At 46.3% G+C, this 211,829-nt stretch overlaps 10 protein-coding genes across 19 annotated transcripts; 6 read left to right on the top strand and 4 right to left on the bottom strand.

Moving 5' to 3' along the window:
- Positions 1 to 510: 510 nt before the first annotated feature.
- Positions 511 to 10,160, top strand: DAO (D-amino acid oxidase). The gene is made up of 11 exons (XM_072880210.1): positions 511 to 527; positions 1,908 to 2,113; positions 2,232 to 2,346; positions 2,699 to 2,775; positions 3,217 to 3,282; positions 4,134 to 4,200; positions 4,722 to 4,814; positions 5,411 to 5,493; positions 7,351 to 7,468; positions 8,329 to 8,427; positions 9,998 to 10,160. The coding sequence occupies exons 2-11, from the start codon at positions 1,920 to 1,922 to the stop codon at positions 10,127 to 10,129; spliced, it is 1,044 nt and encodes a 347-aa protein (XP_072736311.1). The 5' UTR covers positions 511 to 527; positions 1,908 to 1,919; the 3' UTR covers positions 10,130 to 10,160.
- Positions 10,161 to 14,468: 4,308 nt separating this feature from the next.
- SVOP (SV2 related protein) lies at positions 14,469 to 40,687 on the bottom strand. Its single transcript, XM_072879939.1, has 16 exons — positions 40,498 to 40,687; positions 36,205 to 36,365; positions 34,518 to 34,603; positions 33,327 to 33,425; positions 31,196 to 31,267; positions 30,865 to 30,989; positions 28,087 to 28,150; positions 26,685 to 26,810; positions 25,504 to 25,632; positions 24,034 to 24,107; positions 23,643 to 23,719; positions 22,422 to 22,529; positions 20,793 to 20,904; positions 19,438 to 19,519; positions 19,117 to 19,206; positions 14,469 to 18,404 (listed from the first exon to the last, which is right to left on the bottom strand). Exons 1-16 carry the CDS (start codon positions 40,530 to 40,532, stop codon positions 18,198 to 18,200), a joined length of 1,647 nt encoding a protein of 548 aa, XP_072736040.1. The 5' UTR covers positions 40,533 to 40,687; the 3' UTR covers positions 14,469 to 18,197.
- A 3,279-nt stretch (positions 40,688 to 43,966) lies between these two features.
- USP30 (ubiquitin specific peptidase 30) lies at positions 43,967 to 55,859 on the top strand. Of its 2 annotated transcripts, none has more exons than XM_072879728.1 (13): positions 43,967 to 44,125; positions 44,413 to 44,522; positions 45,473 to 45,655; positions 46,917 to 47,020; positions 47,897 to 47,995; positions 48,747 to 48,786; positions 49,051 to 49,145; positions 49,899 to 49,958; positions 51,053 to 51,139; positions 51,747 to 51,827; positions 52,883 to 53,102; positions 53,783 to 53,891; positions 54,988 to 55,859. In XM_072879728.1, exons 1-13 carry the CDS (start codon positions 44,055 to 44,057, stop codon positions 55,250 to 55,252), a joined length of 1,524 nt encoding a protein of 507 aa, XP_072735829.1. In that variant the 5' UTR covers positions 43,967 to 44,054; the 3' UTR covers positions 55,253 to 55,859. The 2 variants fall into 2 exon arrangements, with proteins under 2 accessions (XP_072735829.1, XP_072735828.1); XM_072879727.1 differs by having other exon boundaries at positions 48,744 to 48,786.
- ALKBH2 (alkB homolog 2, alpha-ketoglutarate dependent dioxygenase) lies at positions 47,378 to 61,091 on the bottom strand. 2 transcript variants are annotated; one of them, XR_012045206.1, is made up of 6 exons: positions 60,669 to 61,091; positions 59,847 to 60,045; positions 59,289 to 59,704; positions 58,398 to 58,515; positions 49,458 to 49,569; positions 47,378 to 48,056 (listed from the first exon to the last, which is right to left on the bottom strand). XR_012045206.1 is itself a non-coding variant. In XM_072879732.1 (3 exons), exons 1-3 carry the CDS (start codon positions 60,874 to 60,876, stop codon positions 59,395 to 59,397), a joined length of 717 nt encoding a protein of 238 aa, XP_072735833.1. In that variant the 5' UTR covers positions 60,877 to 61,091; the 3' UTR covers positions 58,553 to 59,394. The 2 variants fall into 2 exon arrangements, 1 of the variants encoding a protein (XP_072735833.1); XM_072879732.1 differs by lacking the exons at positions 47,378 to 48,056; positions 49,458 to 49,569; positions 58,398 to 58,515 and having other exon boundaries at positions 58,553 to 59,704.
- Positions 61,092 to 61,112: 21 nt separating this feature from the next.
- Positions 61,113 to 65,961, top strand: UNG (uracil DNA glycosylase). 2 transcript variants are annotated; one of them, XM_072879731.1, is made up of 7 exons: positions 61,113 to 61,303; positions 61,898 to 62,098; positions 62,184 to 62,279; positions 63,052 to 63,149; positions 63,584 to 63,672; positions 63,923 to 64,101; positions 64,620 to 65,961. In XM_072879731.1, the coding sequence occupies exons 1-7, from the start codon at positions 61,214 to 61,216 to the stop codon at positions 64,758 to 64,760; spliced, it is 894 nt and encodes a 297-aa protein (XP_072735832.1). In that variant the 5' UTR covers positions 61,113 to 61,213; the 3' UTR covers positions 64,761 to 65,961. The 2 variants fall into 2 exon arrangements, with proteins under 2 accessions (XP_072735832.1, XP_072735831.1); XM_072879730.1 differs by lacking the exon at positions 61,113 to 61,303 and having other exon boundaries at positions 61,738 to 62,098.
- A 1,120-nt stretch (positions 65,962 to 67,081) lies between these two features.
- ACACB (acetyl-CoA carboxylase beta) lies at positions 67,082 to 92,344 on the top strand. The gene is made up of 52 exons (XM_072880422.1): positions 67,082 to 67,446; positions 70,704 to 70,836; positions 71,331 to 71,469; positions 71,746 to 71,855; positions 72,047 to 72,128; positions 72,609 to 72,707; positions 73,025 to 73,134; positions 73,395 to 73,505; positions 73,688 to 73,897; positions 74,156 to 74,326; positions 74,631 to 74,792; positions 75,068 to 75,231; positions 75,702 to 75,852; positions 75,938 to 76,041; positions 76,694 to 76,775; positions 77,283 to 77,428; positions 77,506 to 77,656; positions 77,809 to 77,943; positions 78,463 to 78,609; positions 78,727 to 78,915; positions 79,271 to 79,371; positions 79,455 to 79,543; positions 79,624 to 79,748; positions 80,167 to 80,280; positions 80,369 to 80,482; positions 80,889 to 80,978; positions 81,084 to 81,202; positions 81,458 to 81,595; positions 82,061 to 82,160; positions 82,252 to 82,359; positions 82,554 to 82,610; positions 83,020 to 83,061; positions 83,139 to 83,354; positions 83,455 to 83,610; positions 84,213 to 84,416; positions 84,942 to 85,097; positions 85,490 to 85,612; positions 85,833 to 86,102; positions 86,406 to 86,503; positions 86,672 to 86,792; positions 86,987 to 87,097; positions 87,644 to 87,787; positions 87,871 to 87,991; positions 88,157 to 88,253; positions 88,447 to 88,543; positions 88,789 to 88,924; positions 89,246 to 89,423; positions 89,892 to 90,004; positions 90,700 to 90,854; positions 91,113 to 91,283; positions 91,952 to 92,088; positions 92,218 to 92,344. Exons 1-52 carry the CDS (start codon positions 67,082 to 67,084, stop codon positions 92,342 to 92,344), a joined length of 7,089 nt encoding a protein of 2,362 aa, XP_072736523.1.
- Positions 92,345 to 95,923: 3,579 nt separating this feature from the next.
- FOXN4 (forkhead box N4) lies at positions 95,924 to 111,160 on the bottom strand. The gene is made up of 9 exons (XM_072880290.1): positions 111,019 to 111,160; positions 100,473 to 100,636; positions 99,492 to 99,607; positions 99,281 to 99,394; positions 99,001 to 99,128; positions 98,536 to 98,632; positions 98,241 to 98,448; positions 96,821 to 97,204; positions 95,924 to 96,207 (listed from the first exon to the last, which is right to left on the bottom strand). The coding sequence occupies exons 1-9, from the start codon at positions 111,099 to 111,101 to the stop codon at positions 95,957 to 95,959; spliced, it is 1,545 nt and encodes a 514-aa protein (XP_072736391.1). The 5' UTR covers positions 111,102 to 111,160; the 3' UTR covers positions 95,924 to 95,956.
- A 38,244-nt stretch (positions 111,161 to 149,404) lies between these two features.
- MYO1H (myosin IH) lies at positions 149,405 to 172,186 on the top strand. The gene is made up of 31 exons (XM_072880103.1): positions 149,405 to 149,557; positions 150,754 to 150,869; positions 151,850 to 152,048; positions 152,671 to 152,751; positions 153,189 to 153,368; positions 154,483 to 154,581; positions 154,918 to 155,031; positions 155,395 to 155,466; positions 156,122 to 156,241; positions 156,594 to 156,661; positions 156,979 to 157,084; positions 157,622 to 157,702; positions 159,184 to 159,275; positions 160,698 to 160,792; positions 161,016 to 161,062; positions 161,295 to 161,375; positions 161,852 to 161,957; positions 162,236 to 162,353; positions 162,642 to 162,755; positions 163,712 to 163,788; positions 164,332 to 164,400; positions 165,031 to 165,115; positions 165,704 to 165,863; positions 166,768 to 166,851; positions 167,321 to 167,414; positions 168,307 to 168,362; positions 168,889 to 169,024; positions 169,596 to 169,663; positions 170,022 to 170,119; positions 171,118 to 171,217; positions 172,163 to 172,186. The coding sequence occupies exons 1-31, from the start codon at positions 149,432 to 149,434 to the stop codon at positions 172,184 to 172,186; spliced, it is 3,066 nt and encodes a 1,021-aa protein (XP_072736204.1). The 5' UTR covers positions 149,405 to 149,431.
- Positions 172,187 to 173,349: 1,163 nt separating this feature from the next.
- Positions 173,350 to 187,185, bottom strand: KCTD10 (potassium channel tetramerization domain containing 10). 3 transcript variants are annotated; one of them, XM_072879871.1, is made up of 7 exons: positions 187,083 to 187,185; positions 185,274 to 185,487; positions 180,509 to 180,678; positions 179,561 to 179,650; positions 178,796 to 178,848; positions 177,872 to 178,067; positions 173,350 to 177,281 (listed from the first exon to the last, which is right to left on the bottom strand). In XM_072879871.1, the coding sequence occupies exons 1-7, from the start codon at positions 187,083 to 187,085 to the stop codon at positions 177,063 to 177,065; spliced, it is 945 nt and encodes a 314-aa protein (XP_072735972.1). In that variant the 5' UTR covers positions 187,086 to 187,185; the 3' UTR covers positions 173,350 to 177,062. The 3 variants fall into 3 exon arrangements, with proteins under 3 accessions (XP_072735972.1, XP_072735971.1, XP_072735973.1); XM_072879870.1 differs by lacking the exon at positions 187,083 to 187,185 and adding an exon at positions 186,376 to 186,785 and having other exon boundaries at positions 179,561 to 179,647; XM_072879872.1 differs by lacking the exon at positions 187,083 to 187,185 and adding an exon at positions 186,376 to 186,755.
- On the top strand, positions 187,184 to 211,251 carry UBE3B (ubiquitin protein ligase E3B). 5 transcript variants are annotated; one of them, XM_072879865.1, is made up of 28 exons: positions 187,184 to 187,411; positions 188,076 to 188,158; positions 188,688 to 188,857; positions 188,949 to 189,069; positions 190,420 to 190,479; positions 190,875 to 190,979; positions 191,082 to 191,178; positions 191,692 to 191,777; positions 192,461 to 192,543; positions 193,502 to 193,607; positions 194,302 to 194,422; positions 195,079 to 195,256; positions 195,666 to 195,835; positions 196,531 to 196,698; positions 197,513 to 197,684; positions 198,454 to 198,572; positions 199,240 to 199,354; positions 199,764 to 199,863; positions 200,463 to 200,582; positions 200,930 to 201,106; positions 201,195 to 201,305; positions 201,920 to 202,057; positions 202,460 to 202,525; positions 204,967 to 205,025; positions 206,647 to 206,829; positions 207,241 to 207,352; positions 207,725 to 207,817; positions 208,310 to 211,251. In XM_072879865.1, exons 3-28 carry the CDS (start codon positions 188,697 to 188,699, stop codon positions 208,499 to 208,501), a joined length of 3,213 nt encoding a protein of 1,070 aa, XP_072735966.1. In that variant the 5' UTR covers positions 187,184 to 187,411; positions 188,076 to 188,158; positions 188,688 to 188,696; the 3' UTR covers positions 208,502 to 211,251. The 5 variants fall into 5 exon arrangements, with proteins under 5 accessions (XP_072735966.1, XP_072735964.1, XP_072735965.1 ...); XM_072879863.1 differs by having other exon boundaries at positions 188,055 to 188,158; XM_072879864.1 differs by having other exon boundaries at positions 187,406 to 187,544.
- Positions 211,252 to 211,829: the final 578 nt, after the last annotated feature.

The following is a 211,829-nucleotide window of genomic DNA, read 5'->3' as shown; positions in this document are numbered from 1 at the left end:
CTTAGAAATGAGAAACGAAGCCATCTGATCCCTGAGAGGGGGAAGCTGGGTGGCACAGCGCCTGGGGTCTATCGGGAGGGGGACAACTTCTCTCCTACCATGCGAAAAACAACACCCCAGCATCCAATTTTCCTGCATCCCACAGGAATCCGGTGGCTGGGGAGTCCCGTCCCCATGTCCCCATCCGCCAGGACCCATGCGGGCAGCCAGCAGTCACCATGGTGACAAGTGTCAATGATGGCATTTTGCCACGGACCGTGGTGACCCCATTTTCTTTTCAGAGGAGTGACTCTGGGGCCGGCTGCCAGCGGCGTGCGGGGTTCGGCGCGGGGGACTCCACCTCCCCGGGTCCAGAGCAAAGACTTTGGCCCCGTTGCCCGTGGGCGGGCTGTGATCCCGCTGCCCTTGGCACTTAGACCTTGCACTGCGGGCAGTTTGCTGGGCTGTAAACAAGCCGCCCTGAGAAGGTGCCTCTGTGAAGTCTCTGAAAACCGCGGCGGCTGCCCCGAGGACCACGCATTCTGCAGGTAAGCTGGTGAAAAATGTCTGTTTCCGTTATTTATTGACCGGCGAGGCGGATACCTCCTTGGCTGGCGCTGCAGGGGCAGCCTGGGGCAAGTCCCCGTGGCTGCAGGTAGAGGAGGCGGCCGCGGTTCCTGCAGGCCGTGGGTTACAAAACCACAGCAGATGGGAAGCAGCGTGGCTCTCCCGCTGCCTCTGGTGCTTCACCGTCCCGATGACTCATCCCTCCATCCCAGCAAATGTCAGTCCCACTGCGGGCTGCCTTTCACAGCAGGGATGCTGCGCTTCACCTTGTCCAAATAAAACTATGGGCTAGAATTTACTCATGCTGCCCAGCACCAGGTCTGGCGTGCTGCTGGCATCCTTCCCCCTACCCACACTTTGGCAGCTGAGTGTCCAGGGATGTGACCCAGGCTGAGGTGATCTGTCCCTTTGTACCCCCGGCCCTTCCTCGAATAGGTCCTTGGCCGCTCTCTGCCCAGACGGTGACCACAGGGCTTTTTCCAGGCTGCAAGGCAGGAAAGCTCTGTCGAGGGGGAAGAGCCAGGGGACCGAGGGCAGCTGCGGACCCTCTTTGCAGCCGGCGTTTACAAACAGCGGTTCTCCCAGCCGGTGCCCGGAAGGGTTTGGGGTGGTGGCACAGCCGCCCTCATGTGCAGGCAGCCCTGAGGGCAACAGCGGCGTGAGGAGCCGTCCTTGCATTTATTGCATCTGGCATTGCTCCCTGGAAAACACCCGTTGTTTCCCATTTCTTTTATCTGTGCCCACAGATAAAAGAAACTGCTTTTTATCTGTGCTGGGGAGAATTAGGAGCGCCCTGGAACAGGGCTGGGTTGCTGGGCATGGAGGGCTCACGCCGTTCCGTGGGAGACGGGGCAAGTGGGTGGGTGCACCCACCTCTCCCTGGCTGCTTGCCCTCAGCGTGCTAGCTGCTGGAAGGGAGGGAGAGGAGGATGCCGATGGCCGTGCCGCTCTGCCCCGTGCTGCTGCAGGGGACGAAACAACTGTGGGTCTTTCTGCCAGGCAGAGGAGCGTGGCCATGAGCTGCTGAGCCGCAGCTTTAGTGCTCACGAGCACCAGGGCTGTGAGCAATGGAGAACTGTTCCCCTGCCACCGTGGCAAACTACACCCCCCTCATCCGTGATTTCAGTGCCCGGTCAGCACAGGCAGGTGTTGAAGAGGATTTGGGAGGCTTTACAAGAAATCCACACAAATACACCAAGAGCAGCTCAGCCCCTTCCCCGCAGCCCAGCTCCGCTCCAGCTGCAGAGCTGAGGCCAGGTCGGGTCCTGCAGGAGCTGATGCCTTCCCTCCCGGGAAGCCCCGGCTTGTCCAAGCAGCTCCCCAGCCCCGGCACTGCCCTTCTGGTGTTCTCCCTCCTGCAGAGAGCCGGAGCCATGCGCGTGGCCATCATTGGGGCCGGGGTGATCGGCCTCTCCACTGCCCTGTGCATCCACGAGCAGTACCAGAGCCTGGTGCCCTCCCTGGAGATGGAGGTCTACGCAGACCGCTACACGCCCCACACCACCAGCGACGGGGCCGCTGGCTTGTGGCAGCCCTACCTGAGCGACCACGGCAACCTGCAGGAGACGTAAGTGAGGATGAGGAGGAGGAGGAGGCTGGTGGCGTGTCCCCCTGGCATGCCCGTTGGTGCACAGGCACAGCTCCATGGGGCTGGCAGAGCCACCGCTCACCTGTTTTCGTTGCAGGCTCTGGAATAAAGAGACGTTTGATTACCTCCTCGGGCACTTGGGCTCACCGGCAGCGAAGGAAATGGGACTTTTCCTAATTTCTGGCTACAACCTGTTTACGCAGCCGGTGCCGGTAAGGAGCAAGTCACAGCCAGGGCTGGGAAGGGCTCCAGCTCGGAGGCTGCCCGGGGGCAGGCAGGGTTGTACTTCTTCCCAGACGATGCTCTGAATGCTTCCGAATCCTTCCAAGTTTGTCTTGTGACAGTTTGCCCGGGACACGGTGTTTTCTGTGCCCCCGATGCAATATTGGTATGAAGTAAGGGCTGAGCCCTCCGAGGGTGGGAGCTGGCAGAGCCTCCCCAGCTGCAGCTGCACGCCCACCCGCGCTCCTTTGGGGTGGGCTGTGTCCCCCCCACAGCTTCTGTCCCACGATGGCACGGCGATTTGGGTTCATTAATGAGCTTGGACCTTTTTCCCTACTGCAGGACCCGTCTTGGAAGAACATTGTCCTGGGATTCAGGAACTTGACACCAAAAGAGCTTGAACTCTTCCCTGGTTACAGGTATTTTTCAGTCTGTTTTCCAGAGAGTCACTGATGTGCTTTCCCCCCGGCAGGACGGGTATGGCTGGACGGTCCCAGATGCCTCCCTGTCAAGGGGCAGCAAGGGCGAGAAACTGCAGGCGCCGAAGTGGCCTTGCTTCGTTACAGCTGCTTCCCTTAAAATAAGTAGGAAACACCACAAACAAGCCAAAAAAGCAGCAGCCCAGCAGGGAACCATTCCAGCTCCTCTTTTACTTCAACAGATATTGTCAAACTGGGGGAAGAAAATCCGGAGAAGGTGTTGTATGCTGTAAACAGAGGGAAAAAATCATGCACTTGTTGTGCAAGGGGGATTTGGGATCCCAGAGCTGCAGCGGCTGTCGGGAGCACCGGGGCAGGAGGTGGCTGCTCGTGTAAAGCTGCTGTGGGTCCTTATGGCTTCCTCTCCTCATCTGCTTTCAGCTACGGCTGGTTCAACACGGCGCTGATGCTGGAGTGCAGGAGCTATCTGCCCTGGCTCACCAACAAGTGAGTGCGGAGCTGCCACGGCACTGGGGCCGGGGCCGTGCCAGTGCGGGAGAGCTGCCGCTCCCCCCAATTTCTCTGGCCGGCAGGACATGGGAGGCAGGTGTGGATTTTCATCCTGCACATCAGGTGTTGTCCGGGATCCTTCTCTCATGCCAAGTTGGTGGCTGAGTTTAGGTGGCATTGATTTTACGTGGCCGCCCCGTGTCCTGCTGCACCTCTGACCTGCTCAGCTCGAAAATGCTGGTGCTGGTCGCTTCCATGTGACAGCACCCACAGGGGACCTGAGCATCCTCCCCTGCTCTCGGCAGCCCTCGCCCTGTGCCCCACAGCAGCGCAGGGGCGAGGGCACGGCGGAATGAGCCGAAGGAGCGGGGAGGCAGGGATGCATCCCTGGGAAGCGGGCAGAAGAGTCTGGAATTCCAGCTCATTGCCCCAGTGGGGTAACAGACTCCCCGCTTCAACAGTTAGCCCAGGAGTGTAGTTTTGCATGGTAAAAATTCACGTAATGGGATACTTAGAGCTGCATCTGAGCACTTGGCAGCTTTTAGCTGTGGGAGTATTTCAGGCTTGGTTTTGTTCTTGTCATTTCTAACATGGAGCAGGTGCCCTATCCACAGCAGAAGGTCTGGGCTCTGATGCAGGGCTTAGCAGGACTGGTCACCCTCGGTAGCTCTGGGCCGTTAGGGAAATGAGCTAATGACTGGAGACTGTTAGGAGCCACCAAGAAGACCGCGACTGTTTATTACAAGGAGCAACAAGCCGTACCTACTCTGGGTATCAATTACAGGCGCTGATTTGAACGGTACATTTGCTTTTAATTTGCCGGTAACAAATGAACTCATTCTTCCCAGGTTAACGCAGAGAGGAGTGAAGTTTTTCCATAAGAAGGTGGAATCTTTCCAGGAGGTGAGTGGCGATGTCGAGCCGGGGCAGAGTGGGGCAGCGGGCACAGAGTGGGGCAGCGGGCCCCGTCCCGGCGTGGAGAAGCAGCATCCAGCAGGCACGTGCTGCTCCGCGATGTCCCTTGGCATGAGCGAGGGGCCAGGGGACAGCGGCAAGACTACGCCAAGATGTAGGAAACAAATTCTACCAGGAAAGATAAAGGCTCTTGGGCATCAAGAGATGCCTGAGAGGGGATGGGGTAGCGCATTTGGCCGGCACTGAGCGAAGATGCAGCCAAGCATCGGCAGTACAGCTTTCTCTTAAACTGCAAACATTCTCCTTGCCTGCACACATGGGGTCTCTGCGGGAGCCGTGCCAGGGAAGCTATGCCCTGGATCCGGCCCTTATGGTTTATTCATTACCAGGCTGTTGGACCGAGTACTTGGCTTGGCTTTGATGCAGGAATCTCGTGCCCCCGTGGGTAGCGCCCTCGGAAGCATCGCCGTGTGCGCGTTGCTCACTGCGCCGCGTCTGTCTCTCATTAGATGTTTGCCCAGGGCATGGATGTTGTAATAAACTGCACCGGGGTGCGTGCGGGGGAGCTGCAGCCCGACCCGGAGCTACAGCCCGGCCGTGGACAGGTCATAAAGGTGAGGTGGGTGCAGGGCTTGTGTCCCCTCTCTTTTTTCTGGAGGAGCCATTTGTTAGCCATTCGTTATCTCATAAGAGATATGCCCTCTGGGGCAAATCGTGGGCTTGTGGGCTGGACCCGCACTGGGATCAGGTCCTGATTCCCAGCAAACGATGGTCATGTAAAACCCTCGTGTGGGGGGGGGGCAGAGCAGAAAACCTGGATCCTGTTCCTGGTTCAGCCGTGGGGATGCCCCGAGTCTCCAGCCCATTTCTTGGTCAGGTGAAGGTGGGGGGAGGCCAGAGGCATAACGCTAGTAATAAAAAGACGTAAAATCCTTGGGAGAAGAGGATGATTATTTGGGGAAACACAGACTCACGCCAGATAGGAAGCTCCTCTGCTTGCCTACCTGCCCTCCCATCTCCCTGCCTTCCCATGGCGGCAGCGCAGGGAAGCCAGTGCCGTGGTGTACGTAGAGCCTGAGCAGAAGGGAGGGCAACACATGTGGACCCCGGCATCCGTGTTCACCGAGCTGCCCACGTCCCTCCTGCTGCCTCCCCGAGCTGGGGACCCCGCTCTCCAGCTGCCACCGACCCTCTCCCCTTCGTCTCCCAGGTCCTGGCCCCGTGGGTGAAGCATTTCATCATCACTCACGACATCGAATCTGGTATCTACAACTCGCCGTACGTCATACCAGGGTAGGTGACAGCGGGCGAGGCAGGGTCTGGCTGGCGTTAGCGATGCTCTGCTGTCAGCGCTCCTAAAGCACCGGCTCAGACGCGGCTCCCTGTTGATGTCTGCCCTGCAGCACCCCTGTTGCAGCAGCCCTGGGTTCATACCTGGCCTGATGATGCTTTTATTTGCTGCGTGGGAGGAGAGCAGAAGGATGTGGGCAGGCAAAGCGAGGGAGCTCCCACGGTCAGCACAGGGAGCGCGAGCTCCCCGCACAGACCCAGGTCGGGACTTGGACACGAGGGGGGCCCGGGCTGGTCCTGGGCTCCTGGGCTCTCGGATCTGGCAGCGCCTGGGGCTTCAATGTCCCTGGTCCTGTCCTTTTCCAAGGAACAAATCCTGCCAAAGCAAAACGCCAATCCTGGCCAGGTCCTCAAAAGAGCCAAGCACTGACAAAGGGGCAAATATTTTGGGGGAGTTCTTTTGATCTTATTTGGGGAAGACCTTCACATTTGTACCCATCTTTTTTATCAATGGTGTCGACAAAACTGCTGTACAGCAGCTCATTGTGAGGAAAGGCACTTCTAATTCATGCTCCCATTAAGACCAGTGGCAGGAATCCTTTTTACTTTAATAAAAGCCTACCCTAAAAAGCTCAGCCTTCCCCTCACTGTTACCCTGAGCTGCGCCTGCGGCTGTTGGTGAGACGTCTCCTGGGGCGTCCCGTTTGGTTTAGCACCCATGCAGGGCTCCCTGCCGCCTCCCTGCAAGAACCGAGGAGGAATCCCAGGGGAAAACCTTATTTCTGTGTCCCTATAGGGATGAGGAGGGCTGAAATGAGATCCTGGCCCCAAAAGCACCATCTCCAGAGCTCAGCGAGCGGCAGTGGCTGTGCCCAGGCAGAGCCCAGCTTCCAGCACTTATCTTCCACTTTCCACCTGCTTCCCACCAGCAGCTTTCTTAGGGGAGTCGGGATCTATTTGAGACAGCAGCATATGCATGTACCCAGGGAGCTAAATTGCAGGATAAATAAATATATGTCTGCCGTTCATCCCGCCTCTGTTTCCTCCTGAGAGCAGCCATCTACCCTGCTTTGGCAATGGAGAGGGTTTTTTAAGCTGTAATTTGAATGCTGCATTCCTGGCACTTCCTATTGTGCTAATATTTCAGGATTAGGCAAGAAGCCATTATGTAAATAGGAACTTTGAATGGTCACAGACCCCAAAGTATTCCGAGTGATTTCTGCTCACAGTCCCAACTACATATGAATTCCTCCCCCTGTGTTTATTTTAGCTTGAGCTGTCATAGCTGGGCACCAGGCTGGCTCCCACGGGTAGCAGCCGGGTCCGGCACTCGCACATGGAGGACACCTCTTCCATGCTGGAGAGCTCGGCCCCGGGCATTCAGCCCTTTTGTCTTTGTGCTTCCCAGGGCTCAAGCAAGGTTTTGGAAGGGTCCAGCAGGTACAGACACCCCCAGCCTTAACCTGTCTCTTGTCCTCTGTTAATCCGCAGGCGTTTTGGGGTGGCAGGAACAGAAATCTCTTTCTTTGTGTTGCCCACTGCAGGCATCCTGCTCCTTCCAACTCTCTTCCCAGCCAGGCAGGAGCAGACCTGTTTGACAGAAGATGAAATTAGGTGTTTGGTTTGCCCAGGCGAGGGCCTTTGGTGTGCTGATAGTATTTAATGAATGGCTTGCTCATGAGCAGACATGCAGGCACTGCTCTGTTGCCTGCTTGGCATGAGAGTTTCTCTGGCAGGAATATGTTGCAGGCTCAGGGCGTAGCAGGACCCATAAATCACACATGTCCCTCCGTGTGATGGCCCAGCAAGGGACGGCTGGGGACACTCACCACCATTTATCCCCTTTGGCTCTTGGTGCAGGAGTGAGTTCACGGTCTTGGGAGGGATCTATCAGCATGGCAACTGGAATGAAGAAAACAGCACCCAGGATCACAAAACCATCTGGGAGAACTGCTGCAGGCTGCTCCCTGCTCTCCAGGTGGGTGACCCCGGCCCAACGCCCACCACCATGAGGCACCCCTGGGGAGGGAGGGGGCATGGAGAACCTGGGTGCAGCTGAGGCCGCCGGGGAAGGATGCTGAGGACAAACCACCTGCCTTCAGCAGGCCAGGAGAGCTGCAAAGCGACCATTGCTTATGCAGTGTCAGCCACCGCGCTGAGAAATGCGCCAGTGACGGGTGAAGCATGCACATAGAGTAACCCCGGGCTTTTTGCGTGCACCCCACAGCAGCACGTAGCACTCGGCAAGAGGGTGAAACACAGCGGGGTGGCACAGCTCGGTGTTTGTGCGTGCCTGGCAGTGTTTATCATGCACATCTCGGGCTCTGTGCACCCGGCTGATCGACAGGCAGGGTCTGGGGCTGGCATTACTTTTGAGACAAGGTTTGTAGGAAAAAGGAATTACTGATATAGCTGGTAAAAAATTAGAACAAAAGCTTAGAACCAGCGCTTTGGTCGTGGTGTGTGTGTCCCCTGCCTTTTGGTGCTGCTGCATTAGAGAAAGGCCGGTGTGTGGCGAGGCTGGTTTGTATCTGCTCCTGACGCTGCCGTTGTGCCCTGGGTTAGAGGAAAGGCAGCGTGGGGCTTTGGCACAGCCGTTTGCCTTGCCAGCTCTGCTGCAGGCTGGCGATGTGCGGGCTGTGATCCGAAATTGCTCTGCCCAGTCGCCCCTTGCAGCATCACAGGAGCCGGTGCAGCAGCGGGGAGGGGGGAGCCTCTGTCCCCGCTCATTGCAAGAGCCCTCATCTCACGGATCGCTTAGTGTGGTTGTTGGGGTGACATTTGGCTGCTGTAATTCGGAGAAATGCTGTGCGGGCGCTGATGTGGTTTTGCTTTCAGAAAGCAAAGATTGTAGAGGAGTGGAGCGGCTTGAGACCAGCGCGCCCCTGGGTTCGCTTGGAGCGGGAGACCGTCCGCCACGGGCATTTCCAGGCAGAGGTACCATGCACAGCCCCCAGATGCCGAGTGCCATTAACCACCACGCTAATTGTGCATCAGTCACTGTGACCTTGGCAGTGCAACACCAACATCCAGCTAATGCGGCTGCTCTTCAGCCCGCAGCCGCGCTGCCCTGTGTTCATCGGTCCTTGCTCCATCTCCCCTCTAATAACGGGTGCATCTTTGAGGCAGTTTCAGCCCAGTGTCAGAGATAAGTGTCAAAGATATTAAGTTTTGATGGATTTTACGGGGAGAGTGGGCAGGGAGTGCTTCTGCCAAAAGAAAACCTGCAGCTGGAGCTTAGTCCTTAATAGACACCAAAAAACCCATATGGGAGAAAAACTCTGGCACGGGCTCTGCTGCTCCCAGAACCACACAAGGCACAAGTGAACCATGTTTTGGTGTCAGCATTTAAAGCAGTGTGGTTTTCTGCTGGGAGCCTGTAAGTGTGCAGCCCTCGTGCATGCAAACTTCATGCCTCCATTTAATAAAACCCAATACGCAGTTTTTAATAAAATGCTCAGGGTCTCCAGCACTGACACCAGGTTGTTGGTGCAAAAGATTGGGCTTCTCCAGATTTCTTCCAGTTCGAAGCTCAGCAGCAGCATGAAATGAAACATGGTGAAGGCACAGAGGGACACTGGTGGGGCTGTAGCTGCCGTGGGGCTCTGAAAAATTCAGCTGCCTTTGTGTAGGTAAAGCTGGGTGCCTAGTGTCAAGCTTCCCCAGGGCAATGGCTCTTTAAATTGCCTTGCACTGCTAGTATATCTTTTAAGAGAAAGGAGACCGGGATGGCATGAGTTTCAGTGTGCCATCTGTTCTCGGACCCTCAGCACAGCACCTTTTCATGTAGGACCACATCACTCCTTAGCGCTGTCGCCTGAACGCTCATCAGCAGACCTGCAGAGGGAATCCTTGATTCGATTGTGTGCATATGTCTCTGTACAGCTTGGAAGAAGAGATTAAAGCTCCAAAGGGGATGGCGACTGCAAAATGTAATTAAATGTAATGAAAATATATTTAATTTTTAGCTGGAGAGTCTTGGAAAGAAAACAGTGTATTTAGGCTAAGCCGAGATCACGGTTCAAAGCAATGCTGTATTTGAATTAATTTACGGATCACTCCGTTCCTTTATCAGCACATCATATCTGCGCTGCCTTGGCACAGGAGAGGTGTAGCTATTGATCCCAGCGGTGAGTCAGGGCTCCCTGAAGCAAAGTAGTTTACCTTGGCAGGAACAAACACTAGGTAGGACGTAACATTGTGCTCTGAGGAACACGGCTGTGAGCCCCGCTGCTGCGTTTCGGGGCTGCTGGAGCAGCAGATGCAGAGGATGCTCCAGGGCCCCGCTGAACCACGCGGAGTTTCTCCTGCCTCTCCAGCGGCTTTTGGAGGGAGGGAAAGAGCAGTGGTCGCTGAGCTGTGCACCAGGAGCTCCCAGATCCTGGTCTTTGGTCAATCCAAAGACACTAAGGACATTCCCAGCCACTGTCGTGGCTCCTTGCTGCCCTTAGCTCCAGAGGGCTCCTGCACAGCTTTCCCAGCACTGATCCCTTCTCTTCTCCCCTAGGTGATACACAACTATGGCCACAGCGGGTTCGGCATCACCATCCACTGGGGCTGTGCCATGGCAGCAGCCAGGCTATTTGGGAGCATCCTCCAGGAGAAGAAGCTGGCCAGCCCGCCACAGCCCCGCTTGTGAGTTGCCTGCTCACCTGGGATTATCGTGACAGCAGTAGCTTAGAAATCACAGCAGAAAGATGCGAATAACACAGTGATACGAGTGGGCTGTTCAACCCTCCCGCCAGCTCCAACACTGGTTCGTAGTGTCTCATTTTCAGGTTGCTGCCAGTTCTGTCACTGCCGTTTGCCAGACGGCTGAGTTCCCTCCACCCTGGCCTTGCACAACCTACCTAAAGGAAGTGCTTTAAAATATGGACTAATTATCTGTGACAAAGTGCACTTCTGTCCTGGGGATCAGTCTGCAAAGGGCAGGCAGGGTTCAGCTGAAATCTCAACAGTCCTGCAGTTCATCTGCACGGTGGGACAGGATCTGAAACTGAGCCAGTGCCACCTGAGGTCTTCACTGACTGCTCCGACACCCAGCATGTAATTAGATTTGCAAGCTTCCCCCAGGAGGCAAAAGCTCCTTAGTAGGAAGAAGCTCTGAAGCTCCCAGGGAAGTAACAACAGCTCTAAAAGCACGTGCTTTAGTTACAATAGCTTTTCTTACATTCATGCCAGGACAAAGCACGGGTCTACAGCACCTGGTTAGTGTATCTGGCAATAGACAGCAGCACTTGCCTAAAATGGGCTTTCCAAATGATGTTTTTAGCAACAAAAGCAACATGTTCCAGCCCTGTGTACTTGCCAGACTCTATATATAGCAGAGAGCATACGCAAAATAGCTGTTCTCGTCCCTAAAACTCCCACGGGCCCTTCAGTTTCTCATTTCCTCCAGCCGTGAGACACGGCTGGAGCAGCAGCTCTGAGAGAGGAGCTGACCCGGGGTAGGTTGTGCCTCCCGAAGGAGTTGGGGACAGCTCCCAGGAGGGTACCACTTTTCGGGGGTGTTCAGTGCCGCTGTTAGGGACCCAATGCACTGTTCTGAAGACAGAGTTTGGCCGATTTTTCCATGCCACTCATCTTTCCTGCTCTAAAAAAACATCACAGACAAGGTACTGAATGGTCAAGAAGCATTAGCCTCAAATCCAAAGGCTAGCGGTTGTCCCAAGCCCGGCACACAGTGCCTGGCTCACTCTCCTCCACAGATAAGCCAACTATTTCGTACTCATCTGTGGTGCAGCTTCTCTCCCCCTCTGACTCCATGTGCCAGAAATAGCTCATCAACCTGATCTGTGATGTACCAGGCAGCTGCACCTAGTGAATGAGGGATGCTGCGGTGCAGCTGGGCTCGTTTTACCTCCTGGCACCTGGATTTAAAACAGTCCCATGAGCAGTGCATGCTTCCTGGCCACAGCCTGCCACCAGAGTCGCTCCCTGTCGAAGGACCCATCTCCTGACATGCTGCTTCAGTTTCACCAAGGAAAAGAGAAACTTGTGAGGGCTTTGTAGGAAGCGATGAGCGCTCAGTGCTGCTGGAGGTGGTCCACGCACACGAGATCTGCTGCCCCGTGGGCGCATACGAGACTGGTCTCATTTTCAGCAGTGCTATGGAGGTTAGCATGCCAGCACAGCCATGGCCCTGGGAGACCTTCCAGCGACCTCATTTTCCACTGAACACTATGTGACTGTTGTGTACTTCTCCAGCTTATGCACCCTGAGCAGTCAGAAAGCTCTGACGAGCTTTGCTCAGTGCATCTGCTAATTGTCTGCCCTTTTACAAAAGCAGCAACAGTTGCTCTCACGTGAGGGCCAGAATTTCTCAGTGGCTGCTGCCCTGTCCCCTTCCCTTCCTCTCTTCGTTTTGTAAAGCTGCAGGACGGTCGTGTTTGCCTCTGCTATGACGCCTGCAGTGCTGGCAAAGTGACATGGTGTGGGAATTCTCGTGCCTGTGGCACTCGAGTCCAAGGCAATGACTTGCTGTTGAAGGCTCCAATGAGAGCAGGTGCTGAAGTTCCTCTGACTGCAATTTTGGCCTAACACTGATGCTCCTCACGTCCTTGCAAAGTATAAACCACCTTATGATAGCTGTGGTCATTTGTGCTTTCTGGTTGTCGCTTGACTGCAGAACACGGTCACCTAGGCCAGCCCGGTCCAGCTGCTGCCGCAGCAGAGGTGACAGGAAACTGTTGGCTGCTATGGAGCTATGGCACAGGCTGGGGCTGACCAGTGTCCGTCGTCAGAAGGCAGCGGAGCGTGGGGGTGCGTTGAAGAGCCTGCTGTTGTCTGCTAGCTGAGGCACCTCTGCAGTGCGCTTAAAAAACAAAGGTAGACATAGGAAAATTAGGAGCCCCTGTCATGTCCAGTCTGTCTGTCAAAAAAGGGTTTCCCACTTTATCTGGCAGCTCACCTGATATATTGCAGCCACATTCAAAGGGGTATAATCAAGAAAAGGATCGAAAAAGGAAAACAATAGCTGGAGAAAATTTACCATTGATTAATGCTAAACCTAATGGTCTGTGATACCACTTCGGCAGAAGCCATTCAGCAAAATAGCATCCACTCGATTTCACTTATTCCAAATATGAGAGATTAAGGGCCATATTGTCCTCCCATTTGCACTGCTGTAAATCCAAAACCACTCATCCATTTTCAGAAGAGCTACACTGGATTAGCAGGGGGGTATCAAATCATTGTATAGCTTGCAATAAGCAGTTGATTCTTCTGATCTTAGAGCCTATAGAAGCAGCTGTCCTGTGATCTTACACGGCCTCTTAGAAAACAAACAGAAATTATTAGATGTGTAATTTCATTTGCAGTCTAATTTTGCTTATTTTCTAAAAGGCCACAATTTAATATGTGTGCACAATAAAGATAATATTCAAATATCTCGTGGGTGATGCTTTCTCTTCTTAATGATGACATGCATAGGGCCTCAAATGCTAATTCCGTAGAAACATCCCAGTAGATCATCATTCCATGTCTCCCCACACGTTTCCTGAACGTTTCATCCTGCAGGAGGAAGAGCCGTCATTTCAGATTCTGTGTAGACAAATGAACCTGAAATACCATCGTGTGAAATTACGTGGTTGCCTGCGTGTTGTTGCTAGTAGCCCCCGGGCTATTAAGAACTCACACTCCCGTACAGAAATGTTTGGGACACTCACGTAGCTCAGCTGATCACCCTGTTTTGAGACTAGGTGACAGGAAAGGTATTTTACACTGCTGGCAGCCATGGATGAAGCACCGTGGGACAGAAGAGTCACGAGACTGAAGTTCACTTTTGTGGCAAGGGTAAGGTAAGAGAGTCAGTGGGATGTCTGGACAGCTACTGCACATACTTTCTTGACAAGCACAAAACGCCATCTCCAGCGGCCAGCATCAGCACATTTTACAAACTCAGTTCTCAACAACGATTGCCTGTGACACAGAACAAAGCTGGAAATACATCAAGTATCAGTAAAGTTATCCTCTGTAAGCAAACAGCAGCTCTGGCATTTTGGAAAACAGAATGAGCTTTAGAAATGGCTGAGGATGCCAAAAAGTTCACAGAAAACACAGAAGAATGAATATTCTCCCTAAGTATTGCTTCCACGGTACAAACCCTTCTGTAGTTACCAACTGTTTCCATTCCCAGAAATAAGACTCTTCATCCCAGTGGACTGTCAACGGCTGCACAAGCTGTGAGAGGAAGATTAATGCACGCTGAGATGAGAACACACTGTATTAGCATGCAAAGTATCTGCAGATTGTTAGTAATTTTGACTCAGACATGAACACCTTATGTTTGTAAATTACTGGACATCAAAATAAGAATATCATTTAAAGGGTAGAGGAATACAGTCAGGGTTATGCACTTAATTATCTTTTATAAAAACAAGATAGGTAAAAGAAAATTTACATTAAAAAGTAAATCAATAGAAGGAACCCTCCCTGCCCCAAAGTCCAGACACATGCTAAGCCACCTCCTCCCAACACGACTTTGTGATCTACAATCACATATTGCAGCATTAAAGGCATTGCTAGAAATTACCCATAGGCAAGAAGCAAAACTGACTGGGTTTTGTTGTCCAAACTGAATTAAATGCAAAAGGCAACTAAAGATCTTAAGATAATTTAGAAAATATTTAGCTGTAGTTATCTATGAGGTTACTTATAATGCGAGCATGAATCCTGTGACTTTCCTTTATGTCCAAATGCACAAAACACACACACAAAACGAGTCAGATCTGCAGAGTGCCGAGCCCTTGCATATCCAGCTGAGCCCACAGAGCAGCATATATCTCAAAGCTCTGAACATCAAGACAAAAAAAGGGTAAAGTTACTGACCCTTCGTAAAAGTCCCATAGAACAGCCAAAAGCATTTTTACTGAAAAAACTATTTATTTGTTTAACATAAAATATCTAGTGTGGAATTAAACTATCCAGTGTTGCATCAGTAACATAGGAACAAAAGGAGTATTTTACAACAAGCTTGATATACACAAAGGTTTTAAACATTAAAATGTATCCAGCTTAGAAACTGTACATTCAAACACAGGAAAACATTCAACGTTCTTTCGGCAAGCATTTAGGAATAATAAATCATTCCATCAAAGCACACTTGGAGAATTATTTTTCCCACAACAGCTTTGCACATTAATATATTGGACAGTTAGCAAATCTCTGAATCCCACAATTCTGTTTGCTCTCAATTTTAATTCAAAATTGTCTCACTTTATTGTTTTAAATGAACTAGCTATATTAATTTCTTCATCAGTGAAAAATACTCGACAGTGTGTAAAACAATCTTTGGAAGCTTATTATATACATCAATGGTGTTGCCATATTAACAAAATATGACTCGTGATTATTTATAGGCTATTGTGTATCAACCCAAAAGTTCTTCAGTTTTTCAGTGAACAATCTAAAATATCCTCCCATTATTAATAATATGCAAGGACCTGCAAAACCTGAACTTCAGTTCTGTTTCTTCAGTGCCCAATAGGCTCCTACTGATTTCAGCGAGGTGGGATCAGCTGGGGCAGGCTCCTACCTGCCTTCCTCTATTCAGCTGATCCAAAGCCCACGGATGTCCATGGGAGATTCTTTGAGACTTCAGTGAGCTTTGGATCATGCTTTAGGCATCACTGTCTCTAAATCAAAGAGTCAGAGTATGAAGATGTCTCAGCAGGACCAGTCTTGGCATTTATATCATTATATACATTTTCAATGCAGAATTCATAAAAAGTGAAAAGCAAAAATGCCTTCAATTTTTTTTTTTTTAATACTGTAAATGTCACAGGTTAAAAGTGAACTACTCAACAGCATCAAAAGGTTTCGCATTACCTATAAATCTTTACCTAGGAAATATTTTATCTGAAGTATACATATGTGCAAATTTATGAGAGATATATACTTCACCTAAAACTCTCTGAATGCATACTTTGAAGGCCATTGCAATGCAGTCCTTTAAAACTGTTGAATATTGACTCAAAAAAATGAAGCGATATGTGAACATTAACGCTGGAAAAGCAGAATTTTAACTAAAGGCGCTTAATAACAGACAAACAAACTTAGCAGCTAGGCTGTAAGGTGGCATTCCTTCAGGCCATGGATTTCATGCACTTTGTATTCTTTCTCACCTCTAATGCAGGCTTACCCCCTGCTGAATTCTCCTAGAGGCCATCCAGTTTTGGGGCGTACACCTAACTGTAAACACAGCTAACGGCAAGCCCACATGGGGAGAGACATGTAAGCATCTGGATGTGCTCCCGTCAGGTGTGGACTGGCATGCTCCCAAGTGCCTTAACCAGCAGGAGGAAGAAGATGGTATTCAGAACCATCACTAGAGGGTGAACAGTCCATACTACGCAAAGGCAAAGCAAGTTTTCTAGCTCGCTAGTCACATGGGTGGTCTAATATCTGACCTAAACCCATCCAGGAACTGCTTCCTCACTGCCAATGTCCCGTCCATCTCTGGCACATCAGAGGGACAGTCCAAGGGAAACAAGTCCATCTATCTCTGCTTTGAGGCAGCACTGAGCTACCCCAGTTGCATAGTGCATTAGGGAGAATTATGCAACTACTGCCTGACAGAAGGAGGTGAAAACAAATTATTTGCACTGGTTGTCAGTGCCGTGAGAGCCCTGTCTGTTTATTGGGATTGACTGGAACTTGAGCTTGCTGGAGATTGAGCACACAGGGTACAGAGACAGTAGAGACAGAGATAACCAAACCAGCACACAGCAACAGCCACTGGGACAGACAGTGAGCATCTATGTCATCAGCCACATCTAAAGTGGGATCCCCTGTGAGCTGAACTGCATTTTCGTATTACTGCAAAAAGGAAAGTTTGCCTGTTTAGACCAACCGCTTCTGGAGTCTTTCATTGCAGTCACCATCATAGACTGGTAAATGAATGGACAGACACGTTGGTGCCTTGTCAAGCTTTAACTTTTCTCAGCAGAAGATACCCACACACAGAATATCAAGAACCTCTTTGGCCTTTTTTTTATTAGTCTGAGTTTCCTCAGTTTCTTTAAAGAATTAACCACTTCTAATTTTCCTTCAGTGCTATAAACAAACAGCCTAACATGTCTTGAAGCATTATATTGCACTACAGTGCTGTAAAACCCTAAGTGAAAGCTGAACCCCAACTGTGTTCATTTGTATTGCACCCAAACCTGGACTCAGTGACCTATTCTTGCCCCACAGAAAAGGGGCCTGGTTCCCAGAATACTTAAAATATTCTACTGTGCAAAAATTTGTTGCACACTTAACTATGTTTACGTGAGACAACTGACCACACATACTATAAAAATGTATTGCTTCCCACAGCCTAGTGATTAGCATTTAGTCCATCTCACTTACATTTGGTTGTGTGTTCCATAGTCTGGAATCCTGAAAATAGCTGAGACATGGATGAAACATGTCTCAGCTTCCTTATGCATTTCCTCGCTGCACATCCAGACTCTGAAATCTGACTTCCTGCATAGTGACAGATTTCTGACAAACAAGACAGACTTACCCTCACCTGAACTCTGTTACATTCTCTGACAAGAGCAGACTCATCAGCCTCGAGGAGCGACATCTGAAGGAGTGAAGTTCCTCATCTAAGGATGATTGCAGTTCGGCTCTTCCCATTATTTTTGTTCGTTTACGACATGATGCCAGCTACATTCCTTTGTCACCAGCTTGACGTTATGGTCCATGTACAATCAGCAGCTATCGAAAAGTTCTGCCCAGCTGTCGGGAGGCCAGCTTCTGTTGGGAGACACTTGAAAGCAGCTCCATCCAAACTGCTACACGCAGCTGTTCAGACTGAGGCATCTTTATCGAAGGTTTTGGCTACACCACCACGAGAACATACTTAGGCAAATTGAGCAGAAACATACCTGGACCCATGCAGAAAACCACAGCGTGCATCTCCACACACAGAGACACCAGTACAGCTGAAGCAGTCTTCACCAAGCAACAGACAGAGTGCTCAATGATTCTGGCAATGTCAGAAAAGTCAAATTCTGCTCCAAACCATCAGGATTTACATTTCTTATATAAGGTTCCATCTCTGCAACAAATACCACTCCTCACTGACTCAAACTACCTGCCTTGGATGGGAGAAACATTCAGAAAATCGTTTCCAAGCAATCAGTGCCTGTTAATTCTCAAGGAATAGAACCAATAAGCAAGGGAACTGTAAAGCATTGGTTGATTTGCCATTATCACATTTTGTTGTTGTTGTTGATGGCTAAAAAGTGCAAGGCAGGCATCTAATTCATAAAACCTATTCTGTAGTGTATGGAATCCACCGTGTGCTATGCCAGGTACACAATAAATATTAATCTTTTGTTTTTAGGCATCAAGAGTACATTATTTTAATTACAGCTTATACTGAGTTGCATTCAGTTAGCTATTTGCTTGCCACGGGACATTTTAAGCTGAATAGCTGACCATGCAAGCACAACAGACTTAAGAAAAACCCTTCCTGCTAAACTGCAAATGATATCTGGATCAAATGCCTCTCAATACAGAAGTAAAGTTTTTATGAGTGTGAGCAAAGAGCAGCAGAGACACAATTTGCTTAGGTTCAACCCAAAAGTTCCTGCAGTTTGACACATGACATTGGCAGTGACGGTATGGTCAGCTTTCTATACTTCAGGGTTGGATTTGTTGTGAAAAAGATCTCGCTCATATCATTCATTCTTTCAGCAGGTTTTCATGTCCCATCATTCCTGTGATCCGGAGTTTGACCTGGTGACCCGTGGGGAATGAGATCCTCTCCCAACCATCTCCTGTCCCCATTCTCTGTGGCTGGACTCCTGTAAGCCACGACCTTTTGTTTCAATGGGCAAGAAGCAGGAAGCCACAGCGGCCAGCAGGCAGCATCCACTGTAAACCACCAGTGTTAAATAGACTGAAGATTCCAACATCACCTGCAGAAAAAGGGCAGAAAATACAAAATAGTACCCCTGAGCCTTATCACAGAAAGAAATACAAATACTAATGTAGTAGTAGAAATTTTAATTACAGTATTAGAAAAAATGTTTAACATGCACTGGTGCATACTTTATTTCCTCAATGATTATACGTAGCTATTAAACACTGACAAAACAGTCTGGATTACAAGTGCCACGAGGTGCTGCTGCCCTTATGTATTAGACAGGACTTAAGCAAACCACAAGTTTTCTATCTAGCCATCTGCAGAGCCACTGCTTCTGACATAGTCTTCTGAGTCCTGTCCCTACAGAGCCTGGCTCCCCCAACCTCCCTGTCTAGCTCTTTTCACATACCCTGAAGGTTTGTTGCCCCCAGAACCTCAGCCTGGGATCTCAAAAGAAAGGTAGCATTGCACCATGCACAGAAAGTCCCTGCCTCTCACAAATTCTGTCTCCAGGTGGTGGCTTCCAAGGTGTCCTTACATGCATCCAGCAGCCTGCTTCTTGGTTATTTATCCCCCAACATATGGAGCTCTGGAGCAAGAGGTAAATTCAGAGATGAGCCTGAACTCTCCTCAAGGAACAGGCAACAACAACCCTCCTTCAACACATCATGCAGAGATCATCCTTGGTTTGGCCCTTACAGCAGAAAAGCAGGTTCTCCATCACCTTCCTGTGCCTTCAGTCTCGGAAGGAGAAGGGATTTTACCTGTGCAATGAACGGGGTTATGAGGGCTCCCACTCTGGCCATTCCACTGCATGTTCCCAGGCCCAAAGCACGTGTGGCTGTCGGATAAACCTGTGAACAAAGCATCAGCCCATTAATGCTAGTGGGAAGTTCTCTTCCCTCCAGTCTCCTAAATCAATGGAAATTAATAGGTGGTACTACAGCAAGTTCTGTTAGACAATGACAATGAGATCATCAACTCATATCTGGGGTAAGGTCCATTGCGAAGAGGTCATAAAAATGACTTTCCCACCATGTTCTCACTCCCCTTAAATATTCTCATTACAAAAACAACCTCCTTACCTCAGGAGTGTAAACATAAGCAGCCTGAAATCCTCCTGAAATAAAAGCTCTTGCAATGAAGAGCAGCACAGTAAGAACATTTCTGTGAGAATAAAAAGGAGAGCAGTGTTTGGGATTGTTCTGTACAATCTGTTTGTTTAACTTGGAGGCAAGTGCAATAAAAATGCTAAATTTGTTAGAACGATTCCTTTTTTTTTTTAATGAACCCTTTGTATTTTTTCTGGACCTTTAATATAACAATGATGCCAAACAATCTGCATTCCCACAATCACATCAGTTTTCTAAGTGTATTCATTCCAACTGACAGCGGTGGCCTATTGAAATAAGCAGCGAATGCCTAAGCTTATCTAAATAAGAAAAATATATTCCACATTATGAATGGTGCTAACAAAAAAATGGCGCACATGAGAAGGAAATGAGAGTGCAGCTTTCCTGTTTAAAAGACATGAACCTATGTACCACCTGGATATTTGCAACTTTGTAAGCTTTCTTATTACAAGGTTTCTGTACCATAAGGTTTTGTACAGTGCCTGAAAAGGCTTAAATTCAGAGAGCTCTCCTCTGGCTGTTAGGTCATCTCCTTGTTCGTCAGCCCCAAGGTACAGACATTGTCGCATGCATGTGGCATGAAGGGCAGATGCAGTCAGAGGCAGACTCTCAGAGCTCAGCTGGAAATTTGGTACCGTTAAGATTCAAGGGCAGAGCTGCCAAGTGACTTGTTCTTTGGAAAATCTGCGTGAAGGACAGATATTGAACAATACAAAAATGTGAACCCAAGTTCTTTTGAAAGTCATGCCCCATGTATCTGCAATGTCAGCATCAAGCTCCATACTGTATACAGCTTCGAGGTTGTGCCAGTCTGTGTCTGTTGCTTCTCATGTAATTGTGCCATAGCACTTAGACCACCAAGAGCCCGTGACAAGTGAAGCAGTCAGAGCAGCTGAATGCGAGGCAGAGGCTGGGCTTGGTTGTGAAGCACTGCTCTGGTACAGTCAGCCTGGGGAAACACAGGTAATGAATGGCAGAGAGCAGTACATGAACCAGCTACTGAGGCTCATCACATCAGATCTGATTTTAAAATTGTCCAGTGGTTACCTCCTACTCAGACATACGCTCTTATTTTCCCCTTTGGATTGTTCTGTCTGCAAGATTATAGTGAAGGATTTCTCCTCTCCTGCTTCTTTTAGTTTCCTTCCAAACTCTGGTGAGAAAACCTAACACCATCCTTAATTCTTTCTCCAGTTGAGCATGGACATCTCATGGCTTTTCAAACCACCACTTCCAGTTCTCCTGCCATAATCAAGAGAGAACATGGATGAATCGGATATACCAGTTGTTCACTGTGTTTTACTTACCTTCCAACACAAAGAAACAGCAGAAGACTGCAAAACGAGAAGACCAAAAAGGACAGGGCCATGGTTTTCTTGCGGCCTATCCGATCAATAATCCATAGTGTTACTAACACACCTGTAGAAGGAGACAAGTTGACTGTTGGGAATTGATCAAAGGTGGAGGCTGCAGCAGCTGGCTTTTAACATAGACGGGGTTATTTAGATTTGAAATGTTGTTGTCTCTTTCGTCAAAATACTTTGCTGGCAGAGGCATCAGGCAGGGGTGTAGAATGGATTGCCCCAGCCATTGGTGCCACATGAAAACAGAAGCTCTGTGTCCCAGCTGGTGAGTCTTGTTCCATGTTCACAGCCCCACTGGTCCACACATCCACATGCCCACATACTCAGGGGCTACAGGCTGACTAGGAGTGAGCCATCAAGTCTGACACGTTAACCACTGATTATTGCAGTCGTTACCAACGTGAATGCTAGAAATGCCTGCCTTATGTCTCATTGGAATATCTTTTGTTCAACTTCTGACCATCGTTCCCTGCTAATCTTCCTACTGCTAAAGGGCTCTTCAGAACTTAGTATTTCCTTTCCATTGCGTTATTTACATGCTGCCATCAAATTATTTCTCACCTGCTCTTTGATAAAGGAAATAGATCAAGCTCTGTAAGTCTCACAATGTTAAGTATTCTCTCTTATGCAACTTTTCCAGATCCTTTTAAAAAGCAGACATACAGCAAGTGTGGAGATTATTCAAGCATCAGAGTTGCCAGTGTCATATTCAGAGGTATCCCTGTTAGTATTTCTTACTCCTACCTTAGCATGTCTCAGGATCAAATCAGTCCTTTCAGCTATAGCATCAGTCCAAGGGTACACATTCTCTTTTCTGTCCACTGTACACTGACATCCTCCCCAGAAGGACTGTTATGCAGGACAGTCCTCCCATTAGGTAGGGACTATGCATATTTACTAGTCATAGACTTACAATTTTTCACCTATTAAATGGCTTCTCTTTGATCATTTGTCCCTGAAACTATAACCTAGAACAGTGAAAACAACTTGACCACTGCCTCACAGTATTATTTCAAACAGATTAATACTGAGATATCATCTTCTACACCTGAAGAAACAATGGCTATTGCATACTATCTTGCTTGTCCTGTGCCAAACTGTTCATTGAAATTCACTGAAATTGACTGAAAATCATGACTGAGGCTGGACACAGGGCTTTAGGAAGCAAGTTCTCCATTGATTCACTACACCCACGATCCTTTTAAAATAGTTCTGGAAAGTCATTTATGGGTAAAAGTTCAAGTGATTCTGCCCCTTTGATTTAATTGTTACTCTTCCTCTGAATGCCTAATATGTTGCTTGGATAGAATCCATAGTCAGATGGACCATTATAGCTTCACAAAGCAATTACTAGTGATTTTATCTGTAGTGATCACATGGGCAGAGAGGAGAGCTACAGCTACTGTGTGCACTGCATATATCAAGTAGTCCAAGCAAGGAGCTCCAGTGCTGCGGGAAATACATGGGCATTAGGCCAGACAGAAGAGCCCATTTCATTGCTTGTACCAGAGCTCATTCCAATCACACTGAGCCACCGGCAGTGAAGAACTGGTGCTTCTTATTGCCACTTACCAGGGAATTCTGACAGGGTTGTCCAGAGCAGATCCGTGTAGTCTTCCTCTGTCAGATACTCACAGGTCAGGCTGCACTTTGCTTTAACTTCTTTCCTTCTACTGGATACTGTGGGAGAAAAAAGAAAAAAACAAACATTTAATATGTTTTAAGTAATCTCTTCTCTGCCTACCTTCCTTTACTTCTGCTATGTCTTTATCACTCTTACTGCTGAAATTGATAGAAGGGATGTACTGAAAAGACCCTGCTGCACAGCAGGTATGTTCCACCTGGAAGATACAGCTGAAACTGAACAGTTTATAATCTTATTTGTGGCAGGATGTCTTACCTGTGCAACCATCACTATCAGAATGAAAACTTATGCTTCCTTATCAGCTGTACAGGCTTAGTTAGTTTTCAGTCCAGGGCTCATGACAGTGAACAGAATTAACACCAATAATTCAGTTTCTCCCTGCATAAATTGGGATACCAATCTATACTTTGAGAAGACAGAATAATACCATGTCTTTGTGAAAACAAGTATTTTTAAAGCATGCATGCTCCTTTGTGGAGGCTAACCAGAGTTAGACCTCACAAATAGCTAATACACTGTTGTACAAGCTTGGGATCTGTGTCTTCTCCCAATACTACCCATCCTCTTTCTATAACTTTCCAACTATCAGACAGTTTTCACTGATTACAAGTGTTCTGAATACAATCATGCCTCCCCTGGGGAATCAAACTTTTCAAACCTCTTCTTAATGGAGTCAAAGCACTCTTTTTTTTTCCTTCACAAAAATCTGCAACAAAAAGGGCGATGGTTTTCCACCATTATCTTTTTTCTCAGCAGGTCTTCACAACTTGAGAACCTGGGAGCTCCACAGCAGCGGCAGTTATTTCTATCTCAGAACTAATTAGGCCTGTCAGATCTGGAAACTTACATCTATTCAATCACTTTTTTCTCGAGAAGAACAGATACTTTTTCTAACAGGTCTCCCTTGAAGGTTGCCTTGCTGTTTTACATTTTGGGCTCAGAGACACTGCAGGATGTCTCTGCATTGTACAGGAGACAAGGAACAGTCTATCAAAATGTTTAAAATAAGTGACCCTTTAAGTGGATGCCTTAAAATTCAGGCTGGCAGCCACAGTCCTTTCCAAACTAACAGCAGAAGGTGATCTAATAAAAGATATTCCATCACTTAACAGGGTATATTTAAAAAGAAAAGATGGACTAGTACTCACTGCTGCAGACATCTCCTGCTTGGAAGAACTCTGTAGTTAATAAAACTAACCCATAATATGAAAAAGCATTGGAAAACCTGCAAGGAAGAAAATGAGAGAGGAAGTCTCAGCTGGTCAAACCTATAGTAAACAACATGAATCAAAATTGAACCCACTGTGTGAGGACTTCCACTAAGTGCTACCTCAAAGCTATTTCCTATCGGCATTTAGAAAATGAAAGGGCAATTAGACTGAGCATGCTAGTGATTGGGTGGTTTAATAAATTACAAATCAATACAGGTTGGGGTTTTTTTGAGGAGGAAGTTGCTGTATTTTAGTGAGACTGTAAAATACCTCCATCAAAAACCATTTAGAATTGTGCTGGCACTGAGCCATTTATATTTTCTCTTACCATATAAACCAGAGTAACAATGTGGTCCATCTAAAATGAGGTGTAAAAAGGTCCCTCATTTTTCCTCGGTCTTCCTGTTGAAAACAAGCGGAAGTCAGATCATCAGGGCACTCACTGGTCCTGGACTGGAGGATGCAGAGTGGCAAAGGATGATACAATACACAGTACTATGTACTATATCCCAGGATGAGTGTTTGGTTTCAGCTGAGGGCTCTTCAGGTTGTAGGAGCCACACTGGAGCTGGGAGCCAAGTAAAGAATTCCTCTGCCAAGGGGAATTCTCTAGGAGCATAACAATATCAAAAACAGGTCGTGTATAGGGCACACTACTCCTCCACATGGAAGGTGAGGATCTGTCAGAACAAGGTGGGGATGGAAAGAGGTAGAGCAGAACTTTGCCAATCCACAGGTGGCATATGATTCATGTGGCCCACAGCCAGCTCCCATAAATTAGAGCAGCCCCTCAGGGCTTCTGATCTAGGGTAAGGTACTGAGGAACTACAAGCAGCCCTCCTGCAAGCTGACCCCTTTTAAACTGCGTGGTTCTTAGAGAGAGAGAGAGTGGAGGGCTCAGCCGACAAGCTTGTGGTTAAGGAAAAGTACTTTCCCACCCCACCCTGAAAACAAAACCATCCAAAACTTGGAGAACGGTTCTGCACAGCCCATCAAAATTACCATGACTGAGCCAGGCATTTTGTGAAACGCACAAGAGCTCAAATCCTTACTGATCCAGACCTTAGAAAATCAAACCTCCATCTCTGATTAGTAAGACACTGTCATTACCAACACGCTCCTGCCTAGCTTTACAATTTTGCTATTGTTCAAATCTACAGGTCTCCCTCTGCTGTCCTTCCTTGCTAGCTAACTTTGTAACTTTCTTTTCTTATAAAAGTCTGCTCTTTGTTCTGTAAATGCAGAGCTGCTTTATATGTTGACAGGGGTGTTGAAAAGTTTGCCATATAAAGCTGAAATGAAAAAAAATCCAATGCAATTCATATAGTAATATGCAGCTCAGAAGTAACAGCCTGAATTACTCCATGCATCAGGACTGAAGAGGAGCTTGCAGCTTTCCCTCTCCAGAAAATCAGGATTAGATTAAAAATGAGGTACAGCTAAAGAGTCAAATCCCATCTTGTCTCATGAGTTCAGATCTGGGAATTCTGATCTGAGTTCTTCGGTAGCCTCAAGTTTTGATTTTTCTTTAATAATAGGGTCTTAGAGTGAGGTTAAATAACATTAATGCCCACTTTAAATGTCCTTTTCACTTTCAGGATTTTCATGCAAATAAAAATGAGAAACTAACTCTTCCTTACTGTGAAAGAGGCATATATGATCATCTCTCATTTTTTTATTACTGGTTGAGACATTAAAATTAAACTTAACATTGATTATTTGCTTATAAAAATACATAAGAATGTAGCACAGTTTCATTGTATCCCACGTTATTAATGTGTCTGTTACCTGTACATACCTGTCTGGAAATAATTAATTTTCCCAAAGGCATTGGAGCTCCATTTTCCGTTGCTATCCGCTTTAAAGTGGCAATTGCTTTTTCTTGATTTCCAGATAATACATCATACCTGGCACTTTCTGGCAGCCACTAAGAGAGCAAAGCAGAGCACATGCACAATGATGTCAAAAACACAGGAATAAACAAACTGGGGATATTCTTTGTGGGCTTATAGTGGGAAATCTCAGTGATTCCAGCAGACTACTCACGTAAGAAAGGATTACAGAACTAATCTTTACCAGTTCAGAGAACCATCTTTCTGACAAATGTCAAACTGCTCATTAGGCTTTAAGAAACTGCAAAACCCCACTTTCACTGTAAAGTCAGAACTCCAGTCTAAAATCTTTCCCTTCTGTTACTTTGGTTTTATCCTTGAGAAATGTTAGGCATTTTTGCAGGTTCTTTACGTTATACCTTCTCAGTAGGAAAGGCAAAGCATCCAGGGCAGATAACAAGATGCTCGAGGCATTCCAAAATTTGCATTTTTAAGCTCCTTTTAAAAACAAGCATGTTAGCGCCTGTATAACTGGAGGTATTTATCAAAAACAATGTTAGTGACTAAGGAATAATACAAGCTGCTAAACAACCTGACAAGGACATATACCTTTGAGAAGACTGAGTGATCGGCAAATATATTATCTAAGAGTGCACCGAAGCTCAGGTTTAACTCATATACGTCTTATTTTAGAATCTGACCTGCACTATGCAGATTTTACCCCTGATTTGGGTGGATTTTTTAAGTGGACAGTAATTATAAAAGTTATGATTTTGACAAAATAATTTAGAAATCTAAAGAGCAATCAGGGAAATAGCAACAGCTTTTAACAAAATGTTGATTCCACTGAGCTTAGTTGAAGTGAAGTCATTAAACTGGAGAGATTTCCAGGCCTGATTTGGTTTCACAAAATTCCAGCCCACCATTGTCCTCCAGCAATTACAGTCACATAAACACAGCTCTCACTGGAATGTTTTTACTAGCACCCTGTTGAAACAACAGCATTTTTGTCATTATTTCAGAAGTTTCAAAGAAGACACCAACAGAGAGCTCAAAACTGTCACGATTTCCTTCAGTCAGGTTACAGAATCAGGTAGAGAAGTGGTAGACTGATGGAACATACATTTGTCTTTGAAAGAATACCTACAAAACATAGGACAGCGAAGAGCAGAAGTGGGAGGGCAGAAAGAATGAGAAGCCACCGCCAGCCAAGAGTAGGCATCACCAACACTGCTAGAAGGACTTCAAACACAGTCCCAATGGCCCAAAAGACCTGCCAAAGGGAAAAGAAATAGTCACAAATGAGAATAAGAATGCTCTTAAGGCCTCCTTCTTTGTAACATTCCAAGATGTGCTCTCTAGGGACAGCTGGAGAGAGAAATGCCAGAGACATTTCAAATATGCACCACTGTATGGAAATAGAGTCCAGACATTTTAAGGGGATTTGTTTAAATGTTGCAGAAGCTAAAATGCTCATTTCTCAAAACCTAGTATCGACTTTCTCTAGACACTCATGTTTAACTGTAGGTAGCTTCTCATAAGGAATAGACTCATCACATGGTGTTTCTTAAGCAAAATGGCTATTAATGTATCTGTCTATGAGTATTATTCCCAGCTACCACCATGAGATTTATGGTATTTGTTTGCCTTACAAAACCAAGCTACCAAAGCCACAGAGTTAGGCCTGTAGATGAACGAAGGAACGGATATCTTCTTAGCAAATAATGGAGCTGGCACCCTCTTGCCCATGGGTAGGAAATATCCTACCCAGGCAGGATTATTCTCCTTTAGATTGTGAATCCACTTAGCTCATTATTTAACACTCAGAATGTATTTCTAACCCAGGGTTGCTCAGAGGCAGCCAAACTGTGGCAGAACAAAAGTGACACAGAAAGGAGTAATTCATCTACTGAACTCTATTTATGAAAGATTAATCAACTGAAGGTAGGACTAGCCAGCAGATATCTTAGATGAGCGGTGTTGCATTAAGAAGCTGTTTCAATTTGGTGAGGTTTTCCACAGGGATGCTCCTTCCAAACTGACTGATGCAGACAAGTAATAGTACTGTTCTCTGACCCTTCAACCATCCATTAAAGGGCTGCAAATTTTGCCTTAAAGTATTTATAGGGAAAAATTCTGCTCTCTGTGACTTTGATACATTTGGATCAAATATGAGGAGCTGAATTTAGCCCTGCATTTGCTGAACAGTCCATTCTCCTCTATCCATTACTGAGTTGGAGATTAATTTCACCATGAAACTAGGTGACACCCAAATGCCCCCCCTTGCGCTAACAGCAGTAACTTATGCAGCACTGGATGCAAGTTAATTTGCAAAAAGGCAGACTCAACAAAAAGAGTGGAGTGTTACATGAATGCTTTATGCTGCTTTTGGACTACTGTATGGGGGTAACCTCAGCTCCACACTAATTGGGACAATCAAGATTTGACTGCAGCTATGTGTGAGATTTCTAGTCAGTAGGATTAAATGGATGTAACCAACAGCAGAATTTGTCCCTCTAGGGACCAGTATGCATAGCTACACTGCTCACCTCTATTAATAAAATGCATTTTGCTCTGGCTTTCATTGGAAGGAATTCAGCATATAAGGTTACCCTGTAGAGAGTGAACATTGAGAAAAATGTCATGTTAGCACATTGAGAAAAATGCCACGTTAGCACAACGAGAGAGGTTCAAACATTTTGTTTGCCTTTTATTAAAATTGCCAAACCCACAGTAGTAATGCAAAACTCTTCCTAGCCCTCAGAGTCAGCAAGACTGTGGGCACTGGTTCAGACTCCCCTTTCTACATCAGAACAAAACCCCTTTAGTTCATCATTGCAATGGAGGGCAGAATTTGCTCTGCTCGTGTGATTTAGTAACCCTATAGCTGTTAGCTAAATGTAGCAGTTCTTGATGCATATGTTTTCACAACCCTGCTCTGGTCTGGGACAGGCATTAGGCTTGTTATTTTCAGTGTGGTCCATCAGCATTCAACACAAACTCTTGCTGGGTAAAGTATTTCATCAGGGCTTTACAACTGGCTCAGAGAATTTCACATCAGTCTACTCTACCAGATTTCACTTCTCCAAGAGGTGAATACTTTCAAGGTCTGATCCTGTTACTGGTATAAAATAATTTGCATTCTTTTATTGTGGGACTTCAAAAAGAAATCATCTAACTCTGCAGAGTCTTTGTTTCATGACTGTGCCAAAGAGTAATGGTACAGCTTCTCTGTGAGTATTTCCTGAGGATGAACGCATGGGCCAGCAGCCAGTCAAGGCTCTCTAGTCTTCTTCAAACTGTCTGGTAAGACTCGTCGTTCTTTGCTCCTACTCTGTTTGCATTCCATTGACTCACCCTGTTTCTGCCTCTAAACTCCTTAAGCTTTCTTTGATGTTTGTGACAAAACTCCTACTAACTTGACAAATGGTGGATTGATCTCTGAGTAGCTTCCCAGAACTCAGTTCATCGAAGTACAAAGTTGCACAAAATATTATATTAAATCAGTGATTAAGAGGAGAAGGAAGTAAAATCACGTAATGAAATGTAGAGCAGTCTCCTATATATCGCAGCAGAAAACAGGAGCTGATTAATGCTGTACAGAACTGTTTTTTAAAGAGAATACTCCATATCTTTGCAAGTCTGGATGTTGGCACTGTGAATGAATAGTCATACTCAGCGTTAGATAATATCTCACAGAAAATTCCCAGAGGAGGCCACAGCTTCTCAGGGGCAGCTCCTAAACATGTATAGATAGAGGGATGTCTGCTATAGTCAGTTAATTTATTATTGCTGGATGCTTTCTTTTTAATAGCACCTTTCATAAAGATCTCTCTCTCATACCCATTATAGCATAGACTATTATAAAGATACTCATGTCATTCCACTGAAATTCAGCCACTCATATCCAAAGTTACATAGCCTACTTACGGATATTAGAAACAAGCTACTTTTCCTGCTTCCTACATATTTACTCCTCTGTCAAAGGAATCACTATTATAGTTAGAACAAGAAACAGACTCAGCAGCAATGGAATCCACTCTGAGTTCTGTAACCGTCTCTTCTCTGTCTCTCATTAAGTCACGTAGTCTTTGTGCATTATCCACCCCTCTGTAAAATGGCACTAGCTGTGCTGTAGCTGTTCCACTGGGGCTCTGTGGAACATCGTTAATATGTGTTTGCAGTACAAGGCATTATTAACTCTGATGCTTTGTCTTTGTTGTTCTCCTGCCTCATTCCAGTCGTGCTCGGTTGGAACGGCACGGCAGAAACTGCCTCACCGTTGGTCAATACACAGCAGGCTAAGGACTTTCCTGTTTTACATACACGTTACGCTTTTGTGCAGCTTCTAAAGCTGGGCAGGAAAGCAGGAAAAGAAAATTAATAGTACTGTGATGTTCCATCTCAGCTCTGAATCTTTTATCTGGGAATGGCAATAGAAAAGACAGTATATTGACTTGCCTTGTGAAGAAGTCTATGAGCCATCAATCAAAGTTAGACTCTAACTACTCCGAAATAGCACCTCCATGGGGCAAAATATCAATTATTAATAAGGATAAAAGACTACACAGAGAGAGAATGGCTACTGTTCCCTTTACATTTATAATTAAAAGCCTAGAGCAGAATTATTTATTCCAGGCGGAAAATTTAGAGATCCCTCTCTTCAGTGAATGGAATGACACAGGAATAGAGAAATATCCTGATGCTACCTTCTTATTAGAAATGTGTCTGAGCCATCAAGATATCCTCAGTGCTCCAGGTTTGGGCTGTGTGGTTTTGGAATTCCAACTCAGGCTCAGACGTGAAAGTTCAGGCTCTGACTGAACAATAATCTGCAGTTTTACAACCAGGAGTCAGGGCTCAGCTCTACCTCTAAATGCCAGTGTTTAGGTCACGACCTATCTTGCAACAAGACCATGTTGTCCCTTATGGACTCTGCCAATACAATCTAGCAATGCAGTGTTTAGGCACAGCTACAAAATGCTGTCTGTTCTGTTTTACCCAATTCTAGGTGGGCTCTTTGGGCTTCTCATTTTCACCATGGTTTACCTGAGGGAATGAAAGAAGCTTAAAAGGACTTAAGGCATATAACATATTATATTTAGGAACCCAGCTTGTTCATGTAGAAGTCATTGTAAATCTGATTCACCTCAGTGATGTATTAGGTATCTTCAAAGCCTTCTCAGAGTTTAATATATTAGTTCCAAAATACTTAGAAAAAAATGGGTTTGGGACAACTGAACACAGGCATGTCTTCAATTTGACACAAGCATTTTTTAAAAAATAAATAGAAAAGAGAAAGTTTGGACTTGTGAATATTTACTTACGACTGAGGCACTCCTCCAATCCCAAAGCCCACCAGGCCCCTCAGCACCAAGATCCAGCTATACACTGGTGCAAAACCACTGAGGATCCCATAATAGAGTGTCCACAACACGCTGATTTTTAGGCCCTGTATTTAACAAACAAGTACAAGGGAAAGAAAGTCTCTGCTGTGACACAAAGTAACAAAATGTAAAGTAGAGCTTCAAACTCCAATTCTGGCTCTGCTTAATTCTGCTTCATACATGTGGACTATGACATTTGTGAACATCATGCACTGAAACACCCACACTGTAGAAATATTAGAATATATTCTAGTAGGAGCTGAAGACTTACTGTTTTTCTCCCATACTGGTCTGAAATGTTTCCCCAGAGGGTGGAGCTGGACATCATTCCCACAAACACCACCTGTGAAACACCAGAAAAAAATCTTCCCCTTAACAAGAAGACAAGTGAAAATTTCCATATGACAGCAAGAGAACACAACTTCACAGTGAAACTAGAAAATTTCAGGTCTAACAATAGAGCAAAACGTCCAGGTGTTCTGGGTATAGTTCCTTTGCAGTAGAGACTATTAAAGATAATTATTCATACAGTGGGATTTTTCAGAAGTCACTCAGCATTAGCCTAACTTCCCTTCCATTGACTTGAAAGGGAATTTGCTATTGCCCAGGAATGGGGATGAGTGTCAGCAGACTGTTCAAGCCAAGGTCTGGCAGCTTCTTCCAGTGGTGGGCCCATTTTCAGTAGTTGCCTTGCTTTTGTTGAGGTCAGGAATCTAAACACAAATAAACCAAATCTCTGCCAGGCTACTTGTCATCACCTCACTCTTATCTTACCCGCTAATTTGTGAATTACTGAATTAGACCAGTGCTGAATATTTTTGAGCTTTTGATAACTGGAAGAAAATGAATTATAAGAAATTACTGGAGAACACAATTTGCCACTAAAGGGGAATCATTGTCTTGTTTCTGGGTTGGTTTTTTTTTGCTGAAGCGTTTTCATAACCCACAAAAAAATCTTTCATCTGCTTCACAGCAAGGCCCCACTGAGAGTTTCATTAGCATTACTGAGGGGACAGGCAAGTGGAGACAGGAGCAAGTCCCCGGGTTGGAGAGGGGAAGCAACAAGGCACCCCTCGAGTCAGCTTTGCAATTAAAAGATCCATCCAGTGACAAACCAGTCTGACACTAGAATGTGCACTCTGTTATTATACACATTGTGAGTCCAGCCCTGGAAGATGCTGAGTTCTCCAGTTCCAATGGACATATTCATGGCTAAAAGCTGATCAGTGTTGCTTGAGGTCTGCAAGATAGAGCTGTTCTAGGAGCCCAGCGCTGATGCAGTACTTCTCAGCCAGCTCACCTCCAGTCTGCTATTGCCATTCTCAGCAGGTTGTCTCAGATTTGAATGGAGACAAAATTAGATCTTACAACTTTAGAAAAGTCTGAAAAAAGACTGAAGTGTCAAAGAAAGTATATTGTACCCTTTTCACAGGTGACACCAAAAAGCATAGTTTATTCTGTAGATGGAGAGAGAAACGAAATCCTGCTCGATGAAGGTAATGGCAAAACCGAAGCATGTTTCCCTCATCAGCGCATTAAAACCATAGGAATTTTGTCTGAGAAAGAAGTGCATATTCAAGCAACAAGTGGGGTAAGAAGCAGTTCTGTTTGTCAAAGCTTTTGTCTCATGTCCACTGACCCCTTCTCCTTCTGATTTTGCTCACCAATAATAAAATTGTGCTGAAAGAAGGAACAAGACCCTCCTTCAGATGGGCTGGCTGCATTCAGGTATGGGAAAGGACATGACCTTAACTGATTTAAATCTGCTGAGCATTTTGACCAATTTACACAACAACACAAATGGCATCAAAAGCTAAAGGAAAAGAAAGGTAGGAGTTTAAGTGCATGCCATACAACAGTGGTATATGCTGAGAGAAGGGTCCCAAAACTAGTTTTCTTATCCCTAAAGGCATTGCGTGTTTCCAACATCACAGCACCATACTTAGAGGTGGTATTATAAGAGGTCTTCTTGCAAAGATCACTGGACGATCCACCTCAAAAAGCGATTGCTTGCTCTCTCTCACGGCTCCCAGTCTGTCTATGTACAAGCGAGTTTAAATGTGGTGGGAGAGAAAGATTTTCAAGAAAGTAAAAATTTACCCATCCTTTTTTTCAATTAATCAAATGGTTTGAATTTTAGGATGATTCTGAGTCAATTAATATAATTTCCTGAAAATTACATGAAACTGTGAACCTGCAACTTGCAAAATTTCCTCAGTTCTCACTGAGTTTCATTTCTTCAAGCTCTGGCTTTTAAAAAAAGACTCATATATTCTTCCGAGCCAAAGGCAATCTGCAAAGGCCATGACCAGATTTAACTTTGGGACATAAAGCATAATGTCTGAATAACAATGAGTGGAAAAACCTTACAGAATACAGGAGCTGTCAGTTATTTTTCCTACCGATGTGAGCAATGCAACCTGCCAGCTTGGTAATCGCCACTCACAATGAAGCTGAGGAGCTAGGATACTTAAAATCATCATTTCCATAGCATCTGCCATCTAGAAGGGTAAAAAAGAAACACAAATAAATAACTGCCTGAAAATTAGATTGACATAGCCATCAATAATATACCTTCTTGAAATTAACCTCGTTTCTCCTGGTGCCATTCCCACTCTGTAGGTGAAACAAAACAGCTATGTTTGCAAGGTACGGTGGATGTACACAGAGCAGAGAAAAAAGCAACAGGTGCACTTTTAAACTAATTTTTGATTGTCATAATGTTTAGTAACACTGGCAGAGAGGATTCAAAGAGCCAAATCAAAAATTATCGGTGGGTGATTTCAAGGAGGCTTGTCTGGTCAGTCATCCAGGTTCATTCACTTCCATATTGCATATTACAGGGATGAGCTTTCAACTCCTTTACACACAGATTCAGTCAGAACTGTTTATTACCTTGTAATGTACTCCCTTTCTCCCTTATACACTATTTCTGGATTTGTATCAAATGTATTGATAGATCATCTGTAGACCAAATTCCACTACTGATTTAGGATCTAAACCATGGCATATTGTAACCTCATACATAGACAATAGCTGGTAAATACAGGCTCCAGATATCATTACCCTAAAATATCCCACAGTAGATGTAACATATAGTGCTTCAGAAACAGCAGAAAAGTGAAAACAAAGCCTGTCTTCCTGTTCTTGATATCAAGGTTAAAACTAGAAGTACTGGGTTGCTGTTCACCTGAAACTGAGATCACAATAATACTGACTAATACAGAAAACAGACATTGTAGATAATGGGATGAATGTGGTAAAATCACTGCATGAAAACTGAGATCTGCTTCTGTAGGAATAGCCTAGTACCCTTTCCATTTGAAACAAGCATTTGAAGTAGACAATTAAAATGATTTTTCAAACCCTGATTTATAAGAGACTTCAGAGACAGAGAAATCAATGTTATTCATTACCCCCACATAACAAGTTTGAGTTCAGCTGTCATTTCAGAATTTCCAGTAAAATTCCTTCTTTACTGTACAATTATCTGTTTGGAGACTTTTTGTCGACAGAGAATGGCTACAGTATTTGAAATCACTGAGATTCTCTAACTGATGATCATGCAATTGACCTTGATAACAATTACTTGCCCATGCTAATCCAGTAATAACAGACAGCTTCCACTGGAACTTTCCAAATCCAATGGCTTCCACCGCATCTTCCACCATGAAAGTATCTGGAAAGAAAACAATTCTAGTGCGGAAGTGTGTTCCTTTCCTAGTAAGAGCCATCCCTTGAGACAGCATTTTCTGTCAATGCAATTACTTATTAACTGGGTAATATACTGAGATCTAAAATATGTAACAGATAGCTACTTAGCTTTTTTACAGTTCCTACTCAGGAAAATCTCTATGTTCTTCAGGAATTGTCCTAAAGACAAAATAATTCTAAATATTCCTCGAATATTTTATTCACATAGAAGTAAATCAGTGTAGCACCAATGACTCCACCACATGTTCAGCCTATTACTCCTGGGACTGACTCCACCAGCCACTGAATTGCAGCTTCCTCTGGTGAGAAGTATATGAGCTGATCAACAGCACATAGCAATACTATGCAAGTGACGGAAAGTGCAGAAGAATATTTTATTGCATGGAGAGTCAAACTACAATTATTTGAATGAAGAATTTGTCCAAGACATATATCTTAAAACCTACTTTTGTTAAAAATGCTGATGGTTCTTGTTTCCCACACATTGTCATGACCTCATTATTTTGTTCTATCTGAAGAAGCTGAGATATCTCAAATTCCTTTGCTCAAGTGCAAAATGAAATATACAACAGAAATACATTTTGATATTCAAGTTGTTTAAATCAATTAAAGTCTCAAAGTTTTAACACTTCCAGCAGTTTAAAAAGTACATTCGCCACAGCAAAGCTTTATCTAGCTAAGAGTTGGACATCCTCTCAAAGCAAAAGACAAAACCAGAAACCAAAATGAAACCAAACAAAATCTCACTGATAAAATCAAGCAGAGATGTCATAAGACCTCAGTTTGTGACTTCAACCCAGGCATTTGATGTGATGGCGCTGAAGCTCAGCAGATTGGATTGTTGCATCACTTGCACTTTTTTGGGCGATGTGCCAGCTGAAATTCTACATATATCTGCAGACTTGCACCGATGCACTGAGTCTTTTGAGAAACTCACTGAGCTCACTCCATGGTATTCTGGCTTCCTATTGCATCAATATGTTAATAAGTAAGTCCCTGGGAAAATAGTCATCCTACAAAATTTTAGTATGCCTTGTGCTAAGACAAAAACAACACTTCTATCTTCTCAATTGGTGTTGCCTTCAGGGCAGTCAGCACTTCTCTGCTAGGCAGAAAGCAGAGGCTGGGATGTACATTCATTCTGTCCCTCTTGTCCTCCAGGCAAGGAGGAGACAGGAACACTGCAGAGGCTTCGTGCTCAGCCTTGAAGGTGAGCCACGTGTAACTGCTCCAGTAAAATTGGCGATGTTTTAGGAGCACTGATCAGTTCTAAAGGAAACTAAGTCAAACCTCCTGTATGAAATAGGTGGTGATAACTGGATACACAACTCCTTAAAATGGTCTACTACTGGTAATATAAAAACAAACATGTAAAGCATCCCTCAGAGAACAAAGTAGCTAAATCATGATTTTCAAGTGTAACATAATTTGCCTGTGTTATTGTTTCCTTCTTTTATCAGGGGATCTTTAACTTCTCTAAACCCAATGTATTCAGCCTAGTTGCAACATGACTGAAATGAAGAGGCCATACCTTTCTCCTTACAGGAAAACAAGAAGCCTACTCACCATCAGTTGGGTTGGCAAATTCTTTTGGCACTGCTGCTCCATCCTCTAGCTCAATAGGCTCTAGCTCTGTCCGAACACCCTCAATCTGAATTTCATGTTCTCCTGAAATGACATCCTCATCTGACCTTGAACTTTCCCCAGTGCGGCGAAACTTGACCACCCTAAGAATACAGAAACAAGGATTAATACTTTGGTGGGTTTTTTCCAGGTCGAAGCTGTGCTTGGTTAGTCTTGAAGCCCTATTTAGTCAAACAGCAGCCAGGTTTTTCCCCACCCTCCTGCCTCCATTTCACATTCACAGAGAATGCTGTGACTTTTATTTGTATCTGCTTTTACAAATGGTATCCTGTTGTTTGCTACTGGCTTTGGAAAAACTGCAGAGGTACATTGCTATGTGATATAATCATCATTTTTGTACAAAAAGGATGTTATCGTGCTAACTTATAAAGTTATAAAAACATACAGGTTATAAAAATATGATTAAATGATACATATTTAACAATAACCATGTTTTGTGTGCCTAGACTTTTATTGCGAATTAGACATAGCTGTGTCATTGAATTTCAAGTGCTTTGTCCTTGTAGGAAGAACCCAAATTCAATTTTCCACATTGTTTTCATAAGAGTGATTTGTGTCTTAAGAGAAGCAGAACTCCTGAAATTTGTCAGATTTTTTAACTTTGCTTAGTCCAAGTAGGATTCATAAGATAATTCAGTGAATTGACTGATTTTGTTCCATTATGGTGATGATTCTGTGACTACAAATATGATTGCTTTCGTCTCTTGTCTTAAACAGAAGTCTGTAATATTATGTAATTAATTAAACACCTGTATTTTAAGAAACTATTTGATTTCCAGTACTTGGTTCATCTGTGCATTTTTTGAATCTCTTCAGTAATGAGGTGGGACAGAATAAGAAAGTGAATCAAAGGATACTTCTTTTTTCATTAAGTTCAAGTCAAGACTGAAGAGTGTACCTCCCTGCCAGTGACAGCCCTGGCATATGAGATGATGATTGCCACATGAGTGTCATGCTCACAGCTGCCTGTATCTTACATCATTTCTGGCACTAGCTGAGAGATAATTGTCTAACCTCTGCAGCAAGGCCATGGAGAGAATAAGACATGAAAAGAGCGCTTTGTTAAATTGACACAACTTTGACGTTTTGGTTAGAGTGATTTTGTGCAACACTTCATGTATATAGGGGAGGTCCATTTTCCATCAATTGAGTTTGCTGTGACCAAACAAAGATCTTGAAACAGATCTACCATATTTAATGTAACAGATTCCTCAAGATTCCTTCATTTCACCTGCAACATCAGTGTAACTTTTTCACCTTGGCAACTGGCAATTTCTTGGACTTCAGTTAAGTAGTTTTTTGGAAATAGATTAAATTAGTCTTGCTACTACCTCTTCTGACTTCCAATACCTGAACATTTTAATTCTACCATAAAGATTAGCAAAGAGTCTCTTGAACTTCAGTTTAATCCCCTGGTTTAAGGGTTAGCAAAACTAAACTATCTGCATCCTTGCCAACTGCAGCTGCAGCAAACTGACATGCATGTATGACATTTCTAAAGGTGATCCAAAAGATTTTTCATATTTGGCAAGACCTCAACTCTTATTTTCTCTTACAAGTGCTGATGACACAATCAATACTTAATATAAGGGCAAAGTGATGGGCAATCTACACAACTCCTGTAAATGGATTTTGGTGCAATGGGGGATAAGAGGATGGCGGAATGAACATCTCAGTCACCCATGGGGTGTTTTACAAAGAGGGGAGTCCTGGCCACGACCAGCCATTCAGTCCACCTTAAGATTTCACTGTGGTAGAAACATAAAGTAGAGGGATACAAAACATTTTTTTTTTCTCACAGTCCTGGCATATATATTATTTCCCTGACCACATCCCATCTGGGGAATTGCACATATTCACTAATGATATACTGGCAGTATCCTAGAGAGAGAGAAGTACAGTGACCGTTTTGTGAGGTTATCACTCATCTTTAGGACAGCCTGCTTTGCAGGCTGTTGAGATGTTTTGGGATGATTTTTTCAGGTAAACAGGGCATTCCAAGATCTGTATGGGACAAATATTCCTTGGACTACTTTAGTAATGCTCTCATCTGCAGCAGGAAACGGAAAGCTTTTATCTGGCCTTTCTGTCTTGGCAGACAAACAACAGAGTCACAAATTCTGTTTTCTAAGACAACATTTGAAGATCTTAAACATAAGAACACAGAACAAAACCCCAGGCCTCTTTGAAATGAACAAGGAAACTACATTCACTGCAGTGAAACCAGGGTTTATCTCACATTCTGATTTGGCGTATGTATGTAGAGGATCCTTCACTCAGTTACAAGAAAAGACAAACAAAACAATGAAACTCGTCTGAATTCAGGTTCATATTTAGTTCCATTGAGAAACTAAATTTTAAATTCTCTTAATCTGATTGTTTTTTTAACCTCAGTACAACTATCTTGGTTTGAATTTCCTTTTGCTGACCCTATAGGACAAACACAAGTAATTATTACTCTTGCGTTAAAATTGTCACTGAAGATATAATCCTCATATGACCTACAAAATACATACTCTCAGCACAAAAACCACTGAAATTCGTATGCCTATGAGATGACATTTTTATTACAAAGGGCAATTAATATCAAAGTACCATTCGTATCTTATTTGCAACAGCTTTACAAGCACCTGGTTTAACTCCACAGGAAGTAAACTTTTAAATTTGTGTTTTTTTAGAGGAGGACTATTACAATAACTTCAGCAGTCTCAAAGCCTGGTGCAAAGTTCACTGAAGTATATGGACTTTTCCCCAGATTTCAGGCGGTCTAAAGTGCCATTACGCCATGAAAATCATTCATACAACCTATGCTGGTAACTGTTCAGTGTTCTAGTATACCATGGGCAAAATAAACATGCCAATAAAAACCTTTCTGACTTTAAAGTACCTGATCACAAACCCCCTGTATTACTGTTTCTTATTTTGTAATATCTGTTGAAGTAGACTTTCAGAACTGGCCATTTTGGAGATGATGGTTCCAGATGCTATACAAAGGCAGTGACTGATCTGAAAATGGTAAATACTTAAATGGCAGTCTGACTAGAGAGCTATCTGGCCACATTCCTCATCACAGGAAATAAAAAAAATATGTTAATCACTTAGGAACCTATGAAACAAATTGACACAAATGAAGAAAAAACCACACAGTGATATTTACTGTTCCACACTTGCAAAACTCTTCACAGCTGAGACATCTCAAAGAGCTGCATTTGTTTGCAAGGTCTCACAGCACCAAATAAGTCTAATTACACCTACATGGAAAGGTACTTTAGAACATTTTTCTGTGTTTTGCTTTTTTAAAAAAAAAAAAAAAGGAAAAAATGGCTTAATGAAATCATGCCTTATGCTTTTTACTGACAAGCTGAATGCGTCCAAACTAAGTATTTGAAAATAACTGGAGTTCATGTCCATTTTCACAACTTATTAGAAATGTTATGGGACAGTTTGCTCTGTCATTGACATGAGCTCATTAATATTTAAAATCAACTTTAAGCATTTATTCCCTGCCTTGCAGAGTCAATGATTTATAAATAGGAATATGTTTCAAAGCACCTGATAATGGAGCATTAGGAGAAATGCACTTGTTTTTAAAGGAAACATTTTGCATTCATGAAAAGGAAAGGAAATACTGGTGTTAAAAGGCAGCAATGCTTTTATCACCTTTGCACAGATCCAGCAACCACATCCCAACAGCAAGGAGTTCCTCAGAAATAACAGCATTTTCCTTGTGCAGCAATGTTTGCTTCTCCAAAACATACAGTTAGCAAATATTGATTTTACTGACTGCAAACACACCTTTGCAAAAAAGGTTCTGATCTGCAATCAGTTCGCGGCATGAAGGAGGAAGCCGAGGAAGATGCCTTCCCTAGCGCAACGTTATTTACAGATGCAATCCACCTTGCAAATGCAATAGTAATGTTTCCTCTCAAAAAAATCTTCTGGCACTTCCACGGTTTTATTCCACCCCTCCTTATTTCTACCACCATCAGGTTCATGCAAAAAATAAAAAATTGAGTGAATTTATATAACAAATGGATCCCTGCATGCCCCCAGGATGCTGATCCCAGGCAGCTATATAAGGAAAACGGCCTGCTTCCTGGGGCCTAAGACACTTCCTAGAAATAATTCCCTTAAAAATCACCAGGATTCACAATATCCCTGCAGCCCGTTTAGAAGAAATCCTGCGCATCCCCGCTCCCTGTCAGTGCTACTCACGGCAGCTGTCTCAGCTGGAATAAATCATCCTCCATTGCCGGGCTGCGTCTGGAGGAGCTGCTCTCATCGCTCTCGCATGGCGGGGATGGCTGGAGCTGCGGGCAGGCAGGCGCGGGCGGCTGGACAGCTCCGGCGGCGCCCGGCAGCCGCACCGGGCGGCACCGGAATGGCTCGGCTCGGCTCGGCTCGGCTCGGCACTGCTCGGCTCGGCTCGGCTCGGCTCGGCTCGGCTCGGCTCGGCACGCCACGGCACGGCACGGCTCGGCTCGGCACGGCTCGGCTCGGCTCGGCGGGCAGAGGCAGCGGGGCGGCCGCGGCCCGGCGGCCAGCGGCTCCCTCCCCTTCCCGTCCCCGCTCTGGGGGTGCTACCTTCCAGCCTGGCCAGGGCCGGGGCTCGGCTCCCCGTGTCACCGCCGGTTCCCGTCCCCGCGGGGATCAGTGCCTGATGAGCGGTCCATCGGCGGGGTGCAGTCCCGGGGAATATCACAGCCTAGGAGAAAATGCAGTGGACGGGATGGAGACATCCACAAGGAAAGCTGAGCTAAGTTGGTTGGTTGGGGTGCCTTCGCTCGCAGCGGGACAGCAAAGGGTCTTCTGGGGAGCACGACACCAGCCCGCGGAGCAGCAGAACCGCTGGATTTTGGCAAAGGGCTTCGCAGAAAATGGTATTATTACAGCGAACGCTTCAGGAACCCAGGGACAGTTCCTGTATGTGATCTCTTGTAGCGACCTCGTAGGGCTTCCGAGCGTGCACTCCTCCGATGCAGAATGAGATTAGTTTGTAAAAATCTCAATTACTTACCTGAAAAGATGTACTGTCACCCTGGCACATCCATCCCTGTAGGCCTTCTCCTTCAATGGGAAGAGACAGCTTATTTGTATATGTGTCTGTGTTGACAGAAGAACCCTTTGCAGAGAAAGGCCTGCAGGAGAAAGTGAAGAGGAAATATAGGCTAGGAAGATGACTAGGAGACATTTGACGTTATTAAAATTTAAAATACATTTGACAATTTGGAAAAATGGCCTGAAATCAACAAGACAACGTCAAATGAAGACAGGTGAAAAGCGCTACAGTGAGGAAGAAGAATTAAGTTGTACAAATTCAGGTCGGGGAAAAACGGATGATGCAAGAGGCTTGGGCTTAGCTATGACAAACCAAACATGCTTCAGTTTGTGAATGGGAGTTGTTCAGCTATCACACAGATTTAGTTTGTGACACTAAATATTGAAAATGTTAGCAGGTTTTAGTATTTATAAGAAAGGACTTGCAGCTAGGGTTTCAGCTTCCTTAAAAATAGTGAGAATAATTGTTTAATGAAGTATTTGTGGCTAGGAGTGGAATCCAGATGCCCACACGTAGACATCGGCTCTATTTTCAGTAACTGGATTTTGCACAGGACTGTGTGGTGGATCACACAGGACCATGTGGATATCTCAGGCACCTTAGGGCTCTCTCACATGGATCAAGATGCCTGTGCTTAGGCAACTGAATACTACCCTAAAAGTGTGATAGAAAACAATTTTAATTGCATGAAATGCATGCATGTTCTGTAATACATTCTCAAAAGCATTCAAAAAAGGGCTTTTTCAGAGAACAAGTTTTGAGAACTTGTTCAGGGTGTGTTTGGTGTCTCCCTCTGCTCTCCATTCTTTGTCACCTCTCTTGCCATTTTCTGCTTATCCTTCACAGACAGACAGATGTCCATAAACAACACGACTCTTCAGTCGTGCACCCTTTTACTTGTCATTGAATTGGGTGGTGACGTGTTCGGGCTGAAGAATGGCATTGTTCCAGCTATTTGTTACCATAAAGGAGCTCAGCAGTTTATTTGGAATGAAAGCCAGCCTGGCCCATCGCAATTAAAAACATGAAAGGCCTCTGTAGATAAAACTGGTCTACCAACACCTTCCTGCAAGATTTATGTTTCCTCTTCAGAAAATGTGGGTTAAAGAAACTGTAGTTCAAATCTTTATATGATCCAACAAGTCCGTTCAGTTTCACTGGGTAAAATATTGTAGATAAAGTCAGTACAAGGGGAGGAGTTACTGAACTGAAACTTCCAGAGGAAAGCAGTCATGGCGAGCCTGCATCAGAGCGGTCTCAGCAGAGCAGCCTGACTGAGTTCCAGGACGCGATTTATCCACAGAACATGAGTTCACAGAGACTCTGGGTTGCTTCTCCCAAAAACTTGCTAGAAAATGGCATTTTTCAAGCAGAGTTTTGGCTTATACATTCATTGCATAAGCAACAGGTTTCTTTTTAGAATACAGCAGCTAAATTACTTTTCTACTAAATAAGGTCCAATTTTCCGGTAAGTTAAGGGTGTGAGATTTGGCCTCTATGCACACTGGTTCTTTTGTCTCACGTGTTTAATGAGCACGAGGCAGGCGTGAGAACGGTACATTGCACACTTATGCTGCAGCTGTCAGGACAACTGTATTTCTTCACATCCTCCTTCTGTCTGTTGCTCCCGCTTCTCTCAGCCTCTTGCTGTCTACTCTCCTTACTCTCCAGGCTGCTCTCCTCTTACGAACAGCCTTCTGGCACACGTGGAGCAATGTCACGCGAACAAGGACTCAGCCAGAAAGACACACAGGGTGCACCACACACTTCGCTAACAAAGGTCGTTAGAATTAATCTGGGGAGGTGTGAAGAGGGAGACTGTTACCTGCAGGCCCACAGACACGATCAGCAGCTGCCATCTCGAGGTGCTCTCGAAAGCTGCATATGTCAGTCATTCTGCCTGCAAGCGCTCCCAGATGCCTCCTCTCCTGGCACTGACATGAAATGCTTCTTTCTCTAAACGATCCCCCAAATGCATCAGTTAAAACCAAAAACTAACAGCACTAGGTGGGGAGCAGACAGAGCGGGGCCCTCAAATATCAGGTGCAGAGGGAGGGGGTGTCAAGGCAGTATGGAGGAGCCTCGGGGCTGGCATCTGCTATGTGGCGACGAGAGCTGTTCTCTCTCCATGGGGTTTGGACGGTTTCACAGAATCATAAAATCGTTTAGGTTGGAAAAAACCTTTAAGACCATCAAGTCCAACCGCTAACCCAGCACTGCCAAGCTAAACCATGTCCCTAAGCACCACATCTACACGGCTTTCAAATACCTCCAGGGATGGTGACTCAACCACTTCCCTGGGCTGCCTGTTCCAGTGCTTGACAACCCTCTCGGTGAAGACATTTGTCCTAATATGCAATTTAAACCTCCCCTGGCGCAACCTGAGCTTGCGGGATCTAAGTGTCCCACCTCTTCCCCACAGCTTTGAGCCAAGCCCCCCAAAGCCGGCGTTCCCTCAGGAGGGCCGGGGCGCTGCCAGGGGATGGGCAGCGCGGGCCGCTACACCCGCCTTCCCCCGGCCTTGCCCGCTTGACGGGCCGGCCCGGAGCAAGCCGCTGCCCGCCCGCCGCGGCCTTAGCGACCAGCCGCCTGCTGCCGCCCGTTGCTAGGGGCGGTCCTCCCGCTAACCGGGCACCCCGCGCCACTTCCGGCGCTCCGCCGCCCCGTCCGCCGCGCCGCCTGCCCGCGGGGCCCTGGTTCCGGCGGGGGCGGGATGCTGCCCGGCGGCGCCGCGGAGGCGGACGGGGCGGTGCGGCGGCTGCTGCGGGCCGGCGCGGCGGCCAGGTCAGCGGGGACGGCTGGGGAGGGGGCGGCGGGCGGCCCGGCCCGGTGCGGGCGGGGGCCACGGCGGCGTGGCGGGGCCAGCGGCCGAGGCGGGCCCTGCCCTTCCCCGAGCCAGGCACCGAGCACCGGGCATGATAGCGGGAGGAGGACGTCAAAGCATGCGGGAGCGGCGGGAGCCTCCCGGGCGCCCACCGCCCCCCCCCTGCCCCCGCGGCCGTGTGTCCGACAGGCGGCTCCGCAGCCAGAGGTAGCGAGTCCCCGGTTGTTTTCTTTTTTTCCCGTTCCAGGTATAAAGCGATGAAGAACTGGGGCGTTATCGGGGGGGTCGCCGCCGCTGTGGCGGCGGGGATGTACGTGCTGTGGGGTCCCATCACCGAGAGGAAGAGGCGCAGGACAGGTAGGGAGGGCCGAGGAGCTGCAGCCTGCCTCCGGCACGGAAAGCACGGGAAAATAGCCCCAAAAGTTCCTTCTTCCGTGCGTTTCGGTTTCGTCTGGGCGCTCTCCTTGGCGTTGGAAACGCACCTATCTCTATTTCTTATTGTTAGCTTCCGTACGTTATTGTCTCTTGCTAAAGACAACGTTTTGGTCGCTGTCCTGTTTAGAAATGTAACAAGTTAAAAAAATACGTATTGAGCAAAGGGCTTTTGTCGCTTACGTAACGTATTAATTGTATCGACATTTTTCTAAAGTTGTGACTCATTAGTCATCTTTTAGTGACTTGTGACAAGTTTGTTACTGAACCGCTGCAGATAACGTGCGTTATTTTGCAGTTTGGAATGCAAAATAAACGTGTTCTTCTTGAACACCAGTACAAGAGAAGTGAAAGTCTCCTGCTAAGCGGAGCTGTACAGAAATACTTCTTCTTAATCCTGGGCAACCCAGGAGTTTTCGTAACACCGTCCTAATCCGAGCCAAGGAGAAAGCTTCACCAAAGCGCACAACGGTGCCGCAGTGACCCCACGGGCCTCCATACGCTGGCACAATAAGGGGCTCCTGCACTGTGTATTAGAACCAAGAGTGGTACAGTTTGGATGGTGACTTGCAGATAATCCTGAACCTTAGTGTTGTTGATAGAAATCTGTTCCTATCGGGGAAAAAAGAGTATTTTTCAAAGAAATTTTACGACGGTTTTTTACAGCGGTGTAAGTCTCGGAGACCACCGTGTATCTAAACACTTTACAGTATGCTGTTGTACATACCAGGGTCTTCTAGTTTTCATTGGGTGCAAGTACCAAACAAATAGAAATACTTTAATGTAATTTTAATACCTAACACAAGACTTGCCACTGAAAACTAGAAAGGTTTTCCTAGAGTTTATAGTGTAAACTGTTACGCTTCTATTTGCAGGGCTTGTACCTGGCCTTCTTAACTTAGGAAACACCTGTTTCATGAACTCTTTGCTGCAAGGCCTGTCTTCCTGTCCGTCTTTCATCAAGTGGCTGGAGGAGTTTACAGCACAATACAAGACAGACCAGAACCAGCCTGCTGAGCACCAATACTTGTCACTTACTTTGCTGCATCTCCTAAGAGGTACTTTAAGGTTAATTTTCATGTTGTGATACACTAAGAGGAAAATATTTAGCATAAATGGTATCGTTTCTAGCCTCCCTTCCTAAAGAAAGGAAGATCATATGGCCTTGTATTCTTCTCTTTTTAATTTCCCTCTACTAACTTTGAACTTATTGGCCAAGTTCACCCAAATTTCACAGAGGGGTGGAGATCCAAAAGGTGTTAAGTTACTGTACCGAGCCGGCACAACGCAAGGCCCGGCTGCATGTGTCCCCAAAGCTGTTTATTTCTTGGCCAACAGCTGGAAGGTTTCAGGTGTTGTTTGACTCGCCTGGCAATCGAGAAGCAGGGGGCAGCCAACCCAGCATGGGGCACATTGCTCCGAAGAAGCTGTTTGCCAGCAGGGTGAACAAATCGAACCAGAGGGCAACAGTGGTGCTGAAAATGTGGTTATGGAACCCGTTGCCACAGGCTTTAATGTATTTGCTGTTCACAGAGTATTAATGGTTAAAACAGGATGAATATGGGCTCAGTGTCATTGAAGAAACAGGAAAAATATTATCACAATTAGATGGACACTCAGAATTCTATATAAAAGAAAAAGAATGCATTATAAAATAACTTAAGCATTTTTTTCCAAGCTTACTATTTTATCCAAAATATGGATTATTAAATGAGATACTTTGTATGATGTTGGATACAAATGTTAAAGCACCTAAGCCCAAATTGTTAACCCGTTTCAGACTTGTCCCTGTGCTAAATTTGTGCATTAGTTACATCCTATTTAAGCACCCAAAATGCTGAAGCAATTTCTTGGCTCTCCCTGGCTTTCCTCACAGGGCTCTGTTTTAAAGGAAATCCATTGGAAGTTCTCCTGTCTCAGCATACTGTTCATACGAAAATTGTGCCAGTTAATCCTGTACATTTAACTGATGTAAGGGTTTCTGTGGCATGTAAAGTACCAATTTTTACCCAATCCACTAGTTAAAATTTGTCTTTCAGAGAGTGTTTAAGTTTATTCTCTCTGTATCAGTTAGTTGAGAAACCTTTACATTTGCATGTCTTAGATGAGGAGAATGTATGCAGTCAGTTAGCCTGAGTCAGATGAGAATGGTAATTAATACATACTAGTTTGATTGTCATTGTCTACCTGTCTTAATCAAGAATAACTGCTGTAATCGATTATATGATGCTTAAGTAACATAAAGTCTAAAATAAACAGATTTGTGTTCTAACCATTCTTTGTGGCTCCCTCTAACATTTTTAAATGCAATGTCTCTAGCTTTATCCTGTCAAGAGGTAACAGAAGATGATGTCCTGGATGCAAGCTGCCTGTTAGAAGTTTTAAGGATGTACAGGTGGCAGATCTCATCATTTGAAGAGCAGGTGATTACAGAATTCAAGTTAGACTGCCTGATACACACCTCAGTGCTTAGATATGGAATAACAGAGAACTGAAGCTATGGTACTAATAGCCCTGAGTGAAGCTATGGTACTAATAGCCCTGAGAATCTTTGCTGTAGTGAAAAGTTTGCTTTAAAAAGTGAAGGCAAACAACCATGTGATTGATGAATGGCGTTTCAGTTTGCTTAGATATTCAGCATGGAAACCCTGGCTGCTTCAAAACCTCATACCTAATTACCATCAGATTTGGTACAATGGAACCAGTAATATGAAAACAGAACAGATACAGCCCTAAATGTGCTGTAGATAATGGGTCTATGCTAATGTGCCACACTGCTTCGAGGGATGGACTTCACTAACATTTCCAGACTTAGTTACATGTAACAGACAAGATTGCTAATTCTTGTTTGCAGTATTTTCAGCCCCTAAGTGCAGCTGGCCAATGAACTCGATCAATTATCTCACTCATGAAATATGGTTCTCTTTTATACTTCAGAGCCAAAGCAAACAGCATAGATTTCAATTATGCTTTTATTGAAATCAAGGAAAGTAGGCATTTGTGCATTCATTTTTCTTTTTTTCTCCAAGTATTTATATGAGAGTTTATATGACCCAGAATATATTTAATAATGTGTGCTGTTACAAAGTTCAGCTTTATAGAAAAAGCTTTTTGGCAAAACTGCAGCAGATGCACAAATGATTACTATTAATACATAAGGTGGGCTATAAGCAGTAATTTTTCCTTTAATTTCCTACTGCAATGATGTAGTCATATATGTATCAGTACTCCTCACTCCTCAGTATGTTTTGATGTCTTTTGTTTTCACGTCCTCTAAGTCTTATGCCTCTATTTAATAGGATGCTCATGAACTATTTCATGTCCTTACCTCTTCATTAGAAGATGAACGAGATCGTCAGCCACGTGTGACACATTTGTTTGATGTGCATGCGCTGGAGGTGACTTCTTTACCAATGTTATTTCATTATCAGGAGAAGTTTCCATAGTCTGCCTAGATTCCTAAGTGTGTCAAGTACAAAATGTCTGTTTAGAAACTGAAGATATTTTCATTATGTTTACAACACTGTTCTTTAGTACTCTGATAGAAATGAATCAATAGGTCAGGCAATCTAAAGAATGAAAAATGTTTTTTGTAAGCAAATGTATTTGAATTTACAGTGATCCCACTTTCATGAGGACTTTTGCATTCCTAAATCCATTGAATATAGGGATTGAAATACTAGCACAGAACAGCAGTCCATCTGAGCAGTTACTCTTATCTGTAAGAGTTGACACATGAAAGAGGTTTGAAAACTGCAAAATGGACATTTATGGAATAGTCCATTTGGAGGTGAAATTTATCTTATCCTCCAGTTTAGTGGTAAACTTAATGCAGACGGAAAGTTTCTATCTCTTTTTGTCTAAAATATATACAAAAGGTTTATAAAATCTGTTATGCTTTTATTTTAGTACTCTGAGGCAGAGAATTCTGCAGATTAATTATTCATTTTAGTAGAAGTGTTCTTTTTGTCAATTATAAATTTGTTGCGTACCAGGTTTTTTGGCCTTCCTCAAATATAAAGAGACACTAAAACTGCCGCAATTGTTCTCATGTCAGAAAAGCGTATTAGGGATGAAATAAGAACATATTTAATACTTAATGATTTCTAAGGTAGGGTTAATGAAATCTTTTATCTTCCTCTGTAGCAGCCAGAAATAACCCAAAAGCAAATAAGCTGCAGAACAAGAGGTATGCTTTTTTCCATTCTGAAATATGAATATTCATAGTGTAGTCGCTTTGTTCATTAAGGGGATAATACTAATTGATCTTTGTCTGTATTGGACTGAAATATATCTCTTCAGCTGTAAAAAAAATCCATTAATTATTTGTCAGTGGGACAGAACATGTTTTAGAGCAGTTACTTTTGTTACTGTGGGCCACAAATGTGGCATTGTAGTGATGAACACAGATATTTTTTGAAAATAAAACGACAACTTCAACTTTGTGTTTCAGGGTCTCTTCCCCCTGTGTCAAGTCACTGGAAATCTCAGCATCCTTTTCATGGAAGGCTGACCAGCAATATGGTTTGCAAACACTGTGAGCACCAGGTATAAGAATGTGTGTCTGGTAATACGTATACGTGAAAAAGGATGTGTGTGTTCTGAAACCATCATCCCTTGTTTCTGACATAGTTGCTTTAAGCTCCAAAGGTTTGCAGGACTGACAGCTTAGACCGTTACTTTTTCAGGTACTTATTATAGTGTTGGTGATGAATGAGAATGTATCACTAAATATACTGAAGAAAATTAAGTGTGATCCACTTTGTGGGGATAATAGCTGTCTTATCAGACAGAATAATAGTTGACTTGTTATATTTAGTATTCAGTACCACAGCTATCATATACTGAAAATCCACTCACACGGGTGGTGTTTTAGGACGAGCTATTCATTCAGCACGCAGCATTGAGATTGCACATGCAAAGCCAAATTAAGTTGCAGTCCTGTTGTCCAGAGTAAGGAGATGAAGATAACCTGGAAAAAGAAAAAAAAATACAGAAAGTAAATCTCATTTGTAGATCAACCCGTAAGAGTACGTTTAGTACTTTTGCTTTTCAAAACCTTGCAAACAAATTTAAGTGAGCAGGGGCAGCTTCAGCAGAAACAGCCTAAGAAGCACCTTGTGTACCTAGTGTTCCCTAGCACTGTGCTTGGGAAAGCGGGCGTTTCTGACCCTGTTCCACCAGATGATTGTGGATGGCTGAGGGCCTATGTTCATCTTCTGTGAGGTTGGGTTTGGTTTGTTTTTTTTTTGGATTGTCATAAATTTTAGCTCACTGGATATGTGAAAAATTTTCTTGCAGAGTCCTGTGAGGTATGATACCTTTGACAGTCTCTCACTGAGTATTCCAGCAGCTGCGTGGGTATGTATCCCTCACTGACGTGATCCAGCCAGTCTGCCTATCGCCTTGTCATCATAGCTTTATCTTCACTAGTGCCTTTTTAAGATGCTACAACCTAAGTGTAAATGAGTAGCTACAGTTTATTTTCCTGCCTTTTTATAAATGATCCTGTTGTGCTGATCCAGTACCTTATCACTAATGTGTTGGTGCAAATTACCAATTAGTACAAGAAGCATGACTTTGTTGACACCAGTAGAGTTTTCTGTTTCTCCTGGTGGAGTATTTGGTCCTTTCTGTGTAATTTGAACAGACCAGACCGTATCCAGAGGGCTGTTTCTCGCAGTCTTGGAAGGTGACCTTTGGGTGCTCTGTCTCTGTGGTGATAGTACACAAGTTACCCAATACAGGCTTTCAACTGGAAGTTGCTTCCGTTTCTTTTTGGCTCTCTGAAAAACTTCGAATGACAAAACGGCATCGATTTTGGGGGCAAAATGTGCAGGACATTTCTGAACTATAACAGTTTGTTACTTAATGTCTGCTAACGATTTGTCTTTCCAGACAAGTAGCAACTACTTGCACTCATGGAAACTCTGACTTGCACCTACAGAATACACTGCTGGACAGCTAGGATTGGGATTTGGACACACCTTCTGCTATTTGTGTTTTATTTTATACCATCATAGAAGATTATGCCCTTCTTACCTGGCAGTATGTAGTACAGTCTACAAGGAAGGATAGGAAGGAGTGCCTAAATTCAATTGAATGCTATATTTCTATGTAGAGGGTCAGAGTGCATAAAGTGACCCATGAAGTGCTGGAACTTTAGAGAAAAATAGTAACAGGGCCAGGAATCTGTAGTTTAAAACCATACTAAAGGAGCTATTGTTCTTATCTACAGGCTGCAATGTTTTCCATGTTAATCCAGGCTAAGGAAGAATCCCCATGGTTAGTTATGTTACCAGTGTTCTATACTCAAAGCCATTTAGTCAGTTTTTTCAAGAAATAAGTCTGCAACTCTCTAGTTTCTATGGAAGAAATTATGAAAAATCCTTTCACAAAATTAAGTGGTATACACCCTAAAATTACTGCAAATAATTTTGGTTTTTCGTACTAAGGGTCGCCCTATGACGCTGGACCACTGCCTCCATCATTTCATCTCCTCTGAATCTGTAAAGGATGTTGTGTGTGACAACTGCACTAAAGTATGTAATTTTAATTTGTATAACCTTCTAGCTCAGTTTTAAGCCTGCTGACAGAATTATGGTTTCAGTTTTCTACTCCTTTCTTCGTGACTTCAGGAAAGCCTCTAGCCTGCCTGGGATTTCTTATATTTAAAATGGAGTTCTTATCTCATAGAATATTTTGAAGGTTTATTTATTACTAATATTACAAGATTTACAAATATTTTAGTCTGTAATTACCAGGTATTATTTAGATAATATTTGGGATATTTTTTCTGTTCTCGTATTTTAAACAGTATTTTACAGGTACCTGTAATTTGATGCTAGCACAGAGCCAAAGTGGCTTGTTTGAAACAGACAGAAATGGCATATGGCTACACATCAACCTGGAGACTGGGCTTGTTCTGTAAATGCTCCTTTCTGCTTGATTTTGGTTTAGAATTCTGATCATTAGGATAGGCCAACAATTCTTAAGAAAGTTCCCAGAAAACTGTAGGAGTAATTAATGTACTGAGCATAGTTCTAGATAGACAATTGGTTTTGTCTGCAGTGTGCAGACCTGCACTATTACATGTAACCTGATACAGCAGGTAATCAAATGCCTTTCTTTTTTTCCCTTTGATTTCAGATTCAGGCAGAAGGGACTCTGAATGGACAGAGCATAGAAAACCAGAGAACAACATTTGTTAAGCAATTAAAGTTAGGAAAGGTGAGGCAAGCTAACCCTCCAAATCTATTTTTAAATCCTATTATACAGTAATTTCTTTCTTTGATCTCTTTGCTTGATGTCCACTTCTTGGTATTAGACTACTTTAATGTTTTACTTAAAAAAGTAAGCTCATTTGTCAAATATTTGTAGGCATTGAGGCCTCAATTCAGCAAAACACCAAACTCTATAGCTTAAAGACTCTGAGTATTCTACTGTTATTCAGCAAAACACTTAAACGTGAGTTTGGCTCAGTGGCAGTTCACATGTCTTACATTAATTCTTGATTTCCTTGGTAAGTGAAGTGATTCATATATACCATGTTTGTAGGATCTTTAGCAATTGCATGTTTCAAATAAATTAAAATGTTCTAAATACAGCTGGTTTAAACAAGTGAATATGGTGCTAAACATCAGGTGTAGTTTATATTAGAAGCTTTTATTATTTTTTGCTCTGTAGTCATACAGTGCAGAGGACAACAGGGCACTGGTCTGCAATTAAGAGCCTCAGGTGCCATTAATAATAATCTGTACTTATTGATAGAGGTTAACCCTGGCATGACTTTGAATGTCAGATGTTTATAACTACTTTCTTCCCCTGGTACTCTCACTGTGCAAAGCCATTACTTATTGAGTATTAGCAAATGTCTTACAACAACTCGCTCCAACAAATTCCAATCCTCATTTCTACCTCACAGATCAACAAGCTAAATTAGATTGACAAGTGGGTTTTTTAGGAATGTGCATTGTATTTTTATTGATTTTTCTTCCATTTGGAGAAAACGATTAACATTGGCTATCTATCCTCCTGCCTAATGAGTGAGCAGTAGTGGCATTAGCAGAAATCTCAAGAGAGTTGTGACTTAGTGTCATGTCTTAGGGACACTATTGCCAATAAGCTTACACACAGATATAGTAGCACATAAGGGAACGCTTCAGTGATGTATTTCCTTATCCACTAGACTTAGCAGTTTAGTTAGTATGCTTTTAACTTGAACAGCTGCTTCTCTTCATTTAAAATGTATTTTGACTCTCCTTTTCTATGGAACATTGCTGAAGCTCCCTCAGTGTTTGTGCATCCATCTGCAAAGACTGAGCTGGTCAAACCAAGGCACTCCTCTGAAACGTCACGAGCATGTACAGTTCAATGAGTTCCTGATCATGGACATCTACAAATACCGCATTCCTGTTCATAAATCAAACCAGAATGAGCTAAATCAGAAAAACTCTGAAGAGACAACACCTGGGACAAAGGATGGGATAGCAGTAAAACCTTCAGGTACATTTTGAAAATAAAATCTACCAGGTATTTCTGTGTTGCAATGATAAAACATTCTGATCTGCAGAATGAACATAAGAGCAGTATCTTTATTTGGATCTGTGGAAAGAGGACAGGTAGAAATCCCCTTCCCAGCAAGCATTAGGATACCCTGTTCCAAGTTTACAGTTCAGTTTTGATAATTTAATTTGGTCCTACTAAATATTAAAAAAACTTATGAACAAACAAAAAAATCCCAGGTGGCATAGAACTCGCTGTTTTATGTCCAAAGGATGAAGGCATGTTGAACTTGGGAAGTCCTAGGGTTTATCTTGTTAGTGATCTCTTCTAAGGCTTCAGGACAAGCATAGAAAGAATGCTGGGAGTGGTGACTTCTTAAAAAACAATTAGAAAATCTAGCTGTAGTGGGTCTGTCATTTAGGCAGCTCAGTATTCTATTTAGTTGGGATTTTGTAAACATAGTAATTTTCATATTTGTGTCATGTAAAAACAATTACCACTGTCTTTGGATATTATACTCCTCTGCATCTCTTAAGGGATCGTGATACATAATGAATTAAAGTAAGTAAAATACCTTCATATTCTGTGATGAAAGGTACTGCAGGAACAGAAGCACTGTTATTAGCAATACTAATAGTAGCATTTAAGTTCAATTACTGAATGTCTACTTTCTCTTGCAGATGCAGAACAGCCATCTGGTACTAAACCGCTCTTTATGAATGGTGCCTGCTCCTCTTCATTTTTAATGTCCTCTGGAACTTTTCCACTTGCTGCATTCCCTGCATGCAGGTAAGGTAGAGATTTGTACCCTATCTTGTAATTTCTGTCCCTTCAAATTATGTCCTCCTTTATTCTGTCTTTATTATGAGGCTGCATAGTCACAGAATTTAACATCTATCCTAGCTCCTGTGCAGAAATTTTTTGCTTTTCTCTTGGCCGATTTTTAGTGGTTGTCTTTTGGCTCCATTTCTCTCCTAGGAAAGGGAGTAGAGCATACTACAAGCAAACTCAAAAATCTCCTTTCTCTGGTTCATGGTGCAGTAAATCATCTTCTGAATAGCCACAATCTTATTCTTGCTGTTTTCTTCTACCCCTTCCTTTCATTTTTCCTCTTACTCTGATTTTAAAACTATTGCAAGAAATCCATAAATCTTACAGATTTTTTTCAAACATTATATTTAACAAGCTTGATTTAAGTTGCTGCTGCCATGATTCTACTTAGTAAATCAGCCTTGATGCTTCTGCTGATAATCTGTTTCCTTGGCCTTTGAGAACGTTCACTTATTTTCATGCTGGTGACCAATGTATAGTTAGTTCTATACCACTTCTTCTATCTGCCATTGCGTATTTTCCCCATGGGGAAGACAATTCCCACAGTTACTGTGTGAAATAAGAAGCCTGGAAGCATTTTGTGCCAAACATTTGTTATGAAGACAGTTATAGAGGAAGTCCTTGAAAGTGTGTCCATTTTAGCTGTGGGTTACCTGCTGCAATTTTACCTCTTTTCAGTTAAAAGCACATTCTTCTAGAATAGCTTTTCTGTCCAGTAACAGTCCTTTAAGAACTAAATACTGGCACATTGGTAGATTTGATGGAAAATGCTGTTGCAAAATTCAGTCCGTTATGGTGCTCAAAATGTAGTAGCCCTCTGTAGCATAAACTTTTAAAATAAATGGTTCTGTTTTCTCAATAATAGAATAAGGCAGCACTGTAGTGAAGACTTGGTATACTGAAAAGTAATTGCAAGGCAGTATGTCTCTTATGGAACCATCTATTTGCTCTAAAAAGAAATTGCAACTGAAGACAAAGCAAGTGGGACTGCTTCTGGTATATGTGTGATCCATGAGGTCTGCTGACCCTTTCCTTTTTCTCATCTGTCCTTCAGTTCCCCTGTATACCTTTACCGTCTGATGGCAGTTGTAGTTCATCACGGAGACATGCATTCTGGACACTTTGTGACTTACCGCCGCTCTCCACCTTCTCCTAAGAACCCACTCTCTGTCAGCAGTCAGTGGCTATGGATTTCAGATGACACCGTTCGCAAAGCTAGTTTGCAGGAAGTCCTTTCTTCTAGCGCTTACTTGCTTTTTTATGAGCGTGTTCACTCAAGGGTACAGCACCAAAGCTTGGAGTTGAGGGCTGAAGAGTGATTAAGAGAGCGGAAGAAGGACAAAAACTGACAGAATTCCTCTAATGAGATCTACGTTGCACCTCCTCTCCGTTATGCAAATAACCCACCACAGGCCCTTTAACTTTCCCTCCCTCTATGGCAATGGCTGGCTCCTGCTGGGAGTTGTGTTTCCTACCAAAATTAGGCTACCCAAAGTTGGTCTGCTAACGTTGTGCAGTCCAAAGTATATCTGTATTAGAGAAGCATTTATTCTGTTAGGTAGCAATTTTGTCAACATCACAGCTCTGAAACAGAGATTTCAAACAGGCTTCCCAGGGCTCTATTCCATATTCTGACATGTATGTAAATTTTCAAAGGAAGATGCTTAATCCTATACATTTCACTGCAGACGTTTCTGAACAGGGGAGCCCCAGAAGCAGTTGATGGGAAGCTACTGTTATCAAAGGCAATGATTTAAGAAACAAAGTGCCTTGAGCTTATTTGAATAGTAACATTACCGTTGTCTGAGTCCACTGCATGTCAGTTGTGTTGTGATAAGTGTCTCGAGATGATGGGATGAACTACTAACGGAATCAGATTTCTCTTGATATCCCAGCTACTCAATAAAGTAAGGCATCTCTACATAACACGCACGATCCAAAAAATTACTTCCCTGTTCACATCATTTTCCTAATATTTTAGTTCTTTATACATCATAGAAGTACTTCCGCTGATTCAAAGTACAGTTTCCTTTTTCCAGGAGAAAAGATGACTTTTTTTATTTATTAAGAGCCAAGACCCTGATTAATTGCTCTGTATCTTTGGAATATAGCTGAAATCAAGAGACAGAAGCGTTTGCTAGCAATCAGTATTGTAATTTCTTTTGTCACTATGAAACTGTTGAATACAGTTGCTGGTTGCATCGACTACAACTTTTCATGCTGTGATTTCAAGGCTACTGTAATGGGTGTTCTAGACTTGCACTTCCTATTTTTATATAAAACTGCCATTTCTCATCAACCATTCAGATACATGCTGTCTGGCTTGCAGTTGAGCTTTAGAGCTTGTACCAGTTGCGATTGTGAGCCGAGACATATAGCAACCCAAGCATCCTTGTTAAGTTAGAGTATAGACAGTTGAATCAGGTGGGCACTTACTTGTCTTGTGAAGTAGTACAGCAGTCTGAAAATCTGTGCATTAGATACCCAGATTGCCATATAAGCAGAAGTAAGGTGTACTTTGCTGCTCTGGATCGTTTGACGTGTAAAAAAAAAAAAATCCCAAACAAAGGGAGGGACAAGCAGCAAAAATTCTCCTTTTGACTGCTTTTAAATTACCGGGAATAAAGTGTAGGCTATTTTTAGCTCTTTTTTATCCTTGTAAGCTTGGCAGAAAAGAAGACTAATTCATCAGACAAGCTTTTTCAGTGTAAACCAGCAACTAAGCTTTCAAATGGTAACAGCTGTCTTAATAGTTTTTTAGGGCAACTTTGTACCTCGTATGTTCATGTTGCTGCCCAAAGCTCATAGACATTGAGTTCCTTAACGGGAGGCTCAAAACCAGCCAAAATAGGAATGGTAATGGATGTATATGAAAAACTATTTACACAACTCATCATTCCAGAGTATGGATCACAATTCCTGCTCCAAGTAATGCTCACAGTACATAAAATAGTCTATAAATCCACCGATGTACTAGTTCCTGAGAAGTCTCCCCGTCTGTGCTAGGCTAGCACTAGCATGTTTTTAACATATTTTAAGTTACGGAAAAACAACAAGAAAAAGAAAAAACCTAGAAGGATGCGAAATGCCAAAAATGCCCTGGCCATTGAACTAAGACCTAACGGACTTGCAGAAGGTAAGAGAAGCAAGCTCTCCATTCTGGGCAGCAGGGGTGTGCAGTAGGAGCTCTGTAAAGCAGTGCTGGGTGTCACCTAAGGAAAAACATGCAAAGCACCTAGCTCCAGCAGGTCTACCATTTGTACTTCAGAACTTCAAAACATTTCCACTGCCAGCAGTGTATATTCTGCAATACCTATTCTCAACAGGGTCTGTTTACAGTTTTTAACTCTGAATTTTTGTGAAGTTCATCTGAACAGGTCACTTCGTTTGGGAAGCAGTAATGCTGGAGGTGGGTCAGAACATATGCACACAATGGCCTAGGTCTTAAACGCATTGGGACATAAAGCCACATATTACTGCAAGCTTGCATGTTCAATATTATTTTTCTTTCCCTTTTGCATAAAGCTGCTTTCCAGCAGGGGCCAGTTTGATGAGAATGAAAGCACAGTCACTGTATAACTGAAACTGCTCAGTTTCCCTCAGCTGCAGATTTAGTCTGAAAGCTTCCTCAAGGGCTATAAAGATGAGGGTTGAGTTGTCAGCATTTGTTCTAGCTTTCATTGTTAGGAAGGAGTAGACGGTCTTGGCTTAGCCCTCAATGTGAGGAAGAAAGCAAAGTGTCAGCACCTCGGTCCTGGTCCTGAGCTGTGCTAGGTAACTCTTAGCCTACTGTGAGCATCAAAGACCTCTGCAGATGTTTGCCACCCAACCCTAACCTTTTGAAGTCATTCGGCTCTGTGCAGGCACATGAGGCTCATCAAACGCTTTTACTTGTTACTCACGAGCTTCCATGGTGGAGAAGGTGTTAATAAAATGTAAAAAGTTTAAAAAACATCAGATAAGACCTCCAAGACAACATCTGTGTTTGGATTATTCTTGTCTTATTTTGTGCATTATTTAAAAGTGTATGATACTATAGTCAAACCACTGCAGTGCTGTTTGAAGTTGCGTTTTCACTTCAGGGTATTTTTGTAACTGTACAGTAGCAATAAAAGAACAAACTTATTAGAAAAAGTAGCTGTTTACATGTGGTAATGTCTCGAAACAAAGACCAAGCTGTAAGCCAAACCGCATTTGGTGTATGTGACAGAAGCAACACTTCACGTTCTCTGGATAAGAAGCATTCATATCTGGATAAGAAGCATTCATAAGAAGCTCTTCACGCTACATACAGCATTTTCTGGTAGTGGCAGAGGGTGGGAAGTACCACCTCGAAATTGTCTAAACAGACATTAATTCCATAGCCCTAATGGACCTACCACTGAAGGATAGAGCCCATAATGAATTCAGATGCTCGAAGCCGGGTTACACAGGGATCAGTTCACATTCTCGCTCAGTACTTACCATTGCTTGATTCCGCAAGACCTGTTGGTGACTTTAGACGGTCTTTCCTTGTTTCAGCAGGATTCACTGTCGGCATGGAAGCTGACATGATGGCTTTCAGGTAGTCAGAATGGTATCCCTAGGGATAATTATTTAGAAAAACAGACACTCTCAGAAGTTATAGCCTTTCACGCTGCATTGTCTGTATAAATGGTCCAACCCAGTCTTTCACCAAAAGGTCATTTTATGCTCCCTGGTTTCTGTACAAAGAACCTAAGGAAGAAGAGGCCCTCTCCCTGTGCAGTAGCACCTCGTGCTTCCTCCTGCCCCACCACGCTACTGACCAAAAGAACCCAGTCTCCCACGTCAGCAGAGGAGGTAGAACAGCAGGGGAATATAAGCAGACAAAAGTCATACTGACGGTAAAACATGCAGCCAGCCATGTTGCACTCACCATATGCATATCTTAGCACTCCTCTTTTTCATGTCAGTCTCATTTGTATTTTATTTTTAAAAAAACAAGCAAACCATAGCTCATTGACAGAGCATACAAGAAAGTGTCACCTGTTGAACAGTATCACCTTCCAGGCTCACTCTAAATGATTACATCTTGTACTTTATAGTATTTATATCTATTTACATCTTGTACTTTATAGTATTTTCACTGCTATCTGAAGGATAAAGAGTATTTTGATCTTTTTGGAAAACTGGCTAGATTAAGATCAGTTGAGAACAAACTTCCCCCTGAACAAAACAAGGGTATTACTCATTAAAAATAGGTATCAGCAGGACTACAGCAACATTTCATGGAGAAGTAGTATTCTAGGCATTTAAGATCAGTAGTTGCAGTCTTTATTAGCAAGTTACTAAGTATGCTATCTCCCCTCCTGGTTTAATTTGTTCATCCGATACCTTGGATCATCAAAGACAGTGGTTGAATGAGAAACTGACGGTTGTGCCAGGGAAGAAGGCTTCTATTTTCAGAGACAAAAGACCTGGTGCTTAATTGCTGAATATTTCACTTCTTGGCTATAGTCATCACTTTCCGAAATGTGAGGTTGATTCTTGGGGCAAGTACTCTCTTGCGGGTGGGCAGGCTGTGGTACCAATACACGTTGGTGGGGTATTTCATCATCAGCAGGCTACCATGGGCTAGCTGCAGTTTGATGGGCTGAATGTGGCGAGTTGCATTTTTCCCTCTGGAATCACAGTGCCTGAAAACAAAGTCCCTGCAAGCTCCGAAGGACACAGACGCAATCGGACTGCGTGGAACCAGTTCTCTCTCGTCATCTCGATGTTCACCTATGTGGTCCCCACCATCTTTATATCTGTACACAGAATAGATTAGTTAGTTCTTCTACCAGTCCAATTAAGGGAACGTCAAACAACTCCTCAGCAGTCTATCAACAGTGTTGCACAAGCAGTTTTTCATTTGAACAGTTGCTTGATGCAACTGGAAATCAGACATACCTGTTAATAAGGACAAAATTAAAAGTATGTCCTGTGTCCAAAGTGATGCGATCTCTGATACGGTTGAGAACTGGGATCCATGGCTTAGGAGAGAAGGTAACGCCCGAGTAAGTGTATGTTAACTCAGGATCTCCATAGGTTACCTGCTTCCTTGGAATGTCATGCCATTTGCCAAACACATGCAATTTCGTCATTTCACCTGTTTAAACAACAAATGAGAAGGATCAAAACCAACTCTGTATTACCTCTGAAGTTCACAGGGTCAACATTCTGCTCGATTTGGAGCTTCTGTGAATCTCCAGTGGGACAACAGAAATGAGGATGCTTATGACAACCCAAAAGCTGTCATCCGTGTTCAAGTGTTTCTGTCCCAACAAACTACTTAACACTCAAATCTGACACTGCCTTACTACCCCCCTTGAATGGGATGAACGGAACTAGCACTCCCATCATATTCTGTTGTTGAATTAATGTGACCGGGGATATCTCATATACTACACATACCAACAAACTCCTGTCACCCTTGCAGGACTACCCCGGTTCTTTGGAAACATTAAAACATGGATGAAACCGCTTGGCACACACTTCAAGCTAAGCAAAACTAACTCTGCAGGATCAGACCTGTGCTTGCACTTCACTGCGCAGGGCCTGACTTGGCAAACACTAGACGCCTGCAGAAACCTCTCCACCATCTGGCAGCTCTGCCCAGGCCACGGGAATCATTCCGGGACTCGTCTTGGGCGGGAAACGCTTCACCGGGTGGGAGCACGGGGGGTGTGCATGGCACCCGGAGCTGGAAGCGGGTCCCCCGATGGCCGTTACCTTCGAAGTACTCCACCTCCTCTTCCAGCTGCTGGAAAATCTCGTCAGCCTCGGCCTTGCCGAAGAGGAGCCGGTAGTCACAGCTCAGGCCCTCCGCGCGGATCTCCTGCCAGGGGAGCTGCCCCGAGGCGGGCTCCTCCCGTCGCGGCCTCTTCCCGCCGCCGCCCCCCGCCTCCCCAGGGCAGCGTTTAACCACGTATCTGTCCATCAACACCCGCTCGGAGGCTCCGACAGCGGCGAGGGGTTGCGGGGACGCCCGTCTCAGCGCGGGCGCCTCCTCCCGGCAGCGATAACGGGAGCCACCCCCTGAGGCAGCGCGGCGACGGCGGGAAACCCCGGGCCCCTCAGCGGCCGCAGAGGGAGGGGGAGAGCGACGCGGGCGCGCATGCGCCAGGGAGGGCCTGCCCCCTCCTACGGCGGGCATCCCCCCTCCCGCGCACGCGCGCGCTCTTGGCGCCAAATCCCTGTGCCGCCCACCTGCCCGCCGACTCGCGCGCTACCGCTGCCGCCCCTCACAGCTGCCCCTCGCCCGCTCCGCCGCCGCCATGATCGGGCAGAAGACGCTGCACTCCTTCTTCAGCGCCGCGCCGGCGAAGAAGCGCGGCCGCTCCCCGGAGCCGGGCGGCGACACCGAGGTAGCGAGCGGGGGGCTGGCGGCGCCGGCGGCCCTGGGAGGGGGAGAAGGGGCTGGCGGCTGGGGCGGGGGGGTCTCGCGGCTGGGGAGGGGGGGTCTCGCGGCGTTGGTGGCCGTTGGGGCGCGCGGCGCTGGCGGCCTTTGGAGGGGGGAGGGGGCAGAACACGCGCCGCGCGGCCACTTCCAAAAACCGCGCGCTCCTGGCACGCCTGACTGACCTGCCAATCGAGGCCACGCTCCGCCGCTGCCCAATGGGTGCTGAGGGCCGCCGCCGCGTCACGGTTATTAGGCGGAGCGGCTGTCCGCCAGCTGTGGCAAGCCAATAGGGAGGAGCGTGCTCTTTCTCGTTGACCAGTGGGGAGCGGGAGTTTCGGCTCCCGCTTGTGGGCGGGACCCGCTTGGCGCGGCGGCCAATGGGGACGGGCCGGCCGTTGTTTTGCCGCGAAATACCCGCGTGTGGCGGGGCCGCCCCCGATGGGCGGCGCGTGGCGGGGGCATGGCGGCCGCTCGGCTCCCGCTGCTCGGCCTGGGCCTGGGGCTGGGCCGCGGCCTCCCCCGCCCGCTCTGCAGCCTCCTCTTCGCTCGCCGTTTCCAGGCCAGTGCCGCGAAGAAGGCGAAGGCGGCGGGAGATGAAGCGGGCAAGGCCTCGCCGCTGAGCCCGGAGCAGCTGGACCGGATCCGCAAGAACAAGGAGGCGGCGCTGCAGCGGCTGGCCGAGCGGAACGTGCCCCCGGGCTTCGGGGAGAGCTGGCGGCAGCAGCTGGCCGGGGAGTTCTCGAAGCCCTACTTCATGGAGGTGAGTGAGCCGGGCCCGCCCCGAGCGGCGGGGCTGCTCGGCCGCTGTCCCCGGGCTGAACCCCCCCCTCCCTCTCCCCCCGCAGCTGATGGCGTTTGTGGCAGAAGAGAGGAAGCGCTACACGGTCTATCCGCCCCCCGAGCAAGTCTTCACCTGGACGCAGATGTGCGACATCAGGGATGTGAGTAGAGCCGCAGGCGCTGGGGAGAGGTGGGGCTGTCAGTCCAGCTGCTGGCGCCTTTAAAACGATTAAAACGCACAAACACATTCACTGGATGTGTGGTCTCGTAAGCTTCAATCCGTGTGATGTGGATGCTGTTGTTTCTCTCGCCTAACTTGTAAATCCTGGCTTCTCTTTCATCTTTGATACTGAAATGTGTATTTATTGCTTTATTACCCTCACTGGCCGCAGAATTTCCTTTAAAAATTGAGTTGGACTTTTGACCTTATTTCCAGTGTTACCAACTTAATGTAGTGCTTGACTTGGATCTCGTACATCTCTTGCTTTTTTAATTGATCTGTAATGAACTATAATTAAAAATAATGACAGCGTTTAAGGTAATCCCATTGCCAGTAAGCTGTGTCAACAATATCACAGCAAGTGTGACATAAAACTTAAAAGGTGAGGAAATCTACTTGGAAAATACCTTAATAAGGTGTTTTATTGTGGCTCTTTGAACATGTTGGTCTTTTGCACTCAAAATATCTTCATGATCTTAGCAGCAAAGCTGTGGTGATGTTAATCCTTAGCATTAGGTGGGGACTGTGTTCTTAAACTTGTTTATAATGACATGTCAGTGATTTAACTTCAGTTAACCCCAGTTCCTGGGGTTTTTTGGTTTTTTTTGTCTGTGTGTTTGTTTTAGGCTCATTTATAAGCCTTTTTTTTTTTTTTTCCCTCTTTTGGGAATAATACTGATTATAACTCAGTGCTAACTAAGGTCTGCTTTCAGGTAAAGGTTGTCATTTTGGGACAGGATCCGTATCATGGACCTAATCAAGCTCATGGGCTCTGTTTCAGTGTCCAGAAGCCTGTTCCACCTCCCCCCAGGTATGAGAGTGCTCAATTTGCAAATTCCCTTTTGCTTTCCAAATTATCTGCAGTTCTGTGTTACTTATGGCCGTGAGTCAGATAAGTGCTAGGAGGCGTGTTGCAACTCAGTAGTTTGAGTTGCAAACAAATTTGAGTTGTGCATTGCCTAGAAAAAACATCACTGCAAAAGTATGGATAATTCTCTATAGTTTGGTATTCTGAAGAGCATGCTGGATGTAAATTTGCATTTTCAGTTGTGCTGATACCGTCTCATTAAGCTCACACAAAGGGAGGTCCTTGTTACCCTGCTTCTACAAATGGCTTTATTATCTTAAATGATAAGATTTAAATCAATACTCTTCTTCCCTAGTGTAACAGCAGTAAGTGGTGCTGTTTGCTCTTATCTTTAAACGTGCATATTAAAAAAAACTTCTGGTGGTTTTTGTTTGCAGTTTAGAAAATATTTACAAAGAACTGTCTACGGATATTGAGGACTTCACTCATCCTGGTCATGGTGATCTAACTGGCTGGGCCAAGCAAGGTGAGTTAATAGACGCTCTAGTAACGTATCCATTGTAGGTCATCAAGAAGCCTATCTAGAAAATGGATTCATGGTTGGAAATGGTCCATCTGTGAACGAGAAAATAAATTCTGAGTGCCTGTTGCTTAGCGGGTACCTTAGAATGAAAATATCCCATTTTTAATTTATCATTCCTTGGGGGAAGCAGGAAAAAGCAGTTAACGCTGGATTCTGTTTCATCCTCTGTCCCTCTGCTTTGTTTGTTTGCTAGGAGTGCTCCTACTCAACGCTGTCCTCACGGTGCGAGCTCACCAGGCCACCTCCCACAAGGAGAGAGGCTGGGAGCAGTTCACGGATGTGGTGGTGTCCTGGCTCAACAAGAACTTGCATGGGGTTGTCTTCATGCTGTGGGGAGCCTATGCCCAGAAGAAAGGCAGCTCCATTGACAGGGTACAGGTTACTCCTCCTTATCTCTTCCCTCACTCATTATTTTTTTTTCTTCAGTTGAGTGGACGCTAGAGGGCACTTCCCTTACAGAATTGGGGTTTTCTCTCTGCTTGAACTCTGATGTCAAATTCAGTTGCCCTTCTGTTCCAACTTAGCCTCTGCCAGAATTAAGCAACAAAAGTGGAGCAAGTGTAACCTTCTGTTGTCAGAAAAGCATCCAGTTGAGGACAGAACTGTTTTCTCTAGGAAAAGGCTCATGAGCAAGTATAAAACTTGCTGTTAGGATTACAGCAATTGAAAAATGGCCAGGGTATTACTGCTGCTTTACATAGTCCATCCTCCTGTGCTCAGTGGGACAAAAGTCTTGGTCCTCATAGCCAGTTCTTTGGGTCCCCAGGCTGGTGGCTGAGGAGGTGTAGAGAGGAAATCACACCTGCTTGGTCGGGGGAGAAGCAGCCAGCCTTGTCCGGGGAGCAGAAAGCATGCAAATCTAACGAGCGGTTTCCTCTAACGCTTTACAGAAACGCCACCATGTCCTGCAGACGGTTCATCCCTCGCCTTTCTCTGTCAACAGAGGGTTTTTCGGCTGTCGGCATTTCTCAAAGACAAATGAATTGCTCAAGAAATCTGGCAAGAAGCCCATTGACTGGAGAGCGCTCTGAGCTGTGCGCAGAAGCTGGTGGGGTCTAATGGTTGGAAACAGCCCCTGTTTCAGGGGCTGTCTCGTTTCTGAAAAACTTTTGCTGACCTGAGAATTACTCTTTGGATGTTGATCAAGGAACAGATGACCAAACTTTCAGAGATGTTATATTTTTTTAAATGTGTTTTAGAGAGCAGATTGGAGAGTTGCATGGACAACTTCTCTGCTGTTTGAACAGATCTCAGCCTAGTTTGAAGCAAAGGGAAAAAAAGATTCTATATTCTGTATTAATTGTGTTCTATATTAATTTGTGTTTGTTGTAATGGGAATGTATTTTCAGGCTCTTGTGAAGGGATGTCAATTCTTACAGGTGAAGCTGTTCAGCTTTTGTAAATACCCTGCTGCACCTCCTCCCACTCCTTTGCCTCCTACTGTGCAAATCCACACTTCATATTTGGGGGGTGTGGAGCTGATTCTATGGGAGAAGGGGCAGATGCTTTTGTTTTTTAGCTTTTTGCTACAGATTACAAGATTTATTAGAAATATGGCCTCTTGGCACGGTGAAGACCGTACACTGTCAGAAGTGTTACTTCGTGTATCCATACTCTCAAGATTTCAGGGTTAATTGCCCCAGCAGCTGAGGGGAGACTGACCAAGGCTCTGGTCGTGCTCTGAGGTTTTTGTTGGTATTTAGAGAGGAAAACCATAAGTTGTTTGGGTTTTTTTTTTAGATTCTTACTGGGTGTGTTAATCACTTGGATGACAGGTGAGCTGTGATGACCACAAACTTTGTGGTACCTGCTGATGGCAGCTGCGAAGGTTTGTTCATCAAGATCTGCCATTTGGTGGGTTGACAGATGCAGATTATTAAAGATCTTTTAAGATCTTAAACCAGAGGGATTTATGTACTTTGCCTTCATAAGAGCAAATCGAGGTTTCTAGCCCCTGTTGGAAATAGCTGTTGGGACTTTCAGGATGGAGATGAGAGGTTGGACTTAGCACTTCTGGGTTTCCAGTCCATCTTTGACTTCATAATTGTTTTAATGGAAGTAAAGTGCCTTCTTGGTTGGGAAATTACACTGGTTTTTATAGAACACCCCTGTAAACCTTTTTTTGGTATTTGCTCTGATAGGTAACACTAGTACAAGTGAAGTTTATGCTTTCTGTGGCTGTGTTGTATTTTTTGTTTGTTTTTCTTCCCCGTTTGTTTTTTAAATAAAAATTACTTTGTTTATGTTGTGGTGTGATCTTACATTGGTAGGAACAATGCAGGGAGGGGTGCCTGAGGTGAGGCCCTGGCCCTGCAATGGCTGCTGGCCGGGGGGGAGGGGGGAGGCCCTGTCTCCCCCTTGGGGAGGCAAAGCTGCAGGTGCTGGAGCTTCTCCTTCTTGTCCCCATGACCGGGCGTGGGGCCAGGGCACCTTTGTCCCCCAAGGATCTGGTGTCCCCCACCAGCCATGCCAAGGTCCCCCCCCCGCTTTCCACCCCCGCTTCCAGCAGAAGTTTTCCAGGCGTGTTAGCAGGGAAATATTTCTCCTTGACGTTACTGTCACATGCGAGAACGCAACTGTAACGCGACCGCCAGAGTCAGGGGACGCAGGGGGCCGGGGCACGCGCTCCCCCCGCCGCACAGCCCTCGTCCTGGGGCCTGGCCTGGGGCCTGGCACCGTGCCGGGCTTTCGGGGCGGCGTGGAGGGAGTGACTGGCTGAGGTAAGTGCGACCTCGACGGGAGCTGTGGTGCGGGCAGGCGCAGTGGGGGTTCGTACCGGCTGGCACAGAGCGGGGAACCCGTGGGGCTCGTCACCCGTGGTGAGTGGCCCCTTTCCCGCCAGGAAGGGGCTGGGGCTGAGGGGAGCATGGTGGGGCTGTGGTGGTTCCCCCCTTCCAACCATCCCCAGCTTTTACTGTCTGTAGAGATTTGGGGGCTCAGTCTAAGGGTCCCCCCTCTGTGAGGGGCTGGGGTCAGTGGGGCGGCCTCACTGCTTCCCTTTGGACGCTTCGAGCAGCTGAGAAGGGGGCTGAAATGGGCCCCCCCCTTAGAGCTGTGTGAAGGCAGAGCGGAGCTGTGCCCCCTGCCAGCACCACTCCTGTTTTGGGGAGTAAAAATAGCTCTGGGTGAGCTTTTGGGGGGTCTGGCTGGGTGTTGTGGGGGGCTGCGGTGTGGGGTGCAATGGGGAAGGGGCCTCAGTGTTTTGGGGGAGTTCCCATGTTCCCATGACTGCAACGAGCGGGGGGGCCCTGGGTCCTGTCTGACGGGATGTCTCCGTGCCTCTCCCCAGGCCAGGTGAACGCTGCTGGCCTCCCTGCTCCTGCTGGTACTAGTGCTGCTCGTCTGGGCCAAAATGTCCGACCCCCAGCTTGGGGAGGAGGAGAAGCGAGAGCAGACCCCAGCAGAGCAGCCGGCAGCTCCCATCATAGCCAAGCAGCCGATGCAGCCAAGCCCCCCGGCCCCCAACCCACCGCCGCGGGCCGGCAAGGCTGCAGCAGGGGAGCAGGAGCAGATTGCAGTGTACAACCCCGCCGCTCTCCGCCGGCCGGCCCTGGCCAAATTCGTGCTGGGCTCCTTTGAGGACACCTCCTCCGATGATGAGCTGGTGGCTGCGGCCTTCAGGGTGGGCAGCCGGCGCAGCAGCCTGGCTGGGGCAGGGGGGACCGGTGCTGAGCCCCCCGCTGTGACTGCCCTGCTGGAGCCTGCCACTGGCATCAGGTACGATGCGTGGGGTTGGGAGAAGCAGTGGTACAAAAATGCCCTGTTTGGGGTGGGCAGATGCTTTTTGTGGGTGCATTTCTCAGGGATCCTGTTGCTAAAATTGGGGTGCACGTGCTTCTTGGAGGCCCAAATCAATGCCCCAGTCCTGCCCCCTTTGACTTGGTGCTGCATGAAAAACCCTGATAATAAGGTTAACGGCAGAACCCCAGGAGGAGCAGATGTGTCCGAGCGCTCTGTGTGGCGGCAGTGCCACGTGCATGAGTGCAGCAAGGACTGGGGCAGGGGTTGCTCCGTTACAGTGAGTTTGGATGTCAAAGAACGGGGTGGAAAGTGCTTTTAGTGTGCATGGCGTTCCTTCAAACGCAATCCCCAGCGCTGCAGCCAAATTGCCCAATTGCTCCCATTTTCTCACAGCTTCCTCTCTCATGTTGCTGCTTCTCTGTGTCCCTGCACCATCTCCTGGTGCCGGGAAAGGCTGTGCTGATGCACCGGCTGCAGCCGTGGTTGGCGCAGGATGGGGGTGCACTGGGGAGCAGGGATTTTCTTGTGTGGCAAGACGAGATTGCACATGCACTTGCACTTGCACATGCATTTGTGCATGCAAAGGTTGTCCTGTGCCCCCAGGGCTAGATCGCACAAGGACCTGCTCCTGCTGCCAGGTTCACTTGGCTTCTGCTCTGGGGGGGATGCTAACACGCTCCCGGTATTGCGCATGGGGAAATGCAGCATCCCAGGAGGATGGGGGTACGCAGGGTGCTCCTGTGCCATTCCTGCCCTTCCTCTGCCCTTGCAACTACAGCAGAGAAATTATTTAAGGGAGAAAAGTAGCTCTTTGGTGGTTTTGCTATGAGTCAATGAAAAGTGGAAGAGCTTTGCTCCATGGGTAGCTTTGCAGCGACTTTTGCCCAGTGCTGGCACTGGCAGGGCTGCAGGGCAGCTTGCTGCTGCCTGCTGGCTTGTGCTGGGCGGCTTCCTGTGCGAGCACAGCTGACAGCCATTATAAATAACTGGAAACAAAGCGCTGCTGCCCAGCTCCTCCTGGCTGCTCCGCTCATGGTTAAAAATAAAAGACCTTTGGCTGCAGGGACATGTTATGAAACCCAACAGCCCACTCACCGAGCACAGCCCAACGGCATCTTCTTGCCTAGCTGGGGTTTTGGGTGGTTTCATGCACCGTGCTGCTGGCGAGGTATCGCTGCTGCTCATCTGCACTTTAACACAGGAGGAATTTCCTTATGTTGCCATCCAAGTCATGTTGTAGACGTGCAGTTTGCAGGATGGGACGAGTGCGCTGGCACAGGCTTTGCAGTGGGGTTCGGGGCTGTGGGAGGGAAGCGGGCAGCATGGCTGGCCCAGGCAGAGCAGCAGAGCTGCTGAGCAACATGGGGGATGCACTGGAGTGCAACAAACCCAGCACCGCTCGATGCAGTGCTCCAGCTACTTGGAAAACACTCTGAGTGCATGGAGAGATCAGGACATTTCCCAACCTCCCAGGGGGTTTTGACACATTTCCCCTTAAAATAAATGTGCCAAGTGCTGCTCATGTGAAATCAGCTCATTCTAGGGGGTGGCTGGTCCTTCTTCCTTTCCTTATTTATAGCACATCCGTAGAATAACAATCAACAGCTCAAAATCTGGCTGAGTTATGAGGGGGCAATGTGAAACTGCTAATTAAAATAGAAAGTTGCTTAAAACTCTGGGCAGAGCCGTGGGAAGGCATGTGCTCGGCTGCCGGGGAGGTCCTTGCCTGCCTGCGATGGGCTGCCGGTGCTGCCAGACCCTCCTGCGCCGGCCACCACCGTGCCAGGAGGTGGGAGGCGCGAGGGCTGCCTTATAGCACTGCTGGGGCCGGAGCCCTGCGGAGGGGCTGGTCCGGCCGCCTGGCCACCAGCACAGCCCGCTCCGACTTGCCCATTTTGGGGATACACGATGGGGTGTGAAACAAGGAATAGACTCCGTAGGGCATGGAAATGCCTTCAGTGGAAAACCATGGTAGGGGTGAGTCTGGCCGGCAGCGTGGTGAGCCTGGGAAGGTGTTTTGGGGTTGGGGAGCAGGCAGCGCGGGCAGGATGGGGTCTGATCTGGCAAGGAGCTGCAGCTGCTGTCATTGCAGGCTGTGTGAGAGCAAATTCGCAAGGCAGCTGCTGGGAGCGGTGCATCATGCTCTTTGCAAGGTTTCTTGCAGAGCGCTGCCTGCTCTTTGCTCCCCCTTCGGTAACCCTAGCGCAGCTCGGAGTGGTCTTGGAGGGGCACCTTTGGCTGCACCCCTTGGAGACCTGGTGCTTGTGCCATGGGGTTTGGAGGCAGCAATCCCGCTCGCCTTGCACGGACACTGGGGAAGGGATGCTCTGTGCCGTCCCTTGTCCTGTTGCCTTTCCTGCCACCCACACCACCCAGCCAGGCTGCTCCAGGTGTCCTCCGGGGATGTGGGGGATAGGTACAGCTCTGCAAAGGGGTTTGGTGTGAACCAGGAGCAGCAGAGGCTTTGCAGCAGACCTCGGCCGCTGCAAAGGGTCATTTGTGCATGTAACGATCCCGGCAGCGGGAGGGAGGATCTGTGTTTTGGCTCCGTTGCAGCCTCCCCATTCCTCATCTCTTGCAGCAGAGTGTGGTGCATTTCCAGCTGTAACCGGGCTGGGACCCATTAGGGGTGCAGAAGCGGGCATGGCCGTGCTGCAGCAGTAGCAGTGCTCTGGACATACGTGTGCTTCCATGCACTGGCCAAAAACCCTGAGCAGCTCTCTGCTCTCCGAAATGCAAACCTCAGGGCTTTTGTCCAGTGCAGTGGGGTCTTGGGCCAGTTCCTATGTCTGCAAATCTGCTTGTTGCGATGTTTGAATGAATGTGGACCCACAGCTGCTGCAGGGGGTGTTTTAATTGCGAAACACGCTCTGTTCACCCCAAATTACTTGCCCCATATAACTCAGCTGAAAGCAGTTTTCCTCTGCGGTGTTGCAGTGGGTGTTAAATGTCCCTGGAGAGATCCCAGTGCACGACAGGGAGCGGGAAGCGAGGGAAGTGAATCCCAATGTTCCCTGTGTGTGTCAGCAGGGTGAAGGGTTTTATTGCTTTCCTTGGAAGAAACCACGGAGGGGGCACAGTCTGGTCTCCAGTGCCCGCTGCTGCAGGCTGCCGGGCTCCCTGCAGACCCGACCCCCCAGGGAAGTCCAAGTCAGCAGCAGCACATGTTGTGCCTGGTGAGAGTTTGCTTGCATGACTGCGGGCTCACTGACAGTCATTGTGTCCCACCGCAGGCCTAGCATGTCCGGGCTGCACCTGGTGAAGAAGGGCCGCGAGCACAGGAAGATGGATCTGCAACGGGACTTCACCGTCGCCTCACCAGCAGAGTTCGTCACCCGCTTCGGGGGCAACCGTGTCATCGAGAAGGTCTTTCCCCGTGCACCCCTGCCTTTGCCCGGGTGGCGGGTCATTGCTTTTCACGGCGGCATCCTCAAGCTTTGCCCAAGTATCCCGTGCCCACCAAGCTCGGACTGATGGCAGTCTGGGGCAGCCCAGAGCTGTTCGTCCCCCAGCTTCACCTGCCCTCGTGGGCTGGGAGAGGGAAATGGTCCCAACGCTGCCCTTGGATGGTGGTTGCTTGCAGTGGCTTTGCACAGCAGGCACAAATGAAGGCCAAAGCCCTGTCCTTCGTTAGCCCCGCTGCCAGGCATCAAAGCTGCTGTTAAGGAGCCTCCTGCTCCACTGGCACGTACGACCGGCTGTTGCAAAGCACCCGTGTTAGCATGGCTGCCCTGCTTTGCTCACCACCTGCACCCAGCCCTCATCCCTGCACTGCCGTCCCTCAGGGCCACGTGCCCAGCCCTGCACCCCAACAACAAGGAGAGTTTTCAGCCTGATACCCCACGTCCCCATCCCCCCAGGTCCTCATCGCCAACAACGGCATCGCTGCTGTGAAGTGCATGCGCTCCATCCGCCGGTGGGCCTACGAGATGTTCCGAAATGAGCGTGCCATTCGGTTCGTGGTCATGGTGACCCCTGAGGACCTCAAGGCTAATGCAGGTAATTCCTAAAAGCATCCCAGCGAGGGATGTCCCCTGCCCTGAGGCTGAGCCAAGGCAGCCCTTTTCCTTCTCCCTGCACTGCTGCCTGGGACAAGGCTCTGCACAGCCCAGGGTCACACACTTTCCTGTACAGCCAGATCCAGGAGTAAATAATTTCTCCCCCCTCCAGCCTCCCCGGGATGGAGGGTTTGCGGAGGGGGTGCAAGGGGGGCAGCATGCGAGTGGGATGTGGCTCGGGGACTGGCTCCCACCACCGCCATGCATTGTCTTTCAGAGTACATCAAAATGGCAGATCACTACGTGCCCGTCCCCGGGGGGGCCAACAACAACAACTACGCCAACGTGGAGCTGATTGTGGACATTTCCAAACGGATCCCAGTCCAGGTAGCAGCTGCTCACGGGCCTCCCACCTCTTTGCCGAGGGAAGCGGGTGGGGAAGAAGGGGCACTCAGAAACGGGGTGATGTCCCTCTGTGCAGAGGAGCCAGGCATGATGCTGTGGGTGATGGGAGGGTAATGGCTCACGCTGCCAGTGCAGGGAGGTAATGGCTCACGCTGCTCCTTCCCTTGTGCCAGGCGGTGTGGGCTGGCTGGGGACATGCCTCGGAAAACCCCAAGCTGCCAGAGCTGCTGCAGAAAAATGGGATAGCTTTCCTAGGTAAGGTCTCGCTGCCTTCCCAGCGCTGGAGGGAGCAGTGGGTATCGGGCTAATGTATGCATGCACGCTCAGTCCCTGGGGACACTGTGCTGGGCAATGCCCGTTTTGTGCATCTGGCATGTCCACCCTGCAGAGTGGCAGTCCCCAGGCCAGTTTCCTGGAGGTGTCCCAGGAATCCCGCTGTTTTCTGGTTTTTCCCTGTAATGCTCATGCTGATGCAGCATTCACGGAGGAATGTTGGGTGGGAGCAGACCTCGTGGGCTGCCCAGCTAGGGGACGTCCCGGGCTTCTCTTGGAGAAGGGTCAAGCTCTGTCCTGAACCGGGCAGTGGGTTTGGGGGGGGTTTTCCATGCCCCCACTCTTTGCAGAAGGGCTGATGGTGCCGGCTCAGAGGGAAGCAGCTTTCTGCAGCATCTGTGGGAAGGGGACGGGCTGGCTGGCCAGGCTGGCCCAGCTCACCCCTTCCCTCCCTGTTCGAAGGTCCTCCCAGTGATGCCATGTGGGCACTGGGGGACAAAGTCGCGTCCACCATCGTGGCTCAGACGGTCCAGATCCCCACGCTGCCATGGAGTGGGAGCGGTAAGCGTCTCCTTCCCAGCCCCGCACACCCTCCCCGCTCCCCCATTTCTCTCCTCTTTGCCTCTTCTTCTCCCCCAAAGCAAGTGCCAGGGTTGGGGTCCCCAGCCCAGCTGGCCGCAGAGTGGCTGCAGGTACCAGGGACCCCACTGCAGCCGAGCAGCTGCTGGTTGGGGCAGAGAGGTTTTTGCAGATGGGGTGCATGGAAACAGGGGAAATGGCACGTGCCAACATGGGGTCCCCAGCTCCCTGGGCACAGCCAGCATGCCACCCCAGCCATGCCACCCCGGTGGTGACTGTAGCCCTGGCTGTGCCTGCAGGTCTGGTGGCCCAGTGGTCTGAGGAGGACCAGAAGCATCAGCAGACGATCAGCATCCCCCTTGAGACATACACGCAGGGCTGTGTGAAGGACGTGGAGGAGGGCCTGGAGGTAAAGCCGAGCCCACGGGCAGCCGCTTGTCTCCCATCCACCATTATTTCTCCTGGGAGCCTGCATGCCCTGGCCCTTTTGGCCTCACAGAACACGTGACAGTGATGCAAGGATGTTTCAGCAGTAGTTTGTCTCTCTGCACGGATGTGGCTCACGGCAATCCTGCTTGGGGATGCATGGGGCTGGGACAGGGTGGACTGTCAGGGTGATGGGTTGGGGTCCAGAGCACTTCAGTCACCCCAGCTTTTGTTCCCCCTCAGGTGGCCAAGAGGATCGGCTACCCACTGATGATCAAGGCAGCAGAAGGTGGTGGGGGCAAAGGCATCCGAAAAGTGGAGGCAGTGGAGGAATTTGGCTCCTGCTTCCGGCAGGTGAGAGGTGCCCAGAGCCCCGTCCTCATCCCCATCCCCATCCCATCCTGGGGCACGCAGCAGGGTCCTGCTCCCACTCTGGGTGTCTTGTGCTTCCCACCTGGGCTCGCCACAGGACCTGCCTCCCTCCCGGGACGAATTTGGGGGGTGATGCCATAGCATGACCCTCTCCCTCATGGCAGGTGCAGGCAGAGGCGCCCGGGTCCCCTGTCTTCCTGATGAAGCTGGCGCAGCATGCACGGCACCTGGAGGTGCAGGTGCTGGCCGATGAGTACGGCAACGCTATCTCCCTCTTCGGCCGTGACTGCTCCATCCAGCGCAGGCACCAGAAGATCATCGAGGAGGCACCCACCACTATCGCAGCACCCTCCATCATAGAGGTGATGGAGCAGGTGGGTGGCCCTGGCCTTAGGGCAGCACGAGGTTTTAGTGAGAAACTGGTCTGATCCTTGCTGGGTTTATTGTGGTTTTTGGCACCTGAGGCTCCTAAGGAAGGGAGGGACCCCCTGAGCCGAGCAGGGAGCCCCAGCCTTTCTTGTCTCCTTTGGTCCATGCAAGGACACTGCTGCCATTTTGCTCGGGACACCCCAACTCTGCTGCAGCGAACAGAGGGTCATTACTGCCCATGGTGGTTTCACCCTCTCCTGCAGTGTGCGGTCCGCCTGGCCCAGATGGTGGGCTACGTGAGCGCGGGCACCGTTGAGTACCTCTACAGCGAGGACGGGAGCTTCCACTTCCTTGAGCTGAACCCGCGCCTGCAGGTGGAGCACCCTTGCACAGAGATGATCGCAGATGTGAACCTCCCTGCTGCCCAGCTGCAGGTACCTGAGCGCACATGGGCGACTTTGCGAGGTGTGTTAGCTGAAGCAATTTTTTAATTTACAGAGGAGTGCTGGGCTGGAGCCTGGCAGAGGGAAGCTGTCCCATATACCAGCTTGCAGGGTGCAGGTGGAAGCAATGTAGCATCCTTCCTTCGCCTCTGGCTCCCCTCTGGGAGCAGCTTCCTGCAGCGGGGTGCCTCTTCCCCTCGCTCTTCATTCAGACCATCTATCAGTGTCTCCTAGTTGTAATTTTGATGCTAAAGTCTTGTTCTGGCAGCTAAAGTCCTCCTTGTTTCTCGTGCAGATTGCAATGGGCATCCCCTTGCACAGGATAAAAGACATCCGGGTGCTGTACGGGGAGAGCCCCTGGGGCGATACACCCATCTGCTTCCACAGCCCCACCAACACCCCCATGCCCAGGGGCCACGTCATCGCCGCCCGGATCACCAGCGAGAACCCTGAGGAGGTGAGCTGGGGGGACGAGCATTCATGCACTGGCCCTGCGCGTGGGGCCAGGGGGACCCTGCCGCTATTGGGGTTGAATTGGGCATGGTCCTCCCCAGCCAGACAATGTTCATGGGCTGTTCATGGGCATGCTTCAGTGTTCAATGTTCAATAACCTGTGGGATCAGTGAGATCCACGTGCAGACTGATAAATGGCACAGGGATTCCCCTTCCCTGTATACTCTGCATGAGTCTCAAGCCTGGTTTCTCCATGTCTCCTGCTCTGTCTTTGCTCAGGGTTTCAAGCCCAGCTCGGGGACAGTGCAAGAGCTGAACTTCCGCAGCAGCAAGAACGTCTGGGGGTATTTCAGCGTGGCGGCGGCCGGGGGGCTGCATGAATTTGCTGATTCCCAGTTTGGGCACTGCTTCTCGTGGGGAGAGAACCGGGAGGAGGCCATCTCGTGAGTGTGGTGGGACGGGGTGGTGACCTCAGGAAGCCTCGCAATCACTGCATGAGCTGGGAAAAGTGGCTTTTATCTGAGAGGACCAGAATGGTGCTGCTGTGCTGAGCGGCTTGTTTGTGCTGCAGAGACTGTCTGGCCAAAGCCAAAGTTTTCAGACTGCGCTGGTGCTACGGCCCCAGTTCACCAACCTGATCCTTAAAGACACGTTGTAGTGATCTGCTAAGCACGTGCTTAGTGCCAGTGAGCAGCAATGTTCGTTCCGTAATTGAGCAACATGTAACGAGTCTGTCTTGGGTATTTAAGTGTTTTATTAAGTCACTGCTGACTGTGGGGCTGTTTCATCCAGGCGTGAGGGTGCCCAGGGCTCAGGAGCTCATCACCCCGGTCCCTGTGGTTCCCCGATTTCCTCTGCTGAAAGCCAAGCGCCTCCTCGTTGGTCATTAATGGATGGTTTTACTCCCTAAAAGGAACATGGTGGTTGCCCTGAAAGAGCTGTCTATCCGCGGGGATTTCCGGACCACAGTGGAGTATCTGATTAAGCTGCTGGAGACAGAGAGCTTCCAGAACAATGAGATAGACACCGGCTGGCTGGACCATCTGATCGCCGAGAAAGTGCAGGTGGGGGAGGCCATCCGCCTCAGGGTTGCCAGTCCCATTCTGGTGTAAGACAAGACCCAAACCCTGTTATTTTTGCCCCCGACAGGCAGAGAAGCCGGACACGATGCTGGGTGTTGTCTGCGGTGCTCTGAACGTGGCGGATGCTGCCTTCAGGACCTGCATGACTGACTTCCTGCACTCGCTAGAGAGGTGTGGAGCAAGGGCTGCCCGATGGGGGCTCAGTTGCGCCGTGGGCACAGGGGGCACAGGGATTGCATGTCCCAAAGGGAGGCTCCCAGCAGCCCGTGTAGCTCTTGCAAGCACGGAGACCTGAGTGTTGCTCTCCCTGGGCCATCTTCCTTCCCACTTCTGCTGCAAAAGCTTTGCAAATCTGGAGGCAGTAGCACTGCAACAACCGTGAAACGGGTATCTGCTGTGACTCACAGCTCCGGCTTCTCGGCTATTGCTTTATCTGGAGAGGGGAAAAAGTTTCACATGGTTGGGAAAACAGCTTTCAGGGGAAAGTGGCTTGGCTGAATGCAGCTTGCTTTTGTTTTTGCACTTGAATGTCAAGGTTATTCCTCCAGCCTTGGAGGACGCCCGGGGCTCTCCCCCACGCCCTTATCGGAGCATGTTTTGCTGGTGTCTGGCCTGCCTCCGGATGCATTTTTACAAGGCGCTCACGTGGGTCATTTAAAGCAGATGCCTGTCCCCTCCAGTCACCTTCGCGCCCTGCCACAGTCAGCTCACAGCCCGCATGGCCTGACGCCAGCAGCACCGCTGACATCTCGCACACTTGGCTCCCTGCCGGTGTGCAAGGCAAGCAATACTTGTGGTGCCTGACCCATCCGTTGTGTTTCAGGGGGCAGGTGCTTCCAGCAGCCTCCTTGCTGAACATCGTCGATGTGGAGCTCATCTATGAGGGTGTGAAGTATGTTCTCCAGGTGAGGGATGGGCCGTGCTCCTCCCAAACCGGCCACAATGCTTCTCACGGGAACAGGGATGTGTGCTCCTGTCCTGAAGGAGAAAGATGCAATAAATATGAGGTTGTCCTTTAAAAATGTGCAACATAAAAATGAGGTTAACCTCATTTTAACTAGACAGACATTTTAATACATTTTGTTGCCCTGAGTTTAATAAAGGACCTCCTTTTCTTGCTTTTAAACCCAATTAGTTGAACTTCATGCAAAAACTCTCTCCTCACAATGAAAGCAGCAGGTGAGCCATGAGTTAAACCAGCTCCAGGCTGCAAGTTGGACCAGCTCTTTGGTGCAGCCTGAGGTTGCTGCCTCCTGCCCTTCCCGGCACAGCCCCGTCCCGTGGCAGCATGCTGCTCCTGCACTGGCGTGAGGAGATGCTCCTCACCCCCCCATTACCACCAGCCCCCAGAAAGGCCCTTGCACGTGTTTCAGGGGGTTGCACTGTGGGCTCTCCCTGGCTGCTGCCCGCAGGTTGCCCGCCAGTCCCTGACAACATACGTCATCATCATGAACCGCACTCACATAGAGATAGACGTGCACCGGCTGAATGATGGCGGGCTGCTGCTCTCCTATGATGGCAACAGCTACACCACCTACATGAAGGAGGAGATTGACAGGTACCTCCCCACTGGGCCCCCCCTGGCCTTCCCCGCTGACTGGCAGCCGGTTGGTGAGACCTTTCCCTCTCCTTAAGATACCGGATCACCATTGGCAACAAAACCTGCAACTTTGAGAAGGAGAAGGACCCGACGGTGCTACGCTCCCCCTCTGCGGGGAAGCTGCTGCAGTACACAGTGGACGATGGTGGTCACGTAGCCGAGGGGAACGTTTTTGCAGAGATTGAGGTGAGTTTTGCAGAAGAGCCCAGGGGGCATCCATTCCTGCAATGCTGGTGGACGGCAAAGATGAAACCCACCAACACTGCCACGATGCTCGAGGCACTCTGCGGTGCGCAGGTGCCACTCGTTCTGTGACCGTTTCACCCGTCCTTGCCCAGGTGATGAAGATCATCATGACGCTGGTGGTGGAGGAGGCCGGGCGGGTGCACTACGTCAAGCGGCCGGGCGCGCTGCTGGAGGCGGGCTGCGTCATAGCCCGGCTCGAGCTGGATGATCCCACCAAAGTGAAGGCTGTGAGTCTGCCAGGAGCCGGCTACGCTGCTGTCCCCTCCCGTCCACTCCCAAGCTGCATCCCGTGGGGCACCGGGGATGCTTGCTGGGGGACAAAACAGAGGAACTGCCCTGACTGGGGCATCAGCATGGATGTGTCCCTATGCTGGTACAGGGTGGCACTTGCATGGCCATGCCGCATCCCCCAACCGGCTGCGCTGGGGCTCGACTGGCTGCTCCGCGTGCCACGGCGCTGCTCTGCATAAGCATCCCATGCACGCTTACTTAGTGTGCAGAAGCTCACATGCAAGTTTTTAGTGTATCTATAGCACTGTCTACATCTCCAGTTTTTCTGCATTGTTTTCACGATGGGGCACTGGCAGAGACATGAAGCTGAACGTTAGGTGCTTCCTCTGTATCTAACCAAAAGCAGACACTGGAGGAGTTGTGCTGGTTTCTCTAGGGCAGCTGCAGTTCTCGGGGGGGCTCTGTCTCATGTTGGCAAGGACCTGGGCAAGCCCACCTCTCTCTGCCCTCTCCAGGCGCAGCTGTTCATGGGGGGGCTCCCAGCCCAGCAGACTCTCCCCATCACCGGCGAGAAGCAGCACCAGGTTCTCCGCAATGTGCTGGACAATCTCACCAATGTCATGAACGGGTACTGCCTGCCCGAGCCCTACTTCAGCACCAAGGTGGGTGCTGGGGACAAAGGTGGTCCAGGGGTCCTGCCCCGTTGCCTCATGTTTGCCATGATGGCAAGACAGGCAGCGCCGGTGGGTGCGGGCAGCACCAGCTTCTGCTCCCTGCAGGTGAAGGAGTGGGTGGCACAGCTGATGAAGACCCTGCGGGACCCCTCCCTGCCCCTCCTGGAGCTGCAGGAGATCATGACGAGCATTTCGGGAAGAATCCCTCTGTCCGTGGAGAAGTCGATCCGGAAAGTGATGACGCAGTATGCCGGCAACATCACCTCTGTGCTCTGCTGCTTCCCCAGCCAGCAGGTGAGCGGTGCAGGGGCTGCACTCCCCAGCTTGGCCTCCGCTTCCTTTTTAGCTAGAGCTAGTTAGGAGTTTCTGCCTGAATTTGTCCTGCCAAGAGATATTATAAAATATTAAATGAGTGAGGGAAACATTTGTGGGCTTATGCTTGTGTTCTTATGCTTGTGTTCTTATGCTTGTGTGTTTATATTTGTATTTCTATACTTATTTGTCACTTTGCATTTTTCACTTGGGGGAAAAAAACCACAAATGAAAGGCTCTGTGTGCCGCAGCACTGTCCCCAGGCAAGCTGGGGAGCTGGCAGCCCTGCAGGCACGCTGCCCCAAGCTTCACTGGATCCTGTGCCTTCTCCCTGCAGATTGCCAATGTGCTGGACACCCACGCGGCCACACTGCAGAGGAAGGCTGAGCGGGAGGTCTTCTTCATGAACACGCAGAGTGTGGTGCAGCTGGTGCAGAGGTGAGACCTGCACTGTCCGTGACCCCTCTGGTCTCCCCACCACCGCCACCTCCTCGCAGCACGCTGGGCTCTCTGCTCCCCAGGTACCGCAGTGGCATCCGGGGCTACATGAAGGCAGTGGTGCTGGACCTGCTAAGACGCTACCTGCAAGTGGAGACACAGTTCCAGCATGGTGAGGGCTCAGGGGCTCTCTGGAGGAGTCTGCGGAGCTCTCTGGGGGGTCTGCAGGGCTCACCATGCTCTGCCCCACAGCTCACTATGACAAGTGCGTCATCAGCCTGCGGGAGCAGTGCAAACCTGACATGACTCCCGTGCTGGAGAGCATCTTCTCTCACGCCCAGGTGGCAAAGAAGAACCTGCTGGTGACCATGTTAATTGTGAGTACAGCCCATGCCCCGGGACACCAGAAGTAAAGGCTGGCAGTGGGGAAAAGCCCGTAAGCCGAGGCAAGCTCTGCATCGCTGCGGGTACAGGATGCGACTGTGGGTGGCTGCCACAGCCCTGTGCTTTCCCCTTGAATGCAGGTGGACACCTGAGAAAACGCTTTTCTGCTCCTCTGTATAATGCATCCCCAGGGTTTGGGTTTTGCATTCAAGCGTCCATTCCTGCCTCGTCAGGGGGACTTTATCTCCCCTCTGTAGCGTTGCATTGCTGCACTTGGTTCAAAGAGCAGCATTTTGCCAGTTTTAGCGCCTGGGGTCTTGTCCCCGTTGCCCGTGCAGGGCTGGGGGTGTGGGATGAAGCCATCCTGCAGCGAGGGGCCTGAGCCGAGCCATGGTGGTGCATGCATTGCAGGACCAGCTATGCGGCCGCGACCCCACACTGACGGACGAGCTGACGGCCATCCTTCATGAGCTGACGCAGCTCAGCAAGACCGAGCACTCCAAAGTGGCACTGAGAGCCCGGCAGGTCCGCAAGTGCCATGCCATGCTGTCCCCATCCCTGTCCCCGTCCCTGTCGCTGTCCCTCGTGCTCCCAGCCGCCTCTCCCCTTGCAGGTGCTCATCGCCTCTCACCTGCCCTCCTATGAGCTGCGGCACAACCAGGTGGAGTCCATCTTCCTCTCCGCTATCGACATGTATGGACATGAGTACTGCCCTGAAAACCTGAAGGTTGGGAATCACACGATTTTCCGCAGAGGGAATTTGGCTTTTGGGTGGCTTTGGTGAGGAGGTCTGGCTGCAAGAGGCTTAGCCTTAAAAATAGCCAAAAAAGCAATCAAAGCCTTGCTGCAGTGTCAGTGCCTGTGCGGAGCAGAGGAGGGGTTGCTGCCGGCACCCCGTTGCTGCCAGTCTCCATCCCCTGCTCCTCACCCCGTTTGGCCGGGGACTGACATGTGGATCCACGTCTGGGTCTGGCGGTGTCCCCATGGTGGGCAGGGCGTCCCATGGCACCTCGGTGGCCAGTCCTGCACAGCCCTACATTGAGACACACCTCTGGAACGTGCCTCCCCCATCCTGCCATGGGGCAAGGGTGTCCCACTTCATCCTTGCCCTAAATTTTGCTTTCTTCCTCCAGAAACTGATCCTCTCAGAAACCACCATCTTCGATGTGCTTCCCATCTTCTTCTACCACACCAATCAGGTGGTGCGCATGGCAGCGCTGGAGGTGAGGGCTGGGGGGCCGCGGGGGGCACGTGAGCTCTGGGGGGTGGCATGCATGTGTGCAGTGGGAGCAGGGGCACGGCAGTACCTCCCACCATCCCCCTCCCAGGTGTACGTGCGGCGCGGGTACATTGCTTACGAGCTCAACAGCCTGCAGCACCGGCAGCTCTCGGACGGCACCTGCCTGGTGGAGTTCCAGTTCATGCTGCCCTCCTCCCACCCAAATAGGTACGGGGGCCCCTGCACGCCTGTCCTGCTCCCCTGGACATGCTCCTTTTTGCAAAGCTGTTGGGTTTGTATCGTCTCCTCCATGCAAAATGCGGGGACCCTCAGAGGGAACTGCCTGCCGCTCTCTCCCTTTGCCAGCAGAGCAGGATGAGCCCTCTCTGGGTCAGAGTCCTGTGTGGGACCTGCGTGGTCCCTGTTGGACCCAGGAGCGGTGCCTCCACCCATGGCTGATGGCTGCCTTGCTCCCCTGTGCAGGATGTCTGTTCCCATCAGCATCTCCAACCCTGACCTGGCCCGGCACAGCACTGAGCTCTTCATGGACAGTGGCTTTTCTCCCCTGAGCCAGCGGATGGGAGCTATGGTGGCCTTTGACAGATTCGAGGACTTCACGAGGTAGGGGTGCAGGGATGTGCCTGGCTGGTCGTGTATGTGCCTTTTGGGTGCTGCTGTGGTCGTTAGAGAGCAAAAGCGGGTGGAAAAGACAAAGCTGGCAGCAGCTGGGCAGTGCTCGACACAGCTCCTGTTCCTCCCACAGCCAGAGGTTGGGGCTGGGTGATATTTTCAGTACAACAGTTACCTGGTGGGGACATGGTATGTAATTTGGGGACATGTGGAGCCTGAGGGGAGCTTGCCTGGCATGGGTTAAGCATCTCTGCGCATTAATACAGCAGTGCTGAGCTGCATTTCATGAGCTGTAGCTTTGCTGTGGGCTGGTGGAGCCCTGCTGAGCTGGTGCGTGCCCCGGGCCACTGCACTGGTACCCGCATCCCTGCCACAGCGGGTCTCTGGTGCTGTCCCCTTGGGCAGGGGATGGGCACGACGTGCTGACTTATGACCTCATCCCCACCATTTGGGCAGGAACTTTGATGAAGTGATCTCATGCTTTGCTGACCCACCTTTGGAGAGCGGGCTCTTCAGTGAGGCACGAGCCACCATCTACGAGGAGGAGGACGCCAAGGTGGGCACGATGATGTTGCTGTCCCCCCGAGGTGGTGCTGGGATGGCAGTGGTGCTCCTGGTCAGAGCTGACGGGGGAGTTTTGTTGCCAGAACCTCCACGAGGAGCCGATCCACATCCTCAACATCGCGCTCCACTGGGCTGACCATGTGGAAGACGAGAAGCTGGTGCCCATCTTCAGAGCCTTTGCCCAGTCCAAGGTCTGTTGCTGGGGCTGCACCCCACTTTTTGAGGACCCTGCCAGCCAGGGCACCGTACCCCAAGGCACTGCCTCATCTCCACGCGGCTCTCCCCAAAACACTGCACCCCATGGCAGCCGCTTGGGTTTTTGTTTGCTCCCTTGGTGGAGATGTTTAAGCTCTCATGACTGGTGGAGTCTTCTATTTCTGTGTAGAAAAATGTCCTTGTTGACTGTGGTCTCCGGAGAATCACGTTTCTCATTGCCCAGCAGGTGAGTGCAGACTGAGCCATCGACAGGCAGAGTGACTTTAGACACGTCCTGCTTCTGCCTTCCTAAAATGCCTAGAAACATTTATAAGTACCTTATAGACATAACATTGAGTGATGGATGTACCTACTGTGCATCAGGAGCTGGGAACTAATTAATGAGGGATTCAATGAGTGATTTATCTCCTGTATTATCCTTTATGCTGCTAATGTCTCCAGTAACGTGGTTCCTGCGTGGCCGCTCCATAGCTTTAAGCTGCCTTTAAAAGGCATCGATTACTCCCAGCTCTTTTCCCTTTGGGGGAGAAGGAAGCCTGCAAGGTTTTGTCTTTTTAATGAATTCACTGAAAATTGGAACAATCCTCTAGGTGCCAGGATTATTCATGTTGTCCTCTCTCTCCCCTTTGCTCTAGAGAGAATTCCCAAAGTTTTTCACGTTCAGAGCCAGGGATGAGGTAAGAGCTGTGGTTAGAGCAGAGCCCGTCCAGCGCTGGCTGATCAGCCGCTTGCTCACCCCTCCATGCTGTGCCAGTTTGCAGAGGACCGCATCTACCGGCACCTGGAGCCGGCGCTGGCCTTCCAGCTGGAGCTGAACCGCATGCGCAACTTCGACCTGATGGCCATTCCCTGCGCCAATCACAAGATGCACCTCTACCTGGGCGCTGCCAAGGTGCAGGCGGGCACCGAGGCCACCGACTACCGCTTCTTCATCCGCGCCATCGTGCGCCACTCGGACCTCGTCACCAAGGCAAGGCGGCGCCGGATCCTCCCGGTGCACGGGCAGAGGTGGGTGCATTTCAGGTGCAGGGGTTGCTCTGGCCACCCCTGAGCCACCCTGTGCACTGCAGGAGGCTTCCTTTGAGTACCTGCAGAACGAGGGCGAGCGGCTGCTCCTGGAGGCAATGGATGAGCTGGAGGTGGCCTTCAACAACACCACCGTCCGCACTGACTGCAACCACATCTTCCTCAACTTTGTCCCGACGGTCGTCATGGACCCTTCCAAGGTGCGTTTCTCGGTGTCCTGCTTCCCGCTGTCAGTGCGGTACTGATCCAGGGATAGAGGCTGAGTGGTCCCTCGTGCTCGCTACCACTGCATGAACGGGCAGCCACCCCCAACACTGGCTGTCAGACCCGGTCCCATCCAGTGCCCACCCGACCCTGGATGGGGGTTGGATTTGGCAGCCCCAGAGGCTCCTGCAGCTTAATTTCTGTGTCAGACCTTCACTGTGGGCTGTTTGCTGGGGAGGTGCTGAGATTTCACACTTTGCAATGATCAGGGCTTTTTGTACAGACTGGCACAAGCAGACAGTTCACTGGAGGGCACGAGGGTGGGTGGCAGGCTCTTCCCCTGGGCAGCGTGCAGTCTGAAGGAGTGGGGCTGTGTCCGTTCAGGAGGATGTGGGGCACTGTCTTTCCCCAGCAGAGAGGCTGGATGGCAGCACCAGCCCCTGGGGATGGAGAGATGGAGAGAGGGAAGGGGCTTGCCCAAAGCAAATCTGAAATGGCTGTTTGGGGTGGAGATGCAACACGGCTGCTCCAGCCTTGACATCAGGGACAGTGGTGTCCCCGGGGCCATGGACCCATCCATGTGCTGTCCCGTGCCCAGATCGAGGAGTCGGTGCGATCCATGGTGATGCGCTACGGCAGCCGCCTCTGGAAGCTGCGGGTCCTGCAGGCTGAGGTGAAGATCAACATCCGCCTGACGCCCACTGCCACCGCCATCCCCATCCGCCTCTTCCTGACCAACGAGTCCGGCTACTACCTGGACATCAGCCTCTACAAGGAAGTGAGGGACCCCGGCACAGGCAGCGTGAGTAACTGCAGGCGGCAGCTGCAAACGGGAACCCAACCATGACTGCTTGAGCAGCTGTCAGCTACAGCGAAGCTTTGGGGTGGTTTCCGCAAAAATCCTCGTGCACCTGCAGTTCTGGTCTGTCCCAGAGCCCCTGGGACTGTGCAGCAGCATTCCCAGGGCTGGCCCGGTTTCACTCCCCTCTGTGCTGCATCCAGTTGGGCACCTTGAAGTGATGCTTTTCTCCAAAATGGTGCTGAGCCCCAGGGGTGTTGCTGGTGTGCAGTCGCGCAGTTTTTGGTCTGGGAGGTGAAGGTCGGTGTTAGGGTGTTGCTGGTACTTGCAGCACAGCAGTGTTGCACTCTGCAAAGCGTGGGGTGGAAAATCATATTGTTTGGTCGAGTAGAGCCACAGGCATGAGCATCTTGGCCAGGCAAAGCTCAGCAGTGCTCCAGCCCTGCAGGGCTCTTGCACCTTAGCGTTGCAGAGAGGACTTGCTCGCGTGCTGAGGGAAGGCAGCCAACACTCTGCCCTTCTCTCCAGATCATGTTTCAGTCATACGGGGACAAGCAAGGGCCACAGCACGGGATGCTCATCAACACTCCCTACGTCACCAAGGACCTGCTTCAGGCCAAGCGGTTCCAGGCGCAGTCCTTGGGCACCACCTATGTGTATGATTTCCCTGAGATGATCAGGCAGGTGAGGCCGGCTGAGCAGAAAGAGGCTCCAAATTATTGCATTTGCTTTTCTTCCCCACCCTCCCCAGATATTCCCATCTGGGGAAAAGACTCCTCTCCCCTCAGCTGACAAATGAGAAAAAGAGAAGAGCACAAGTCCCAACATTTTTGGTTATATGAAGCATTTCTAAACCTATTCCTAGCTCTTGCAAATTGCTGTAGTCACACTCATGGAGAATGTGAACCAGAAAGCCCTGTGCAAGGAGGTCTGCAGCAGGGTGGGGGCTCTAACACAAAGTTTTGCTCACCCCAAGTCCCAGCCTGCTGCAGGAGTGCCCGTCTGCGCTCAGTGACAGCCTCAGAGCTGCCGCAGCCCCCTGCTTTCAGCTTGTCCTATGCATGGTGTCTCTGCAGGCTCTCTTCAAGCTGTGGGGCTCCTCAGAGCTGTACCCCAAGGACATCCTGACGTACACCGAGCTGGTGCTGGACTCGCAGGGACATCTCGTGCAGATGAACAGGGTCCCTGGAGGGAATGAGGTAGTGGGGGAGGATTTGGGAATGGGGTGGGAGAGAGGAGCTGGGGGGAAGCTGTGCTGCGTCAGGTGGGAACGGCTGGTGGCTTCCCCAGTCCGGCTGTGTTTAAAGCCTGGGAGATGCTCCTCAAGCAAGCGTTTTGTCTGTTGGTTAACGCAGTCTGCAGCTCAGACCCCATTCTCTGGAGGAGCCTGCCCTGTGACCTTGTGCTGTTTTGGGGCAGGTAGGGATGGTTGCTTTCAAAATGAAACTGAAGACCCCCGAGTACCCGAAAGGCCGGGACATCGTGCTCATCTGCAATGACATCACACATAAGATCGGCTCCTTCGGGCCAGAGGAGGACCTGGTCTTCCTGCGGGCCTCAGAGCTGGCACGAGCCGAAGGCATCCCCCGCATCTACATTGCTGCCAACAGCGGTGCCCGCATTGGCTTTGCCGATGAGATAAAGCACATGTTCCAGGTGGCTTGGGTGGACCCTGCGGACCCCTACAAGGTGTGTGGGCACCTCCCCTCCTGCCATCACAGAAAATAACAGAGGACTTTGGGGAAGAAAGGACCAGAGCTAAACTGGGACATAAAACTGTGGGATCAACGCTGGGGGGTGAGCACACACGTGCACCCACTGCTATGGGGATGGTTCCCTCCGCTTTCCCCAGTGGGGTGGAAATGGCTGCTCTGTCCAGCCCTGGTCCCTGAGCCGCTGTTGATGCATAGGGTGGGTTTGGAGAGGGGCCATGTCCCATGTGAACCTGTGCACGGGGGCTCCACAACTCATCCTTCTCCTCTTTATTTCCAGGGGTTCAAGTACCTGTACCTGACTCCCCAGGACTACACAAGGATCAGCACCATGAACTCGGTGCACTGTGAGCACGTGGAGGAAGGGGGCGAGTCCAGGTGAGCCCCGCTATCCCATGGGACCCACAGAGCCACCCTGAGCCTTGCCCTGCATCCCTGCCAGGATGCAGCTCCCACGTCCTAGCTCAGCATCCTGCCAGACACACCACACAAGTGAGTGCTTCCTCCTGTCCTGCTCATGCCACCATGGCTCTGCTTTTCTTGCAGGTATGTCCTCCTGGACATCATCGGGAAGGACAACGGGTTTGGGGTGGAAAACCTGAGTGCTGCCGGTACCATCGCTGGGGAGTCCTCTCGCGCTTACGATGAAATAGTGACCATCAGCATGGTACAGCCGTGGGTCCTTCCCCTGCTCCACTCCTCCCCTCTCTCCTACTTGCTTTTAAGGTCACCCTTGGGGGAATAACAGAATGCAACAAGCAACCTAGTGTAGATCCTGCAGAGCCAGGGAGCATCATTCTCCTGGTGCTCGCAGACTCTGCCGCAGCCCTTTCTCCCCAGTAACCTTGTGTGTGTGCCCAGGTGACCTGTCGTGCCATCGGGATCGGCGCGTACCTGGTGAGGCTGGGCCAGCGTGTCATCCAGGTGGAGAACTCCCACATCATCCTCACCGGCGTCACGGCTCTCAATAAGGTACAGTGCTCTGGCTGCGTGTCCTCCCCGGCACTGTCCCTCACGCCACCACATGCATGGGCTCTTTCCCTGTCCCATGGGAAGAGGTGGCAGTTCCCTGCGCGACACTTCATGGGACCTATCTGGAGGAGATGCAGGGGAACTGCAAGCGGGGCTCATCTCACTGAGAATTGAGAGAATGTCACCCTGCAGCTATTTGGTATTGCTTTAGGGGCCAGTTCATGGTGCATCGCTCCTGGAGCAGGGCCGGATGGCAGAGCTGCCTGGCTCCGGTCCCAAGCGCAGGGCCCATCTCTGGGCAGAATCACACTGGTTTGAGCTGATTTGAAACATGCTTAGCTAAAATGATGCGCTTGTGAGTCCCTTTAAGTGTCTAAAGCAGAGTCCTTTTGCTTTAACATCACCCTGGTAGGCAGAGGTGGAAATTCAGCCTCAAACCAGAGGGAATGTGCCTGTACAGAGGTTTGACTTAACAAACAGAGCAAGGAGGGGTGGCTCCTGTGTTAGCAGAGACCGAGCTGTGTTTCTGTTAATAATTCTGTCTAGGTGTTGGGACGTGAAGTTTACACATCCAATAACCAGCTGGGAGGCGTGCAGATCATGCACAATAATGGCGTTTCCCATGTCACCGTCCCGGATGACTTTGAGGGGGTCTACACCATCCTGCAGTGGCTCTCGTACATACCAAAGGTAGGAGGGTGCTGCAGGACAGCGATGTGGGGTGTTACTCTGTACCTGGCTGGTGACGTGCCCTTCTGGGCTCTCCCTTGCAGGATAACCGGAGCCCGGTGCCCATCACTGCCATAAGCGACCCCATCGAAAGAGAAATTGATTTTGTCCCTTCCAAAGTCCCCTACGACCCCAGGTGGATGCTGGCAGGGAGGCCCCATCCAAGTAAGTGAGGGCAACCCGAGACCTCTACAGCAATGCTCCCAAACGTACCTTGTAGCTGCAGACCCCCCATCCTGGTGCAGAAGGTGCTTTTTGCTGTGGGTTGGTGCACAGGGAGCTCTTCAGTGCTCACCATTGTGCCGCTCCGCTTTTCCCTGTGCTCTGCAGCTCTCAAGGGGACCTGGCAGAGTGGCTTCTTCGACCAGGGCAGCTTCCTGGAGATCATGAGGCTGTGGGCTCAGACAGTTGTGGTTGGCAGAGCAAGGTACTGCCGCGAGCAGGGGATGGAGCCCCGAGGCAGAGAGCGATGCAGGGAGGCTGCATGCACGGTCAAGCACACTCAAGTCCTGGCCGTGGCACTGCTTTTGGGATGGTGATGGGGGGAACGTCTCTGGTGGGGCTGGGGTGCGACGTGGAGGGGAAATGGCCTCTGCTGAGGCCACCCTGCCTCACTGCAGGCTGGGAGGTCTCCCGGTGGGTGTCATCGCTGTTGAGACCCGCACTGTGGAGGTGACGATACCTGCGGACCCTGCCAACCCGGACTCGGAGGCAAAGGTGTGTGGGGAGACCTTAATGCGGGCGAGCAGCAGCTGGGAGGAGGCTGGAGGGGACAGCAGGGAAAAAGCTTATCATAATCCTTTGGCATGTGTTGATTTTCCTTAAAGACTGGTGAAATCAAGGGTGCTCGGTCAGTTTGTTTTCTTCCAGCTCTTGGACACCATGTGCCACCAACCTGCCAGCGTGGTGTGCCAGGAAGTACTGGCACCGGTCTCAGCAGCGCTGCCTGCCATGTTTTGCAGATAATCCAGCAGGCCGGGCAGGTCTGGTTTCCAGATTCTGCTTTTAAAACAGCCCAGGCTATTCGGGACTTCAACCGGGAGCATCTCCCGCTGATGATCTTTGCCAACTGGCGAGGCTTCTCCAGCGGCATGAAAGGTACCCACGCTTGGCGTGCCCAGATCCCCATGCTGTGACATACTACCACCACTTTTGCCACCCCACGGGGTCCTGGGATGGCCCAGCCTACCAGGGTCCTGCCTGCACCACTCTGGGACGTGGGGCTGGGCTGGGGAGGTGATGGGGCATCGCCAGGACCCAGGTCCCAGGGCTTGGTGGCTTCCTGCTGGGCTGGTTTTGGGGTGCTTGTTTGGTCTCTCCAATGGAGAAGTGGCTTTGGGCAGCTCAGAGGAGGCAAGGGGCAATAGCCTGGCCCACAGCAGTTGTGGCGCCCAGCCACTGAGTCCCTTTGGCTTTCAGACATGTACGACCAAATGCTGAAGTTCGGCGCCTTCATTGTCGATAGCCTCCGGGATTTTAAGCAGCCTGTCCTGGTCTACATCCCACCACATGCAGAGCTGCGGGGAGGCTCCTGGGTGGTCATCGACTCCACCATCAACCCCCTGTACGTGGAGCTCTACGCGGACAAAGAGAGCAGGTCAGCGTCCAAAATACACGTGCATCCTCCACAGCCCACGTGCGGAGAAATGAGAGCCAGTGCATGGGGTCTGCAGAGTCACAGTCCCGCGGGCAGAGACCTCCGGTCACTTGAGATGTGTATTTTTTACCCTTAAGTTAATCAAAGCCATCAGCTAAAAGTTCCAGGGCTCTTACAGAGCAGCGTGGCAGGTATCTCCTTGGGGATATCCTCCTGTGTCCAGCGAAGGCTGTGGGCAAGTAAAACATGGTTCTGGGGGTCAGGAGGCCTTTTCTCTAACCTGAATTAATGCACATTGGAGCAAGCTGTAATGAGTGGGAGGACAGACAAGAATCCCAGACTAGAAACAAAACCCTTATAGGTTTTCTCTCTCCCTAATTCTTAGAAGAGAGAGTTGCCTGGACCTCTTGTCCCAGGATTTATTCTCCCATGCAGACCAGTCCCTGCTTTACCAAACTTTCCTTCCAGGGGAGGCATTTTGGAGCCTGGAGGAACAGTGGAGATCAAGTTCAGAAAGAAAGATTTGGTGAAGACCATGAGAAGGATTGATACGGTCTATGCCAAGCTCGTTGAGCAGCTGGGTAAGGGAAGGGCATTTCAGCTTGTGGGCATTGGTAGTGGTAAGTTAAAACATGAGGCTCAAACACCACGGTGGCAACCATCAGGAAATCCTTCACTATTCTTTTGTGAAAATTCTTTATAGCTTTTCTGATGGTGGAGCCTGCCAAGGGGATGTGGTGGTACTTTAAAACACCTGTATCTCCAGGGGGCTCCGTAAATAGCGCTGGACTTTTCTCCCATGCTTTGAGATGAAGAATGGCGATGGCCATGCTGAATCAGTACCTAATGAGATGACACATAGTCATTATAGAGCTGCATAGAGGCTGCCTTTAATGCACTGGGTCTCCTTTTGCCCTGTGATCAGCTCCTGCCTGCAGTGGATGGTGGGGCTGCACTGAGAGGTCCTTGCCCCCACACCTTTCCACCCTGCTAAAACACGGTCCCACAAAGTCCTTGCAAGTGCCACCTCCCGCCTCTCTTGCGGCAGGCACTGAACACGGTGCAGCCCCTTTGTGGCCACGGCCTTCTGTGGCTGGGCTCTGGGCAGGGGTGTAAATGTGCCAAACCAAAGGGACATGACGCTGGGTGCCCCGTTTCCTGGCGGGGGTGGCTGATGTAGGAGCACAGAGCGGAGCCCAGACCCCGCAGTGGCCTGTGGATCCTGTCACAGGGGCGGTGGGTGGGCTGCTCCTGCTCAGCACGGCATGTCTCGCAGGGACCCCCGAGCTGTCTGAGGCACAGCGCAGGGAGCTGGAGAAGCAGCTCAAGGCCCGGGAGGAGCTCCTCCTGCCCATGTACTACCAGGTAGCCGTGCACTTCGCCGACCTGCACGACACCCCGGGCCGCATGCAGGAGAAAGGCGTCATCACGGTGAGCCAGGGCATCAGTGGGAAGGGGCTTGGTGGAGGGATTTTTGCAGTGGCGGCACAAAGGTGGGAGGCAAAGTCCCCTCCCGGGGGTCTGGGCTGCAGCTCAGTGTGCCGTTCCTGCCTCGGGTGCTGCTCTCTGCTCCAGCCCAGCAGAGCTGCCTTCCAACCTGCCGGTGTGAGCTGTGAGCGAGCAGTCGCTGCACATCAGCTCCTCTTCTTTCTGCAAAGATCAGCCCAGGGTTTGCCCCCATTTCAACAGGACATCTTGGAATGGAAGAACGCCCGCTCCTTCCTTTACTGGCGGCTGCGACGGCTGCTGCTGGAGGAGGTGGTGAAGGCGGAGGTCCTGAAGGCGAACAGCGACCTCAGCCACATCCACATCCAGTCCATGCTGCGGCGCTGGTTCATGGAGACGGAAGGAGCCGCGAAGGTACCCCCAGCCCTGGCTTCCCAAGGCATCCCTGCAGCCAGAGGGGTCCCGAGGGCTGTCACCTTGCTCTCCAGTTGCTCAGCCGTTTTGTTGGTGCCTCCCTGAGGGTTTAAACATGCAATGGGAATGACCATTCTGCAGCCTGTGCCAGGGTGGGCGGCCGAGCAGCCCTGAGCCTGGGGCTGTCTCTTCAAAGCGGGTGACCTCAGTTGGATGCTGGTGCTGAGCGGTAGCATGGTGGCCCCTAAATAAACATGGGCCTCCTCATTTTCTACCATCAGATAGGGCTTCCCAGGCAGAAGAGAGATTTGCAGTCTTTGCATTTGATCTGCTCTCAAGTGCAAGTGCCATGACACACACATCGCCCTGTCAGTCCTGTGCTTGCTGAGCTGGGAACTGAAGGTGTGCAAAGGAAACATATTTTACCTTAACTTTTTGCACTTTAAACAGTCCACGAAGCTTTCCCCAGTTTTGATTTCCAGACTGAACCTTTTCCCCAGTGGCTGTTACATGGGAGTTGGGGAGCGTGCCATGCTGTGCCGTACGTGCAGGACTGAGAAGAAAAATCCCATTGCCTGGTCGTGTCATGGGAGGAAAAAGCCCAAGGATGGGGGGGCTCAGGCTGTGCAGGCAGCAGGACCCTCTGCCCACGGTGCTGTTCTCCCCAGGGCTACCTCTGGGACAACAACCAGGTGGTGGTGGAGTGGCTGGAGAAGCACATGCAAGAGGATGATGGCACCCGGTCGGCCATTCGGGAGAACATCAAGTACTTGAAGCGGGACTACGTGCTCAAGCAAATCCGGAGGTGAGTGGCCGCGGGAGCCAGGATGCGAAGGGCAATGCTGTCCCCTGGGTTGGGGACAGCGGGTGGTGGAGATTAGGTGGTTCTTGCTTCAGCCCCTGAGGCAGCTGCCCTCTCCCATCTGCCTTGCAGCTTGGTCCAAGCCAACCCCGAGGTGGCCATGGACTGCATCATCCAGATGGCTCAGCACATCACCCGTGCGCAGAAGGCCCAGGTCGCCCGTCTGCTGTCGACGGTGGATAATGACGGCCCATCTTGAGCCGGTGACCAGCAGCATGCAGGGCAATCGCCACGGGGCAGGAGGGGCACCGGGACACGCTGCTGCTGCTCAGAGGCCAGACCTCACCTCCTCACCTGGTTCATCAGCCCTCAAACTGAAGTCTGGGACTCTTACTCAAGTGCCTAAATAAAGGATGCCAGTGTTTGTATTTTAAGCCATGAAGATGGTCTCTCCATCCGTGCAAAGTTCCCTCTGGCACTGGGGGTGTTCATCAGAGGGGCAGCTTGGCAGAAGATAAACTTGGCCCAAGCCAAGTCTGGAGTCTGGACCTAGTGCAGAAGTTGGTTTTAAAAAGAATCTAAAATATTTTACTGTGTTATAGTTGCAAGCCCTGGCCTTAGTCTTTAAAACCAGTGTCAGACACATCTCATGAGACTGGCCAGAGCTGGAAATACAAACCAACTGGCTCAGGCACCAGAGGGGAGCGGGACGAAGGAGGAGGTCTCCATATGGCCATGTTGAAGCTGAGCAGGCACCGGCACAAGGAAATGTAAACCCTGCTTAAGAAGCAGTGTCAAACTGATTTATTTTATAATAAACTCAGGAACTGTGAGGAGCAATTTGTCTCATCCTTCCCCTTGCTGGGGAGCGATCAGTAGATGTGACTATGAGTAGCTGATGGCCCAGAAGAGACCTCAGTGGGCCATGCTGGGAGCTGTTGCAGCAGGAACAGCAACGGATCCACCATGGTTTGACTGACCTGACTGTTCCTCTCGCCTGTCTCATGTCCTTCTGGCTCCTGCCACAGCTCCTTTGGGTGTTTTCAGCCTGTGGCTCCTGTGGAGGATGGAGAGGAGGGAGGACACAGCTCTGGGTGCTCCTGCCCCAGCAACCCAGTTCCTCTGCTGAAGCGCAGGAGCCAGGGTGAGCTCTCCATCTGCTGGGACCTGTACCTTGCTTCTCAGGTGGCCTTTAATCAGCATGGTTCATGGAGGGGAAATTTGAATATGTGCTTTCCAGTGCTGCGTGGGTGCGTCATTTCACCAGCACAGGTTTAGCTTTGGCTGGCAAAGGGGGAGGCAGGATGGCGATGGAAGGTGGGACGCCTGGTTCAAGTGCAGTGTTGGTATTGCCGTGGTGTGGAGGTGTTGGACACCTCCTTGGAAAGGGCTTTATGAGATGCTTGCTGGTTTCAAAGGTGTCACCGCACTTTGTCAGGGAACGGGGGTGCTGATGCTCGCCATATGGGAGCCAAACCACCGCCAATAAAATGAGCACAGTTCTCAAGGAAGTTTTCCTGAGCTCTGTTTCTTTTGTCATTGTATAAACGTGGCGGATCTGAGTGGGGGCCAGTGCCTCTGCTGCTGTGCAGCTCCCTCCCTGCAGCACAGAAACTGCTTTGGTACAGAGGAGCTCATAGCAGCCCTCCTGCGAACGCCTGTCCCTAAGCCAGAGCTCTTCCACACATTTAGGCACAGAGATTTTTCAGGAATAGGTTGACAGAATAGAAAAAGAGTTCATACAGTAAATACCTGTAAACTCTTATGCTCCTGGAGGATTTGAGCCAGGGACAAAGCCTCGACTTGGACATAGCATTATGTCTGTAAAGGCAATGAAGCCTGGGAAAAGCTGCTCTTTTAGAGGTAAGCCCTCACTTCCATTTGCAGGTGGGTGCTACAAATGCTTAGTGCATGGATGAGCTGCTTTTCTGTTAGTGGTGGCATGTAAGAACACAAGTCTTAGATTCCAGAGAAGGGCCTGCTCCTCAGCATGCTCGGGCACCACGGCTGGAGTCAAACGTCTGAGCTTCGTCCTTTTGTCAACATCCGTAAGTTGTATGAAACTATTTCCTCACTGGGTTGGATTTCCAGTAGCAGATGCCTCGGAATTACTGTTTAATGCCGAGCTGCAGCGTGCCGTGTTGCAGGGGCGCGCCTGACACCGGAGTAGTCGTAATGCAGCACATCTAGAATGACCCAGGCTTAGTACTAAGAAATATTTATTTTAAAAAAATGAAGACATCGTAGATGACGCCAGTCACAGCAAATGATCATTCACATTTGTTCTTGAACAATAAATTATGACGTGGAGCATCGTGCCCTTTTGGAAGAGGTTGCCATGGACATACGCACTGGGGAAGATACAGGCGCAGACATTTTCTAGCCCCTGATCTTCACAGCAGTGATTTTCAGCCGGGTGGCTCCAGCGTCCTGCACCCTCTGGTTTTTTAGTACGTGGACTTAAGCTGGAGAGGCTTTCTGCCTCCAGCCAGCCCAGCCATACTCAGAGTGGGAGAGAGGAGCCTGTGAGCACGGGGATACAATACCAGGAACTGACAGACTGGGAAATTCTATTAATGCACAGGAACAGACAAAACACGAGATATAAATATTACTTCATGGTCACAGAGGTATAAGTAAACTAAATGCTAAATTCCAACATACAGTTTGCTTTTTATATTTTCAGATGTTTCAGCACATTTTTTGCAACGTATGTTACCAAGTATAAAGCAAGGTTTGAAAATTTAAAAAACTACATTAGAATCAATTTTACTTGGTTAATTAGGAAAGAAAGACTATTATGAATTGGTATGGTACAGATACAATATTTGGTCTCTGAATTTTTTTTTTTAAAAACATGAGTTTCACAGTATCAAAAGTGCTTATTTAAAAGAAATGTAGTGTAACAACAGTGATTAAAATGGTATCATTTTTGATTATGAATAATTTAGTGGACGTAAAACAGGTTACTGCAGCATTTTAAAAAATTGAACAGTGCTCAGTTTACATAATTTCTTTTATCTTCATAACAATAAATATAAATAAATTTACAAATAGTAATACTGCCTAGCACAAGAATAGACAGAAGCACAATACACAAGACTATAAAAAAAACTAATCTTTTTTTAAAAATTCCTAAAAATAGGCATAATTCCTAAAATAATCTAGCCAGTGATCAGTTTAATTATTCAGTAGTACCACTTCCTTCATGGGGTAAGAACTTCGTTTTTAAACCTAGATGTAACAGTTGTCTGCTATGGGTTTGATTTTTCATTTTTAGTATTTTTGCTCCTTTTTTCCTACCTCATAAGAATAAATTAACAATAGTTATGTCAGAAAGGTGTTAGTGGTGCAAGTGTCTCCAGAAACTGTGTAGGGTCTTTGTTCAACACTTATTTGGCAATTTAAGAAAAAAGATATACATGGTACATGATCAACCATTTTGGACTCCAACTTGGTGCTGACCGGCCCGTTGACTTGTGTTGGCTTCTGGGTAGGTGGTGACCAAACAGCGTCCACATATAAGTCCAGATCACAGCGTCAATTAAATGTATTTACCTTAACTGGGCTATTTTTTAGCTCAGTTACATTCTAGTGAAAGTTCCTGCTGACTGCTGCCTTCCAGGTCCTTCTTGAGAGCTCCCCAGTCCTGCAACACAAGTGTCCGTGCCCCTTCCTCAGTCTTCCCACGGGTGAAAGTGGTTCTACTAGTAACAGTTTGCTTTATTTTGGCATCACATGCTGTGTCCCAGTAAACAGCCAACACGTTCCAAGTGTCTGCAGGAGGAGCTCTTTTATTGCTTTCAGGTCGGATTTTAATGGTTGGGAGAAACCGGCCCCTGAGCCAGAGGTCCATGGAACGGTGCAAAACTCAGAGCAGAGCGATGGGTTTGTTGCCTTGGGGGTTCATGTACTGAGCTGCCGCTACGTTGTCCAGTGTCGTGTAGGTGGTATAAAGGCCGGTGACCTGCAAGTCTGAGAAGGAGTGATCGCTGCCACCGGAGACAGGGGTGAGGCCAGGGGTGCCCAGGTCACAGTCTGAGAGGTGGAGCGGGGAGTTGCTGAAGGCACCCAGGGTGTCAAGGCTGAAGCTGTCATCTTTCATTTCCTCCCATATGTTACCTTTAAAAGATTAAATTCTGGTCACATCAACACATCCAGCCTGCCCGGGCACTGTGTCTAGGGGTCAGTCCATGCCTAAAGGGCTTTACCCGCTGCTTAGGACCAGTGCTGCTTGCAGATGGTACCGTGCAAAGGCAAAGAGTGTCTGTTCCCCCCAAATTCCCCTGGTTCCAGCAGGAGTGCAGACCTTTCCGGGCAGCATCTATCTACCATGTGCTAACCAGAAACCCAGGGGCCACACTAGGCATCGCCAAGAGCCAGGGAAGTTCTTCTTTTACAGAAAGGGAAAACCAAGGCACAAGTAGAGCTATGGTTTCCCATGGGCAGAGAGCTGCGATGTCCCAGGTCCAGCTAGCTGGACATCCCTGCCTACATCTACTGCAGTGCCTGCTCTTGAACCATGAAGGCAGTTTGCTGTCCCATCTAGCACAGGGCAGAAATGCACCGAGGAAGGCCAGGGAAGTCACGCTGCAGAGGCCAGCACCCTGCACAAGTTTTTAGCTCAGTTACATCCCACTCCAGAGCATCCTGCTGAGGACCCTGGTAATATATTCAGTGACTATATAACCACATAAACCATGCCCTCCCCTACCCCAGCTTCCTTCTCCCATACCTTGCAATGCAAAATCCATAATGCTCGGGTCAAGAGCATCCACCTCGGTGTTCATGTCTGCTGTCATGTTCAGGAAGTCCGGAGGCGCGCGTCCCATGGGATGGTGGGGAAGAGGGCTGTGGCTCATGTCAGGCAGAGTATGGAGAGGAGGCGTTTGTGCAGGTGCTGGTGAGTCTGGGGCGATGCGAGCCTGGGTCTGGATCTGGTGATGCAGGGGGATGGACTGCAGCGAGAGCGTCATGATCGGCTGAGGCTGCAGCTGGGAGATGGAGATTCGGCCTTGGGCTGCTGCCATGTGGTTGAGGGTGGAGACCTCAGGCTCTGCCTGTTTGCTGGGCCGCCTGCAGTTCTCAGGTCTGTCAGTGATCAGCTTGTCTAGCTCCTCTGCACAAGCGATACCCATTCCCAAGGAAGGAAAGCGACAGTTTAACCCATTTGTTCAAGCAGGGCCTGGCCAAAGCATTTCACGAGTGAGCACAGCCACACGCTTTTGCCGTGAAACTGAGCAGGCAGTGTCTGTCACTGTATGAGATGCGGCACAGAAGGCGGGCTTTGACTGTGCAGAGAGCAAAGAAATGCCACCTACTGCCCTACCCTTAGCCCTTACCCTAGTCGACTTCCATGGTTACCCCTAACTGAGCTAAAGAAATGATCACACGAGACTTACACAGAGCAACCAAGCCACCACCGATGGCAGCTGGCCCACAGTCACAGAACCAGGCATACTTAGTAGGTCTCCTGCTCATAGGGAAACCCTGAGTTCTGCTTGTATCTCAAATAAGGTTCGTATGAGAGACTCCTGACAGTTTCAATGGCACTTTTGTTTTTAAGCAAAGGAGAATGTAATTTATCATTGATTGTATGTTACAGATTTTGCAGCAAAAAAACTCCAGTGGATTTTGCCAATATTGAGCTCCTGAAAGCTTCAAAAACATGTGTCTTTATAAATAAGAATGAGAAAGTCTTAGTAAAGGGAGAGTTTTGCAGAGGAGCAGGCAAAAAAATGCATTAAAATGCAACACTATAAATACTAACACTGGAGGCAGCATAACTCCTCAGAAGGCCTTGGATATGCTAGATAGGTTAGCGTGGGGGGAAAAGATGATCCATTTTGAAGCTGGGGACCGATTTGCACTGAGGGCCTCCAAAAATAGCTGTCAGTTCAGTTACCTCCTCCTGCTGTAGTGTATCGCCCTGTCATACAACCTCAGGGCAGCAGCAATGACTTCATTCAGTGCAGAGCATGGGGTATTTCAGTCGAGCAGCTCAGAGGAGGAGGCCGTTGCGAGGCGTGAGAGCTCTGCACTAGCCAGCTCTGTTCCATATAACTTACTTCTTAAGATTCATGCATTCCTGGGCAAATAGCTGTTTTTCCCCTTTGCCTCTCATACACATAGCAGAAGTGTAATATAAGCCCTACCTGGGTTAGCCATGCTCCTGTGAATAGCAGCTAAGTCCTTCCGCTTCCACTTCTGCATCTCCTCTTCCATCTTGTCGATCTTGGCAGGATTGAGAGCCCACAGGCACCCTTTGCGAGAGGTGCCACTCATCTTGTTCTCCACCTTCTCAAAACATTTATTCAGAGACAGGTTGTGGCGCACAGAGTTCTTCCAGCCATCAGGGGCTGTCTGAAAGATGCAGGAGGATGTTAGTGAAATAAGCCCTGAACAAAGTATTTGTGATGTTCTACTTCCACCCTTCAGGCGCCCACATACCCTGAAGTAGGGAAAGTGCTCCTTCATGAAGCTGTAGATCTCGCTCACTGGGAGACTGCCTGTTTTGCTGTTCTTCAGCGCCATTGCAATCAAGCAACTAGAGGACAGAGGAATACAGGAAATAACAGATTGCGTATACTTAGCCATCATGCCTTCTTCTGGTCTAGCAACCTCGAACCCATCTCTTAAGACACAAACAGCTGGTTGATCATGGGATTACCATTCTCAAGTGCTCAGAAGTCACCCTGAGATCCTGAGAACTAACCCTTGTGCTGATGTCCAGGAACCAGTTTGCTTGTTCATTCCTGCTACCCCTCAGAGGCAGTTTCCACCAAACTCCTGGGCAGATGATGGGATTTTTGTTCCCTTCGAAAGGAATCAAACACTCTCGTGCTACCACACCTGCAGTGTTACAGTCATCCCAATGCAGGCTGTAGGCAATACGCTATTCTGCTCTCTACTTACCTATATGAATAGATCGGCTTTGGGTAATGCTTTGGATGCAGTTCTTGGGCAGAGTGAGGAGCTAGGCGTGGCTGAGAATAGTGTGGCTGAGTCCCATAGGATGCGTTGTAGATTGCTGCTGGGTTACACTGTACGCAGAAGGAAAAGAAGGAAAATGTCGGGTGCAAAGTGTCCACAGGTATGTAAGTTTAGGGATATTTTATTGTTTTTCTTTTAAAAGAGTTCTAGATATGATCTTGGCAGCTACGTCAAGACACAGACAGCAAGCAAATAACAGTACCTGTTGTGTGTTCTGTGCTAGGGCAAACACTTGCTGTGAATGAGGAGGAGAAAAGAGTTGTTGCTGTGTTTGTAAACTAGGAGATGGCTGCCCACCCACAGCGTACTGGCTCATCTGCTGAGATAAAGACAGCAGACATGTCAGTCTTGAGATTACCAACATCTTTTCCTAAGAAGTGTTGCAATAGTAAGCCATCGAGGCCTGCTCTTACGTTTGCTCCGTGTGTTGAAATAGAATTCAGTCCCAGGATTCCCTGTGGCAGGCTGGCCTGGACATGAATCATTGCTCCAGGTGCTCCCGTCGAGTGCATATTGCTTGCTACAGGACCTATTTTGGAGAAAGCAAAGGCAGTGAATGTTCGCACAAAAGTACATTTCAGAAAAGAGAGCTGACATTTATTTTTAATAGACGCAGTTGAGCACAGCTAAGCTCTGGAGTGGATAATCACACCTCTCTGTGGCTTTCCATCCCAAAAGAACCCAGAGCATTTCACAAATTGCAAAGATGACATCAGCTGCTTCTAAAACTTGTTATGCAGGGAATGAAAGATGACAGCTGTTTAACAGTCCACAGTGGTGTTACAGACACAGTATCTTACAAAACAAAAAAAAACATATTCAGCAGTATCTGTACTCCAGAAGGATTTCTGCTCTAAAGCAAGCAAGATGATATGCTGAGCTCTCTCAGCAGAATGCCTTAGGGAACAAGTGTGTTTACCTACAGGATGTTCACAAAGGAAAGAAAGGCGTTCAGTGAACATATGCTGTAAGTCTGTATGAAGCAAACAGGTATGGGGTAAATAAAATACTCCTGATTTTATCAATGTTGAAACAAACAAGAAAGACTAATTACCTAATTTCAAAGCTGTTGAAAACCTCTGAAATGCAAATCTTTAATACCTTGTCCCAAGTTCACCCAACAAGGCACCAGCAACTACACTGAGCAGAAAAGCCAACCCGATCCTACGATTTCTGTCATGACTGCTAGGGCTCTCTGCCTCTTGAAATGAAGGAAATGTATCAGCAAGAGTCTTATCAGAAGACAACAGGCTCCAGGTCTTCTGACAGGAAGCAAAATGTAATGCACTTAAAAGGAATCTACTGATAGGAAAGCTAGCCTGTGTGAGGGGAAAGAAAGGAGGCAGTAGGCTGTGTTGTTTAAAGAGCAGTTATTTAACATGCTAACAGTTTACCTGTCTGTTGTAGGACTGCATTCTGGGCACCAAGGCTAAAATCCATTCTTCCACTGGCCATCTGTTGTAACCGAGGAACATCAACAGATGTCAGCCATGACAAGGACTGTAAGTCACCGGGAAGGTCATCTTCACTCAGCTGGGAGGGGTCAGAAGCTAAGAGTCTGCAAAATAGCATGAAAGGTTAGCAGAGAGCAGAGATGCTGCTACACTGTCCCTGTCCCTGACTGGGATGCCAAAGCTCACGTAGGTCAGCAGGGAAAACACATCAGGCTGGAATTCCGTTTGCAGAATTCAGATGCGACCTTTGGTTTCACAGCTGGCTGGTTACTGCTGCCCTTTACTTAAATCATGTGTTCCTTCGTACAATTTGAAACATTTTCGTGAAGAAAACTTCTTGTACAGTATTTGTAGGGGAAGAAGGCATAAGAACCTGGAAGAGAAACTGCCTAGAAACAAAACCAGAGCTGAGTCATGATTTTCACATTTGTCAGAAATCCGCACTCATTTGGCCTTGATGTAGAAGAAACCTGTCAGGACTTTGAACCTGGCAATTTCACATTAACCTTGAAATCCAGTGACCAGCCAGCCTTGGAAGATGTTTCTGTGCCTAGCTCCTCAAGGACCTGTGTATTCTGCTGGCTTGAACACCTGGAGAGGGCTTTTCCCAGCCACTGCATCCCATCGGTGGGGACGGATCAGCAGAGAGTTGCTGCATAAACAAAACCTTACAGAATGAACTGGTGATCTCTTCCATTCAGATACATGAAGTTATTGGTACTTAACAAGGAACCATGAAGCATATGAAACAATGTTTTAGGCAGTTTTTGACATACTAAACAATCAGAATGAAAAGCTAGTGACTGAATGCACAATAACACCCAGCCTGCCTTTAGCTGACAAAACCAAGGCGTAATGATGACAGGCTGCTTTGGGTTTAAAGCTCCCTTTTTAATACATTCTGCATGCTCCATCCCACCTGCTTTATTTTGCTTCTGATAGAGTGTGCGGTACAAAACTGAAATATTGAAATATATTTACAGTACTCAAAAAGTCCTGTGTGGTCAAAACTCCAATTAAAGTCAATAAAAGAACTATTGCACATGAAGGGCTAAACTACTTTTACTTATGTTAAACAGTGTTACAGAATTCATGGACGTCTTGGGGAATAAAGCAGTTATTAGAACATGTCAGGAAGTTATCATTAGATACCCAGGGTAAATCCAAAGGGATTCAGGTCCAGGAAAACATCTTTCTCTTTCAGAAGAACATAGTTTAGTTGGATGTAGTTGTTTTTGCTTTCAAAACAAAGTCTTTAAAGAGCTCTCTCATAGATATGTTAAAGCCAGCTGCGTGCTACTAATGCGTGTTCATTGCCAAATGACGACGCAGAAGCCTTAAATAAATCTGGTCTCTTGCTAAAGCATCTTTTATGTTTTACATGATTCTAAATCAGCTTAAAAGAACAAGGCAGAACTCTAGTGCCTGGCTGCCCAGGAGCTTTCAGCTCCTCTATTCATGATTTCCAGAAACACGTATCAAAGTTCTCTGAACTATTATCTGGGAGATCTTTAAAGCAGAATGTAATTTATTTGTTTGTAAAAAGATTTTGAAAAGAAGAAAAGGAGAAAAAAAACCCAACACCTGACCAGGAGCCAAAAGCTCAAGTCCTGGCCAAAAAACATCCTCAAGTCTCTCTCCTAGCCTACCCTGTTTTCTTTCTCCTACTGTAGTTATAGTGCAATAATTAGCATTGCCATGGTTACCGCTGTTCAGTTATTTTGTGAGGCCTGGGACTTAAGTACATAAAAAGACTATCAGGTGACGGCTCTCCCGGCCTGGAGATTGGCTGGATTGGAAGTAAACAAGAGCATTAAATGATTTGAAAACTGGGCAGGCTCATGTCGTTTGCAACAGTTGGGCCCATTCATGGGAAGCCGATAACCCATTGTGCCGCCAACAACTGCTGCCCGGTGGCACGTGGCCTCGATTGTTTTTGAGATTCTTGCTTAATTGTTTTTTCCCCCCCTCCTCCTTTTTACAAACTTCACATTAATCTGGCTGAATAACAGCCGACACACAACACACATCCACATGCCATCTGGCACCCCGGTCCCTGCCAGTCCTCCCAGACAAGTCAGCTCCTTCAACAAATAACGGGGTCAGATGGGCGGCGAGGGTCAGCACCCACTGCACACGCCTCCTGTCAGGCAATGAATCCGCCACATGCCCTCGCCGCTCCTCCGCATGGGACGAGCATCTCTGCACCGGAGGACCGCGGGAGTCACGGTGGTGCTCAGCAGCCTTCCCGGCTTTAGCTTTTCAGGAAACAAAGGCCTCTGCCTCACACTCACCCTAGGTGCACTCATCCTGGTGCTCTTTCTAGACGTGGGAATGACTGGCGATACCCTGGGCACAGCTGGATGCCATCAGAGGCTTGAACTACAACTCTCCTACTTGCCAGTTAGCATCGCGCAGCGTCCCCCTCTCAGCATCCTCGTGATGCAGACCCACGCGGCTCTCTCCTCTCGCACTAACACTGTGGATCCAAATGGGGGCAAGGAAGGTGACTGAACTTTTAAGTTGATAGAACAGTCATTAGGCTCTATTTTAAACAGATTGAAGATGCAATAATATATAATAACCAGACAAGCGTGCGAGCCAGCTCTTTTTCCAAGACAAAGATGTTTCCCTCCCTTCCCCATTCTAGCACAGCATGGCTGTTTGAATTTGAGTTTACAGTTCTTTTAAAATCTCCTCTGGTTGTTCACTTATACATTTTTTTTAATGGATTTGTCAGTTATCAGAATAACTGTTTTCATTAATAATGGGGAAAAAAGTATATTTAATCAGAATAAAATATTTCACATCTAAGGATTATTCTTCAGGTTGTCTTCAAAAGCAATGTTGAAATTTCATATGTCTTAAAGAAGGTGAAACTGCTTAAAGTATGCCCATCGCTGTCTGACTGAGGTGTTTTAAATGCCCAGATATATTCTGCAGCATAAAACCAGCTTATCTCCTAGTACACAGGCTCAATGTGTGTCCTGCTTTTAGCGAAAAAATGCTAATCTAACTGCCTCTGGAAAGAGAGCTATGCAGAGTAATACCTAACATTTTAATCTCACAGGGTTCAGTCTTTCTGACCTGAAAAATTGCCTGTGCCAAGGCAACTAGAAATATGTAAGTACGTACTGTAATATCGTGTGTACTTTGATTCTGTTCCTCTCCACCACCCTTTTCATCTCACGTTTGAGGGTAAACTTCAGGAGTCAGAGACCCTGTCTTTAGATGGGTGTTCACAGCCCCTGGCACAATGGGGCACTGTAGTAAAAGCAGCCATTTCCTTTCAATGCATGTAAATGAGATAAATAGTGATACGCTATAATTAATGCACACTACTGAAAATGTCCCCAGCTGCACATTACCCAGGGCTGTCTGGTATATATGCTGAACTACTAAACCCCTATGAAGAAAAGGTTACAGTCACACCAAATGTGTTGCAAACATGATATTATTTTTAAAGGTGTGGTGAAATTATGCAACTGCATTTTTACCCCTCTCCTTTCAAATCTCTGCAGGAAAACACCCTTCTGTTTCTATGCGTTTCTGTCCTAGAAAGGCACCTGCATTAGTAAGAATCCACATGATGCTGAGGATTTAAGCCCCAGTTCTCCTCTATGTATCAGAGGATGCTGCCCTCCTGTGAAAAGTGCCCTGAGAGCTATGATAGGTATGACAGAGAAATTCTCCGTGGTAGCGTTAGTCTTTGCTATCTGCTCTATCATGCACTGCCCAAAATATTTATCTAATCGGGGCAATAGGTCTTGGCCACCAGCCAGCCCACACAAAGTTTACTTTTCCGGAATCAGGAAAGATACCCCTTGCAATGAAGCCCCTTTCCAGATCTCCTGATGCTGGTCTCCAGACCTTCCTGCCTGCAGTCACAGAGAAACTGGACGCCTGCATCGGTTGCACATCTGACAAAGCTCACTAGAGCAAAATCATTGCTTAGAGGTATCTAAAGATACCTCTACTTTTTTTCCCCCCATCAACTACATCCTGCTGGCACAACAGCTAGCTAGATGGAATTAAATTCATTCCTGGCATAACCTTGCGGGAATCTGCAACTAATGTCAGAGTTTAATTTGAATCTGTATTCATAGATCTAACTTTACCATCTTTCCTCACATTGAGCTGTTCTAATGAGCTGGATCTAAGGTAGTTCATCACCACAGAAAACGCTGTCAAGGTGAACTATCCACTTCTACATTTGCAAACGCCATAGTATGGTGAACTTGTCACTGGAGACTATAGGGACCGTCTCTGCAACAGCATCATAGAATAGTCTGCCAAACAAGTTTGTTAAGACTAAAGAAAAGCTCAGCAACGACAAGCATACCTTAAGATATTTTATCTCCAGATAGTTTAGCCAATAACTGGGTGTTTCAGTTCATGATACGGTGAGCAGAGTTACATATTTCTATGCATATTGCACCATTCACACTTCAGAGGACTCTGTTTGCTTGTTTGCTCTGGAGTCTGTCCCTAAAAGGTACAAAGCACTCAAACTGGTTGATGTTGTAGGGCAAATCTAATGCTACAGGTTCTCTCAAAGGGATTAGTGCATGGTGGCAACTCAGCATTGCCTCCGTTCTAAACAAAGTCAGACCAAAACGTTGCGGTTGCATTTGGCATATTCAACTTCAGCCATAGTTTCAAGATGCCTCTCACTCAGTGGACAATTTTTATTACCATTGCCAGCACTAACATCTGAGCTTTTTGCCTATGCTTAAGTAATACAACTCTTCAACAAGTAGGAACAATCAGGGATGATGACAGATTCTTAATTAGCTGTTTGCAATGGTTTATCCAGTGTGAGTGACAACTGAACAGGAAGAGTCCTAAGAAAACCTCTTCTTGAAGTGGTGATGAGAAACTGTTTTCTTTTGTCTGGATTACGTAATATCCTCAGAACAAGCGCGGTGACTTCTCATATGTAAAACAACATAAGGAAAATATTTATGTTTTGTGACTCTTCGGCTGTCTCCATGGTGAGAAGTATTCACCGTTTTATTGAAGGGGTCAACCTCACTGTCTCCTTTTGCTCCTCACTCCTTCTGCTCTGCTCCATCCCTCTATGCACTTCTCTTCCCATCTTTCTCCCTTGCAGGTGCTTTTTCCCGCGCTAGGTTCTGGTTTCCACATTCACAACCACCTGCCTCTCTCCTCCCTGTTTCTGCACCAGCTCCTCTCCTGCTTCAGCCAGCAGCTCTCACTGCTGCTTTCGGTCTGCGATTCCTCTTTGCCTCTTGAAGGCACAGCACCCATCCAGTCCCAAACCACCAGCCCACCTTTCCTCTCCCTGTCTTCAAGTTCTTTGAGTAATTTCTGGCCTTGCTGGAAATAAGAACAGAACTTAAGCAGCTTTCCAGGGACAACCAGAAAGTCCCTCCTCAGCTACAGCTCAAGACACTTTAGATTATAGGAACCAAAACTGGTGAGGAAAAAGCAAATAACATGATTACCCTGTCAGGTGTTGCGGTTCTCCTTTTCTTACACCATGGTTCAGAAGAGAAGATGATTCTCCAAAAACATTCTGCAAAGGTACTTAGTGCTAACAGAACAGGCTATAGATGTGCTCCTGGAGACTTTTATACATTTCGGCTCCGAGTTTCACAATGCCTCATTACACCATTTTGGTACGGGATGAAGGGAAAATGAATTACAAGTGACCTACGTGATTTGCTTAAGCCTAAGAGGAAGTTAGCAGCAATGTCAGCACTGACCTCCCAGCCACCCGCTCCCTGCTGTGCTTTACCCCCATAACCATCCCCAGGTTCGGATTTGCCAAATGCAGCCAGTATCTGACTCTGCAATCTGTTTTGTTAAAAAACCAACAACAACAACAAACAAAAAAAGCCCAACCAACCAACCAAAAAAAAAAACCAAACAACCAAACCTGTGACTAATGTCAAAATAAGCTTCTCCTCGATGCAAAAATGTGTTGAAGTACCAGGCACTACAGGAATGTTTTCTATTAAAACAAGGAGCATTGTCTGTCTGGGAAGCTATTTTTTCCTTTAATATTGCTTCAGCTGCTGTCTATTAGCACTGAACTGACCTACCTGCCTGGGATCTTGTGTAGTTATTTACTCCAGTGTAAAGGGAATATAAAATATACTACCCTTTGTTTTGCACTGTTGTAAGAACCCGTCTCAGTTGCATTACTTGCTGCTGCAGTCATGCAGCAATTGTGCTTTCTGCATGTATGAGATTTTTAAAATGGGTAAAATATGTGCCATGAGCATCCGAGATCTCACAGGAATGCTGAAAAAGTCCAAATTCCTGTTCTGTTTCCTTGTTTTGAACAGGAGGTCAAGCACTGTTTATGAACTCCGTTCTGGTTTCACTGGAGGCAGATGAGCCTGAGAAGCCTGCAAGATATTGCCTGGGTACAAACCAGTCCTTCCCATCTCTGCCTGTAACTGCAAGACAATTTGAGGAGCAAGGGCCACAATTTTTTATTAATACCGATTCGCACATTTCAGGAATTGCATAGGAAACAGTTGAGCTAATCCACTTAAATCAATCCACAGTGGCCTGAGTTTGACTGATTCCTAGGAGGTTTCTCACATTTTTTTGAAAGAATGAAGCAACTACTGTGATGAAATTCCTCCGACACATCGAGTCATTATCTCACTCCCTGTCAGACACACATGGTGTCGAGGGAATGGACACTGACATTTTCTTCAGGAACAATTACGGTTTCGTTAGTTATGCATTTGTAACCTTTTGTCTGCAGAAATTTCCTTCATGCAAACTCCCAGACTCCATCCATCCTCAGTGGTGACAGTCAGGAGTCCAGAGCTGTAGCTTGCTCTCCAGAAACCAAAGTGCAAAACCAGATATGAGACTACCACTTAGGAGAGCTAAAATGTACTGTGTGTCATAAAGATAAAGACTTTTCACCTTTTTCACCGCTGTAATGCAGTCATGTCCGGAATGTATGGAATACAGTGGTTGCGCGTTTATGTGTCTATGCTTCTTAATATGATTTTATGCTAAACTATGCTAGCATAAAGTAATTATTACAACAAAAGTTTAATCAGACTAGCTAATGAGCTAATGAATATAGATCAATTTTTAAAGAACCAAAGGAACAATTAAAATGAGGTGAAGGAGGATATAGTCTACTAATATGTTGAATGATTAATGATTGAGTAACAACTTTTGATCAAAAAGATATCTATTTAAAACTGAATTCCTGTTTAACATGTATAGAAAACACATTGCAAGGCCTTCAAAATACCACATAAGGCTTCTATCAACTGGAAATATATAGCAATATAAAAAAATAGGAACATGGTCCTTACACAAAATATTGAGCTGCAAAACATGAAGTTAATTTATGTTGTTGATCTAGGGTTAGCTTTACCTCTTAAATAATGTTATTTCTTCAAATAGAATTATACATTTTAGTTATTTCTTTCAAAATGTAGATGCCACATTGTTACCTAGATGATTTGATTCCTTAAATTTGGATTTTCACATATTCCAAATAATCCATAGCAAGTTACTCTTTGTCTCCCTTCTAATGGCCTGTTTTTCATGTAATGATTTATTATATGATATGTAATAAAGCACACACAAGTGTACCTAATTTGGGAATGGTATAGTCCCTGATAAAAATAGGCATGCTGCTGCATTTGAAAACCAAGAATGTTGAATTAGGATAATATTGAGCCTTCTCTGGGAGAGAACTGACAGGTCTGTAAGGGTTTTTGCAGTCTTAGTCCAGGCCCACCTTGGCCTCACATCTGCCTCCCTGGGGCTTCTGTTGCTCAAGCTCTGCATATGAAATCTCATTCTGCACTTGTGTACATCACAGTAGGTCTTTTACCTCTCTTGCACTGATTAGGTATGTTAAATCAAATTGGACTGCAAAAGGATAGGTTGCAGATTTCAATTAAAAATATTGCTTGAAGACCACAGCATTCATGAGCTGAAGAACCTTGTTTCTCAGAGACCAGCTCCAAGCCCACCGAAGACCATGGGAGCTCTCCACTAATTTAGCAGCCTTTGAGGTGGCTCCTATAATTTACATAGCTTTGTGCTGAAATGGCCAGAAGCGCGCCACTGCATAGTAAACTTGTAGTCTGCCTATTGCTTTAATTTAAACATCAAAATATTTACACTAAAACATGTTAGATTATTAATTATAATTAACAAGAATAAAGTGTTAAGGGTTAAAAAATCCCAGTGTGTTACAATTCTCTACTTTTATTCCCTGCAATGTAAAATGAAATCATTAGAAATTTTTGTCACTACTACAATTATGAAAATATTGCGGGTAGCAGCATTTTCTCTGGGACACTAAGAAAGGCATCTGCTAATATGAAGTATTACTTTGCACTGGTAGCCAGGCAGTGACAGCACCATAAAAACACAGGCATCGGAGAAGATATGATGGCCTTTAATCATTCCTGGACAGTAGGATGTTTTACATCCCACAGCTGCATTGGTGGAAGAGATATTTGTCTAAAATCATTTTACTATGGTGCAAATAGTCCCTGGACTTTGCATTCATCACTACTCTATGTGCTACATCAAATTTGCTATAGATGCTTTGAATCCACAGAATTCAAAGATCTGCTAAAATCAGGGATTCTTTTTCCTCATCCATTTAAAAAAAATAAAAGAAAAAATCCCAGCATTTCAAACTGTAAGCATAAGCTGCATGAAAACTTATTGGTATTTGCTGATTTGCTCCCCTGCTTACACGTCCACGCACTCCCTCCCTTTTCAGTGTTTCCTCCTGCACACTCGCAGGAAAGCCTGGTCTCCTCCAAGTCCAACTGTCCCATTGAAAGATTCCAAGTGAGACAGAAGAGTATTCTCAGCACAGCCCCAGCCTCCCACTCACTAATTGGAGGCCATTCCCCATTTTGTGGAGCCTTGATGCTCCCCCATGGAGAACTCGGGACTGTGGGTTCCAGTCTTGGACTGTGGTGACAGCAGGAGAGTAAACAGAGCTGATAGAATTTGACAGGTCTATTCTTTTCTTAAAATCATTCAGTCTAAAAGATTTTCTTTTACATAATCCAAAGTGTTTTCTCATGAAGTAGGACAAATACTGCTCTGCAGTTTTTGGTGCAGTTCAGATTTTATGCATTTTTATCAGAATTTGACACTATTAAATGAGGTCATATAATTCATTTTAAAGCTGCATTAAAAGAAATCACAACTGGGTTAAAAACTTTAGAGAACTGGGATCTTTGAGTTCAAAATGTTTAACAGAGAATTGAAAGTAGTTTTAAAAAGCAGCTGACTTCTGAATAAAAGAAGAAAGTCTTACAATTCCTTTACTGTCAGCAAGATAAATCCTATCTTTCTCAAAAAAAGAGTGTTTTTCTGCAGCTATGAGTTAAAGAATAGTTCTCTCCATAAAAAGGGTCTTTGTTAAGGTGGTGTGTTCTTCAGGGCACAGAAGATACAGACTTAAATACAAGTACCCAGAAGTCTCTCTCATACACACCCTTCATTAAATACTGAATAATTCCTTTACAAATATTTACATAGCCAACAAAAATGCCTAGAGCAAACAGTGCTTTAATAAACAGCAAAACAGAGTTCCACAAACCTTTTTCCACAGTGGCTTCAGAGAGTATAACAAATCACTTGTTGAGCTGCAAGAGGCTGCAGTGCAGTGTTTGCATTTCGAATAGAGAGAGGCCGATAGAAGAATACCTGCGGCTGACCACTTTTACCCATAGAAATGGGTGAAAACACCCTCAGGCTGGGAGGAAGGCGATAGTCTCTTGCTCCTCATTTTAGAACAAGAAAATTTTTTTTTTTTACTGTGAGAACTGGATTGTGTTCTGTTATTCTGTATTTCTTGGAACTTTGCATCATGTGACAAGATGTAACCTAACTTAACCCAGTGCACTGTAATTCATGCAGAACTATCCCGTGACTTCTAACAATACTTTTAAATGATAAATCGATGCATAGTGGTATACGTAAATTATTGAAGGCTGTTGACAAATCCAGGTTTGTTCCTACTGATATTAGAAGATCTTTGACAGAAGTCAGTGCTTTGGAGTACAACATAAGTGCTTGTTTTAACGAAAAGCTCTTCTAGTGTCTATTGCACTTGATTTAGTCTCTCCATGACTGCTTCTTAACAATGCAAAATGTGATCTGAAAGGGAACTTTTAAATAATTATTATTTAACAAGAATATCCTTCTCTGGCAGCACTCATACAGTAGAGAGAGTTTACTAGGTCAACCCAAGGCTTTGAAAGTGTATTTATCAAACATAGCTTCGTATCAAAATACTTTAAACAGGAATGCTTCTAAATAAGTAATGCATTGTAACCAGTCACCAGCTTAGAAATCTAATTTAGAGCGGAGAAATAATGCAGTTAATTTAAAAAAAAAAAAAAAAAAGGGATTTTTTTTTTTAGGAAATAATGAGCAAACAACTTCAGTCAGCAGGCTGTGACAGCACAGTGCATACTTTTGAAATCGATAAACGCCTCACCTGTACTCCTGTGAAGGGTGGAGATTTTGCCCTGAATTCCTAATGATTCCTGACATTATGGACGGGATATCACTTTCTATCATCTCCTTGGCAAAAGACAAGAAAACAGAAAGAAGCCGTTCAGGCAGGAGTAGCTATCCAGCACTTCAGCAGCGGGCAGGAGACCACAAAAACCCAACTGAAACCCAGGACTGTAGGAAAGTACCGCCCAACTTATATCACCTTTACCTCCAGGTGCACTGGTTTTATTTGGGCCAGGCAATGGGGTAAAATGTTTTACGGGGGCACAAAAAAAAAAAAGCTCAGAATGGGAACCTTGCCCCTGATGGAGGGAGCATCTATCAACGGTGGGCACGGCAGGGCAGTTGGGATGTCAGGAGACTGTCAGTACCGGGAGCACCGGAGTCAGCCCGGGAACACTCCCGCCTCGGGGCTGCTCTTAAACTGCCATAAAAGCACCCGCGTAGCATTTAGGAAAAGCAAGCTGCGGCAGCGTGCAATGGTCTCAGTGCGCCCGGGCTGCCCCCAGGAAGAGGGGAGCCCGGGGGAGCCCAGCCCCGGTGCCCGCGGCGCTGCCCGAGGGCGCTCCCGAGCCCTCCGCGGCGGCGGCCCGGCAGCCGGCCGGCAGCGAAGGAGGATCCCCGCGGCCCGCCGCCCCGACACCCCGCACCCCGGCCTGTCCGCACCTCCCGGCCGAGCGCTGCTTGCTCCTTCCACAAACCTGGCGGGCCGGGGCCCGGAGGCCCGGCCGGAGCTCCGCGGCTGCGGCCCGGCGCGGCGCGGCGGGGTCTCCCCTCTGAGGAGAGGGGGCTGGAGCTGGCCCCGAGGGGGCTGGAGCCGGCGGCGGCGGCTCGGACCGCGGCGAGTCGGCGGCGGGGCCGGGCTCCAGCCCGTTTTTAAATTTCCCTCTCAGGAGCTGTCCAGCCTGGAGCATGCGCGGCCGGGGGCCGCCCGCAGGGTCAGGGCCGGGGCAGGGCCGGGGGAGCGCGGCGTTTCCCGGCAGCCGCCGCAGCGCTGCGCGCCCCCCGCGTCCCCCCAGGCCCGCCCCGCCAGCGCCCGCGCCCGGGGGACCTGGCCATGGGGAGGGCGGACGGGCTGGGCAGGGGAATTTAAGAAAAAAAAAAAAAGAACAAAAAAAAAAACGGGGAAAAAAAAAAAACCAACCCAACTTCTTGCAACTTTCCAGAGGCGCCGAGGGGAAGGGGGAGGGGGACCCACCCAGCGCGTTCAAACGGGCACCGGCGGTTTGAGCGGGGGGGAATAACTGTGTGAGGGGGAGCGAGGCGGGGGCCGCCCTGGGGGCCGCCGCGGCCCCGGCCGAGAGCCGCCCGCCCGCCGGAGCTGGGGCAGCGCCGCGGCGGGAGCTTGCGCCGGTCCCCGCTCGAAGGCCGGTGCCCGCAGACCCCGCTGCCCCGCTCGGCCGCGGCGGGAAGGGGTGGGGAGGCAGCGCCTGGGTCCGCCTCTCACCGCCCGCCGCCGGCGCTCGCCTTCCCCGCCGCTGGGCCCGCCGTGCCTGGGACCGGCCTCCACCCCCTGCCCCTGCGCGGGAAGGTGCCCGGGAGCGGCCGGCAGCCCTCCCTCAGGCGGGCCCGGAGGCGGGCCTGGCGGCGGGCAGCGCCCCGCGCCCGGGAAGGGAGCCGGGGCAGCCCCCGGCGGACGCGGGGAGGCGCCGTGTCCCCCGTCCCGCCGCCTCCGCAGCGGTGAGGGGCCGCCGCGCTGGGGCGGGAGGAAAGCGGCCCAGCGCTGGTTGCCAGGGCGGAGAAGATGGCTTCCCGGGCGGGGAGCGGGGACGTGCCCCCATGGAGAGGGGACGGCTCGCCCCATGGGCCTGCAGCCGCGGAGGCGCGAGGGGCCTTCCCCTTTGCGGGGTGGGCAGGGGCTGAGGGGAAGCGCTCCTCTCCCTGGCAGGGCGGGAAGGCGCCCGTGGAGCTCCCGGCTGTCGCGGCGGACTGAGGGTGGTGGGGCTGGGGGTGCCAGGAGGGCTCTGGGCAGGCTGGAGACCAGGCCGCAGGGTGCCTGGTAGGCGTGGGCACCTTTATTTAGCTAAGTTAATACATAAAAAATAAATAGGAAATAGAAGAATTCATTCTGACAGACAAACTTTTACTTCCTCTTTCACCAGAGGCTTGTTAAGTGCAGTGCACCCATCAGATAGTGAAGTCTGGCAGTAAAGGCGTGAGGTTAGGACAGCGTTGCTTCCACATACCAGAGAGATGGAGTGAAACGGCTGAACCGAGGTCAAACCCCATGTCAGCGGAGGGACAGCCCCAGAAACTATTGGCCTGGACTTGCCGTGTCTTGTCTTGAGACCAGAGTTTTCTTCCTGTAAGCCCATCACCAAAACGGGTGCCAACCTTACTTGTCATGAAAGGTGGCCTTTATGTAGAAGCAGTTTGAAATCGGTGATGAAACCAGGTCATTTGGACTCTGCATAAAGCATAAATGTGGAAATACTTTAAATATACTTGCAGAATGAAAACCCAGAAGATCTCGAGAAATTTATTTCCTTATGCTTGACAGTTTACCACATGGTATAGAGGGAATGAAATGTGAAGATGGGAGATCTTTTCTTCTGCTCTTAATGAGAATCTGTTCACTTTGATGAGCATCACATCTCTCTCTGTTAATTACTGTCAATAGAAATGGAGAGTAATCAATACTTCTCAGCATCAAGGCCTATACCAGGCACATCTGGAGAACTGAAAAGCAGAATAAAAGAAAAAGTCATAGTGCTGCTAGAGCCTAAGGCATAGAGTTTGCACAGTTGCAAGTGTTCCCTTAATTACAGTAATATGTTGTGCCGTTTTGTAACTTATTAGAAGGTCAATTTATAGTCGTTATATACTTACCCTGTAACTTAAAAAACACTTTTTTTTTAAAATGCATTCCTGTAGCTTAATATTTGCAGGAGGGGTAAAGATAAAACACGCCATTTCTTTTAGACTTGGAATCTGCTCGAGCCATTGTGTTGAACTTTTCGCTTGACTGGTTTCCTTGTAGCAATACATTCAGTGCACAGATTCGTTTCTCTCATTCAGGTGATTTGCATACCTCCTGCTTGGAAGGGCCAGATTATAACAGGTAAGGAGTACAAGGGTGGCTTATGCCCATCTTGCTCTCTAGGGGAGCTTAAACTGAAATGTGAAGGGATAAAGAGCTTAGTTCTCCACTTAGAAGAGTACATAGCAAGTTGCAACAAGGAAACTTCTAGTTAAATATTATGAAGAAGGTTTTCACAATGAGGGTAGTCCAACATTGCAGCCGGGCACAGAGGGATGGTGAGTCTCTGCTCTTGGAGATACTCAGAATTTGACTGGACAGAGCTCTGAGCAAATCGATCTGCTTTGGCCCTGCTTTGAGCAGAGGTTTGGAGCAGAGACCTCTGTAGATCCCTTCCAACCTAAATTACTCTGTGACTCCATAACAGTGGCATGTAGTGCTCCTTGGGAAGCACGCACATGAATATTTGCAGGCTGGGGTTTTCGTGACTGCTAAGCAGAGCAGGTGGTGGAGTCTGCCAGTTACCAGCTAAAACACTGTTCAGATTCTCAAAAAGATTTAAAGGCAGGGTTTCCTCAGTAAGCAGCTGGCCTTAGAAGTTGCTGTGAATGTTTTTGCTGTTACTTCCATATATATTTTCAGAAATTCTTTGACTGTTCTGTGTTATGTCATGTCAGCATGAAGTTTGAATGCATGTAAACTGCAAGTTGATGACTGGATTCAGAGAGATTGACTGTAGCCAATTTTTCATTGTTTTAGGTGTTTTCTCACCCAGTTAATGTTAGACTGGAGACATTATGCTGTCCAAGAGAACGGCATGAAAACAGCATGAAAAGGAATATCGGTGCATATTGTTTTCTTACATACATTAGCTGGGTTCCTTTATGTGATTTAAAATGAGAGAATACAAAATATGGACAATTAATTTGTAGTCTTGTCTAAGTTAAGGAATAAGGCAAGTTCACCTGACACAACTGAAGTTATTTTTACAGTGAATATTAGCAAAGAAATGTGTATTAGGTATTTCTATTCATCCAGTTTCTATCTAATTTATTTTGGCAGCATGTAAAATCATAGGTAGCCTTTAAAATAACGTAACGTTCAGCAATTAAATTATTCCTTTCTTTGGAGTGACTAGTTTGTAGCAAATAAATAATGCAATAAAACAACAGAGGCAAAAGAGGGATGTGCTTTCTAAAGGCATTGGCTTCCTTGTGTGTGATTTTCTCCGAAAATTAGCTCAGATTTCTATAGACTGTCATTTAAACTGTAGTGGCTTCCTTTGGATGTTGAACTGAACTCATTTTGCTACCAGCTGAGGTCATCATAAAACAACTTTGATTTTCCCCGCTCTCAAGTGTGCTTTAGGAGATAAGGAAAAAAAAAAAGTAAGGGAGAGTTGAGGAAGCCTCAAACCCAGAGATTTATGAGAACTCTGTGAAGACTTTGATGACCTCTGTGTTCTATTCTAGTCAGGCTGTAAAATCCAAATATTTCCCCCACCTCAGACCAATTTGGACTGGGACTCATGGTTTCTGTATTGAACCCAGCATGGCTGAAAAGCAGCTTCATGTTTACTCATCATCTTTTTTGTAAAAGGACATTAACGTGTCCTGACCCTCGATCTTCCTGCTCCTTGCTTGGCACATTTTCTGCTTTTAGTTTTCATCCTTCTTAAACTGAGTATCTAAAATGTGTGGAGAAAGTAATGGTGTGAATTAAGATCAGTGCCCTCTATTTAGTGGAATGGGGTGCTTCTAAAAGTGGTTAGTGCTTCTTAAAAAGGAATAATTTCCTTGCACACTTCAAGCCAGCTTTGTTTTATGTGAAAGAGTGGATTCTTTAGCTCCTCCTTTATTTACCCAGTGCCTTTACAATTCGTCCCTCTGTTCCCTCAGTACAGAAGTGAAATATTCTATTTACATTTTAAACTGCAACTTCATCATGCAAATTCTCAGTCCCTGAACAAGATGGGAAGTATGTTACACTTCATCCCCTTACCAGTGCACAGATTCTAAGTTTGTGTTTGTATTCTTTCCCTCAGAAATAAAAAGCAGCTATTTCAATAACCCAAAGATTCTTTTCCTGAGACACATGCATTCATATCTGAATGAAACTAATGTGCAAGTGGGTTCTGCACAACCCATTTTAAATACAGGAAACTTTACAAGCTTTCTCCTTTTATTACAATACAAAACCACTGACCGTTTTTTTATTTTAGAGTACTGTATCGTAACAAATTATACTTAAAAATCATTTAGTGTGAAATTGCAGATTAATCCCATAGGGATGGGGTTTTAGCACTCGTCTAGCCACTTGGGAGCCTACAGATGGTGAATCTGAGTTTTACAAAAGGCACAATCACTGATTACATGCATGGATGTAACGGACAAAAAGGCCTTCCTCACGGCTAAGGTAAGGAAAATACACTGGAGGTCCTAGTGCCTGGCTTGTTCAGAAAAAGCGACATTTTAAAATGCCTTTACTGTTGAAAAGCTTCATAACATGTATCACAAACAAAGGGAATCCTGCTTTTTACTCCCTTTAGGATCCCATTTTTACGTTCTAAGGCAATTACTACTTTTCTTACTCTTTTTGTTGTTGTTGTTTTGTTTTATTGCATCTTCAGGCAACAAACAAACGGTGATTCCTTTAGAAGGAGTTTGGCAGCTTCTAACTATCGCTGTCCTTGTTACTGAAGCTAATGCCTGTTGTTCTCTGTTCAGCAGGGAGAAAGTTGTCTTGCGCTGTGTGAGGTGCTGGTAGTTTGGCCTGTAAGAAATTAATCTTCATCCTCATGAAGATGATATTGCTGCCCTGTATAGCCGTGAAGTTAAAACTGCCATCTGACCTACTCACTGATTTTAATGTAAAAGTGTTAATACTTAGGAACAAAATCCATCATACTCTGTAATCCATCATAGTGTGTCCGGGTTCATTAGGGTAAGGTGTGTCATCAGAAGGAGAAGCTTCTTTGCTGGTATCCCAACTTAATTTTTCTTTGGGTTAAGATGTCGTTTTTAGGATGCAGTGTTACTGAATAATTCTGAAGTTTAGAAAAAATATTAGTTGGGGATAGCTGCTCTCTTTATCTCAACTGTTCTTATTATAATTATATGTGTCTTAGAATTTCTCTAAAATACTCAACAAAACCATGCATTTGATGTATAATTTCCGCTGAGGCTGAAACTGTCTCACTACTGTACATTTGCGGAGTGCCTGGAAAAATGGGCTTGGGGCTTCTAAATGCCCCTGTAAATAATACAGAGCCGTTATTATATGTGCTTTAAGAGCTGGCAGAACCACAAAAGCAGACCCACTAGGACACACAAAACCTGCCAATCTGTTTATAATTTAGTCACTTAAACCTAAGCATAGCACAATTTTATCTTTGTGAGTGGACTACAAGAATATTTTGCCTTGATAAGTGTCTATTTTGGGGCAAAACATAGTTTATAGATAGTGTAATTGTGCAGTGCAACGGTTATTATATACAATATTATGAAGCAAGTGTTGTGACAAGAGAATTCTGGTTGGCTGGCATGTTTTCCACCACTTCAAATGTCCAACATAATTGCTCTTATCACAGGCTGCTAGCAGATTTTAACCCTCAAAATTTCATTAACGAGAAAGTGATCTCTGAGAAATGTAGTTTTAGTATATTTTTACTTAGCCTCCAGCAAAATAGTTACTTTCAGATGTACAGTGCCTAATAAAAGATTGTAGAAATGAGAAAAAATGGGACTGAAACTAAAATTGCTTCCTTGAAGCATTCTGTTGTCTGTAGATACTGTGCCGTGTATGACAATTAGTATCAGTGTGTACAGAAGGTAACATCCCCTTCTTAAAACATGTAAGTATAAAAGGTTGGAATAAAAACTTATTGTCACCCTGAATTTTTAATGTCCTAAATTTAGACAGTGAAGTTAGAACAAACCCTTGTACAAGGTAAGCATAGTATTAATGCTTTTATTTTGCATTTTGGGGATAAAATGTATACTTTTAAAATTATCTTTTTTTCAAATTTAGAAGGAAATAAATATGCTGCTGTCTGATGGATATAATTTACAATCATCTAGTTTGTCATTGAAAGAGACTACTTCAGCAACAAAGTGCACTGCAGACAAAATTGTCAGTTTTGACCTCTATTGCTCTTTTGTAGACTGCGGTTTATTTACAGCTGAAGCACACTGCAGAGGATCATGTGTAGGTCTCACCTATTTCTTCACCATAGTAATGAGCTTTTCCTAAAATAATATTCCTGATTGTTTTCAGCAAATCTCCATGGATTGTGTTGTGCAGATAATGACAATGAATGCTTTTATCTATACCTATGCTCACATAAAGTTTTTCCTCTTTGTAGGTGAAAAGTCAGGAAAGAAGAAAAAAGGAAAATTTTACAGCTACGTGCTTTCAGCTTTGGGTAAATATGCAACTTTTTGTCGTAGAAGCAATGAACATTGACTACATAAATACTTTGGGAAATTCGTCTCCGAGGGGCTAGTCGTTGCCTTAGTTGGAGGCACAGCTGAATCTTCAGCCCTTGAAAGACTAAATCAGTTGCTTCACACAGTGATCGACACCTGGAGCATAACTGATTAGCGTCAGAGAGAGCCCAATCTGGTCCACCTTGCTTCCCAGCAATGCTGCTGTAATGTCTAACCTTGACAGAGTGGAATTAAGTTTGCCCCGTGCATTACTCGCTGAGCCGCACAGAGAGGCAGGCGTCATCTGAAGATCACAATCTGGCCACTTTTAAACTGGTATCTCTTACACAGAAATGCAGTGACAAGAAAACAGCTAGAGAAAGGCCAAAGTCTAGTTAGGAATTTAAAATTTTGCAGAACTCAGATCTTCTTGATTGCATGAAGTTTATTAACCATGACTAGAAATACTCAAGTAAAGTATTCTTTAAAGTTTCTGCAGAAAAATGTTAGTAACAAATACACAATTTTTTCTTGGTTTCTATTTCTGCAATATTTTCAGCATATGCACTGACACATTTTATCTCAAATAAAAAATAACACCCATAGGATGTCAGGGTAATACTCTAAATCTGTAAAGCCCAAATACAGTATGGTAAAGGACTTTCATAGTCTGTGACAGAACGATTGATTTCCATTTTCTTCCTAGCTTCTGTAAATCTTAGGTGAATATGTAACTAGTTTCACACATGTGATATCATACCTCATAAAAGCAAATCTACTTTCCTGCCGGTCATTCAAGAACGTTGGGTGTTTTCTGGGACTCCTGGTTCTGAGTATGCGAGTATTTGCAGAACTATAACTTTACAGATGGAAGCATCCTGCAGAAACCAACACTGTGATAATTCCTTTGAAGTCAGTGAGGCTATTCATGTGAGCAAAGATAAGCATGTACATATTTTTCTAAGGATCTAAGACTGAAAATTTAACATCCCTTCTCTTAATAAGGCCATCACCAAATTAACATAATCAAGAAGTAGTCAGTTCTGTTATGAACAGCTTCTCTAGCAGGTATCCTGCTACCTCAGCATCTCTGTTCTAAACAATATCACAATTTAGATGAGTGTTGTTTCATGTTTACATGACACAGAAATCTAATTAAACCATTTCTGCACCTTCCCTGACCAAAATTCTTAATTTCAGTAATGAGAAGACACCACAGTACAGACACGCTGTTTCATCAGATTTTAGGCTACGAGACTTAAAACTAACATTTTCAAAAGCATTTCATGGTTTGAAAGAATGGTCAATTAACCTTCAGTTTCCTGTGGGGAACCCTGCAAAGAACTGTCAACAGTTCAGTTTAGAGAGATTTGTCCAGTGACCTACAAGGCCACTAAGTTCACGAATGCATGTAACAGTGTCATCATAGATTTGTTTCCTGGGTAACTATCACAAGAGAATAAACCACTTGTTTGGCAGTTTCTGCTACAGTACATAGGTGACCAACTGAATGATGGGAAGTGCCCCAGTGCTACGATGCGCTCCAGTACGGCCTGTTCAAAACTAGAACCACTCAACAGGAAAAAAGAAAATCACCGGTATCTTCAAGATGAATTACATGTCTCTTTATCTTCCTTCCGTAAGGTTCTTTTTTTTAAGATGGGGCCAGGGGGAATTCATCGACTGCCTGCTGAGTTTCTTTGTATTTCGAATTCTCTTCAAATGGCAGTGTAAGATAAACGTCTGATTATTCTAGTGGTGACAGTCTTCAGATTTAAGCGATAGCAACATCTCACTTTTTCTTCCAAATTAAGGGCATTCTGTGGAGCAATAGAAATCAATTCAGGAGATGCACCTGCTGAAGAAAGGCAGGCGTACCCATTCTGAGCCCTTTAAGAAAGATTACACCGTCAAGCTAGAGTGAGCGGATTTTACTGTGAAATTGAAAAGAAACCAAGGGCCTAGTCCTGGCCATTGAAGTCAAAAGAATCCCTGGTTTCATGAGGGAGGCAGAACTAGCCATAAATAAAATTATCTTCTATGTAGGATTTGATACATGGAAATTAAAATCTGGCAGTTGGCATTTGGCTTTGCTTTTACTGCAGAGCTATATGAACAGGATTGTAGCACCATTTGGCAAGCTGCATGGAGAAGTGAATTTTATTTTTTTTTCTTTTACTCAGCATCAGAATGTTATGTCTGGCCAACTTGGCAAATGGAGGTTTGATGTATTCGTTCTTGTCTTTACTGGTTGCCAGTTGTGTGGATTATTTCAGCACTTTCCTATGCATGACTTTGAATGCCATGTATCCTTCTGTGAAGCTAAGTATCTCATTTAAAATACCAGGCAATTCTAAATTATGGCACTCTGCCATCGGGTGAGATGAAAATAGTTTGGTGTCATGTGACCATGGAGTTCCTGCATTAAATCTGATTTTCCTGGCTTTTGTCATTTTGTCACACCGTTAGCACTTTCACAAGTGTTGTCAGGGTTGTTGCTTCATGATTGTAACTATCTATAGTACAGTTTAAAACACTTTGGTTGATCCTATGTGATGCTCCAAACTTAGAAGTTTAATAGATGAAGTAATCAGGAGGGTTTGCTTAAGCGTTGTTTTTAATGCACATCTATATCTTTGGTTAAGATTTTATTCATCATAGTGTGCACTGTTGTCTGAAGTAGTTCAGTTTATTACACAGGGCTCTGATTAGAATAGATAGCGTCATATTTTACCCATTAACATAGGAATGTAGAAAAAAAGAGGCTTCTTTAAACTGAAAAATATTTACATTTTAATGTTCCCTAAAAACTAAGAAATTTCAGTTTCCAGAAAGTCTTTTAGTGTGTAATATTAAGGTTTCATTACCTTCCTTTCAAGTTACGATTTAAAAAAAGAAATCTAGTCCAAATGCCTTTTCTCATCATCTTTTTCATTTTTTCATTGTTCCCCTTGAATATTGAGAACTGCTGCCAAAGGTTCTTCTTCTTCCCTCCAAATACCAGAGGGTCATTTTGGGCAGCTGAGGGAATCAGATAATTTGTTCTTCCTCATGGCTTTTATGTTCTGTATGGGAAAAGCAATTTCAGAGAATTTGGACTGTGGTCATGGGGTCTCCGGGGTGCAGCAGCTCAGGGGAGCAGGCTCTCCTCGGCCTGCCTGCCCTGCCTGCTCCCATCCCACAACGTCCCGTTGCTCGCTCCAGGCTGCTGCACTGCACACCTCCTGCGGGAAGCTGCTGCCAGGGCAGCTCTGGAGAGCTGGGGAAGCTGGTTAGTGGGACAGGAAATGAGCTGTTGAATAAAGAGCAAAAACATAGCTGGAAACAAAGTAAAATTCTTATTTAAATAATTGCAAGTAACATAGTAAAGTGTACAGAATACCAGTCATGGGTCAAAACTGGCGGTTGGGAAATAATATCTCTTTTCTGAGCACTATCATAGACCATGTGTATGGTCTTGCATAGTACAGATTTCCACATTTTCTGAAGTATTTACTAATGCTGGATGTCTTTGCTAAGTAAGCTAGTAACTCATTTTTTCAGCATGTTGCAAGAACTGCAGGATACCAAGCCCTGAATTGAGCTGGACATACAAATTAGAAACAACAAAACTAGAAACAACCAAATTTACTGCATGGTTTTGAAAATGTAAACTTCAATGCCTCAAAATTTTGTTATTTGGAATTAACCACTGAAATGACTCATTAGGTGAGTTCTGCTAAACAGATAGTGCCATAAAAGGGTTATCTGTGCCTTGCTTAATTAATTCTTCTGTAAAACAGTTAATGCCCCTTTCTATTACTATGCTAGGGCTTCATTCATTAGTTTTTATAAAACTTTCAGATACTTTGATGGAAGAGCCTGTAGAAATGCAAAAATATCATCGTTTGCTATTGCAAGGCAGCAAAAAATGTCAGATTTCCTCACAGAAAAATATGTAATTATAAGAATTCAACTTGGCTCAGTTCCACAAATCCTGATGATCACAGTTCAGAAAAATAGACTCTGACTTTGAAAAGTTGCAGAAACGGAACTGTGAGCAAACTCTTCCAGATCAATTGTCTAGGAAATGCAGCATCTTTTTGTTATGAGTGCCTTGAGCTCCCTTCAAAGTTATGAATTCAATTCAACCACGTTTTAAATCTTCATACTTCAATATGCTAACCCACTGTAGATTTCTGACATGAGGAAGCAAAGTTAATTGTTAGAGTTTTTCATCATGCTTACATTTGTCTTTCAGAGGTGCTACATACCTATGAGACTCACAGGATGAGATCAAGACAGAGGGATATGAAAATTTCACAGAATATATCTCTTGGCATTGACCAAAGTCATAGGGCTCAAGTGAGAATAAAGTTAGCAAAACATTTAATTCTTCCAGCTGAAGGGTGCAACAATTAATATATTCAATAATGCTCTCTGGGGGTTAAAATACACCTATATGTCTGTGTGTTTGTGTATATGTGTATATTTACATACAGTTGTGTGTGTGTGTGTGTGTGTGTGTGTGTATATACAGGTGTATGAGTACAAGGCCACAGAGATCCCTCTATAAGTGATTAGTTATCTTCCACAGTCAACACTTCTTGTAAATATGGATATGTACACATATCCTTGTACTTGTACACCTGAATTCCCACCAGAGACACACGGCTGTGCATCCTAAGAGCAGTTTTTGTACTGAGTGCAGGTAACACCTGCTACAAATAACAGAATTCTCCAAAACCTCAGTGCTTCTGTTTTCCCAAGTGCTGCATGACATGATCTGGATATACTTTGGACTAGAGGAAATATATACATTTTTATGTTAGTTTTTTAAAACTGTATCATTTCTAAGGATTGTAATTGAAATCTCTGCCCTGTTCTTCTGAGTCTTACACAGATGCAGAGATAGTCATGGCTCAGGCTCCCAAGATCTTCCTGCCTATGTTGATTCCCATCTGAGTATAGCCATTGAGCAGTGAACAGATCATAGAATCATAGAATCACAGAATCATAGAACGCTTTGGATTGGCAGGGACCTTTCCAGGTCACCTAGTCCAACCCCCCTGCAAGAGCAGGGACATCTTTAACTGGATCAGGCTGCTCAGAGCCCCGTCCAACCTGACCTTGGATGTTTCCAGGGATGGGGCCTCCACTACCTCTCTGGGCAACCTGCTCCAGTGCCTCACCACCCTCATGGTAAAAAATTTCTTTCTTTAATCCAGTCTAAATCTGCCCTCCCTTAGTTTAAAACCATTGCTCCTTGTCCTGTCACAACAGGCCTTGCTAAAAAGTCTGTTCCCATCTTTCCTATAGCCCCCTTTAAGTACTGGCAGGCTGCTATAAGGTCTCCCTGCAGCCTTCTCTTCTCCAGGCTGAACAACCCCAACTCTCTCAGCCTGTCCTCGTAGCAGAGGTGCTCCAGCCCTCGGATCATTTTCGTGGCCCTCCTCTGGACCTGCTCCAACAGCTCCATGTCCTTCTTGTGCTGAGGACCCCAGATCTGGACGCAGAACTGCAGGTGGGGTCTCACCAGAGCAGAGCAGAGGGGCAGAATCCCCTCCCTCGACCTGCTGGCCACCCTGCTTTGGATGCAGCCCAGGATACGGTTGGCCTTCTGGGCTGCGAGCGCACATTGTCAGCTCGTGTCCAGCTTTTTGTCCATCAGTACCCCCAAGTCCTTTTCCGCAGGGCTGCTCTCGATCACATCATCCCCCAGCCTGTATTGAAACCGAGTATTGCCCTGACCCGGGTGTAGGACCCTGCCCTTGGCCTTGTTGAACCTCATGAAGTTCACACAAGCCCACCTCTCCAGCTTGTCCAGGTCCCTCTGGATGGCATCCTGTCCTTCTGGCGTGTCAGCCGCACCACTCAGCTTGGTGTCATCTGCAAACTTGCTGAGGGTGCACTCGATCTCGCTGTCAAAGTCATTGATGAACATACTGAACAGCACTGGTCCCAGTACGGATCCCTGAGGGACACCACTCAGAGGTACAGGTCAAGTCAAGTAGGTTGTCACCCAGAGCCTGGGGTGACTGCCCCTCGGTGCTTTCACCAAGAGAAGACACTGGAGGAAGGGAATGACATTGGTGCTTTGTATCGCCAGTCACCCTACGTTGTATTTAGCAATGACATGTTTGTGTTGTTCTAATGTGGCCATAGAGAGTCCCCTCATGAGGTTCTTAGTGTACAAGAAGGGAAGTATGAAGAAAAATAACGGGTCAAATTATAAATTTGCACATTCTTTCAGAATAAGTCACACTGGGGAGAAGCTTCGTGCTCAGCTGTTCTTTCTTTCCTCAGAAGTCACAGAGAACAGATTTAAAATGCAAAGCATGACTTTGCAGGCCTGTACGTGTAAGGGGGGAGGGGAGCAGAGGATAAAATGCCATTGGCGGCACGTTGCACGAGCATCGTTAGACATTGAGAAAGATATCATTAGATTAAAAAAGTGTCTTCACAGAGAAACAAAAGGCGAGCCAAGGCACGGCGCGTCAGGATTGCCCAACGCGAACTTCAGAGTCATTGCTGTTGACAATAGATGCACAGGCAAGCTTTGCCTGGGAGAGGTTAGCAGCTCCAGGCAGGGTCCAAGTGGTGCTAACAGACCCTGACTGCCATTCTAGCCGAATAAACAGTCAACAGGGCTCCTCATCTCCCTCTCGGTTCAAGATTAATTACTCATCTAAAATGACAGCTACTGTCTAGTGCCTAAAAGTTGTCAGGCGCCGTATTGCCCATTCATGTTTCTTCAAGGACAAATGGTTTCATTTCTCTAGGGCGCGTTTCTGAATTTCTGACTGCTCGATTACTTCTTTGAAAGTGCTTAGCAAAAGCTGTCAAATTTTTCCTATTTTTATTGCTGAGGCTGAATAGGAAGTAATCTGTTCATCATATGTAACGTCTATCAAGACGGCTAGGTTTCTTAATACATTCAAATTATCTTTCCTGGATTTATTTTTTATAACACTTATCTAAAATAAAAGCTCAGCGATTTTGCTACAATCTTTGGAGCATTACCTAAGAAAATATCAATCCTGCTAAACTCCAGAAAATTGGCACTGGACTATGAAGTTGAGCAATTATTTTTCTAGTTTTTCTTTTGTCTTGTCAAATAGGTTTAACCTTTATGCATTATATATTTTGTTGCTTTAGAATGGGCAGTTTAATGGTTAGATGAATTGCAATATACGGGTATGTAACAGAAAAAAGAATCTGTTAGGGTTATTCATGTGCTTTTGGATTTGATTTACTTCCTACTTCCTTATTTAATAACTAGGTTCCTTAAGACTCCTTGAGCTTGAATGACCCATGTTTTGTTGCCGGGTCTATTCCAATGACCCCTGCCAAGACCCCTGCCCCAGTTCGTCTATCAGACAAAAATGAATCTATTCCAGGAGCTATCAGTTCCCATTATCTCTAATTGAGCCTGACAGTTGGAGACAGGCCTCATTATTTTTAATTGGGCCCTATAGTTCTAGAGTTAAATTAAACACAATTTAATGCAGATAGCTGATATACATTGGTATGACAGAGTCAAATTGTATTTTAAGTTTAATGAAACAACAGTTTTTGTTTCCAGGCTTTGCTCTTACATAGTTTTACCGCTTTGAGCTCTGCATTATTTAAAACTTGCCTATTGCGTGATGACACAAACATTAATTAGAATCTGACCTGATCATGCACCTGTTGAACCTTTTCACTACATACACTTTTATTCTGAAAATCATAATGTAGGCATAAGGTGGTGATGAACAGCTCTTTATTCTCTAATAAGCTCAGACTGTCTGTGATAGATTAATACACAATGGTTAAGATAGTTTTAAACAGATTTGCAGTCACTAGTCATGCAAATCTAAGAAACTCCTGAAAGTTTTCCCAAAACTCCTGAGTGGAAGTTTATTTAGAATTTTAAAATGAAGATACCTCTGTGTACCTCAACAAGGGCATTTTTACTGCTTTGTAACAGGGCATCTGGCCTTTTTCTGTCACGAAGCGAACATTTTGGTCACTATCAGGTGGTGCTTTTCTGTAAAGACACGCCTGAATAAAGGAGGAATTGAACCATCCCATTACACAGGTGCATGTTGCTCTAAATATTATAAATGATCAAGTACTGAATTGTCACTGGAAAGGAACATGCCAATCCATGCTGATGAAGGAGCCAGTCTCACCATCCTTACTCTAGTAGTCTTCAGCCATGCAAGAGTTTGTAAAATCATTCTCTGTCCTCTTTCTTTGCAGCATGTAGTGAGTCAGCAGTGGGCTGCAAGACAAAGTCAATTTTTATTGAATCTTTAGCTTTGCCAGAGTTATTGAAGCAAGTAATCCATCAATGATACTCCTCTTTGGATTAAAGATCATGGAACCAAGTTTCCTAATTACAGAAGGCTTTGATTAAATATTGGATTTTCAGACGCAGGTTTCCCCTTACACAGGTGAGGTTAACAAATACTTCTTTCAGAGGACATTTCCTTTAATATATCTGCATTTGCTGTAGCTCGCTCTTCAGCTTTGCTTGAAGGACAAATAAATAAACTATACCACTTCTCTAATGAGATGTGACACATGTCATCAAACTGGACATCTTTTTCACAAAATGTGTAAGTTTAGGAATCCAAGACAAGTATCCTTCTGTTTGGAACGGCAGAAACTCTAGCCTTCTTAAGAGCTCAAACAGCTTGCATTTAGTAAGTATATATTGTGTGTTTAATTAACAGATACTTAATCATGGAAATTATATGTCATCAAGCCTATAGGCGAGGATTGTCCTGGAGAAAAAGAGCAAAGATTACCCAATGTTTATATAATCACTCTACTTTTCTAACTGCTTTCCTTGGCCTGTGTATAGGCATTCTTTCCAGACCAAACGTCAGTTATGCCTTACTTCTCCTAGCTGCCTCTGAAGTTTCTTCTGAAGCATGTTACTTGCAGCATAGGGTAACATCTGGATGAGTATTTTGTTGTCTGTCGTACTGGACTGAATCTCTAGCTTTTTCTCCCTGCATTGCTTTTTTTTGAACAAAGGTGCCATCACAGATGAAAGGTCTGCTCTACCTTCGTTCTTCCTATGGGGAGTGACTATCACTTTCAGCTGGTAGATACCATTTGACATTTTAATCTTTTTTTCAATTTATTAATTTGCAGGGATGCACTTTATATTTTAGAGCAACAGTAGGGAATATTTTCCATGCTGAAAGTCTAATAGGAATCTCAGGTAATATCTCAGGTGGCATTCTGTCGCACACTTCTCCCATCTGCAGCTCTCAGGGAATGCTCCTCCACTCCAGTGCCACACACTGCATTCCCAAACCCCAGCGTACAGCGTGTCCTAATGTCCATCACCCTTGTGTGCCTTTCCAGCATGTTCAGTTCCTCCTCTCCCAGGACTCCTCCAGCCAGGGCAGGGCTTCTCTAACTCACCACGTCCTTCTCCAGAGGTGTATCCACATTGCACAGAGCTCCTCAAACCACCCCATCTTCCTCCTCCCTGAATTCAGTGGGGTCAGTGATGGGAAGCTGGAGGGGGAGTAGTTCAGAGAGGTGGGAGACTGTGGTATGGGTGAGAGGGATGGAGGTTAGCAGGGAGTGAAACCAGTGCTAGAGAGAGGAAGGGAAGAGGCAGACCAGAAGCTTGCAGGATACAAGTCACTGGCAGTGTTCAGGCCATAGGGTAGAATTTATTTTCCCCTGTTCTAGAGAGAAAATGGGGGGTGGGGAGTGGTATAATTTCTCCCCCAAATATTTTTAATTGAAGTAAAAATAGTTACTGAAAATAGTATTTTTTTAGTCCAACCAGTCACTTGAAAGTATATCCAATAGCATCTCTGGAGTTAATTTTTCATGCCCACGTTCAGTATGCACATGCTGCTTTAGACATAGCTAAATGCATGAGCTTCTCAGCTCTTCTACTCATTAGGTATTTTTGTTAGCTTTAGCTTGGCCAGCAGAAAAACCCTCTTTTCCTAGCACTGCAGGAGGTCCCTGCTGTGACAGGCTAAAATACCAAAAGATACAAGGGGTCTGTCATATGCTGTTGTCCTTTTGATTGAACTTGGAGAGAAAAGGCTTTTGTATAGCTTGTGGCCAGTTAGCCAGCACACTCCTAATATTATAGGCACAGATTTAGTGACCTGCATGAGAAGTGAGATTGAAATAGATTTATTACAGCTTTCCATGCCCCTAGAAACTATGTATCTATGCCTGGGATTTTTAATGGCTTTCTTGTACATTAGCATTTGGGCACTGCAGAACGATTCATGTCTGGATATTCACAGCAACCGTGCAAGGGAGAGGAAGCATTGTTAGTCATATTTTACAGATGTGGAACTGAAGCTTTGAGGGTGTGTTTATATGATAGAGTACAATGCTATGGAAAGATTAAGATGAGGTAGACTTAAGTGGCTTGCATCCTGGAAAGCAGGCTAGTTTCTAGGTTTTTTATATGCATGCTTGCTTTGTACAGGATTATCCTGGGTGCAGTAACCATTTTCTGGGTAAATTCACACCAGAGGCTTGTGGCCAAGCAGAGAGCTGCATCCAGGTGTCACAAACCCTGACCCACCGTATCAGTCCTCTTTCCGTGCAGACATAAGCTCCCTACATGGGTAAATTACAGATGCATTTATTAAATCATGATAAATGGATTTATCATTCCCCATTATTATCGGAACATATTTGAAAATCAAATCTTGCTGGGCTGTTTAAGCCACCTGGTTTTGTTTCTGTCATCATGAAACTATGTCTTGCACGCTTGAGCCCTTCTGCAGATGCCAGGCGGGAGAGCTTGTGCACAGCAATTCACACTGGAGCCGCTGGCTCCCAAGCTGCCATGCATGGAGCCGGCAGAAAGCTGCCAGGGACGAAAGACACCTTCTCTGGGAGCATAATGACCCCTTTCAGCTACAGAGCTAAAACGCTTCACGTGTCACCCCCTCTATTGTTAGCAGAAGAACGAAGTTAACAAAAATATTACTTCCATATTTGTTGTACTAATTAACTTCTGTATGTTCCAGTACTCCAGTCAAGTCACAGCATTGCTTGCCTGGTAAATTTCTGTTTGCATGCTTTCCAGTTCAGGGTGGAAGTTTAAATCCTTGTTCTAAGAAATTCCTCCCCATTTCTGGTGCAAACAGAAGGATATGTTCATTTTAAAAGAAGTAAGTGAGAAGAGCAAGGGTTTATTGTATTGCATGGCACAATGAAAAGGGTATAGACAACATTTGGTCAGATGTGATTTTTTCTGGTTTTTTTCTGGAATGCCAAATCCATGAGAAGACGATGAGACCCAGGCCATGGGAAGGTGGATTTTCCTGTTCCAAATACCATTCTGAGCGATGCCAGTAAAAATTCAAATGTAAAACAAGTCCCATTTTACAGGTAGGAAAACTGAGGCATTTAGCGAATTGTTCAGTAGGATGTATCACATTTGCATGATTTCTCATTTGCCTTGTGAAGATGAACTTTTTAATGGGATACATTCACAATTCCATGGCTTGCACAGCACCACCTTGTTGCTACATAAGGTTCATGGATTGTCATGGCCATGCTGGATCGATATTAAAGAATTGTGAGAAAAAAAGGCTTCTGTTTGTAACATCTCTTTTCAGCAGGGTTTTAAAGCTTAAGGCATGCTGACTATCAGAGGGACTGCTCCGGCTCTGTCAGCTAGTCATGTCTATAGATGGCACATCTCCTGCTCAGCAGTGCTGAGATTGCTGTCTGGGCCGTAGATGCAACATGAAAATAATGTATTCTAATCTTACAATGACAGAAGAGTCTTTGCATCTCGAGATATTTGGTCTTCTGTGACTATACTATTACTGGAGTGCAGCGTGGTTTGGAGAGCCTCACCGAGAGCAGGTTGCGGTTTTGCTGCATTTTACCAGGATCAAATTATCTCCTGTGCCCTCTGGGGTTTTTTTGTCTGCTTTGTTTGTTTCCTCTCAACTGGCTTGAGAAAGAATGCGGGTTATAAACAAAAGATGTTGAGGATTTAATTTAGCTAGTCAAAAAATACTCTTTTCAAATGTTAAAACAGGCTGAAAGAGAGGTCTGAGCTGCTGGTTTGAAAGGAGAGGACTTTTTTCTCAGTGCTGTTTGGGGGAGACTCAGGTCCTAAGCTGATGAATCTGCCCCGTGCTACCTTCTGACACAGCTCCACTGCTGTACCTTGTCTGCTAGCCTGCTTTCTTCTTTAAATAATATATACAGGAAAGCCCCATGTAATTCACTGACTAGCTTGCAGTTACATGGACAAAGATAGAAAAGGAAAACAAAAGTATTTTGGAATTTTTACCAGAGCAGTAGAGCAGTCCTATTTATTACTTGGGATGTTTGGAATTAATGAGCTCAGGGGTGAATAATTGATAACTGGTTTAACACAAGCAAGAATTCAATTAAATATGAACAAGAGGAGGCTGGGCATGGGGTAAAGAATTTCTCTCTCCCTTTTGACTGCAAACAATCCTTTCGGATCTGGTCACTGAAGACGACTGGCAATGAAATGGGTGTGTGAAAGAGGAGGAAACCAGATATTATGTTACTTAAAAGTCATTCATCATGTCACAGGAAGGCAGGAATCTGAACTCGTGAAATAAATAATCGCTAAGGCGATCTCTCTACACAAAGGTACTGCGGCATGAAGCCACTTCCAACCGCTAAAATATTCCTTCTGTAATTAGGCCAGGCACCCAAGTGCTGTGCTGGCAGTATGGCCGGGGAGGAACAGGACACATGAAAATGATTTTCTGGGTGAGACATCTCCATGAACTGTCTGTAGAAATGAACTTGCTGCTCTGTTGTGCAGATGGGAATGCCATGCAGTATTCTCATCTCTATTTTTGCCAACGTGGACGCTGAAGTAAAGCAGGATTCTGGGTTAAATTCTCAAGCCTGAGTTGCAAAGACTGTTTGAAGAGCCCCATTCATATCTGCCCATCATAGCACCTTGACTCCAAGTACAAAATTAATTGTCATTTTGCATTTGTCAGCAAAGAATATTATTTCCTTGTCTTTTAATTCCATGCCTGGTTTTTTTCCTGCTCTGTGCAAAACAGTTCCTCAGCATTCCCTACTGAGAATGGATGGCATGAAAAGATCTGTTCGATATTTTATCTGGTGGCAACTTCAAAGTTGTAACTGTCTGAAAGAGTAACAGTGCTTTTGTTGGTGGTCAAGGTAACAGCACCTTAGCGCATCAAACAGTGCGGGCCAGTTTACTGAAAATGTACTGCCTTGTCTGTGTAAAAAGACAGTGACTTTGGGATGAGGATGGGCACAAAAGCTTCGGTCAGCAAAATACGTGATTGCAAGGGATCAATATAGCGCTTACTTCCAAGAGTTGGACGAGGCGTGAGCATGCTTTGTTTTTCCATCTCTTGTAACACTCGGTGATACACTCAACTCCACTTTCATGTCTAGCCCTACATAAACTAGTGAATTTTCCTCAGTGTTTCTGCACTGAAGTCAATAATACATGTTCGTATGCTTTTCATCTATGTATTATACTGTGTCATGTTGTATTAATTTTTTTATTTTCCTCTCCCTTTCCTGAAAGGTGCCTAAAGACCTAAACTGAGTGGGTTTGCAGTGTTTATCAGCATTTCCTATGATGCAAGTGTACGCAGAAGCTACAGAGGTTAGCCTGTGGGACTGTTAGCCTGAACCTTCGGTGCTGCCCAGTTTTTGATGTAAGTACTCACCGCTCTTCGTTCCGCATAGCTATGCCCTCTGCTGCTTTGTTGTGGTTCATAGACACCTACATAAATACGTACATGCACTTTAGATGCACCACACGCTATGTAATGGGGAATGAATTGCTAGATAAACCTGAAAGAATTTAATAAATGTTCTCTCTGTCTTTCTCTTTATTTAAGCAGCTGTAGAAATCGCTTGAAGCTCAAGGTCTAATTTTTCATCAGCTAATGTGTGTGGGACTGAGTGTGAGGACAGTGCAGCGAGGATGCCAGCAGAGGTAGGACTGCCTCTCCTTAGATCTGGTTACAACACGTCAGGACCCCGTAGAAGAAAACGGGAGAATACAATATGTGAATGTGAGAGTTGAGTACTCATTCATTATAACACCGTTTTAAGTCTTTCTTTAGGGTAAGTCTGTATCCACTGTATCCCTATCACAGTGAATGGCACGTTGCACAGTGGGGTGAAGAGATGGTGGAGGTTGCAGCGATGCAGGGAAGTTAGTAAAATTTAGTGTGTGAGTTGGAATCACATTAAAGATTAATGTGTAGTCTTAGCATCTGTTCCTCCTTTGTAGGATATCTGCACTTTTAATTTTTAAGCATGTCTTGGCCTCAGCCTGGGAAGAGAGATACTATAACCACGAGAATATACATTATTAACCTTAAAGCTTCCAGCTCAAGTCAGCTCCTACAGCCTCTAACATTCCGGTTTCTGAACAAGCAGATGAGCACCCACCACCCGGTCTGCAACACTGCCACGATCCTGGATTGGGCTGACTCCAGGGGCAGTTTTAAAACAGCAGATGGATGCACTCACTTATTTCGGTAGTTCGTAATTAACATATAATGCTTATACTGGCTCATCAAAGATCACTGGTGCCTGCAATGTAATCTCAAGGAAGATACAGTTTCTAGTGCTTATCTTGGAAAAGCGGCCACTAAGTGTATGCAAGTACCATAGGACAAAGTCCCTGACTCACAGTAAATTATTAAAGGTACTCTGTTCGGGTTAGAACGTAGTCTCCTAGCTAGCTGCACAGTGTTACGAAGGACCTTAAACAAGTTCAAAGCACCTTTTGAATGGTTTAGCTGGAATAATTGTTAACAGCTGACTTTAACAGCATTCAAGATGGATACCCAGGTAACTTTAATTATTAGTGGCTATAGTGATAGATGTATTGCAGCTAGCTAGAGATGTAGTTCCATATGACATTTCTATTAACTGCATTAGTAAATATTTGAGTAGTGCATTTCCATAGGCTAGATGATGGTATAATGATTTTGAAATAATATTTTTATAAAGTACACAACTGATATAATTCAGTCGCAAATATCTAGACTCATTTCAAAAACTTCATGGTGCAAAAGAGTGTGTTGGCTTTAGCTTGGACAATACGCCTTCAGCAGTAAGACCGACTTTTATCCTTGATACCTGTGTATTCATAAATGTTCACTTTCTGTCTCTGCTGGCTAATTTAATTTAGTGGACTTGGACAAAGAAATTTCTTGGGACTGGGGTGACATCTCACTTGCATGCTAATGAAGTCTTGACAGAGGAGATGACAGATGGAACTCCAGGATCAAACCAGCTACTTTTTTCCAACAAGATATTAAAATTCAAAGGTTTAGAACAGCTCTTGAAATTAAGGTGCAGGTTTCTCGGTGCCTGCTGATGACTTTCTCTTGCCGTAGACTGTAGCAAAACTTCCGGGGAAAATGCTGTAAGAGCTCTGCAGCAGTACTGCGTCACTAACACAGACTGTTTTCTTAAATAGTCCGGTTTAGTCTTTCTAAATGCTTAGGAAGTTCTGAAGCTGGCCTGTTTGGACAGTGGTCACAGTCTTGGCGTGGCACTCTGCCTCCGGCAATCTCCGTCAAATCTCATCACAAAACCTGGTTATGGTTTTTGTAGGACAGACATCCAGGTAACCTTGACATTCTTGGTCCAGAGCTGACTCGTAAGCGAACGAATGACATGGTGAAATTCTGTGACCTACTTGGCAAACATTCCACTTGCTGCAAAATAACTTGGTTAATCCTCCATTTATTATTGAGCATCAGTGTGTTGAGACCTGCTCAAAGGAGGTTCAAAGTGGTTCCTTTGCACCTCCTTTTCTCCTCTTCCCCAAAGAAAATTGTTGTCTGTGTCTGGCAGGGACAACAGAATTCTCACTCACAGTGCATTTCATGAAGGTCAGTTGTGCAGCAGAGGTGGTGTCCTCGGAGGAACCGCGGTTGAAAAGCTTCGCAGAGAGCTGCTCCGTCAAGTGATTGGGCTGGAGGGAGTCAGCTCGGCACATAAGCAGAGGGAGGCCCTTGCTGGCTGGGGGGGTTTGAGGTAAGGAGTGACACGGAGTCGCTGGGGAGAGGTGCTGAAGCAAAGGTGCTCAGCTGCGAGCAGCAGCAGCGGCATGGAGCAGAGGGAGCAGAGGTGGGAGCCGGACTGGAGCTCTGCAGCTCACGCCGCCAAGACCAAATGACAGAGCTTGATGCTGAAGCCCAAGAGAAGTAAGCAAATTATTCCCAAATAAAAGGTGACAGAGGCAGAACATAATAGAGCATTTGAGCTGCATATTCTGAGTCAGAGAGAGAAATACAGTGACCAAAGGCAAGACAGAGGATTTAATTTTTAATTAGCCATAATTAATTCCTTCCACATCTTCTGTCTGGTGAGAAGACAGAATGAAAGGAAGTAATAGTGGGTTTGCTTCGATGTGTCGTAGTACCAGAGAGGAAGATAAAGGGATGTATTTTAGTGAGATGAAGTACTGACTGCTGAACTCGGAGATGATGTGGGTGTCTGGCTGCGCAACGATCCTGTTAAATCTATTGGAGTTTTGCTTATTGCAACACGGAAGGGTTTTTTACTTTGCATGCAATTTTCAGTGTTGCTACTCGATAGCGCATGGTCTAGCTGACTCAGAGGCAGCGGAGCCCCCTGTTCAGTGATCCAAACTTAAGCATAAATGTAAGAATAGTCCACGGGATGTGATAGGTACCTTGCCATTGAGGTTTTAAACTGATATAGGAATGAGGTAATTTCTTTTTAATAATAGTTGTAGAAGGCTCGAAAAGAGTTCCTCCTCAGGAAAAAAAAGTATTTTATTTTATCCAATTAAAAAAAAAAAAATTCTTATCTTTCCCTTTTAATGTATATTAGTTTGACAGATCCAGACTTATTAACAGCTTTTAGTAGCTGGGGGCTTTTGCAACTCTGCTGTGAAAGTTTTCCTTCCCACTGTTATACTACGTGACAGATATTTGAAATAAATTACAGTTATCAGACAAAAAACCCAACAAATGCTCAAAGGAAAACTCATTTGCTCTTGTCAGATGACCCCGTGCAGCTTCTTTGGCCCTACTGATGTTAAACCTGCTCCTTCTTTATTCATCCTCCCAGGAAAAACCAGCTGGGACTTGCATTTCTCATTTCAAAAAACCCAAAGCAGCATTACCCTGCTCCTTCTTCTCAATTTGTCCTTTTGAAGGTCAGCTTTAAAGACCATAAAATCAGCACAGTAATCCTAATAGGATCCGAGAGTAATTCCTCAGGCAATAGCCTTTGTGTATCCCCACCCCGTGTTTCACCAACTCTGGAGCTCTGGAGTTGTGACACTGCTTGAGTGTCTGCAAGCCCTCGTGGCACGCCACCGGCTCCTCGTTCCCGGAACAGTTTATTAACTGGCCGTAATCTGCTGGGGACAGGAGCAACATCCTCCTATTTGCTAAGCATTGAATTCTAGATTTGCAAAAGAGCTGCAAGGCGTAGAGGAATTTCTCCTATTTAAAATCAAGCTTTCTTTTCTCCCTGTCTGGTATCAATGAGCGCTGGGCTCGCTGCTCCGGCTGGGCTCGGCCAACACGGGGCTCTTTGGGGAGCGGGGGGGGGGACGTGGCCTCCTGAAGCGGAAACGGAGATGTTACAAACATAATGAAAGGCAAAACAAAGAAAACATTATCTACAACGTGAGCTGCTGAGAAGCAAACAGCAACTTACATATAGTTTGGGTTTGCACGGCCTTTATTTTCACCCTTAGACAACACTCGCTATCTAGTTATTTACTGTATTAATGACACGAGACAGAATTACAGCAAACGGGCCGAGCACATTCATTGCTGCGATAATTGTCATCGTTTCCTCCGAGGCCAGGACAGCCGAGTGCTGCACAGAGCCCTGAACGGGAACAGAGCGATGGCTGCAGCAGGAGTGGTTCCTGGCTTCTCCTTTCTCCCCACTGGCACTGCTTTTCTTCCACGTCCTCTCTTTGCTCACCACCTAGCAGAAGGGAAATACTCAGTTTGATTGCCAGGATAATGTTCATTCACTGTAAATAGTCCTCTGTGAGAAGAGGAGTTCTTAAAGGAAAGACTTAGGGGTTCATAAAGGCAACACATTATTTTCCTCCAAACCCCCCTCTGTTTTATTTTTTATATGTATTTACTTCTAAATCACTGTAGCTATTTCTACTCCTCAAATAACATTCAGCTCTAAGTATAAAACCCAAGATAAATAATGTATAAAGCTACTTATGCCCTTGTATGAAACTAAAAGTTGTTAATTTTAGACTTATTTTTCAAGACGAGAAATATATACTTTAATAGTAACACTTTCTGATTCAAACATGCACCTAAATCCAAGAATTTCATATCATCTCCTGATATGCAATATCGTAAAATACAAAAGCATCTGCTGATATATTGGTCTTATATTTGTTAGCCTGCAATTATGTTACCATCTAACTTTTGACAGCAGTTGCCTATACTATGTGGTGAGGGTTTATTTTTTAAAAATTCAAGCATTATATACAAAAATTTGCTTGTAGAAGAAGATACACTTGTGTATATTCTTTCTTCTTGTATCCTTGTTAAGCACAAATAAAATAATTTCATATAGACAACATCTTTATTCTTAAATACTGCTAGTATATTAAACCAAATCTTCCTTTCTTCTTTCCCATGAGAGGAAAAAGAAAGAGGTTTTACAGCAGCTGCACCACAGTGGTCATTTTGTTAAGGATTAAGGCTAAAAAGTGATTAACGTTTTGTTGCTCCTTTCAAACATACCTCTTCACTTACCTCTTTTACCTATTTTAACAGGTTTTCCCTGTTTCAGATGATTAAGTTTCCCTGTATCAGCCATTCGGTAGCCTTTTAACCATAGGAGCAAACAGCTGAGTCACCTCTGCTTCCAGCCTGCTCTGCTGTGGCAATATATCATATACAGAGTGGGTAGTTTTGTGTTTCAGAAGGTGGGGGTGATTTACTTTTTTCTCTTTCCTGCTTGGCTTGCTTTAGGTTACCTTTTTGTAGCAATATGGAAGAAGTGGGGGTAAGTTCTAGAGCTCTTTGTAAGGTTTTTATGCTAATGGGTGCTTTAAAATGAGAATTTCTGGCTAAATGAGGAGGGATAACTGTCTTGGCAAACTGGTGCCTGACTTGCAGTGTGTAGGTAGCAATGATTTTCTTCCTTCTCAAAGGACAAGAGGTAGGACTGTTTCTGAGGTGTTTTGGAGAGAATGATGTGACCACAGGAGGAAGGAAGGAGCTGACTTTCACCTGCTTGGAGAAGAGAGGGATGTTTTTCTGATCAGTGGAGAAGAGGGCTTGCAACATGCACACCAGAATGCCTGGTAATGTCTATGTGACTGCTTGAGGAGCCTTGATCTTTATTTAAAAAACAAACTGCCCTTTGGGGACCCTGATGGGTGGGTCCTGCTGCATGCAGAGTGCTGGAGATCCCCCTTTTGTACTTGCTATGGAGTAAAAATAACTTGGATGCCCTAAGGGGGATCACTGTGCTTCTTCATTTTCCTTCTTCTCTGCCCCCATCTCTGTAACAAGCCAGAGTGCTTGCCTTTTCTCTCACTTGGCTTCAGAGCTGCAAGCAGGGATGCAAGTTCCTCACGGGTACCGTGACCAGACCCTTCCTACCCTCAAAAATCACTTTCATGCGCTGTAAAGTATCGTGAGGGGTAGTAAAAGGATGTCTTCTGAAGATAACACCCTATCTTTTCCTTTACATAAATTTCTCCTGTGTTAAGTCTTGCCACACTGTTTGCTGCTTAATGTTGCAGGTGGCTGTAAAGCAAATCTAGTCTGTTAACCCCCCGGCAGACTGGTTGGTGGGGTGCAAGAGGCTCTCCTGTGGCTTCAGGTGGTAGTTTCCAGAATGAAGCATTTATGTGGCTTATTGACAATGTCTTTGTGCTTGACTTCTGAATTTAAATGCTTGTTAGCCAAGTGCTTTGTGTGCAAGGGGGTCCAGGAAAACTAAAACAGTAAGGAAGGTCTGATAAAGATGTTTTCTGCATCATTTTGAAGGAGGTTTGCTATTTATTCCCAAGAACATTCCCTGCTCCATTGTGGCTGCCTCTCTAGGCTCTGTTGAAATATTACACTTGCCAGTAAATTTGCAACTAGGTAATCTAGGCAACTAGGAGCCTGTGCTTGCAGCCTCTTCAGATGCAGCCTCTGAGTTCCTCCTACCTGCGTGCAAAACTGCAGTCCTGGCATCTGATGCTACTTCAAGCCTGACAAACCGGGCCCAGAGCAAGTGCACGTTCTAAATGAATGTGAGCGTTTGGGTGACCTTTGCTGTAATTCACGTGAATCAGACCTTGTGTTGCAGCCTCTGCAAGTTACTGGTTTGTCATCGTTATCAAAGCAGCCCTTGATTTTTGGGGGGCTCTGGTGCAGAGATAAAGACTGGCTTTTGCTATGGGAACTTGACTTGTAATCTCGTTTTAGACAGCAATTTGTTGTCCCAGGCGTCATTCATCTTGTCTGCTTTCAGTTTCGACACTGACATGTCGCTTCCCTCGAGAGGAGTGATTACACAGGCCAGCTTCTCTTTGCTTTCTGATACCCAAAGGATTTTATCACTGGGGTTTGTGTTGGAATGCTTCTATGGGAGATGTGATACCAATACTTATTTTATCCGTGGCCTTCTTGCTGTGTCCAGAAGTGTGTGTTTGGGTGCAGTTTTCCTCTAGTTCTCTTTCCCCTATGATGTTGTGGCTGCTTTGCAAATGCCATGATAGTGTGTTCACTTGTGTTTCAATAAAACCTAGCACTGTACTGAGGGGTCATGAGTTTCTGCTATTTTTTTTTCTATCTATCTGGAATTCTAGACTAAGAATTAAAATTTGTGACTGTGAAAACCAGAGTGTTCAAACTGTGAAAGGGGGAGAAGGTGCCTTCAGTCTTCTAGATTTCTGTGTGGCTGGTGTAGGTCTGGAACCTGGCCGGAGGGCTGGACCTCCTACCCGCAACACCATGCGGCTGGGAGAGGTTGCTGTATCTCCCTCTCTTATGGGGAATAGCAACACCGTAGGAATAATGGTGCTTGCTCCGAGCAGCCCAAGTCCTGGTTGAGACCAAACAAGCAATAATTGTAAATACAGAGGGACTGCAACCTAATCCAGGCAGAGGCAATACCTGTTACATCTTCCCTGTAGCTTGGTTGGGGTTTGGTTTTTTTGAAATTTTTCTGGAGGTGGCCCTGTCCTGCGGTGTGTTCTCTGTAGTTATCGGAGCAAAGTCAAGGTCTGAGCTGTGCTCTGGCCAACACAGAAGGCATCTTACCAAGGAGTCTCTTTCTGTTCATCTGCAAGACTTCTGAATACGTGAACTTACTGTTGTTTAATGCTACTCTCCCTGTAACGTATGGACTGTCAGATACTCAAGGACTGTCCTTCTCGTTCCTAGAAGTTAAATAAATCTACTCTCCCTTATTTCCAGAAGCTTTAACTCTGAATGTTAGCTTTCCAGCTGGAAATTCTGTGCTCTGTTAGCTAGGGAATACGTTTTATGGAGCTTATCAGCAATTTATGCTTTCTAATAAGATGTCCTGCTCTGCAATTAATAAAGATTCAGGATTCATTAAGGAGCTGCCTCTGGTCCAGCAGCAGTAAATCTAAGCATGTCGGTGCTGAAAAAAAACTGGCATTTATATCTAAAAAGCAGTGACTGAGAGCAAGAGCATGCAGTTAGTGTCTCTGTTCTGGCTTGACAGGATTTGTAGCTTGATTTTTATAGTCTTAAATTTCCCAAGTGAAGTGCGATTGCCGCTGCTTTCCTCGCCCATCAAGTTAGCGTGTCTGGGGTGCAGGGGCAAAAACAGACTTTCAGGCAGCATCTCTGCTGCATGCAAAACAAGCTGATAAAGCAAAAGGATCTTTCTTAGCAGTTGTTACGGGTTTGTCAATTAAAAGGTTATAAAGAAGTGTTTTATGCTGTAGGTCGGGTGTCTGAATGCATTGGTGCCTGCTGACAGCGCTGTAACCTGGGAGCACTGGTGCAAACTGGAATCCTGGAGGTGAACTGGGAGTTTTGGGGCAAGAAGGGCTGTTTTGACTAACGTGGTCCAGAAGAGCAGGCTTACTGGCACTAACCCAAAATTTGAGCTGCTCATATTAACCTGATAGGCAATTGTTTTATTAAAGCTGACGTGCTGAATGGGACTCTTTTTAATGATATTCTTTACCTGTCTCATTGTGTTAAAGTGGGGAAAGGGGAAGGGGGGGAGAGCAGCGAGCAGGGCAAGCAATGGCAGGTGGAACCGAACATCAGCACCGGTTTCATGCCTTGAACCGCCCGGCACAGCCGATGTAGACCCCGTGTAACAAGAAAGAGTTGCTAAGAACAAATCTCTATTGTTCCCCGTCATCTTTAAATGAGTGTCAAAGTAGGCAGGGGGGCTTTGACCGTTAACCGCACAATTTAGCCTGCCCGTTGTGTCCGGCAGCCCCCACCGCCTTGGAGTTTCTCGGATGAGAAAAGGCGGCCTCAGCCCCTTATAAATGGGCCAACTCTTCTCCTTTGTGTGCAGACTGCCCAGTGTGAAATCTGCAGTGACGTTAAATGTTTTCTAATGAATAATTACTGAAAGGAAATGTAGGAATATATGTGTAATGGATTGTAGCGCATTAAAATGTTTTATTTTGGGCACAAAAATGTTGTCCTTCACCAGCGCCGCGATTGTTTCAGGAAGCCTTTTGTGGGGGTTTGATTCTCAATGGATTATCTGTGAGCGCTCGCATTTCAAATAGAAATCAAAAGGGTCCTTTGGCAAACTAATGTTTTTCAAAATGGCAGCCATGAAGCCCATTTAGTATTTAAAGTTTGGGTTTTAAAGAAATGTTTGAACTCTGGAGATTTTCTCACTTTTTTTCTTTCTTTTGATTTATGAAAGTGAAGTGGTTCACCTCGACCTCTCCTCTATTGAGAAAGACAGACAGTCACCCTTTAACAAGTCTATAGCAGACTATGCCCTGGAGACAGACAAGAGGCCTTAAGAACTGTTGGCGTTTCCCTAGGCTGTTGATTAACCTTAAAACCCTCTTATTCTGTATTCTTTTGAAAAGAAATTAGGTTACAATGTGTAAATTTTTCCGCAGTATAATTGTATTTATGAATTCTCTTGCCTTGAAAAGTGTGCACAGTAGTGCAAGACGGCCCAAGTTCCTTGTTACAGACCCAAGCCATCACTTTTCCACAGTGCTGCTGCTGCATTTCCAAGCATAGTCAATGTATAGTATTTCAGATTCATTATAAATGTGGAAGAAATTGCCAGAGATACAGGGGTCAGAATCACTGAAATGTCTGAAAATCATCTCGTCTTTTTGTTGGCTTTGCTGCAATGGGATGACCATAGCTTGGTCACTTGGTGGAGATCTGGTCTGCTTTTATCTGTTTTATGTGCGGTTCTTGTTTATCTGAAAATTACCCTGAACAGATTAATTCTTACGAGCCACACCAAAGTTTCCACAGTAGGAGGAAAGCGTTTCCCTGTCACCCTGGGCTCGCCGTTATTCTTGGGCGGTGACGTGTTGCTCCAAGTCCTATTGCCAAGCGTACAGCAGTACCAGCTCTTTGATGGTCACCGAACCTGAGATCTCTTTGGGGATGAAGGGATGGGGTCCTGGCTCCTCCTGGAGCAGATACTGTGCAGGCAGCTGCCTGTAGCCCCTTCCAGCAGCCGTGCGGCATGCTGTAATCTTGACCTTGAGGTCACTGCCAGAGTTGAAGGAAGAGACATGACTGCTGGGACCTGTCCGTGCTCTCCTGCTGACCTTGCCAAGCAGGCTCTTGCAGGACATCGTTCTTTACCACTCTTGATGGCCAAGCGCTATCACTGCCCTTTTGGGCAGCTTCTTTTGGTTGGGCAACTTCCTTTGCCTTAGGTGGAGCAGAGCCCAGGGGGTTTCCCTGTTGTAATCCTTGCAGTGCTGCCCTCCCATTTTCAGGACTCTTAATGAGCAAATTCCTGTTGCGCACAAGGGGCGCAGGGCTGGGTCAAGGAGCGCTGCCTCTTGCAGTAAATGAGTATTTCCAAAACAGAGCGCTGACGTTTCTAAAGGAATCTGTATTAGCAGTGTTACTCCAAGTTCATCTGTCCTGAGCAGGCCTGAGACTCATGTCTATTTTAAATCAGATGGCTCCAGAGATGTCTGCTTACTGTGCTACGTTCCTGCGGCACAAACTTTATTTGCTTACGTCTCAGGGGTGTAACAACAGGAGAACAGGCAACAAGGGTGGTAAATGTTTGGTATCACAGCAGATTTCCTAGGATGCCAGCGGGAGACGGAGCTGAACAAATAGACTGAACTGTGCTTTAGGATCACTGTGTCCAGCGTGAGATAAGGCTCTGAGTTTTGGAGAGGGGTGGGAGCAGGAAGCTTTTTTGCGGAGATTGTAACCCAAGTGTGCTCTTGTCGGTAGGAATTATCTTTTCCGTTACTGAAAAACAATTCTGTTGTGAAATGTATGATTCTAAATAAACTGTCTGTTAAACAGGTGCTTCTTTCCACTTCTCTATGGAAGTATATTGTTTGTTTGTTTTTTATTTTAAGTCTCGAACGTTCTTGTTCATAATCAGTATTTGTTAGCTGAGGATGTCAAAAATGCCTTTGCTCCACTCAGCTTCCCAGATCGTACTGTTTGCCCGTTTTCCTCGATGACTGAGCCACGAGGTAAGGTATCTAACTTCTGAATGTTGCCGTAAGACCAGGCAAAGGTATTTTGTGGTGCAGGAAGGGTTCTTCCACTTCTGTAGACCCTGATCTCGCTACGAGTCCCTTTAGAAGGACACCTTTGTTAATCAGTGAGGTTGGACTTGGGTGTGAAGCTTCTCAGATACGGAGCTCTTTACAGGATTGAAAGCATCATCCGGGAGATGGTTGAACAGAACTGAGAGGTCACTTGCTGCTGCTCATGGATCACGGGCTACCCAAATGGAGGGGGTTTATTCTTTTGACAATTGTTTATGCAGAGAAGCAATCACGGGAAAATATTTGTTGTTGTTGTCTCTGACAGCTGGGTGGAGGGGGAGAAAGAGCTGGTGTCGTGTGGGAGTTGGTGGCAATCGAAGTCCAACCCGAGAAGTAATTTTTTGGGGGAGAAACTGTCTGTTGCATATGAAAAAAAGGGATAATCCGTGGAAACTTCAATCTGCAAATTAAAATGGGTTTTGCAGTGACCTCTAGTGGGGAGCCAAGCCAGGAGCTGCGGGAAGGGAGTGAGGAGCCTGTTCAGGGCTGATATATTTTGTGTCTGGATTTGCTTAAATTGCCCATCAGAAAGGTTAGGGTCCATTGCTTCGTCTTCAAACCCAGACTTCAGTCTTGCGGCGAGATCTTAAAATCTCATCAAGCGGTGCTGTTGGCATAAACCTCATCACAGCTTGTGCGCTGGCAGTGTGTTAGATAATTCATTAAACAAGGAGGATGTTAGCATCCCTGCCCAAGGAGGGAGGCGAGCAAACAGCCTGACACACGATACTTGGTGTCACTGGGCCTTAACTTCAGCCCTGTTAACTCTTTATGGAAGAAGCGCAGGTTGGAGAAAGAGTTGACGGGAGGTGGCACGCTGCAGCTGGGGGGGTCCAGGTAAAGGAGGCATGTGTGAAATAAAAACACTTCTGAATTTGGAGGGTTGGTGGTAAGGAAATCCAGCATCTCTGGCAGGTTGGGATGGTTTGGGGGCGTGTGGAGGATCCCTGAGAACTTTTCTGATTTTTGTGGTGGGAATTGGTGGCCTTATGGGTGCCCCAAATAAACCTGGAGTCTGGTGGCTTGCATGGCATTTTGCTACAGTAAGGGTGCTTGCTTGACCAGGTGGGTAAGAGGCTACTTGCAAGATACGCTGGGTGAGATGGTGCCCACCTGAGGCTCTCGCCTGATGTTTGTATTTGCATGGGTAGCATGTCGCATGGCTGGCTTGGGTTTTCCTAGTGCTTCCAAAATAGCAGTGGCATCGTAACTGGTCCTCGTCTTCCCCTATATATCAATCTCTTCTGTTCTATGGCGTTGAACCAAAGGAACAGCAACAAATTAACTTTGGAGCCTGTTGAAAAATAAAGTTATGAGCCTCTGGCAAAGATAAGTAATAATTTTGCAAAGTTTCTTTTTTTTAAAAAAAAAGTTGTTTTTCTAACTGTTCCTTGCCAAGTCTTGTTTGTTTGTTACAAACTGGTACAAATTTTGTCAAAGAAACTAGTCTGTTGCTTCTGACCCTAATTTAGGCCTTTTTTTCAAGAGCTGCACATCTCATGAATTTGTGTTGTGACCCATTGCAGTTCCTTGTAGCGTCAGTGTTGATAGACAAATCCCTGTGGGAAAAGAAAAAACCCTCATTGTAGCGAGGGAGAGATTTTCTGATAGAGCTTGCATCTCAGTAGGCAAGAAAGAAATCTCCTGACTCTTAAGTGATGAGGAAAGGAAAATAATCCTTTAAAAAGAGCAGTGTCTTGCTGGGGTAATGTGCACTGATGAGTCCTGGGGGGGGGGTATTTCTTACTGATGGTGATAGCAGGTAAGCACAAAACTTGTAGTAAACTTCCAGAAATGGGGTGGGGGACAGGGCGGTAAATGGTACTGTGACAATAAAATTGCCTGATCTCAGCAACAGTAAAATACTGAGACAATCTGAGCACAAAGTAGCCCAGAAAAGAGTTCGGGATTTTTGTCTAATGGGGAACAGTGTCGCTTACCAATTAACATATGAGTGAGAGAACTGGGCTAAGGAAACCTGATCAGGTACATGGCCACTGTGGTTTCAGGCTTATTCTATGTTCATGCTTCCTGGCTTGGAGAGGAGGTAAAAGTCTCTTGTCCAGCTTTTCCTGAGTGCTTTCTCAGAAGGATGAATCCACCTTAAGTTGTTTATAGTCCATTTTTCTGGTAAAATGACAAACTCTAACCTTGTCAGGAAGCCACTGTGCTATGACCAAACCAGATTGGAAAAAATGAGTATCAACTCTTTGGGGGAAAAATAAGGGGAAGTAGTTCAGATTGTGATATGGTCTGAATTCTGTACTGCCTTAGGTCAATCTCAATTTAAAGTTTTCAGTTTAAATTCTTTGTTTGGCCTGGTCCAGGGTATCTGTAGAGGAAGGTGGGTTTCAGGGCATTATTATTTTGATTAATACTGCCTGTATATTTTCAAAGTGAAGGTGTTCACATATTCTCTTTGCTTGTAGTAATTCTGCCAAAAAACTGCTTTACCCTGGGAGAAAAATCAGGTGATTTCTTACTCAGACTGTCAAATAACTTGAAATAACTGACAGCTGAAAGAAAACAACAGTCAAGAAAGACAGGAGGCTTCATGTGCCATAAGCCCTAAAAGAGGTGGTACAGGATACTCCAGAGGAGACTGCTCCTCCTGTATGGCACGTTAACACGTGGCAGTTAGATGCCACGGGTGTATGCATGTGATATGGTAGAAATGTCTAGATAGGTCTAATTTGGGATGTAATAGCTTTGGTGTGTTGATAGTGGTCTGGTACTAGAGGCTGCTGACTCGGAGCAGTTGCCACACGAGCCGGGGCAGGTATCTTCATGGCTTGCTAGAGACAAGCACTAACCATGCATGGAGCAGAGGGTGTATCGGGAGGTCATGTTCCTGCAGCCAGGCCAAAGCCTCTGCTTTAAAAATGAATTTGCAATTAAATTCAAAGACATCTCTTACTTGGTAAGACGTGCTTAGGGTTGAGAACTCATCCAACAGCCCTGGCTTCATAGGTTTGACTGCTTTTAATTCTCTGTCACTGGATACTGATTTATTACAGCCTGAACGTGCTTGATTTGAGAGAGAGATGTTTTTACTGGTCTGGGGTGATGGTAAATTCCTTCTGTTCTTGACCCAGAGCTAAAAAATAGCTGCTCTGTTAAGTCTGATAAACTCTTGTCCAGCTTGGTCAGGCCTTAAGGAGGTTGTGTGCCCTCCCAGCCTGGCTAGGTCAGCCCTGCTGGTACAGGGGCTGGGCTCCAAGCTCAGCTGCTCTTGTAGCGAGATCAAGAAAGTCAAGATGATTAAGACAAAAGTTTCCCTGCTAAATGGGGAAGAAAGTATTAGGGCAAAAGAAATAATAAATATCTATCTCTAAACTCTGGCATTTTGTTTATGAAATGTATAATTGTGTGTGTTAGATAAATATTAACCTCGCAGCAACTTATGTGGAGCAGATAGGTGTTTTTTCCCTCTAAAAACACTATCTTTTGGTAACAAAAAATCTGTAGATTGCACTGCCAAATAATATTGAATACTACTTGGATGGGATAGACACTTAACAAAAATGATTACTCTGATAATTTGCACTATAGCTGCCCATTTGTCTCATTTGCAATACAGTGAAGTTACAAGATTGCTAAAACCATTTGCAGAATAGATTTTTTTTATTTGGATATTACCATGGCAACTCTGCTCAATACAAAACCAGGTATGACTGAATGTTGTGTCATCTGTATTGGTCCAGAACAGAGAGACTGAAATGATTACTATTATCCCGCTTAATACTGCACACTGAAAAGCCATTCTGTCAAGTCTTCCAATGATTTTGCAAAGCTATAATGATCTTCTGGGAGATGTCACGACTACTGAGGTGACTAGTGGTGTGGGAACACCAGCTCTAGCGAGTATTGAACGGGCTACTTGGTTTAGAGGCCAGTGTTCAGAATTAAAGTAGTAATGACCGTGACTAGTGGTTTGAATATCTCTTAGGTTCTTGAAGTTTGTAGAATCAAATTAAATGTTTAATAGGACAATGAATAGGAGATTTTTTTTAACTCTTTCCTCCCTCCCCACCCCCTGACGTGTTCCTCCCCACATAGGTAGTGGGGTCTGTAGGTATTGGTGTGAGAACCGAAGTCATCCTTTATATTGTCTTCCGAACTGATGGAACCTGAGCTAAGGACAAGCACAACAAATGGATAAGATATGTTATGTGCAGAGGAGGAAAAAAAGGCTATTAATATTAAAAGGAAAAAATGTAGATATCTTTCTGGCAGAAGAAAGAAGTGATCACAGTCACATTATGCCATGGCTCAGGAGAACTGAGGAATACTACCTCCTGCCAACCTAGAGCTGGTCACACAGTCAGCTGGAGGCAGTGGATGTAAAAGGCAAAAAAAGTAATTACTCCTATGTGAAGCTAGTGCAGGTATGATTTATTTCTTTTTAAACTATGATAGGGTTTAAATAGTATGCTTTCAGAATATCTTCCTCTCTGGAGTATTGTGGTAACATTACTGCTGAATGTAAATCTCGAAGCTTGGATCTCTCTTTCAATGCAATAAACAGATTAATCTAAAGAACAGGCTGTACTAAAAATGAAACTAACATTAAAATTCCTGTTTAAGAGCTGACTCTTCTGAGCTTCCCTCAGTTATAAAGAATATTGTGTGGTTGGGTCCTTTGCTCTTCATTTTAGTGAAACCCTGCTTCTAAATCCACCAAGCCTTAGTGTCCAAAGTGCTGTCGTCTTCCACCAGTGCTCTGCAGGCTCATCCCAAAAGCCTGCCTCCAGAGTCAGGGTTTGACAAAGCTTAGCAGAAAGATTTTACATTGTGCCTATTTACAATTTGTAAAGCTTCTGCTTCTAAAAAAAAAAAGGGGGGGGGGGGGTGAAGTGATGTGGCAGTGCATAAACAGGCCATCAGTATCCTTTTAATGCTTGTTCAAAATCTTACACACAATCACACAATCTTCTTGAGCAGTGGAGCAGCAAAATGTAAAAAGCCAATGTCATGAAGGGCAGTATAAGAATAGCAAAGGTGCTGGGCTTATGTGCACGTCCCTGAGTCTGAGGAGCTGCTGTGTGCGTTCAGCTGATGGCTGCTCAGCCAGTTTCTCTCCCTTAATTTGCAAAGCCTGGGAACCCTAAAAGGTAAGCTGCTCAAAATGTATTAACTTCATTTCTGTCATAAGGGAAGTATTTTATGCATTAGGGTAGGAATTTTTTTTGAACTGTGTAATCCTGGTGTCTTTAAAAAAACCAACCAAACAAACAAAAAAGAAACCCTGAAAACACCACTATGGCACACTTCTTACTATAGAATAAAGAGTATCCTGTTTGTCTGTCTGCTAGCATGAAACTATCAGCTTGATTTAACAAATAAAAAGCATACAATTTATTTCTATAGCCTGGGAAACAAGAGCTTGATCCTCAGCAGTGAGTATTTTCAGTATAAGGTCAACTTCCAAGATAAGGAATGGGAAGGGGGCTGTGCAAAAGAATTACGTTTTTGTCAGTGACATCCTTTTTACATCTTTCAACTTCTTGAGAAAGAGGTGGTGTGTGTGCTAGTAAAAGTTTAACTGTTTCTCCAAATTGCTTTTTGATTAGTTTTATCAGCTTGGTGGCCTTGCCGCTCCCTGCCCAGGTCTTGCTGGTGGATGGAGACATCTGCTGCCCAGCCTTGAAAGTTGACTTTGATCTGCTTGCGGAATGCACTGGGAATAATGAAGCAGTCTTGTGCAGAGTAGTGCTCTAGGATTAATCTTTTTTCCCTAAAGGTCAAGTCAAATGCAGCCTTTCCTGGAGATTCTCCATTTTCATAGTTTTATCTGTGTAAAGTAGTTGCAGGTAGCGTTAGAAACTAACAAATTGTCTGGTATCTTCCACCGTTAACTTCCAACTGCTTTGTCTAGACTGAGTTAATGGAGTGTCCCAGATTGTAACTGCGTATTTGGAGCTAGGTTTGTCTCAAACAACTGTCGTGTTAGTGAGGGCTGCCTGGAAACCTTGGTCTTCCTCTCAGATCACAGGAATGAGTCTTGGTCGTCTGGACTGTAAAGAATTTGGAGTGCAAACTCACATGGTATGAAATTGCCATCTTTGGGGAAGGTGTTAATAACAGCTTGGATAATAATCTCTTGGCATTACCCATGCAAGGTTGATTTGACCTTGGGGTATGGGGAAGGACTTAGCTGACCCTTAGGGTCCCTATCTGCTCTCTCCTAAATCTGTTTCATACAACCTTGGTGTTGTAGAAAGAAGAAGTGGAAGATAACACTGACGCAAATATGGAAGGGGCTCTGATAGCACGGGACAGAGTCGGGGTGCAGGACTTTGTGCTTCTGGACTCCCACACCAGTGAGTCTGCTTTCCTGAACAACCTTCGCAAGCGATACCAAGAGAACCTCATCTATGTAAGTGCTGGTCATGTGGATTCATGTAGCCTATAGCAGGTGAAATGTCTCTAAGTGTGGCACATATATATATATATATATATATATATATATATATATATATATATATATATATATATATATAAAAAATAACAAATTGTTGCACATCTAGATGGGATGCAAACTAAAACTGCAGGGGCAGGAGGCACTATCAATACAGAGAATTCTCTCCCAGCTTTGGTTTCATTGTGCTCTGAGACACATTGCTAGACGTTAGTAGTACCCGGCAGAGTGATCACCCAGTAGCAGTCTCTCTACTTTTGCTAATGAAGATAATACAGTCTTGGCCTGCTCTGAGTTGCCTTACAAAGATCCAAACAACATGCAGTAGACAGCATTTCACTTTCCTATTCCCTTACTACCTTGGAAGGCAAGGCAGCGCTGAGCGTGGTGTCTGACTTGTATGAAAGTGCTGAGTACTTCATGGTGCAAACGAAGATGACTTCACAGCCATGTCCATTTTCTCAGCAGCCCCAAGGTTATACATTGGCTTACAGCAGTGGCAAGTAGTATCTAAACATGTCCTTTGTCAAATGAGGACTGATATTTGTATAACACTAATGGAAAGAATTGAAAAGAAGGTAGAACAGGGCATTTTGATGTGCTGAGAATGTATACAAATAAGGGAAAATGTAATGTGTCCTGAAATGTTTTATTTGATCACCTTTCACAGTCAAGAGGGAATCTTCTCTGTTGAACAGCTGTCTATGAATTCCATAGACATCCTACTTGGCTTTCCTTCACAGCATTAGTTATTGGTCATTTCCAGAGATTTTTGTGAAACAGAACTGGGATAGTAAATGCATGATTATGGTAACTTTAAGTAGGAAAAAAAAATCCCATGAGCATCATGAGATATCAAGACCTTGCATATGAAATATAAGGTTCTAAGCTTGCTGTCATTGTTCAAGTCCACTCTTAACTGGGTGGGTTTTGGAAGAAGTTGGTATTGGCTTTGTAATAGTGATGCCTGTGGAGGGTTTTTTGTGATTTTTTTTATTATTTTTTTTTCCCCCTCTTATCTCGTAACAATTTCTGTACCATCTTTTCCAGTTGTTCTTGCGTAATGTCCTGATGTACTTGGCTCCTCTTTTGGGAGCTGCTGTTGTAGTGATGGAACAGGTTTTCCACCTGTGGGCATTCTTTTCTCCCTGCAGACATATATTGGTACTCTTCTTGTATCTGTCAACCCTTACAAAGAGCTGGATATCTACACCGTGACACAGATGCAGCTTTATCGAGGGGTAAACTTTTTTGAACTGCCACCACATCTGTAAGTAGAACCCTTAGGATTTCAGTTGATACCAATAAATTGGGTTTTCTCTGTAATGCTGTGTACCAGCAACAAGGATGCGTATCCACAGTCACTAGGTCTGGTGAATGCTGGTATTCTTATCTTCCTGTAGGTAAGGATGTATTTGTCTCTGTCTTCTAGCTGACCGTGAGAATTAAAGGGGAACAAAAGGATTGCAGAAGTGATGTTGGGGAAACTGTAGGGGAAGAGTTATCGTGAAGATTACTGTCCAGAGTAGTGCTCAGCATGTCCTCCTCGTTACACATGGTCTAGTCGGACCACTGCCTGACTGTGTCCATGTGCAAGTCAACATCTTTTCCTTCAGTTGTCTGAAACACTCCAGTCATCTTGCCTTGTAGCCTGAGGCCCGGTGTCAGTGCAGGCTACCACAGGACTAGCGCAGTGCTCATGCACAGCCTCCACTTGGACTTCGTAGGAGGGGAAGAAACCTGAACTTCTGAACTCTGAGCTGGAGGTTTTTTTGATGGTTGGAAGTTGTTGGGTGGTTTGCTAAGTAGGTTTTTCTTTTTTCTTTTTTTTTTTCCTTCCGTAAGTGGTATATCAGTGAAAGTTCCACTACTGGTTATCTTTGTATCTGTCTCTACCAGCAGAAGTTGAGATCTTCCCTTTACTGGAATCAAAACTGGCTCCTCTGCTTTGGAAGAGGGAGTCCCTGCTGTGTATAAACTGTATTCACCAGGAATACAGGCAGCCTGTATAAATCCTACAGCAACAGTGGGAAAAAGAACAAGCCCTATCTGTCCCTCAAATACAGACTGGGTTTTTACTATGAGACCTCAAGTCAGTCTCATGTTTTGAGCTGTGCTTTCCCATCATGTCCAATACTTGTAATGTTAGATGAGGAGTAAGTATTTCTGAAAAACCTTTGATACTCTGCCTCCTGTTGCCATTTGGAACAGGTGCTTCTCCTCTGAATACTTCTTGTGATCCTTGTTCAGATATGCCATAGCTGACAATGCCTACCGGGTGATGTGCAGCGAGTACAACAACCATTTCATCCTCATCTCTGGGGAGAGCGGAGCTGGGAAGACAGAAGCATCCAAGAAGATCTTGCAGTATTACGCAGTAACCTGTCCAACTACAGAGCAGCTGCAGATCGTCCGTGACCGTCTGCTACTTTCCAATCCTGTTTTGGAGGTAAAAACTAAATAAAGGTACAAAATGCAGAAGAGTTGGCATAGATGGCCTCACTCCACAAGACTTTCCTGCAAGACTTTCCTTTTTCTACACACCTGCACCCAGGAATGGCCTCCTGTTTCACATAATTTTGCACCTGCATGCATAACGTAAATAATAACATACGTTTGGCCTCTTGGCAGCACAACCTCTGAAAGAATGCTTGGGATTTAATATCACTTAACTTTTAGAAATTTAAACTTGGGTTTTATAGTGGAGGATAGCTGAAGCCTGGGAGTACAAGGAAACTGTATAGCATACAACAGTTCCTCGTGGCTTTGGTTATAGGTCATACAAGAGAGAGCGATAACTTGTTTAGCTGAATTCCACATTAAAGCTAGGGAAATACATTAGTTTAGAATCATAGAATCATTTAGGTTGGAAGAGACCTTTTAAGATCATTGAGTCCAACCGTAAACCTAACACTCCCAAGTCCACCACGTTTGTATTTCTTTAATCCCACTAAATTCAGTCGTAGGACTCAGCTGATGCAGCAAATCTTTATTTCTGGAGCTTTGTCCTACTATGGGTGTCAGGTTCTGAGTAAGAGGAGAAGTGACTTAATCTATCTGTTTATCCACAGGCTTTTGGAAATGCAAAAACTCTGCGTAATGACAACTCGAGTAGATTTGGGAAATACATGGATATCCAATTTGATTTTAAGGTGAGAACAAACTTAATAGACTGCTATTAAAAAAAGCTGTATCAGTGAACCTCTTGGACACTTACCAGGCAGCACAGGATTTATTAAGACTTACACTGCAGGTTTCTGACCCTGTTTTTTACGGACGTTGCATTTTGCAAGTAAAGTGCCTAGTTATACATGCTGAAAGCTTCCTATATTACTGGCAATACTGCCAGCGCTCAGTAGAAAGCTAATATAAATTCTTGTAACGCACAAGTTACACTAGAAGGACAGCAAGCTCTTTAGATACATCTTGTACTGTTGTTGGATACTAACTATTCGTAACTAACTAAACACAAGATGGCAGATAAGTAACAGCAGAAACACTGCTCCTTGTTCCTAGGTGTGGAGGAACAGCCGTCACAATGATGTTATTTATATCTGTTGGTGTTGATCTGACTGCTTTGTTCTGCTAGGGAGCTCCAGTAGGAGGGCACATCCTCAGTTACCTAATTGAGAAATCCCGAGTTGTCCATCAAAACCACGGAGAAAGGAATTTCCATATTTTCTACCAGTTATTAGAGGGTGGAGACAAGGATCTTCTTTGCTGGCTTGGGCTGGAGCGCAACCCCCAAAAGTATGCGTATCTCATCCAGGTCAGTGAGAGCTTGTCCCTCTCTCTGTATCTTACATCCAGAGCTGTAGGGATTGCAAATGCAGCTTTCCTTGCTTACTAAGCGTGCTGCTGAACTGCTAAGAGAACCCGCTGTGTGTCATGTTATAGCGAAACTTGCAGGCAGGTTGGTTGCAAACGTATTTGCTCTGGGGTTGTTGGACTCTGTTCTACCCTGGGTGCTTTTGTAGCAGGAACTGTTCCAGCTGTTATGGCCTAAGGAGGCACATGATAAGTGGCTTCTAAGGAATAATATCTCTTATTGGATCAGCTGATATAGTTGTGGGGACAGAAACAAGCTTTTGGGCAATGTGACCCAGTGACAGCAAGGCCATCAGAGCTTAAAAAAGTCACTTTCACCAGAGCTCTTGTTAACTGTGCATTCCCTGTGTTCTGTGTGTGCGGAATGGCTTACTGCTGCCATCTGTGCTGCTGCTGTGAGAACATAAACACTCTTAAGCAAATGTCACCAAACCATTCGATGACCCTGGTCCCTCCTGTATGATCAAGACAATTCTTGATTCGTTGAGAAGAGCAGTCTGAGCTACTAAACAGCAGAGTAGTATCTGGCTGCAGGTTACACTCTGTATAAAGACATCTCTTCTAACACCTCTGTGTCAGGGCTGGGTATAAAATGAGTTTCTCAGGATTTACAGACCTCATATTATAGAGGTCCAGAGGTATGGTTATGCAGTATATAGCTCACTTCATGGTAGTGCTTTCAGTTTCCTTTCTTCCTTGGTAGTGAAGGATACTTGGGCAGTATTCTTCTTAAGGTATTATTACCATAAAAACGGAAGATGGCTGTAAACTCAAGCTCTTCACAAGACTTAGCCATTTTATGGTAATCACTATCGAAGCTCAATGCTTTAAGTTATTTTAAGCTTTAAGTATATGCTGAAAGATCTGATCAAATGAGCCACTCTCAGGATTAGCAGGAATGAAATAAACTTGCTAGCTAGTTGCAGACTGCATCTATACAGGCTGAGGAAACTGGAAATGAAAGTAGCATGCCCAGTAGTACGCTATGTTTGTTGCTCATAATAAAATTGCTTTGCCAATTAATTGTACTAATTCATCTTTCTTTTACTGCATAGGGTCGATGTGCCAAAGTGTTTTCTATTAATGACAAGAATGACTGGAAAATAGTCCGCAAAGCTTTTTCTATCATTGACTTTACTGAAAAAGATATAGAGGTATGCATGTTAAAAGGGACTGAGCCTACAAAAGGGAATTTAAGGAGTGCACTGCTGTCTTTCCTTAAAAGTGATGGAAGCAGTCTTGCTTGGGAGAGGTGCTAAGGATGGAATAGGACATAATTTGGGGGGGACTGACGGAGTGGGTGGGTGAAGAGCTCTATTGCTTGGTACAGCTCGATGGCAACTGGTGGTAGCATATCTCTGAAGCAGGTTGTCTGACTCGCCTCCTTCAGCCTAGCCAATATTCTGTTTATTAGCATGCACAGCAGAGATTAGTACCATGCCATGGAGCTATGGGAACCTGTTTTCTAATGGTGTATCTCTCGTTGTTAGCATCTCTTTGGAATTGTTGCTAGTGTGCTGCACCTCGGGAACATTCAGTTTGAAGAAGATAGCAATGGACATGCCATCATTCGCGATGGCACGCAGATCAAATGGATTTCAAAGGTATCTCTTCTGAGATAGTGACAGTATTACAAGTGCTATGAAGAAAGCCTTAATCTTGCCGTGTTTTCCTCTTAAGGACAAAAACATCTGTTCCCAAAAGCAAAGGATTGCTATTTAAATAGCCAGCTCTTGTTATAAACTATCTTGAATTGTAGGGCCCCTTTTCTCTGTAGCACATCTCTCTGAAACTTCCTTACTTATTGTTGCTCAAAGATGAGTATACCTGAGATCTACCAAGGCTGGCATCCCCTGAAATGAATGGGAATGGACTGGGGGGTTATGCCCTACTGATCACACAATAATGCTTATTTAAGCAGTCTCCTGCTGGCCATACTCTGAGTGCAAGTATTTCTTTTTCTGCAGCTACTGGGTGTGCACTTGTCCATTCTGCAGGAAGCTCTCACCCATCGGAAGATCGAAGCCAGATCTGAAGAGGTATCGAGTAGTCCTGTGTAATCCCAGGCAGCTGGGAGTCACCCCAGCTAGTGGTGGTGACAGATGAGGAGCTCTGTTCTTAGCAGTGTTACAGTAAAAACAGATCCCTCTGGCTATCTCTCTTCTCCATATTATCTTCCTCTTCTAGCCTGAGGTGTTAAACTAAAACATATTCCCAGTATTGGAATTTTCCTGCTGAACAAAGTAGTAACTGTTAAAAAGCTAGGAACAGGGACTTGCAGGCAGCCCTGTGTTTGAGCCAAATAATTTCCTTTTGTTCAGTCCCTGGAATGCTTCCTGGGAAACTGGGCTGCATAAACGAAGAAAAGCACTGGTAAAAACCGTTCTTCGAGCATGTTGTACCAAGTTTAATAAAATAAAACTAAAAGGAAGTCAGAATACTTCTCCCCACTTATCTAAATTAGTACTATCCAAAATGTCATATCACAATCCTGCTGGCACGTGGCCCTACGCCAGACTGAAGTAACACTGGTAAATAAAGCTGTAGGCAGCTACAGTTCAGATAGGCTGGGTGCTGTGCTGTGGTGTACAACAACATGGCTGGTTCTCCAAGCCACAGGTGTGAACTGGCTTTGCAGAAGTTTGCTCTGATCATCTGTGGTGTTTATCATCTCCAGCATATCTTTATTTTTAGGTCCTAAGCCCATTGAACGTGGATCTGGCATTCTACGCTCGGGATGCAGTAGCAAAGGCGATTTATGGACGAACTTTCACTTGGCTAGTCAACAAAATTAATGGCTCTCTAGCCAACAAGGTTGGTTTCTTGTCTAGTGTCCTCCTAGACAGTGAGTGCTCCTAACACACTGAGCAAGAGCTTCTCCAGTGAGGCCCTGCAGCACCCATCACCAAATATCTTGGATGCTTGGTAATTGATATAGGGGCATCCCACAGCACTGAGCTGGAAAACTGTTTAGTTAGGTGTGGAAGGTGGTACGTTAAAAAGTTTTAGCAGTTCATTACGTGCTTTAAAGTGGCTACTCCATTGGCATGTGAAACAAAGCTCTCAAAGAGAAAGTTTAAAATTTAGGTGAAGAAAGCAGCATGAAACATGCAGGGAAGAAGCATCAGCTGAAGCAGCAATTACAGAGCAATGGTGTCTTTAACAGGATTCAACTGGGAAAACAGTTATTGGCCTGCTGGATATCTATGGTTTTGAAGTCCTGGACACAAACAGGTAACCACAGCTCCTGAGGCGTGGAGGGCATGTGCTGAAGTCCTCCATGGCTTCTTGAGTGTACTCTTATCCCAGCAAGGCAAGCTACAGGTGACTGCAAAATCTGAGTGCACTGGGTTAGCTGGACCCCCTGGTGAAAGCTTTAGCTTGGACTGCTTGCCTGGATTTGAGCCATTGGTACAATAGTGTGGGAGGAATGTATGGATTTGATCTGTATAGAAATGTGCTGTCTGGCTGGAAGACAGTAGGTAGTGGTGGGAGAAGTAAAACTGTCCATGCAATAAATAAAAACTAATGCTCATTTAACCACTCTGAAGCTTTGAGCAGTTCTGCATTAATTACTGCAATGAGAAGCTCCAGCAGCTGTTGATTGAGATGACCTTGAAAGCAGAGCAGGAAGAATATGAACTGGAAGGAATAGAGGTAACTTATTATTTTCCCTCTCCTTTTTTCTTTGAACTGCCATTACACTGAATGCTCTTCATCATCAGTGAAGAAGACATCCTGCTTTTTTCCTTTTTTATTTTGCACTGTTCATGTGGAAAGTATAAGATAGCCACAGGTCTCATTCCGTAACCCCTTTTGCAGTGTAATTTAGCCTAGATTTAATTTACATAATCTAAGAAAGGAGCAGGACATTCCCCAAAACTCAAAAGGTCAGCAGTGGCAATGTCCCTGTAGAAATGAGGAGCTCCAACAGTGTAAGGCAGTGGATGATGAAGTGCATTCATGTAGAGAATAAGAGGATGGTCTGGGCTGCTGAAAGCAGGCAGACTGTAGTGTGGGGTGATGGATCAATGTGCTGTCATTGTTTCTGCAGCAGCTCGGTTGGTCCTAATTTACAACACTGATCTTTACTGGGATTGGAGCCTGGCTCTAAAGAACTTAAAAATTGCAAGGAAAAGATCTTCCTCTAAAACTGGTCTCTCCCCCCCCCCCCCCCCCCCGCCTTATTTCCAGTGGGAACCAATTCCATATTTTAACAACAAGATCATCTGTGACCTGGTTGAGCAGAAGCATAAAGGAATAATCTCCATTCTGGTAAGAACAGAGTTTGTGCTACTTAAATTAAAATATATGCTTGTGCCCTATTGCAATGGTTCATAATCATTTTTTTTTCTTCTAATTATGTGATGGGTCTGCATTATCCAGAATGTAAATAAACAGACCTTGTAAACAAAGACCCAGAAGATTAAGGTAGAGGGTCTGCTTGATGGAGAGCTGTGTGTTTTAGAGGTAGTATGCTCCTTCCACAGCAACTCTGAGTGCTTGAGAATGCAGACCTGGGCCATTCTCTCCACTTTTTGCTTGGAGACACCGAGATGTAGAAGGAAAGTACCTGCAGCAACTTGGCTGGCTATAGTCAGCAACAGGGATGGGACCCAGGCTTCTTCCAAGTACCGTTAGGGAGACTGCAGAACACCAGGAGTGCTTCTCCATAGCCACCTGAAGCCAGACATCCAGGCTCTTGTAAAGATGAAAGAGGACAATTCATCCCATCTATCTGCTTATGTGACTTGCTAGCCTTGATGTCTGATGCTTCAGAAGGGCTCAGCTGGGAGAGAAACCTGAGAGCTGCCTACCTCCTCCTGAGCTATAGGTCTTTCTCTTGTTTCCTTGCCCTTTTGTTGTTACTGCTCCTAAAATACTGATCTGAAGAAGATCCTCTTTGTGCCTTCGTAGAGATGGCAGGAGAAATGGAAGAGGCTGAAGGCAGCTCTCTCTAGAGCCTTTCATAAGGAGCTTGTTCTGCAATGCTGTGTAATGCTTTTTGCTTCAGTAAGTGTGCAGTTCCATGGGGAGGAGTTTGAGCACACAAGCTAACTACCATGATGACACTTTCTTGCTTGCAAACCCCAATTAGTAAGAAATCTAGTAATCTTCCTGTAGAGACTTGTAGCCAAACTTGAAGTTGAGTTGTCCCTTGCCACCACCTCTGACACGTCCACAAAGCTGAGAATATTTATCACCTTGGTACAGAAGACAGAGAATTAGTACATTGTAATCCAGCGAAGGTGCTGCTGAAGCTCAGCAGTAGCTTCACATTGCAATGGACTGTTCTTTCAAGCAGGACTTTTCTACACGTAGTACAATTGGGGGAGCAGAAGGAGTTGTGTTTCTTGGGTTAGAAAAGGGTAATCTGTAAGCTTGTCTTCCCTCTCCAACTCTGTGATTCATCGAGACCAAGAGTCCTTCAGGTCCTTCTGAATTTTGGTGTCTAATGATGCCATCTTTCTCACTGTTTTTGTTTAAATGAACTACAAATAATAAAGGATGAGGCAGGGCATTGCCAAATTTGGAAGAAAAAGGTAGATTTGACTTCACTTGATTTATCTTGAAAGTTCTACTGAAAACAGGTAAACGAAGCTCTATATTTAACTAGGAAATTGCTTGTATAAAATAGACCTCATCTCAAGTCTTAACCAAGCTCTTTGGTTTTGCCTAACAAAGTTGTACTAAATATTAGCAAGGAGGCAGTAGTCTGTTCAGAGCAGCGTTTGATCCGGTGCCTGCTGTTTCAGGATGAAGAATGCTTACGACCTGGTGAAGCGACTGATCTGAGTTTCTTGGAAAAGCTGGAAGAGAAAGTAGGAGATCATGCCCACTTCGTGACGTATGCATTTACACTCTGTATCCTATCACAGAGGAAACTCTTCCCATCTCTTAGCCATAACAGAGTATTGGGGAGGGAACAATTTTTGCTTTGTACCAAAGAAAATCCAGCAGCCTGTCCACTGTCTAATGTTGTAATGTGCTATGCTGATAGAGTATGATCTGGGGTGTTGGGGGGTGGGATTCCTGTCTCTTTACCGGTGTGATGCTCTTTGATGCTCTTTGAGTCTGGTTTCATTCCACACTAAAATAAGGGAGTAAAGATTAGATGGCTGTGGCCCATGATTTTAGCCCATGAAGGTTAGATGGCTTTGGCCATAGATGGCTTTGTCCCCCACTGACTCCAGAGAAAGCTGAAGATACTGTGAAGAGGAGCCTAATGCCCTCTTCGCATGGCTGTGAGGGGTACCTAAATATTTAAGTCCATTTTGATATGTGTGAGCTTTGAGTATGAAAAGGAAAGAAACATGCTCTTGCTCAGATCTCCCAGATGAGTGGCGTTTTGGTTAATACTCAATTTGTAGTATTTTTGGATTCAGTTTTGGTGGCAGCTGAACACGCTGGCGCTGGGCTGTTCTGGCAGTTCCCAGCAGAAGCCTACCAAAAGTCTTTGACAAGTCATCAATTCGGAGTCACGCTGCTGAATTGTCACCGTTTCTACATCTCTGAAGTTCATCACAGCCAAGTGGAAAATTTGTAGCCAACTTCCTTGTCACCACAATGTGCCTTAATACTGTTCTGCCTGATTAAAAGCTTTAAATAGAAGCGCTAGAGCTACTTAAACAGGATCTGTACTTGGCGATACGCTTGGAAGGGAACTTTGATGTACTAATGTGCTGTTGTGACACACAACTCTGCTGTTAGTGACTGCTTACAAAGCTGAAATTTAAACTGTTAAGTTGCTCTTTTTTTTTTCCTTCCCCCAGGAGTCCTTGCTTTCTAAAATTTTCCACCTATTCTTGAAAATTTTGATTCCCCCTTTGTATTTGGGTTCTTGCTCTAGGGCAAAATATCTCAAACAATCCTTGCCCCTGCCCCGATCTCACTTTGAAATTGAGGAAGCTGGTGATCTTTTCCTCACGTCAGCAATGAGAATGTATTTAAATGAATGTTATGGGAAGAAATCTTAATACTTCTGGAAAGGGTGATCATTGCCAAATGGCAATGGATAGGTCGCAGATATTCTGAGGAGTTTATGGTAGCTGACTCCCATTCTCTGCTGCTAGCTGTTCAGAATGGACAGACAGGTGGTAATTTGATTATGGGCCATAACTCTATAGCCAGAGCCACATCAATAGGAACAAACACTAGACGTCTAGCTGTCCTACAGCTGCTTTTTGTGCAGGTGACTTTCTACAAGCTGAGGAAGTCTGTTTGCTGCTTTTTCTCTTGGGTTTGTTTTGTTTTTTTTTTTCTTCTGCAGTCGCAAGCTTGCAGACCAGAAAACACGGAAATCCATTGACTGGGTGGATTTCCGCCTCCTTCACTATGCAGGAGAAGTCACTTACTGTGCTGTTGGTGAGTGTGAGCAAAGTGCCAGCATAGAAGTTACCTGAACTTTTAAGCCAATGTGGTAGATGATAACTTGACAGGAAGATGAATTATGAAATATCTGCCCTCTGAAGGTACTGTTACTTGGAAGTCTTAAAAGTGAATGCAGTGAGAATTTTGAGGATATAAATGTCCAGATTTTGTGCTAAAGTATGTAGCCTCCAAAAGAATTAAGCCTTTTTTTTTCCAGGCTTTCTGGAGAAGAATAACGATCTACTGTACAGAAACCTGAAAGAGGTAAGAACAAAAAAAGGATGCTGTTCTCTTAAGTTACCTTGCTTGAAGCAGAAGCGTTTTGCAGAAGATGTATTTAATCTCTGTAGCAAACAAGAACATATATTTCTCCTTAGGAATGTTCTTTAGGCACCTACATGCATGTCCTTACAGCTTTGCTGCTCAACCTTAGAAGCATCAGAGTAGGAACAGCATGGCTGGTAAATAAGACAGCTTTTCACTTCTCCTGTTTCAGGTGCTGTGCAACTCTAAAAATGGCATCATTAGAGACTGCTTTTTACTATCAGAACTAGACAACAGGAGGAGACCAGAGACTGTGAGTTTCATCTTTAGTCTTAACTTTGAATATAAACTCAACTTCCCAAGTCTTGATTTAACCACTGATCCTGTCCTTAGTCTTGAATTCAGTGGACTCTCTTGCTGGTGTTACACTCCTGCTAGCTTCCTAGTAGTTGAACAGTGTTGTTGCTGAGACAGCAGCTAGCAAAGTGACATACCTTAACGTTGTTATTAATGCATCCTTCTAAAACGAGCCCTGTGCCTAGCATCCAACAGTAGTTTGTTTCTGAAGGGCTGCCTTCCGTGTCCAGCTGCATGGCAGGGGTTCAAATATTCTAGCTAAGCACTCTGTCCAGGTAACTTATGATTGACTATGCTTCAAAAGCTTTGTGGTACTAATGCATGCGTCAGCCTTTCACTTATAGTTTTAAGATGGGTGCAGGGAATGAGTTGATTTCAGTTACTGCAGTGATGAGTTCCAAAGCTAAGAAAGTTCTTTCAATGTTGTCTTAGGTTGCAACCCAGTTCAAAAACAGTCTGACGAGTCTTATAGAAATCCTGATGTCCAAGGAGCCTTCTTATGTCCGATGTATTAAACCGAATGAGAACAAAGAGCCTGGTAAGGCATTGGGCTGAAGACACAGTTGAGATAAAGGAATGAAGTGAGGGACACTTTAGCTTGTAGCTAGGTATAGCATATATATATATGCTCTGTGTGTGTGTATATATATGTGTGTGTGTGTGTATATATATATATAAAACTTAGTTAAGCTAGCAGCAAAGTCATCACCTTAAGTAATTGTGGATTTGATTCCTTCCTTATTTGTCCCAATACATGGACAAGTGAGTGAGCTTCCACAGACGGTATTTACCAGTGAATGTGTGTTCTTACTACAGGGAAGTTTGATGATTATCTGATCCGACATCAGGTGAAATACCTGGGCCTGATGGAGCACTTGCGGGTGAGACGAGCCGGCTTTGCATATCGGCGGAAGTATGAACTCTTCTTGCAAAGGTAAGTGGAACTGTTTTGCCCTCTAGTCAGTAAACCCACCCTCCCACGAGGGCTTCAGAGCAAGGTTTGTGTAAATGTCAAGTCCCAGTGATAGAAAGCGTGGAGGTGTCAGCAGACACTCTTCTGCATCAAAGATAACCTTTGTATGTGTCTTTTGTCTGTATCCATTTTGATCTGCTTTGGCATATTCTGCTGTGAATAAAGCAGGAGGAATTTGAGGGGGAGAGTTTCAGGAAGGGGTTCCTCAAACATCAAGTCATTTGTGTTGATGTCTTGCTGATCTTTCAGGTATAAATCCCTCTGTCCAGCTACCTGGCCACATTGGCACGGGCCAGCAGCTGAGGGTGTGGAGAGGCTCATCAAGCACATTGGTTACAAGCCTGAGGAATACAAATTAGGAAGGTAAATTTCCTTTCTCTGGCTGTGATCTCTGCTGGTCAGCTGCATGGTGCTTGCTATATTCGATCCTCTGTCCTGTCTACAACTGCAAGCCACTGTATGGCCCTTCCTGGAGACGTGCAAGATGCAGTGGTGTGAACAGATCCCTTTAGCTTGGCTCTTGCTTGACCATGTGAACTGGGCAGACCTGCCTGGGTCTGCAAACCTGACGGCTTCTGATTAGTGACTTCTTTAAAACAGGACAAAGTAACCTCACCCCAAAGGTATACAATGCACAGGAGCAAGGAGACAGATAAAAAGCCCGGATGCATAAATTTCCTCTTTATTTTTACCTTTCTATTTCCCTGGAAGCTTGAATCCAGCCTAGTTTCTTCCATCTTTAGGTTAGGCGAGATGGGCTGCCTTGCTTGCTTGGGCAGCCCAAGGCAACTTGCCTGTCTTAGGCTTGGGTTCTTTTTTTAACTGATGTTTGCAACCACTCCTGAATGACAACCTTGTCCTCCCTGCTAAAGACAAGGCATGGGGCAAGGCAGGGCTCTCTAATGTCACCTTCAACCTATGGCTATCGGAATCCATGAATTAATGTCTACGATAGTAGCTAAGACAAGGAAACCTGTTTTCACTGGGTTTCAGCTGCTTATCCTGAGCTCCACTGCTCCTGGGAAACTTGCAGGGATCCCAGCGTTGAGAATTACAGGTTGTGTAAAGGCAGAGGTCTCCACACTGCACCTTCCAGGGTACCTGGCACCTTGTGCAGTAACTAGTCTTTTTTGCCTCCTTCCCTCTCCCTGCCGCCCTTTGCCAAGCCCTTTGCACCCTTTCAGGATGTGCCAGCTAGACAAATGAAGAGCGGTTATGGAAGGAGATGTAACTTGTCAGCATTACAGCTAGTTGAAGGACTCTGAGCCAGGTTAGGGCAGCTGAAACGATGGCTAAGTTATTTATGGTCTCTTTTTCAGAACCAAAATATTCATTCGTTTCCCAAAGACTCTGTTTGCTACTGAAGATGCATTTGAATTCAGAAAGCACCTGTTGGGTATGGTTCCAGTTCCCTTTATCTGTATATAGACTAAGAAGCAGAACCTGAGTGAACTGTGTTTCTGGGCTCCAGGTTCATGTAGCAGATGCACCATGGTGAGAGCTGAGACCCCTAGTCTGCATAGCTCTGGAGAGTCCAAGTAAAAATTAATAATCTTTTTCCAGGGTGGGGAGAAATCACTAGCTACATTGCTTGAGTTCTGGCTACATATCTCCTTTAGAGCTCCTTGGTCCTACTAGTAACTGTTGGTCCACGTCTAGATGCACTAAGTACCTTTCTCTTGGGATTGGGAAACTACCTGTCTCGTCCTAGTGTTACCTGTTTGTACCTGCTTGAAATGCATAAATGCATGGGGCTGCCTAAGGGCACATTTACCTACACCAGCTACTTTTGGTCCTGTTGGTGTTTTGGCACCTCTGTTCCTCAGTGTTAGTGCAGACCCTCCTGTGCCTTGGCACGTGGTGTCCGATCGCTGGGAGCACGGCTCCCAAATGCTGTGACCCTGTAGACACGAGCAATGTCTCTGCCTTTTTTTGCCAGTTTCAAGACTACAGGCCAAATATAAAGGATGCCTTGGAAAGAGAGAGTACAAGAAGAAAAGAGAAGCAGGTATGGGCTCTGGGATCAAGGATTCTCTTTAGGGCTATGCTTTCCAGTAGGAGTTACAGCTTTGGGAGGTCATGAATCCGTGTTGCTGCAGATAGCACTCACAGCTTCCCTGCAGGGCTGTGGGTGTTGGGGTCAGATGCAGGTGACAGATGTACGAAGAGCATTCACAGAGGTCCCTTTAGTTCTGTTTAGCTCCTCACACCATGTGCTGCTCTTGGTGTCACCCAAGCATCAGCTGTGTGAGCAGCTCTGCGCAGCGGCAGCACCCTCTGCTGTGCTTGCAGGGATGTTCTGGGGTAGCGAGGGAATTGCTCGTTAACTGGGAGGGAAACAAACCCTCTTATCACAGTGCACGGGCTGATAAATAATGCTGCAAGCTCAAAGACCAGCTTTCTGAGATGAGCTGCTTGCTGTGCACAGTACATCACTGCCTTAATGTTGAGCTCTACAGTGCAGGTAGTGCCAGATCAGTTAGTATGGAGAAGAAAAAGTTCTAAACTTCTTGCTCTAAAGATCATCTGATGGGAAGAGCTGCAAAAGAGCCAGTTAAAACTTCTGCTATGTGAATTTAAAGGCTAGTATGGCACAGGACCTCTGATACTAACACAAAGACCTGATTAATTGTTGCAGCTATCAAGCTGGAGTCTTGTTGGCGAGGAGCGCTGGCGCGGAAGGAGGCCAAGAAGAGGACGTGGGCAGTTCAGATAATCAGGAAGTAACTATCACTGTGTGGTGGTTGTGGGGAGGGCTGTGGGTCACAGCCTGGTGATGGTCTCTGGACAATGAGTCCAGAGTACGGACAGTAGAGTGAGTCAAAACTATCTCCTTCACACCCATTTCTAAGCTATCATTGTAGTTAGAAGGACAGTTGCCAGATGGGGTTGATCAGAAATGCCTGCCACCTCTTCATGAATTCTGACTTGCACAAATTTCTGTTGCTCTGCTAGTTTATATTGGTACAGAGGATCTCCAAACCAATCCTTTGCATGCCTGTCCATTCTCTTATATATGGTCCTCCCTCTCCACTCCCTTAAACCCAGCTCCTGAATACTGCATTAGAAGTAGAGCTGATCTTCCTTTCTAACTCCAAAGCACTGTATTTTGGTCAACAGAACTTGGAAAAAAAAGTTAATGTTTGGAATATTATAAATCTTAAGGTTTCCATTGCTGTTACGCAGGTGACGGTGTACCTGAGTTAACATCAATGATCTGTTAGCCTGTTGTGTGCCTTCTGTGACTTGCCTTTCATTTCCATTGATTTCTGAAGGTAATGTGTAAGTTCTGGTTTGGATATCTTCTATAGATTCATAAATGGCTTCATCAATCGGAAGAAACCCCTTTGCGCAGAGAACATTGAATTTGTGCAGCTTGTGCAGTACAACTACTTGATGAAGCTCAGAGACCACATTCCAAAAAACGTCTTGGACAAGAGCTGGCTCCAACCTCCTTCCATCCTGGAAGAGGTGAGGGTTGCTGCAGGCTTCGGGAGAGGTGAAGATAGCTTCTGTTCTGTGGTCACTTGTCCGCACGCTTCATGTAGGAAAAGAGCAATGGTCTCCTGCTGGCTTGTCCTCTTTTCAGGCATGATGGCAGAGCCTTTGGAAGACCATGAGATCCTCTGTATTTGGGGGAGGATGGGAGTGGGAGGAATGGTGCTGCTGTTTGAGTTTCCAAGGGAAAGGAGGGAGCTTGGTGCTTTTGTTTTAAGGAAGAGAAAGGAAGATGCATTGACATAAAAGTGAACTCACGAACCCTATTAAAGAAAAAATTAATCCCACATTGTTTTAAGCTTGCAGCATAGGTAGACTTGTACCCTCTCATCTTGTTTGGGCTTTGGCAGGACAGGTAGCCTCAGTGCACGAATTGGACAAACTCTAATTGCCTCCAGCAGAATTCTCATTTAGAAACAGCTGCTGACATTTGTTATGGCCCCTTTGATCCTGCCCGTAGCCTGGCTCGGGACCAGAGCAGATCACTCCCACGCCGGCTGTGGCCGGTGCTTGGTGGGTGAGGTGGGCTCAGGAATTCAGAAAGCTCAGACGGAAGGTAAGGTGAAGAGAAATGCTAATGGTATGTTACGTGTGCAGTGCCACAGTCTCTTCTGGGGGTGACAGATGGGGTTTGCTGCTTTTAGTAACTCTAGTAATGACTCAGCTGCTTGGTGTTTTGCATCCTTCAGCTGCTGCTGGGCATTAACCCTTCTCTGGTGGCAAAGCTCTTTGGTACGTGGGGCTCTGGGCTGGGAGAGCTCAAATAAGTTGTGACTAGATGTTAAAAACAGCTTGCACCAGGCAAGTATTTGTTAGGACTGCAGCAGGAGTTGTCTGCACAACTTCACTACTTTTTTCTTTTTTTTTTTTAATGTAGACGTCTGAGATGCTGCAGAAAATCTGCATTAGGAACCTAGTAAGGAAATACTGCCGAGGTGTTACTGCTGAGAGGAAAGTGCAGGTAACTAATACGTGGAACACAAATGTGCGAGTTAGAACACACTGTGCACATGTGATATCTGCTCTCTGTGAATGGTCTGAAACACAGACTGCACCTTCTGACACACCACTGCTGCTCTCGCTGAGCAAACATTCCTGAGCCTGGAGTCAGGTGTTTGTTTTGGTGGCACTTGCAATGTACAGTGCAGTTCTCCTACAGACACATGGGTCTTAATCTTATGGCATTAAAACTGCACTTCATATAATTAGAAAAGATGCATAAATAAGAAAAGATCTGTAGGGCTGTTTAGCCCATACGACCTCTTTATTTAGGAATAACCTAAAGATGTTGGAAGAAATGCAGCATGGGTCAGGTAGATACTGCATGAGTAAAAGGATGATGATGTGTAGTAACGATGCCTACACTATAACTGCTGATGCTACTGATGGAGAGACTCTAAGAGGATAAAGGCTGTTCCTTCTCAAAACAGCTACAGCAAAAAGTGGTAGCAAGCGCTGTTTTCAGAGGGAAGAAGGAGGGCTACCTGCAGAGCGTAAACCAGCCTTTCGTGGACACCCGTCTAAGTGAGTACACAACAAACCCCTGAAGGACTCTGCCACATGGTTCTTGCTCAGAAAAATTCTGTTTGCAAAATAGATTCAGTTTCTAAGAGAAATTCCCATCTAACAGAGGCAGCATCACCTCCTGCATTTGGGCCCTACCACTCGAATTCTCTTCCTCTGTCATGTCCAATGACACTGAACGTGGTGATCAATCTGCCAGACTTTGTTCTCAAACTGGGGGTACCTGGAATCCCTCTTGGGACAGAGAGCCATAAACCCAAGCAAAATCCCCCGTGGGCTGGGATGGATCAGGACCCACCCTTGCTGTGCTGGATGGAGCAGGGAGGCTGAGCAGGGATGTTGCAGCGCAGCATTGCCGGCTGTGGGGATCCAGTCCCAAGGACTGGAGCTGCTGGGAAGGAGGGATGCGAATCTTGGGAATCCACGTAGTCGGTGTTAAGCACCTAAAAGGCATGAGAATAAAGCCCTAGTAGTGCATCGGCAGGGCGAGGGATCTGGGAGACTGGGTAGGGTGCGGTGGCAGTGGTGTGTGGGTGAAATGCTGGGGTTGTTATTGGAAGCTCCCAGAGAGCTTCGGCTGGAGCACTGTGCAGAAGGAAAAATGCTCTGGGTGGTTCTCAGCACGAGTCCTTCTGTGCCAGGGCCTGAACCAAGAACAGACCCAAGAGCAGCCAGTAACTCCCAGTGTGAATTACTTGTCAGGCAGGAAGAATCACTGAAACGGGTTTAGGAGTAGCTGGAAGTGAACGTCCTTGGTTTAGAAGGGAGGTACCAAGGGGACAAGGACTAATGGGATGAAGACAATTAATGCAGCTCTCCTGGTGTTTTGCTGGTGGGGAGTGGTGGCCATCTGTCGCCTATGCTCAGTTTATCTTTCTGGTTTGCTCCTCAGAAGAGAATGATATAAACCCCAAAGTACTGCAGCTCATCCACGGTGAGAAGATCAAGGTAAGGGAAGGACAGCTGAAGCTTGGCAGCCCTCGAACCAGCTTTGTTGGAGTCCTGGAGCTGGCCGGTCACACAGGCTGGGCGATCTGTGACACCTGAGGCTGTCTTGCAGCCATGCCTGTGTAGCAGGGCAGACTGATGAATAGCAGTGTAGCAAGTATTTCCTTGCTTTTAAATTGGAGACAGGTCTCAAAATACACCTAGACAAAAATTATTTAAGATTCCTTTTAATAAAAGCTTAAAAAGCATCGTTAACTCTATTTGGGCTGTAACAGGCAGAAGTGCAGGTGTGTGCACTGCACTTCCCATGGTTATGGCATAGAGGGCACAGGTAAACCGTCTTTCTCAAAGCATAATTCTGCCATCTGAATTTCCAAGTATAAAAAAACCCAGATTATTATAAGCAGAGCAGATGCTGTGAGCTGGGATCTGCAGCTCCGCAGTGCAGTGCTGCTCCTTGCTGAACTGCTTCCAGCACAGGACCCTGCGGTAGTGAGAAATGCTGATACCAACTCGTTGTTTTCAGTATGTGACCCCCGTGATAAAATATGACAGGAACGGGTTCAAAGCACGAGACCGGCTACTTGTTCTGACCCAGTCCTCGGCATATGTGGTGGAAATGGCCAAGATCAAGCAGAAAATAGACTACGCCACTCTGAAAGGTAATGGTGGAGGTCAGCGTGGGGCTTCCCTTTCTGCCAGTGACCCTGGGGGTGGAAAGATGAACTTCTGAAACTTGGTCTTTCAAAGATATTTGAAGCAATGATCTACCTGAGAACACTTTTTCCTGGGGGATGGATAAAGGGTCTGTGTGCCTGCATGCAGTTCCTTGAAGTACAAGTTATGAGTAAGAGGACACAGTTCTTTGAAATACTTAAATGCAGGAGGACATCACGTCCTGCTGAAATAGAGGGGAGGAAAAAAAAACTTTCCTACCCCACTTTGTAGGTATTTTTTAATCCTGCCATTGTCTGAACTACAGTCCAGGGGCAGAATATATACTTTCTCCCTCCTCCCCTACCAAAACAAAGGTAGCATGGAAAGGTATGGAGCAAACAACTAATGCACCGTGTTTAAATAACCACTGTTGGAAATGTGTTATGGATAAGTGGATGATGAAGAAAGTGATCTCCAGAAGGTTTGGTTGGGTTTTTTTTGAAAACTGGGAAGATGATGATGGTGTTGTGGAACTCTTTGGTAGTTTTTCCTCTAATTCTTGCATTTCTTTTGAAGGTATTTCCACCAGTAACCTGAGCGATGGGATTGTAGTCATTCATGTTCCCGAGGACAACAAACAGAAGGTAGAAAATTGAAATGTAGCTACTGTGAGCTTGCGGTTAGAAGTAAGGTCTGATGTTTACTAATTCTGTAATCAGCGAGACCTTTACATTCTTGCTGTCTCACCATGAAAGCTTTCACTTTTTTTTTTAAGAACCAAAGTCACTATAAATCCTAAATAGTCCCTGGAAAGGATGTTTAACAAACCAAACTTGTACATGACTGCTTTAATTGCTGTGTAGTTATTGGTGCCTTCTGCACAGCAGTGACTACTCTGGCATTAGGAAGGAGTTTCTACAAATGCACAGCTGCTGACTGGCTCACGTGCTGGGGTGATGCCAGATGACTCTATGCCTCTTTTTTTTTTTTTTTTGTTTCCAGGGAGATGTGATACTTCAGTGTGAGCATATCTTTGAGACGATCACTAAGTTCTGCATGCTGGCCAATAAGCAAAACCTTGTTAAAGTTGTGCAGGGAAGGTAAGGAAGGAAGTTGAATGGGTAGTATTGTGCAGGCTGTATTTTATGGGAGAACCTGCTTCAAAAACTTCTACGCCTGGACTACTTAAGTCAAAACTATTAACATCACCCCAGCAGACAGTGCCCTGAACTGATTAGAGGTCCATTGTGCAGCAGCACAGTTGTTTTCATGGCTTCCTTTCATAGGCACAGGGGAAACAAGATGGGATGAACAGGAACAAGAAAATATATTAAAAATCATTACAACCTATTTCCCATGCTAACAAGGCTTGCTTCCATGATGGCTGTGGTTGTACCTTGCTAGGTGTGCTGCTCTGCTCTAAGACCTGCCCATGATCCATCTGCTTAAAACCGAAACTTGTTTATAGGTGGCTGTACTTTAAAAACACTTTTTTCAGGCTTCTGCTGATGTGACCTGGGTGTGAGGTGGTGGGTTTAGTGGTTTCACAACAGATCTCATTAGCACCAGCTCTGAGGAAAGCCTGCTGGGCTGAGCCTGTGGGTCACTTCAGGATAAATGCTCCTCTCCCTAAAAGACTGAGAAGGCCCTGAAATGTGATTGCTGAGCACAGGAACCTTCTCAGTCATGCCACCCAGCTAATGGCAGGTGGATGCAGTCTGTCTCCCAAATCTCTACATGAATTGAAACTGGCATATGAAACCTGTACTTCTGCTCCAGCTTTTCTTTCTGGCCTTTGCATTTCAATTGTAATTAGATTCTGTGTGTTCAGTGGTTTTCTCCAGGTCAGATCTGCTTATCTTCTAGTGCTTAATTGCACCAGGAAAATTCAGATGCCCGGACCAGGCAGACATGCTCCATTCATCAAACCCTTCTGGGTTGTGTGGTATAATGCAATTGTTTAGGAAATTTACCTAAGCTGGAGGGCTCTGATCTTCTAATCTAACGAGATTTGCCAAGGGAACAGAAATAAAGGGGGTTTAGACTAAAGCCTGTTGCGAGGAAAGCATCTAATGAGTAATTATGTCTGTATTTGCAGTCTTCAGTTTCGCATTGGCTCTGGGAAGGAAGGGACAATGGTGTTTACCGTTGGGCAGGAGCCTCAGGTCTTTAAAGCCAAAAATGGACAACTAACAGTGGTAAGGCCTCATCTAAGCACTGGGAATATGACTTCTGCTTTCTCCTTTGACGCTCAACCCCTGTAGAGAGCACAGCTAAGTTCTAACTGGGGCCCTTTGTATGAGTTCAGGAGGACTTGATTCCTCTTACAGAGCAGAGATGCGTGACGTAACTACCCAGTCAGTATGTGCCTACATAAGATAATGCATAATAGATCACTGTGTCATCACTGTGTTGGGAGTTGCAGCTACACACCTTGCATGTGAATTGTCACTGCTACTTGTGCTCTCAAGCTAGCATGGGGAGAGGGAGCAAGGCGCTCTCCTAGCTTGGTCATTTAGAGAATTTAGCCTGAGCCCAAATTCAACATGCACATGCAAAATGAGGACTCGGGTGAAGTTTGCCACCTCTTGTTGCCTCCCTCAACCAAGTTATTTCTGAAATCGGCTGGGAGATGGAGGGAAAGCATTTCTTGTCACCTAAGCAGGTTCTCTTGAGAAGGAAGGATCTTCTGACCCTGTGGCAGTCTTGGCAGAACTGCCACTGAAGGGAGAACAAATTCTGTCTCTAAGTAGCTATGAAAAACGGGGGAGCTTTGCTTCTGTCCTTGCTCATGGTCAGGCAGGGAGGTGTGCTAAACCTGCCTCCATCAGCTCACAGCTGCAAGGCAGTAAATGGCAAGTGTGGCTGGAGGAACAAGGAAAGATGTGGGTCTTTGCTGCTTCACCAGTGAGCTTAGTGTGTTTGGGACTGTTATCTGACAGCTCCAAGGAAGAATTATGTGCTGAGGTGTAATACCCTTGGGTATATTGGGTTAGCTGTCCTTGCAGTCCAGAGATGGAGGGAGTTATTCTGGTACGCCGTTGTTAAACAGAAACAACACAACCTCTTTTCCCACAGACAGGACACCTCAAGGACATAACATTTGTACTTAACTTAATGACTCCTTCCTTTTCTCATCCCAGGTGTCAACCCAGGCAAGGTCTTGATGAGAAACAGTTCCTGTTCCTGGTCACTGTCTTGGCTAGGAACAGAAAGGAGCCTGCAGGACGAGACCAGCACTCCCACCTCCTCTGGAATCTTTGATGCCATAGGGCTGCTGCGATTTGAGAGTTTGCTTGCATCTTTTAGGCTTTTTCTTACAGCAACATAATAGAATTTATTTAGCTATAGTTGAATAGTTTTAAGCTATAACATTCCAGTGAGCATAGATGCTCATTACATGCTGTCACAGGGAAATGCTTAAACCAAAAGTTGCAGTTCCACACATAAAATGTCTGTCTCTGTGTACTCAGTAAGAGCTGAGAGCTCTGACCAGTCAGAAAGGATTAAGATAAAAGCACAAAGGCTTCTCTAGCTGTGCTTTGAGTCCCAGCTCACCAGGAGAACTGCATCAAGTGCAGATCAATGATGGTAACTCGGATCTGAAAACACCTTTTCTTTCAGGCAGACTGGCAAAGCCTTTAAAACCAGCAGCTAGTCCTTTGGCTGCTTTCTTTTCCACTCTGACATAAGGAGAGATCTTTCCTTTAGAGCAACACTGTCCTGGTTCTCCCTGCACAGCTGCTGTGCAGAGTGCAGTGGAAGCAAAACCATGAGATGACCAAAATGCCTCCTCTTAAAAGAGAGGTGTGCTGACTTGGTGCAATCCAGTTCAGAAAACAGTCTCCTGCTGCTGAAGAACCTTCATCTCTACCTGGGGAGCTGGACTTGACTCACTCAAGAGTGTGGTAGGCACTGCTGTTCCCTTAAGATGTATTGGGGCAGGTACAAGGAGAGAGGGTGGAAGACAGGAATTCCCTCTGCTCCCTCCTGCCTGGAAGCTGCAGCTGTACTGCCACTCTCTGTGTTCGTAGTGCTTGCTCTGCTGCCTCATGTTGAGGCAAACTGGTGTAGCTCCTGCTCCAGCTCGCTTTGGCTAGGCTGAAACTACAGCCTGAAGATCCTTGACTTGCTGCCTTTAAATCCTGGGGTCTCTGGAGTCCTGGGACCCAGATCACTGGTGTCCCTGCCATGAGCAGTGCCAGGAGCTAAAACTAACAGCTGGGGGGAGGATGATGTCTGGTATTTCTTCCTGAAAGTTCCTTCCAGCTGCATAGACCATGAGGACAGCATGCTTCAAACAAGTAATAAAGCGACTCATATGTAAATATGAAATACCTTCTAATTTATTGTGTTATATTTAAAAAAAAGTACATATTGCAAACATCAACCATACACTGAAATCCAGCTTAAGCTTTTTTTTGTGCATAAGTATAAAGTGGGAGGGAATGATTGTACAGAACAGATGAATGTGCTGCTATTGTCTGTGAAATGGAACAACTCCATTAAAACTGAAAGGTTCTGCCTACCCTTTGCTCTAAGGTAAGACTGGAGCTTGAAGCCTTCCCCAAGGGCTCTAACCAGGTGCTGTCCTGCAGCAGGTGGAGCTCAGGGTGGGATCCAAAACCTGCAGGAGCACCTGCTTTGGTGCTACAGCTACACTGACATAGGGTGTTCACTCCCACTTGTCAGGGAGCTTTAAGCCAGGGGCTGGTGGTCACTCTCGCCTCTACTGTGCAGCCCTAACTGTGTTACAAGCTGCAGATTGTAGTCCAGCTCTTCTGCATTATGCTGATAGACAAAACCACTTCCACAAGTAAGATTTTAGTGAGCTTGTAGTCTGCTGTACTGTCACTATTAGTGTCTGTTGTGGGGTGCTAGAGAATCAAAGCAGACAGGTCTGCACTCCCCATTAATAGGGGGTAGTACTAGATAATCTGAAGAGCTGCTTGTGACCAGGCCAGCTGCCCTGTACCCCATCTTCACCTGAAAGCTGTAGAGGCAAAACCATTTACAGTAAAAAGGCTCAAGGGCTGAGAGCATTTGTGCGATGGCATTAACTAAGTCTCTCTCCACAGACCAAGGACAAGTAGCCAGTAGGTAAAGGACATTCTAACACGAGCAGTACATCTTTACTACACAACTACAGCACACAGAGGGTTAAGTCAGGAGTGTGTTAAGGCAGAGTCTGCCTGTAAATGCAGTAACAAAACTGAAACTTACTCAAACTCTCCTGGAGTGACTTACTAAACCAATAGCTATATAAACTGCTGTACAAAGATTAAAAGAAATCATCCCCTGTTTGTTAAGAACTCAGTTTGCAAAACCTGAAAGAGGAAATCCTGAAGCCAGTTAAGAATCTATTTACAGAGAAGTTAATCACATAGATGTGATCTGTCAGGTGCTTAGCACTGGTGTCAACACGTCACCTCCTGGAGCTGAACCTGCTCTTGCCCCACAGGACATGACTGGATTTTGTTTGAGCAGCCAGTGCTGGGTTGGTGGAGTCTCCCCTGCACTGTATGGGGAAAGCAGGTAGTTCAGCACAGCTGAGGATGAAGATGGCCTGTCCCTCCTATCTCACAGGAGAGAGCAAGCTCTCGAGCGTTAATGAAGCGAGCAGGGTTTGCTGCAGGACTATCGGCGTATTCTACAGTAATCGGCTGTCGTTTCCTTTTCACCCACTGATGGCCAGCAGGAGCACAGTGGGACTGCTGAGATGTGGGAGTTAGATGAAGGCTTTACAGAGTGCAGAATCTAGACCCCTTCAAGGGCAGTAGGTCTGTTACAGGTGCTCAGAAACCCATACGCAGCCTAGTAACATGCCAGTAAGTGTCAAAGTACACAGTGCTGGAGAGCACTGGAGAGCAATTCAGAGGACTTTCCCTCCACACTCCCCAGCTTATCACTTAAGGAAGGTAAGAAGGGAGAGGCGCTGGGTCCTTCACAACAATCAGCACTATGGACTTCTACAAACCCCAAGTGTGTTGCAAACACATGTAAGTACAGCTTAAAATAGAAGCCCATAAATGTCAGGATGTAGCTGAAGCTGCCGAACTACAGTATAACTGATACCTCTGTTTACTGTTGCGCTCGTACTTACAGTAGCTGAAAAAGAAAGAGTAGAGGAGACAGGTACAACAAGTTACAGACACTAGCTGTCTGTAACTTAGAAAACTCTTTGGTTACTAGAACGATGACCTCAGCCTAACTTTGAAATCTTTTTAGCTTTACTTGATGATCCAAAAGTGTACCACTGAGCAAACACTTCGTGCTTTATTTTAGCCTCTACAGACAAGCTACACATAGTTTGGGATGTAACTGGTATTTGAAATAGAAGCATTGGAGTAACTTAGCTGGTGATGCTGATAACACCTTTGGTCTTTAAAATGTTAACGTGCCTTTAACAGCCCTGAGCCAGGAGTAGGAATCCTTGCAGCAGGAAGTTGGGCAAAAGCAAATAACCACCTCACTGAGAAACAGGAACATGGAGCTGCTGCTCTGTACTAGATTAAGGCCAGTGCTAGATATTCCAGATGAAGGGTCAAAAAACCTCTAGAATAGGCCAAAGTACTCTGGTGTCTGCCAAGGTGCCACCCTGATTGTAAGGTTAAGACTTCCTACATTGGGTTTCTCTCCCTCTCAGGATTTGTTACATTAACTGTTACAGCTGTGGCTCTGCTCATTATCCTTTAGCGTCCAGTCCTATTGAATAATACACAATCTTCCACTATAACTGTTACTTGACTCCACAATAGGCAACAAGAGACGAGGAGGTAGATAACATTCATTTATAATAGAAAAGTACTCTTAGAAAACTAGACTACACACGTCTTCTCTACACAACATTTTAGCTCTGCCCTTTCACACACAGCTGCCATTTCTGAAAAGACTTGGAATATGCTCAGGATAAAGTCAAACAAGGAATAACTGCCTCTGGGCCACTGCCTACTCCTCTTCCCCGTGGTACTCGCGTTGCCCTCGCTCAAAGCAAGATAATGCTCCTGTATCGGTTACAGAACTGAACTACGGCTGCTGGCCTCCTACCTACGCTAGGCTGACGGGGAGTGTTTGAACCTGTGATAACTGCTGCTTTACCTGTAATAAAGCAAGCACAGCTTACTGACCTGCGATCTGATGGAAATAAACTCCCCAGCTGAGACCTGGGGTCAGGCAGAAGTTCTAAGTGCTAACTGGGAGCAACACCACCCTCAGGAAAAGCAATCTCATACAATTTGCTCCTGATCTTCCTTTTGGAGGAATTTTAACATCTTCCACCCTTGAACTGCACGGATAAAGCTGGGGTGGGTCTCCACAGTTCAGTGCTGTAGAAGCTCCACTGAACCCTTTGGGGAACAGGGCTCGAGAGCTGCAGGGAGCCACAGCCAGCCGCAAGCCGAGCCCAACCAGCTCCCCCTGCTCCCTCCCACCACTCCGAGAGGGCTCCCTCTGCCCCCCAGCAGTACAGGAATCGAGTCAGCACACATCGTTTGTCCTGGGAGTCACACCGAGGTACTCCTCAGCTACCAACCCTATCACCTACAGGCCTGGGAGAAAGGGAGCTCTGCAGTAGCTCTGGTGTGTTTAGGTCACTGCATTTCTCCCACGCCTGAACGCCTAAGAGAAGACAGGGTCAATGAGTGCCTGGAGGGAAGGTATATGGCTGACTGACCTTTTTTTTGTTTGTTTTTTTTTTGTTTTGTTTGTTTTTAAAGTGCAGGATAATTACTAAAGCCAAAGGAAGCCAGCCCTCTTCCTCTCTAGCCACAAAATAGCAAAGACAAGAGTGCTAAAAATTCAGGGCATTTCTCCAGATGCTCAATAGGTCCTTGCAGTATCTATCGTATGCCCAGTAACCTTATTTATTCTTGTCCTAGAACTACTGCATTTAAATACCCCAAAAAATCTAGTTTGTTACAAAACGTAATTTACAGACTTTGCTGAACAGAAGTTAAACCGCCTGGTCCTCTGCTGCAGATAATCGATCAGACGAAGGGCAGCGCCTTCCAGACAGAGCTGCGCAGTCTGCGGCTGTGGCTCAGCTCACTGATGCAGATGGGCCCTGTCATCCGGACGTTTAATATGAATTCTTCGCACGCGTTCAATGCGCTCTCGCTCCTCATCTTCATCTAAGTGATGGGAGCGGCCAGCTGCCCCTCCTGTGGCTTCCAAGAGCGCATTGTCGGGTCCCCTCCCGTCCTGGGACTCGTACAGCAGAATGTTCAGTGTCTCCTCGTAAATGCGGGCTTCTGGGAACTCCACCTGCCCATCCAAGAGAAACAAGGTCACTCTCAACTACTGCCAGTCACTGCAGGCACCAGGTTACCACATTTTTAATTCCCGATACCCTTCTGGTTTTAAAATTTCTTAATTGGACCCTGGCCACAGAAATCCTTTCTAGCACAACCGTTTCTGTTCTATTATTTGCTTTCACCTTTTGAGACCCAGCAACCAGGTTGGTTTTTTTTCAGAACTGGCCTGCCCACAGGGCAGACTCAGACAGATTTCTCCTGGGAAAGGTAAGAGGCCATTGCTCACCAGGATCTGTCTTCACACAGGGATGTAAACCAAACTTGGTTAAGTGAGCAAGTTTGTCTAAAAATCAAGAACTGGACTGAACTTGCATTATGGACTATCACAATTGCCCTGTGTTAAGTGCCACAGCCAAGCAGTCCCTGCCCTAACGAACCCACAGGATGAGCTCCACTGTGCTGCTCCCACTTTGAATGGCATTGATTATTCTATAGAGATGCTAAACAATGAAAGGAGTGTTCAAAATGGAACAGATGTCAGGATGCCAGTCTGACAGCAGCTCAGCCCGTTGCTGGAAGCATTCAGGGGTTTACTCGTACCTTTGTCTGTTTTTTCTCAGTAGCATAAACAATGGAAGTGCAACAGACTTCGGCAATCTTCCGCCCTTGCCCATAAAAAGACCAGCAGCAGATCTCATCTCCAATCACATCTTTTATAAAGAGCACTCTCCCATTAAACCTCAAGGACAGCTTATCGAATAGCTCAATGTTCTTCAGCATGTTGTCATCAGAGTTGCTGTGAGAGACGAAGGAAGCCAGCGGTCACGTTAGGGTAATTAAGACAGCACGCAGAATAGAAGGGGGGTTCGGGCAGTGAGCACTTACAGGCCCGTACGCCCAGTTTCCTTTGACTTACTGTGTCTCTACCAAGCTAGTGTTTACAGTTGGTATCCAGGACTGCAGTGGATAACTCATTTGACTAGTACAAGCAGGAAAACCTGCTGCTGAAGAAGCAGTAATACGACATCAACAGTACTGTGAATAATACTGTCCAAGGCCATTTCATTTGTGTATAAAACTCTATCACCCAAATGAAACCATTCCTAAGCTCAAACTCAGCACCAACTGGATGGAAACAGCGTTATGTCATGAAACATATACAGACATAAGGAAAGGGGGACAAAGTCCCAGACTTGATGATTTTACCACTTATTGAGAACACTGCATCATGGAAGGCTTCCTGTATTCAACTACTGTGCTGTAGCCCATGGGGAACGCAGGCCAGCAGTCTCTGCCAGCTGCACCAAGTATTAGAGGAACTCCTCTGGCACAGAAATAGCACACGCTTAGCCTTCCATTGATGACCGTAGGCTCCCTTCTGACTAAAGTTTGAAATTAACTGGGAAAAAATTGAGTGCGTGCCAACACCAATCTGTCATTGGTTCTGAGTGAAGAAAAAGCAAATGCTTATCATGGATTTTAGTCTATGAAAAACTTTGAAGAAGTCCAGCTGAAGTCATTTACCTGGTGTAGGAATATTTGTTGTTGCTTCTGTTATATAGCAACTTCACTGCTGGCTGTGAAAAACAAACGACAGATCAGTTACAGGAAGTGCACTAAGAGCTGGAATCTCAGCTCAGTCCAAGACCACACAGCAGAAAAGCTGCAATACGATACCATGCCATCAGGCACAAGCCCAATGGGATTTTGTTGCTGTTGTTACTGTTGTTGCTGCAAAACTGTCATGCACAGGTTGGCAATGGGGCTGCAATCCCTTCTGACCCCTTCTATGACTAGATCATAATCTGTTCTCACCCGCTCGCTGCCTTTTTGCCAAGGCTAATCATTATCACCAGCATCCTCCCCTCTACCTGCCACAGCCAGCAGGCTTCCAGAAACAGGAGTCATTGATTCACTTTAGCTAAAGAAAGTGTCTGTCGTTAATAACCAGAGTGGGCGAATAAATGGAAGATCTAATAGCCCCAAGGATCTCCTCAATCAGCCTGCTACTGCCTATGCCCTCTATTTTAATACCTTATGTGGAGAAATACATGGCCAGGCCCAGCCTGAGCAACAGGCTGACTTTTAATTCAGAATAAATGTTTAGTCTGCTGTAGATTCTCGGTGCTTTGCAGCTCAACAGTTGAAGTGCACGTATTTTAAGGTAAGCAAGCCCATTGTTGAGAACTAAAGACCATTTTCTAAAGAATACTTGGTCAAGGTCCCATGCAAGCCCAGGGCAGCAGGCCAGCACCCTCCCAAGCCACAGCACAGCCTGGCCTCCCTTACCTTGTTAGAAGTGGCTATGAGTTTTTGCTCTTCTTTGGAAGACGTGATGACTGGTACCTTGCAGAACGGTTCATATGCGTCTTTGTTCTGCTGAAACAAGAATCAAACAGCAGCTGAATGTAAATAGGGGCACACTCAGGGCACACTCATACTAACTGGGAAGGTCCTGCATATTCTGTGCTGAAGAGTTCAGTGTGCAATCTGTCCCTACACCGCACCGAGTGGCCGTTTCTGGTCCACACTCTGAACCAGGCTGGCACTCCAGGTACCGGGCAGCATTCCTCTGGGACCACCTGAGACGTTCATTTGTGCTCTCTACCACTCTGCAAACACAGGGACTGAATGTTATTGCACCTATTTAAATGGCAGGATCTGGAATGTGGCTTCACTCAAACAGGACACCAGTAACAGTGGCTTCAAACCCAAGATGAGCACCCCAGAGGAAAACAAAGAACAAAATGGGACTCCCGGCAGCCTGTGGCTACTGTGGATATGAGAAGCTGCTCTGGTCTGGCCAAAGGACCTACCCCATTCTGGCTGATGCTGGAAGTATTAACTTTTGTCTCAGAGCTCGTGCTGATGACGGACCATTTCACCATGTAAGACCCTGACGGCAGCGCAGGACACTGCAGAGGAGCCAGGCTGCTGCTCCTTGTACACTCCCAGGAGTCAGCGGAGGAAAACTGAGCAACTGTTTATCCCTCACTGTAACTGGGTAGCACTAAATGTTGAGAACGACTCAGTACATTTTTCTGGATGTGACCAGACTCCAGCAGACCAATGACATGAAGTATTTCAATTTCATCCCAGCCTCAAAAAGGCACCAAGTGGAGACCAGCAGAAAATCTTGCTGTGCCCAGATGCTGCTTCCTACCCAGAGCAGCCTCCTCTTCCTGACCCCTCATTGCAGCCAGAGTAACCTGACTCCTCCTTAGCTCTGCGACCTACCTGCAAGGCTGCTTGGCACTCGTCCACCAGCCCCTGGACCAGGTAGTACTTTGCTTCAGCCAACAACTCTTCTATCTCCCTGCGGCTCTCAGGGAGCGGCACAGCCCCATCGCGCAGGTAGTTCAGTATTGTCCCAAAATGTTTTCCACAGCGGTCAATCAGGATCCATCCTAGGGACAAAAGACCACCACAGTACAGCAGAAGCAGAGGCAAATATGGCAAAAAGACCTTGACGCTGGCCTGGGACTGCTGTACCAAGCAGGTTCCTGCCAAGAGAGACTAACTCCAGTTCCTTGCTTGAGCTGGCGAGCAGACGAGCAGAAAGCACAGGGAATTTATTGTCTCCTCCTGCGTTTCAAGTGCAGAGTATGTGGGAGTAAGGTAGGAAGCTCACTTGTTTCTCATAGTTCCCCAGTTATTGACAAATGATTACCTGAAACAGAGGAATTAATACTTCTCATTCTCAAACTAACCATCTCTGTTCTTCCTCTTCTCCTGAAGCCCTGGCACATTATTATTTTCTTGCCTTCTATCTTAGGGCCCTGTTACACATATGTGTGGCTGTTTCTTACAGACAGCTTACTAGAGCCAACCAGACGTGATTGTCTAAAGGTTGTTGCACCTGAATACAACACAGGGACCCACCGTGATCCACCATCTCCAGCAGATGTGCAAAAAGGTCAGCAAGAGAAAGGCAGTGCAGAATTTGGCAGTATCATGGCAAACGCTGTTTCAGTCTCTATATTCCCAAAGTGCATTAATTTGGTAGAACAAAGTGGTTATTAGCACAATGTCTTAAACCGCTGAAAGACATGACGTGACAGCATGCATAAGCAGAATGTAACGTACAGCTCCTGCCCTGGAGCTCATCAGCCCTGCTATGTACTGACAACAGTGTGAAGAAAAGAAAACAGAGCTACAACCGAAATGCTTTCCAGTTAGCTGGCGATCAAAGGATCTGCGCTTCACCTCTTGTTGGCAGTCTGTTGCCTGAATCAGGCCGGACTACTGAGAATTGTTAGGCAATGTTGAGGCTCGAGTTTCCATAAATGAACAGATGGCCGCTCTTACGGTCTGCAGCTCAGGAATGCAGCGAGGAAACGCTTGTGGGGAAGGAGTCATATTTTGGACAAATAAGGAAAGTAGGTTAAAGCAGGCCCTGTATGTTCTGCATGAATGGAATTACTAGTAAAGTCTGAACATTTGGTTCAGTTTGGAAAGTGAACATAGCCCTTTCATGCTGTTCTGCAGAAAACTGAGACACTCTCCAGCAGTTTACTACAGGCTTTCCATCTCCCTCGTTACCCTGCTGTCTACATAAAACACAACGTGTGCTCGCAATTGTAATTTTACAGACTGTAATAACAAACTAGAAAGCTGGAGGCAGAACTAGAGACAGGGAAATCAAAGAACAAAAGACTGATCCAGGCTAATGAATACAGTATACCTAACCAACCAGAAGAGAAAAGAGCCCGTTTGTCAATGCAAAGGTACGTAAAGCGAGATCTCCCATTTTAAAGAGAAGAGGGAGCACAAGACACGGTAATAAACAAGGACATCCATATTCCACAAATGCAGCCGTTGACAGAGTTTACTACAGTACGCCAACACGTAGGGAGGTAAAGGGCAGGCTGAGAGCAGAATTGTGATCCCCCAAATTCTTTGTTATCATCTCTGCTGTGATTCCCTCCGTAGGCTGTAAAAATCTGCTGCAACTTTATGTTTACAGATGGCGAAACCAAAGCAGAATTGCTCACTTTCATGTGGAGGGGGGATGAGAAAATATTTCAAGCAGCATTGCAAAATACAAGTGACTGCTAAAAGAGCTTTCAAAAAACCTTCTGTTTTAGCCAAACAGCCAAGTATACAGCCAAAGCGAGATGACTCACAGGAAAGCGACCCTGCTGCCACTCAGTCATGGCTCTGCAGAGCCTAAGAAGTGGGTTTCAGCTATAGTCATTTAAAGCCATTTTTTAATTGCAGTGTTACAAAAATGTCCTGTGATCCATTTACTGAGGTAGGAATACATAATCCATGAACTGTATGTACACACGTTAGACTTCTAGGAAATTAATCTTTTGTTTTACAAGAAGTCTCAGGGACAGCATCCAAACACTCAAACTAAACCAGGCTACATTTTCTGAGCAAGCCTTGACAGATGAAATAGTAGCCTGACACTGACGACTGCCTGATGCTCAACAGCCTTACAAGCAGCTGAATGAAAAACATGCAAATCGATCAACTGGTTAACAGCAGTGGGGAGTGAGGGGAAAAAAAAAAAAAAAAAAAATCACACTGCAGAAAAGAAAATTGGAAACAGATGGATGCACCTGGAAAACTCACATCCTTCTATCTGCTCATTACCATAAAAATAAAATTTTCAAAATATGCTGATTTGCTACAGTTCATGAACAATTTCTAAGCTGAAAATAATAATCTGCCACCCACCACCAGAGAACTCCAGTCTTTTCTCCTACGGCCCAACCAGCAGCATGTTGCAATTGCTAAGCTTTGAGAAAGAGCTGGGGAGATGGTGCTGGGGTCAGAAGAATGCATCTGAACAAAGAGGAGGACCCCGCGTGACACATTCCACAGACTGTTTAAAAACTTTACTCCTTCCAGTTTCTCTGCAAGTCTGGCTACTTTTCCTAAGAAACACTTTGTTTTGTGCCAGATTTTGGGTGTGACCAATTAGCAGTATTTTGAAGAATTTAAGATAAAAAGAGTTTCCTTTAACAGCTATAATGCTATTGTCCCAGTTTCCAGCATCGTACTAGGCAAGGAGAGATAAAGCAAGAACTGCTGCAATGGGAGTGTCTTGGTTACAACATACAGGAAGTATCAAATTCCTATTAAAACACAAACTGGCTAAATGGAACAATCCCACACAGACACTGTGGGATTCACAGTAAAATAAACTTGCGATTTTATGTCTCAAGCATGATATTTTAGCAGATTAAACTCCAGTTACCCTCATATTAGCAGTAATATTGTCAACTGCTCTCCAGCAAAAAGTACCTGCACTTACACGGACTCCGAGCCTTGGGAATGCGATGTACCAGCCTTCCTGCGGTACCTGCCCAGGACACGCAGAGGAAGCGATGGGACCACGCCAGGGTGGGCTTCCAAAATTAATTTGGAATTTCCAATCCACTTCCAAACTGAAGGACTTGAGAAGTCTTGAATTATCAAATTTTGTGAAACCCAGAGCAGCTTTAGGGAGGGACAGGAGGATACTTTTGGAGTTGCCTGGAGTTTAGCAGCAAGGGGAGAGGTTTTCAGTGAACTGGTTCACAACCTTTCCACTACAACACCCCTCCAGTCTTCCCAGTAAGGGTGCTGATTCCCATTTGACAGGTTTTTTTTCAGTTTGACCCACAGGCTGGCTTTTTTATGCAAACCATTTATGCAACCTGCACAAACCCATGAGAGGTAGCCCAGAGACCCTTTGATTTGGAGCCCACAAACCACAGCGCCAATGTTCCTGCTTTACAGCAGCCAAAACTTGCAAAAGGCATGGTATAACACCCGGAACAATGCAGCTTTTTCTCCCCAGCTTCAATACAGGGACTTCTAGCTAAAACAGGAATGTTCAGATAATTAGGTTGTATTTTTTACAATTTTTTCCTCCAAATCCACTTCCTCCTATCTCAAGAAAGCTTATCACAAGAGCCCCACTAAATCCATCAGTTGTTCCACATGACCTCTAAATATAGACTATTCTAAAGCACTCAAAACTAAGTCCAATTCATCTAACCACGTACTACATTTTCTATGCTTTCAGCAAGTTCAAACAAAATTTCCAAATAATTAACGAGTCACAAGAAAGCTGTTTTGAACCTTTAGGCTCAGCGATGCAGTAGCTATTGTTAAAGACAAGGTATCCAAGTCCATAAACACAGTTATGGGCAAAACATCAGGGCATAAATAGAAAGCTGTGCTTCCAGTTAAACTCTGTGACACTCCCACAATATGAGAATGCCAATATACCAGTTGCAGTTATCACAAACGTATTTTAGCTACATTATTAATTTAAACATAAATTTTTTAAAGAATCTCAGCAGAAGATAAATCAACCTATCTGCTAAGGAAGTGAAGTATTTGAATGCTGCTCCTTTAGAAGACTGTAGTTTGACATACTGCACATTCCTTCCTTCCAGACACATTTCACGTGGAGAGACTCATTTGCTAGCTCTCTCCTTTTACTGTCAGTAAACTATAGCAAATTTTCTAAAAATTTTGCAACTGGTTTTTAGTAAAGCGAACAATCAGTACTCTCACAAGAAAATAGCTTCATTTAAAAAAAATCAGCTTTTAGCTCATAACCCTTCCTCCCGATCTTCAGAGTAAATTTTATACTTGTATTTGAGGTAAGGAAACAAGATGAGGGAACTGCCTTCTGAGCTTCAAAGTAAATAAGCAACTCATGACTCATAGTTTCTTAATCGCTATCCCCACCATTTTCCATATGCTTAAGAGCTTTAGCGTTAGTATTTCAAAAGAAAAAGATAGCCTGTGCTATCTGGGCCTGACAGAAGCCTTGGGACTCCTTACTGTCCTTTTGTCGTTTACACAACTATTCAAGTCATACGTGTCTTTGGTTCCACATCTTTTCTCAGTTGTGTAAGCTATGAGTTTTAACAGTAATCAAATGCAGAAATATCTGGGCCTATGATTAGATGATACTCTCTGTTCTCTAATATTTTCCTCCAGTCCCTGAAGAGGAAGGAAGCTGGTGCGAGGGATGTGAGGAGCAGCCCCCTACCTTCGCTGTCCGTGAGGACTTCCATTCGGCCACTGAACATGGCCTTCAGCATGGTGTCCTGCTTGGTCAGGGTCTGCATGGTGGTGTAGTAGAGGGCACCGCCAATGTTCAGCTTGACATACTTAGAGCTCGGACTAGTCCCTTTGAAGGAGGTAGTGCGAGTCGCAGCCGCCGGCACTGCTGAGCTCACCACACTTTCTCCCGACATCTCTTCCTGCAAGCAAGGAGTTACCAGTTAGACCTGCAGTCCCACTGCATAACACTCAGCTTTGTGTTACTGTCGGTTATTTTACACAGAAGTAGCCATAGATATGCCGGGCACTATCAGTCTCGGCTCCTCTCAGCCTCTTTGCAAAGTTCTCAAATGTTCTAGACGTTTAACTTTGTCTTCTTTCTGACAGTGGCATAAACCAGCAAAAGAACGTAAATCAACTCAGCCAGCGAAAAACGCTGTGAAAGCTGAGCAGCATTTTACACTGCGAAAGCCAGTGCTTTCCCACAAAAACTGCATTTGTTTCTTTCACGACTTCTAAAGCTTAAGTTCTTACTTCATGAATAATCTGGTATGTAACTGGGCAATTCCCAATACAACAGAGCCTGAGCAGACGATTCCGATGTGTTAAAATACAGACTATCCACAGATTTTCTGGAAGCTTTTTTTCTTTAAAGCGTATGTGGCTCTACAGAGAGCACACGCAAGCTTCCCACTCTCTTCCCTGTACACCAGACTTCTCAACCCACCAGAACCCCATGTCCAAAATCCCCCACTACTTCTGCCTGCAGCCCCCACACAAAGTGGACTCCGGCCAGCCAACAAGGTCACACGCTGTAACAGGAACATGTTAGCTTAGCACCGCAAATGCTCTGAGAGCCGCTAACGATAAATCCTTAATCAAGCTGCTTCCCTGAGGTTAACTGTTTTGCCTCACAGCGTGACAGGATGGGACAGTTAACACCCCACCCTCTCGGGCAGACCCAGGTCCTACAACTCTGAGACTCAGCATGCTGGCTGACTGCTGTACTGAATGACTTTTGCTCCGCTGTCATGAAAAGCAGAACTATCAGACGGCAAATCTGAATAGTAGCTCAGAGATGTAGTTACGTGTCCAGATTGCGTTTCACAAGCCCAGGAAGTGCGATGGCTAGAGATGGCCACAGGGGCCATTCCCTCTGTCGTGAAGCCTGCCCAGGGCTCCCTGGAGCACAAAGGCACCAGCCTCAGCCCCACGCTCAGGCTCTCTCCAGCAGCTGAACACCTCCTCCGCTCGGGCAGGAACCCAGCCCGGGGTCCCAGCCCGGGGTCCCAGCGCTGCCGCATGCCCCAGCGCGCCAGCCCAGCACCCTGCCGCCCACAAGGCACAGAGCCGCGGGGCTGCACCCCGAGCCCCCCAGGCCTGCCCTCCCCAGGCCTGCCCTCCCCAAACCACGCCAGCCGAGGGCCAGCCTGGGAGGCCCGGACCCTCCCCGCACACGTGAGAACCAGACCGCGGGCACCCCGACTTTTGGAAGCCGGACCCCTCTGCCTGCTCCCCGCTCTCTAAGCGCCCCAACCTCGGGGGCTGGACCACCCGCACACCCCGCAACCTCCCCCGCCCCTGGGGACTGAAACCACCCAGACCCCGCGCCGCCCCCGCTCCCCGTGCACCCCACGCTGGGCGCCGGATCCCCAAATCCCGCCTCGCCTCACCCCACCCCCCCCAGGCCCCCCTCCCCGGGGAAGGACCCCCACCCGCGCACTCCGACCGCAGCCGACCAGCCACCCCCGCGGCCCAGAGCCCCCAGCCCGCCCGACCCCCCGCGCCGCCTCACCATGAACGGCACAGCGCAGCCCCGGGGAGCGAGCGAGCGGGAGCGCCGGGGCGGGGGGAACTTCCGCCCCTCAGGCGTCACTTCCGCCACGGCCCGGGTGCGCTACCAAACCCTTCCGATGTTCCGCTCGGCTTTCCAGGGCGGTGCCGCGCTGCGCTCCCGCCTCCCGGGCTCGGCTCGGCTCGGCCCGACCTACCCGGCAGCAGCGAGACCCAGGGCCGGCTGCCCTCTCTGCGCCGAGCCCAGCGGAGCCGGCGGGCGAGCGAGCGAGCGGGCGGAACGGCAGCGGCCGTGCGGGTTGCCGGCCGGACCCGAACTGCTGACACGGGGTACGAGGCGGGGGCTGCCGGGCGAGGGGGCTGCGGGCCTCGGCCTCGGCGGCGACGGAGCTGCCCCGGGGCCGCTCGGCTCGGCCCGGCGCTGCCCTGCCTCCGGCGGCGGCGCAGGGGACGGCGGGCGAGGGTGAGGGCCCGGGGGGCTGCGGGGGGCGGCTGGGGGACAGGTGCTTGGGGCCCAGCGGGGTGGGCTGCGCGGCAGGCGCTTTGGGCCCGGGGGGGCTGCGGGGCTGCGAGAGCTCTGGGACGGGCATTTGGGGCTGAGGGGCCTCGTGGTGAAGAGGTGGGCGTGGGGGTGTCCGCTGCCTGCAGACGGTGGCTTGGGCAAGTCCCGGGGCGGGTCCTGCCCCAATTCTGGGGAAGTGGGAAGCGCTCACTGCCGGGCGGCTGCTGCTCAGGTCCCGCCGGTGCCCAGGGCCCTGGCAGGGTTGAGGCTGGCCTTTGCTTTTGTCACACATCAGATTGCTTTTTCTCACTCTGAAGTGTCAGGCGCTACGTGTGCCAGCAATCACAACTAAGTGGCAGTGCTGCTTTTCCTCTCCTGAAGCTTTTCTGACCGTGTTTTGTGAGGGTGCAGTGGGAGGTAAGTCTGGTCAAAACTGTAAAGGTAAAGAGTAAGTCCCCAAATCATCTGCAGGTAACGTGCTTATCTGTGCAGGAGCTGCCTGAAGCCAGTGGATGAGGATCATGTTTGTGCATAAATGATTATCATACACATCTCTTGAAGAAGTAAGCCCTCAGGTGAGTTTGTTGTTAAGTATTTATAATGCTGCTGTTAACTCTGTGCATTTTGTGTTGTTGAGTGGCAATAAATTAACTTTCAAAGGTCTGTTGTGCCCCTTCTCTTGTATCCTTGCCTATAGAATTGTTCTTATATGTTATCTGTAAACAAGAAAATGAAAACAACTAAGACTGGAAAGGGGAGTTGGAGTACAGGGAGTGGAACACACTGATTATTGGTTTTTTGCTCTTAAAATCTATGTGCCTGCATTAGGTTGTGGGCTTTGCTGGAATAATTCAGATATCAATGTGTTTTCTTATTGCAGTCCCATTGACAAGTAACTTTGGCTTCGCCTAGGCTGTATTGTGCACACACTTCTTTCTATGCTGTTGGGGACTCTCCTTCCCCTATTAAAATGTTGGATGCAGGTAGTCAGTTCAGAAGTAATGTAAAGAATTACCCTTGCCTGTGCGTTTTGTCCGGTCTGCTCCAGTTCCCCAGGTGTCTGCTGCAATGATTCTTTGTTTCCTTAAATTTACATTTTGGTAGGTTATAAAAATGTTCAGTGCAAGCCAGTCCTCCAAAGCCCAGTTCCTTGACAAAGCACGCCAGGCTCGGGAGGAGCGGAGGGAGCTGAAGGAGAGGGAGCGTGCTGCCGTCCAGATCCAGGCTTTGATCAGGAGATTTCTCTGTCAATGCCGGCTGCAGAGGGAGATAAGGTGGTGAAATTCTACCTTCTGCGCTTTGCTCTTATCTGCAGAGGTGTGCTTGATTTTTAACTACCAATGCTCATTTTTCCCACTTTGGTAGGAGAGAAGTGGATGATTTCTTTGGGGCAAACGAATCTGGCTCAACTAAAAGAAGTGCTCTTTCTATCTTCAGAATTGCTAGGAAACTGCTGTTTGTATTTAATCATAAAGAGGACAAAGAGGTAAGGTTGCTACTCTGACATGCTTTTCTTCTTTCGAGGATGTATTTTAACATGTTGAATACATTTAATTAGTTATCTAGTGAGCATGTAGGTTCCTGCGATACATTTTGGCTTCAGAAATGTGATCTCTGTCTCCTAGTCCTTCTTGGAGAGATCTGCCTGTAGGAATGAAATAGAAGAACCCTTGAATTTTTTAGTAGCAGTTCCGTATTCAGGGCATAGTTTACTGAATGTTTGTCCTGGTGACCATGCCAACTTCAGTAACTGAGCAGTGCCTTGTGATTTTGTCAGCTGCATCAGTTCCCCAGGCAGGTACATTGTGGCAAGCTCACAAAGAGCTGTCCTGGCAGAGCGTAGTGTGCAGGCTGTTTGTATTGCAACTGCTTTTCTGACCATGCCCTGAATTTGTGGTTTCAGAGAGAAGTCCTTTGCTGTAGTGTCTATGAAATGATGATATTTGCCCCAGGAAAGTGTGAGGGCTAGTTATAAGGAAAACAATTGGAAAATGAAGGGTGTATTTAAATTGCAGCAGCAGTGGGTGACTTTTTTTTTTTTTTTTTTAATCTCTGTTCCATTGAACTCCTCTTCTGTTGATGACAGTACAAGTACTGCAAATGCAATTTTCTGTATTTACAGCATCAAAAAAACCGTGAATATTTCATGCAAATTTTTTAAGTGCTTGGCATCCATTTGAAGTTCTGCATGATGGTAATTGGGTGTATTGCTGAAATATGTCTGTTCTACTTCCTCTTCTTCCCCTTCCAGCAGCAAGTCAGTCCCTTGCTGGGCCGAGGACTAGGCTGTGCTCGTTTCCACTCTATTTCTGGACACCACTCTCAGTTAGGATAACCACAGCAGCCAATTCTGTAGCTTAGAATGGCTTTATAACTTGCAAGCATGTGACAAATACAGCTGGACTGAAATAATAATTAAGCAGTTCTGGATGTGATCACCAGGTTCTGCTGAGAGCCGTGGTGGTTGGGAGTTTGGAACACACTGCCGCACTTGTTAGCGTTAAGCTCTTCTAGCTGAGCCCCAACAAGAAGATGCTTTTCCTGGCTTCAGCCTGTGCTGTTGAGGGAGGCAATTTAGCAGGGAAGGCTGAGAAATTCCTCCTGTTGATGAGCACTGTGTTCAAGGAGGAAACTCTTCTGTATAGCTGTAGCATGATGTATAGATGTGCTCTCGGGGAAGGAGCCATCGGCACTGTCTGTAGGGAATATGTTTGGAACATTTGTTTTGTTACGGAGTTATCTTGCTCCCTCTGCTGAGCTGTTCCTACTGCTTTTCCAGAATAGCCCTTCCTGTAGTTAGAACTAATGCCACCTTTTCTTTTTTTTCCACCCCCAGAGATTTGAAAAGCTGTGCCGGTGTATTCTTAATAGTATGGATGTTGAGAATGAGCCTAAGGTCAGCAGAATGTTTTTTCAGTTTGGGGTGGGAGGGTTGTTTGGTTTTTTTAATTCTATGTGTGGGGATTTAGGTTGGTGATATTTGAATTTTTAGCTTTCAAAAGCCCCTGAACACTGCTGAGATTCCATGGTGAAAGTTTGGACAAGTTCTGCAGTATTCCTCTGGTATTTTTACTCTGTATACAGCTATAGGAGTTAAGGGGCAATTTCTTTTTGTGGTGGGTGGTATGCTTTGACCAGTGAATTCTGGGGAGAGAAATAACGTGGTTCCGCTGCTGGGTTCAGTAGGGCACTGAGGAGGTCATTTTGTTACAAAGCTTCCTGGTAATATGTTCTTCCAATCTGTAGCACAAACACTAATCACTGCTCCCATTTGTATCCTGCCTTTCTCAGGTGTGGTATGTGTCACTGGCACTCTCCAAGGATCTTACGCTCTTATGGATCAAACAGATCAAAGACATTTTGTGGTTTTGCTGTGAATTTCTCAAGCAGCTTAAGGTAAGAAACGTTCTCTTAGTGCTTTGTCTCCCTGCATTTAACAGTTCTGTAGTTTGGCACAAAGCTAATTTGATCTATTAACATTGGTGTTTTTTATTGTAGCCTGACATCTTACAAGACTCCAGACTGGTCAATTTGCACCTCACAATGCTTGTCACCTTCACAGATACTTCTACATGGAAAATCCTTCGGGGAAAAGGTTGGTGCATCCAATTCAATACTTTAAGCCACTGATCTGGGATTTGCTATTAAAATCTACTGAATGCTGTTTCTGCACCTTGTCTTCTCCCCATGCTTATCACAAAGGTTCATTATGCTTCTGTGCTTGCACAAAGCATAGAATGAGCAGCAAGGATTCCCTTGAGATTAGATAGGCTATTTCCCTTAGAACAGCAACAGTTACAAAGTTTTTATAGTGCTCCAAAATCTCACACACAACGAGTGTTCAGAAGATAATAGAATGTGGTTTTAGCTCTGGGTTTTTGTAGTAAATACACATAGAAAAGGTAGACAAGTATCATGAGGAAATACGACTCTTATACCTTAAACAAGACTTGATGTGAAATGCTGCTGAAATGGTGGTTTTGCATATAAGGGCAAGGACTTTGTGCAAGAAGGGCTTATGAATTGACAAACTGTTTTATAGTTTGTAAGGAAGTAAAGAGTGGAGCTGTGATGCTGATTTAGTAACATCAGTGTTTTCACCCGGAAGGTGAAACCCTGAGGCCTGCCATGAACCACATCTGTGCAAACATCATGGGACATCTAAATCAGAAGGGATTTTATTCTGTGCTGCAGGTCAGTCTCAGGCTCGTACAGTTATGTCTTCTCTTTATTCAAAACAAGCCCCAGTCCTGTGCTGTGGTCCTTGTTCTGAGGAAGCTTTTACGATCTCTCTGGTGGTGTGTCAGGGAGAAGCTGGTTGTGGAGCACTGGTGATTTGTGTGTGGTCATATTTTTCTTCAGAGTACTTGAGACCAAATACACTGTCTCCTTTTTGTCACTATTGCTTAATCATCTCCTAATGAGATGGGCAGAAAGGACTCTTAAATATTTTTTCAAACTGCTGCTGCCATTTTGTATGTATTTGATTTGTTTACTGTTCTGTACGGGAAAGGAACTGATGTAATTCTTCTTAATCTTTTAAATGAGAATGATATTAACAGGCAGCTATGAGCCTTGTCTGTTAATTGTAAAAGACCTGGGAACCCTGAGTACAGGTCCTAGAGAAATAAGTACTGTAGCGTGTCTGATTTGATCGCAGTTTCTCTGTTATGCCATTATTAACCTGAAGCCCTTCTAGTTCTGCCAAACGACTTGTAGTAACTGAGTTTTAGGTTGCTTTGGTGGTGTTCTTTTTCTCTGCTCTGAAAACAAACATAATGTCTTTCAGGATTAATTGTAATCTTTTTCTGAGTACTGCAGGGGAATTTTGGGTTTTTGGTTGTTGTTGGTTGTTTTTTGTTTTTTTTTTATTCCAGATTTTGCTAACTAATGGCTTGGCAAGATCCAGACCTTCCTTGTCCAAAGGCTCTTTAACTGCCATCTTCTCTCTTGCATTGCGGTAAGGCAGCTAGAGCTGCTTGGGATGATATGCAGCCAAAGTTGTCTTTATTGTGTTTTTTGAAGACTTGTCATTCTGCCAGTGTCTTTGTGCCGTTGAGAGTATCTCCCTGATGAAAGAAGCTGCTTTAGGCAAATAGCTCACTTTCCTGTCATCCTTTTTCAAATCAGAATGTTCTTAAGTCAGTAATTAGTGTTAGTATGAGCCTAGACTTTGGAGTGCAATTCCATTTCAGAGTACAGGCTCTGTATGTCTTTCTGTTAAACCATCAGAAGGGGTTGGAGTTCTCGAGATAAGTATGGTTGTGCCTCTTCACGATGAACTGCTGGTGCAGATGTACCTGTTACTCAATTTGCAGGGGCAAAGTTTGTCCCTGAAACAAGAGCTGGTTGCAGGTCTTTCTAATGATTCAGTCTGTTTTCTTTAAAAAAAGAAAAGTATGTTGTTACCCTGACCTCATGTCTCTTCACTTCGGAAATCTGCAGCCAGTAACGAGCATTATTCTAAGACTTCAGTGGTTAATTGTGTGCCACTTCCCTTCTATAGCTGTCACTGCTGGGATGATGAGGTTGTGGTGTTCGGTAGAGTAGCAGTGGATATCCTTGAATATGTCACTTAACTTCTTCCTAAGGAAAACAACTGTTTAATTATTGACTTCATGGTAGTGAGGAGAGAAGGGGAACTTAGATGAACCACATAACACTTCTAGCGCTCTGGGTGGTATGGATGTGCTGTGTAAAAATACATGATGCTGTGAACTGTTTGGCTTATATTCCTTTGAGTCATGAGCTACTTTGTGAACTTGCTATAATAACAAAAGTGTAGGTGAATGTTCTTTTTCCAGTGATCCTTCTTGAAGAGGGTAGAGTCAGCAACCAGTTCTGAACGGCTTGGTTAAAGACTGTGTCTTACTTTGCTAGGTCAGGTTACTTGCACTGAAGTATTTTTCTCTCTGTAGCCCTGTGGTTGCTGCGCAGTTTTCAGACAATCTGTTGAGGTCGCTTCTGATCCATATCATGTCTGTGCCTGCTATAATGACTCATCTTGCTACTCTGACACCTGAGGTAAGTGAGTGATGTAATAGTATCAAAAATCCGCTGAATACCACATAAGGCCACTTGTTATTCCGTTTTATCAGCTCTTGAAACAGAGCATTGGCATTTCTCTCTTCGCCAGTTTCAACTTGCTGTTGTGGAAGCGCTTGATCCTTACACCCTCCAGATACTCTGGGTTTCTAATACCACAGAAGTTACTAACACCAGTGGGATGATGGGCTGAACTGCCCTAAAATAAATAAATAAATAAAATAAAGGTGTATGTGACAGCTTGAATTTTTGCATGTCCTTATTCTTCCATTTCTGTAACCGTAGACAGAGCCATAGCAAAAATCAGTCTGTTCCATGGCAAAGGATCTGTGATGGTAACTAGTATGCTGTCCACTGATCTAATTTAATTTGACTGCTCCTCTGTGTAGCTTGGTGCAGACAGGCAAGTTTTGTGCCAAATGGGCATTCTGTTTTCTTGCAGACAGACAGTTGCGAAGGTCTGTCTACAACTAGAACGTGGCCTATTCACCTGCAAGGTTTTTTATTGCCTAGACCAGCTTCATGTCAAACACTTGCTGTTTTCAGTGCAACAGTCTCAACTTGCTGCTTTGTTTGGAAAGAAAAGACAATCCGAATTGCTGATGGCAGATCAGGGGTGGTTGTTCTGTGTGGCACTTCTCAGCCTCACTGGCAGTTAAATTCTGTCTTTCAGCGTCTGGCAGTGATAGAATCTCATGATCTTTTCCGCAAGTTCATCCTGTTTTTAAGTCGTGAAGCACAATGCCGAGATGTCTGCGTGTGCCTGGAAGGAAGTCACACTCTCTGTTTGTTGGGTAAGCACCTGTAACACTTTTTTTTTTACTGTGCTTGGAAGAGAGTCTTGAGTCAAATCTTCATTCTCCATTGGTCAGAGCTGCGTCCAACTCATTGTTTTTTATCCTTATTTAGATGATTTCTAAATAATAATTGAGATTTATTTGGGGATATTGCAAACATGGTTTAAGGCCCTTGCAAATGGAGGAAGAGTCAGAGACTTCTTGTATACGTGTCATCATACCTAAACTGTGAAGTATTATCTCCACTAGCTTTTCACTTGGACTCTGAGAAAGTCTTGGAGTGAACCAGACTTGAATCTAACTTCCCTAAATGGATGTGCTACTGAAATATTTAAGTTCATATTTCTGTAAAAGTAATAAGAGGAATAGTTGGAACTCAGGAATAACCATGGATTGTCTGTAGCTTATAGTACTTTGTAGAAGGTGTTGGTGGGATACAGATGAGAAGGTGGCCAAAGTGACATGCCACCTTAGTGGTTGATGTGTGCTGGAAATGGCTTGCTGCAGGGTAGCCTCTCATAGTCATTCTTCACAGAAGTCCTCTCCTGGACTTGAAAAGGGGTGTAAATTCATTTTGTCTGTTATGTCTGGTAACCACTGTCCCACAGCATCTGTTCCTCTTTTAAGTCTTGCTGTGCTGGTCATTCCGCCAGGTAATCTTGTGTACTTGGGCTCCTTGAATGATAAGGTTCTTGAGGAGGAGACAGCTCATTTTGTGGGTGTGCTCATTCACATGCTTTCCTACTGCCAGAAGTACGTTTCACAAAAGAAATCCAACCTCACCCACTGGCATCCTGTTCTGGGCTGGTTTTCACAGACTGTGGATTATGGGTAAGTGAGGAGAACCTTATGGTGATAGGTGATGAAGCCTCTCTTTTTATTTTTTCCTTTTTTTTTTTTTTTTTTTTTAATGCTCCAATGTGTTTTATGTTTTGAGATGAACAGTGTGACCCTATTCAGAATAACTTCTCAGATATTTCAGGTTATATCTGCACAATATAAACTGCTGCATTCGCACACAGACTGTTACATGAGGAAATTAATTTAGTATAGTTAGACTGATAAACAGTGGCCATACTGGTACACTTGACACAGGACCTGTATATCAGCTCTTCCTTTGAGGACCATCTGTAGGGTGGGTGCATACTCCATTTTGACTGAGCGAAATGTATCGAAGTATCGCTGTCTGGTGTTTTATTCCAGCCTGCCTTCTAACATGTCTCTCTGACTTGTCTTTCAGATTGAATGAGTCCATGCCTCTGCTGACAAAGCAACTGCAGCATCTCTGGGGAGTCCATATGATCCGCATCCTCTTCAGTGATGTGCTCAGCAAGAAATTGTTGGAGAATCAGGAAATAGCTCAGCTGCCAACACAGCCAGTTTCCCCTCAGAACAGCCTTCCTATGAAGAGTCAGTTCTGGAGGGTTGCTTTTTTTGTGTGTGTGTGTACATGTGTCTTTCTCTCACAGGGCTTTGACTTTTCCACTTATGCTAAAAGCTTTGAGTAATTACTTGCAGCAGCTGCTGCTGCTTAGGTGGGGATATGGTCTCTCCTATTTGTAATTCCTGCTCAGAATGCCGCTGTGACCTGGGGCAAGTCTCTTACTTTGGTGCTGTGAAAATATTTGCTTATTTTAGCAGTTTTTTTCGTTGTTTCTCAAGTAGCTGAAGTGCTTACTGCATAACTTAGTAATTCCCAAGGCAAGATGGAAGGCCAGCTTCTCAGGTGAAAAGCAAGGTGAAGCTGGCTCATGGACCTGTGATGCATGGTGATTCTGGAGAAGAGTATTTGGAATCAGGCAGCTGTAATCTAGCTATTTTCTAGCTGCTGCCCATAGCACTAGATCCTGTGGTCATTCGTTACTGCAGTTCTGGTAAGGTTTTAAACTCTAGAGTAATGTCCCCACTGAAATACTCTTCTGCATTGCTAGCAGCTGTCCAGTGTTCTGCCAGAAAAGTCCACCGAAACCTACTGTTTGTGGAGTGACTTAGCCAGTTTAAAATCCTCTTTATCACATGGCTGCCAAGTGGCTGAGAATAAGAAATGGTTTGGAATAGCACTTCTGTCTCCTGAGACAACGTCTCATGTGCTTCTCTGTCACCAGATCTTTTCAAGAGAGCTTTCCAGAAGTCTGCATCTGTCCGCAACATTCTCAAGCCTGTTGGGGGCAAGCGAGTGGATTCAGCAGAAGTGCAGAAGGTGTGCAGTATCTGTGTCCTGTACCAAACCACTCTCACAACACTAACGCAGATCCGTCTGCAGATACTCACAGGTCAGGGCACATCTGTGTTTTTTAAATCATTTAAAATGTGGAGAAATAATAGATTTTTCTTATTAAATTCTGTTGATTTGTTGGTAGTTTTATTACTGACAACAGTTTATTGACTGGCTGGGTGGAAGGCTTGTTCCATCCTGAATCATACATCTGATCAATAACATTCATCACTTCTTTATCAAGCATTAACTCTCCAGAATACAAATTGAAGCAAGTTTTCCTATAATGAAACCTTGCTTACTCTGTATCGAGCTTAAGACTGAGTCAGTGTTTTTGAGAAGACTAGCAATATTAATCTTTATGTGGTGTAAACACCGAATGCTTTCATACATCTTAAGAACAAATTACCTGTCTTAGGAATGGATGGAGGAGGAGATAAGCACTGTTTTGGTTTAGTGGCTAGAGCAGAGGAATGAGTCCAGAGCGTTGGATGCTTTGTTTGTGGCTATAGTGGTGACCACAGGTACCACCCCGTTCTTTGTGTTCTCATCTCTAAGATGGCTGTAATGGTGATTGGATCACAGGAATTAATCCTTTTCAAAGTTGCAAAATAATTAGTAGGAAATGGCTTCAGATGTGCAAACAATTAATGCCTCGTTAAAGGTGTTTTTTCTGCTTTCCTGGTGATTGTACATCTCCTGTTAATGCAGACGGGCTTGGGAGCCAAATGTGATGCTTATGTTCCCTTCAAGTAAGTGCTGCTTTGCAGAAGGATCTTTCAGCTCCAAGTCACGTTCGTCTCTTTGAGCCTGCGTGAACATGCAGGCAGAACAAGCTTTACTGAGTGTGCTTTATATTTTTCCATTGCTAGGCCTCACTTACCTGGATGATCTGTTGCCCAAATTATGGGCTTTTATCTGTGAGCTGGGACCACAAGGCGGGTTAAAACTTTTCTTGGAGTGCTTGAATAATGATACGGAGGAATCCAAGAGGCTGCTTGCCATGTTGATGCTCTTCTGTGACTGCTCCCGCCACCTTATCACGTAGGTAGCAAGCAGAGGTTGCTCTCTAGATTTGAAATGTGAAGCTGTTGTGTTCCTTAAGTTTCAAGAGGAATAGTTAAGGTATTGCTGCCTTTGCATAAGGATAACTAGGCAGAGTAAAGCAGCAAGCTTTTCAGGTAGAGTCCTGAGAAATAAAGGACTTCAAAAGGACATTCCCTCTCAGCCATGTGCTGCTTCAGGAATGTACAGCTGGCTGAACTGGTAACAAAATATTACAGTACTGGCTAGGGAGGGGGAAGAAACATTTCTTCTACTGCTTATGGGCAACAATTGTGTCAGTCCAAAGCAAACACTTCTGTAACTCCAGATAAGCTTTGAAGAACAATGTTATAATACTGCTGCAAGAAAGGTCCCCAGCTTATGTGCTTCTGTTTACAACTCTGTTGCTGTCTCACTCATAGACTTACACAACACAAAGGATGGGAGAGGGGTGGAAGATTGCCTTTGCTGGTCAGTAGAGACAGTTTTCTTAGCTTAAATGATGAAGAAGTTTTCTTGGGGATGAGCACATAGGTCCTTTTAACTATGAAATACTGGCTCTGCTTGTATCTTGGACCTTTCATACTGTCTTCTGTTAGGATCAGATATCGATCAATAAATAAGATTTAGTTGTTTATGACTTTAGATCCTCGTGGGTGTCAGTTGTCATAGAAATAAGAGCTGCTGCTAAAGGATAATGTGCCTTTATGAAAATTTCAAAAGGGAATTAAATTCACACTTGTGCATTTGCATTTGTTTTCTCTGATAGGATTCTTGATGACATAGAAGTCTATGAAGAGCAGATTTCATTCAAACTGGAAGAGCTTGTTACCATCTCGTCTTTTCTGAATTCCTTTGTATTTAAGATGATCTGGGATGGAATTGTAGGTAAGTGCTTTTAGTAGCTTGAGTTGAGGTTACTGTTAGAACAACAAAAGGGCATTAATTTTGGAATTTGAAGCTTCTGCTAATCATTACTTTGCACAAAAAAACCACACTACATTGTGTGGCATGAGAATATGTCCCAGCCTTTTGGTGTCCAGATGCCACTATTGTGCTTGGCACCAAATACAGTGCACTTTTCTATTTCCAATAAGAATTTGTGTAACAGACGTGACAGGCATGTTGGTTTTTGCCAGAGACTGAGTTTAGCATGACTAGGCCATGTATTGGACAAGAATGTAATAGAGTGCTTTGACAAAGCAGAGCAGGCTTGTTAGGGTCTCTGTAGATATCTAGTGTTGATCTGTATGCTGGTATCATTTGGGTACAGCTCAGTTCTGGCAATTAGATGAGACAGTCCATTTCTGTTGTGATGGATCAGTCGGAGCTGGCTGAGATGGCTTTGATGTGGCTAAGAGTTTTTTCACTTTGGCCAAAGAAAAGACTGTCTGTCTTCTGGGGGGCACAAAATCTCTCCTTCCCTCCAAAGGCGGTGGAGGTTAGGAGAAATATGCCTGTCCTATTAGTGTGGGGCAGATGATCAACATGTTGCTCTTGGACACTCCTGTTACCTAGGGTGCCTGGACATTGCTGCTTTGTTCCTTTTGTTCAGAGAACGCCAGAGGGGAGACCCTGGAGCTGTTTCATTCTGTCCATGGCTGGCTCATGGTCTTGTATGAAAGGGACTGCCGCAGGCGTTTTGCTCCTGAGGATCACTGGTTACGCAAGTAAGTGTTCAGCTCAAGGCAAGGATTGTGTGCAGCTGTGTGCTTGTCCCAGTGCACCAGCTTCCCTGTGGGCAGCTGGTTTGGGATCCCTTACTTTAACTTAGGTGCCTCTCATTCTGCCTGTGAGATCAAGGTCAGAACTGCTCCCTATGTTTGCATTTAAGGATGCCCCTCTTATTGTGCTTCTCTTCTGTGGTGTAAGGATTAGCTGCTGCTCATGGAGGGTGATGCTTTGAAAACTGACTCAGCACCTAACAGCTTGAGTGTCTCTGGCCTTCTTAGATGTGTACACCTGAGCATTTAAGTCATCTTTGAAATCATTACAGGTTTCCTCTCTCTCCTACCCCCAGCTATTTACCACACCTGGGCATTTCTCAGGGATCTCTGAATCTGTGCCTTTCTTTGTAAGGGACCTCAAACCCAGCGTGCTCTTCCAGGAGCTGGACAAGGACAAGAAACGAGCCCAGCTGCTCCTGCAGTACATCCCGCACGTCATTCCCCACAAGAACGTGAGTGGGACGGGGCAGACGATGGAGGCTGAAAAGCCAGTGACCTAGGTGGGCTGGGATGGAAGGGACATGTGTCGTGAGCATTTTCTGACATGGAGCTTGTGATTGAAATGCCAGTTAAACAAAGTCTTCTCCTTCCCCACCCAAACTCCCCAATATATTTCCTCTAAACTGTCTTGATTTCTCTTATTGAGAGAGAGCTTATTTGTGTGGGCAGCTGCATAGAGTCATCCAGCAGTGCATGATGTGGCTTTGGATAAAGTCTTTATGCAGAAAGCAGAGTGTCCTTTTGCAGGCAGCAAATCTGCAGAGATGACAGATTTTTATGTGGTGATAGGAAAGGCACTTTTATTTTCAGTATTGTCAGTACCCTGTCCCTCCCAAAGCAGAGCTTCAAGGATTTCTCTGCCCCACTGGGGAACAAGGAGGCAGATCCCACTATTTCTACTGAGGAGATGACAGTGGCATCATTGGGCCTAGCTGGGAACAGGACAACCAAGAGCTAGTTCTGGGCAGGCATCAGGAGCATCTGAAAGCCCTGCTGTACTGGAGGATAAGGGTCCTTGTGGATCAAGACTTACATTTGTTTTCTTTTTAAGAGGGTGCTGCTTTTCCGAAATATGGTTACAAAGGAGAAAGAGAAGCTTGGGCTGGTTGAAACCAGCTCTGCATCACCTCATGTCACACACATCACTATCCGTCGCTCACGTATGCTGGAGGTGAGTGACTTGGTTTGCAGAAGCCAACCAACAAGCCAGTAACTTGACCCGACAAGAATGGGCTGTGAATATGTTATCCTCTCTGTGGATGCTGAGGGACCCAGTACCAGTTCTGTCTGCTTTTTTTATGAAGTGATGTTACAGGAAAATGCTGGACCTTAGCTCAGTTCAGACTGCTACAAACCTGGAGTTTTGACTAGGAAAAATGCCAGTCTTTTTGGACACAAAATTCAATGACAAATGCAGATTTCTGTGGTGTATCTGTCTCCTGTCTCTGCTGCATGTCTGCGTGGGTGTTTCAGATGTCTCCCTGTATGACTGTCCTCTGGCTCTTCTGGTCTGTGTAGGATGGATATGAACAGCTACGGCAGCTTTCCCAGAATGCCATGAAGGGAGTGATCAGAGTGAAGTTTGTGAATGATCTGGGTGTCGATGAGGCTGGTATTGATCAAGATGGTGTCTTCAAAGAGTTTCTGGAAGAGATAATAAAGAAGGTGTTTGACCCCGCACTCAACTTGTTCAAGGTATGACGCAGGGCTGCAGATGCTGACCGTGATGACCCATTGCAGAGAGAAACAGACTGGCTCACTGTACTGTTATCTCTGTATGCAGACAACCAGTGGTGATGAGAGGCTGTATCCATCCCCAACATCCTACATTCATGAGAACTACCTACAGCTCTTTGAGTTTGTGGGGAAGATGCTTGGGAAGGCTGTATATGAGGTGAGCCAAAAGTACTATATTAGGATATTGTCGCTGTTGGTATAGCACTGTTCAGAAGCAGTTCTGTGATGGTGCCCCTTGCCTTTGAGAGCATCTGTCACATGCTTGGGGAGGTGTTACTGAAGAGGTGAGTTTGAAAAAATGACTTGGATAAAAAGATACTGATGGTGGAGCACTCTGGCACTTCTTCAGGCATGTATTAAAAATAATTTTGGAGGTAAAACCTAGGACGTACCTTGATTATTCTTCTTGGTGCTGGGGACACTAGCTTGGAATAGTCTGTTATTTTGGTGTTACACCTTACAAGCATCCATTTGTTGATACCTTACTTAAAGGGACATGTGGCTACAAGGAGGATGGGATGACAGAATTACCCTCTCCCTGTAAGGTAGTTCTTTTAAAGGAAACGTGGAGTTCCCCTGTTGCCTTTTTGTACCTGCTCCATTAATTAATGGATTTTAAGAGGATTGGTTTTCTTAGCTGATTGCAGTGTCTTGCATCTTTGCACTTGTTCCACAACACGTGATCTGCCTGCAGGCCTCATAGGTAACCAAACATGTTGCACATAACAAGTATGCGGCGGGACCTTACCTATGCATTCTTGTTGTCTATAGGGAATAGTTGTGGATGTACCATTTGCTTCGTTCTTTTTGAGTCAGCTACTTGGGCACCACCACAGTGTCTTCTACAGCTCCGTAGATGAACTTCCCTCCTTGGACTCTGAGTTCTATAAAAATCTTACTTCAATTAAGGTTAGAGCATTACTTTTCCTGTTGTTCAACTCCCTTATCACTGGCTGCTGCTAGAAATACCAGAATTGCAAATGCCTTTGGGGTACTGATCATCTTTAAAAACACCCTGGAAGTAATGGGTGATTCTGAGGCAGGTAGCTGTCCTGCATTTTTACTGGGGCAAGTAGGGATGAGAAAGGAGTCTGAAGGTGTAAACCTGGAACTGGCAATCGAGAAATCCAAAGTTTTAGCTTCAGCTCTTGTGCAGTCTCCCCATAACCTAGAGCGACTCATGTATTTGTTATGCTTTGGTGCCTCGTGCCTGCTGGGGATCACTTAGTGGAAGAGTAATACAGAAATGCAGAGCTGCTGTTCCTGCTGCTAAACACTGACCTTCTTTCCCTTTTTCTGTTGTTCCTCTAGCGTTATGATGGTGATATCAGTGACTTGGGCTTAACGCTGTCCTATGATGAAGATGTGATGGGTCAGGTAGGCTTTTATTCAATGACTGTGTTGGACCTTATTTCTGCTTTGTTCCAAACACCCTCCTCATGCTAGGTGGTGACAAACAGTTCTGGGCACTGATAGTCACAAGTCCACAGCCCTGGTTCAGGCAGTCCCTGTTTCTCCTGGTTAGATCGTAGCTGCTCCGCACAGGAGTGTCTCCCTCTCTTGTCTGGCTGATGCTACCAGGAAGAGCCTTTGAAGCACTAAGAGGGATCCTGAGGATCGTTGCCCACTGCTGTGGGAAAGCCTGTGGTGCCAGAAGTGGCAGATTGTGAATATAAACAGTTGGCAGCACAACTAGGTTTGACTCCTGAGCAGAGGTGTCCTAGCTTTTATTAGTGTCCTTAGACTGCAGGTATATTTCTCTGCTCTGACTTGCCAGCAGAAGCATTTATTGTTCTCTGCTGAGCTTTATGAAAGCTGGTCTTGAGCATCTAAAAGTCAGGCAGTCTGTCCAAGCTCATGCTACACAGAGTGCTTTTTACTTTGGTACTTATGTTTCTGGATATGTCAGGTGGATGCTCTGTGTGGCCCATCTGAACAAGAATCCTGAGGGGACTGACTAGTAAATGACCTTGTGTTTGATTGTGGGTAGGGCTTAGCTCTGCTCTCCTCTTACAAAAATTGCGTCGTCTGAAGGGCTGGCTGAGCTTCAGAGGTTCTCTGAACTCAGCCATAGGATTCTGCGGCTTCGTTCAATATTTAGGTGTGGGCAGAGAACAGCTTTTTCCACAAAAAGGTTGCCTTCTGACCCTTGGCTTTTCTAGCGCCAGGATTTTTTATTTTCTAGTTGAAAAACATTGTGTTTTGCTTTCCCTGCATAACTGGTTTTCCCCTCTTTTAAAAAGAAGAATCTGTGTGAGTAGGGAGGAATTCCTTTTCTTTAAACATAGCCATTTCTGTCAGAGAAAATTGAAGTGTGTCAGGGGGTCTCTTGCCTTGAGAAGAAGAGGCTGTTTGTCAGTCCCTTATGAAGGGACTTCATAAGGGTTGCATTTGTTCTTGGTTTCATTTGTGCATTGGGTTCTGTGATGCTGTGTGTGCATAGCTGGAAAATACGGACAGATAAGATAAAAATGCCTTTGCTGTCTGTGTGTGCTGTTGGTGCCGCAAATTCTGTGGGGAGACCCCAGCTAGCGCTAAGCCTGAGCACTGTTAGCAGTGTAGATCTGGTGGCACAGAGCTCAGAGACCGCTAAGTCATGGAGTGTTTATCTGGGGCAGCTTGTCCTTGAGAGCTTTGCGTGCTGCAGTTTCTTATTTCTAAGCTGGCTGGTTTGGACCTAGCTTGCATATATGAGAGCCGTAATAGCAGTGTAAATGCACCTGCAAAGCCGTGAGGGTGAATGGGAAGATGGCTAAGTAATGATACAGCCCTGCTCTGCACAGGTGAGAGGTTGCGCCCACTGCACAGTGGGCTGAGCACCTTGCTGCTGCCTCAGGATTCCTGAGGTTTCAGCTTTGAGGTTTTTTCCACCTTTATTTTTAAGGTAGGAAACAGTATAAGAGAGGCCAGCTGTAAGACATGAAAGACTGCAGCACTCAAAACTTCAAAATAAACCAGGAGACTCCTGTTTGCCTTGTGCTTTGGCCATGCTGAAGCAGCCAGGTGGGGTAACCGTGCGGTTCCTGAATGAACTTGTGCATCCCTGCTAGGTACGGCTCTGCGTTGGGCGCGGGGGAGCTGAGCTCATTCCCTGTGCTGGGCTCCCTTCTGACCTTGGAAGTCACCTGGAACTGAAGCACAGGGCCACTGTAATATGTGAATAATGACTTTCTGCCTCTTAGTGTTGGTGCAAAGATGAGTCATGACTGTTGCTGTAGCAAGCACCCAGAGGGTCCCTGCTGCTGTCTCTGAGCAGTGCTGTCAGCTGCGCACCAGGCCCTGGCGGGGCAGGGAGGAGGTACTTCCCAGCTGTCTCACTTTCTGAGCGCTCTCCACTTCATCCCTTGAGTGCCCAGCTTGAGGGACAGTGAACTCCAGGGAGCTCTGTCATTCAGGTGGCCCCAGATGAGACCTGTGGAGCAGGCAGTTTTGGATTGCAGTTTTGTGCTGTTAGACTGAGCTATGTGAAGGCTCTGAGCTTGTTCTTCCTCTGGATTCTGGGATTGTGACAGTCCCCCAGGGCTCTTTGAATTGATTTGTGTGCGGTTCAGCAGTGATGGATCAGACTAGAGAGGAGGCTTCCTCAAAGAAGGGCTGGCTCCACTGGTGGGAGAGTTGGAGTTCCCTACTGTTCAATTACTATGGTAATAGTTAAGTGAAACTGGTTCAAGGCAGAAGCAGGATTATTACTTAAATTTTAAATCCTACTGTTTTATTGTAAAAATAAATGTTTTATGGGGAGGTAACAGCTTGGCATGGCATTTCTTTCCATTGTGGTTCCAGGCAGTAATTAGCAATACAATCATTTCTTCCCTCAGCTTGTTTGCCATGAACTTGTTCCTGGAGGAAAGACCATTCCTGTTACCAATGAAAATAAGTAAGTACAGCAATTAGATTTTTAAGGTCACCACTGCAAAATACTTTATTCTAGTTCCTTGGGCTTGCATCTGGAATGAATTGAGATAGATTGGAGTAGAAGGAGCACATAAATATCTTAATAGAATTTACTGGTTACAGTTCATCGGCAGAAATTGTATTATATTCGATTTGCAAAATAAAAATTGACAATTTACTTCTTGAAACAGCGCTTCTGAGGTCAAAGGCACACAGTCTGTGAGATTCTGCAGGATTTAATGATGGTGATAGATACAGACAGATGGATTCAAAGCAATTCAGGCACACAGTCGTGAACATAGAGGGCACAGATGCTCAAAGACACCTTGGAGCAGACAGATCTTCTCAGAATGATAACATGTGGCAGTTGTATAAAGCACTGTTCTTCAGAAGAGACAGTGGTGAATTCAAATGTAGTCGACAGTCGTACTTTAGACACAGGAAATCAGAGGAGACACCGAGCCCTGTAGCTATTTTCACAGATAACCGGCTTTTAGATAGTTATCGTAAATGTCAACTCTACAGCCTGAAAACCAAACCCACCTTTTTGTTCCCTTCATTTTTTTTTCCTCTCTATACCCTTCAGTGATCATAAAAGCAGGATAAAATATCTATTAAGCAGATGTGTGTTTGAACTGGTAATCTAGGGGTTGTTCTCTTTAATGGCAAGTGAAAGCTGGATCCTACCTGAGGATTTGTCTTTGTTAGTGTGCTTTGCAATCTGATGTTCCCAGTCTTTTCCCTTCTTGAGCTCTGACCAGGGAGTTTGCATTTGAAAGGATCTTTCTGTGGCTTGCCAGAAGTCAGCTCAGGGAGGAAGTTGAAAGTCCTGTATGTTACTCTACTTGCTTACAGCAGAAACTTTGAAGCTTTTGTACAGATGTGCACACAAATTGGTAGTTGGGAGGGAGCAGGAGAAGAGTTATAAGTGGAAGCAATCTAGAAACAGTTCTGTCTGTTAATAGTGGAGTGAGCTTACCTAGCTGAAAACCCAGTCAATGTGATTGTGGTGGTGTCTGCCTAGGAGCTGATGAAGAAGAATCAGCAAGCTCAGTTGTTTTGACTGTTGGTGAGAAGAGGAAGCCTGATGGTGCCTCCCTCTAATAAACAGTGCACCTCTTCCATACTCCTGGGATGAAGGTGGAAATCTCCTAAGTGTTTTTTGGTGTGTTGATTGTCCAGCCATGGGTTTTGGTGCAGGCAGCATCAGAGCCCAGACAGTTGTTTCTCAAACCTAGAGGAGTGCTTGTGACTGGGGATCTGGTACTTTAAAGAGGAGTTGAATGTATGCTCCCCTCTGGGACCTGCTGTCCAGCCAAGGTTGATCAAGTGATTATTAGAGCCAGCTAGTCCTTGGGTTGGGAAGAAGCTCTAAGAAATGAGCAGACAGTCCCAGAGGCGGGGGGCAAAGTCTGGGCAGAAAAACAGCTCTTTCTGCTTAAATGAAGAGCAGGGCCCTGGAGGGGAAAGTATAATGCATCTCCAGGCAGTGCTAGTCCCTTTTGGGCTGGAGAGGCAGGTCAGCAACCTTGTTCCTGCACTGGCGAGGTGGTTGTCCCTTGCTGCTCCCGCTCCCTCACCGCCACCTTCCCTGTCACACACAGGATCAGCTACATCCATCTCATGGCTCACTTCCGGATGCACACACAAATCAAGAGCCAGACAGCAGCGCTCATCAGTGGATTCAGGTCGATCATTAAGCCTGAATGGATTCGTATGTTTTCTGCACCAGAGTTGCAGCGGCTGATCTCTGGTGACAATGCTGAGATTGACCTCGAGGACTTAAAGTAAGTGAGCAACTTGGTCTGCTGGTCTTCTCACTCAGCAAACCAAGCCTTTTCATTATATAGCTATTTGGAGGTTTCCAGGGGACTGACTCTCACAACTTTCTGCTTCTCTGAATTGAAATCTGAGGAGCAGACAGAACGAATGGAGCTGAAGAACATGTTCCTTAAAGCTAATTTGGACAAAGTACTAATGAACGGGAAGGATCCTTTCTTCCACTGGCTCCTGAGCAGAATTTCTCTCTGCCCTTCCCTTTTCTCTGATCCAGTACCCAGTAGGCATTGGTGAGGGCTCAGTACTGGCAGAGTGAACCCTGACTTGTGGCAGGTATTGATCCTTCCAGCGCTTGTCAGCTGGCAGCTGTGACCCTCCTGCAGTGGGACACAAGCCTATTGCAATCTTTCTCTCCGCAGAAAACACACGGTGTACTATGGGGGCTTCCATGGGAGCCACCGGGTCATTATCTGGCTGTGGGACATCCTAGCCAATGACTTCAGCCCTGAGGAGAGAGCCATGTTTCTGAAGGTAAATGCAGTCGTTTCAGCCCAACCTGCCATTTGGGGTGGTTGGGCCAGTGCTGTTCTACTCCTGTTAGCTGCGTGCTTTCTGCACTAATAGAAGGAGTGTCAGAATGCTTGACGCCTTAAAATCAACATCCTGCTCCCCTGCAGAGGGGCAGCCGTGGGAGCAGGGTTCCTATAAATGCTCTTGTGTCACCGTGAATAGTCCTGCTTTCAAAGGCTAGCAGAGCTGTGCACTAAAGCTCAGCAGTGTTGTACTGGGGGGTGCTCAAATGCCAGTCCAAGCAGCTGTCTGCTGTGACTGCATTAGCTGCATGTCTGTTATAGCCAGGCTGCTCTCGCTGCTGCTGTCTTTCACTGTCTGTCACTTTTTCAGTTTGTTACCAGCTGCTCCAGGCCTCCACTTTTGGGCTTTGCCTACCTCAAGCCTCCTTTTTCCATCCGCTGCGTGGAAGTCTCTGATGATCAGGTAGGCACCCTGCTTGCTCGTGTCTCATGCATTCCCTGCCAAGCTCCTGGCAGCCTCCTTCCCTACCCAGCTTCCTCATCTCTGTCTGACCAGGAAACTCTAAGGCATAAAAATATATGCTCTACAGGGCAAGGTGAAAACAACCTTACACTAATAGGATGCATATGGCTGCACCTACCTCCTCCCACACGCAGCAGCACTTGGGCTCTTTTTGCCTGTCTGCAGGGTTGTGTTTTCTCCTCCCCTGTGCCCCATGCCTGTGATCCTGCTCCCCTGTGCACCCTGCGAAGGGACCCTGCATGTGCAATGGCAGTTGCAGTTACAAGAGAAGCTCCTTTCTAGCTGTTGTGGGGGACAGGGCTTTGAGGTTTGTCTCTCGCTGTTCCCAGCAGATGGGTTTTGTGTTAGCACCTCTGCCCTGTGTATAGGCACCCTGCTTGGAAGGAGCACAGCAGAGAAGTGCAAGGGTGATGCATTTCTGCCCTGTTCCAGGACACCGGTGACACGCTGGGCAGTGTGCTACGGGGCTTCTTCACAATCCGCAAGAAAGAGCCAGGTGGGCGTCTCCCAACCTCCTCTACGTGTTTCAACCTCCTCAAGCTTCCCAACTACAGCAAGAAGAGCATCCTGCGGGAGAAGCTGCGCTACGCGATCAGCATGAACACTGGCTTCGAGCTGTCCTAGTTGCCATGGCCCTGGACTCCGCAATGGAGGCTCTCAGAGCTGCTGACTGCTGCTGGAGGTGGAGGCCTTCATGCACAGAGGGTGGATCAGCTCCATGGGAGCTGGCTGCTCACTCGAGGGCTGGAGAGATGCAGCTGGTAATAGAGGTTTACAGGGAAGAGCTGCTGGGCTAGACAGGGCTGGCTCTTCTTGGGCACTTCTCCAGGATGAAGGAGGTGATGGGCCTGACCCAATACACTTCACTTGACACCCACGTAAATCGTCTTTAAAAGCAAACCCCAGGGGAGCATAAAAGGAACATTAAAAGTGCCAGTCAGATTAGTGACCGTAATACCCCCCAGCAGGCTGTGCAGTCTGGGCAGCTGCTGCTGTGGGAGTGTTTCTCTTTCCTTTCCCAGGAGATGGTCCAGTTTCTTACTGGGTGGAAGTCAGTCTGTGGGAAGCTGCACAAAGGCAGAAACGTGACAGAGCCCACAAGGAGATGAGCACGAGGCTGCAGCATTGGAAGTGCCACAAATGGGCACCGTTTACTCAGGACAGGTACTGCGTGGGGGCTTCCTGATGCCCTTGCTCTGTGCAAGGCCCTTGCGTTTGTCTCGGAGAATGAACCACTGGCCCAGACTCGAGAAGCAGCAGGTTAAATGGAAGCAGATGGACCCTGCCATTCTCAGGAAGGCTTCAGAGTGCTGTAGGTTAAGAGCTCAAGCAGCAGGCATGGGGGTCAGCGTGCTGAGCCAGCTGTGCCTCTGCCAAGCTCTTGCCAGAGCCTGTGCTTTGGACGAAAGTGGTTGTTGCCTGAATTTGCTCAGGAGCAGAAAAGGTTTAATTTTATTTAGTTTCCAGAGGATAGGAGCTGGCACACAGCTCGGGCAGCCCTCGCTCCCCAGCACAGTGCTCAAGTGGGGCAGGTGCCCCCTGCGCTCTCTGGAAGGGGAATGTGGTGAGCTGCTGAGAGTCCTCTGGAAACCTCCACTGGCAAAATTCCTCTTACTTGGATAGCAGTTTCCCTTTGTTTGCAGGCTCTTTTGTTAGGGAGATGTGCTGTTTCGAACCAGGACTTGGCCTCTGCGTAACAGCCATGTTTGTTTTTTTGCCAAACTATTTATTTTGGTTGCTTTGCCTCTTTCTGGCCTTATTTTTAACAGTTGATGTTTGCCTGTAGCAGGCAGCTTTTTCAGGTTGTTCTGAAAGGGAGGATGTGAGGAGGGGGTGTGCAAGTGTGAGTGTTGGGAAGGTGTGGACCCTTCCTGCCATTTCTAATGAAGTCCAGAGCCTGACTTGTAAAGTGTCTGTGCAGCTTCCCAGCCTTGGTCCCTCGTGCTGCTGCAAGTCCTGCCTCGGCCCAGGCTGGGTGAGAGGAGAGACTGCCGTCTCCTGGGCTGCTCTGTCCTTGCTGGGTTTCTGGCACAAAGAAAGGCCATGTATGTTCTCCTGTTTGGGACAGGGTTAAAAAACAGTCACCTTCTCCCCTTCCCCTGTTGCTGCTCACTAATAAAACAAGCTCCCACAGAGGCTGCTAGTATCTCCCCTGGACTTCCTTTCCCCTCCTTACCTTCCTGTGCCACTGGCGACCCTCGCCCTGTGCTCTGGCCCCTCTGCACTGTATGGCAGATCGGCTCAGAGCTTTGCTGCACAAGTCAGCTCACAGCAGCTGCTCTGGTGCGAGGCTGCCGTACCCTACCTCATCCTCTGGCTTGCCTTGGTCCACCTCACGGGGATTCGCATCCCCAGGCCTGCTCAGCATAGCACAGGTCTCTGCACGGAGAAAGCTCCCTGGGCTCTTTGGAAGACCCTTTTAACCACGATATGTTGCACATTTCAAACAGACCAGAAAATACTTGGCACCATTCAACCAAGAGTGTAGAGATGGCCTTTGCTTCATCTTTCTCTTCTGTCTTGCTTAAGCTGATTTTCAGAGAAGTAACCCTTTTTTTAGAACCAATGCCTGGAAATGCATCTGGAAAGCAACGTCAGGATCCTTTTTCTATGTCAACTCAGTAATATTAAACAGGAGTGATCGGAAGTGTTAGTGAGGACAGGAATGCCTGCATTCAGAGGATTCAAGGTAGTGGACTAAGTGAGTCCAGAGAAATTAAAGATGATAGTAATTTTTTTTTTTTTACATAGAGCATTTCGGCATTAACACATTGGTGACTGTGTAGTTGAGAGGTTTAGGCACTGACTTGTACCAATCATAGTTTAAAATATCACACAAGATCTCTCTTTTCCTTCTAGGGAAATGCAGTGTCTAAATAGAGCACAATGATTGTTCAATGAAGTGAGTTGTTGAACACAGTGAAATAAAATCTTTGCTCCCGTTTTTTCCTTCATTCCTCAGGAGTACAATTTCTAGAAGACATCTTAATGCAGATTTAGCTAGGTCCCTCCAAACCTGGAAATATTGCACTACATCCAGTTTTGTAGCTAGTGTATAAAACATGATTGTCTAGTAAACGCCCTGGTGGCTGTGTGCGCAACAAGAATATTTCTCTTGAGTAGCTGATTTCTGTATGACTGGGAGGCTTTAATACATTTTTACCTGAGCAGAAGGCTGCGAATGTGTATCAGTCCCTGCCTGCCCTGCTGTGTTCTGCGTGGGTGTTCTTTGTAGGCCAGGGATGGTTTTGCCATGGGAGATTAATGACTATTTTTTTCTATAGACGACTCACTGCTGTGGAGACCTTGGTTACATCCCTTGTATCAGAAATGCAGGGAAGAGAAAAATAAACCTGGTATGAGTAAGAAAGACAGTTGGATGTCTCCTCTTCCTTTCCCTGGGTGTAATGTTCCTGCTCAGAGCGCATGGCAGAGGGGAGAGCAGAGCTTTGGGGTAGTTACTAGTACCTCTGTCAGGAGGCTGCGAGGGAGGAGATGGAGGCTGCTGGTCCCTTGGAAATCCCTTTTGTCAGGCTGGTTCCTGGTGCATGTGCCCAGGTGTGCCCGAGAAACAGACTCCATGGGGCGCTACTGATGGTGATATGAGTGCCTCTGAGCCCAAAGGGACCTGTCAGGGTGGTTTGAAGCAGGATTTGTTCTTGTCACTTGGAATATGCTTGGAGAAGTGCTACTTGGTCCTGCAGGGTGCTGTGACTTCAATCGTTGGTACCTTCATGAGAGCATAGGTGCTCCTTGGATGTAGGGGGTGGTGAGCCTGGCCCAGGGCAGGGGCTGGGGTTAGCAGTGCTCTGTGCACGACTCTGGTCAGCTGGGAACGGTGGCTGGGGCCACTGGTAGAAAGGAAACTGGACTGGAAAGCCAGGCAAGATCCCCCAGTGCAGGAGAGTGTGGCAGCGTGTGTCCCTGTGTGCTCAGTGCAGATGGCCTGTCA

This window comes from Ciconia boyciana, chromosome 15 (assembly GCF_034638445.1).
Source record: "Ciconia boyciana chromosome 15, ASM3463844v1, whole genome shotgun sequence".
Classification (NCBI taxonomy): domain Eukaryota; kingdom Metazoa; phylum Chordata; class Aves; order Ciconiiformes; family Ciconiidae; genus Ciconia; species Ciconia boyciana.
The sequence above is the reverse complement of the archived record's forward strand: the minus strand, read 5'-3'. Positions and strand labels throughout refer to the sequence as shown.

Bases quoted from the DNA above. Each gene is read 5' to 3' on its own strand.
- MYO1H (XM_072880103.1), top strand. From the start codon at position 149,432: ATGGAAGGGGCTCTGATAGCACGGGACAGAGTCGGGGTGCAGGACTTT. The intron at 161,376-161,851 runs GTGAGTTTCATC...ATGTTGTCTTAG, and splicing joins ACAGGAGGAGACCAGAGACT to GTTGCAACCCAGTTCAAAAA. The intron at 169,025-169,595 runs GTAATGGTGGAG...TTTCTTTTGAAG, and splicing joins AGACTACGCCACTCTGAAAG to GTATTTCCACCAGTAACCTG.
- UNG (XM_072879730.1), top strand. From the start codon at position 61,799: ATGGCGGCCGCTCGGCTCCCGCTGCTCGGCCTGGGCCTGGGGCTGGGC. The intron at 62,099-62,183 runs GTGAGTGAGCCG...CTCCCCCCGCAG, and splicing joins CGAAGCCCTACTTCATGGAG to CTGATGGCGTTTGTGGCAGA. The intron at 63,150-63,583 runs GTATGAGAGTGC...TTTTGTTTGCAG, and splicing joins CCTGTTCCACCTCCCCCCAG to TTTAGAAAATATTTACAAAG.
- ACACB (XM_072880422.1), top strand. From the start codon at position 67,082: ATGTCCGACCCCCAGCTTGGGGAGGAGGAGAAGCGAGAGCAGACCCCA. The intron at 73,135-73,394 runs GTAAAGCCGAGC...GTTCCCCCTCAG, and splicing joins ACGTGGAGGAGGGCCTGGAG to GTGGCCAAGAGGATCGGCTA. The intron at 82,360-82,553 runs GTCTGTTGCTGG...ATTTCTGTGTAG, and splicing joins GAGCCTTTGCCCAGTCCAAG to AAAAATGTCCTTGTTGACTG.
- ALKBH2 (XM_072879732.1), bottom strand. From the start codon at position 60,876: ATGGACAGATACGTGGTTAAACGCTGCCCTGGGGAGGCGGGGGGCGGC. The intron at 60,046-60,668 runs GTAACGGCCATC...TTGTTTAAACAG, and splicing joins GGAGGTGGAGTACTTCGAAG to GTGAAATGACGAAATTGCAT. The intron at 59,705-59,846 runs GTATGTCTGATT...TTCTGTGTACAG, and splicing joins AATTTTGTCCTTATTAACAG to ATATAAAGATGGTGGGGACC.
- USP30 (XM_072879727.1), top strand. From the start codon at position 44,055: ATGCTGCCCGGCGGCGCCGCGGAGGCGGACGGGGCGGTGCGGCGGCTG. The intron at 49,959-51,052 runs GTATGTATCCCT...TTTCGTACTAAG, and splicing joins GTATTCCAGCAGCTGCGTGG to GGTCGCCCTATGACGCTGGA. The intron at 53,103-53,782 runs GTACATTTTGAA...TTTCTCTTGCAG, and splicing joins GATAGCAGTAAAACCTTCAG to ATGCAGAACAGCCATCTGGT.
- DAO (XM_072880210.1), top strand. From the start codon at position 1,920: ATGCGCGTGGCCATCATTGGGGCCGGGGTGATCGGCCTCTCCACTGCC. The intron at 2,776-3,216 runs GTATTTTTCAGT...ATCTGCTTTCAG, and splicing joins GAACTCTTCCCTGGTTACAG to CTACGGCTGGTTCAACACGG. The intron at 4,201-4,721 runs GTCGAGCCGGGG...ATGTTTGCCCAG, and splicing joins TCCAGGAGGTGAGTGGCGAT to GGCATGGATGTTGTAATAAA.
- SVOP (XM_072879939.1), bottom strand. From the start codon at position 40,532: ATGGAGGATGATTTATTCCAGCTGAGACAGCTGCC. The intron at 26,811-28,086 runs GTGAGCAGTGTA...TCCCTTTGGCAG, and splicing joins AATGCATTTTATTAATAGAG to GTCTTTTGGGCCATTGGGAC. The intron at 22,530-23,642 runs GTGAGTACTAGT...TTTCTCCCACAG, and splicing joins AGCAGGAGATGTCTGCAGCA to TATCCAGTAGAAGGAAAGAA.
- FOXN4 (XM_072880290.1), bottom strand. From the start codon at position 111,101: ATGATAGAAAGTGATATCCCGTCCATAATGTCAGGAATCATTAGGAAT. The intron at 98,633-99,000 runs GTAAGTAGAGAG...TCTGTCCTCTAG, and splicing joins AAGCCGATCTATTCATATAG to TTGCTTGATTGCAATGGCGC. The intron at 96,208-96,820 runs GTATGGGAGAAG...AATCTTTTAAAG, and splicing joins TATGGATTTTGCATTGCAAG to GTAACATATGGGAGGAAATG.
- UBE3B (XM_072879865.1), top strand. From the start codon at position 188,697: ATGTTCAGTGCAAGCCAGTCCTCCAAAGCCCAGTTCCTTGACAAAGCA. The intron at 193,608-194,301 runs GTAAGTGAGTGA...TCTGTCTTTCAG, and splicing joins TTGCTACTCTGACACCTGAG to CGTCTGGCAGTGATAGAATC. The intron at 195,836-196,530 runs GTCAGTTCTGGA...CTCTGTCACCAG, and splicing joins GAACAGCCTTCCTATGAAGA to ATCTTTTCAAGAGAGCTTTC.
- KCTD10 (XM_072879872.1), bottom strand. From the start codon at position 186,591: ATGCGGCAGCGCTGGGACCCCGGGCTGGGACCCCGGGCTGGGTTCCTG. The intron at 180,679-185,273 runs GTAGGGGGCTGC...TTTTGTCCCTAG, and splicing joins AGTCCTCACGGACAGCGAAG to GATGGATCCTGATTGACCGC. The intron at 178,068-178,795 runs GTAAATGACTTC...CGTCTCTCACAG, and splicing joins AACAAATATTCCTACACCAG to CAACTCTGATGACAACATGC.